At 43.9% G+C, this 252,351-nt stretch overlaps 1 protein-coding gene across 3 annotated transcripts; it reads right to left on the bottom strand.

The window, feature by feature from the left end:
• Nucleotides 1-9,570: 9,570 nt before the first annotated feature.
• RASL10B (RAS like family 10 member B) lies at nt 9,571-214,358 on the bottom strand. 3 transcript variants are annotated; one of them, XM_077482169.1, is made up of 5 exons: nt 214,225-214,358; nt 75,158-75,177; nt 66,934-67,280; nt 35,124-35,248; nt 9,571-10,345 (listed from the first exon to the last, which is right to left on the bottom strand). In XM_077482169.1, exons 3-5 carry the CDS (start codon nt 67,147-67,149, stop codon nt 10,075-10,077), a joined length of 612 nt encoding a protein of 203 aa, XP_077338295.1. In that variant the 5' UTR covers nt 67,150-67,280; nt 75,158-75,177; nt 214,225-214,358; the 3' UTR covers nt 9,571-10,074. The 3 variants fall into 3 exon arrangements, with proteins under 3 accessions (XP_077338295.1, XP_077338293.1, XP_077338294.1); XM_077482167.1 differs by having other exon boundaries at nt 74,979-75,177; nt 214,225-214,357; XM_077482168.1 differs by lacking the exon at nt 75,158-75,177 and having other exon boundaries at nt 214,225-214,337.
• Between the last annotated feature and the right edge of the window lie 37,993 nt (nt 214,359-252,351).

Genomic DNA, 252,351 nt, shown 5'->3' with positions numbered 1-252,351 from the left:
ACTTGGTGTCCCAGTTACTGGCAATTGCGTCTTGATGAAGCCAGCAGTTACTTGAGAACAGTCCACTTTCAACTCCCGTTTGGGTCAATGGCACTTCACTAGGGTACCTTTCGGCATAGCCTCTGCACAGAAAATATTTCAAAAGAAATCACACAAATTGATCATTGGGTGTTGAAGTAATAGTTGATGACTGGTCTATGGAAAGGATCAAATGGAACATGACAAAAATCTTACTGCTTTGCTCAATCTATGTCGTGAGAAGAATCTTACACTCAATCCAAGTAAAATGCAAATTGGGGTAGAATTTACATATTTTGAATACCTACTAACCAAAGAGGGCTTGAAGCCTGATCCAAAAAAGATTATCACTGTTATTAACATGAAGGCCTCAGCCTCCGGAAAGGAGCTGGAGACATCCCTAGGCATTTTCAACTATCTATATAAATTCTATCAGGGCCTTGCTCAACAGATAGCACTGCTACGTACATGGCTACAGAAGGATACCGATTGGTGTTGGGATACAAACATGGAAAAGACTTTCAACCAAGTGAAGAAACTGATTAAACATCCAGGGCCAATACTGAAATATTTTGACGTAAAGTGTGACACTATACGTCAAGTGGATGCATCCCAGTTTGGATTAGGTGATGTACTGACTCAACAAGGACATCCTGTGCCATATGCCTCACAAGCACTGACCACAACGCAAGCCAATTATGCCCAAATTGAGAAAGAGATGCTGGCTATTGTGAATGGATGTGAGAAATTTCACCAGTACATATATGGTTGCCCGGTAGTTGTGGAAACAGACCACAAGCCATTGGAGTACATCCTACAGAAATCGCTAGCTTCTACACCTCCACGTCTACAGTGGATGGTTATGAAATTAAATTACAGCAGTATGAACTCACAGTAAAGTATAAGCCTGGAAATTTAATTCCAATGGAGATACCCTGTCTAGGGTGTTTCTAGAAGGACATGAAGCATGGGATGAACCCGAGTTGGAAAAACAGGTACATACAGTATGAGTGAACATTCCAATATCGGATGTATGGCTGGAGAAGATAAGACAAGACACCAAACAGGATAAAGTCCTAGAAAAACTAAACTTGTGTCACGTGCAATCTCTGGCTAGAAAAATTAAAGAAGCTGTGTCCTGAACTATAGGGATTCTGGCCTGTGAAAGATGAGCTATACATTAATTCGGATATCATATTTATGGGTGACTATTTTCATTCCTTAGTCACAGAAGGCAGAAGTACTGAAACAAATCCACCAGGGACATCTGGGCATCATTCTGTGTAAGCGCAGAGCGCAGGAATAAGTCTACTGGCCTAATGTGGACATCGATATTGAGACATTTCAAAAACACAATGCAAAAGAACCTATTACACCGTTGAATGCTCCTTCACAGGCATGGCAGAGACTGGCTACAAATATTTTTCATTTTGAGGACTGGGGGAATCAGGCACAAACCCACAAGTGTGAACAGAAACTGAGCTGAAACAGGCGTCATCTTCGTCCAGACACTATCGTGGATGCATCATTTGAGGAACCAGATGACAATGGAGATAACGAACAAGCCCATGAAGGCACAGAGGTCCTAAACACGGATATTGAGTCTGAGGACAGCATAAACATATCAGCATGTGATAATGCTGGGAGTGACTCTCAACTGGACACCAGTCCTATGGATGATGAGCCAGCGGTTACTTTATCTCGCTATGGTTGAACTATTAAACCAAAAATATGGAGGTACTTTGTTTCATATTAAATGTTTCATACTTGAGAGGGAAGATGTAATGACGTGTAGGCTTTATGTTATACTTCAAGTTCAATTGCTATGCCTAGTTCATTTTGCATGTTAGAAAACAGTTAACAGTTTTAGTCATGTGATCTGGGGCGGGACCTGTGGTAGTTGTAAGATGGATGCTGCTGAATAAACACCAGGTTCATGCTCAAGCTTGTTACTGCCTACACTTGGTGATAGAACATCACATATTTGACATGGGGAAGTCACTGTCTTGTTTAACCTTTATTGAATGCATACAGAAAGGTGAAAAGAGGCCAGAAGAAAAGCAAGACTAACAAAATCAATAATTTCAATGAAATAGATATTGAGGTATCAACTTTGTCTATTGTCCTTTTTAAATAAGCCCCTAAAAGTTTATGGAATGCTATTACATAAGCAGATTTGTGATTTTGATTTAATGGCTCATTAATTCCTAGCCCTTAACTAACAATAACAAGTTTGCCGATTTGCCGGGAGCTGTATCATTAGCAAACCTGTTCCTCTTGCAAAAAGACCTAAAAAGGTGCAAACCTGTCATAGTCACTCTTATTAAAAAATAAAAGTAACAGGGGGAGTGTGCGCAGTTTCAAGATAAAAAGATACCATCATTATTTCAGTGGGAAAATGCAGTCTTGGTTAAACTACACTATATTACCAAAAGTATTGGTATGCCTGCTTTTACAAGCACATGAACTTTAATGGCATCCCATTTTTAGTCCATAGGGGTCAATGTTTAATTGGCCCACCCTTTGCAGTTTTAACAGCTTTAACTCTTCTGGGAAGGCTGTCCACAAGGTTTAGGAGTGTGTCTATGGGAATGTTTGAACATTCTTCCAGAAGCGCATTTGTGAGGTCAGGCACTGATGTTGGACGAGAAGGCCTGACTCGCAGACTCCGCTCTAATTCATCCCAAGGTGTTCTATCAGGTTGAGGTCAGGACTCTGTGCAGGTCAGTCAAGTTCTTCTACCCCAATCTCAGTCATCCATGTCTTTATGGACCTTGTGCAACATGCTTCCATATGACTTGCTAAAAGGTGCAGGTGCTTTTAGTGTGAATTTTTGGCCCCATATAATTCAAAGGGAATAGATAAAAAAAAAGCTTGAATAATTCACTAGAAAATGCAAGAAAAACACATATTAACCCCTTTCCATCGACCTTCTCCCGGCCCTTATGTGACCACTGTAATTGGCAGTCACATCATCAGAAAGCTCCTGATCGCTAGTATGCACCGGAAGCTTTCCAGTACCCACTGGCTACCGTGCTGGTAGCACGCTCTCAGGACAATAAGTGTTTTACACAGGGCCGTATATATGAAGCCCCTTGGCATAAAGGCCCACACTCCAAGAGGCCACACATGTGAGTGGCCAGTGTTAAGGGGTTACTGAAGATGCAGGTATGAATCTAACCTAAAAGTAATTCTGACTAGTTGAAAGGTATGTATGTTTGTTAAATTAAACTTAACATGAGTTTCAGTTTACAAATCCTGAACAGCATGCAAATCACACATCCATTGTCATAAAATCAAAGTACATATCTTAAATACAAATTCCTAACCTGGGGTTGCACAGGTTCGACTATTTAAAGGACAACATGGATCAAGAGTTTGCACTTAAAGTATGGGAGTTGAATTTAGCACTGGCTCTACTTTTTAAAAGGTAAAATCTGGGTCTAGAGCAGTATGCGATTTGATTTTGACCTTTGTGAATACAATAAATACAATTTATGTCTGATGAACATATATATCTTTTAAGAATCCTTGTGGTAGTAAAGGCCTTTTTCTTAATTTATACTTGCAAGTAAAGCTATAATAGGGCTTACTTGTAGGTACAGTAAATATCTCCTAAATGTGCAACATCTTGTCACCAGCAAATGCTCACTGCACTCTAAATAGATGGCGTGCAGTGACAGCACACCACTGGAGGGCTTAGGTTTCAGGTAAGTCTTTCATAATGTGCTTATATTGCAGGGAGTTTTTTTTGTTTCTTTTTTTTGCGGCTTACTACTGCTTTAATCTAGTTTGTTGAACATTGAAAAGCTTATTTTGTTTTGAGGTCCAATTGCAGCTTTATCCACCTCCCGTCCGCGCTATAGCCAGAAGATGAATAATGAAAATGATTAGCGCTGTTGATAAACTAAATAAAGAGGTATATCAATATGGCACTGGACAAATCTCTATGTTAATAAAAGAAAAATCCACTATGTATACTAGACGTACTGTGCAAAAAAATCAATGTGCAAATAATCTATGCAATACTGTAAACAAATATATGCAGCAGGCTCAAACATATATGACCATATATAACCACTATAGTGAGTGGTGCAAATTAAAGTGACTGTGAAAGTAATTTGCACCACTCACTATAGTGGTTTTGGTTTGCACTATTTTGCATTATTTGCACTGAAAATTGCACAGTGATATGTATACACATATGGTCATATATGTTTGAGCCTGCTGCATATGCTTACTGTTTACAGTAATGCATAGCTTATTTGCACATTTTTTTCACAGTAAGTCTAGTATACATAGTGGATTTTTCTTATATTAACAGAGATTTGGCCAGTGCCATATTGATATACCTCTCTAATTTAGTTTTTCAACAGAGCTGATCATTTTCATTATTCATTTGTTATTGGTGCATTGTATTCACTATAGATCAAGCGGCAGTTGAGTGATTCATTATATTTTACTAGATTCACTTTGATAGCGTGAGGGATCATCTATTACTCATAGCCAAAAGATGGATAAAGAACAGGCTCACATTGCCAGGAGGGCACCTATGGGTGTCCTCCCCTGACCGCGCTTCTTGCGTGCCCCCTGCGGCATGCATGGGCACAGATCTGCTGATCACAGATCGGGGTAAAGAGCCAATCATAGCGGCTCTTTACCATGTGACCAGCTGTGTCCAATCACAGTTTAAACAGTTTTTGCAGGTTATCAGCAGTCCTCTCCTCACGGAGAGGAGAGCCGGTAACCGGAAAAGACACATGGGACATCTAGACTGATAATCAGGGCACTGATCATCAGTGTCCTGATGATCAGTGCAGCCCCAACAGTGCCCACCATTGCTGCCAATCTGTGCCCACAAGTTCTGCCAAACAGTACCCATCAGTGTTGCCTGCCAGTGCCCATCAGTGTTGCCTGCCAGTGCCCATCAGTGATGCCTGTCAGTGCCCATCAGTGCTCATCAGTGTTGTCTATCAGTGCCCATCAAGGCCACATATCAGTGCAGCCTCATCAGTGCCCATCACTGCCGCCTATCAGTCCTCATCAGTGCAGTCTATCAGTGTACATCAGTGCAGCCTCATCAGCGCACATCAGTGAAAAAGAAAAATTACTTATTTAGAAAATTGAGCAACAGAAGCTAAGAAAAACTTTCAATCTTTTTTTAATTTTCATTTTGTAAATGAAGGAGAGAGGATGGGTGAATAAAAAGTACGGCTGCTGTGCATGAGAAGAAGGAAAAATGTTTGCATGGAGTTTTGCTTTAATAAATACACCTTTAAGGTTGTATAGAATGAAGATGTGTACAGTTGAAAAAAAAAAGGACTGTAAATAAAATGGAAATAAAACATTTTTGAAATATATACTAGCAAATACATAGTCTTATGACAGTTCTGAGTATAGAAGGAAATCAAAACAGATACAGATGACATAAAGTGATAAATCGTAAAGGAAATGGTACTGAAAAATATTTTGAAAATGTAAGAAATATAACAAACACTGAAAAAGTTATGGAGTTTACAAATACTTAAGCTAAAAAATGGTTGCCTAAAAATGGCAATATAAATGCCAGAATAGTTTTCCAAGTACGTAAAATCCAAAAAGTGGAAAACACGAAATACAAATTTTTCACTTGCCTTGATCCTTGATGGTGGAATGATGTAGAAAATACTCCTCGTTCAATAACTTGTCCAATACAAAAGATCTTATCATTAAAAAGTGTATCTCCAATTTTGCCAAGAAAAAAAATCCTATTCAGGTCAACTACTGTAAATACACTGCAAGGAATTTTGCAAACTTTATTATAGAGACTTACCTGCTGTGCTGTTGAAACTGTCACAGTAATTACAGTCATCTTCTTTCTGTTCTGTAATTCGAGAAAACTGGTTCATAACGTCCACTATGTCCCCAGTGTTTTTAAATTTAGCAGGAAACAATTTGAGTTTTTGAGCAGTATTAGAAAACCATAGCTCCATCACTGTACATTATAACATTAGGATAATGTTACATGGCACAAACACCTGGACCAGCTATCCATTTGTACTAGATTTATGCTTTGTATATTGTAGGTTACTGTAATTTATATTTTAGAAATTCTTATAACTGGGTCAGGTCTAAAGATGGTATTACAGCTAGTGCATTTAAAAAAAAATAATAACATACTTGATCATCTTTGAGCTCCTGACAGGTTTACTTTAAGCTGTGGAAAGCTACATGATAAAGATAGGTCATTACTTGCACATCATTTCAGATTCCCATATCCAAGGATAAACTAAATGTTTTAACATGGGATATTCAGTAAAGACATCCTATGTTGATTCATTTTTCATTATATGTTAGGTTCTAAAAGCGCATTAGTGAAAGGCTTATATTAAAGCCCCAATCTAAAACAGCTTTTTGTGTCATTAGGGGAGCACGAAGCCCCACATTTAAAATACTTGCATGCTCATAATCCTTTAGGCGTAGGTATTTTAAGTATTTGAGGTGAATCCCTAGTTCACGTCAAAGCAAGCATCAGTCAAACAAATAGAGATGCACGCAAGGTTGGTTATATAGAAAACACAGCGTTTCCACCATACTCTAATGATAAAAGCTCTTGACAGGCTGACCTGTTTATGGGAATGGCCACAAACTATATACAAGGACATTGCTTTAATTCAAAATTAGTAAAACAGTAGTAGGGTGTGCCATGCAGGGACAAAGCTGGACAACTTGACAATGACAGGAACCTCTCGTGAGCAGCGCTTTTTGACTTTTTATTTCTTTAAAGGAACAATTTTTGGCAGACATATCTTCTATTCTTTCCTGGATATTTTCTACAATTCATTTTTTACATCAAAAGAGTCATAAGTGAACTATAACTTTAAGAGCCCCAGAGTCAAAAGTGTACTATACTTAAAAGTGAACTTGTGGCCAAGCCATAAACATCCACATGTTCACATATTCTAAACATTAAAATGAGTTATGAAATAAGCCCTCACTGACATTTGTAGTTGAAGATACTGTGGAACAACACACAGAGAAGATTTCAAGATACTCATTATCAATGCTTCTCCTAGAACGCCTACCCTGTCTTTACATTAGTAATTAGGAGGATGGAAGACTGCTGGTAGGGGAGCTGAGCTGGCCTATATAACTACTTCAGTGCTTCTGCTAATAAATTCAAGCATGAATTGCTCCACAGTGGCTGCAGCTACAAAGGACATTTATGGATTGTGTCAATACAGATTTACCACCTGTGAAGAATATCGTATATGTTCATAGCCTGGTGATGGATTCACTTCAAGAAACATGTTTAAGCACCCATTATCCCAAAATTAAAAATTAAAGTTAGGCATACACTGTTTGGGTCTGTTTTCCCTGTATAAAACTTTCCTATTTTACACTCGTTAAAATTGACCTGCTGCTTGCCACTTTTACACTGTTGTGTCATTTGCAGTCTTTTTTTTTTTTTTTTTACTGTACTCTTTGTCTCCAGTTCGTTTCAGCCAATTCTCTTATTGAGAATCTCATAGCTGTTGGGTAGCGCCTGGACAGTTTTGCACCAGCAAGCAAATTGACAGTACATATTTATTAAAAAAAAAAGGAATCAAACAAATGGTGTGGGTTTCCTCGTATTTCAACCAGACCCTTACCCAGGCATGCAGCCTGGGTGGTGAGGAAAGTGTAGGCAAGGAGCATGACCCCATTTTCTGTACCAGACCAGACCCTGCCTTCCCCCAGTTGGAGAATACCACCCCCTAATTTTAAAAGATACATGGCCTCTTTTGGAACAGGCATGCTTGCTGCCGTTCCTTTCCTGGCCACCCTGGCTGAATGTCTGAATAAGGGTCTGGTTGGAACAGAACCTCATGCTGTTTTTTAAATTTTATTTGCTACATACAAATTGAAATTAATAATTTCAGGGTGTGACTGTTTATGTGGGCCAAAATAATTGTGAAGGAAAAAAATGAATTCTACAGCCAAATATGCATTGCCAGTGTATGCTGTTGCTTAACATGCATATTATTTAAAGACTTTGTGCATTTTCTGTGTTTCTCCTGAAGTTGCATGAAAAGAACTTCTCCCAGCTGTGTTTCTTTTCTTTTTTGCATTGGTACATGCACCTGGATGTGCCTGGCTTTCTATACCTTTTTGCCAATTAGTCCTAAAAAGGAGGCATAACTTACTAGTAAGATTTGCCTCCCACAATCTTCAATAGGATTCAAAGCCAATTCTGGGTTTCGCAGACATCACACTGGATTTGACAACCCTCTGCAAACCGAACTGGGGCAGATTTACTCATCCTTACTTCTTTATTTTATTGTTGTAGCTCTATAAAGATCATGGAAGCGAACTCTCTGCACTTGTAGTATAGCAAATTTGGCTTTTACTTTTCTGATATATAAACACCTGGTCCTCCACTAATGCGGGGGCTCTCAATATACATTATTCCCACTATGATAGTCATGTCCTTCGTTTAAAGCAGAATGCCACACTTTTTTTATCTTTCATTTTCAGAAGAATGTGGAAATGTGAAAGCATCAGTTTCAACTGCTGTCTGTATCCCCATTATGAAGGAGTACCCCACTTCCTGCCCAAGTGACAGTAGTCACAGAAACTGGAAATCTCGATATCACAAGGGATATGGGCTGTAATAAAACATGGTTAAACAGATTAGGGAAGGGTTAGAACCTCTTTAAAGCTTGTATTGCTAAGAGTGTTTCTCTCCATTTCTTCCTGGTCTTGAGGCAGAGGTAACTAGTACAGTAAGTGAAGGGTAATCTCCCTTATGAAGACTCGCAGAATGAAAACCTGATGAACGTTCAGACCCTTCCACTCTCAAAAAAATAAAAAAATAAAAGGTTTAGTTAACACTTTTTTCTCCCAAACATTGCAACCAACACATGAACAGATACAGGTAACCGACAATTCACTTTGCGTATTTATGACTGTATTTTGCCTGGAATTTTCCTTTAAACCCAAAATGACATGTTTGATAAAAACTGCAAAATGTTATTGTTATATAATGTTAAAGCTGAACTGTGGGCACATATAAAATAGCATTAATGTGGTTATGAATGCATAATGGTAGTTACAAAATTAGTGTTAGTACCTAATTTATGTTGTAATCAGTCTCTTTCTATTCACTGTACCACAGATCAAATTGTGAGAGAGTGGGGCACGAATATGGACCAATCAGGTGTGCTGTGTGCACATGTTCAGACAAGGAGTAAGCAGAGGGATCAACTCCTTCACTGTCTAGTTACAGGCTACATGCAGGAAAGTGATTGAGCGCTAATGCTCTTAATGCTGTAATGCTCTAACTGCAGTATAGAAATATCACGTCAATCCCCTGGCTGTGCTATCTGATAGGTCTGCGAAAATCTCAGTACTGGCTGGATAGAAAAATTAGCTCCCATATTTTTAACTATAAAAATTGTTCGCCTGAAGTTCAGCTTTCATTTTAAGGGATCTTTACTATTTACTATACAACTTTAAATATACAGTATGTACTACATATACCCTGTAAAAATAAATGTAAGATCAGGATTAAATAAACTACACAAAAATCAATCCAGAAATATAACAGTGACCCTTAAAGGAGGGTCTGCTGGCCTGAGGTTTAATAATTACAGTAGCTACATGTGGCTCCATCACCCATAATTCCATCTTAGAATGTTCACAGTAACTATCATCCATACCAAACAAGAATGGGTCCTCCATTTTTAAAATAACAGCACAATAAAGGATTTCAAGCACACGTCATGTCATCTAAAGTCAACGTATTCACTAAGGGGTTATTATGTCATTACAGACACAATTTTCAGATTTAAAATGGTTAAAAAAAAAAAAGAAAAAAGATTGATATCATAACAGAAGCTGTATATCCCTATATCCTCTTGAAAAGAAGCATGGAAACGCTATGCTATGATATCACAAAGAACATCTTGGAAAGCTTTAAATTGCCATTGGTGAAACTGAATTCTTGTGTAGGTCCACTTGCTGTGCCATTGCTCAAGAGAAGTCCAAGTACCCAGTGTCACTGAAACTAAAAACCTTTTATACTGTGACTTCATGTCACATTACTGAACAGCGGTTGCGGCGTAGTGCTCCTTGGAAGCGTATTGCAGCATGTACATGCTTGCATCTAGCACAGCCTACACTTTTAAGCAGTTCACTGAAAAGTAGTAATATGTGCCAGTTATACTTGGCTGAGCATTCAATGTAGCCACATTTCCATGTCTTCTTCACCAAATGAGACACGTTCCATCGTGGGATAACACGGCCTCGCTGCAGGTCACGTTTGTTGCCAACTATGATAATAGGTGTCTCAGATGTGCCAATCACTCTGTGGAAATGACAAAAGAATAAAAAATTGTAATGAGACACACCAGATTCTATTAAGGTGCAATTAAGAAAAAAAGTAGCCAGCTGAGAAGGGCTAAAAATACTGATAAAACATGTTCACAAATCAGCAGAAAAATTTGAATACTAGGCTTACAGCTGTGTGCAACAAGATATAGTGGTGATGCTTATTTGTTCAAGCTCCATCTATTATGTTGTGTCATTATTTTAATATAAATCAATGCTAGAATGTTGAACTATAAGCCCCCTGCTCCCATTGGAGCGATTTGACATGTCAAATCGCATGCCTATTCCCACTAGTGTGAACCAGTGTGAACATTGCACTAGTGTGAACCAGGCCTAAAGAGCATTATGACCTCTTTCAAAATCCTCTGTACTATCTTCTCTGAATTTACCAAACTGATCTAAGAAGCCAGAGAAAGAAAAAAAAAAAATCAGAAAATGGTCATCACAGTTTGAAAATGTTGAGTCTTGATGTTGCCCCCTGCTGCACTGGGTCACAAGTGCTTAATGGTAGGAACAGCCCAGGGTATGGCTATGAAGGGGGATGGTGGCCACCCTCATACACAGTCATTAAACACCCTGTATATATGAATGTCAGAAGTATGGGGACTCCATTGTAGCAAGGCATTGACAAACTACAGTGGTGTGAAAAAGTGTTTGCCCCCTTCCTCATTTCCTGTTCCTTTGCATGTTTGTCACACTTAAGTGTTTCGGAACATCAAACCAATTTAAACAATAGTCAAGGACAACACAAGTAAACACAAAATGCAATTTGTAAATGAAGGTGTTTATTATTAAAGGTGAAAAAAAATCCAAACCATCATGGCCCTGTGTGAAAAAGTGATTGCCCCCTAAACCTAATAACTGGTTGGGCCACCCTTAACAGCAACAACTGCAACCAAGCGTTTGCGATAACGTGCAATGAGGCTTTTACAGCGTCCTGGAGGAATTTTGGCCCACTCATCTTTGCAGAATTGTCCTAATTCAGTTACATTAGAGGGTTTTCGAGCATGAACGGCCTTTTTAAGGTCATACCACAACATCTCAATAGGATTCAGGTCAGGACTTTGGCTAGGCCACTCCAAAGTCTTCATTTTGTTTTTCTTCAGCCATTCGGTGGTGGACTTGCTGGTGTGTTTAGGATCATTGTCCTGCTGCAGAACCCAAGTTCGTTTCAGCTTGAGTACACGAACAGATGGTCGGACATTCTCCTTCAGGATCTCTTGGTAGACAGCAGAATTCATAGTTCCTTTTATCACGGCAAGTCTTCCAGGTCCTGAAGCAGCAAAACAGCCCCAGACCATCACACTACCACCACCATATTTTACTGTTGGTATAATGTTCTTTTTATGAAATGCAGTGTTCCTTCTACGCCAGATATACTTGGACACACACCTTCCAAAGAGTTCCACTTTTGTCTCATCGGTCCACAGAATGTTGTCCCAAAAGTCTTGGGGATCATCAAGATGTGTTGTGGAGAAATTGAGACGAGCTTTGATGTTCTTTTTGCTCAGCAGTGGTTTTCTCCTTGGAACTCTGCCATGCAGGCCATTTTTGCCCAGTCTTTTCCTGATGGTGGAGGCATGAACGCTGACCTTAACTGAGGCAAGTGAGGCCTGCAGTTCCTTGGACGTTGTTGTGGGGTCTTTTGTGACCTCTTGGATGAGTCGTCGCTGCGCTCTTGGGGTAATTTTGGGCGGCCGGCCACTCCTGGGAAGGTTCACCACTGTTCCATGTCTTCGCCATTTGTGGATAATGGCTCTCACTGTGGTTCGCTGGATTCCCAAAGCTTTGGAAATGGCTTTATAACCCTTTCCAGACTGATAGATCTCAATTTCTTTCTCAATTGTTCCTGAATTTCTTTGGGTCTCGGTATGATGTGTAGCTTTTAAGGATCTTCTGGTGGACCTTACTGTGTCAAGCAGCTCCTATTTAAGTGATGCCTTGATTGTGAACAGGTGTGGCAATAATCAGGCCTGGGTGTGGCTAGAGAAATTGAACTCAGGCGTGGACAACCACAGTTATAGTATGTTTTAACAAGGGGGGCAATCACTTTTTCACACAGGGCCATGATGGTTTGGATTTTTTTTCACCTTTAATAATAAACACCTTCATTTACAAATTGCATTTTGTGTTTGTGTTGTCCTTGACTATTGTTTAAATTGGTTTGATGTTCCGAAACACTTAAGTGTGACAAACATGCAAAGGAACAGGAAATGAGGAAGGGGGCAAACACTTTTTCACACCACAGTATATTTCCTTCTCGACAGTCTTCTCAGTAAATATACAGTCATTTCATATTTTTCTTCAGATTGCCTTCTTTATTTTAATACTTCAAATATTCTTCACAATACTATACCATACAAGTACATTAGAATTTATTTGCAGAGAAGCAGAAAGTAACATTTCAGAAACCAACCACAAAACATCTGCCTTCACTTGCCAAACTTTACCAAATGACACCAAAGCTATACATTTGGCTTTTCCATGACATTAAAACATTTTCAAAACCAAATGTAAAAAATGTAGGCAGCTTCAGTTAAGACCATGACCTCAGGAAAGAATGGGGGCAGATACTGCTGTTGGCTCCACTGCAGAAAGGCTTAACATTTCCTCCATATTTATATGGGTAGAGAGGCATCAACTGTAGTATAAGTTCTGAAACACTAAAGGTCACCTGACATCCCTTCACATCAGCCACATAGATAGGGAAGCTGCTATTGTGAGTACAGTGAAGTCTGAAATTGATATGATTGTACTAAGTAATAATACTGTGAAAAGAAATATAAATATATAGACATTTACGGAGACAGTGTAGTGTTTAACTTTTTACATTTTGGAATCATTCCAAATCAGGTAGAACAATGTGCTTAGTCATTGATGACTCTAAAAGAAAAGCTAGAAGTGTTCTGAGAAGGCTCATGGATGGATCCATGGAAGATGCCACTTTCCATTGATTTGGGCAACTCAGAGCTTCTGTCACAATGGCATTGGCAAACCTACTATAGTGTTCACAGGACATTTTAAACACAGTATGAATGCATATAACGATCTTTGTTTATAACAATACAATTTATATTGCTTTTTACAGAAATACAAACAGAGTAAATGACAAAACACTGGACCCTCTGCACATTACACAGCCCCCCCCCAGCTCTGGACCCTCTGCACATTACACAGCCCCCCCACAGCTCTGGACCCCCTGCACATTACACAGCCCCCCCCCCAGAGCTCTGGACCCCCTGCACATTGCACAGCCCCCCCACAGCTCTGGACCCCCTGCACATTACAGAGCCCCCCACAGCTCTGGACCCCCTGCACATTACACAAGCCCCTGACAGCTCTGTACCCCCTGCACATTACACAGCCCCCCACAGCTCAGGACCCCTTGCACATTACACAGCCCCCCTCAGCTCTGGACATCCTGCACATTACACAGCCACTCCACAGCTCTGGACCCCCTGCACTTTACACAGCCCCTCACAGCTCTGGGCTCCCTGCATGTTGCATAGCTCTGCCTGTTCCTACCTTACTCTGCACTTTCATATTCACAAGATAATGATTGGTTGCTAGAACCACCTAGCAAACAATCACCTGCTACTCCTCCAGAATTTCCTGTCCTCTATTTGGCGCTGCCCCACTTACTGTTTTTTTTCCTGCTCCAGCTGGTCCTGCACGTCACCCGGGTAGCGGTACAGTTCGCATCTGGCCCGGGCACCCCCACACCCTGTCACAGCTGGGCTCTCCCTGCGCTGTCAGCGTGTCACATCACCGCTGCACTGCCAAGCTCGCCCCGCTGTCACTGTTTCATACAGGGGAGGAAGGGGGCATCGCCTGACACCCCCCAGTGTGTGGCACCAGGGGCGGACCGCCCCCTGCCCCCCATTTAGTACACTGCTGCCTCCGTCCCAGTTCAATGTCTTTTGCAGACCCTAAGTTTTTCTAGATTTACTTTTAAGATTGATGTTCAGTGTTAGTTTTTTGCCACACATCGCATTTTGCTTTTAGGCCAAAAAGTTACATTTTGGTCTCATCTGACCAGAGAACCTGCTTCCACATGTTTTCTGTGTCTGCCACATGGCTTATCACAAACTGCAAACAGGACTTCCTATGGCTTTCTTTCAATGATAAAAAAAACATAAAAACTAAACAACCAAAGCGAAAAAAGATAAAAACTAATAACAATAATCTAAAATCTACTAATCAGCTGACGTGATAAACTTGCTGTGCAAATATACTAGTGAAAATCAATACACACTGCGCTATGTGATAAAACATTAATAGTCCTTTGTATCAGCCTTTAATATAGAGCAATGTGTTTGTTTTGTTTTTTAATGTTTTAAATAAATCTTTAAATGATATTGTCAATGAGGTCTTTTTCTTAATATCCACTTGCATGAGTTTCACCCACTTCAGGAACTGCCAGCACAAAGATATCTTCAAGGATCTCCCACACGCCTGTTTGACCATACTAGAGATAGTTATGGAATTGTGAGTTTATATCCATGTGGGGGCACCTTGTCTGAGCACCAAGCAGCATGGATCTGTTATTTTTGAGCACGAGCACTGTTCATCACATCAGACTGTTACAACAATATTATATAATGATATGAGTCTGTTTATTAATCTTTTATCACATAGCGCGGTGTATTGATTTTCACTTTTCTTTCAACAATGGCTTTCTTCTTGCCACTCTTCCATAAAGGCCAGATTTGTGGAGTGCACACCTAATACCTGTAGTTGTCCTGTGGACAGATTCTCCCACCTGAGCTGTGGATCTCTGCAGAGTTGCCATGGGCCTCTTGGCTGCTTCTCTGATTAATGCTCTCCTTGCCTGTCATTTTAGGACAGTCATGTCTTGGTAGGTTTGCAGTTGTGCCATGCTCTTTCCATTTTTGGATGATGGATTGAACAGTGTGAGATATTCAAAGCTTGAGATATTTTTTATAACCTAACCCTGCTTTAAACTTCTCCACAACTTTATCCCTGACCTGTCTGGTGTGTTGCTTGGCCTTCATGATGCTGTTTGTTCACTACGGTTCCCTAACAAACCTCTGAGGGCTTCATATAACAGCTGTATTTATACTGAGATTAAATTACACACACAGGTGGACTCTAATTAGGTGACTTCTGAAAGCGATTGGTTCCACTACATTTTAGTTAGGGGTATCGTAACACTTTTCAAATATTTTATTTATAAAAAGAAATTGAAAACCATTAATCATTTTCCTTCCACTTTTGGCTTTAACATAACAAAACAACTCATTGCATCAGGAATCCGGTTAAATCATAATATAATCAAATAACAGATTACACAAAAAGAGAGAAAGTTAAGGGTAACTCAAATTACCTTGCAATTATACCATATTATCAGTGATGAATCATACTGATATCAATGTCAAAGAAGTTACAGAGAACATATTTATATACTAAATACACAAGAGTAATGATTTCTAATAGTTAATTCTACACTGCCTTTTGTTTTTTTCACTTTAGTTGCATTTAGAGAAAAAAAAAAGAAATGTGGGTCTAGTTTAGATACTCTGAAAGTAGTCTATACACATGTAAACGTGTGTAAATGCACATAAAGGCAAATGCATTTAAATGTAGAACCTCATCTGGGAAGCTTAACATTTTTTATATAGTACTTTTCAGTAAATTTTTCCTGTGTTTATATACCGTATTTATCTGCATATAACACGCACCTTTTTCCCCTTAAAATCAGGGGAAAATCGTGGGCGTGTGTTATACGCCAATCCCCTGCTGTTTCTCAGCTTCTCTGCGGCTTTCGGCTATTTTCGGCCGCACTCGGCGGCTTTCAGAAAGCCGAAAGCCACTGGGAACGGGCAAAAATAGCCAAAAGCCGCAGAGAACGGCCGAGAGCTACTGAGCGCCGCCAAGATACCCAGGACATCCGCGCTGTATCTCAGCAGCACCATTCTTAAACGGCAAGCCGGAAAAGACACTGAGAGGGCAGCAAATGACTGACAAGGCTGCAATGCAAGGCTGGAAATGACTGACAAGGCTGCAATGCAAGGATGCAAATGACTGACAAGGCTGCAATGCAAGGATGCATATAAATAAAAGGTACTAATGCGCTCCACCTAACTATTAATAAATGTGTAAAAAATGTCTAAAAAAATATAATAGAATATATGTAAATGTGTGGAAGCCGCCAGCAAAAAAATAGTGATCTCTACACCAAAGAAATAATATATAAAATGAATAAATTGCGGCGCTACCTAAAAAAATTAATAAACTAAAATAGCAAAACACATATGGTGCAAAAGTGAATCCACCTCACTAAAGTGATAAATGTGCAATATTGAACAATAAATAATGTAACATCAAATGGGATAATGTATGTGCATAAATAATCAAAAAATCATGCGTGAAATAATATCAGAGTACAAAATACAAAAATTGCTGAATAAATACTAATGTGCAAACAATGCAAAAATAAATAGTGCTCCTCAGATGAAGTCCATGCAACTGATTAGTGAGCATATAACAAAGTCCATGCAAAAAATATATAGTGACTTCCAAATGCGTGACTGTCCACCGACCAACTTCAGTGCCAAACTTGTGCACCACCAGTTTCCCCCAGCCTCTCACCTCAAATACCTAGTATACAGGCACTGTATGTAACCAGATGCTAATCCATCCTTATCCGTCCAGCCTCAATAGCATACCACTGCACACATACGGTCAATCCTTCCCCAGTTTCTTCAAATAGATCCAATTACAGTTGGTGGTACATAAAGCATGGAAGAAAGACAAGGGGGGGCTCTCATGTGTAGTAACCAATAACAACGATTTAATAGATAAAAATCTCCACTTACATAAAAGCAGATGACAGCGAATTTCGTAACACAACCCGGACTTCCGGTCTCGGCCGCGACCGGAAGTCCGGGTTGTGTTACGAAATTCGCTGTCATCTGCTTTTATGTAAGTGGAGATTTTTATCTATTAAATCGTTGTTATTGGTTACTACACATGAGAGCCCCCCCTTGTCTTTCTTCCATGCTTTATGTACCACCAACTGTAATTGGATCTATTTGAAGAAACTGGGGAAAGATTGACCGTATGTGTGCAGTGGTATGCTATTGAGGCTGGACGGATAAGGATGGATTAGCATCTGGTTACATACAGTGCCTGTATACTGGGTATTTGAGGTGAGAGGCTGGAGGAAACTGGTGGTGCACAAGTTTGGCACTGAAGTTGGTCGGTGGACAGTCACGCATTTGGAAGTCACTATATATTTTTTGCATGGACTTTGTTATATGCTCACTAATCAGTTGCATGGACTTCATCTGAGGAGCACTATTTATTTTTGCATTGTTTGCACATTAGTATTTATTCAGCAATTTTTGTATTTTGTACTCTGATATTATTTCACGCATGATTTTTTGATTATTTATGCACATACATTATCCCATTTGATGTTACATTATTTATTGTTCAATATTGCACATTTATCACTTTAGTGAGGTGGATTCACTTTTGCACCATATGTGTTTTGCTATTTTAGTTTATTAATTTTTTTAGGTAGCGCCGCAATTTATTCATTTCATATACAATGCAAGGATGCAAATGACTGACAAGGCTGCAATGCAAGGCTGCAAATGACTGACAAGGCTGCAATGCAAGGATGCAAATGACTGACAAGGCTGCAATGCAAGGATGCAAATGACTGACAAGGCTGCAATGCAAGGATGCAAATGACTGAGAAGGCTGCAATGCAAGGCTGGGAATGACTGACAAGGCTGCAATGCAAGGCTGGGAATGACTGACAAGGCTGCAATGCAAGGCTGGGAATGATTGACAAGGCTGCAATGCAAGGCTGGAAATGACTGACAAGGATGCAATGCAAGGCTGCAAATTACACTGACAAGGCTGCATAAATGGACATTTAAGTGTAAGTTTTTTTCCTTAAACTTCTATTATACAGCGATAAATATGGTAACCTAAATGCAGGAGGCTAGTGTAAATGTAGCCTCAGGCCGCGTACACACGGGCGGACTGTCTGTCCAACTTAGTCCGCCGAAACGTGTTTCAGCGGACAGTCCGCTCGTGTGTGGGCTTCAGCGGACTTTTTCAGCGGACAGTCTGGCGGACTAAGTCTTTCGGAATTTCCGTAATATTGTCCGTCCAACTTTGGTTTCAGCGGACAGTCCGCTCGTGAGTAGGCAACTTGGACGGACTAAGTATGGCGCATGCTCAGAAAGGATTTATACGGCCGAAGGTTGCATTGCAGTGTATTGGACATCGTATTTCTAGTCCCGTCGTACGTGCTGTACACGTCATCGCGCAAGCTTTCAGCGGACTGTCTGTTCATCGTGTGTGGTCAAGTCCGTTCATTCAAAAGTAGGACGGACTGTCTGTCGGATTGTCTGACGGACTTAGTTGGCCAGACAGTCTGCCCGTGTGTACGCGGCTTTAGTGTGTGATCTTCCTTTAGCAAGCATGTAGAGTAGACTAGACTGGCGCTCACATTGCTACTTCTGTAACCAATCTTCTGTTGTGTAAGAGAAGTAAATATAATTTTATTTATAGTTTTATGTATATTATTCACCTGCAAAATGTTGAGAGGCTTAAACTAAATATGAGTAATGCCTGGTACACATGGCAAAAAATGTTTTCGTTCAACTCAGCAGGTTGAACGAAAAAACTGAAGAGCTCACAAGGAGCTTGCTGTACTAACTATGCAATGTTCATACAGTGATCTCCCCACTCTACTATTATGTTCTGACAGGGGGGACCGCTTCCGACAGGGATCATCGCTCACACCCACTGGCTTCTGTCAGACAAGGACCTGTACATATGGGGCGAATGTTAAACGGTTTCGGAGTGGCGGACAATATTAATAATAAATGTGTGAATGGTAAGCTTGTTCAAAAACCCTTATGTACGCATACACATTGCAGTAATATACCATAAAAATAAAGAAATAATTACACAACTTACATTTCTATAAACAATCCATACACATGAGCATTGTAAATCAGAACAATCCAAAATAGGCTGTGTTCAAAAAATGTATATATAAATTGTGTTCAGAGCAATAAATACATGTAAAACATGATAGTCCAAATAAATGTGAAGGTGTTTCATCCACAACTTGACCCCTGTTACCACAACGTGCCCAAACGATAATATAATGGTGAATTAGTGACCTCCACCAGCCACTTTGAAGTGAATTGGCCGCTCACCTTATGGAATGACCATATGGTCAAATAACGCTTTTTTGTCATAAATAGCCAGTCTTCAGATTCTGTACACTACCAACTTATAATTCATGTCACCAGCAGTCCTTTCGATGGGACTATCCTCGCCTCTGCTGGATATAGCTAGGTTCTTTCCTCACGCTTCCCGTTTACAGCTAACTCCCTTTAGGTCCCCAGCCAGCATTCTGCAGCATGGTCTCATTTTTTACCAGGTGGACTGATATATCAAAAATGCCTGTTCCTTTTGTTAGATAAGCTGTAGCAAGCGATAAGGGACACTCTAGAAACTTTTGAGTGTTTTGTTAGTCTTTGAAGCTTAAAGCCCACTTTAGTCCTGTTGTGTGCTGTGCTTCACTATGCATACAACACAGCCTCTTTTGGATTTTGTTTTTAATGTATTTTTATTTACAATACTCATGTGTATGGACTGTTTATATCAACAGAAGATGTGTAATTCTTTCTTTCTTTTTATGGTATATTACTGCAATGTGTATGAGTACATAAGAGTTTTTGAATGAGCGTACCATTCACACATCTATTAATGCCCTAATTCTGCTACCACAGTTGAATTTGAAGCTGCAAAAATACACAAAATTGTTTAAATCAATTAATGTCTTGAACATTATATTAGACTTTCCTCATTTACAGATTATACTTATACAGTAAAATATTTGGCTTGCATCTTGTTGCCAAGTTACAGTATTTGGGAAATGTTACAACAGGGTTTAGGTGCAATTTCATGCTGCTCTAATGTAAAATAAACCAGTTTCACAGTGTAGAAAAACAACTGAAAAATGACCTTATATTTCAGCTGGTTAAGCTTAGAAACATTTTATAACCACAAACCAAAATCCAACCCAACATCTGTAGACAACTCAACAACAAGTGTGGGAGATTTACTAAAACTGGTGCACTCAAAATCTGGTGCAGCTGTGCATAGTAACCAATCAACTTCTAATTTCAGCTTGTTAAATTAAGCTTTGACAATAAATCCTTGAAGCTGATTGGTTTCTATGCAGAGCTGCAACAGATTTTGCACTCTCCTGTAAATCAACCCCAATGTGTTTGGTTAACCAGTTCCCGACCAGCGCACGCCGATGTACGTCGGCAGAATGGCACGGGCAGGCATATTGGCATACAGGTACGTCCAATCTTTAATGCCGCCCTGCCATCACCGGCGGCGGCGCTCTCGCGTGCCGGTCGGGACCCCCCGTGAGTCTGGTCGTGGGTCCTGCCGACTCCATCGCCGCGGGCATACCCGCGATCGTCTCATGGGGCGGCTGAACGGAGAAATGCCGTTGTAAACAGCATTTCCCCATTCTGCCTAGCAACTAGTGACGCTGATCTCTGCTCCATGTGATTGGAGCAGAGATTAGTGTTCACTAAATAAAAGCCCAGCCCCCCACAGTTAGTAACACCCCTAGGAACACTTAACCCCTACACTGCCACCCACCGGTTAACCCCTTTACTGCCAGTGTCATTTACACAGGAATCACTGCATTTATATAGCAGTGATTGCTGTATAAATGACAATGGTCCCAAAAATGTGTCAAAAATGTCCAATGTGTCCCCCATAATGTCGCAGTCACAAAAAAAAAAAAAAAAAAAAAAAAAAAAAAAAAAATCGCCGCCATTACTAGTAAAAAAAAAAAAATTATTAATAAAAATGCCATAAAACTATCCCCTATTTTGTAAACGCTATAACTTTTGCGAAAACCAATCAATAATCGCTTATTGCGATTTTTTATTTACCAAAAATATGTAGAAGAATACGTATCTGCCTAAACTGAGGGAAAAAAATATGTTTTTTTTATATATTTTTGGGGGATATTTATTATAACAAAAATTTCAAAATTATGCGTTTTATTCAAAATTGTCGCTCTATTTTTGTTTATAGCGCAAAAAATAAAAACCGCAGGGGTGATCAAATACCACCACAAGAAAGCTCTATTTGTGGGAAAAAAAAGGACGCCCTGTTTGGGAGCCATGTCGCATGGCCGCGCAAATGTCAGTTAAAGCGACGCAGTGCCGAATCGCAAAAAGTGGTCTGGTCTTTGACCAGCAAAATGATCCGGGGCTGAAGTGGTTAACTTGTTTGGATAACCTTTGAATAATCTAAACCAGTGGTCATCAACCCTGTCCTCAGGGCCCACTAACAGGCCAGGTTTGCAAGATAACTTAAATTCATCACAGGTGATATCATTTGCTGCTCAGTGATTGCAGTATTCTAGTCTGTATCTACAAGGTACTACATAAAAACTAGCCTGTTAGTGGGCCCTGAGGACAGGGTTGATGACCACTGATCTAAACTACTTTTGTATATAGCTAAAATAGGTTGTTCCTGTCAAAACAAGAGTATGATATCTCAGGCTTAAAAAATTTGGTTAGCACGACTAAAACCCACCTACAAGAACCTATATTTAGTATTGAACAGAGTGGTTAAGGGTTAGAACCACTGACTTCTTCATTGCTTTTTTGTGTTCTGAACTCAATTCCTTCTTGTCCCAATTCAACACAAAAATTATTATTGGAATACAATATTGTTCTTATTGCTCTTTTACTGATAGAGATATTTCTCCTTACATCCTGTGCTGGTAGTCTGCCAGTGACTCTAAACTGCCTGCACAACAATTTGGCTAGAGTTCAGCCTTAAAGCCTAAGGATCCTGGCCTGGATCTGAACCCAAGACCTCTGCTGTGTCTGGCAGTGACTCTTCTTGCTGAGTCACCTGAGATGCTGGACAGCCTGTATGATCTAACCTGACTTGTGCCTTATTTCTGCTGAACTCCTTGCTCTTCCCATGAACTTCTTATTTAAACCATGCCTTTGCACTTGCTGTTTGCCAAATGTTTGTGTCTTTTCCAGCCAATATCTCCCTCTTGTCACTTCTGCTGCCATCCATATCTTCTCTGCCATTACCAACTTTGGTTTGTTCCATGACTACGCTTCCGCTGATCCCAAACTGAAGCCATTTGTTAATGACCTTGCCTGCCTGACTGACTAACTCTCAACCACTTGTTACTAACCTTTGAATTGTAACCGACCACACTTTGTTTGTTCCCTCCCTGCAACTGGACCACAGCCTGCTCATCTTATGGTGGGGTAATCCTGAGGACCGCAACCTGGCACTAACACACAGCAAAACCAATCGCTACCATCAGGGGCTAGTGCTCGACCCTGCACCTCAGGTGAACCTGCATCATCTGCCGGGGGTTATTTGTGCATGCATTTATCCTGGTGGTCTTTGGGAATCTCTCAACTGCTATAGCGAATGGCCTCTGACCCGACCCCAGACCGTGATACTAAGTTTAGATGTATTTGCTGAGGCAGTGGGAGCCATTGGCTCCTGCTGCTGTCAATTAAAGCCAGTGGCAAGGGAGCGGAGTTGAGTCCTGCCACCTGTATCAATAGATGCAGACTATGAGGCTGGGAGTGAGCCCGTACAACTGCCCCCATAGAAAGCAGCTTCTAGGAGGAGGGGAGGAGCCAGGAGCATCAGCAGGGGACCTGAGAAGAGGAGGTTCTGGGCCACAATGGAACTGCACAGAGCAGGTATGTATAAACTGGTTTGTAAATGCTCTTTATAAAAAATAATAATAACAATCACGTTAAAGACTTGAGCCAGCCATATGGGCAGGCTGATTGAACCCATGTTGGGCCATTGATCAACTTTGGTACATCCAGCCTGCCAGATTTGTTTTTACATTCTAATACTGCCGGCAGCTATGATCTTTGCAGTAATCACTGTGTTCTGCATGTGGGGAAGCCTCCCAGGGCCCCCCACTGGCAGCACACAAGAGTGCTGCAGGAGGCATTCCTCCATCCACATTGACTGTGTTGATGGGGGAATCAAGTACATTTTCTATCCTTCCACCCATGGAGTATACAAACATGTCATAAATTTAGAGGCATTTGTTCTAATTACTGTTTTTTGTTGGCCAACAATTACCCGATTAGGGATTATGTATCCAACGCTGCTGGGTGTGTATATAAAAAGGTGCAAACTTTGCATAATATTCTTGTACATAATGGTTTTAAATATTCTAGAACTCATGTGGGCTTCATGGTTTCTTGCACAGTCAGGTCAGGGGCCCTGACCGTTCTAGTTACTCCTCTAAATAACAGGGATTCTCAGGCGCAGGAAATGTACTAACTGGAGTGGTGTACGTACAGACAGTAGGTCTGTTAGAATATGGTTAGATGACCATATAGATGACATTCGCATTTATATTCTTAGGTCATCTGTAGCCAGACATTTTGTACTTGAACATAATTGGGGTGTGAATCTGTTGAAATACTCAGTAGTTGAACAAGGGGCAAAAAACCCATGTATTTAGCATTTCGATCAAAAATTTTTACAACAGGAGAATATGAGGCTACGAGAGCTTAAAGCAACATGCCCTCCGGAAATAAATGATGGAGTTTCAGTTAGTTTTTGTAGAACATTTACTTTTGCACAATATTTTCTTTTGCTAAAACTTCTTTAATCTTTTGATTCTGTAATTATTTCTAGGAAACTGCCTTAAAAGGTTGGCATTCCGTCTAGACAATATGTGATGTTAGATGAATATTTCATGCAAAATGTATTACACAACTATTCAATGTAATTTGCCTTTAAGCAAGTAATGGGGTCATTAAATAACAGCTCTTCTGCACTGAGGTCCCTGGTTTAATTTATTGTCAGGACACTATCCAGATGCGGTTTGTATGTTCTACCTGTGTTTGCGTGGGTTCCCAGGTTCTCTGGTTTCCTCCTGTATTCAAGGGACATGCTAGTAGGTTAATTGGCTCCTTTTGTGATTGGTCCTAGGGAGTATGTGTGTGTACACATGAGATAGGGACCTTAGATTGTAAGCTCCTTGAGGGCAGGGACTTATGTACATGTACAGTATATAAAGCCCTTCATAAATTGTCCATAAAAAACAGTAATAAGTATATATTTAATTGTCGTGCTACACTGTACCCAAACTAATTTTTTATCTTTTTCTCCACACAAATAGAGCTTTCTTTTTGTGGTATTTAATGACTGCTGTTTTTTTTTATTTTTTACAACAAAAAAAGACCAAAAATTCAAAGAAAAAAAAAGTGTTTTTTACTTTTTTCAGTCAGTAAATTTTGTAACTAAGTCATTTTTCACCTTCACTGATGTGTGCTGATGAGACGGCACTGATAGGCTGAACTGGTGGCCATTGATGAGGTGGCACTTATGGGCACTGATGGGGCGGAACTTATGGCCACTGATTAGGTGGCACCGATGAGGAGGCACTAATATGCCGCACTTATGGGCACTGATATGTGGCACTGATGAGCACTGATAGGCACTGTTAGGTGGCACTGATGGGCACTAATAGGCAGCATCGGTGGGCATTGATTGGGAAGCACTGATAGGCAGCACTGACTGGCATTGCTAAAGGTGCACTGATTGGTGGCACTTGTGGGCAGTGGTGGGCACCGATGGGCAATGGTGGGCACTGATTTGTGACACTATTTTGCAATACTGTAATCAGTGCACTGATGATCAGTGCCCTGATTACATTCCTAGATGTCTCCCTGTGTGGAGATGCCGCTGATCGGCTCTCCTTGCCACATAATCTGTCAATGTGAGGTGAGGAGCGCAGATTACCGGCACTTCCTTGTTTACTTGTGACTGGCTGTGATTGGACACAGCTGATTACATGGTTAAAGAGCCGCAGGCGCGGCTCTTTCCAGAGATTGGGGTGTCCTAGTAACACAGTGCGGCCGCGATCACCGCACGCGAGAGTGGCCGTTCTGGGACGCCATCATATGACGACATCCAAGAATGAGAGCCGCACCACCCCGCCGTCCTTTAAAGCAGTTAAAGAAAAGAGCTCCATCTAAAAGGGAAGTTCCACTTTCCTTTAAGCACTCCTCCCCTCCCCCCACCTATGCCACGTATGGCATGTAATTTCTGGATGGAGGGGGCAGGTACCTAGTCTCGACAGGTACCCACTCCTACTACCGCTTGTATTGCTTATCCTCTCCCCCCTCCCTGCAGTTTTCTATGACACGTCACAGGTCCCAGCAGGCACAGTATGACTTGCGCTTGTGAAGTGCACACCCAGCTGTGAAGCCGCAAGTTGTCACAGCTGGGTGCCCACAGTTAAAACGCCATCTCCAGGGAGAGGAGACAGAGAGAAGTGATGGTTTGGGTGACCTCATCACTGGATCATGGGACAGGTGAGTGTGTATTTTATTAAAAGTCAGCAGTTACACTTTTTGTAGCTGCTGACTTTGATTAAACACAAAAACAACTGGAGTTTCTCTTTAACCAGCAAATTACTTAAAGTGTAAGTTCACTTTTACAGAAAATGTGTAAGGTGAACTTACACTGGACCCCCTCCCTATCCCCCCAGGTCCCAAGGTACCAGAGTCCCATAATCACCCACTAGATGAAATTGTGTTGCTGCTTGATTTGAAATCGCTGCAGCTTTCTCTCTTCTTTTCCCTCCACTGACAGGATGGGACAGGCAGGTTCTGATTGGTCAGTGCCATCCATGTGACGGCACTGACCAATTAGAATGCCTCCTATACGTACCTTTACAAGGTACGTTTAAGATATTAAGCTGTGGGTATTTCAAATCCCTGGACTGGTGAAGCCGTGACCCCATGTGTCACAGCTGGTGATCGCCAGCCTCAGGTACAGCGGGACTGGAGCGGGGGTCCAGTTTAAGCTCATCTTACAGATTTTCTGTAAAGGTGAACTTACCCTTTAAAGCGGAGGTATGCCCACTGCTGCAAAAATTAAAAGCCAGCAGCTGCACATACGGCAGCTGCTGACTTTTACTAATAGGACACTTACCTGTCCTGGAGTCCAGCGATGTCAGCACCGCAGCTGATGTTTCCATCAGCTATCGGTGCTGCCGCCGCCACTGCCAGTAAGGGAACCTAGTAGTGAAGCATTGTGGCTTCACGCCAGGTCCCTACTGCGCATGCGTGAGGCACTCTCCTACTGACACGACATTGGAGGAAGCAGTGGAACGGTGACATCAACTGCCACGGCTGAGACTCCCGAAAGTGGGGACAGGATACCTGTCAAAGATGGAAGGAGAAGGAGACAAATGAGCGTAACTCCGCTCTGATTTGAAACAGGCAGTGAACGGGGATGTTTTCAGGCTGTGGTTGGGATGCTTAGTGTCTACAGCAAAATCTAAAACATCTACAAAATCTAAAATCAACAAGCCACTGAACATGACACAATCAGGCAAACAGGAAAGCGTCACAACCCCCCCCCCCCAACTGCGTGAACAGGGTTCAAGCACATCTGCCAGCAAAAACAGAGTTAAAACAGGCATCATAGTGCCTCCTCACTCCTTGCCAACCGCCTCTGAAGCACAATATGAACAGATCGTGCTTCAGAGGAAAGGCAGAGTTGGATGCACATCTAAATCTACCCTTAATGGATAATATGCTGATGTATACACATTTGACATTTTGAAATCTCAGTGGGAACTGCATAACGTTGCCATTAGAAACTCTGTTAGAACGGCTTGATGCTGATATTAGCAGGTGTGTAGGTCTGAACATATGAGAGTGCTTAACCCAGGGGTTTACAAATTTGCTTGGAATCTAGGAGCCAGCTAAAAAAGTTAGGAGCCAAGTCCATGACGGCGATCTGGACCTGTCCCTGGCCTGACATGGAGGCGAGTGAGGGGAAGATAGCCCCCAGCCCCCCACCTGTCTCCAAGTCATTGCCCATAGCTATTAGAGGGACATTTTATTTGTTTTATTTTTTTCAAATGACGATTTTTTTTTAAATTGCATTTTAGTGTAAATATGAGATGTGAGGTCTCTCTGACCCCAGATCTCATATATAAGAGGACCTGTCATGCTTTTTTCTATTACAAAGGATTTTTACATTCCTTGTAATAGGAATAAAAGTGACACACATTTTTTTTTTAAAAGAACAGTGAAAAAAAATAAAAATAAAAGTTAAAATAAGAAAAAAAAAAAAAAATTAAAATGCGCCCTGTCCCGCCAAGCTTGCGTGCAGAAGCGAACGCATATATGAAAGCAATGTTCAAACCACACATGTGAGCTATCGCTGCGATCGGTAGAGTAAGAGCAATAATTCTAGCCCTAGACCTTCTCTAACTCAAAACGTGCAACCTGTAGAATTTTTTAAACGTTGCCTATGGAGATTTTAAAGGGTAAAAGTTTGTTGCCATTCCATGAGCGGGCGCAATTTTGAAGCATGACATGTTGGGTATCAATTTACTCGGCGTAACATTATCTTTCACAATATAAAAAAAAATTGGGCTAACTTTACTGTTGTCTTATTTTTTTTTATTAAATAAATTATTTTTTCCCCCAAAAAAAGTGCGCTTGTAAGTACGCTGTGCAAATATGGTGTGACAGACATTATTGCAACAACCACCATTTTACTCTCTAGGGTGTTAGAATAAAAAAGAAAAAAAAAGTGTGTGTATATATATATATGTATATGTATGTATATATGTATGTAATGTTTAGGTGTTCTAAGTAAATGGAAGGAGATCTATTAGCATTAATGGTTGTAATTCCAACGGCCACCACAAGAGGGTGCCAGATTCCAGAAGGAATAGGATCACAGAAGGGAATAGCTAGCATCACAGAAGGCCTCAAAGCCGGGGGCTCAATTACCGGCCGCCGGCGGCGCGACGCAATCACGCTGGGGGGGTCCACGGAGACAGGATACCCCCAGCTGTGCTGCCCCAGGCGCCAGTCGCTAATTCTAGTCGCCAATGCGACCTGGCGCCCGGGTTTTGTCGAGCCCTGGCTTAACCACTTGCCGCCCTATAGGCAAATGACGGCTGCAAAGTGGTTTCAAAATCCTGACCGGACGTCATATGACGTGATCAGGATTTTGAGACGCTGCGCGCCCCCGGGGGCACGCATCGCGGCGATTGTTGTTGCAGGGTGTCAGTCTGACACCCTGCAACTACGATCTTGGTAAAGAGTCTCCGAGTCTCCGTCCAATCACGGCTGATCACAGTGTAAATAGGAAAAGCCGGTGATTGGCTTTTCCTCACTCGCGTCTGTCAGACGCGAGTAGAGGAGAGCCGATCGGCTGCTCCTCTGACAGGGGGGGGGGGGTCTGTGCTGATCGATTATCAGCGCAGCCCCCCCGAGGATGCCCACACTGGACCGCCAGGGACACCACCAGACCACCAGGGATGCCCAGCACAAGGTAATCCTCCCTAGACCACCAGGGATGCCAGTCAGTGCCCACAATGGATGCCAATCAGTGCCCATAATGGATGCCAATCAGTGCCCACAATGGGCATCAATGATTGGCATTCATTGTTTGGCACTGATTGGCATCCATTAGTACAGTATAACATAATACAATGCCACCTATCAGTGCCCACCTGTGCCGCCTATCAGTGCCCACCTGTGCCGCCTATTAGTGCCCATCCGTGCCACCTATCAGTGCCAATCCATGCCCATCTGTGCCGCCTATCCATGCCCATCTGTACCGCCCATCCATGCCAGTCTGTGCCAGCTATCAGTGCCAATTTGTGCCACCTATCAGTGCCCATCCGTTTCCCACATCAGTGCCACCCATCAGTGCCGCCTATCAGTGCCACATATCAGTGCCACTTCATTGGTGCCCATCAGTGCTGCCATATCAGTGCCCATCAGTGTAGCCCCATCAGTGCCCATCAGTGTAGCCCCATCAGTGCCCATCAGTGTAGCCCCATCTGGGCCCATCAGTGTAGCCCCATCTGTGCCCATCAGTGTAGCCCCATCTGTGCCCATCAGTGAAGGAGAAAACATACTTATTTACAAAGTTTTGAAACTGAAACAAAAAAAAAAATTTCAGTATTTTTTTTGTTTAGCAAAAAATAAAAACCATAGAGGTGATCAAATACAACCAAAAGAAAGCTCTATTTGTGGGGAAAAAAATGATAAAAATTTCATTTGGGTACAGTGTAGCATGACCACGCAATTGTCATTCAAAGTGCGACAGCGCTGAAAGCTCAAAATTGGTCTGGGCAGGAAGGTGTTTAAGTGCCCCGGTATTGAAGTGGTTAAACTAGTAGTGACATGTACTTCTTTCAGCCAGCAGACGTTTTTAGAGATATTTGTACAACCCTGATTTAAAAAAAGTTGGGAAGCTGCATACATAAAAACAGAATGCAATGATTTGCAAATTTCATAAACTCAAATTTTACTCACAACAGAAAATAGAAAACATGTCAAATGTTTAAACGTAGAAAATGTACCATTTTAAGAAAATAAATAAGGTAATTTTGAAATTGATGGCAGCAACACGTCTCAACAACGTTGGGGCCGGGCCATGTTTACCATGGTATAGCAATCTCTCTTCTTTTAACAACACTTTGTAAACGTCTGGGAACAGAGGAGACCAATTGCTGGAGTTTTGGGAGAGGAATGTGGACCCATTCTAGCCTGAGCATATGCTGCTCTGAAGTATGAATATACTTTTCAGCACTAATGTTGCCTTTCCAGATGTGCAAGCTGCCCATTCCATACCCGCTAATGCACATCCCAAACCAGAGATGCAGGCTTTTAACTGAGCACTGGTGACAAGCCAGACGGTCCCCCTCCTTTTTAGACTGAAGGACACAGCGCACATGATTGCCAAAAAAAATGCAGAATTTTGATTTCCCTGATCACAGAAGTTTTCCACTTTGCTACAGACCATGTTAAATGCGCTTTGGCTCAGAGAAGATGGTGGCATTTCTAGATCATGTTCAGATAAGGCTTCTGCCTTGTACACACGGTTGGACATTCCGACAACAAAATCCATAGGATTTTTTCCGACTGATTTTGTGCCAAACATGTCTTGCACACACACGGTCGGACAAAGTTGTCGGAAAATCTGATCGTTCTTAACGAGGTGACGTACAACACGTACGTCGAGACTATAAATGGGCAGTAGCCAATAGCTTTTGTCTCGTAATTTATTCTGAGCATGCGCGGCATTTTGTCCGTCGGAATTGTCTAGACACGATCAGAATTTAAATGATCGGATTTTGTTATCCTGCTCTCAAACTTTGTGTGTCGGAAATTCAGATGGAAAAAGTCAGATGGAGACCACACACCATTGGATTTTCTGACATGATCCGATCGCACATTTTCCGTCGGAAATCCCGACCATGTATACAGGGCATTCTTCTTTGATTGATAGAGCTTTAACTTGCATTTTTGGATGGCACAGTGAACTGTGTTTACAGAGAGTTATTTTTTGAAAGTATTCCTGAGCTTACGCAGTGATGTCTCTCACCGAACCATGCCTGTTTTTAATGCAGTGCCACCTGAGGGCCCGAAGATCACGGGCACCCAATACTGCATTTCGGCCTTGTCCCTTGTGCACAGAGATTTCTCAAAAATCTCTTAGTGATATTATGTACTGTAGATATATTTAAAGTCTTTGAAATTTTACATTATTCTGAAATCTATTTTGAGCTATTTATATTCTTCTGAAATTGTTTGACATCTTATAGATCTTCACAGATTGGTGAACCTCTGCCCATCTTTACTTCTCATGCCGCGTACACACGGTCGAACTGTTTGACGTACTTAGTCTGTTGAAACACATTTCAGCAGACAATCCGCTCGTGTGTGGGCTTCAGCGGACTTTTGTAGCGTGCAGTCCGGAGTACTAAGAATTTCGGTTTTTCCAAAAATCTTTCCGTCGTACTTTGGTTTCAGCGGACAATACGGTCATCAGTATGCTAGTTCGACGGACTAAGAATGGCGCATGCCCAGAAAGGATTTACACGGCGGAAGGGTGCTTTGCTGTGTCTTGGACTTCCTATTTCTAGTCCCATCGTACGTGCTGTACACGTCATCGCGCAAGCTTTCGACGGACTGTTTGTGTATCCGTGTGTGGTCAAGTCCGTTCAGTGGAAACTACGACGGATTGTCCGTCGGATTGTATGACGGACTAAGTACGCCATACAATCTGCTCGTGTGTACGCGGCATCAGACATTCTGACTCTCTTAAGATGTTCAATCATGTTACTGGCCTCTTGGCAATTAACCTAATTAGTTGCAAAATGTTCTTCCAGCTCTTTCTTGTTGGTACCATTTACTTTGTCAGCTTTTCCCTGCCCTATCACAACTTTTTTGAGATGTGTTGCTGCCAACAATTTAATTATTTTCTCAGTTTAAACATTTGATATGCATTCTAATTTCTATTGTGAATAATATATGGGTTTATGAGATTTGCAAATCATTCATTTTTTTTTAATTCTTTAATTCTTTTTTATTATCAATTTCAAGAACAGTACAAAAAAATACGCCACACACAGGGGCTAAATTGGCAAAGCAGAACAGCTGCCAATATAGTGCAGGATACAAATACTTATCTATCAGAAGGAAATATAAACTTCAAAAAATGAAAGCGCTACCTCTACCCATGTGTGTGTGTCCCATAGATCCATGTAAATAAGTATTTAAAATTTAAAAAAAATCCTCTCGGCCAAAGCCTCTCTGAACCCCCCCCCCCCCCCCACACACACTGTACCAATATGGTCCAACCTACATATGAGCTCTGAAGTCGTCCTGAAGCCACTTGGACCAGACTTTATCAAACTTTTTGAGGCAATGCCTATGGCAATAGGTATATTTTTATATAGGTAGGCCTGTATTAAATAGTTATTGCAGAACATGATTGTTGGAGAGGAAGGTTTTTTCCAAGTGAGGTTAATGGCTTTCCTGGTGTAGAATAATAGAAGCCCCAGTCCATTCTGCCACGGTTGGCGCTAAATCTTCAACCAAGCCCAGCAAACATATCCATAGAGAGGTTGAGAATTTTATGTATATTTTATACAGTGTCCAAACTTTTTTGGAATTGAGATTGTAGATGAAGAGGCATTTGAAATCTTGTATACTCACAGAAAACTGTATGATGTTGGCACCAGCAATGGGTTTGTGCATCCTAACTATACTTAGAGTTTGCATACCCCATGAGAAGCTCTGTTGAAGTATATGAAGTTGTTACAAGCAACAGATCTGTGCATTATAACTTTACCTGCAAACAAGCCTGCACTGAGAATAATGTAGCATAATCTTCTACGTACATACTTTTCAGTATACATAGATATGTAGCTTTGCAACTTCACTGGGAATGATATGTTTTTGTCATTAGCAAAAGGTCCATGCAATTCATTCTTACCTGGAAATTATTTTCTCACAATAAATAGAGAGGTTTTGTGTACATCTGGGCAAAACACCCGGAAAAATACATATGGCTTGTTAATTGCTTCCATCTTTATCATTATTTATGGTGCACATACTGGTAGGTATCAGTACAATATGGCTGCTGTGTTCTTACAAATATTTTTTGTGTATATCTGTTGTATAGTTTTACTTCCCAGTCAGAAGATACCATGGAACAGAAAATAATAAAAAGATCACGTGTCTCAGATATTTTGACATGCTGCTTCTTCAGAATTATTTTTTATTATTTATTTATTTTATTATTTTTAATTATTATTTATAATAGGGTTTGTTACCATGGTTGTTAAATATGCATAACTATTTGGCTATTTGTATTAAGAAATATGCTTAGCTGTGAAGGCAGTTTTCTGGCTTCAGTTTTTGCCATTTCTTTTTTTGATGTTTTTTATTATTATTTTTTTCATTACTGCAGTCTGAGTCTATTTAAACAGGTGTTGAGGATTTCTGGATTTTGCTATGTTTACTGTAGACTATGAACCACTATAAGTAATTAGAAAGGACCTGGAGTTATTATCAGTGTTGCTGTTGATATCAAGAGAGGACAGCATACATACCGTATATACTCGAGTATAGGCCGACCCGAATATAAGCCGAGGCCCCCAATTTACCCCCAAAAAACTGGAAAACTTATTGACTCGTGTATAAGCCGAGGGTGAGACATGGCTGTCCATCCCTGTGTGTGTGTCCGTCCATCCCTGTGTGTCCATCCATCCCTGTGTGTGTATCCATCCATCCATCCATCCATCCCTGTGTGTGTGTGTGTGTGTGTGTGTGTGTGTGTGTGTGTGTATTCATCCATCCATCCCTGTGTGTGTGTGTGTGTGTGTGTGTATCCATCCATCCATCCATCCCTGTGTGTGTGTGTGTGTATCCATCCATCCATCCGTGTGTGTGTGTGTGTGTGTGTGTGTGTGTGTGTCCGTGCAGCCTTGTGTGTGTGTGTGTGTGTGTGTGTGTGTGTGTGTGTGTGTGTGTGTGTGTCCGTGCAGCCTTGCGTGTGTGTCCAGCCTACCTGTGTCCCAAGCCTCCGTCCCGAGCCGCCGTCGTCCCGAGCCTCCTCCGACCCGTGCCGTGCCTACTCCGTCCCGTGCCTCCTCCGTCCCGTGCCGTGCCTCCTCCTTCCCGTGCCTCCTCCTTCCCGTGCCTCCTCCGTCCCGTGCCGTGCCTCCTCCGTCCCGTGCCGTGCCTCCTCCGTCCCGTGCCGTGCCGATGGATCGCCGCTCTTCTCGGCGGCCATTCTACAATTCAAAATTCCGCCTCCGCCTGTGATAGGCGGAACACTCAATTTCCCAGCAGCCTGTGTTCCGCCTATCACGGACATCCTCTCATACTCGTCCGTAGTATGAGAATGAGCGGATGTCCGTGATAGGTGGAACACTGACTGCTGGGAAATTCAGTGTTCCGCCTATCACAGGCGGAGGCGGAGAAGGAGGCGCGGCTTTTAAATTTTAATGTCCGCCGTCTGTCTGCTCGATACGCTGATCGAGCAGTCAGACAGCGGTGACTCGAGTATAAGCCGAGGGGGCACTTTCAGCCTCAAAAAAGAGGCTGAAAATCTCGGCTTATACTCGAGTATATACGGTAAATGCATTTGAGCTGTGAATTTGGGTCCATGCACACTGGCTTAAAAATTGCTGCTGCTACAGTTTTGTGTTTTGCTTGTAGAAGCAGCTCAATGTTATCCTGTGTGTCCATGCACATTAGAACAAGTACAGGCATATTTTAAGCTCAACATTTAGAGGCAGGAGAAAAAAAACCCTTCTGGTTTGAGTTTCCGATTGGAGTTTTCTTGCAGAAAAAACTCCAAAACTCCTAAACTTTGTACAAAAAACGCTCTATATGAGCATTTTTTTTCTGCAAAGGGAAATGGCATTTTTTTAAGCCCAGTGTACATGAAGCCTTACATTGCTTACAGTTGGGCTTTAAGAGATCACGTTAGTCTAAAGCCAGTCATAGATGGACGCTATGACTTTTGTACAACCAGTCTGTTGGAAAATTTTCACCTGATCAGTGCCACCAGTTATGGCCGGTGGTGCTGATGAGTGTATTCTAATGGTGGGGAAGCTATCAGAATTCAATAGCTCCATGGGAGGGCTTCCTCTATTCATCTTGAATGTGTGAATGAGGTAATCAATTGATTTTCTTTCATTCAACCCGCTGGTTGAATGAAAGAAAATGAATCCTGTATGGCCTGCCCCAGTAAGTTAAACTTTAAATGATCTGTATCTGAGCTGAATAAAAATGATCTTATACTGTCACATAAGTATCATGATCACATACATGCAAATGTCATTAACGATTTCATTTTATTTTTCTCACCTTGTTTCCAGTATTTGTTGCCTCAGGGTCTTGATATATTCAAAGCTATCAAAGCAACAGATGTCATAGACGAGGATGTAAGCATGTGCACTTCTGAGTCCCCGACAGCATGAATCTGCCCACTCCTGCAAAATACAACATATGAGCACATCCTACTGTACTTTTACCTAATAGGCTACAGTTAACATTTATTTTCACATAGTTCATCTGGCTCTACACACTGAAGACTACACCTTTCACATATACCGTTTCCCCGAAAATAAGACCTAGTGTGACTGTCGGCGATGGCTGCAATATAAGCCCTACCCCCCAAAAAAGCCTTACCCTGTTTCCCCGAAAATAAGACCTACAAGGACTTTAACTAGGGCTTATATTGCAGCCATCTCCGACAATCACACTAGGTCTTATTTTGGGGGAAACAGGGTAGGTGTTGACCCCGCTGACTATACTAATACAGTGTATATTTTATATATATATATATATATACATACACACATATACACACACATACATACATATATATATATATATATACATACATACATACATACATACATACATACACACACAAAGTTTAAGGCACTTTAGGCATATGCCTGCAAACTCCTTAGGTGTACTTGGGAGAATTGATGAGGTTTAAGGCTGGGTTCACATATGTGCACAGGCTACATTAAAAGCCATTCCGACATGTTATGCAATTCAGATGCAGTTCAAGAATCCATCTGATTCACATATACCCGTTTGTGAAATGAGCCTTTTAGATTTTTCTATTTCTGCAGGTGGGCTGTTCACAGATACATTGAAAATACATTTTTTGCATTATTTTTGAAAGCATCCTCCCTTTTTTTTCTAGTGCCTAAAACTTTTGCACTTTACTTTTCTTATATTAATACCAGGTCATAATCACACAATGGATTCTTTGTGGCAATACCCAGTTCAGGCCCTTTAATTAGGGACTTTTCTAAAATTGTAAAATGTTGCTGAATGGGCTATTATCGAGGTGTTGGTGATCCTTTCTTCCTCCCCCTCCCTTTTCACCTAATCCCCCCCCCCCCCCCCACACCTGACCAGGTAATTACCAAGACACGTTTAAATGAATGAGTAGCTGCATAAGTTAGTCTACACAAATAGATTAAGAGCCGGTTCACACAGGGGCGACTCGGATCCGACTTCAAGTCGCCCCAAGTCACCTCAGGTCGCACAACATGTAGAAATCAATGTAAGTGAATGAGAGCTGTCTTAATGCACACTACTGAAGTCGCTCTGACTTCAGAAAAGGTTCCTGTACTACTTCAATCCGACTTGTAGGCGACTGGTACCCATTGATTTCAATGGAGGTCGCCTCCAAGTCGGATCTCCGTTTATACGGAGGCGACTCTCAGAGAATTATCAGCTCTCAAAAGGAGTTCCCCCCTGAGAGCTCATTCTCTGATTGGCCACGGCAAGTCGCCTGGCCTGGGGCTTAAAGTAGTGTTGTAAGTCTGTCCAAGTCGCGTCCAAAGTCGTGTTGCCCCTGTGTGAACCGAGCCTTATTGTATGACGGAGATGAGATAGACCTGTATGTATCAGGCGGACCCACTGTTATGACAATTGAAACATAACCTACCAGTTTGTTTTTGTTTTTTTCTTGCCATGAAAAATTTAATAAAACTCTTGAATCTAAATAGGGACTTTTCTTGTTTTGTAATCAGATTAAATTACTGTGACAAAACTGTGATATTTTACATTATACTTTATAGCATTAATGAGAAATCTGTACTGAGGTAAAGAATAGGCTGCCATTGGTAAAATCTTTTTTTGCAAGAAACATATTTGCTTGTCCAATGGATTTAATACTTTTTTGGGTAACAACAAGTATGAATATCAGGAGTTCAGGTTCCACTGTGACTTTCTGATCTCTTTTTTCTGGGTCAGTGAATTAGATACTAAATACAGAGACGGTCAGTTAGCATTTTTAATAGCAGATAAGTAATCGCATCCACTATAATTCTCTTTAAAACATTGAAGGTGAGGTCCCCAAAAAGGAAACCTGTGTAATAGTGATATAGATTGTAAATAAAAAAAACATCTTGAAATAATGTTTTTTTACTGAATCTAGGAATATATTCGCACTACGTATTCAAAACACATTCCTGACTACTGAACAAGCGAATAGGTGACAACAATCTAAAGATAACATCGGAAGTTGCATATGGTAAAGAAACATTATTTGCATATTGCCAGACAAGATAAAACATGAATCCCCTGATAGGATGGTGTATCCACAAAGATGATGGATGTATTATCAATAATAATAATAGCAAAAATAACTACTGCTATAGAAACAAGTGTTCGCTGTGATAACTACTGCGGCCTGTCCACACACACAGCCACTCTCTGTAGTAGCCATGGCAAAGTTCCTCATGATAAATGCACTTGTCACAGAGGTTAGTGGCGTATTACACTGTAAAAACATCAGATGGTATAATTGAGTGTAACAAGACCTACAGAGAAGGCTGCAGAACATTTGAAGTTCGTATTTATCACTGTCCAGTTACAGCGATAAATGTACATTTTACACTGGTAGCCTGGTGGCTTCTCACTTGAACGACTTGAAGCTGCCAGCACAGTAATGGCAATGCCTGTGTCAGCTCTCTAGTGAAATAATGATTTTCTCCATTTTAAGCTGCTGTAGGAATAGGAGAAACTTGTTTGTTTCATTTTTTTCTTCACTTACTCCTCCTGTCACTATAACCTACGCACAGCTCCTTAACTGTGCTGCCGACGAGGGAAAGGGTCATCCCTTGTACCTGGGGGTTTGTAGCATACACATCTCAGCGTGGGAAGTTGCTGAGGGATAGAGGGAACGGGGGAGGTAACTTCAAAGAGTGTGAAGCGACATGCCTGTGGTGGGATTCCCCATGACTAAATTTGCAAACGTTATGTAACCAGTTAGATCACAGACAAGCCAGATGAAGGAAACATTGCAGTGGGTGGCAGAAAATGAGAATATAGTGTAGAAGGGAAACACAGCACAGGGAATTCTCATTATTACTTGAAGACAGATCTGTATCTGAACAGCTAGGGAAATCACAGCTATATGTTCATGCAAAACCTGACTCTCATTGTAAACTGTTTTATACATATCAGTTTAAAATGTAGCCAATACACTATTCCCAAAGCACACATTTCTGTGAAAGTGGCTGTATAAAAGTGGGCGCTGAAGCAATCAATGGCTGGAACCGTGAACAGAGCAAGAGATGTCACCAGCACAATATGGGTCTCCAAAATTTGGTCCACAGCTTTGTTCAGCAATCACATTGTTACAGCAAACAGTAAAGCCCCATACACACTATCAGTTTTTCTGCTAAGTTTTTCCTTCAGATTTACCAAAACCATGTAGTGCAAGGGTCTGCCCGATTGCATACAAATTGAAACTCCTAAGGTTTGACCTCATATTATATGGTTTTGGTAAATCTGAAGGAAAAGTTCAGCAGAAAAACTGATAGTGTGTATGGGGCTTAACATTTCGGAGCCATGCAGGACCCCTCCATCAGGCAGGTGACAGTTCTGGCAGTTTTAAAATGTAGGTCCATAGGTTTGTGAATCTCATCTGAGCTCAGTTCTTTAAGCCAGATTTTCTCAACCGTTTTAACATGGGGTACCTTTGAAATAACTTTTTGGTTTCAGGGAACCCTTGCTAATATTTACCATATCTACAGCTCACTTTACATTGAAGTAATGATCCTTGTGAACAATGTATCTTACATTTGTGGTCAATGGGAGAATCCACCCCAAGCAGATAGCTAAAAAGATCACTGGTGTCAGTGGTTACTTATATGAGATGCAAAAATTGTAACTCTGGGTATCCTCTGGAGCAGGCGTCTCAAACTGGCGCCCCTCGAGCTGATACAAAACTAGAAGTTCCATCATGCCTCTGCCTGTGGGAGTCATGCTTGTAACAGTCAGCCTTGCAATGCCTCATGGGACTTGTAGTTTGGCAACAGCTGGAGGGCCACCAGTTTGAGACCCCTGCTCTGGAGGAACTCTAGGGCTCCATGGAACCCTGGTTGAGAAAGGCTGTTCTATGCTATAGAGTGTGTAAACTGCCATCATGACCATTATTTAGGGTTTCCCCTTGAAGAACAAGATTAGGACTCAGGGATTAGAATAGGGACCTCCTCCAAAAGGTCAGCAGGCGGGTTCCCAGGGGTCAATGGTCAAGAGGCATGGCTGACCCACCCCCACCAAAGTGTTCCGCCTGCCCCAACTAAGTTGGGGAATGAAAAAGTCAGAGAGTGAACAAGTCAGGGAAAGAGAACATGGTTGGGAAATAAAACTATTATTATGGCAAGTTTGTGATGAAATGAAAATATCTCTATGTGCCAATGACTTCACTAAAATGTTGTAAGCTAGAGGACAAGTCATCTAATCCAATCTCAAGTTCATATTGGCATCATCCCATAAATTAATATGTTTTTTTTTTTTTTAAAACAAATGTAGTGGGACTTTAACCACTTCAGCCTCGGAAGATTTGGCTGCTTAACCAGTTGAGATCCGTGCTATAGCCAAATGACGGCTACAGCGTGGACCTCCTTTGCCGGGACTACGTCTATTGATGTCGTCCCGTGCACGAGCGGCCTGCGTGCACCCTGTCACAGAGGTTAGTGGCGTATTACACTGTCTATGAGACTAGCCTGATCACGGATCCGAGAAAGGGGTCGATCACGGATCCGAGAAAGGGGTCGATCCCGACCCCTTACCACATGATCAGCTGTCAGCCAATGACAGCTGATCATGTGATACAACGGAGCCGGTAATCGGCTATTATTCCTCCTCGCGCTGTCAGCGCGAGGAGAAAAAAAAAAAGAGCCGATCACCGGCGGCCGTGATCGGGACATCAGTCCCGATCACGGCCAGCCCTGCCAGTGCCCACCTGCCCCCTGCCAGTGCCACCCATCAATAAATAAGTGCCCCCCCATCAGTGCCACCCAGCAGTGCCCATAGTGCCACCCAGCAGTGCCCACAGTGCCACCCAGCAGTGCCCGCAATCTGCCTCAACAACGGTGCTGCACCCTAGTGCCACATATCCGTTCCCATCAGTGTCATCTACCAGTGCCCATCAGTGCCGCCCAGCAATGCCATCTATCAGTGCCCATCAGTCCCATCTATCATTGCCCCTTAGTGCCACCCATCTGTGCCACCCATTTGTGCCATCTTATCTGTGCCTATTGGTGCCACCTTAACTATGCCCACCAGTGCAGCCTATCAGTGCCGCCTCATAAGCGCACTTCAATGAAGGAGAAAAATGACCCGTTTGCAAAATTTTATAACAAACTATTAAACATGATTTTTTTATTTTGCATCTTTTTTTGTTTGTTTAGCAAAAAAATAAAACTCCCAGCTGTAATTAAATACCACCAAAAGAAAGCTCTATTTGTGGGAAAAAAAATTATAAAAATTTAATTTGGGTACAGTGTTGTATGACCGCGCAATTGTCATTCAAAGTGCATCAGCGCTTAATGCTGAAATTGCTCTGGGCAGGAGGGGGGTTTAAGTGCCCAGTAAGCAAGTGGTTAATGACCAGGCCTTTTTTTGTGATACGGCACTGCGTTGCTTTAACTGACAATTGCGCGGTCCTGCGACGTTGTACCCAAACACAATTTTTTCCCACAAATAGAGCTTTCTTTTGGTGGTATCATTTCTGCGTTTTTTATTTTTTGCGCTAAAAAACACATTTTGTACCTTTTGCTATAATAAATACGGGCAATTTTTTTTAAAAAAAGCACATTTTTTTCTTAGTGTAGGCCCGATATGTATTCTTCTAAATATTTTTGGTAATAAAAATCGCAATAAGAGTATATATTGATTGGTTTGCACAAAAGTTATAGCGTCTACAAAATAGGGGAAAGATTTGTGGAATTCCTTTTTTTTTTTTACTAGTAATGGCGGTGATCAGCGATTTTTAATCGGGGCTGCGACATTATGGCAGACAGATTGGACACGTCTGACACGTTTTTGGGACCACTGGAATTTATACAGCAATCATTGCTATAAAAATACACTGATTACTGTTAACCTCTTCCCTGCCAGTGAAATGTAAACAGTAGGGGGTGATCAAGGGGTTACCTAGGGGAGTGATTCTAAGACTCCATTTACACAGGGGCAACACGACTTGCAGCGCAACTTTAGGAGGCAACTTGGACATGAATAGAATATTGATCACAGCATGAACTGGGGCAACTTCAACGCGACTTGGGGCGACCCTCGAGCTGATGCAAAACTACAAGTCCCATCATGCCTCTGCCTGGGGGGGTCATGCTTGTAACAGTCAGCCTTGCAATGCCTCATGGGACTTGTAGTTCTGTCTTGTAGATTCAACTTCAAGTCACCCCCAGGCCAGGCAACTGACTGTGGCCAATCACAGAATAATAAGCTATCGAGGGGGAACTCCACGCCAAATTTTAAATAAAAAACAGGCATGGGTTCCCCTCCAGGGGAAAGGATTTCAAGGGGAACGCCCCTACGCCGAAAAAATGCCCCCCCCAAATCCATATCAGACACCTATGCAAACACGCAGCCCAGCCGGTCAGGAAAGGGGGTGGGGGCATGCTGGGACTGATGTCATAAGGGACGGGGTGACCACAACCCATGCCCATATAAGTAATTCCGCAACGCTCACACGGCAGTACAGTGGGAGAGAGCGTCGTGTCAACATCAGAGGAAGAGAAGAGGGAAGAAGACGAAGCAGAAGGCCGGGCCACCGCTAGCAAAAGAGCTGTAAGAAGATAGTGGAGGAGCCAGCAGAAAAACCAGAGAGCGGGAGAAGAGGCCGGACACTGGGAGATGAACTGGACACCGGGAGAAGAGGCCCGAAGAGAGCGGAGAAGTCGGAAGAGACCCCCGAAGTTGGAAGAAGACCCCCCGAGCTGCCTAATTACTTTAAAAACCTGTGTAGTGTGTTTTTTTATTGACACTTTTTTCACACAGGTGAATGGGTAGGAGTATGATGCACCCCATACTCATTCACATGGGGGGGCGGGATTGGGGGGGCCTCTTATTAAAGGGGGCTCCCGGATTCCAATAATTCCCCTGCCCTTAGACCCCGACAACCAACGGCCAGGGTTGTCAGGAAGAGGCCCTTGTCCTGATCAACATTGAAATATATGTATGGTCCTGAAGAAGTGGGGAATCCAACATAACGCGTATACCAGTTACATTTACATGTATCCATCAGATTTACATATTTTTGGATTTATCGCAAAGTTTCTCTATGCATATCTATGTTTTTAATATTGGGTTTATGACAATGTTTTGTGTAATAAAATTTATATAGATATTTATTTTGACTTTGTTCTCATTTGGCATATTTAACTGGTTCAGATCCACACTATAGCCGAATGACAGCTACAACGTGGACCTGCTTTGTCGGGAGGACGTCTATTGACACAGATCGGAGTAAGGGGCCGACCCCTTACCACGTGATCAGCTGTCAGCCAATGACAGCTTATCATGTGATGTAAACAGAGCCGGTAATCAGCTATTTTTTCTCCTCATGCTGATAGCGCGAGGAGAAAAAAAAAAGCCGATCACCGGCGGCTGTGAGAGGGACATCAGTCTCGATCACGGAGAGCTGCCGCCAGCTCCTCAGTGCCCACATGTGCCGCCTAGCAGTAGACAACAGTGTCGCCTACCAGTGCCCACCAGCGCCACCCATCAGTGCCCACAGTGTCACCCATCAGTGCCCACAGTGCCACTCATCAACAATGCTGCACATCAGTGCCACCTATTAGTGCCCATCAGTGTCATCTACCAGTGCCACCTATCAGTAGTATCCATCAGTGCCATCTTATCAGTGGCCATCAGTGCCACCTTATCTGTGCCCATCAGTACAGCCTTATCTGTCCCCATCAGTCCCGTCTTAACTGTGCCTATCAGTACCCATAAGTGCAGCCTATCAGTGCCCACCAGTGCCGCCTCATCAGCGCATATTAATGAAAGAGAAAAATTAGCGGTTTGCTAAATTTTATAACAAACTATAAAACTATTTTTTTTTCAAAATTTTCCATCTTTTTTGTTTGTTTAGCAAAAAATAAAAATTCCAACTGTGATTAAATACCACCAAAAGAAAGCCCTGTGTGAAAAAAAAAAAAAATGATAAAACATTGAATTTGGGTACAGTGTTGTATGACCGCACAATTGTCATTCAAAGTGTGTCAGAGTTTTATCACCCACAAATACAGGTCTTTTGGTCTTCCTCTATTCACTAACTCCAAATAAGGAGGCGAGGATGAGGAATAAACAAACTGACCAGTTATGCACACCTACATGTGATATTGGAATACTTATTATTAGGTAGCAATATGGGACCGCAACCATATTGTTGATGGTGCTGTTGAAAAGATGTATTAATCCATACTTACATCTAAAATGTATTACGCTGCTGGATTTGTGAATATGACACATGCAACTGAACTGTATTGGCAAAGAAAAACCTTCAAACAGATTGAAATATAAAGTACATAATACTTTAGGCCAATTCTCCCTAGGACACTTATTCAAATACTCCTCTACAAATAGAGGAAGAAATTATAGATAATGTATTATTTCACATGAAAGACCTGTAAGTGAATGCCTCACAAACTGGAGCTTAAAAGCAAAGTTACAGTCCTTGATGAACCCAAGCACAGTACCGTTTGGGCCTAATGGATGCAATCAGTACAAGGCTTGCAATTTTAGCCAGCAAGTGAAATGCCTAGTTACCTCACTAGGGAAAATGGTATCAATATGAAGACCTTTAGTATAGTTATCCACTAAAGGTCCCTTTCCAGCTCTACTTTATATGTTCCGGTCTTCTGAGATCTTTGTTAAGCATTCTGCTGGGAGCTACACAGCATTTTCGCTAAAATTCTTTTGGCCAGGCTCTGCTTCTTCCATGCAAGTACGGATGAATCTCCATTACTGGTTATATAAAGGCTTCTGAACAAAGATTACAATATTTAGAAATAAATATGTGGAAAAGGCAGAGTCCCCACCATCCTAGCTTTAGTGGCCTGCATAATGAAGATACTGAAGTAGTGGTGAAAGGTAAGTAAAACTTGGAAGAGTAAGGCATTTAAGAACAACTGTACTAAGAGTACAGGTATTCTTTAAGGCAATCCTACACCTTGGAAACATATACAAATAACTTTCTCCAAAAGCAGAAATGGCTAGCTAATGTCATATTTTACATGGCGGGCCTCTCATTTGGAGGGCATGGTTCAAATATGTTTTCAAAGCCTCCCCATTGTCCTTCCAGGGCCCTTGGCAAATTCTCCTCCGTGAAACCAGTCCCCGATGCAAAAAAGGTTGGGGACAGCTGATTTAAAGCAGTTGTAAACCCTCACATATACCAAGTGAAGTGAACAGTCTCAGATGAAACACAGAGATTAAACAATCCTCCTACATACAGTATCTCACATTTTTTGTAAATATTTTATTAAAGCTTTTCATGTGACAACAATGAAGAAATGACACCTTGCTACAATGTAAAGTAGTGAGTGTACAGCTTGTATAACAATGTAAATTAGCTGTCCCCTCAAAATAACACACAGCCATTAATGTCTAAACTGCTGGCAACAAAAGTGAGTACACCTCTAAGTGAAAATGTCCAAACTGGGCCCAAAGTGTCAATATTTTGTGTGTCCACCATTATTTTCAAGCAATGCCTTAACACTCTTGGGCATGGAGTTCACAAGAGCCTCACAGTTTGCCATTGGGGTCCTCTTCCACTCCTCCATGACAACATCATGGAGCTGGTGGATGTTAGAGACCTTGCGCTCCTCCACCTTCTGTTTGAGGATGTCCCACAGATGCTCGATAGGGTTTAGGTCTGGAGACATGCTTGGTCAGGCCATCACCTTTACCCTCAGCTTCTTTAGCAAGGCAGTGGTCATCTTGGAGGTGTGTATGGGGTTACAAAAATATGAGGGGTGTACTCGCTTTTGTGAGATCCTGTAGGTGTTACTTGTTAATCTGCAATGCTCTCCTCTCTACACCCCTTCAAAATCACGTGTGAGAACTGATTGGAGGAAAGGCACACTCCCCCCTCCACACAGCAGAAAAAATGGGTTTTCAATAGACAAGCTCATTGCTTGATTCCCTCCCGACACAAATTTATCTTATGTTATGTGTCCGGAAAACTTCCCAGAAGTGAGACATACTGATAACAGAGGGAAAAAAGCACCAGAGCAACAACACTTAGGCTTTGGAGAGAAATGAGTAAATACTACAGATACAGTTGTGCTCATAAGTTTACATACCCTGGCAGAATATATGATTTCTTGGCCATTTTTCAGAGAATATGAATGATAACAAAAACTTTTTCACTTGTGGTTAGTATTTGGCTGAAGCCATTTATTAACAATCAAATGTGCTTATGCTTCTTAAATCATAATCACAACAGAAACTACCCAGATGACCCTGATCAAATGTTTACATACCCCAGTTCTTAATACCATGTATTGCCCCCTTTAACATCAATGACATCTTGAAGTCTTTTGTGGCATTTGTGGATGAAGCTCTTTATCTTCGCAGATGGTAAAGCTGCCTATTCCTCTTGGCAAAAAGCCTCTAGTTCCTGTAAATTCTTGGGCTGTCTTGTATGAACTGCACGTATGAGATCTCCCCAGAGTGGCTCAATGATATTGAGGTCAGGAGACTTAGATGGCCACTCCAGAACCTTCCCGTTATTCTGCTGTAGCCAACAGGTTGACTTGGCCTTGTGTTTCCATCATTGTCATGTTGGAATGTCCAAGTACGTCCCATGCGCCGCTTCCTGGCTGATGAATGCAAAATGTTCCTCCAGTATTTTTGGACAGAATACTGCATTCATCTTGCCATCAATTTTGACCAAATTTCCTGTGCCTTTGTAGCTCACACATCCCCAAAACATCAGCTATCTACCTCAGTTTTTCACAGTAGGAATGGTGTACCCTTCATTATAGACCTTGTTGACTACTCTCCAAATGTAGTGTTTATGGTTGTGGTCAAAAAGATAAATTTTGGTCTCATGACTCCAAATAACTTTGTGCCAGAAAATTTGAGGCTGGTCTCTGTGCTGTATGTCGTATAGCAAGCTTTGTGGCATTTGCGTAGCAATGGCTTTCTTTTGGCGACTCAACCATGCAGTCCATCTTTCTTTAAGTGCCTCCTTATTGTGCACCTTGAAACAGCCACACCCCATGTTTTCAGAGTGTCCTGTATTTCACCTGAAGTTATTTGTATGTTTTTCTTTGCATCCCAAACAATTTTCCTGGCAGTTGTGGCTGAAATTTTAGTTGGTCTACCTGACCATGGTTGGTTTCAAAAGAACCCCTCATTTTCCACTTCTTCATTAGAGTTTTAACACTACTGATTGGCATTCTCAATTCCTTGGATATCTTTTTATATCCCTTTCCTGTTCTATACAGTTCAACTACCTTTTCCCACAGATCATTTGACAATTATTTTGCATTCCCCATGACTCAGAATCTAGAAACATCAGTGCAGCACTGGATGAAAGATGAAAGGGTCTGTTAGGAGTCCAGAAACTCATTGACCTTTTATACACACACTAATTACAAGCAAACAGATCACAGGGGAGGATGGTTACCTTTATAGCCATTCAATCCCTTTCGTGTCAACTTGTGTGCATGTTATCAGGCCAAAATCACCAGGGTATGATCAGGGTAATTTGGGTAGTTTCTGTTGTCATTATGATTTAAAAAAGAGTAAACACAGTTGATTGATAATAAATGGCGTCAGCCAAACACTAACCAGGAGTGAAAGAAATGTTTTTGTGTTATCATTCATATTCTCTGAAAAATGGCCAAGAAAGCATAAATTCTGCCAGGGTATGTAAACTTATGAGCACAACTGAGGTTTACAAGCACTTTAAAACTGAATCTGCCTACTGGGCATTTTTACACCCTTCCTGCCCAGGCTTCAGCTTTCAGAGCTGTCGCACTTTGAATGACTACTGCGTGGTCATGCAACACTGTACCCAAACAACATTTTTATCATTTTTTCCACACAGAAAAAGCTGTCCTTTGGTGATATTTAATCAACACAGTTTATTTTTTTTCTAAATAAACAAAGACCGAAAATTTAGAAAAAAACATTTTTTCTAAGTTTATTATAAACTTTTGCAAACAGGTAATTTTTCTCCTTCACTGCTGAACACTGATGACAAAATAGTAAAGGCCTTGCGAGCTACCAAATTAAAGTTTCCCTATCTTCTAATAGTATGATGACAGCTGCTAGCACCAATCACATCCCATACTAACATGTGAGATTCAAAAATAGATAAATCATGTGCTGCGCTATCCCCTTAATGATCCTCTGAACCTGCATCAAAAACCTAAAAAGCAAAATTGTTAACTTAAGTGATGTGCCTATAAAATCAAGGATAAAAAAATATATATATATTTAAGAGACTAATTTCGCCATACAGCTTACAACATCGTTTAGCGTGAATATACACATATCATAAAATATAAATATTGATACAAAAGTGATCCATAAAGTGCTCAAGTGCATATAAGTCCATGATACTCTGACCACTCAGGGTCAGTTTTCAGCGTCCTTAATACAGAGATAATAAACGTGACTTAATAGGTGACTGTGAATATAGCAATCTGCAGCAGTGATTACAGTCAGGTGCTCCCCACCCCAAGGTAATGGCTGCTCACTTCAAAGCATGTGACCTCGCAATTAAGTTTGGTCAGTACACACTTTTTAATCATCAAAACGGATTCCAGGTCAAGTTGCAAGGTCCAAAACACTGCTCAAAGATGTAGCATCCTCATATATAAATATCAAAAATAAACTTCCATAGTGATACCTTTTAAAAGATTTTATTTAATGCAAACAAAGCCCTATTATAGGGTACTCACATGGGTCTGGTGCGTTAGTGCACCGCTCTATAGCATGCCTCAATAGCACCAAGCCGTGCACAAGATTATTTGCCCCTACTCCACAAGACAGACCAGCTGCCTCCTGCACAGTCTCGTCCCGTCACGTGTCGATACAAGAAAAATATTTTATCTTCATCAGGGGGGCATCCCCCTGGGGGGTGAGGGGTGTACCCACTTTTGGGAGATACTATATGTGTGTGTGTGTATATACATATATATATATACATATATACACATATACACACACACACACACACACACATACATATATACATACACACACATATAATTTTTTATTTATTTTTTTAGGCTGGCATACACTTTAAAAAGAAGGCGGCTAGGCATTTTAATAGTACCTATGTCTAGGTATACTCCAGATGACACACTATAAATGTTGCTTAACTGAAGAAAATGCACTGCTGTTTCAGCTCACAGACATCTTCAACAAATGTCCTCAAACTAGAATCTTTTGGAATGTTTACACATCTGCAATGTTTTCTCCAGAATATCTTCATTAATATGTATGACAAAGATTAAATATGAAGCCTTGAAGTACTAGAATGCTGTCTGGGTAAAGGTACAAAGGAAGGGGTAATCAAACCATTGATGAAACAGGCGGTTTGGCAAATGACATAGAAGCAAGAACAAGTAATTGTATATAGTAACAGAGATGACAGACTGGGACGCCTCATTCAACTAGCTAGAAAATATATTAGAAATGAATAAATCTTTCTTGCTAGGAAATTATTTGAATTGGTTTATAGCAAAAACAAGGACTGTTTAGATGCAATCACCATACTATACTACTGAGAATAAAGCATGCTGTGACAACACTAAAACTGATAGCTAAACATAAAATATCAGGGTATATAAGTGTATCATTTTATATTTTAATTGAACATATTCCTGCATTTTCCACAAGATGATTTCTACCACCTGTGTGAAATGCCAGACATCATAAATAAACAACGTAATTTTCATGTATTTTATGATAAAATGTAATATCAATACTATAAGTAATACTTTTTAGTGTTTTTTTTATGTAAAGAGCTAAAGTTAGAATTCCACACATCCTATGTTTAATAACCAGACTGCACACTTTGAAGGCTTAATTTTAGAATACTTTCATTACAGAGAGGATTATCGGTATATCTAAGTTATCAAACACAGCCATTGTTGTAACAACTGCAAGTTTAAAATACCATACCACATTGTTGGGCACTAAGAGTTCAGTTTTTTGGTAGATTGTAGTTCAAGGAAATATCTAATGTTTTAGTTGCCCAAGTGGCAAGATATCTGAATAAGAGTTAGCAGGACTACCCGCCTGCTGAAGGTTTTTTGAGAACGTCTGACATAATGTGATAGGCTTTTAATGTATATGCTGGCTGAACAGACTACTCCAGCCACACAAACAAGATGGAGGACCCCCCCCCCCACCAGGACATTGTATTTTTACAGCAGCATCTAACAGTCAAAATGCACTGATCATTGCCTGCAGCTTATGGGCTGAAGCTACCGATCGATGGAAAATGTTCCAAAATGTCATTAGATCTTCAACAGATGTCAGAATACAATGTCCTGGCAGGGGGGATTCCTCTGTCTTGTTTGTGTGGCTGGAGAAGTCTGTCCCTGCTAGACTGGCCAAATTTCAATCAGTGTGTGGCTGGCCCAAGGAAAAAAAGAGAAGATGTCATGAACTACACCTTGGGAAATCACACAACCGGACATCGCACTGAGTAAGTGAAAGCCCTGCAAGTGTCATTGCATTAGTGTGTATCTGTAGTTAAAATCAGTTTTGGACAGTCCGGACATTTTTCAAATAACGTACATTCCATGTCTTTGTTAACTGCAGTATAAACCCTTTTTCAGAATGTGTACAGCTCTCCTGGTCACAATGATCAGATGTACACATTCTCACAGATTCATGCGGCATACACACGATCAGACTATCCGGTGGACTTGGTGACAATCCGGCCGTGTGTGCTAGTCCGCCGTACTTTTGAAATGAACGGACTTTCCCAAACACGGAGGAAAGTCCGTTCATTTTGAACACGGCTCCAGGTCGCCGGGACTAGCGAAGTCAATGTTGCCGCCTACGCCGGCGAGATTGACACGTCGCTGGCCCTGTCACCTGGTATGGACTTAAATGAATGAATGAATGAATGAAATACTTGTATAGCGCACAACGCAAACTGAATCGCCTCTAGGTGCTTGAAGGGGAAGCCCTACACGGAAAAAACGGTGTGGGGTCCCCCCAAAGTCCATATCAGACCCTTATCCAAGCACGCAGCCCAGCCGGTCAGGAAAGGGGGTGGGGACGAGCGAGCCCCCCCTCCTGAGCCGTACCAGCCCCCATGCCCTCTAAATGGGGGGTGCTTTGGGGAAGGGGGGGGCGCACGGCCCCCCCATCCCAAAGCACCTTGTCCCCATGTTGATGAGGACAAGGGCCTCTTCCCGACAACCCTGGCCGTTGGTTTTCGGGGTCTGTGGGCGGGGGGCCCCCAGATACCGGCCTCCCACCCTATGTGAATGAGTATGGGGTACAATGTACCCATTCACCCTGGTGAAAAAAAATGTAAAAAAAAAAAAAAAACACACACAAGGGTTTAAAATAATTTATTGCACAGCTCTGGGGGTCTTCTTACGTCTTGGGGGGTCTTCTCGCCGGACTTCTCCGCTATCTTCTGCTAGCTCTTTTATTAGCGGAGGAGCCCGGCTTTTTTCTTCATTGCCGCCAGGGGGTCTTCTTCTGACTTTGGAGGTCTTGTCCCCCTCTTCGGGGTCTTATGTCCCTCTTCGGTTCTTCTTGCCGGGCCTCCGCTTTCTTCTTCCAACTCTTTTACTAGCGGTGGCCCGGGCTTCTGTCACCGCCGCCTCTTCTTCCGGCTTCGGGGTCTTGTCCCCCTCTTCGGTTCTTCTTGCCAAGGGACAAGGAAGGAGGGAGGAGGGAAGAGGAAGGAGGACCAGGCCACTGCTAGTAAAAGAGCTGGAAGAAGGCGCGGAGGCCCGGCAAGAAGAACCGAAGTCGGAAGAAGAGGCGGCGGCGACAAAAGACCATTTTTTTTACCAGGTGAATGGGTAGGGGTACATTGTACCCCATACTCATTCACATAGGGTGGGGGGTTGGTATCTGGGGGCCCCCTTATTAAAGGGGGTTCCCGGATTCCAATAAGCCCCCCACCTGCAGATCCCAACAACCAACGGCCAAGGTTGTCGGGAAGAGGCCCTTGTCCTCATCAACATGGGGACAAAGCACCCCCCCATGTTGAGGGCATGCAGCCTGGTATGGCTAAGGGGGGGGGCACTCGCTCGTCCCCACCCCCTTTCCTGACCAGCAGGGCTGCGTGCTCGGATAAGGGTCTGATATGGACTTTGGGGGGGGGACCCCCAAGCCGTTTTTTCGGCATAGGGCTTCCCCTTTAAGTCCATACCAGGTGACGGGGCCAGCGACGTGTCAATCTCGCCGCCAAAGGCGGCGACATTGACCTCCTTCGCTAGTCCCGGCTACCCGGAGCTGCGTTCGAAATGAACAGACTTTGCTCTGTGTGTGGGCAAGTCCGTTCATTTTCAAAAGTATGGCAGACTCCCGGCAAAAGTCCTGTTGTGTGTGGGCAGGTCCGCTCGTCCGGAAAGTCCGGCGGACCTCCTCTTCAAAGTCCGGCGGTTTGTCCGTCGGGCTAAGTCCGCCGGAAAGTCTGATCGTGTGTACGCGGCATCACAGTTTATAATCGGCCAAACCACCTTTGTTTATGAGTTTTAATGTCAAAGCACATATGACGATGATGCTGTGGCATGTTAACTCAAGGACAGCCTCATCAAATATCTGTAGTGTCCCTGCCCTAGGCTGGCTAAATTTCGTTTTTTAGTTCTGCTACACCCAGCTGAGCTGCAATTTAAGTTTTTCCCTAAACCTGGGAGTTGATTGTTCCTGTCTGCCTCTGGAAAAACGTTCCAGAAATGGTATGGAAGGATCAATCCTTGGGCTATGAATATTTATTGGACCCTAGCCAATCCCTGGGAGGGAAGTTTAGAAGGTGTGGGTGGGGAGAAGATAAATGTTTGGGAAGGTCTAATCAGGTCTCTCAAGTGTTTCTTGGAAGCTGGTTGGGGAGCTCTCTTTACAACGTGAGTAGGACCTTTTGCCTGGAGCTCCAGGTGTGCTTGGAGAGTTGGATACCAGAGACTGCTACAAGGACTGTGACTGCTCTCAGACTAGAAAATAACCTTAAATTATTCTTAAAGTTGAACACCCCCCCCCCCCATCCTTTACAGCCAAGGAAGATGCCATCTTGGCTTCTGTTTGATCTGCAGTTGTCATGGTGCTGCACATGTGATCTATGACACCAGTCATATGATAGATAACATAAGGAACTATAACAATTATCTTTCAATGCTAGCCTTGAAAAATATCTATTGGGGGAACAGACAAAATCGGTGGATTTATTTCTGCTTTAACTGCAGGACATGAATACAAGTATTCCACAAAAAACACTTTACCATATCTAGAAAAAAAACCCACAGAGGCCACTTATAGACCACACTGCATACTGCCTACATATATTTCAGTTATTTTCTGAATGGCTGTTCGTCAACCAGACATGTTGCAGAATTGGAGGAGATAACGTGTTATTTATTATTGGCCTTGGAGTTATAGCTTTGACCCAAATCCAGTCCAGGAACAGGAGGAGGAGGATTTCTTGGACCAAAACTTTGTTGCTTTATTAACCAGTTCCCCGACCGGCGCACGACGATGTACGTCGGCAGAATGGCACGGCCAGACAAACTGGTGTAGAGGTACGTCCAGTTGAATTTGCCGCCCTGCCATCGCGCGCGGTCGGGACCCCCGTTAGTCTGGTCGCGGGTCCTGCGGACTCGATCGCCACGTGGATAACCGCGATCGTCTCACGGGGAAGGAGAACGGGGAGATGCCGTTGTAAACAGCATCTCCCTGTTCTGCCTAGCAACAAGTGAGACTGATCTCTGCTTTCTGTGATTGGAGCAGAGATCAGTGTTCACTAGCACACAGCCCAGCCCCCCCCCAGTTAGTAACACGCCCCCAGGACACACTTAACCCTTACACTTACACCCCCTGGTTAACCCCTTCAGTGCCAGTGTCATTTACACAGGAATCAGTGCATTTGTATAGCACTGATTGCTGTATAAATGACAATGGTCCTTAAAATGTGTCAAAAATGTCCGATGTGTCCGCCATAATGTCGCAGTCACAATAAAAATCGCTGATCCCCACCATTACTAGTAAAAAAAAAAATGATTAATAAAAATGCCTAAAACTATCCCCTATTTTGTAAAAGCTATAAATTTTGCGCAAACCAATCAATAATCGCTTATTGCGATTTCTTTTACCAAAAATATGTAGAAGAATACGTATTGGCCTAAACTGAGGGAAAAAAATGTTTTTTTTTTAAATATATTTTTGGGGGATATTTATTATAGCAAAAGGTAAAAAAGAATGCATTTTTTTCAAAATTGGCTCTCTTTTTTTGTTTATAGCGCAAAAAATAAAAACCGCAGGGGTGATCAAATAGCACCAAAAGAAAGCTCTATTTGTGGGGAAAAAGGGATGTTCATTTTGTTTGGGAGCCATGTCGCACGACTGCGCAATTGTCAGTTAAAGCGACGCAGTGCGAATCGCAAAAAGTGGTCTGGTCTGAAAGTGGTTAATCGTGACCAATTATGTCATATGCCTTTGCTGCGGGGGCTCCAGAAGAATAATCCGGATGATTTTCGGAATTGCCTCTGGATGACAGACCCCTGTTTTCACCAACTCTTGGCATTGTTGACCTCCTATATTAAGAAGCAGGACACATGCATGAGGCTTTTATTTTATTTGTTGGTTGAATAATAATGATTTGATTTGTTATATTTTCTATATTTTTATTAAAGTTTATAAGCCTGCTATCCAACATTTGTCCACTGAAAATCCGACAACAATTGTCCGATGGAGCGTACAAACGGTCGGGATTCCTGCAAACAGCCTGTCATCACACATTTCCAGGTGGAAAATCCGATCGTGTGCACGAAGCTTAAGCAGTATAGTTCATTGGGGTATTGTGCAGGGGGCGTGTCTGACCTCTGGAGAGCTGAACTGTTGTGTTTAGTGTGAGAATGAAGCGCATACAGTTTAGTAACAAGTAAAAAACACCTCAGGGCTTCAATCAGACTTTAAAGAAAGACATATACTATATTACATCTGGCCAGTCTCAAACAATGGAATTTACAAGATTAACCACTTAACAACCGGCCCATAGCCAAATGACGGCTACAGGATGGTTGCTTAACTCTGGGAGGATGTACTAGGACGTCCAACCAGAATTCCTCTTGTGCGCCCCCTGGGGTGCGTACTCGAGAACATCTGTGACCACTGGGTCCACAGGACCCAGCGCATCATGGATCACACTAACAGGCCACTCATCGCGGGCCTTTACCACGTGATTGCTCCGTCAAATGACGGAGCAATCAGTTGTAAACAAACCGGCGTCACGTCATGACGCCGGTTCCTCCCTCCCCTCTCTGTACCGATCGGTACAGTGCAAGGGGAAAGATCGATGACAGCAGCGCTGTGGGCTAGATCTGTGGTGCCCACAGCACTGCTCACTGACAATTAACCCAGCAATGCCCTGTCAATAATCTGCAATGCCCAGCAATGCCCTGCCAATACTCGGCGATACTCTGCAATACCCAGCCATACTCTGCAATACCCAGCCATACCCGGCCATACTCTGCGATACTCGGCCATACTCGGTGATACCCTGCAATACCCAGCCATACTCGGTGATACCCTGCAATACTCGGTGATGCCCAGCCATGCTCAGCCATGCTCAGATGTACTTAGCCTCTGTATGTTGCCAGGCTGTGGAAGTTTCACACATGTGGTATCGCCGTACTCAGGAGGAGTAGGAGAATCTATTTTGGGGTTTCATTTTTGGTATGTACATGCTATGTGTTAGAAATATGGTATAAATAGACAACTTTGTGCTAATTAATCCAGCATATTTATTGATATATTATCATTTATGTAAATTTTTCTTTTCACGATTGTTTTATCACTTAGCGCTGCACTTATTTTTTATTTATATCTGAATGATGCCTGCAGCTACAGGCATCATTCAGATATAAGCTTTTTCAACTGGCGATTCCCTACACCAGGGATAAGCAATTAGTGTACCTCCAGCTGTTGCAAAACTACAAGTCCCATGAGGCATAGCAAGGCTCTGACAGCCACAGGCATGACACCCAGAGGCAGAGGCATGATGGAACTTGTAGTTTTGCAACAGCTGGAGGTCCACTAATTGCTTATTCCTGTTCTAAACCATAAGAACGATCATAGTGGATGTTCCACTGCTTGATCGTTCTCACGGGAGGCGAGAGGGGACATTCCTCACCTCCCGCCGCCCTCCGGTGCTTCTACTGACTCACTGCTACGATCTAAGCCAGAATCGTTTTTTTTTTAATTTCAGGCTTCCCAGCATAGAGGTGAGATGTGGGGTCTTATTGACCCTATATATCACTGTAAAGTGGACATGTCGTGCCATATTCCTATTACAAGGGATGTTTACATTCCTTGTAATACGGTAGGAATAAAAGTGATAAAAAAATGTATTTTTGGGGAAAAGAGTGTCAAACTAAAATAAAGTAAAATGAAGTGTGCTCGCATGCAGAAGCGAACGCATATATAAGTCCCGCCCACATATGAAAACGGTATTCAAACCACACACATGAGGTATCGCTGCGAACGTTAGAGTGAGAGCAATAATTTTGGCCCTAGACCTCCTCTGGAACTCAAAACATGTAACCAGTAAAAAAAATTTAAAGCGTGGCCTATGGGGATTTTTAAGTAGCGAAGTTTGGCGCCATTCCACGAGTGTGTGCAATTTTGAAGGGTGACACGTTGGGTATCTATTTACTCGGCGTAACTTCATCTTTCACATTATGCAAAAACATTGGGCTAACTTTACTGTTTTTTTTTTTTTTAAAGCACAAAACTTTTTTTTTTTTTTTTTTAAACATGTTTTAAAAATTGCTGCGCAAATACCATGTGAGATAAAAAGTTGTAACGACCGCCATTGTATTCTCTAGGGTCTTTGCTAAAAAAACAAAACAAAAAAAAACATATAATGTTTTGGGGTTCTATGTAATTTTCTAGCAAATAAATGATGATTTTTACATGTAGGAGAGAAATGTCAGAATTGTCCTGGGTGCTCCATAACGCCTGATGGTGCTCTCTGCATGTTGGGCCTCTGTATGTGGCCACGCTGTGTAAAAGTCTCACACATGTGATATCGCCATACTCGGGAGTAATAGCAGGATGTGTTTTGGGGAGTAATTTGTGGTATGCATATGCTGTGTGTGAGAAGTAACCTGATAATATGCCAATTTTGTGAAAAAAAAAAAAAAAAAGGAAAAAAAATATTATTGATTTTGCAAATAATTGTGGGAGAAAATGACAATTTCAAAAAAACTCACCATGCCTCTTACTAAATACCTTGGAATGTCTTCTTTCCAAAAAGGGGTCATTTAGGGGGAATTTGTACTTTTCTGTCATGTTAGGGTCTCAAGAAACGAGATAGGCCGTCGGTACATCAGGTGTGTTCAATTTTCAGATATTGGCACCATAGCTTGTGGACTCTAACTTTGACACAGACCAAGTAAATATGCACCAATTTGTACTTCTTTTTACCAAAGATATGTAGTAGTATAAATTTTGGCCACATTTTATGAAAAGATATTACTAATTTGCTAAATTTTATAACAGAAACAAAGAAACATTTTTTCTTTTATAGCACAAAAAATAAACCCAGCGGTGATTAAATATCACCAAAAAAGGCTCTATTTGTGTGAAAAAAAGGACAAAAATGTCATATGGGTTCAGTGTTGCATGACTGAGTAATTGTCATTCAAAATGTGAGAGCACCGAAAGCTGAAACTTGGTCTGGTTGTTAAGGGGGTTTACGTGCCCAGTGGTCAAGTGGTTAAGAACGCAAAGAAGCTTAGGTAAAAATTGGGTACATAGGTTTAACGCCCAACATCAGTTAATTTAAAAGTTCTATTCCAGTCCCTTTCTCCTTGATAGCCTCTAATACTTTCTACCTGCTTGTATGGGCAGACAGAGTCCTATAAATGGCAAAGCTGTATACATAATCTGCAATAACTGAGCCAAGTAGGAGATAAAAACAGAGATAATAAACATTCCCTGTGACTGGCGGACATTTTTTTTTTGTCTACAAACAAGGTATTTAACATGCACAGCTTATTCACTGAAGAGTTAAAGTGTGTTACCCCAAAAATGAAGATGCAATATATGTATTATGCGTGAATATATATATATATATATATATATATATATATATATATATATATATATATATATATATATCTCCAGACTGGAAATAACTTGATATCACCCCCATAGCATTATTATACGAGCCCAACGGCATAACGTAATTTTTTTTTTCTTGTTCGTGAAAGCGAAAACCATGCATTTTAAAGCACATTTGAAGAGACTTTTATATATAGATAAGACAGATATGAAAGCATATAAGGCTGGGGATAAATCTATCTATATATCAGCAAATTTCAGTTAAAAGTAGTAAAATTGGAGCAATCATCAAGGGGGACAACTGGGAATGTGGGGGGGGGGGGGGGTTGTTGGACTCTGGTGACCATAGGCCACCTTTCGCAGAAAGAATACACTAAAGTTAATACTGATATAAGGGGGAAACCTTTATATCAGTGCCCCCTTACATTATTGTATTCACTCCCCCATTTCATCAATGACCCCCTCTCAGACTGGCCTGGCGGTGCTGTCACTGATCTCCTCTCAGGTGCACCTTGCAGGACTCAGTCGGCTCCAGTTTGGTGGCTCTGGTTTTCCTATAGTCTCCTCTCCACAGTCCACACATCTGACTTCTCCCATGACCCCCATCCCGGCGGCACTCCCACTCTGGACTCCTCTTCAGACTCCCCCTCAGAGACTGCAGACAGCATATAAGACAAGAGATGGTCAGAGGTTGCAGGCATGATACAAGAGATGGTTAGAGGCTACGGGCATAGTACAGGAGATAGTCAGAGCCTGTGGGAATGGTACAGGAGATGATTAGAGACTGAGATATTAAAGATGGTAAGAGAATGTAGACATAATACAGGACATCAATGCAGCCTCACTGTGCCCATGCATGCAGCCTAACTGCTTCCATCCATGCAGCCTCACTGTGCCCACCGATGCAGCTTCACTGTGCGCATCCATGCAGCCTCATTGTACCCAGCATTGCAGCCTCACAGCCCATCAATGCAACCTCACTGTGCTCATCATTGCAGCATCCCTGTGCCCAACATTGCAGCCTTACCGCATTCATCATTGCAGCCTCAACGCGCCCATCATTGCAGCTTCAACGCGCCCATCATTGCCGCCTCACCGTGCCCATCATTGCCCCCTTGCCATGCCCATCATTGCAGCCCTACTGCACCCATAACTGCCGCCTCACCGTGCCCATCATTGCAGCCTTACTGTGCCCATCATTGCCCCCTTACCATGCCCATCATTGCAGCCTTAGTGTGCCCATCATTGCAGCCTGCCTTACTGTACCCATCATTGCCGTCTCATCGTGCCCATCATTGCAAACCTCACTGTGCCCAGCATTGCCACCTTACCATGCCCATCACTGCCACCTTACCATGCCTATCATTGCTGCCTTACCATGCCCAGCATTGCCGCCTCAACGCGCCCATCATTGCAGCTATATTGTGCCCATCATTGCTGCCTCACCGTGCCCATCATTGCTGCCTCACCATGCCCATCATTGTAGCTATACTGTGACCATTGCAGTTATACTGTGCTCATCACTGCCACCTTACCGTGCCCATCATTGCCACCTCACCATGCCCATCATTGCCGCCTTTACTGTGCCCATCATTGCCGCCTTTACTGTGCCCATCATTGCCGCCTCACCGTGCCCATCATTGCAGCTATACTGTGCCCATCACTGCCGCTTTACCATGCCAAATTCACCAGTCAGTGCCTGTGCCAGTGGATTACTCAAAGCGCGCATCTACTGCTGTTTTAGGCCGCACTGTCCCCTCAATATAACTCCACACACAGCCATTAATATCTAAAACTGCTGGCAAAAATGTGTACACCCCTAAGTGAAAATGTCCTCCACCTTCTGTTGTAGGATGCCCCACAGATGCTCAATAGGGTTTAGGTCTGGAGACATGCTAGGCCAGTCCATCACTTTTACCCACATCTTCTTTAGCAAGACAGTGGTCATCTTGGAGGTGTGTTTGGGGGTCATTATGTTGGAATACTGCCCTGCAGCCCAGTCTCCAAAAGGAGGGGGATCACGCTCTGCTTCAGTATGTCACAGTACATATTGACATTCATGGTTCCCGCAATGAACTGTAGCTTCCCTCATGCAGCTCCAGCCCCTGACACTCCCAACACTATACTTTACTGTAGACAAGACATACTTGACACCATCTGAACCAAATAAGTTTATCTTGGCCTCATCAGACCACAGGACATGGTTCCAGTAATCCATGTCCTTAGTCTGCTTGTCTTCAGTAAACTGTTTTGCGGGCTTTGTTGTGCATCATCTTTAGAAGAGGCTTCCTTCTTGGAGGATAGCCATGCAGACCAATTTGATGCAGTGTGAGGAATATGGTCTGAGCACTGACAGGCTGACACCCCGCCGCCCCCCCCCCCCACACCCTCTGCAGCAATGCTGGCAGCACTATGTCTATTTCCCAAAGACAACCTCTGGATAAGACGCTGAACATGTGCACTCAACTTTATTGGCCGACCATGGCAAGGCCTGTTCTGAGTGGAACCTGTTCTGTTAAGATGCTGTATGGTTTTGGCCACCATGCTACAGCTTAGTTTCAGGCTTAGTTTCAGGCCATCTTTATGTAGATCAACGATTCTTTTTTTTCAACTCTTCAGAGAGTTTTTTTGCTATGGGGTGCCATGTTGAGCTTCCAGTGACCAGTATGAGAGAGTGAGAGCGATAACACAAAATGTAACACACCTGCTCCCCATTGACACGAGACCTTGAAACACTAATGAGTCACATGACACTGGGGAGGTAAAATTACTAATTGGGCCCAACTTATACATTTTCACTTAGGGGTGTACGGATTAGACATCGCTGTGTGTTACACTGCAACTATACAAGCTGTACACTTTACTTTGCATTGTAGCAAAGTATAATTTCTTCAGTGTTGTCACATGAAAAGATAAAAATAAAATATTTACAAAAATGTGAGGGGTGTACTCACTTTTGGGAGATACTGGGGGTTATTTACGAAAGGCAAATACACTTTGCACTGCAAGTGCAATTGAAAGTGCAGTCGCTCTAAATCTAAGGGGTAGATCTGAAATGAGTGGAAGCTCTGCTGATGTTATCATCCAATCATGTGCAAGCTAAAATACTGTTTTTTCTTTTTCTTGCATGTCCCCCTCGGATCTACAGCGACTTTACTTCCAAGTGCACTTGCACTGCAAAGTGGATTTTTCTTTATTTACTATTTACTGTGTATATATATATATATATATATATATATATATATATATATATATATATATATATATATATATATATATATATGTATATCTCTATATCTAACCTAGTTTTTATGTATATTTTCACTTTTAAAAAAACTGGTGATTCTGCCAATTCTTCTGGGTTCATATTTAAATCCATGCTGCCTTAAGTTAGTTTGTGTCCCTGTAATCACTGCTGGAAGTTACAGTGTGCCTGTATCTCCTGTGGTTCATTGTTTGGCTATGTCTCCACCCAGCCCATTTTAATAAGAGGGCAGTATGCTTCAGAAACACACTGTAAGGAAGCTCTCCACAGAATGTGCAGTTAGTCGGTAGGCAGTAGGCAGACAGTGGTCAGGATTACATCACAAAGTAGGCTGGCTGGTGAGCAGAGACATTAAACAGCTGGCGGGTGGGCAAGATTATGTGATATAGAAGGCAGCAGATGGGCTTACATCACACACACAGCAGGGAAGTAACTTCCCTGTCGCTATATTCTAGGGGTCTGCAAGTTTTTTAAACAAAGAGCCAGTTTACTGTCCTTTAAACTTTAGTGGAACCGTACTGCCAGTAAACAATGCTCCTGGTATCAGTGGGAGGAATAGTGCACCATTGTTGGTGTCAGTGGGAGAAGTAGTGACCCATTTTTGGTATCAATGGGAGGAATAGTGCCCCATCATTGGCGTCAATGAAAAGATTAGTGCTCCATTATTGGTGTCAATAGAAGGAATAGTTCGCCATCATTGGTGTTAGTGGGAGGAATAGTGCCTCATTCATGGTGTCAGTAGAAGGAACTGTGTGATCAACAATGGGGGGGAATAATGCCCCAAGACCTGAATAAAAGCAAGCAAAGTGCTGCATCTGGCTGCAGTTCGGAGACCACCGCTATATTCTATAACTGACTGAGATTTTGACAATGAAGCTCCAGCTGGGAGCGATTGTCAAAACTGCAACTGGCTCTGAAGCACACACAAATGGGAAAGTTACTTCTCCACTTGTGGGTAGGTGCAGCATGGACCAGCAGTAGAAAACACTCAGAGTCCAGGTGCAGATTAACAGGAATATATTGTAATTGAAGTTTGGCATACACAACAAGCCTGAAGGGTAGGCAACCCGACTGGGAGCACTCACAGCGATATATCAGTAGCAGAAGGTCTCAGATGTGCCAACAGGAGTGGAATGCAGCCTGGCCTGTCCTTACCCAAGTGGGGAGGCTTCTAGGTAGGATGGCGTGTCCCTGCACTTTCCTTACTCCTCTGGAACCTTTCCCTGATGCTAAGCACTGTCCCTGACAGATGGGATACCGGTCTCTACCCTAGCTACACACAAAATGCATGCCAAACCCAGGAGCCAGGGTCTTAAGTAGACTCTGCCTGACCCAAAATGGTCGCCAAAGTCACATGGGGTACCAGCATTCAATCGGATAGCTGTGCCCTGTGCCCCAGGAAGCTACAGAGGAACTAGGTTCCTTTTGACTTCCTCTCCCTCTGCAATGCTTCTGCGGTTGAGCACTACCTGCAGTGAAGAAAATAGACTGCAACCTGCCTACACTCTGTGTGTGTGTGATGCAGGCCCAAGTAAAAAAAAAAAAAATTATATATATATATATATATATATATATATATATAGTTTATGAAAATGTGTTTTGACCAATGTAATTATATTTGTTGTAATATCTTTAATGGCTTGTATTTTTCAGTACTTTAACCTCCTTGGCAGTATTCCAGAGTGTGGCTCGGGGTTACATCATTTCAGTACCATTAGCGGTAACCCTGAGCCACACTCGGGATTGCATCGCAGGATCCAGAGAGATGGTTACTTACCTTGTCCTCAGGATCCTGTGATGTACTCCCACTGTGTCCGGCGGCCAGATCCTTGGCCTGAAGTTCTGGGTTCCGTTCCTAATACATAATACATTGTAATTCTTATTGGATTGCATTACTGTATCAAATCATTTGACCTCAGTTTGTCCCCAGTGCTTTGTCCAGTGCCCTACCTGTAGTTTTACTGTTCTTACTGACATTCTTTCTGTGTGGAAACTTGAGAACGTCCATGGTATCCAAAAAGCATGCCTCTACATCAAAAGCGGTTTATGACCAGTTTGAAAACAGCAATCGCGAATTAGAATAATTTTCAGAATTAAGCGATAGTGATTTGTGGGGAAATTCGTCATCAGACAAGGAAAGAGACGACAGCGACGATTCTGAGAGTTCAGTAATGTGTGAACTTGGTGTTCTATTGACTGCGGTACGGATCGTGCAGTGCCCCCAAGATTCCCATTTACTGGAGCACCTGGTATGAAAGTGGACATTGAAGAGGACAACCCCTTGGCCTACCTACAACTATTTCTGATGATGAGGTTATTGAAAAAATAGTTAGAGACAAACCAGTACCAAGAGCAACAAGCTACTACACATCAGACGTTTTCAAGAAGTAGAAAGTGGGAACCAGTGACCAAAGATAACATTTGGAAATTTCTGGGCCTAATTATACTTCAGGGAGTGGTGGGGAAACACTTGCAGAAGTGGTATTGGACAACTAACAAATTACTTGCCACTCCATTCTTTGGCAAGGTCATGTCAGAGTACAGATTTTCCATAATGCAATATTTACACTTCGAAAACAAAAAAGAATTTGATGAAACTACTCAACCTGCACCAGAACTCAAGAAAATTTGTATCAAATGATTTGAAAAAATGTCCAACAAAGCTATGTGCCAGAAAGAGACATTAGCATAGATGAAAGTCTAATGGCCTACAATGGAAGGCTCAGCTGGATACAATACATGGCATCAAAGAGCAGAATTTGGTGTAAAAGCTTTCATACTATGAGAAGCGCTAACTGGCGTACATTTGGGATTTAGTCCTATACATTGGGAAAGGAACAAAACTCAACCCAAAACACAGCAACTATGGAATGGCAGTATCTTCTGTTCTTTCACTGATTGAGCCATTGCTAAATTAGGGCTATTGCATAACAACCGACATCTTTTACACATCTCCTGAACTTTATGAGTTTCTTCTGCAGAACAAAAACGGGCGCCCATGGAACCGTTAGGGCTAAATGGCGCAACATGCCACCAATGTTTGGCAATAAGAAGCTGAAGACTGGAGAAATGGTTGCCTGGCAGAAAGGCAAAATGATGGCACTGTGGCCCATTGTTGTGCCATTCATCCACGACCATCACCTCATGTTGCAGCATGATATTGCACGATCCCATGTTGCAAGGATCTGTACACAATTCCTGGAAGCTGAAAACATCCTAGTTCTTGCATGGCCAGCATACTCAATGGACATATCACTCACTGAGCATGTTTGGGATGCTCTGGATCTGCGTATATAACAGCGTGTTCCAGTTTCTGCCAATATCCTGCAATGTTGAACAGCCATTGAAGAAGAATGGACCAACATTCCACAGGCCACAATCAACAACCTGATTAACTCTATGCGAAGGACATGTGCTGCACTACGTGAGGCAAATGGCGTCAACAGATACTGGCTGTTTTAGGGACCCCCCCCCCCCCCCCAATACAGTAAAAATGCACATTTTAGGCTGGGTTTACACTGCTGCGGGGGGAGATCCGGATGTGATTCGCACCGCAAATCACATCCGATCTCCGTAGCGATGCGAGTTCAGCCATACAGATAGTATGGCTGAATTCGCATCGCTCCCGCAGCAAACTCGCACGGGACCCTTTTTTTGGTCCGCAACAGAATCGGATCGCATGGGTGTTCACACCATGCGATCCGATTCCTGTGCGAGTCGGCAGATCGCACTGCGATATGCAGACGGATCTGGGGGTGTCATTAACATATCATTGACACTCCCAGCCGTCCGCATAGGGCAGTGTGAACTGCCGGCGGGAGGTGTGCGATGCGGGAAAACGCCGCGGATTCGCAGCGTTCCCGCATCGCTGTGGTGTGAACCCGGCCTTAGAGTGGCCTTTTATTGTAAGCAGCCTAAGGCACACCTGTGCAATAATCACGGTGTCTAATCAGCATCTTGATATGCCACATCTGTGAGGTGGATGGATTATCTCAGCAAAGGAGAAGTGCTCACCAACACAGATTTAGACAGATTTGTGAACAATATTTAAGAGAAATAGGCCTTTTGTGTACATAGAAAAAGTCATAGATCTTTAAGTTCAGCTCATGATAAACAGGGGCAAACACAAAAGTGTTACGTTTATAATTTTGCTCACTGTATATATAGTTATTATATTATAATTTAGGATTTGGTGTTTCAAACGTTATCATACACGGGATGTCTACTAGAATCTTGTTTGGACAGATTTAAGCGAGTTATTCCTAAGAATGACAGGTCTACAATATAAAACGCCAAATTTCCATGCAAAACAATGTACCACTTTTGCATTAAAAAATCAGACATAATCATACCGCCGGGGAGGTTAAAGATCAAAAGAAATCATCTTGGTTTGCAGTTAAAATGGTGGACAGAACTCTAACTGCCTTTTGTTTTCAATAAAAGATTTGCCTTTCTATGCCACTCTTAAAAAGGTTTACTCAAAAACAAACCTCTAAGGAACATTCTAATCCATAGGTCACAAGCACCCTTTAGGAAGGATTGCAGAAGGCAGCATGGGTACTTTAGACAAATAGCAGGAACACAGACAAGTAATATTAGCAAAAAGGTACGTAGTACGATATAATCAGCATGAAACTTTAAAGTGCATTTCCAATTTTGCAACCAAATTGGGAAGACACCTACATTATATTTGTTACATTCTCTCATTTACATAGCATAACCTTAAAGAAAATTAAAACTTTCTGCTTATATTTTACTTGCCCTTTTCTGAAAATTACAAATTTGAAGTTTTCCTTTGCTATGCAGAGAGGGCTGGGGAGTTAATATTTACCACAACTATCTCTGTCTCTACTGTGCTAACAGATCTCATTAACACTTGTAAACTGAAGCTGAACTGAACACTAAGGGGGATTTACTAAAACTGCGCACAATCTGGTGCAGCTGTGCATAGTAACCAATCAGCTGCTATATTTTATTGTCAAAGCTAACTTGAACAAGCTGAAGTTAAAAGTAGATTGGTTAGTGTGCACAAGTGCACCAGATTCTGTGTGCACCAGTTTTAGTAAAACTCCCCCATCTGTCCTAATAAAGGGATAGAGTTAAGGGTTAAAGTGATATTAAAGTCTGTTATTTTTAAACCAAAACAGGTCATTCTTACTGACTCTGTACAGTGGTTTTGCACAGAGCAGCCCAGGTCCTCTTCTTGGGACCCTCTCTAGCGCTCCTGGCCTTTCCCTCCTGCCCCAAAAGAAAGCAGCTTGCTATGGGGGCATTCAGACACGGAGCCACTTCTTGGCCCCACCTCCTCTCTCTCCTCATTGGCTCACTGACATTGAGTGGCAGCAGCAGGAACCAATGGTGCATGATGCTGTCTGAGCCATTGAGGAGAGAGAGCCCCGGAGAGCCGAGGCTCTCATGCAACATATCTAGATCGAGATGGTGTTCAGGTAATATTAGGGGGGCTGCTGCACACAGAATGTTTTTATCTTAATGGATAGAATGCATTAAGATAAAAAGCCTTCTGCATTTGGAACCACTTAAAAGCCCCATACACATGGGCAAAATGTCGGGAGACATTTACTGGTAAAAAAAAAAGCTGACATTCTGCCCATTCGGCTGGCTTTTGTGAGACGTGTATGCTGGAAAACCAGTAGTCATCTGCTTTTGGATCAATGGCAGAGAGCGCTGATCAGAGTGTTCTGGCAGGGGGGCCTTCCTCCTGTCAGAACATAACAGCTCAGCGGGGGAGATCACTGAACTAACCTAGCATGGTTAGTACAGCGGCTTCGACTGGAGCTTACAGTTTTTTTTCCCTGCAATCGCGGGGTTGCACGAGAAAAAAAAACTGTAGTATGCACCTGGCTTAAGGCTACTGAATTGTATGCTAATGAGGGGAAATGCATTCCTGTCCTTTGTCAGTGGGAAAAGACTGAGTTTTCTCTCATTATAAAGTGTTCAGAAATGTTTGCAGTCGGCCTGAGATTAGTTTTGAACAAAAACCTTAGAAAGATAAGATTTTTTTTATTTTTTATTTTATTTTAGGTATGCTGTATGAATGGGAACACATGACAAACATATAGTGGGCTTTTCTCACATTTGGCTGCAAAAACAGAAATAAAATTGAAGTCGGACAGATTTCAGGATTAGATGCAAGCCAGATTTACAGCTTTGTTCTTTTGCGAAATGTAACTCGTTTCTCTGCAGTTCTTTGTGTTATGGAAAATATATATCTCCTTAACTTAAAAGAGTTTGAGTTATGCTCCAGCATTTTCAGCCAACATATTCCAGACTCACTTGTAGGGTGTTGACAGGGAAGGAAGATATGGGAGGAAAGTCCATGATCTGAAGTTCGTGGACATGGCCATTCATGACAACAGCTGGTAGGAAGACGCGTCGAGTATTGGTTGGAATAGAGGTCTCGCTGAACTCGTTGTACATGAACTGACGGACAATGGCACTTTTTCCCACTCCTTGGGCCCCAAGTACCGCAATCTTGAAGGTCGTCACCATGCCTCCCAGGGCCGGTGGTGGATGATTCCCTCACACGGTCCGTGGTGTTGGAAAGGTGGTCACACTGCGGCATATTCCGGAGGCTGCAGGCTCAGCCACTTTCAGGAAGCATCTCCCTGCAGAGCAGGAGGCTATATAAGTGATAAGAAAAGACATCACTGTAATCACACTGCATTAAATATTTCATGTTTCAGGCTACATTAATAACTAGTGAAATGGTAATTAACACAGCAGACATTTCCCACTCCTGACTTGAACAGGGGTAGCAATGAAAAATTGTTTAAATGCATGTACAGTCAAAACCTTTTTGTTTTTTTCCAGTTTTGGATGGCGTGGGGAAGGGTTAAATAGATAAGAGTATAGATAAGCCTTTCTCAACCAGGGTTTCTGTGGAACCTTAGGGTTCCTCCAGAGTTTGCCAGGGGTTCCTTAAACAATGAGCAGCTTCTGCTACTCAGATAGTTAAAAATTTCATTAGTGTCAGTGGTTACTTATCTACAAGGCAGAACTCTTCCCAGTGACCTAAAATGTAAGCAGGAGTATTCTTCCCAATAACCATCACACTTATGTACCATGAGATGTAGATTTAGAAATTATTAATGGGTTCTCTGAGATTGAAATGTAATTTCAAAGGTTCGTCCATGTTAAGAAGGTTAAAAAAGGGCACTACACAGCAGTGGCAGCTCCTCCAGTCATACCTCCCCATACATAAATGCTGCACTGTGCACTAGTTCACCTTCCACTACTATTAACCAGGACCTTCACTGCAGTGCATTCTATGGATCCCCTCAATTCTCTTCCACAGACAGCAGTTTAAGACTCGGGTCCTGAGGAAATGGACAGTGAGCCTGAGAACTCTCATCCCCCATCTCAGCATCACAGTGTCCACTTCACCACCCCTCTCCCCACAATGTCTCCCACCAACCTCGCTGCCCCCCCCCACACCTGTCCTGCCACAGAGCTTCCATTCCCTTCTCATCACCCCCTGTCGCAAAGCTGCTCTTCTTAGAGTGCAGAATTTGTGCAAAGGTGAGCCAGAGAGACGCAGCGCTAGGGTGGGCACTCATAGAAGACGGGTTTGTGATGCATCAGGAGCTGAAAAGTGAGGATGAATTTTCTGGGGAGCCAAGAACAATTAACAACCCAAACAATTCCCACAGCAAATCTTCAGCACATCTCTCTACCCCTTCAAAATCCCACAGTAGACATCTGTCACATAATAAATCCCCCCCCTCCCCCCATGCAGCATAGTACGTCCCTCCCCAGTCAGCACACCACCACTCACTGCTGATTTCTACACATATCTTAAATTAGAACTTCATGAAAAAGGAGGAGTTCCACTTTTCCACCTCCTCCCCTCCTCTACTGCATTTGGACAGTTTTTTTGTGTGTGGGAGGGAGGCGGGTACCTTGTTTTGACAGGCACCTGCTTCCACTTCCAGTCAGATTGCTGCGGCAAATCCACTGGAGGTTCTCCTCCCCCCTTCCCTACTTGCAGCCTTCAGGGACTCGTCACAGGTCCCAAAAGGCTACTGGACCATTCACAAAGCACCACATGCACAGTGGGCAGCTGGCTGTGAACCTGCAAAGAATCACAGCCGACTGCCCACAGTTAACATGCTGGCACTAGAGACCGAAGACCAGTGAGGAACTAGTTTGGGTGAATACCGCGCTGGATCCATGGCCAGGTAAGTGTCTTTTTTTTAAAAAGTCAGCAGTTGACTTTTTATTTTTTTGTTCCTAGGATGAAGAACCGTTTTAAGGTCCCCCCCGTCCTGTACTCTAATATGCTGCTCTCACCCCAACTTATTGCACACTCATTCCTGTTTAGCCGCCTTACAGTTCAGCTCCCTTCACCTAGGAGCACGGCACGTCCCTCCCTAGTCCGCACACTTCCACATAAGCTCACATTGCATCCTTTCAGCCACTGCTCCGTCAATCAGCACCACCACACACATGCACAAATTCTGCCTCAACCCCACCCTGGCTGCCTCATCGCCCAGATAACAGCACATCACTAAACAACCACCTTGCCTCCCCTCATAATCCTGTCTACACCTTACAACTTATGACCCACCCCCATGTTACTCCCTTATTCCCAGCCATTTCATACCATCTGCTATCAAATATTTCTCCCCAGCCCCATCACTGTTCCACTGTCAGACAGCCCTCCCTATCTAATTACCCCTACACTAACCCATATGCCTCTCTGGCATCACCATCTCCATACCCACAACAATCAATCACCCATCCTTTCTCATCACCTCACCCACTTCACGGTGTGCCTCAAACCTCCTGCATACAGTGACAGCTTTCAAGCTCCTCCCCTGCACATACTGCTCACCATCCTGTTCACTCCACTCCAGTACATATTTGCTGTCATGTTTGTTTGTCATACCAACTGCGCTCCTCTCCTGCACATACGGCCTTCTACGATATATTGCATACTCCTCTCCTGCATATACTGCTCACCTTCAAATGCTCTGCACTCCTCACCTATATGTTCTGCCTGCCATCATACATTTGGTACTCATTTCCTGCATTTATTATACCCTCTGCATACCTCTTCATCACACACTACCTGATGCCATAAATGCCACAATTATGTGGTACATATACTATCAGTTGTCATCCACATACTGCCCACCCCCGTACCCTCTGCAGCCCTCCCCTGCACATACTCCTCACCATCCTACCCTCTGCTTTCTTCTCCTGTACATACTGCTGGCCATCATATGCTTGTCACTTCTCTCCTGCACACATTACTTGCTGCCACACCCTTAGCACGTCTCTCCCTCACATTGCCTGCTGTCATACACATCCCACTCCTCTCTGGTACATGCTACCTGTCATCATACCCTACAAACTGCTTTTCTGCATATAGTGCCCTTGGTGATACTTCCTGTACTGCTCTTTATCACATAGTGTCTGCCAACATATGTTCTGCACTCCTTTTCTGCACAAACTACCAACCATCATACATTCCGCACTTCTCTGCTACTCATACTGCTCACTGTCATATGCTCACTCTTCTACAGTACATACTGCCCACCATTATACCCAATCTGCCCATTCTGGACAGGTAAACTTTGTATACAACGTTTACAGAGCTCTAGTGACACTTTGGATGTCTGTTGGGAAGAAATGTCACTGTATACTGTGTTGTGATCAAATCGTGCAAAGCATTCTCCATTTCCATCATATTATCTGAAAAGAAAAGTAAGTAAAAGTGTCAATTGATTGTATTTAGTTATGTCAGGAGCTCATGAAAAAAAAAAAAAGCTTGCTTTTCCATTCTACTTTTTGCTGCTCTGAAGAAATACAGTAGCTGTTTGTTTCACCATTCCCCTTTTCACATTGAATGGGAGGGACTGGTTTAGCTGGAGCACGCTCTATTAGATTATTCTAACAAGGAAAGTTGCAAGGTCTGCATTCCTCTAGAAGAATTTTATCCTTGGGAAGTATCTCACCAAAACTGACATTTCTAGTACAGATTTCAGGGAAAATGAATAAGCTAATCACACAAGCAGGAAATTGCATTCCTGCGGCTCCAACAGTGTACAGAAGATTGAAAAGGTAAAGTATTTTTTATTAATAGTAAATTACAACAAAAGCTTATTTAGCAATTACCGTATTTATCGGTGTATAACACGCACTTTTTCCCCTTTAAAATCAGGGGAACATCGTGGATGCATGTTATACGCAAATCCCAGCGGATTGGAAGCCTCTCGCCCATTCTCGGCGGCTTTCGGACACTTATGGACAATCTCGTAGTCCCGCGTGAGCCGGCGAAAGCCACCGAGAACGTCCGAGAGCCGCAGAGAATTGCCAAGAGCTACCGAGCACTGCTGAGATACACAGGACATCCGGCTCTGTATCTCGACGGCGCCATTTTTAAACAGCAAGGCTACACTGAGAAGTCTGCAAATGACACTGACAAAGCTGAAATGACAAGGCTGCAAATGCCAATGACAAGGCTGCAAATGACACTGACAAGGCTGCAAATGACACTGACAAGGCTGCAATGACAAGGCTGCAAATGACACTGACAAGGCTGCAAATGACACTGACAAGGCTGCAATGACAAGACTGCAAATGACACTGACAAGGCTGCATTGATGGACATTTAAATGTACATTTTTTCCTTAAAATTCCCTCCTAAACTTGGGGGGCGTGTTATACGCCCATAAATATGGTATATATGTTATATTATCTGGGGTTTTTTTCCTGTATTTTTTACACAGAAGTGATGCTACCCTTCAACATTTTTACTACTTTTTGAGAACTGTAACTAATACTAAATATTTATGCCTAGTTCTCCATTTTATGTAGTTTTGCTGCTCCCTAGCAAAACCTTGCTGTATGCTTATTCTGGGGACAGCCTGAGGAATGCAAAAAGATGTAGAGCTGAACAAGAAAAAAATCCCTCTACTTTCAATTTCATAACCATCATCTTGCCACTGCTGCAAGCAGGATGTGTTTCATCCCTGCTCATTGTATTGAAACAGAAATCTATCTCTTATCCTTATTTTCTGTGTGCTGCAACCCAGGCACTTATCTGCTCCAATTTTGTTTCAGATGCTTCTTTGCAGGTTATCTTACTTTTTAATAAACAGGGAAATTATTTTATCAAGGGCCTAAATTTTTCTAAAACGATCTGAATTCAACTGCCGTCCAACACTTCAGTATTGGGAATGAAGGTTTCCTCTAAATAGAAGGAAAATGGAAACATCTTGTTCAAAACTGAATGTGTACAATATAGTAGTTAGGTTATTCCCATTTAGGAGAATGCAGATTACTAGTGGTAGTGTTTCATACAGAAACCAATCATAATTCAGAGCATAAGCGGTTATTGTACCTAGGAGCACTGCCGTATTCATTGGTTCCTGAAGAATCACTCACAATGGAACAGGTGAATTTCCATAAAAGCACCCTGGGGTGACCATAGGAGGTTAGTGTCTGGGTTTAGTAAATTAAAGTGGTAATGCTGACTGCCAAAGGGCAGTTCTGCACATGGGCACAGGTCAAAAGCTTTTTACTCCTGCACAGGATATAAATTACCATATCAAACCACCCTCTAAAAGTCATTGAAAAAAAACAAATATTTGAAATGCTTATTTGTAGTTTTTCCTTTCCATACATTATTTTTTTATTCAATGAATTGCAATTTATTCAATATGCCTTTGAACTTGCTAGAATATTTTATTATTTCAGGGAAAGTCAATTCCCTAGTAGAGCCCCCTTCCTCATAGCCCTCTGATCTTCTAAATACTCTTTGTGCTGGCCCAGCATTTTAGCCCTTCCTCTTACCTCAACCATACATAACCTTTTATGTAGATGCTGGGGGAGCAGCGAAGGGGAATACTGTATAGAGTGTCACTTTAATGACAGTATGCTGGGGTGCTGACATCAGAAATGCAAAACGGTGGTGCCCTGCAGCAATTTCAGGACTTTGGGTGTCTACTCAAGGAACGATTTGACAAATGCACATATTTGGCAGGTAAATGCAAATATAATTTTATGGGAAATTTCTGTTGAAATTAATAGCCTGATGGCAGGGTCTCTTTAAGACAAAATGTACGCAAACTATGTGTATGCTGTGTATGTATTTTTTGCTGTAGGCATACAAATATAACAGAAAATGTCAGAGAAAATAGTAACAGTTGTAATAGATCCCAGATTTGAAAACATGTATGCTCCAACCTTAGATGTAATTTTCTTTCAAAACAAAATCATTATTACAGGTACTTATTTAGCGCTGTCAATTTACGCAGCACTTTACATATTTTATACATTCACATCAGTACCTACCCTCAAGGAGCTTACAATCGAAGGTCCCTAACTCACATTCATACATACTAGGGCCAATTTCAGCAAGAGTCAATTAACCTATCAGCATGTCTTTGCAGTGTGGAAGGAAACCCGTGTACCCAGAGGAAATCCACTCAAGCACACGGAGGACATGCAGACTCCAGGCAGGTGTGTCATTGTTGGGATTCAATCCGACGACCTCAGTGCTGCTAGGCGAAAGTACTAACCACTTAGCCACTGTGCTGCTCAAAAAAAAAATTAAAATAATGAAGGTCTGTAAGTGAAACTGCTTCTGTTTGGACAGATGCTAAGATACTTGTCTTCATTAAAAGACTGATATATAATAATGCAGATTTCAGCAGAAACAGGTGACAGTTGTTATCTACTGGCACCTTAAGACTTCAGTAAAGACCCTTATTCAGTAGGTCTGAGAGATAATAATGCTCTGTCTGTGTGATACTAGCCTGCATGCCTGTGTGTTAAGGGGTCAAATTTTACAGGATCATTTTCTAATGCCTCTGGCCAGCTTTTTTTCTGCTGTGAAAGATAAAACATAAAGATGTTCAACTGATACTAGTTATGTTTATTTTAGAGCTTCTAATTTTTAATAGGATTCTCAATTATTGTGAATGTATGTATATACACTGTATATACAATACTTATTTACCGAAGATAAATTGTTTTACAATGTTTTTTGTCTTTTTTTTATTCCATTATAAATGTATACATTCAAACATTGGAAATATGCTAAGGCATGTACATAGTATGAACATATTGGGAAAAGACACATGTAAACATATGAATATATTAAACAAAAAAACAAAACAAAGGAGCGATTTAGAGTTCCCCTATACAAGGTCAGAAAATATGATGGTGTGTAGATGTTTTGGCACTGCAAACCTTCAGATCTTGACTGCAGATGTCTGCTGGCAGACAATGGTGATCAAATGGGCAGTTCATATTAAAATTAGCCTGATCAAATCTATCTAGGTGTGCTACTGGTAGGGCACAGTGGCTTGGCAGGTCTCCACTGCTAGTTCAGTGTCTGTGTTCACTCTACCACTGGACAGAGGTTTCAATTTGTTAGTGGTTCTAAATCTGGTAATACATATAACACTAGCCCCTGCCCCCCAGACTGACAATGCTGCTGTCTGCTGTGACTCCTATGCTCATTCCTTCAGAGTTGAGTCTCCCTAACACAGGATGTGTGTTACTGGTCAGATCACCAGGTGAAAGTAGAGAGAGAAGCCAAAAGAAAAAAAACTGATGCAGCCATCACATCTAATGATTGGTAAACTGCAATATATTACATGTTTGGTTACAGGTTTAATGCTGCTTTAAGTGTTTTGAAGGTTATACTTGCATCTCCAGCAATTAAACTTAAAGTGTTACTAAACCCACAACCGTAAAATCAGTCTATATATGCAGTAAAGCATGTTTGTTATACTCACTGTGGAACATGAGGGGTTTATCCTTTGCATTGTGTATAAAGGTTGTTTGATCCTGTCTCTCAAATCCGCCACTTCTTCCACTGTCTCCAAAAAATAACCTGATATTTACAGAGCCAGGGGACAGGCTGCACATGCTCAGTTTGGTGTGTATTTCTGGAGTTTTTTTTTCTTGGGAGGGTGCATGTGATCAGCACAGGGCCAATCAGCACTGTCCAGGCATGTCCAGACAGAGGATACGGGGAGAATGAAAATTCCTCCTACAAGCTTTACTAGGAACGGATAGAAGTCACAAGGCTGCTATATAGTGTTCTGATGAGAAAAGGTATTTATCAGTTAGTATTTAATAAAATGATTGCATTCCCTTGCTGTGTACTGTGGAAGACCAGATATAGTGAATGCAGGTTCTGAGTTTAGTAACATTTTAAACAAGTGGGTTCCACAGGAAACAAGGGGTAATAGGGAGAGGGCTAGAGAGAAAGGGGGGGGAGAGGGGAGGGACATGGTAAGGGGGAATGAAGAGGGCTTTCAAAATGTTATTTTTTTAGTATTTACATTCCCTTTAAATACCTCTTAGATGAATCTTCACAAAACAAGCTTGTTTACAGACAGTAGAGGTTGTATGCTCAAGACTGCTCAAAAGTGTTCAGGGCCACCCCGAACTTTCAGCCAAGATGTAGACACAAGGCAGCAAATGGATATTTTATTTGCAACATCAGTGGTAATGCAGGTGAAGGAAAGGAACAAACCTCATGGAGCTTCAATATTTCTATATGAAAACAGAAATGTGAAATGACAATCAATATATATTGCAGATAGATTGAAGAAAAACAATTCAAATAGTGGAATAATGTTCTTCTTCTAATATAACCTACCAGACATAATTTGTGATTAAAGTGGCCAAAAATATTCTTCACTCTCTAACTGCAGTACTAATTATATCGCCCAAAGCCCATCGATTGTATCTTGCAGTCTGGCTGGTAGAGCATATTATTCATGCAATAAGAGGTCTTGGTTAGTAACCAAGCTGTATTGCTCAACATCAATGAAATGTAAAGTCACTGACCTAGTTTTAGGCCGGGTTCACACCGCTGCGATGCGGGAACGCCGCGAATCCGCGGCGTTTTCCCGCATCGCATTACTCCCGCCGGCAGTTCACACTGCCCTATGCGGACGGCTGGGAGTGTCAATGATATGTTAATGACACCCCCAGATCCGTCCGCATATCGCAGTGCGATCTGCCGACTCGCACAGGAATCGGATCGCATGGTGTGAACCCCCATGCGATCCGATTCTGTTGCGGACCAAAAAAAGGGTCCCGTGCGAGTTTGCTGCGGGAGCGATGCGAATTCAGCCATACTATCTGTATGGCTGTACTCGCATCGCTACAGAGATCGGATGTGATTTGCGGTGCGAATCACATCTGGATCTCCCCCCGCAGCAGTGTGAACCCAGCCTTAGAGGCGGGACTTAAGTTCACTACACCAGGTTCCAGGTTATGTCCCTTCTGGTATACCACATCCAGCATTTGGAGTGCACGCCAGCTCCAAGGAATGGTGGAGTGGCTGCACTCCAAGTTATACACAGGCTGGCAGTTTTTGTGTTGGGATGGGAAACCTTACAATGTGAGCTGGATATTATATGGTTTGTTCTTTGTTGGTTGACTGAAAAAAATCCTACATTATATAGTGCTTTTTCCCTTTGGGTCTTCATGGTGTGATGGCTGTGGAGAGAGTAAAGAGAGCTTAAGGTGGTGCAGATTGAGAGTTCCCAAAATGGCCAGGCCATTTTTGGTATAAGAGGAGTGTCTGGTGGAATGGCAATAAAATGCATAACGACCTGCTTTTTAATTAAAGGGTTCGCTCCTATCTGGTCAATGTGCATTGGGATATAGTCTCACTGGGTGTATATGCATGGTCTTGGTGAAGAAAATCATCAAAAAATGGTTTAGTCTGCAAGTTCACATAGAAGAGCTGCAGAGATCCACAGATCAGGTGGGAGAATCTGTCCACAGGACAACTATTATCAATATTATTATTATTCAGGATTTATATAGCACCAGCAATTTACGCAGCGCTTTACAATATAAAAAGGAGACAATCCAGTTACAATACAATAAAATACAAGAGGATTAAGAGGGCCCTGCTCAGAAGAGCTTACAATCTAATAGGGTGGGGCAGGTGGTACAAAAGGGTATAACTGTGGGGAATGAGCTGATGGAAGTGGTAAGAGATTAGTTGGAGACATGACAGGCTTCCCTGAAGAGATGAGTTTTCAGGGATCGCCTGAAGGTAGCAAGAGTAGGGGATAGCCGGACCAGTGGAGGTAGCGAGTTCCAGAGGATGGGAGAGGCTCTGGAGAAATCTTGGAGATGAGCATGGGAGGAGGAGACGAGAGAGCGTGAGAGTAGCAGGTCTTGAGAAGAGCTGAGGGGATGATTTGGGTGATATTTGGAGACAAGATTGGTGATGTAGCTCGGGGCAGAGTTGTGAATGGCTTTGTATGTTGTGGTTAGTATTTTGAATTTAATTCGCTGGGTGATTGGGAGCCAATGTAGGGATTGGAGGAGAGGGTTTGCAGACACTGAGCGGTTGGTAAGGTGGATAAGTCTGGCAGCAGCATTCATGATAGACTGAAGAGGGGATAGCCTATGGAGAGGCAGAACAATGAGAAGGGAGTTGCAATATTCAAGGCGAGAGATAACAAGGGAGGGAATGAGGAGCTTGGTGGTTACATTTGTTAAAAAGGGGCGAATTTTAGAGAGGTTACGGAGGTCAATTCTACAAACTCTTGACGATTGGACTTGGGGCTGAAATGACAAGTCAGAGTCTAGGATTATACCGAGTACCCTGGTGTGAGAGGAGGGCCTGATAGTTGCATTGTTGATTTTGATGGAAAAGTCATGGAGAGGGGCACGGGCAGGGGGGAAAATTAATAGCTCAGTTTTAGAGAGATTTAGTTTAAGGAAGTGGTGTGACATCCATGCTGATATATCAGTTAGCAAATTAGTAATGCGAGAGGAGACTGAAGGAGTGAGGTGAGGAGTAGATAGATACATTTGGGTGTCATCGGCGTATAAGTGGTATTGGAAGCTGTGGGCAATTATCAAGTGATCAAGGGAGGAGGTGTAGATAGAGAAGAGAAGGGGTCCAAGAACAGAGCTTTCGGGGACCCCACAGAAAGAGGCATTGGAGAGGAGGAGACAGAGTTATAGGTGACACTGAAGGAGCGTTGTGAAAGATAGGCAGAGAACCAGGATAGAGCAGAATCTTGGGAGGCCAAGGGAATGTAGTTTATTGAGGAGGAGCGGGTGGTCAACAGTATCAAAGGCAGCAGAGAGGTCAAGTAGTAGGAGTATGGTTTACTGGCTGTTGGTTTTAGCAATTAGTACAGTACAGCAAACATGTGGAAGAAAGTGCTGAGACATACTCAAAAAGACTTGCAGCGAAAGGTGGTTCTGCAAAGTATTGCACTAAAGCATTTTTCAGATATTTATTTGAATGTGGAAAATTTCAAAGGGTATGAATACTTTTTCAAGGCACTGTACATTATATTATATTATATATATATATATATATATATATATATATATATATATATATATATATATATATATATATATATATATATATATATGCAATAAATTGCACTATTGTTTTTCTAATGGTTTTCGGGTTTGATCAATTTTGATTTTGGACATAAGCACATATTTTGCACACCCAGTTCCCTGATACCAATGAAAGCAGAGCTGAGCCCCACAACGCCAGTGGCTGAGGAATTCGGTCAGCAGAAGGAGCCCGCTCACAAGCATAAATTGTTCCTTATTTAAAACCCCTGCGTTTCTGAAGGTACAGGGTTCAAGGCTGATCGGAGGTTTAAATGTGAAGGGTCTGCAGCTGATGTGATGTGTGAAAGTGCATGAAGTATTTAAAAAGTAAAAAGTGGCAAGCATCAGAGACTTCTAAACCTTTATTTTTGCACTCCTTAATTATTATAAAATAGTATTAATACATTTAGCTTGCCATTAGCAATACAACTATGAGTGCATAAATTGAAGAACAAATTCTAAGACTAGGGGGCACTAATCTGACTTCTCCTAATGGCCTTCAGTGGGCTTAAAACATCATAAACTCTAGTTGTAACAGTCATTTAAATCCTTCTTCAAGTTAAAACAAGGGTTAGGAGCCCTTCTAACTTGGGCATGTGGCTGAAGCCTGATTGGGACTACGTGGTGTGCTTTTCTGACCCCTTTTATTGCAAAGTATTTTACTGCAACCCAGTCAATACTACTTTATCAATAGACTGTATGGTAAAACTCTCCAGGCTCATCAGTCTTTGGGAACAATAAATAGAGATATTCTTAACATATCTGAACATGCCTTGCATGAATTTTCTGTCTCAACTTTAGCACTGATATATCTGCAAGAGACGAGCTTACTCAACTACTTCCCTATTTAAAATAATAATACCCTTTCAAAACTATCAAAACGTAGATGAAGATGTTTTATTGGTATGGGTTTGTGATAAAACTGATAAAACTAGACCCAGCACAGATAACCACTTTTATTTCCAAGAATTTTGCCATCCCCAGTGTTTTAATTCCAGAAGGGTAAGTTTTAGATAATTTTTTGGCGACCTGGGTCTCAGTGAGTTTTCTTCACTTTTATGGTGGAAAAACAGTAGTGCTAGATTGGACACTTATGCCGCATACACACGACCGTTTTTTCCATCAGAATAAACTCTGATGCTCTTTCCGACGGAGCTCCGCTGAAACAGACTTGCCTACCCATGATCACACCAAAGTCCATTCATTTAGAACACGGTGACATACAACACGTACGACTGGACTAGAAAAAGGAAGTTTAATAGCCAGTAGCCCTTGCATAGTTTTTTGTCCATCGGTAGAGCATACAGACGAACAGTTTTCCCGATAGGAATTGATTCCGTCTGAAAGATTTAAAACATGTTATATTTCTAGGTCCATCAGAATTTTTGAAAAAAAAAAAAAAAAAAAGTCAGATGAAGCCCACACACGATTGGCATATCCAATGAAATGATTCTGTCAGACCTTTTCTACCGGAAAGTCCGGTTGTGTGTACACGGCATTATACATTAACTTCTAATTACTAAATAAATTTCTACCCCTTTAAAGTACAACTAATGAGGTCTTTGGGTGCACTATTAGGTTTGACAAAATGTAGGGAGAATGGGTTAGTTGTATTAAAGTGGACGTAAACCCAATTCATGAAATCTGACCAAGGCACATATATCTGTAGTGTTTTCTTATCTCTCTCCAAAGCACAAAGTCCGGTGTCTTCATGCAGTTTAGTTTCTCTGTTATCAGCATAACTGCTGACAAATTCTTTGAGGTGGGAGATAAAAGCAGCCTGAAGTTTGTGTCGGGGAGGCTGCTATAAATAGATTAGCAGAGAGCTTGTATTGTCACAGCACTGCTCTGCAAGTCTCTGCCTATGTGGAGGCAGTGCTGTATTTAGGCCTAGGCTGACAAGCCACAGGCCTAGGATGGGACTTTGCGGGGGGCGGTGAAAATGTCGCCTCCCCCCCCCGCCTTCCTGAGTCCCGGATCCCACGGCCTTCTCCCACACAAATGCAGGCTCCGGCGGCCAGCTTGCTGTAGTGGTATTGTGGTGTGACGGCATGCTTGGTGGGGGGCGAGCGACTCACGCCCCCATAAGTAGCCGGTGGACAGACAGGGCCTAAAGCTCCACCTTCTACCCTTCTCCGTTTGATGAAGGGGGAACACCCTAGCCAGGACAGCAGGTAAAATTGAGTAAATTACTATTACTCTTGTAATGGGCACATGCATGGGATCACTTTATTGCAATATCATGATCTGTATATTAATTTCAATACTGAGCACAGATTGGCTGCTTGGGTGCATGTGCCAAGCAGCCAATCTGTGCTCAATATGGAAATGAATATACAGATCATGATATTGCAATAAAGTGATCCATGCTACAAACTCATTAAACAGTCGACCTTCAGTGAGAGTTCATGTACTGCAAACTTTGCAGAACATGAACTTTCACTAAAGGTGGACTGTTCAATAAGTTTTTACCATGGATCACTTTATTGCAATATCTTCACCTGTATATTAATGACTTTCACTGAATGTGGACTGTTTAATGAGTAATTGTATTGATTTCAGTATGTGCAAAGTGCTCCATGCATGCTGAAATCAATGTAAACTCATTAAAAAGGTTAAGGCTGCATTGATTCCCACTGATTAGGCAGCACTCTTAAGCTGCACTGATATGCTACAGTGAGGGCCACTAATGAGGCCGCACTAATGGCCACTGATAACCTGCACTGATGATGCTGCCTTGATGGGCACTGGTGAGGCTGCGCTAATGAGCACCGGTGAGGCTGCATTGGGGCACCGGTGAGACTACACTGATGGTTACTAATGAGGCTGCATTGAAGGGCAGTGATGAGGCTACACTCGGTACCCACTTTTAATGTAGAGAGACGAAGAGGTGGAGCTCTAAGATGAAAAGGTGGAGCCTAAAAGCAAAGAAGTGTGGTTTATAGATGACAGAGTGGGTCTTAAACTGAAAGGGGTGTGACCTTGACGAGAAGGGTTGGGTCATAATCAAATTAGGGGTGCATGGGTTTAGTCAGGCATAGGGCAGCACAAAACCTAAATACACCACTGTGTGGAGAGGGTGCCTTTCCTAAAATAAGCTGTCTCCCGGTGCAAACCAAGACTACACTCACAGTGCAGAATGAGAAAGTAAAAATTCTAATACAATTTAAGAATTCTAAAGAACATAGCAAGGGAAAGACAGCAGATATGAATGTAAAACATATGTAGGGGGGATTTGTTTCATTTCTGTGTATCATCTGAGGCTGTTCACTTCACTGGGTATATGTGAGGGTTTACATGCACTTTAACTTATGTGAACATCAGATTTCGGTGTGATCTTTTTAGGTTTCATTGAGGTCTATGTACAATGTGTAGCATTTGTGTAGCATTTCTGTATCAGGAAAAACACACATTAATTTTGACATTAATGCATTTTTATTATCCGTTTTATCTCGATATTTAGCCAGCCTCTATAGGACATTGATTGATGAACCAGACCTTGCTCAATAAAATTTACTGTTAAAGGAAAAAATGGACTACAGTGCTATAATTGCTGTACTATTGTTCACTGGTACAGCAATTGTCTAATATGCTTGTAAAAATGACACTGTGTTAATGTGTACAAGTTTGCTGACCCCTGTATTAGAATATAATGCAAGCCTACGGAACACATTTACATCTTTTTAATCTGATGCATGTGTTTTTTTTTTTGTATAAGACTTTGCAACTCTAGTATAACTTTGCTTTGAGCAAAATCAAATGTTGAACCCTTCCCTTTTCCCTTCTAATGATATGGGTACTTGGAACTTTGCCATGTGCAGTCAGGTTTCAGTCAAAGATCCTGCCGATCAAACATTCCTCTGCAGGTTGGCTCTAATGAAAATCATTGTGGCATCGCCAATACTAGTTTTTTTTGTTATTTACTATTATTAGCAGTATGTATGCAAACTACATGGCATCAAGGCAAATGCACACATACAAACCTTTTGGAACTTAAGGTTTCATGATGAAGGGGGGAGGAACTGGCAGGTTTGAGTTTGGATGAAAGTAAGTACAAGGTCCCTGGTAGAACAATAGCCCTATCACTGCACCCCTAGAAAAGATTAGAGATTTGATTAACCACTGATGTGCCACTGATGACACGTGGCACTGATGTGCCACTGATGACACGTGGCAGTGGGGGCAGATGGCAGTGGGGACAGATGGGCACTTTATTTTCATATTTTTTTTTCACTAACCGCTGCATCTCTGCAGCAGTTCATCTCTCCCTCCTCACGCGCTGTCTGTTTGAGATGGCAGAGCCAGCGATGAGAGATGATCTCATGTGTTTACATATGAGATAATCTCCCATTGGACACGCCAATCGCGCTGTAAATGGCCACTGTGATTGGCCGTTTACAGCGATCTGTGACTGGCTGTGTCCAAGGGACACAGCCAGCACAGAACTTCCCTGATGCGTACCCGTGCCGGCGGGCAGAGGGGAAGTAAATAGGAGGACGTCCAGGGACGCCCTCCCTGCAGATAGCGCCCGCGCTGTAGCTGTCTTTTGGCTATAGCACAGGCGCGAAGTGGTTAAAGCTGGCACTCTAAATAAATCAAAATAAAAAACGTATTTTGCCCTCTACCTGAAATGTAAAAGTAAACAGTGGCGCTGATATTGAACTATGACAATCAATACTGTAACATAAATGAACATAAATTAAATAACACCCTGTGATAAGTGAAAATCACTGTGAACATTAGTGACAGAAGTGACACAAATTAAAGTCCATAAAATCATCCAAATTTTGACTCCGTGACTTCAAAAAAATATCGTTATAGCAGTTGTAATATTCCAGATCTTCCACCACACAAAATGTGAAAGTGCCTCTGCTCCCGTTAAGAAACACGCTCACTGGCTCACTGCTCGACATATACACTTTTACCCTCAAAGGGTTAAATCATCCCACCGATATCCAACCATGCACACAGAAAAAGATATCTCCACGTGAAAATAAAATAAGTGCTCCAATAGTGTGATAATGTTTAAAACAATTTAATGAATAAAAACAAATCCATTATTGCACTCACATAGATCCAAATAAGGTAAACATAAAAACAATCCTCCTGTTATCAGCAAGTGGTGGTATATTGTGGTCACAGCGGACCCGCAGTGTACAATCTGTATCTCACCCTCATCGACTCAGACTCGCATCGTAACTTCCGGTTTGACACCAGATATCACAGCTGGTTGCCGTACTGCCACGTCCTAACGTGTTTCGCCATCACAACTTATTCATGGGATTGATATTTTATATTACATTTATTATACCAAGTCAAAATAGTCTAATTATTCTAATGAATACAAAGAAGGTTCTATCAAATATTCTAATGACATATCTGTATGTGCGCTGTGAAATTGCAGGAATCCGTTTAATTACAAAATGCAATGTGTGGCGTGGGCTATTAATACATTTGATATTACATTTACAGCTTTGTCATACATAAACACCACATTGTGGGCTCTGCCTTGTTGGCAAGTAATGCAGTCGGGTCATTAGTTGTTGCTGCCAGGTCAACTGAAGCGAGACGTGACAGCTTCTCACAGTCACAGCTCTAAGCCCACGTAAACTTCAGAACATGATGATTTCATTACAAACCAAGGAACAGCCAAAACCGAAGGCAAGCAGGAAGTACACAACAGTTGGCCTGACATTTTTAATTGGATTTAGGTGACTAAGCTGGACTGACAGTTTATAGTTTTACCTTTGACTACTAACTGGACACCTGCTGGAAAATAACTACATACGTTATATACAGTTTAGTAAAGATTGTATTATAACAAGTTAGGATTTTATAGAAATGTTCTTTATAAACATCCTATTCATCAACCAAGTTACATTTTCTTGTATAATTTGTTTGGAGACAATAATTTTCCAAGCTGCTTCTTTCTATACAGTTGGTCTGTGTTATATTATATTAGTATATAAGCAAGGTTTAAAAAAAACAAGACCTTAGAATTCTCTCTTTCTGCACTGACCTAACTAGTAAAAACAGGAATATATTATATATACAGTGCCTTGCGAAAGTATTCGGCCCCCTTGAACTTTTCAACCTTTTGCCACATTTCAGGCTTCGAACATAAAGATATAAAATTTTAATTTTTTGTGAAGAATCACCAACAAGTGGGACACAATTGTGAAGTGGAACGAAATCTATTGGATATTTTAAACTTTTTTAGCAAATAAAAAACTGAAAAGTGGTGCGTGCAAAATTATTCGGCCCCTTTACTTTCAGTGCAGCAAACTCACTCCAGAAGTTCAGCGAGGGTCTCTGAATGATCCAATGTTGTCCTAAATGACTGATGGTGATAAATAGAATCCACTTGTGTGTAATCAAGTCTCTGTATAAATGCACCTGCTCTGTGATAGTCTCAGGGTTCTGTTGAAAGTGCAGAGAGCATCATGAAGACCAAGGAACACACCAGGCAGGTCCGTAATACTGTTGGAGAAGTTTAAAGCCGGATTTGGATACAAAAAGATTTCCCGAGCTTTAAACATCCCAAGGAGCACTGTGCAAGCGATCATTTTGAAATGGAAGGAGTATCAGACCACTGCAAATCTACCAAGACCTGGCCGTCCCTCTAAACTTTCAGCTCAGACAAGGAGAAGACTGATCAGAGATGCAGCCAAGAGGCCCATGATCACTCTGGATGAACTGCAGAGAACTACAGCTGAGGCGGGAGAGTCTGTCCATAGGACAACAATCAGTCGTACACTGCACAAAATCTGGCCTTTATGGAAGAGTGGCAAGAAGAAAGCCATTTCTCAAAGATATCCATAAAAAGTCTTGTCTAAAGTTTGCCACAAGCCACCTGGGAGACACACCAAACATGTGGAAGAAGGTGCTCTGGTCAGATGAAACCAAAATCGAACTTTTTGCCCACAATGCAAAACGATATGTTTGGCGTAAATGCAACACAGCTCATCACCCTCAACACACCATCCCCACTGTCAAACATGGTGGTGGCAGCATCATGGTTTGGGCCTGCTTTTTTTCAGCAGGGACAGGGAAGATGGTTAAAATTGAGGGGAAGATGGATGCAGCCAAATACAGGACCATTCTGGATGAAAACCTGTTGGAGTCTGCAAAAGACCTGAAACTGGGACGGAGATTTATCTTCCAACAAGACAATGATCCCAAACATACAGCAAAATCTACATAGGAATGGTTCACAAATAAACGTATCCAGGTGTTAGAATGGCCAAGTCAAAGTCCAGACCTGAATCCAATCGAGAATCTGTGGAACGAGATGAAAACTGCTGTTCAGAAATGCTCTCCATCCAACCTCATTGAGCTCGAGCTGTTTTGCAAGGAAGAATGGGCAAGAATTTCAGTCTCTCCATGTGCAAAACTGATAGAGACATACCCCAAGCGACTTGCAGCTGTAATCGCAGCAAAAGGTGGCTCTACAAAGTATTAACGCAATTAACAATTGTGTCCCACTTGTTGGTGATTCTTCACAAAAATAATTTTTTTTATATCTTTATTTTTGAAGCCTGAAATGTGGCAAAAGGTTGAAAAGTTCAAGGGGGCCGAATACTTTCGCAAGGCACTGTGTGTGTGTGTGTGTGCGCATATATATATATATATATACACACATACACACACACACACACACACATTATTTCACAAAAGTGAATATAACCCTCACGTTTTTGTAAATATTTTATATCTTTTCATGTGACAACACTGAAGAAATTGCACTACAATGTAAAGTAGTGACTGTACAGCTTGTATAACAGTGTAAATTTGCAGTCTCCTAAAAATAACTCAACACACAGCCATTAATGTCTAAACCTTTGGCAACAAAAGTGAGTACACCCTTAAGTGAAAATGTCCAAATTGGGCCCAAAGTGTTAATATTTTGTCTAACCACCATTATTTTCCAGCACTGCCTTAACCCTCTTGGGTATGGAGTTCCTCAGAGCTTCACAGGTTGCCACTGGAGTCCTCTTCCACTCCTCCATGACATCACAGAGCTGGTGGATGTTAGAGACCTTGCGTTCCTCCACCTTCCATTTGTGGATGCCCCATAGATGCTCAGTAGGATTTAGGTCTGGAGATATGCTTGGGTAGTCCATCAGCTTTACCCTCAGCTTCTTTTGCAAAGCAGTGGTCGTCTTTGAGGTGTGTTTGGGTGGTTATATTGGAATACTGCCCTGCGGAAGTCTGCAAAGGGAGTGGATCACGCTCTGCTTCAGCATGTCACAGTACATGTTGGCATTCATGGTTCCCTCAATGAACTGTAGCTCCCCAGCGCCAAGAGACTCATGCTTTCCCAGACCATGACACTCCCACCACCATGCTTGACTGTAGGCAAGACACTTGTTTTTGTACTCCTCACCTGGTTGCCACCACGCACGCTTGACACCATCTGAACCAAATAAGTTTATCTTGGCATCAGACCATAGGACATGGTTAAAGCAATCCATGTCCTTTAGTAGAGGTCGACCGATATGGGTTTTTCTCTGGCCGATGCCGATATTTAGAAATCATGGCGGCCGATGACCGATATATGATGCAGTTTTTTTTGGGCCGGTTTTATGAGATGAAGGGGTAGTAAAAAAATAAATAAATAAATAAATAAAATCGGCCTAACCTAACAGACACCTTTCCCACTGGGGTGTTTTTTTAGGCGCTTTTGGTTCTAAAAATAGCACCTGTAAAGTGCCTGCAAAACGGCTCCCCTGCAGTCTGCGTGAAAGACAGAGTGCTTTCACACTGAGGCTGGCAGGATGTTAAAAAAAAAAAGTCCTGCAAGCAGCACTCCTCCACCACTCCTGCCCATTGATATTAATGGGCACCACTGCCGAAGCGCATGCAATGCAATTTGGCAGTGGTGCTTCATGGGCTCATTTAACCTCTTCTTCGGCCGCTAGCTGGATTATATGCACCCCACTAGCAGCCGAATAGCACCGCTAAAATGATGGTAAAGCGCTGCTAAAACTAGCAGAATTTTACCATAAACACCTGCCCGCTCCAGTGTGAAAGCGGCCTATAAAATAAAAACAGGTAGTCAAAACTTTTGGACGGAAAAAAAAAATTGGCTAACTTTACTGTTTTAGTTTTTTTTTTTAAATCATTTAGTGTATTTTTTTTTCCCCAAAAAATTGCATTTGAATGACCTCTGCGCAAATGCTGTGTGACATAAAATATTGCAACAACCACTATTTTATTCCCTAGGATCTCTGCTAAAAAATATTTATATAATTTTTTGGGGGTCTAAGTGATTTTTTGGCAGAAAATACAGGACTTTTACTTGTAAGCAACAAGTGTCAGAAAATATTTAGTCTTTAGGCTAGGTTCACACTATAGCGATGCGGGAACGCCGCGAATCCGCGGCGTTTTCCCGCATCGCATGACTCCCGCCGGCAGTTCACACTGCCCTATGCGGACTGCTGGGAGTGTCAATGAAATCTTAATGACACCCCCAGATCCGTCCGCATAGCGCAGTGCGATCTGCACACTCGCACAGGAATCGGATCGCATGGTGTGAACCCATGCGATCCGATTCTGCTGCGGACCAAAAAAAGGGTCCCGTGCGAGTTTGCTGCGGGAGCGATGCGAATTCAGCCATAATATCTGTATGGCTGAACTTGCATCGCTACAGAGATCCGATGTGATTTGCACTGCAGTGCGGTGCGAATCACATCCGGATCTCCCCCCCCCCCCCCCCCCCCCCGCAGCAGTGTGAACCCAGCCTTAAATGGTTAAACTGAGAACTCTACACACAGAGTTGAGTTCATTCATTCAAGTGTAAACATTGTATCTTTTTGCTCTTTTATTGGCAGACTGCCCAGAGAGGAGGAAAGTGCTTCTATGAAGCCTTCAGGCAACTTACACTGACTTCTATTACAGAAGTTATTTCCAAGTCGTGCTGTGGTTCTAAATCGGCCTTTTTATCAGCTCAACGGCCGATGCCGATTAATTAAAAAATGGCAAATATCAGCCGATATATCAGTCGACCTCTATCCTTTAGTCTGCTTGCCTTCAGCAAACTGTTTGCGGGCTCTCTTGTGCATCATCTTTAGAAGAGGCTTCCTTCTGGGACGACAGCTATGTAGACCAATTTGATGCAGTGTATGGTCTAAGAACTGACAAGCTGACCCCCCCCCCCCACTTTAACTTCTGCAGTAATGCTGGCAGCACTCATACGTCTATTTCCCAAAGACAACCTCTGAGTATGACACTGAGCATGTGCACTCAATTTCTTTGGTCGACCATGGTGAAGCCTGTTCTGAGTGGAACCTGTCCTGTTAAACCACTGTATCATCTTGGCCACCGTGCGGCAGCTCAGTTTCAGGGTCTTGACAATCTTCTTATAGCCTAGGCCAGTGATGGCGAACCTTGGCACCCCAGATGTTTTGGAACTACATTTCCCATGATGCTCCACTACACTGTAGAGTGCATGAGCATCATGGGAAATGTAGTTCCAAAACATCTGGGGTGCCAAGGTTCGCCATCACTGGCCTAGGCCATCTTTTTTCAGATCATCAGAGTTCTTTGTCATGAGGTGCCATGATGAACTTTCAATGACCAGTATGAGAGAGTGAGAGCGATAACACCAAATTTAACACATCTGCTCCCCAGTCACACCTGAGACCTTGTAACACTAAAGAGTCACATGACACCAGGGAGTGAAAATGGCTAATTGGGCCCAATTTGGACATTTTCACTTAGGGGTGTGCTCACTTTTGTTGCCAGTGGTTTAGACATCAATGGCTGTGTGCTGAGCTATTTACTCACTACTTTGCATTGTAGCAAAGTATAATTTCTTCAGTGTTGTCACATGAAAAGAGATAATAAAATTATTTACAAAAATGTGAGGGATAGAGAGATATATATATATATAGATATATATATATATATATATAGATATATATATATATATATATATATATATATATATATGAGAGAGAGATGAGAAGCTCGCTCCCCTCACTACGCAGAATCAGGCCTCGACCCCCTACAACCCTGGCAAACGGATGACACAAATTCTCAAAAACATTGCACTCTTGAGCATCTGTGGCACAAGACTAAGTCTCTCAAAGACTTCAACCAAAAAAAAATCTGCCCTACAATAATACTATTCTTTCGTCCACACTGCCAAGCAGATCTATTTTACAACTCTTATTAAGACCTTCTCATTCAGTCCCCATAAACGTTTCCCTACCTTCAACTCTCTACTTCATCCTCCACCACCTCCACCCACTCACTTCCCAGGAGATGGATTGTATCAATCTTGTTTTTGAAGTGATTAAATCTCCCCTCTACAGGTATCTCCCCCAGTTAAGACCTCATATCAACAGGTACAATTGACACTCTCCTTATTCAAATCTGCTACTACAGACAAAGTTGCTAAACTTCTAACACCCACCTAACCACCTGCCCCCTGGACCCTATTCCCTCTGAAACACTATTGTCGCCCTCTGACTCTATCCTACACTCTCTAACCCACATCTTCAATCTCTCCCTCACATCTGCCATTTTCCCCAATGCTCTAAAACATGCCCCCATACGCAAAAAGCCATCCTTGGACCCTACCATTCTTAACAACTTGCCTATCTCCTTGCTCCCCTTTTCCCCTAAACTCCTTGAATGCCTGGTTTACAACTAACCGAGTGACCACCTCATTAAGAAAAACCTTCTTGATCCCCTTCAATCTGGATTTTGCCCTCCACACTCCACAGAATCTGCTCTTTTAAAACTCACAAATGACCTACTAACTGCAAACAACAACAGGCACTATTCTGTACTCCTACTTCTGGACCTTTCAGCTGCCTTTGACATGGTTGACCACCCCATCCTCCTCAAAAAACATTACTTCCTTGGTCTCCATGACTGTACTCTTCAGTGGCTCTCATCCTACCTATCCCAATGCACCTTCAGTGTGACTTACAATTCTACTTCCTCCACTCCTCTTCCCTTATCCTTCAGGGTTCCCCCAAGGTTCTGTTCTTGGACCTCTTATTTTCAATCTACATCTCTTACCTGGGTCAGCTCACGGCTTTCAATACCATTTCTACACTGATGACACACAAATCTATCTCTCCACCCCTCAACTCACTCCATCAGTCTCCTCTCTCACATCACTAACTTACTAACAGACATATCTGTATGGATGTCACACCACTTCCTCAAACTCAACTTGTCCAAAACCGAACTTATATTTCCTCCCCAACGTGCCTCTTCCCCTGACTTATCTGTCAAGCGCAATGGCACAACCATCCACACGTCAGCGTGCTAGGTGTTATACTGGACACTGAACTCTCCTTTTGGCCCCACATCCAATCACTTTCCACAGCTTGCCACCTCAACCTCTGCAACATCTCTAAACTACGTCCCTTTCTAACCAATGAAACCACAAAGCTCCTGATCCTGAGAGAGCAATCTGCAAGCTTGATAGCTACAGCAGGAATGGTGCTGTCAAGCCAAGTTTCTTTAAAATCAATCACCCAGCTGTCCAAGGTAATCATGAGATTGTTGATCTTGTTGGTGAGTGATCTTTTGTTTTTGAAAAACATGCTGCAAAGCTGGTTTGTGCAGATAAGCTTTTAGTCTAGCTCTTAAGCCTAGCACACATGGGCCGAATGTCAGGCGGCATTGGTCAGTTCAATAGAAACTGGCCAACATTCGGCTCATGTGCATGGTAGCTAGTCCGACAGAAGCTGGCCCGAAAAAGGTCTGAGGACTGGCTCCTTGTCAGCTCCCTGAGGAGGGGGGGGGGGCCTCCCCCTGTCAGAACACAAAAGCACAGCAGGGGAGATCACTATATCAACAGCGGCTCCTGCCTGAGCTGACTTTTTTTCGCTCAACCAAAAAATAAAGTGGTGTGTAGGAGGCGTTAGGACGGCCATACACAGAGCGAATTTCTTTCCTGCAACCACAGCGTTGATGCTGGACTCCCTCATACTGAACCGGCTGAGATTTAAACCATATATGGTCAGCCTTAAACCAGCTCTCTTGCCCTGGTTTTGCTTCCCATATCTACTCCACCCCGTAGTTTCTCTGATGAGATGGTAATAACTCTTGTTCAATCATTTTCAAATTTTTATGAATCTTTTTCTCTGACAAATTGTGTTTACAACTTCTTTCAACAAATTCTTAACTAATATTATCCAATTATTTATTGCTTTATGTAACTTGGTGATAACAGCCACCTTCCTGGAAATAAAGATTGTGGCATTAAGGCTCGGTTCACACAGGGGTGACTTGTCCAGGCGACTTCGCCGCCTGACAAGTCGTGCTCCGTTCTGTACTATGGAACCGTTCTAATAGGAGCGACTCAAGTCGCTCCGACTTAGAAAAAAGGTTCCTGTACTACTTTGGGGCGACTTCAGGCGACTTACATTGACTTCTATACAGAAGTCGTTTTGCAAGTCGCCGCTGATCTTGTGCAGGTCGCGGCGCTGCAAGTCGTGCCGCCCCTGTGTGAACCGAGCCTTACTCTTACTAAATTGTATCTATAAACAATGACTGGTGCCTAGCTACTGATACTGTTGCGACAAATTGCTCACTGGACTTGGTGTGTCAGAGTGAAATACAGACCATTTTTTTATACCAAAACTAAGGTCATAATCACAACTATGTATATACCCCCAAAAGCAAATGCTAATCTAGTTCTGGAGTAATTACACAATGTTTTTAACATCCAGCTGAATGCATATCCAGAGGGGGTTGTGATTGCGGCTGAGGACTTTAAATCACACAGAGCTGAAGATATTATCTAAATGCTATAAAAATGGGAATTTCCCAATGAGACAAAATAACATCTTGGGCCAAGTATAAACAAATATCCTTGAAGCATACAAAACTACCTTGTTACCATATCATGATCAATCAGCTCAAGTCTCACTGATGATGACCCCATCATCCAAATCTCTAATCTGCAGAACAAGACTGTCTAAAGTCTGGAGTGAGGAAGCCACCACACTTGCAGAATTGTCTTACAATCACAGACTGGGACATGTTTCGCAAGGTGCAGATTTACAGGAATATACCTCATTGGTTTTGGCCTATATGCATTTCTGTACTGAGACTGTACTAATCACTAAAACCATCAAGGTGCATCTACATCAAAAGTCATGGCTGGATAGAGAAGTAGGGCTCTGCTCAAAAAATGAGAAGCGGTCTTTAAATCAGGTGACTCGTCAGCCTAGAGAACTATAGAGGCTTTAGGGCATAAATACAAGCAGCACATTGAAAGCTATCTTAAGGTGGGAGTAAATTGGACTTAAATATTCTTTTAAAATGGTCTCCCTGCAGGTTTTCTTACCGGTCTTTTCAGGTCTGTGCTCTCTGGCCACTTAAATGGCCAGGCAACAATGGCGTCACTTCATCATGACACCCAGAGCGGACCATAAATGTGATCTGAGCTGTGCATGCACCTATCCACTAGGGTCTCTTCTGTTAAACACTGCCTGTTAGTGGGTATTTTATATGAGAGTTTACTACTGCTTTAAGAACAATAACCCTTGTAGCATGCATAAAGGAACAATGTACTCCCTGATACCTTAAATCACCTGTTTTGATGTTCAAAATCTCAGAGATGAAAACCTCATTAACCATTTCCTGCCCTGCCTATTGTAATAATATGATTGAGGAGGAGCTTTCTTATCCTGGGTGGACATCATATAATGTCCTTTGCTCATGCGCACTGCGGATGCCCCCTGGTGGTCCCCCCCCCCCCCCCCGGCGGTCACAGATGGCGGTGTCGGAGGTCCTTGCCATTATTAAGGTAAACCATGCAGACCTTATGGGGAAGGTGGATGGGCCAAATATTGACTTGACAATTATGCCGCAGGACATGCAGAAATTACGCGGCTGGATTACTGAAACCGAGGAGGGTATTCGTGAGCTAGAGGACACAATTAACCCCATCCTGCCCAAACTTAATACACATGGGGGGGGGGGGGGGACTGCCACCCTGGAGGATAAGGTGGCCTCAAGAATAGTCTCCGCAGAAATAACTTGCACCTGGTTGGTCTCCCGGAACGGGTGGACCGTCCTGACCCCGTAGCCTTTCTTGAAAGCTGGCTCAAGACAGAATTTGGCCACACTCAACTATCCCCTTGTTTTGTGATTGAGAGGGCCCACTGGGTCCCTGGGCACCCCCTCCCTGAAGGACACCCCCCACATACTGTGGTGATTTGTCTCCTCAATTATAGGGATGGGGACTTTATCCTGGGGCTGCCTGGAAGAAAGGAAATCTTCGCATCAATAATGCTGTGGTGTCCCTTTTCCCTGACTACTCTGTGACAGTCCACAACTGTAGAGCCAGCTATCAGCGTGTCAGGCAGAAACTCCGGGAACAGGATATCCAATACTCCATGCTGTTTCCTGACACTCTCCGGGTCGCCTACCAGGGGAAAGTCCAGTTCTTCCAATCCCCAAAGGATGCTCTAACGTGGTGGGAATCTCTACCCCGTCCTCCTAAACCACCTGCCTGATGAAGGTCCACATGTTTTGCTGGTTTTGCTTCTCCCTCCCCTGGCCCCTTCCCATTACCCCTTGTTCGTTACCATTGATGCTTTATTCAGTGAAAACTATGCTTGATCATACACATCTCCTGTGAGAAGAGTACCTGGCCTAATTTTCTGAGCAGGCCTAAGCTGCCTTGGGGTTCACCCCCCCTTTTTGATAATTGTTGAACACTGACTATTTTCTTGTTTTCCAAACATCTTTTTTGTTTCCTGTTGCTGGCCATGCGCCCCACGAAGGTATACGTTTTGGTATAGGCCCTCTCCCTTTTTAGAGCTGGGTAGGGGTAATGCTACCCTTATTGGGTAATGATTATGTTTCTATATATAGTTTTATTGATGTGTGTATGATGTGTGGTATTATTTTTTTGCAGCATTGCGACCTTCACAATCTTCTGTAGCTGTGACTGGGGACAGGGAGCCCTCTCGAGGCCCCCCTCACTCCCCCCGCCCTAGTGATTTCTGCCCTGGTCCCATGTCTCAAGTAAATGTTTGTTCATGGAATGTCTGTGGACTGAACTCCAAATTTAAAAGAGCTTCTATTTTTGAGGCCCTGAGGCACATTAAAATACATGTTCTGTGCCTCCAGGAAACTCATTGGATCAAACATTTTGGCTCTTAAAAAACACTGGGTGGCCCATAATTACAATTCTACTTATTCCAAATGCCCGTGGGGTTGCACTTTCCTGTGTCACCAAGTCATCCTGGATCCTAAGGGCAATATGTTATCTTACATGTGACAATACATGGAACCCCCTTATTGGTCATCCTGGATCCTAAGGGGCAATATGTTATCTTACATGTGACAATACATGGAACCCCCTTATATGGTCTTAGTCCATCTCCCCCCTCCGGTCATGGCTGCAGTATTTGCTGAGCTCAGTGTGCATTTTGCCTCCTTGCCTAGCTGTCCCATGCTCATGCTTGGGGATTTGAACTCTGTGTTGCAGCTGGCCTTGGATAGGTTGAAACCTCTACAGTCCGAGTCTAAATTATCCCTCGTGTGGTGTGGTGCCTATGGATATGTAGACATATGGCGCTGGAAATATCCTAAAGACAAAGTGTTCTCCTGCCAGTCCAGGTCTTATGCAACCCTCTCCAGAATAGACAATGCCCTGGCCACAGTGGATTTTTTACTCCATGTCCAGTACAGGTGGGTCCGACTGTGGGCCACAGACCAATGTTCCGGACCTGGAGACTCAGTCCCCACTGTATCTCCACGCCAGAAATCTTCCCAACTGACTTGTCCAATTAATGGTCCTGTAACACAGACTCTGCAGCCAGGGGCCCTGTTTGGGATGCCTTTAAGGCGGTAGTCAGGGGCTCATATATTTCACGTATCAAAGGATACAGATCTGCTGGGCGGGCCATGCAGGAAGCTCTCCAAAAGTCATTAGAGGAGGCACACACTATCATTCGGGTAGCCCCTACTCTGAGACTAGAGGTATGCTTATGGACACTCATCGGGTGCTCCAGCTTCACATGGGGGATTTGACCAGGAAGCAACAACTATACCTCTCTGCTCACATTTGTGAGCATGAGGGGGGGGGGGGGGGGGGAATGGTAGGCTCCTTGCTTATCTTGCCCATACGGATCTTCAGGATAGTTTTTTTATTGCTGAAATTCAACTTCCAAACGGGTCAACTACTGCTTACGCTCTTGACTATTAACCAGACCTTCACAGAAATTATACCACAATACATCTACCCCTTCAGAACAAGCCTTCCTGGGTTTCTCTGAAACACTAGGACTTCCCAACACTTAGTACCCCCCCAGCAGCTTTCCTTAGATAAACCTATTATTACACTGGAGGAGGTAACTATGGCCATACATTTATTACCAGCCAATAAAACTCCAGGCCTTGACGGACTCCCCTCAAAGTGGTACCAGACATACATAGAAGAACTAGCTCCTAAGCTCCTTATGACATTTTGAGACTCTTACACTGGGGAAACTTCCAGATTCTATGAACGAAGCACTTATAGTGGCTATACCCAAATCTGGCAAACTGTCAGGAACCATGAAACAGAGACAGAAGTACAATCAAATCACACTTCTTTATTAATAAAAATAAAAAGGTAAATAGAAAAAAAGCGTCGTCAAGCATAGCCAGAGTCCTGTAGCCAGATCGGGTAGTCAGCCAGTCCAAAGTTCATTAACCAGATCGGGTAATCAGCCAGGCCGGAAGTCAGGGATCCAAGGAGAGCAACCGCAAGCAGGATAAGAAGCCAGGTGGGATGTCAGCAAGCCAGTCTTGAAACAAACAGCAGGAGATGGTTCCCTGTGATGTGACCAACGCGAAGGCAAATAGAAAAGTGAGCAGGAAGGCTTTAAATAGGCAGGTCAGACGAGCATCATCGGGAACAGCTGGTAACTGTGGAAAGAGGAGAGAGCTGGCAATTAGCCGACAGCTGAGTGGCCAGCCCAGAGGAGGAAGGGGTAAGCCCGCCCTGACAGTACCCCCCCCCCCCCAATGACCCCTCTCCCTCAGAGGGCCACCGGGCTTGAGGAGAAACAGTCTATGGAACTCAGAGGAGAACAGGGACATGTACGTCAGAGGATGAAACCCAGGAGCGTTCCTCCGGACCGCACCCCTTCCAATGCACCAGGTACTGTATGCGCCCACGGAACCTACGGGAGTCAACAATGGATTGTACCTCATACTCCTCATGGTTCTCAACCTGAATAGGGTGAGGACGTGGCACCGAGGTGGTAAATCGGTTACAGACCAACGGTTTCAATAAGGAGACATGAAACACATTAGAGATGCGCATATTAGGAGGAAGGTCCAATGCGTAAGCTACTGGGTTAATCCTGTGAAGGATACAGAAAGGCCCAATAAACCGAGGTGCAAACTTCAGTGAGGGAACACGAAGCCGGAGGTTGCGAGATGACAGCCAGACCCTGTCCCCAACCTGGTAGGAAGGCACAGGCAGGCGTCTGCGGTCAGCATGGAGTCTGTACCTATCATTAGCATGACACAAAGCCTCCTGGACTTGTACCCAAGTGGAACGAAGACCACGGAGATGCTCCTTTAATGCAGGAATACTCTGCGGAACAAACGAGTCAGGCAACATGGAAGGTTGGAAACCATAATTCGCCATAAATGGAGACAATCGGGAGGCAGAATTCAAGGCACTGTTGTGAGCAAACTCTGCCCAAGGTAATAGGTCGGACCAGTTGTTATGATGATCAGAAATCTAGCAATGTAGGAATTGCTCCAAGGACTGATTGGCTCGTTCTGCGGCCCCATTAGACTGCGGGTGATACGCAGAAGAGAACGCAAACTGGATTCCCAACTGTGCACAAAAGGCTCGCCAGAACCCGGGAGACAAACTGACTGCCCCTATCCGAGACAAACACCTTGGGTAGCCCATGTAAGCGAAAGATCTCCGAAGCAAAAATGGAAGCCAGTTCCTTAGAGGTGGGCAAATTCTTAAGTGGAATACAATGACACATCTTTGAGAACTGGTCAACCACCATAAGGATAACAGTGTTGCCTTGGGAGTTGGGCAACTCCACAATGAAATCCATAGACATGTGAGTCCAGGGCCTCTCTCCATTGGGTATTGGTTGTAGGAGGCCCACTGGAAGGTGTTGTGGAGTCTTACTCTGAGCACACACGGGACAGGCAGCTACGAAGGCAGTAACATCAGCCCGTAGACTAGGCCACCAGAATTGTTGGGAGATGGCCCAAATGAGTTGATTCTTCCGAGGATGGCCAGCTGCCTTGGGAGAATGGCAAGTCTGGAGCACTGCAGTACGGAGATTCTCTGGGACAAAGCAGCGGTCACAAGGTTTATCAGAAGGAGCATGGGCCTGAGCAGCAAGAATTTTGTCCACTAAAGGAGAAGTAAGACTGGTGCGAACCGTAGCCAAGATATGATCAGGAGGAATCATAGGAACCGGAACAGACTCCGACTTGGAAGTGGAGGAAAATTGTCATGACAAGGCATCAGCCCTTACATTCTTAGTACCGGGTAAGAATGAGACAATGTAATTAAAGCTCGACAAGAAAAGAGCCCATCACGCCCTTCTGGGAGAGAGTTGCTTAGCCTTAGACAAGAAAGCAAGATTCTTATGGTCAGTAAGAATAAGAATGGGCACAGTGGTACCTTCAAGGAGATGTCTCCATTCTTTCAGGGCTAGAATGATCGCCAACAGCTCTGTCACCAATCTCATAATTGCACTCAGCAGGTGACAATTTCTTGGAAAAGTAGCCACACGGATGCATAGCGCTCTCAGAGTTAGGACGTTGAGACAGAAGGGCGCCAACTCCCGTCTCAGAAGCATCAACTTCTAGGATAAAAGGCAACGTAGGATCAGGATGTGCCAACACAGGAGCAGAAAAAAAGGCAGCCTTGAGAGTCTCAAAGGCCTTAATGGACTCCGAAGACCAACTCTGTGGGTTACCATCCTTTCTGGTCATATCAGTCAGAGGCTTGACCAGAGACGAGAATAAACTTCCGATAGTAGTTGGCAAAGCCCAGGAAACGCTGTAGAGGACGTAAACCCACGGGTCGAGGCCACTGTAGGACTGCTGACAGTTTCTCTGGGTCCATCGAAAAACCAGCAGTGGAAATGACATAACCCAGGAATGTAACCTGTTTAACGATGAAACTCGCACTTATCTAGTTTGCAATAGAGATTGTTCTCCCTTAGTTTCTGAAGTACATGACAGACATCTGTGTGGTGGCTCTCCAGGGACTTGGAAAATATGAGGATATCATTGAGATAAACCACCACACACAATTGCAACAAATCTCGGAGGACATTGTTAATAAATTCCTGGAAAACTGCCGGGGCGTTACAAAGGCCAAAAAGGCATTACCAGGTATTCATAATGGCCTGTTCTGGTATTAAAACGCAGTTTTCCACTCGTCGCCCTCCTTAATGTGCATGAGATTGTATGCCCCTCTCAGGTCAAGCTTTGTGAAAACCGTTGCTCCCTTGAGGCGGTCAAATAACTCCGTAATCAATGGAATCAATGGAATCGGGTAGGCATTCTTAATCGTGACACGATTGAGACCCCTATAATCTATACAAGGTCTCAGTTCACCGCTCTTCTTTTTCACAAAGAAGAAACCAGCACCAGCAGGAGACGAGGACTTGCGGATGAAACCTCGAGAAAGTGCGTCAGCAACATACTCCTCCATGGCCTTATCCTCCAAGACCGACAAAGGGTAAACCCGGCCACGAGAAGGTATGGCAGCAGGTTGAAGGTCAATTGCGCAATCAAAAGGCCCGTGTGGAGGCAAACTACCAGCTTGACCTTTATCAAAGACATCGCCAAAATAACGGTACTCCTCCGGCAAGGAGGTGAGTGAAGCGGTGCACAGGACCTTGGATACCTTCAGAAAGCATGTCTCACTGCATTGTGGTGACCAGGAGAGAACCTCAGCACGGAGCCAATAAAAAGAGGGGTTGTGCCTCTGTAACCAAGTATAACCAATAACCAGCGGAAATCTGGGTGAGGAAATAACTTGGAATTGGATTATCTCATGGTGAAGAGCCCCTACGGCCATGGACAACGGAACCCTCTCATGAGTCACATGGGCAGGCTGTAAAGGTCTCCCGTCAAGAGCCTCAATGGCAAGTGGAGTGTCACGCAACTGCAGCAGAATTGAGTGCTGCGAAACAAATGCAGCATCAATGAACAGGCCTACAGCCCCAGAGTCGATTAGAGCCTATGTCTTGAAGGACGACTCAGCCCAAGAAAGGGTGACCAAAACCAGGGGCTTATCCTTCTGGATAACTGGGGACGAAACGATGCCACCTAAGGTCTGTCCATGACAGGACCTCAAGGTTCGGGCGTTCCCTGGACGGGTAGGACAAGACTTCAAAAAGTGACCTGCCTGGCCACAATAAAGGCACAATCTCTCTCATCCGCAGAGATGCGATTTTACAGACGTCGGCACAGCTGGACGCACTATATCATCTGATGGCATGGGGGAACGTTCGTATTTGTGTGCCTTCCTATGACTGTGGGTGCCCCCTGCACTCACATGTCAGCCATCCACACATGGTGTTGGGGCGGAGCCTCCTGGGGTCTTCCGGGGTTAAATTGGAGGTCAGGCATGGCTTGGATTTCATTTCACTCTTCACTGACGACACACACAGCTGTGGAGATTGCTTTCTGTGTCTCATTACTTTTATACTTAGGATATTCACCTTACTCAGGTACTTACTATATTCACCTTTTTGATACTTACTTTATTTAGGCACACTTGCATATCTTACACATTGTTTATTTTATGAGCACTTATTCTCATTTATTTTTATTTTTTGGATACTGTGGATTCTTCCACACAAGTTCATCTTTCTCCTCTTTCTCTTTTCTTATCTTGTCACCTGCTAGTATCCCCTTGCTATCCTATGTTTTCCACCATCTCCATGTCCCTACCATCCTTGACCCAGGCCTTACTTAGCTATACATATCTTTATGCCTATACTCATTGATTTTACTTTACTACTTTAGATGCCTGATAAACATATTGGTTTATAGCTTATACGCTTTATGGACTAATGAGGTTTCTAGGGATACATCACTACCCACACAATTGCAGTTCACCTCTTTCCCCTCTTTCCTTGCCTATTTTGTCACCTGGTAGTATCCCTCTGCTGTCCTATGTTTCTAACCATCTTCATGGCCCTACAACCTTTGGCCCAGGTCTTACATTCATTCATGCATGCATACATATCTTTATGCCAATATTTATTGATTTTTACTCTACTACTTTAGATGCCTGACAAACGTACTTATGTTCACAGCCTATACTTTTTATCGACCAACGAGGACTCTAGGGATACATCACTACACCTATGCCATGCCTGCTCTCCGTTTGGCCCTGGGTGGGGTCCCATTTGATTTTGCCCCCTCAGCTCCCTGGGGAGGCATCTGCTGCTGCCGCCGTCTTGAGGCCGCACACCTGGAGCCATGGCCAAGCTCAGTGGTAAGTATGGGGGGCCCACAACCCCTCCTACCCTGTGCCTTTATAACTAATACTGTGCTATATTGCCAAACACACACACACACATATATATATATATATATATATATATATATATATATATATATATTTGTTCATCCTAGGTACATTGTTACACACATCCACCCCTGAAGAGCGAGCTGGATCTCATGAAACTAGTCGGGTAGTATGATGCCCGTGTACTATGTACTACTACTACTACATTTATGTACCCATACTCCTTGTTTATGTATTTTTTTAATTGGCAACAGTTGGTGTTATTTATCCGTGTAAACAATTGTATTTGAATAAACCATATACTATATTTACTACTGTTATGTTTACTGGCGGAAACAGTACCCACTTCATTTAAAGCGGAGGTCCACCCTAAAGTGGACCTTCCGCTCATTGGAATCCTCTCCCCCCTCCGGCGCCACAATTGGCACCTTTCAGGGGGGAGGGGGTGCAGGTACCTGCACCCACTTCCGGTGTAGATTCTGCAGAAGGTACGCCCCTTTCCGCAGAATCTACGCCCCTTTCCGAAAGTCCCCCGCTGCCTGCTGGGAAACACACGGATCCCAGAGACAGCGGGGACCATCCTTATTGCACAGCGTGACTCGCGCATGCGCAGTAGGGAACCGGGAAATGAAGCCGAAAGGCTCCACTTCCTGATTCCCATACCCAAGATGGCGGCGGCAGCACCCGAGAGACGATCGAGAGATCGGCTTCGGGTGCCGACATCGCGGGCACGCTGGGCGGGTAAGTGTCACTATTTTAAAAGTCAGCAGCTGCAGTATTTGTAGCTGCTGGCTTTAAAAAAAAATAAAAAAAATAAAAACGGCGGAACTCCCGGCGGACTCCCGCTTTAAAGTCCCAGGGCGAATCCTTTGTTTCTCATCTGCAGAGAGACGTGTGAAGCCCAGGTGCATGGGTTCATCTTCACTGACCAACTCGGTACCAGGAGGCATGGGAGGTGAGGGAGGCATGGGTGGGACTACAAAGCTTGGAGGCAAACGTACAGGAGGCTTCCGCAAGCGCTCCTTAAGAGAAAGTCTTTCTCGGAGTCTGAAGTCAATGATGATGGCAAACGAGATCAAGCTCTCCAGCTCAGTGGGTATATCTCAGGCTGCTATCTCATCCTTGATGGAATCCGAGAGACCATGAGAAAAAGCAGCCACGAGGGCCTCATTGTTCCAAGCAACCTCTGCTGCCAGAGTACGGAATTCAATGGCGTAGTCAGCAACAGTTCTCGTACTCTGATGGACATGAGGCACTTGGCAGCAGAAGCAGAGCATGCAGGAACGTCAAAAACCCTTTTCAAGGAGGCAACAAACTGAGGGCAACTCAAGACAACAGGTTTTTGCGTCTTCCATAGAGGGTTAGACCAGGCCAAGGCTCTCTCAGAAAGCAAAGATATCACGAAACCTACTTTGCTTCTGTCCGTGGGAAATGCCTGGGGAAGCATTTCGAAGTATATCTCAACTTGATTTAGAAACCCTCTGCATTGAACTGGATCGCCCTCAAAACGCTGGGGGAAGCAGAGCAGAACCAGACATACCTCTAATACTCGAGGCGGGTGCCTGCACAGAGACTGGCGCAGCAGCAGGGACAGCCTGCGACTCAGGTTGTACCGGAGCAGCCACCATGGGGGATTCCAGGTGAGCCGTGCGATTCAGGAGCGTATGTATCCACTCTTTACTCCTTTGTCTGGAATGGTCGCCAACTCGTATAGCCAGGTCCTCCTTACAGGCGGCAAAGACCGTGGGCAGCCTGGCTTGCCCAAAGTTAAGAAACTATTTCCTTGCTTCCTAACTTACCTATGTCCATGCCTGGTTACATTCTGACACAACGACTCCTGCCACAGCACATTTATTGACCCTATTTGAACCTCCTATCTCAGTACGGGATGAACTCCATAGATCGAAGAAATCAGTTGGTACTAGATTCTCCCCTGTTGAGGTTATTTTTATGGCCTGGAGGCAGGGGGGAAACGGACACAATCTTCTATGGGTATCTCATCACAGGCTCCTCTGTAACGGAACCCCAACCTTCCAGAGCTCTTTGGCCACCCGGACTCAACACGGTGGAGTCAAATTGGTATTACACATCTAACCCACATAATCAAAGAGAATACCTTACTATCCTTTGATGTACTCAGACCTAAAAATGATCTGGGCAATACATTCTTTCAAATCTCTCTTACTCAGAGACACGCCATTTGGGCACAGTTTTGGTCTTTGACCATTGAGCTCATGGAATTGTCTATTTAAGATCTCCAGACGTTCCTGGAAATTGTCAAACTGGTGACAACCTTTTATGGTCACCTCCAGCAGATGGGAGCTGAACCTTTTCAGAACTCTCATCGCAAATGGCTATTGTCTATGCCTGAGCTTTCTGAAGAGGACTGGAAAGAAGCAACTGAGACATGTTTTCAGGGCATAATTAGCACTGCTGACCTACTGGTACAATTAAATTTTATACACCACCTGCATTATACCCCAGCTAGGTTGGTCTGCATAGGTCTGGGGCAGGATATTGCATGTGCTAGATGTGATATGATTGCTTCTGACTTTTTTTACTTGTTCTGGACCTGTACTGGACTTTCAACTTTCTGGAAGGAATGGTTTGCTTTCTTCGACCACAAACTTAATCTACCAATACTTCACGGAGGTGGGACTTTTCGGAGTACTCAACGACCATGGTCACCATACCCACGCCAGGACATTGCTACGTATACTATTTTATGCACGTAAAAGCATCCTATTGCACTGGAAGGATGTGGGCCCTCTTTCACCCCACGCCTTCTTCTGCATTGTTCATGGGGTCCTTCCCAAATTCAAGTTGATATACAAGAGTAGGGCATGTCCTAAGAAATTCTCTAAAATCTGGCAACCATGGCTTGATTATCGGAGGATTTCCGGGGGATGTCCTCTCTTCACAGCTTTCCCAGTAGGCTCACTACTTATGTACTCTAATATTTTTGGGCAAGTTGCCAGAATCGATACTCCTAGATTACCTTATATAAAGCATCTAATGCAGGGGGAGATCCTGGACCTCTGCCGTGTTGCAGGTTTGAATTAGTGTAGGTATAAAGGTATGAATGTGTGTTGTTGGGGTAGTTCTGTTTTTTTATGGACTGTTAAAACTTGTTCCACTCTCCTTACTATGTAAAGGTTCTGCTAGGTGCACTTTACTCATTTATAATTACAGTGCTTGTTTTTGTTGTTTTTATATATCTATGTTTAAAAATCCAAAAATAAACTAGAGGTCGGCCGATATATCGGCCATTATTTGGCGTTATTTAATTAATCGGCATCGGCCGATTGTGCTGTTAAAAAAGGCTGATATATTCAGCACAACTTGCAAATGACTTCAGTAATAGAAGTCAATGCAAGTTGCCTGGAGACATGAGTGAAGCGACTTGTCTCCTCTCTGGGCAGTCTGCCAAGAAAATATCAAAGAGATACAATGTTTACACTTCTGAATGAATTCAACTCAGTGTGTAGAAGTTCTCAGTTTAACCATTTAAAGACTAAATCTTTTTTGAGACTTGATGCTTACAAATAAAAATCCTGTATTTTCTGCTAGAAATTCACTTAGAACCCCCAAAACTTTTATATATATTTTTTAGCAGAGATCCTAGGGAATAAAATAGCGGTTGTTGCAATTTCTTTTTGATTGCCTGTTTTTGTGTAAAATTTATATATATATATATATATATATATATATAATTTTTATTTTTTTTATCTAAATACATACACTGTTTGGATTTTTGTTTTGTTTGATAAATGTTTAAATGTAAGAAATTTTCTGTATCACTTAAGGCTTTCACACTGGAGCGGACAGGCGTTGATGGTAAAACGCTGCCAGTTTTAGCGGCGCTTTACCGTCATTTTAGCAGCGCTATTCGGCTGCTAGCGGGGCACTTATAATCCAGCTAGCGGCCGAGGAAGGGGTTAAATGTGCCAACGAGGCGCCGCTGCCAAATCGCATTGCAGGTGCTTCGGCAGCGGTGCCCATTAATTTCAATGGGCAGGAGTGGTGGAGGAGCGGTATACACCACTCCAAAGATGCTGCTTGCAGGACTTTTTTTTAATGTCCTGCCAGCACAGCTCCTCAGTGTGAAAGCACTCCGGGCTTCCACACAGACTGCAGGGGAGCCGTTTTGCAGGCACTTTACAGGTGCTATTTTTAGCCCAAAAGTGCCTGAAAAACTCCCCAGTGTGAAAGGTGTCTAACTGTTCGATTTTATGAGATGAAGGGGGGAAAAAATAAAATAATCGGCTTAACATATCGAGCCAAAAAAAAATATCGCCATCATATATCGGCCATCGGCCGCGGCGATTTCTAAATATTGGTATCGGTATCGGCCAGAGAAAAACCCATATCGGTCGACCTCTAAAATAAACACCTTTAAAAAAAAAAAAAAAAAAACAATGAATCAGGAATGAAAGCATTAATGACAGTTAAAATGATTGCTTATTACAGTGAGGATCACAGTAAAAGCGATAAAAGTGTAAAAAAAAAAAACAACCCCAACCCCACAGTAGTAGTGTCACAAAAAAAATATATAGATATAAAAATTGTACCTGATCACCTTCACACCAGTCATATTGTCCCTAATCACTGCCATACCAGTTACAATGTCCCTGATCATAGACAGACCAGTAACAGTGTTCTTAGTCATCACCTCACCAGTAAGGCCGCGTACACACGGGCGGATTGTCTGCCCAACTTAGTCCGCTGAACCGTGTTTCAGCGGACAATACGCTCGTGTGTGGGCTTCAGCGGACTTTTTCAGCGGACAGTCTCACGGACTTTGTCTTTCGGAATTTCCATAATTTTGTCCGCTGAAACTTGGTTTTGTCCGTCCAAACTTGGTTTCAGCGGACAGTCCGCTCGTGTGTAGGCAAGTTGGACGGACTAAGTATGGCGCATGCTCAGAAAGGATTTACACGGCCGAAGGTTGCATTGCAGTGTATTGGACGTCGTTTTTCTAGTCCCGTCGTACGTGCTGTACACGTCATCGCGCAAGTTTTCAGCGGACTGTCTGTTCATCGTGTGTGGTCAAGTCCGTTCATTCAAAATTTGAACGGACTGTCTGTCGGATTGTCTGACGAACTTAGTTGGGCAGACAATCCGCCCGTGTGTACGCGGCCTAACAGTGTCCCCGATGACTGCCACCCCAGTTCCAGTGTCACTGATCACCACCACACCAATTATTTTGTTCCTAAGCACAGCCACACTAGTTCCAGTGTCCCTGATCACTGCCACACCAGTCATAATGTCCCTAATCACAGCCACACCAGTTACAGTGTCTCTGTTCAGCACCACACTACTTACAGTGTCCCTGATCACCGTCAAGACGGTTACAGTATCCTTGATCACTGCCACACCATGCACAGTGTCCCTGATTATCACCACACCAGTCATAATGTCACCATAAGGAATTGTTCACATGTGCAATGCTCTCTGAAGAGCCATCTATGTTTCAGATGCTCTCTGAATAGCAATTCAAAGGCAGCGAGGAGGCATTGTTTCACGTCATCTGCATTAACCCCTTGGACCTCATACAAGCAACACCATTCACTTGAATTGGTCTTGATCAGCAGCAATATAATTCCTGCCACAGCTGTGAAGCAAAGCATTGCAGTCACAGCAGGTATACACCCCCCCCCCCCCCCGCTTCTGCAGGGGGTAGCACTTTAGGAGTGGTAAAACTGCAGCTCAACTGCAAGGTTTTACTGCACCCCCAACCTCATGTGTGCATGAGCCTAATAGAACAGCCAGTCATAATTCTCTGATCACCACCATGGCAGCCACGGTGTCACCAAACCAGTGTATCTAGAATCAGTGTTCCCGATTTGCCAATTTATTGACCACATTTATACCTGTTGCCTGGACTGATCCTTTGCGGACCACGTCCTTGCCTGAGCTTACCCATCCGTATGTCTGACTTACTATGTTCCTGCAAGACACCATTCCCATCCATCCCCTGCGGACAACTGCACTCCTGAAACCAGATAAACTTTCTCTTCTTCCTTTTTTACCCTCCCTTACTTCCTGGTGAGGCTTGCTTGGCTTATAGGAACTGGAACAGTTATAATTAATGCTACACTAAGCTATATTCCCAGCTACTCGTATACAGGGCAACCATTATAGTACATTGGTTTTGATACAATTGGTTGATTTGTATGATCCACAAGATACAATGTCTGGTACATTATCAGTCCAGGCACTGAAAGTCTCACACATGCTCAGAAGGAGTAGTAGAATGTGTTTTGGGTTGTAATTATAAGCCTGCCCATGCTGTGTGTGAGAAATACCTTGTTAAATTTACAACTTTGTGTAAAGTCTTCAAAAGACTCTCCATACCTATCCCCCAAAAAACAGTGTACAGGCTTAACAACCTGGACCTAGCCCCCCTTTTCTGTTCATGTATTATGGATTTCTTAACCACTTAAGGACCGCCGCATGCCAATGTACGTCATTGCAATGGCATGTACAGGCACAAGCACGTACATGTACGTGTTTGGCTTCCAGCGGGTGGGGGGTCCGATCGGACCCCCTCCCGCTAGATGCGGCGGTCCGGTTCGCTTCAGGAGCGATCCGGGATGAGGGGATGGCCGTTTGTTTCTGGCCATCCCCTCTCGATCGCTCCTGGCGAATGAGAAGCTTCCTCCCACTGTGTATTGTATACACAGGCAGGGTGGAAGTGATGTCATTCTCCTCTGGGCGGTCTTATTGAGCGGACTACGAGGAGAGGACACAGTAAGTCTGCACCAAACACTACACTGACACTAACTAACACATAGGCACACCAACCCCCCCCCCCATCACCCCCCCCCCCCCCCGATCGCCCCCTGCCCCCTCCCCCCCCCAGTCAGTGTCACTGATTGCAGTGATCATTTATTTACTGATCACTGCATTCAGTGTCAGTTGTAAAAGTAAAAACTGTCAGGGCAGTTAGTGTTAGGTCCAGGGTAGCCCCCTACCCCCCCAATAAAGATTTAACCCCCTGATTGCCCTTAGAGTTAACCCTTTCACCCCCTTTTGCCAGTGTCACTAAGCAATCATTTTTCTGATCGCTGCATTAGTGTCGCTAGGTAGCTAGTTATTTTTTTAGGTTCACCGCCAGGTTTTTATAGCGCTAGGTACCCCGATATACTACCCAATAATGGTTTTAATCCCCTGATTGCCCCTAGTTAACCCTTTCACCCCCTTTTGCCAGTGTCACTAAGCGATAATTTTTCTGATCGCTGCATTAGTGTCACTAGTGCTGCTAGGTAGCTAGTTATTTTTTTAGGTTCACCGCCAGGTTTTTATAGCGCTAGGTACCCCCATATACTACCCAATAATGGTTTTAACCCCCTGATTGCCCCTAGTTAACCCTTTCACCAGCGATCACCGTATAAGTGTCACTGGTGATGCTGGTTAGCCAGCTAGTTATTTAGGTTCCCCATCAGGTTTTTATATAGCGCCAGGGACCCCCATATACTACCTAATAAAAATTTGAACCCCGATTGCCCCTAGTTAACCCTTTCACTAGCGATCACCGTATAAGTGTCACTGGTGATGCTGGTTAGCCAGCTAGTTATTTAGGTTCCACATCAGGTTTTTATATAGCGCCAGGGACCCCCATATACTACCTAATAAAAATTTGAACCCCGATTGCCCCTAGTTAACTCTTTCACTAGTGATCACCGTATAAGTGTTACGGATGACTCTGGTTAGTTTGCTTTTTATAGCATCAGGGCACCCACCATTTATTACCCAATAAAGGTTTAACCCCCTGATCACCCGGCGGGTGATATCAATTAGGTTTTAGGGTCAGGGTCTGCGTCGCCCCAGGCAGCGCTAGGTTAGTGGCAGTACCGCTAACATCCATGTGCAAAGCATACACCTCCCGTAGTGGTATAGAATCTGAACAGATCAATATCTGATCAGATCTATACTAGCATCCCCAGCAGTTTAGGGTTCCAAAAAAACGCATTGTTAGCGGGATCAGCCCAGATACCTGCTAGCACCTGCGTTTTGCCCCTCCGCCCAGCCCACCCAAGTGCAGTATCGATCGATCACTGTCACTTACAAAACACTAAACACATAACTACAGCGGAGTCAGGCCTGATCCCTGCGATCGCTAACAGTTTTTTTGGTAGCGTTTTATATTTAAATCCGGAAGGCAGTGCTTGGTTTTCGGGGGCCAGTACGTGGCTAGGCTCCCAAAAAGTCCCCCACATGTGGTATTCCCGTACTTGGGAGAAGCAGCAGAATTTATTTTGGGGTGTAATTTGACTTATGCCCATAGCATGTGTGAGCAATATATCATTTAGTGACAACTTTGTGCAAAAAAAAAAAATTGTAATATTCCTGCAACTTGTGGCAAAATATAAAATATTTCATGGACTCAACATGCCTCTCAGTAAATAGCTTGGGGTGTCTACTTTCCAAAATGGGGTCATTTGGGGGGGGTTGTGTGTTATTTTGGCATTTTATGGCCTTCGAAACTGTGATAGGTAGTGAGGAGTGAAATCAAAAATTTGCACCCTTTTGCCGCGTACACACGAGCGGACTTTTCAACATCCAAAGTCCGACGGACTGATTCCGTCAGACTATTCGATCGTGTGTGGGCTGCAACGGACTTTTGATTCGCCAAAGTCTGACGGACTTTAGAATATGGAACATGCTTCAAATTTTTCCGACGGAACTCCGCCGGACCCGGTCCCTTCGAAAAATTTGCTCGTGTGTATGCTATTCCGACGGACTAAAACCGACGCTAGGGCAGCTATTGGCTACTGGCTATGAACTTCCTTATTCGAGTTGAGTCGTACGTCATCACGTTCGAATCTGTCGGAGTTTAGTGCGATTGTGTGTGGCCAAGTCCGCTCAGTCGAAAAGTCCGTCAGAACTCTGTCGGAACTCCGGCAGAACTCCTTCGGAAGTCTGTCGGACATAAGTCCTCTCGTGTGTACGGGGCTTTAGAAATCCTGAAGGCAGTGATTGGTTTTCGGGGTGCCGTACGTGGCTAGACTCCCAAAAAGTCCCACATATGTGGTATCCCCGTACTCAGGAGAAGCAGCAGAATATATTTTGGGGTGCAATTCCACATATAACTATGGCATGTGTGAGCAATATATCATTTAGTGACAACTTTTTGTAAACTTTTTTTTTTTGTGTCATTATGCAATCACTTGGGACAAAAAAAAAAAAAAAATATTCAATGGGCTCAACATGCCTCTCAGAAATTTTCTTGGGGTGTCTACTTTCCAAAATGGGGTCACTTGGGGGGGTTTGTACTGCCCTGCCATTTTAGCACCTTAAGAAATGAGATAGGCAGTCATAAATTAAAAGCTGTGTAAATTCCAGAAAATGTACTCTAGTTTGTAGACGCTATAACTTTTGCGCAAACCAAAAAATATACGCTTATTGACATTTTTTTTACTAAAAACATGTGGCTGAATACATTTTGCCCTATATGTATGACTAAAATTGCGTTTATTCGATTTTTCTTATAACAAAAAGTAAAAAATATATTTTTTTCTCAAAATTTTCGGTCTTTTTCCATTTATATCGCAAAAAATAAAAATCGCAGAGGCAATCAAATACCACCAAAAGAAAGCTCTATTTGTGGGAAGAAAAGGACACAAATTTCGTTTGGGTACAACATTGCATGACCGCGCAATTACCAGTTAAACCAGTGCAGTGCGAAATTGTAAAAAGACCTCTGGTCCTTAGGCTGTTAATTGGTCCGGGGCTGAAGTGGTTAACTAACAGACCATAAACTGTGAGAATGGGGAATCTCTTCCACCCCCAAAAACTAGAGATAGTAGTGAACTAGAGGAGAATCAAAGAGGAAGACCACTCAATTCTCTTCTGCATGTAAATGAAATAAAACAGGAAAGTTAATAACTTTTCTGGGAGTGTAAATAATAAAAGCATTGTCATCCCTCCTCAACACTTCCTTTTTGATGAAGAAGGCACAACAGAGACTGCTCTGTTTTAGCAGACTTAAAGAGGAAGTAAACCCTGATGAGTTTACTTCCTCTTTCATTCCCCTGTAAAGGCAAAGCATAATGGACTACTATGCATCGCATAGTAGTCCATTATGTGTCACTTACCTGACACAGGAGCCAGCAAAGTCACCGCTGTCCCCTGTAGTTCCGAGCGTCCATCTTCTTGGTGGGTCTCGCTGCTCCGGCGCTGTGATTCGCCGGAGCAGCGATGACGTCACTCCCGCGCATGCGCACGGGAGCCGAGACTCACGGCATTACCGTCATGGACGATGCCCCGCTCAGTGCGCCTGCGTGCCGCTGTCTACGGCGCATGCGCTGTAGATAGCGGTGCCCGTCTTCGGGCAAATATCTCCTAAACCGTATAGGTTTGGGAGATATTTCTTGGACCTACAGGTAAGCCTTAATCTAGGCTTACCTGTAGGTCAAAGTGGTTTGTAAGGGTTTACAACCACTTTAAAGGGGTTGTAAACATTTGAGGTTTTTCACCTCAATGCATCCTATGCAGCTAGTGCTGCAGTCCCACCAAGCCCCCATTTTACTTACCTGTACCCCCTCTATCTGGTCCCAGGGATGTGCACACAAGCAAAAGCCAGTGTCTTGGGTCCCGATTGGATGGATTGACAGCAGCACAGCCATTGGCTCCCACTGCTGTCAATCAAATCCAATGACCCGGGTGCCGGGGGGTGGGGCCGAGTCTCATACATTTGGCTTCTATGGACGCAATGAATGACTCGGAAGTGTGCCCGCAAGGTAGCCACCCAGGAGAGCGCTTCTCCCAGGGGGTTATCTAATGCGGGCAGGAGCCGTGAGAGCTGCCAATGGACCCCAGAAGAGGATGTTTGGGGCCACTCTGTGCAAAATGAGCTGCACAGTGGAAGTATGACGTTTGTTATTTTAAGAAGAAAAAAAGGAAGCTTTAGTGTTGCTTTAGTGTCACTTTAAAGAGGAGTTCCGCCCACTTTTAGAACTTATCAAAAGCATTCTAGCAGCATATAGATCGTGCAATGGAATTTTTTTTTTTTTTTTTTTTTTCTGACAGCTTACCTGGATAGTACAGTTTACAATCAAGTTTCCTGTCTCTACCACCCGCGGATATGTCTGTCATATCCAGCGGAGTACTGTCTCCTGGGAGCTATGTGTCATAATTCCCAGGAGTCAGTGTGGATAGCCTCCGCTCGTTATCGCGATATTCCAAAACCGGAAGTGACGCAATGACGCCAGTCACATGTTGATGGTTGCCATCACAACAGGATGGGCACTTCTGGACCAATGTTTAGCTTTCAGGGCTCTCACACTATTTTTTGCGACATAAGTGAAAAAAGAGCGAAATCTTGAAGAAAAAAAAACAACACTTTTTTAGTTTCTATGATAAAATTTAGCAAATAAGTAATTTTTGTTCATAAATTTGGGCCAAAATTTATATGGCTACATCTCATTGGTAAAAATAACCCAAATTAGTGGATATTATTTAGTCTCTGTGAAAGTTATAGAGTCTACAAGCTATGGTGCACATCATTGAAAATTGATCACACCTGATGCATTTCTTGAGGTCTTGAAATGTCAGGAAAGTACAAATACTCCCCCCAAATTACCCCTTTTTTGAAAAGTAGACAGTCCAAGGTATTTAGCAAGAGGCATGGTGAGTTTTTTGAAGTTTTTTTAATTGGCTCTTTACTGCGATTGGGGGTTGGGCTGTGTCAGGGTGACAAGCCGCTTCCCCGATCGCTGATCTGTGCGCACCGTGCACGTGGGCAATGCATGTGAATGGACACAGCCGGTCACATAGTAAAGAGCCATTTGTTATTGGCTCTTTACCCAGATCAGGGATGGGCTGTGTCCGAGGCACACCTCATCCACGATCGCCACTCTGAGGGCCCCCGGGGGCCTGCAGGAGCGGCGGGATACCGAGGACGTCATATGATGCCTGCCCAGAATGGGAGATCCCATCTGCGGACGTCATATTACTATAGCCCGGTATTGAAGTGGTTAAAAAAAAAAAAAAACTTGTTGTGGAACTCCACTTTAAGCTGGCCATAAATGGATCAATATTTGGCCGATTCAAAAGATGGCAAGGTCAGAATAAAGGTCTCATCCGGGGAGATACCTTCAACAACGTGTGGATGGAGTAATCTCTTCACTGATTAAATCATCTATGGCCAGCTTTAAACAGGTTAAACTGCCTTTAAAGCTCCTGGTGAAATTCTATCATTGCCATTGAAAGCACCGTGTAAAGCCCCATACACACTATCAGATTTTCTTCTGATTTTTTTCCTTCAGATTTATCAAAACCATATAATATGAAGTCAAACCTTAGGCGTTTCAATTTGTATGCAATCAGGCAGGCCCTTGCACTACATGGTTTTGGTAAATCTGAAGGAAAACATCAGCAGAAAATCTGATAGTGTGTATGGGGCTTTACAGTGCAGTTTGCCAAAGTAGAGCACAGAAATAAAATCTGTCCCCTGTAGTAAAAACAGCACAATGGATAATTGCTAACAAAATACCAAACCAGGGCACTTGTGTATGCTGGCCCATTAAAGAAAGGGACTAGCAGCATCAGCAAAGAACCAGCTCACCCAGGATACAGTGTTTTTGTTCCCATTTCATTAGGGGGGAAAAATGCAGGGCAATCATCACACAAAAAGATTGGAGTAAAGTTTCTTTCCCGGAGCTGTACAAACTCCCAAGAATGTTAAAGCGGAGGTCCACCCTAAAGTGGACCTTCCGCTCATTGGAATCCTCCCCCCCCTCCGGCGCCACAATTGGCACCTTTCAGGGGGGAGGGGGGTGCAGGTACCTGCACAGTACAGGTATCTGCACACACTTCCTGGATAGCTCTCTGCGGAAAGGGGCGTAGATTACACCCCTTTCCGAAAGTCCCCCGCTGCCTGCTGGGAAACACACAGATCCCAGAGGCAGCGGGTCCATCCTCATTGCGCAGCGAGACTCGCGCGTGCGCAGTAGGGAACCGGGAAATGAAGCCGAAAGGCTCCACTTCCTGATTCCCATACCCAAGATGGTGGCGGCAGCACTCGAGAGATGATCAAGAGATCGGCTTCGGGTGCCGACATCGCGGGCACGCTGGACAGGTAAGTGTCACTATTTTAAAAGTCAGCAGCTGCAGTATTTGTAGCTGCTGGCTTTAAAAAAAAAAAAAAAAAAAAAAAAGCGGACTCCCGCTTTAAGGCACCACAGTAATATATCTTTCATTTGCAAATATTGTTTACATATCTTTTCTTTAATGCTGGCCATACATTTTACATATGTAATTTGGTCCCTGGGGAACCAACTGAAATATGATAAGTGGGAGGCCCTGCCAGCCGGCTGTTAGGCCCCATGCACACGAGATGCCGATGCAAACTCTGCTGAATGCATGTTTTAAAAAGCAGAAACCTGTGTTTAAAAATGCGCGTTTTGCCGCGTTTGGCCACAGTTTACCATGTTTGCGTCTAAGCGTTTGTAAAGATAACATCATATAAACACTCCCCAAGCTCAGAAAGCATGCATTATTAACTATTTCTGCAATTTTGATCAGAGTGAAAAGCAGCAGCAGAGAGAGAGCAGTTGTTTGCCTCTCTTTCTGTATTTTTTTTTTTTTTGGGAAATGGATCCCATATTGAATATATGTCAGGAAATGCTCCTGATGTTGCTCTTGATGAGGCAGCAACGTTGTCGCAAATTGCGTGAGAGGTTCAGAGTCAGAGCTCGTCGATATTGGACCCATCCGTTGATGGCACAGCAAATGTCCGTTGGATATTTCACAAACATGGTGGGGGGTTGGGGCTGACTAGACATTGGTATGCAGGTTTTTCTTTGTGAAAAAAAAGACATTGCTATGCTTTGGTCAGACTAGGTGGAGTCAATGATTAGATTAGAAATTGGATGAAGGGTAGGGGCAAAGAAGTGGAGGCATTCCTCATTGTCTAAGCTATCTAAAATGACCAGTTACACTTACCGGTAACGTCTTTTCTAGGAAATCTTCCAGGACGGCACACCTGAGAGATGACTGGTCCACCTGACAGGAAACACAATCAACAACAAATTTAAAAGTCCCCACCCCTCCCTCAGACCCTCAGTTATGGTAAAGAAAATCCCACCCCAGTGTCAGAGGGAACATTCTGTGAGGAATTAATATACCACACCAATAAAACAAGGGTAGGGAGTAGGCCTGCCGTCCTGGAAGATTTCCTAGAAAAGACGTTACCGGTAAGTGTAACTGGTCATTTTCTCCAGTCATCTTCCAGGACGGCACACCTGAGAGGATAAGCAAGAAGTTCAGGCCTACCTTTAGGGCGGGACAACCGCTTGTAGGACCTTCCTGCCAAATGCCAAATCCTGAGGGGACAACAGCTCCACTCTGTAGTGCCTCAGAAAGGTTCTATGGCTCGTCCATGTTGCTGCTTTGCAGATCTGGTCGATTGAGGCGCCTGCCCTTTCTGCCCAGGAGGTTGCTAGGGATCTGGCTGAATGCGCCTTAAGGCGGGTTGGTACTGGTTTACCTGCCTGTCTATAAGCGATGGATATGGTTTGTCTAACCCATCTAGCTATCGTAGACTTAGATGCTTGTAGACCCTTTTTCTTCCCTGAGAAAGTGACCAATAAATGACTGGATCTCCTAAAGTCTCTCACCCTTTCTAAATAGACTAGGAGACAACGCCTGACATCTAAGAAATGAAATCTTTCCTCTTCCTTATTCTTAGGATTCTGGCAAAAGGACGGGAGAATAATCTCCTGTGTTCTGTGAAATAATGAAGCTACCTTTGGCAAATAAAGAGGATCCTGAGTGAGGATTACCCTATCCTCTAGGATGCGCAAAAACGGCTCTTAAATCGACAGAGCCTGTATATCACTCACCCTCCTGGCCGTAGTGATAGCCAGGAGGAAGGCCAACTTAAATGATAAGAGTTTAACCGAAATTTGAGCCACTGGCTCAAAAGGCCCCCTTGTTAGGGCATCTAATACCAGGGACAGATCCCATGGAGGGCAACTGACCGACCTAACTGGAACTACCCTTTCCCTGGCCGACAAAAATCTTTTTATTAGCGGCTCCTGTCCTAGCTTCCTATCAAAAAACACGGACAGGGCTGCCACCTGGACCTTTAGGGTGCTAACTGCCAAACCCTGGTCCACCCCCTCCTGAAGAAAGTCTAGGATGGTGGGTATCATCTGGAGAGCCCCCTCCTTAGACTGTAGCCAGTGGGAGAAGACTTTCCAGACCTTTGCATACATTTTTCTGGTGACGCCTTTCCTACTGAGGAGAAGAGTATCTATCACTTTTTCCGAACAGCCCCTGTCTCTGAGTATTTCCCTTTCAATAGCCATGCTGTCAGAGAGAGACGACCCGGGTCGGGGTGAAAGATTGGACCCTGACTGAGTAGGTCTCGTTGCACCGGCAGACGCAGCGGGGGAGCTATCGCGAGACTCTGAATGGTGGGAAACCAAACTCTCTTGGGCCACCAGGGTGCTATCAGTATCAGGTCTGACCTTGAGTAGGTTAATTTTTGTAGGACTCTGGGAAGGAGCACCAATGGGGGAAAGGCATAAGCCAGCCTGAAATCCCACACTTGTACAAGAGCGTCTATCCCTTCTGCTTCTTGATCCTTGTAAAGGGAGAAAAACCTGAGAACCTTCGCATTCTCCCGGGAAGCGAACAAATCTATTTCTGGCTTGCCAAAATGTCTGCACACCAGGAAGAAGATTTCTTTGCTCAATCCCCATTCCCCTTGAAGGATGGGCTGTCTGCTTAGAAAATCTGCTTGCAGATTGAGTGAGCCCTTTATATGAATCGCTGACAGTGAAAGGACCCTCTTTTCTGCTTTCACAAGGATCTGTTGTGCTAACCGTCTTAGTTTGTCCGACCTTGTCCCTCCTTGGTGGTTTAGGTATGCCACCGTGACCAGGTTGTCCGAGAGGACCTGAACCTCCCTGTCCTGCAGTTCCTCTCGGAAATAGTCTAGGGCTTTGCCTACTGCCAGAAGCTCCCTGAAATTGGAAGACTCCCTGGCTTGGCTGTGGTTCCAGGACCCCTGGGTATATCGGTCTCCCAGATGAGCCCCCCAACCCCAAGCGCTGGCGTCCGTGGTTAAGACCAAAGGGTTTACCTGAGACCAGGGGCGACCATTCAACAAATTCTGTGGGTCGAGCCACCACCGCAGAGAACGAGATACCTCCTCTGTGATGGGTACTCTGTTCTCTAATGTTTCTCTTTTTCCTCCCCATGAGGCAAGTAGAAAAGACTGAAGCTCCCGAGAATGGAGTTGTGCCCAGGTTACTGCCGGAATGCAGGCCGTCATGAGACCCAGCAATCTCATTATATATCTCAGAGAGGCTTCTCCTCTTTCGAGAAGGGTGACAACCGCATTCTGGACCATCGTTACCTTTTCTGTTGGTAAGAATACCTTCTGTGCCTGCGAGTCTAACAGGTAGCCTAGGTATAGTTTGGACTGAGATGGAGTCAGTGAGGACTTCTCCCGACTGACCATCCAGCCCAAGGTCTCCAGAGTTTCTAACACGATGTCTCTGTCTATTACTGCTTGCCTCTGATCCACACTGTAGATCAGCAAGTCGTCCAGATAGGGTATTAACCCTATCCCCTACAGGTGTAGGTATGCTACTACTTCGGCTAACACCTTTGTGAATATCCTTGGACTTGCCGCCAGCCCAAAGGGAAGAGCCCTGAACTGCCAGTGTTGTACCTTCTGCTGTATACAAACTGCGAAGCGTAGGTACTTCTGGTGTTCGGGAGCAATGGGTACGTGTAGATAAGCGTCTTTTAGGTCCAGGGTGACCATAAAGACTCCCCTCTGCAGATGTTTTCTTACTGAGTAAATACTCTCCATCCTGAACTTTTTGTGAAGTAGGTAACGGTTGAGTCTTCTCAAATTTATTATCAACCGAAATTTTCCTGAGGGTTTTGGAACCACAAATACGTGTGAGTAAAAACCCTGGGTAAGCTGATTGGTTGGTACTGGAGCAATAACCCCTTGCTCTGCTAGCTCCTTTAGATTTTTCAGTAACCCTTCTGCCTTGGTTGGGTCCCTGGGAGGAAAAGTAACCAGAAATTCCTGTGGGGGATGAGTCTGAAATTCCAGTCTGTACCCCACTTCTAAAAGGTTTAAAATGTATGGACTCTGCGTAATCCTTTCCCACTGGGGAAGGAAATCGCTGAGTCTTGCGCCTACCTTTACGGTGGCGTCATTTGCCTTCTTTCTGAGAGGCTCCAGAGCTGGAGAAAAGAATTGCACCTTTTCCTTTTCCCAAGTTCGATTTCCTCCTTTGTTCAGCTTTCCCCTTATGATGGGTCTTTGAATAGGGGCCTCGAAAAAATTTCTTACCCCTCTCCTTCTTGGGCCTTACCGGGAATTTCTTACCCTTCTCCGTAGATCGGGACAAAACCTGATCTAGGCCTGAACCAAACAGCAAGGAACCTTCAAAGGGGATGCCGCATAGGCGAGACTTGGAAGTAAAATCTCCATCCCAGGTCTTGACCCATAGTGCCCTCCTGGCAGAGTTCAAAAGTGCTGCTGCTTTAGCTGTGGTCCTAACAGTCTCCACTGCTGCATCTGCCACATATGCTACTGCTCGACTGATTACCTCCAGCGAGTCTACGATCTCTTTAGTCTCCCTACTGCGGGAAACGTGATCCATTAATTTGCCAAGCCAGGTGTCAGCATTCCTGGCTACACAGGCGGAAGCTAGGGCAGGCGCCATTGCTGCCGCATTCGCCTCCCAGGCTCTCTTGAGTAAGGTTTCCGACTTTCTATCCATCTGATCCTGGATATTTCCAGAATCTTCAAAGGATAAATCGGACCTCTTAGATACCTGCGCTAAGGCTGCATCCAAGCGAGGCGCTTTAAAAAAATGTTCCTCCTCCTCATCTTTAAAGGGACACCTCCTTTTCCAAGCTTTCAGTTTGAGAAGCTTGCGTTCAGGTTCCTTCCATTCTCTGAGGATTATCTCCTTCAGAGACTGGTGGATGGGAAAGGTTCTGGTCTGTAACCTTCCTAAACCTCTATATACTCTATCCTGTGCTGAGACTTGAGCAGAGGGAACCTGAATATCTTCAGAGGTGTAAATGGCTTTTAATAAACCTTCCATGTCCTCACTCGAGAACAAAAATCCCCCAAGTTTAGCCTCCCCCTGGCTATCTTGGTCTGAATCTTCCTCTCCAGAACTACAGTCTGGGACCTGACCTTCCTCCACCTCAGATAATAGGGAGACTTGGCCCTGGGAACTTTCCGCATAAGATGTGGAAAAGTTTTCTTGTAACTGAGGAGTCTCTCTCTCTCTGATGGTACTTCCTCCAAACCCTTCACTAGGGTGGACTGAAAAGATTGAAGGGTAGCCAACATTTCTGCTTGTAAGGCCCTACATTCTTTCACGACCTGAGCGGTCTCCTTGCCTGAGAGTTTGATGATACATCGATCGCAGAAAGGTTTGGTGTGGTCTTGTGCTAACTTAGAGTTACAGTAACCACAACGCCTGGACTTTGAAGTAGCCTTTCCCTTAGACCTAGCAGCTGACCCCTGGGCAGAGCTTTCGGTCCCTGGGAATAGTAAAAAAAACAAAAATAGACAATTTAGCTACACATGTCCTAAAAGGGGCACAGGAGCTCTTCCCTAGAGTACCCTGCCCCTAAATAAAGTTGGATCACTCACCCCCAGTGGCGACCTCAGCGGCTGTCTGCTCAGACGGACCTTCCTCTTCCATGGCGATTTGCTGCCCTGCAGGATCGCTGGATCAGGTATAGTCTCGAGCGTCCCCTTGTTGTCTTTTCTACAAGTGATGCCTCCAGAAACGTTTTGTCGGGCGAGGAGACTGGGTGCACATCACACCCGTTCTGTTTAAAAAACGCGCCGATCGGCGCCATTTTTAAAGGAGGTCCGTCGTCCGGAAATGACGTACGGCCTCTTCCGGTCCTGCGCTCTGAGGCTGGAACGCACGCCGGTGCGTCCAGCCGTCCCAGAAACACCCACTTCCGGAACTCGATACCCGGAAGTGACGCCCTTGGACTTCCGGACATGCGCTGTGGTGTTGGAACGCACGCCACTCGCGTTCCGCACTACGGAAAACAGCAGCTCACCCACTCCACCAACGAATGTGAAGGTAAGAAAAAAGACAAGACAAAAGGGGAATAGCACTACTGGGACAACTCCCCTGTCCCACGAGGCTCTTACAAGGCTCCCTAAGGAGGCCTTGAGTGAGGATTACCCCCCAAGTTTTCCCTGGGGGTTTACAAGGGAGCACCACAGACCCTGTCTGTTTAAGTCCCAGGAAGAAAAACCTCACAAGAAAAAACACAGGGTCCCAGACCCCATAATGAAAAAGTTTTAAAAAGAAACTTGGTTTCGCTGCCATCCTGTGGGAAACACAATCAAGAACTGAGGGTCTGAGGGAGGGGTGGGGACTTTTAAATTTGTTGTTGATTGTGTTTCCTGTCAGGTGGACCAGTCATCTCTCAGGTGTGCCGTCCTGGAAGATGACTGGAGAAAAAACGATTTTTTATGGAATTGCATCAGTGAGTATATATGCTCTATGATCTAAAGTAATTACGACATTTTAAACCAATTTTTTTTGTATTTTTTATGGTTTACCATCATATTTCTGAGTTTTCTGGTCCAAAAAACTGGGTTCCTTTAAAAACGCTTATAAAACGCAAACGCGGCTAAACGCGGGTGCATTGCATCTGAAACGTGGAAAAGCAAAAGTGTCTGAGCCCATTTTTTTGCTTCTGGAAACGCAACTGCATAAAAATGGGAAAAAACAAGACTGTGTACATGGCCACAAGATAACATTGCATGCGTTCAGGGGCAGTTGAAAAAAGTGTCCAACTGCCTATGAACATGCGTTTAACAGCGTCTCGTGTGCATGGGGCCTAAGAAAAAAGTTGATCCTTCAATCGACTTGTCGATGGAGCATGCTGGAAAATTTTCCAATCAGCGGGACCTGCCGTGAAAATACAACAGCAGCAGCTGGAGATTTGTTCATCTGCACGGTTTATGGCTAGGTTTACTTTATTCCTGCATTATTTTAAATACATTTGTGTTATTTGCACAGGATATTGCTTACATTTTGTAGGCATGCAATGTGTGTATGTATATTGGTATGTTATGTATGTATTTGTGGGCATGCATGTACAATATTTACTGTTGTTGTCAGAGAGCCATCATGTAAAATTTTGCTGTGTCGAATACAAAGACAATATAGTATCTAATTAGTCAAATTCATCTTCTGCTTTCCAACCAACATATTTTAAATGACAACTCATGTGGCAACATAATTTTGTGTTCAATACAGCTTAGAAGCTGGGTATACAATACATGTTTTTGCAGATCCATGATAATAGTATTCTTCTACAACAGAAAGATCAACTGTGTTAGGGAATTAAAACAACTTAAAGAGGAACTGCAGTCTGCTCACATGTTGTAATAAAAACAGGTTGTTAAAACAAGGGCAGAAGATTTAATAGATGGAAAGTTGAAAAAAATGGACTGAAGGTCAGCTTTAATTGTCAGTCAAGAGTCAAGCCTATAGTATTCACTATGACAGCATTTCTATACACCACTGTTCTATGTCATCTAAGTTTTTCTTTGTTCCTTGAACAAAACCTCCTGCTCCTTGATATAAAATTAAGCTACTACACTAAGCCTTTCCATTTCTTCCCTGCCTGACATTAGGTAAAGGGCAAGTACAGTATTTGTTTAATGTATATTTACCATTTTTGTGTGCAGTATAACTCCCCATATATAGTTGTGCATACCCTGGCAGAATTTATGATTTCTTGGACATTTTTCAGAGAATATGAATAACACCACAAACATTTCTTTCACTCATGGTTAGTGTTTGGCTGAAGCAATTTATTATCAACCAACTGTGTTTACTCTTTTTAAATCATAATGGAAACAGAAACTACCCAAATTACCCCGATCAAAAGTTTACATACCCTGGTGATTTTGGCCTGATTACATGCACACAAGTTGACACAAAGTGGTTTAAATGGATATTAAAAAGTAACCATCCTCACCTGTGAACCGTTTGCTTGTAATTACTGTGTGTGTGTATAAAAGGTCAATGCGTTTCTGGAATCCTGAAAGACCCTTGCATCTTTTATCCAGTGCTGCACTGACATTTCTGGATTCTGAGTCATGGGGAAAGCAAAAGAATTGTCAAAGGATCTACAGGAAAAGGTAGTTTAACTGTATAAAACAGGAAAGGGATATAAAAAGATATCCAAGGGATTGAGAATGGCAATAAGTTGTGTTCAAACTCTAATTAATTCTGTTGAAACCAAACCACGGTCAGGTAGACCAACTAAAGTTTTAGATACAACTGCCACGAAAACTGTTCAGGGTACAAAGAAAACCCACAAAAAACTTCAGGTGAAATATAGGACTCTGAAAACGTGTGGTGTGGCTGTTTCAAGATGCACAATAAGAAGGCACTTGAAGAAAGATGGGTCGAGTTGACAGAAGAAAGCCATTACTGTGAAAATGCCACAAAGTATCCTGCTTACAATATGCCAAACAGCATAGAGACAAGCCTCAAACCTTCTGGCACAAAATCATTTGGAGTGAGGAGACCAAAATTGAGCTTTTTGGTCACAATCATAAATGCTACATTTGGAGGGGAGTCAACAACGCCTATGATGAAAGAAAAAAAAAAAAAAAAAAACATTCTTAGGCCGCGTACACACGGGCGGACTGTTCGCCCAACTTTGTCCGCTGAACAGTGTGGGCTTCAGCGGACAGTTTCAGCGGACAGTCTGACGAACAAAGTTTTTCGGAATTTCCGTAAGACTGTCCGCTGAAACTTGGTTTGAGCGGACAGTCCGCTCGTGTGTAGGCTTGTTCGACAAACTAAGTCTCGCGCATGCTCAGAAAGAATTTACACGGCGAAGGTTGCATTGCAGGGTATTGGACTTCGAATTTCTCGTCCCGTCGTACGTGCCGTTCACGTCATCGCGCAAGTTTTCAGCGGACTGTTCGTTTGTCGTGTGTGGTCAAGTCCGTTCATGCTAATTTTGAACGGACTGTTTGTCAAACTGTTTGACGAACCTAGTTGGGCGGACAGTCCGCCCGTGTGTACGCGGCCTTACTGTGAAACACGGAGTTGGATTACTGATGTTTTGGGGATGTGTGAGCTACAAGGGCACGGTGGAAATTGTTGGCAAGATAAATGCAGAATGTTATCAAGAAATACCGGAGGAACATTTGCATTCATCAGCCAGGAAGCTCCGCATGGGACGTACTTGTACATTCCAACATGACAATAATCCAAAACACAAGGCCAAGTCGACCTGTCATTGACTAAAGCAGAATAAAGTGAAGGTTCTGGAGTGGCCATCTCAGTCTCCTGATCTCCATATCATTGAGCCACTCTGGGGAGATCTCAAACGTGCAGTACATGCAATACAGCCCAAGATTTTACAGGAACCGGATGTTTTTTGCCAAGAGGAATGGGTAGCTTTACCATCTGAGAAGATAAAGAGCCTCATCCACAAATGCCCAAATACCACAAAAGACTTCAAGCTGTCATTGATGGTAAAGGGGGCAATACATGATATTAACCACTTGCCGCCCGCCCTATAACAAATAGATGGTGGCAAAGTGGTTGCATAATCCTGACCGGACGTCATATGACGTGATCAGGATTATGAGCCGCTGCGCGCCCCCGGGGGCGCGCATCGCGGCGATCCTTGTTGCGGGGTGTCAGTCTGACACCCGGCAACTACGATCTCGGTAAAGAGTCTCCGACGGAGACTCTTTACCACGTGATCAGCCGTGTCCAATCACGGCTGATCACAGTGTAAATAGGAAAAGCCGGTGATCGGCTTTTCCTCACATGCGTCTGTCAGACGCGAGTAGAGGAGAGCCGATCGGCTGCTCCTCTGACAGGGGGGGGATCTGTGCTGATCTATTATCAGCACAGCCCCCCTGAGGATGCCCACACTGGACCACCAGGGACGCCACCAGACCACCAGGGATGCCCAGGACAAGGTATGCCACCCTAGACCACCAGGGATTCCAGTCAGTGCCACAATGGATGCCAATCAGTGCCCATAATGGATGCCAATCAGTGCCCACAATGGGCATCACTGATTGGTATCCATTAGTACAATATATTATAATAAAATGCCGCCTATCAGTGCCCATCCGTGCCCACCTGTGCCGCCTACCCATGCCCACCTGTGCCGCCTACCCATGCCCACCTGTACCGCCTAACCCATGCCCACCTGTACCGCCTAACCCATGCCCATCCGTGCCAGCTATCAGTGCCAATTTGTGCCACCTATCAGTGCCCATCCGTGTCGCCCATCAGTGCCACCCATCAGTGCCGCCTATCAGTGCCACATGTCGGTGTCCATCAATGCCACCTCATCAGTGCCACCTCATCGGTGCCCATCAGTGCCGCCTTATCATTGCCCATCAGTGTAACCCCATCAATGCCCATCAGTGAAGGAGAAAACTTACTTATTTGCAAAGTTTTGAAACTGAAACAAAAAAAAAATTATTTTTTCAACATTTTCGGTATTTTTTTATTTGTTTAGCAAAAAATAAAAACCGCAGAGGTGATCAAATACCACCAAAAGAAAGCTCTATTTGTGGGAAAAAAAATGATAAAAATTTCATTTGGGTACAGTGTAGCATGATCGCGCAATTGTCATTCAAAGTGCGACAGCGCTGAAAGCTCAAAATTGGTCTGGGCAGGAAGGTGTTTAAGTGCCTGGTATTGAAGTGGTTAAAAGCTGGGGTATGTAAACTTTTGATCAGGGCCATTTGGGTAGTTTCTGTTGCCTTGCCATTATGATTTAAAAAGAGTAAACACAGTTGATTGATAATTCGTTTCTGTTGCCATTATGATTTAAAAAGAGTAAACACCGTTGATTGATAATAAAATTGCTTACATTTAAGCCACATAGATAATTCTCCTTCCTAACCCTAACTGGGCAGTTAGAGAACAGCAGCAGAATAATGAGGTCATCTCTCTGCCGTCCTCCTGTGAGCCTGTCCCTTGTCAGAAAATTTAAATGTAGGATACCGGATTTGTCCCAATTACTGCCCCTACCTCTCACAGTCCAAGTGCTGCTGTACAGTGGAGGATATCAAAAAGCTGAAGTTAAATCAAATACAGGTATTTATAGAAGCATTTTTTTAAATTGTAATTTTTCAAAATAAAATTAGTAAATTGCATGCATTGCTGTTATTTTGTCTGGAGGTCATACTGAATTATACAAACTATTACGGTCTATTCTCCTCTGTATAAAAAAAACCCACCTATAGACTGGGATAATGTGGAAACCTTTCTACGTAACAGAGGAACACTGACTAGCTATGAACCCTCTTGTAGCCTCTGAGAACCTGTTAGGCAGCTGTACATATTTTACAAATCTTTACTGAAAATAAAAGACCCACTTAAAGGCAGTTCAGTGATCTACCAGTTTCCTTTTTTTCTTGTTAGTAGTCAGCTGTACCTGCCTGCCCCAACCCTCTTGGAAACTCAGTAAATTTGAAGCGGCAGGGAGAGTTTCATTCCTCCAGCCACCTTCCAGAGGCAAATGTTCAAATAAGGAGTTGCCCTGTAGTTAAAAAAAAAAAAAAAAAAAAGAAAAAAAAGCTGAATGCTCCAAACACCAGCGATTAAATAAATCCAAATGTGAGGCGTGTATTCCTTAGCGATATCCACACCATCCGTCACCATATAGTATGTGATACTTCAGATGACACCTCCACCATAGATAAAGTGCTTGCTTACCAGCTTGCACAGACCTTCTATTACAGAAGTTCAGTGATGCTTGTGGCTTCAAACCCAGCCAGGGCCTTTACATCCTCTGGAGGACTCCCTTGCAGGCTTACAGACCACCCATCCGGGAACGATAAGGTTCCCAAAATATTAAAGGTTCACCATAGCATAAAATCCTTAAAACTTTTAATAAAGTATACAAATTATTGCACTTACATCAAAAGTATTGTATTTGCGCCTTGGAACAAGATAAGCCGGCCATAATCGCAGCACCCCCTATCCTTCTGGGACTTGAAAGTTGTAGTGAGTCAGCACATCACTCTGCCCTACGCGTTTTGTCATAGGCTGACATTGTCCGGGGCACCTTCCAGAGGCATCTCCAAAAAAACTGACTAAAACCTTGAATGGCCCTCCTAAAATTATATACAAGTCCACTGTTTTGCAAAAAACACAAAAATATATGCATCAACACTTCACAAAATAAGTGTAATATAGTATTCCTCTAATACAACAATACATGTGGTAAAAATGACTAGAAACATGGCACTGTATCTCTGTAAAGCAGGCCATACATTATGCAATTTTCTTTCCTTCAAAAACTTGTTCAAGTTCCCAATCAATACAGTCAGTGTTGTTGGCAGAATCCCTCCCACTGCACTATTATATTCGAAAAATGAGAAGTTTCTCAGCCGTCCAAATACAAAAGATCACTGTTTGCTGCTATAGCTGATGGCAGTGATCAAATAAAAAAAAATAAAAAATAAAAAAACACAGGCTGATTATACTGAAGTTGACTGATAGATTAAATACAGTGCAACCGGCCTGCCCATAAATGACTGAAAATTCGGATGGTTTCTGCTAAACTAGTTCGATTTTTATCTGTGTATGGCTAACTTTAGTTATTGCTTCCACTGTATATCTCTGCTTAGAGGCAGAATACAAGGGATCTGGTACTATTGTGATGCTTAACCACTTCCGGACCGGCTCACGCAGATTCACATCGCCACTTTGAAGAGGGATATCATTGTTATGGCAGTAGCTAGCTACCATAAACCCGGAATCCTCTTCTTCAGTGAACGGCCTGGTTTCAGATAAAAGTGGTCTCTGCGGTGGATTTGTTGTGAGATCACTTTTACCGCTGCTCTCCCCGCTTATCGAAGCAGATGGTAGCGGTGGAGGCGATCGGGTCCTCTCACTGTCTTGGTACGGTGACAAGTGAGGGGAAGATGGCGCCGACACATCTCCATACAATTGCAGGTCGGAAGCAATGTCAAAACTTCACTTCCGCCCACAGCTCTTAAAGCAAAAAAAATAAAAAAAATTGAATGACATATAATTACATTTTTTTTATTGTAAATATGAGATCTGAGGTATTTTTGACCCAGATCTCATATTTAGGAGGTCCTGTCATGCTTTTTTTTCTATTACAAGGGATATTTACATTCCTTATAATAGAAATACAAGTGACAATTTTTTTTTTAAAGAACAGTGTAAAAATAAAAAATAAAATAAATAAGAAAAACATTTTTTAAACCGTCCCCTCCCGCTGAGCTTGTGTGCAGAAGCGAATGCATACGTGAGCAGCGCCCGCATATGAAAATGGTGTTCAAACCACACAGTAGATCGAGAGCAATAATTCTAGCCCTAGACCTCCTCTATAACTCAAAACATGCAACCTGTAATTTTTCCCAAAAAAGTGCACTTGTAAGACCGCTGCGCAAATACGGTGTGACAGTATTTCAACGGCAATTTATTCTGTAGGGTGTTAGAATTTTTATATTTGTACTCACGGTAAAATTCTTTTCTCTGTAATTCACCGACTGACACAGCTTCTTCTCTTTAGACCATTGGGTTTTTATGCCACCTTCAGGAGAAGACTAGGCAATACATGTTAACGTGATAATAAAACAAGAACTTTCTAGTTCCGCCCAAGGGGCGGTCCTTTAGGTAACAACCTCTCAGCATGCTTCTGCAGCCTCAGTAAGTCAACAAGCAGTATAACGTAAAGAAAAATATGAGGGGCGGGTGCTGTGAGTGTCAGTGAATTACAGAGAAAAGGATTTTACGGTGAGTACAAAAAATCCTATTTTCTCTTATATTCACCGACTGACACAGCTTCTTCTCTTTAGACCATTGTCCCCAAGCAGTGCCAAAACGAGGGGTGGAAAAACAGCATAAAACTTCATCCACCATGGCATGTGGGAGCTAGTACAAACTTTACCCACAAAAAAACTACAGTGTGTGGAAAAACCACCACAAAAAAACAGGGTGCTCCTCCACAGAGAAGCACTACCCTCAAACCACAGCAAAAACTGCGGTAAAGAATGCAACAGTGCATTAACTTAAGTAGGTACTGTGTTTTTACCCAAAAAAAAATTGCATATGCAATTACAACTATACAGCTGCCTGCAAAACTTTGCGGCCAAAACAGGCATCACCCGATGCACTGACATCAGAAGGTCCAAGACGTTCCGTTTGCACTCGTGTAGTGGGCCGTGACCGGAAAGGGGGGCACCTGCCCGTTCAAGGCATAGGCTTGTACTACAATCTGTCCGATCCACCTGGAAATGGTGGCCAACGAGACCACCATGCCTTTCTGTGGACCAGCCACCAAAACTAACAGTGAGTCTGACTTCCGGAAGGGAACCGTGGCAGACAGACGAATACACCTTCAGAACCCGAACCACGTCCAGAGCATGAAGGGCCACCTCCTTAGGATGTGTCGGCTTAGGACACAGAGATGGTAACACAATGTTCTCATTGATGTGAAAATGCAGAGACTACCTTCGGCAGCAAAGACGGTTGCGGACACAAAACCACCTTATCCTTGTGGATGACCAGATAGGGAGCGACTTGCAGGACAAGGCCGCCAGTTCCGAAACCCTCCTGGCCAATGTAATGGCCACTAGAAAGACCACTTTCTGGGAAAAAGTCAACAGGGGAATCTCTCTGATATTTTCAAATGGCGATTTCTGAAGCGCCGATAATACCAGGGGGCAACAGTGGACGCACCCGGAGGGACTACATGTCGCACCCCTTGAGCAAAAGTACTCACTATAGAGTGAGATGCCAGGGGTCGCTGAAAAAGGACAGCCAAAGCTGATATTTGTCCTTTAATGGTGCTTAACGCCAACTTCTGGTCCACCCCTTGCTGAAGAAACAGCAGGATCCTGGATATAGAAAAGGAGCGCGGATGCCATCCTTTCTCCTCACACATGGAGATGCAGGCCTTCCAGGTACAAAGATACATCTTCCAAGAAGATTTCCCTGCTCTCAACATAGTTGGGATCACAGAGTTCGACAGACCCCAGTTCCTCAACAACTGGCTCTCAATAGCCATGCCGTTAAAGCCAGAGATGGTAAAGCAGAATGGAGAATCGGACCTTGAGACAGAAGGTCCTCTTGCAACGGCAGTCACTAGGGAGCGTCTGCCACCAGGTGCACTAGGTCTGCGTACCAAGGACGCTGAGGCCAATCTGGGGCAACCAGTATTACTGGGATCCCCTCGGCTTTCACTCTGCAAAGCAGACGTGGTAACAGTTTCAGTGGAGCAAAGGCGTAGATAAGCTGGTACTGATCCCACGGAGCCACCAGCACGTTTGAGGCGTCTGCCCATGGATCTCTTGTCCTGGACACGAATCTCGGCACCTTCCGATTGAGACGGGAGGCCAGAAGATCCACGTCTGGTGTGCCTCACCACAGGCACAGTAGCCTGAACACCTCTGGATGCAACACCCATTCTCCTGGGTCCAGCATCTGATGACTTAAATAGTCCGCCTGCCAGTTCTCAACACCTTGGATGTAAATGGGCGTCAGGGCCGGTACATGTCGCTCTGCCTACCATAGTATGTGAGAGTGACCTCCCATGCGGCGGCCGAGCTTCTTGTTCCTCCTTGGTGATTGACGTATGCCACAGCTGTGGCGTTGTCTGACTGGAGCCTCATCGGACACCCTTGCAGTCTCATTGACCATGTGGAGAGGCATAGCCTGATCGCTCTCAGTTCGAGCAGATTGATCGACAACTTGGATTCCTCCGCTGACCAGACTCCCAGCACTCCACCCCAGCCGAATAGGCTGGCGTCCATTGCGATCACCATCAATTTCTCGGACTGAAGCACCGGGGACCTCAGCCACCAGATTAAGGAACCCCTGACTAACTGGCTCACCTGGATCTGTCGATCCAGGGACAACGGAGATCTCTCCCACTTTGTCAACATCTCCTTCTGCAGGACTCTGGTGTGGAACTGGGCATATTTCCCAGCTTTTCCCAGGACTTGCATGCAGAAGCGCAGCGACGACCACTTGCGGTTCATCAGCAGCTTTACCGAGGCTCTGAGAGTCTGCAATTTGTCTGAAGGGAGAAACACTCTCGCTTCCCTGGAGTCCAGCAGCAAGCCTAGGTACTCCAAACACTGAGTCAGTACGATCACTGACTTTTTTAGGTTCAACAGCCACCCAAATTCTTGCAGGGTCTGCATGGTGATCACCACATCCTCTTCTAACTGAGGCGGAAGAAGGTCTCAGGAGGAGATCGTCTAGGTAACCCACGATCGCGATCCAGTGTTGCCGTAGCAACACCAACACAGGAGCTCCCTTGGTAAAGACTCGGGAAGCTGACACCAAACCAAAAAGGAGAGCCACAAACTGGTAGTGGGCTTGCCCGACTGCAATCGCAGAAACTTTTGATGTCTGAGACATATGGGTATGTGCAGGCACATATCCTGGATGTCTAAGGACGCCAGGGAGTCCCCTTGATGGAGTGCAGGGACTACTGAGCGAACTGATTCCATTCTGAACCTTCACAAAGTGATTGAGGGCTTTTAGAGCCAAGATTGGGTGTACCCCTTTCCTTCTTGGGAACTACAAACAGGTTTGAGTAGAACCCCTGGAAACATTTCAATTCCGGAACAGGTGCCTACCCCCCCGCGATGTTTCTGCCCTTCCGTGGTCATTCTGTTGGGATGGGGACGTTTAGCCGAAGCTCTGGGCAGACAAAAAAGCCACTTGCGAGTGGAAAAAGAGGGCCCTTGCCTACGGCCTGGCTTCTTAGCCTTCCTGGCCTGTAGGAGTAGAGTACTCTTACCACTTGTGGCATTCTTAATAATGTCATCCAAAGAGGCTCCCAAGAGCCGGTTGCCAAGGAAGGGAAGACCCATCAGGGCTTTTTTGGATGCCTGGTCAGCAGACCAGCTTTTCAACCAAATCAGGCGCCTCAGCACCACTTCTGACACTGAAGCCCTGGATAACAGGAGGAAGGTATCCAGGGCCGCATCACAAACATACTTAAGGCCATGCACCAGTTGGTCTGCTAGTTCCACGCAGACAGGAGAAGCCTGCTGTTCTCCCAATTCGCAGTGCAACAGTTTTGTCCACTCAGTGTCTGCGACACAAGTGCGGATGCCAGTACTGGTCGCATGGTTGACCCCACAACCATAAACAAGGAATGAGCCACTGCCTCTACCTCTACCGGGATCGTGGTTACTTTGTTTAACCTGGATACTGGGGGGTCCACGACCGGAGGAGCCAACCACGTTTTGAGAAGGCTCTCCTCAAAGGGGCAACGCACCGCCATGTATTTGGGGACTGAAAAGGTCCGTTGCGGTTGACCCCATTCCTTGTAAATGAACAAAATAAGTCAGATACAGGAACACCTTAGGTGAATGGCTGGCTTACAGGACCAAAAGGGGACCGGTACATCAGCAGAGGGATCTGCTGGCTCCTGAATCTTTAGGGTATCATGCACAGCTGTGATAAGTGCTCCAACAAGCGCTTTGTCGCCCACGGACCCGGACGGGGACTCATCCCCACTGTCCGAACAGTCCTGGTCAGCGTCATCTGAACGACAGAGCAGGGGTCACCAGCCTCAGCAGGGCCCGAGTCTGCGTCAGAGCTCTCCCAAGAGGACGAGGGGGGATGGGGCTGGGGCCGCTTTTTAGCACCTTGTGCCCACGCACTGCCTCCATCTTGGCAACAAACTAATTGAAGACCGCCGCAGTAGCACTTTTGTTGCAAGGCGTCCAAGGGCACAGGTTGCAATTGCCTGGACTTCGGGGGAAGAAACACCAGTTTCTGAAGCCATGCTGACCCTACCCTGTCTGCCACCCGAAGGGGACTTAGGACAGTGGCAGTCCCACCCTCCTTACTGCTACTGGCTTAGGGGCTCTTTCCCGCAGAACTCACCACCCTGAAGGGTTCTGCGCTATCCATCAAGTAGTGCCTGTGGTCTCTGTTGGCTCCCAGGTGCAGAGGGATCCGCTCTGTGTCAGTGGAAGCTGCTGCTAATAGCGCTGAATCCGCTCTGCAATGTGCTCAGGCTCAAAGGAAATGGCCGCCCAGCATCCAGTATAAGGTCATAAAACACTGGGAAAATGGCTACCAGAGCACAGGGACAGATGCTGCCGCTAGAGAAGGCTGAAAAACGTGTTCAGGCTTCTAGAAATGGCTGCCGGCGTCCAGTATAAGGAGAAATCACAGGGAAAATGGCCTCCGAAGCACAGGAGAGCATGCTTTCCCTTGCCCACACCTAAGATGGCCGCAGATTCTGAAACCATGAGGGACAGAGCTGAACAAATGGCAGTGATCAGTGCTGTAAGGGACACAGGCAAAGCCTCCCAGGCACCTCCAGGGACATCAGAAACAGGACTCAGGACACAGCCAGCCAGTGCAGCCCCCCCACAGGTGAGAGGCCCCCACCCGGAGAGCCACTGTACAGAGACACACACACACACTGCACATCAGCCACATGCAGCATCCCCCACAGGGAGGGGGGGAGGGAAGATAGGGACAGGGGGAGAGAGGGAGGTGAGGGACCCCAAAATCAACCTCCCAGGGAATGCCCAGCTGCTCAGCCCCACGAGGCAGGGAGAGCTGTACTTACCAGTCCTGAAGAGCTGGGAGACATTCCATTACAGACCCACTCTCTGATCAGTACAGGGTGGCTGCTGGCCTCGGCACAATGACGTAGACATCAGTAGCTCAGTCATATGTGTGCCCCGGAGCAGAAAAGCTCACGACCACCTCTGGAGCTGAGGTTTCGTCGTGGCCGACCCAGCGTGGAGCACTGGTCTGCACACGCTCGATGGCCAGGCTGTGAAAACTACAAGGATAAGGGTATCCAACCTGTCACCCAGACGGCTGTTGATAGCACATCACAGGATCTATCATCTTGCGCAAAAAGCCAAGCTTCTGCAGATGGATGGACCGATGGACCCGTCAGGGTTCTTAGGTCCTTTTCCTTCACTAGGCAAAATAAAACTGAGGCTACAGTAGCATGCCGAGGGGTTGTCACCTAAGGGACCGCCCCTTGGGCGGAACTATAAAGGACTAGTTTTATTATCACGTTAACATATATTGCCTAGTCTTCTCCTGAAGGTGGCATAACAACCCAATGGTCTAAAGAGAAGAAGCTGTATCAGTCAGTGAATAGAAGAGAAAATATATATAATGTTTAGGGGTTCCAAGTAATTTTCTAGCAAAAAAAAAAAAAAAAAAAAACTGTTTTCAAACTTGTAAACACCAAATCTCATAAAGAGGCTCGGTCCTTAAGTGGTTAACAATATCATCTGGGATAGAAACAACCATTAAACTGAACTACTCTTGACTAGAAATAGAAAGTGACGCCTAATGCAGATTCTGAAGGACAGAATAATTCATGGCTTGCTCACTACATGACGTTAGTAAACCTGTCTGATGAATTACAAAAGATTATTTACCCTCATCCTATCATTTTCCTGTACTTTACTTTATTACTCCCGGCTGTCCCGATTCACAGCTTAAATCTCAGTATTCTCTAGTAACTCATTCACTGCTCTGCTCCTACACAATGATAGCAATAGAAAGCAAACTATTATCAGCCACTATGCTAAAAACCAAATCCATATTAAAGAGGAAGTAAACCCTGATGAGTTTACTTCCTCTTTCATTCCCTGCAAAGGCAAAGCATAATGGACTACTATGCATCGCATAGTAGTCCATTATGTGTCACTTACCTGACACAGGAGCCAGCGAAGTCACCGCTGTCCCCTGTAGTCCGCCGCATCCATCTTGTTGGTGGCGTCTCGCAGCTCCGCCGCTCTCATTCGGCGAAGCCACGATGACGTCCCTCCCGCGCATGCGCACGGGAGTCGACACGCGCGGCAGCTCCATTCTTGGAAATGCCGCGCTCAGTGCGCCTGCTCGCTGCTGTCTACGGCGCATGCGCCGTAGACAGCGGTGCCCGTTTTCGGGCAAATATCTCCTAAACCATATAGGTTTAGGAGATATTTCTTGGACCTACAGGTAAGCCTTAATCTAGGTCAAAGTGGTTTGTAAGGGTTTACAACCACTTTAACTCACCCCTTTAGCATTTATTTTACTGTATATTTATTTATATATTTATAGATAAATTTGTTTTACAGAATTGCTTTAATGTGTACCCTAAATCCCAACCAACAGAATACATATTACAGTATTTTGGTATAAATAAAGTGCACTTATTAGAATGCATAATAGGCATTTTGTAAATATACATGTGACGGATTGTACTCTCTCTGATCAGCAATCTAATAAGAAGCACTAGCACTTGATGCACAACAAGTGTACTCAACCAAATGTATCAAAAAGCACAAATGCTTAGTAAAGCATTGCATTATTTTTGAGATTAATCAACGTAAAAACAAATGCAATCTGCAGCTACTATTCTATTAATTTGTATTAATTACAGTATGAATAGCCACACCAAATCCATAGTCCAAAACACATTTTATTTCATATAGATCAATAAATGAAAAGCCAACGTGTTTGAGTGTTTCAAGGGGTCCCTTGTATCAGGGCTTTAAACACTTGTTTACAGGGGACTTGGCTTATTAGGGGATTAATGTATACAATGAAAACGGTACTTGGTATCTTTATTGCATGACTCTCACAGCTGGTTCAGACAGCTTCATCCTATGGCTATCTGAATCAGTTGCGACAACCATGCAGTAAACATACCAAAAGCCACTATCATTCAGAAAGATTCACTCTATTTGTTCTGGGGAGAATTGAGAAAAAAAAAAAAAAAAAAAAAAAAAAAAAGCTGTGGTGTCAACTTTCAATTGGGCAACTGTCTAAGAGGGAATTTCCCCTCATTTTGGAAAGATATCCTTTCACTTGTTATGTCTACATGAAGTCTATTGGAAATATCCTAAATTAGCTTATATGGGGGCCTTTCCAGATACTGTAGCTACATCCCAAGGAGGACTCCACAGTAGTCTACTTGGCTTCAGTGTATTTGCATAACTGAAGCCTAATACCGCATACACACGACCGAACTTTCAGGCAGACTAGGTCCAACGGTTTTCCCGATGGACTTTCGGGAGAGTCCCGACGGACTTTCCGAACTAACGTTCATTTTGAACGTGATGGCGTAAGACGGGACTAAAAAAGGAAGTTCAATAGCCAGTAGCCAATAGCTTCCCTTGTGTCGTATTTGGTCCGTCGGACCAGCATACAGAGGAACGGTTTTCTCTATAGCAGGGATGTCCAAACTTTTTTCAAAGAGGGCCAGATTTGATGAAGTGAACATGCGCGAGGGCCAACCATTTTGCCTGACATTCTTTGAACCATTAAAATTCTGTCTAAGTGTGTTCGTCCGAGCACTAATACACTGCCCAACAAGAATTCTCTTGCCTTTGTGGCTGTGTGTGGTGAATAGATGAACTCAAGTGTATTATTTGGATACACCGTATTTATTGGTGTATAACACGCACCTTCACTTAAAGAGGGAAGCTTCAGGAAAAATGCAGCCGCCATTGCCGGGAATGCAGCCGCCATTGCCAGGGATTCACCCGCCATTGCCCAGGAATGCAGCCACCATTGCCGGGAATTTCAACCACCATTGCCGGGAATTTCGCCCACCATTGCCGGGAATTTCGCCCACCATTGCCGGGAATTTCAGCCACCATTGCCAGGAATTTCAGCCACCATTGCCAGGAATTTCAGCCACCATTGCCAGGAATGCAGCCACCATTGCCGGAAACTTCACCCACCATTGCCGGGAATTTCACCCACCATTGCCGGGAATTTCACCCACCATTGCCGGGAATTTCACCCACCATTGCCGGGAATTTCATCCACCATTGCCGGGAATTGCAGCCACCATTGCCGGGAATTGCAGCCACCATTGCCGGGAATTGCACCTACCATTGCCAGGAATGCAGCCACCATTGCCGGGAATTTCAACCACCATTTCCGGGAATTTCACCCACCATTGCCGGGAATTTCACCCACCATTGCCGGGAATTTCACCCACCATTGCCAGGAATGCAGCCACCATTGCCAGGAATGCAGCCACCATTGCCAGGAATTCACTCACCATTGCCAGGAATGCAGCTCCACAATGGCAATTGCCAGGAATGCAGCCATCATTACCATCAGTGCAGCCATGGAGGGCAGGACGAGTGCCAAAGACATCTTACAGGAGTATCTCCTGTTTACACAACGGCCTCTTTAAGAGAAACTCCCGCCTCCTTTGATGGACAGCACAGTTGTCCAATGGCAGAGACGGGACTTCCTATTACAGAGGCTGCCGTGTAAACAGGAAATTCCCCTCCTGTGTGCACGGCACTCGTCCCGCCTCCTCCCTCCGACGCAGCTGGACTATATATCTTTTGTGGCCCCAGAGCTGGGAGATCGCCGGGGGGCCACAAAAGATATATATATATGTTTAAACAACCAGGTGGGCCGTCCAAAACCGGACCGCAGGCCGGACTTTAGACATGCCTGCTCTATAGGAATTGAGTCCGCCTGACCTAGTCTGCCGAAAAGTCCAGTCGTGTGTACGCGGCATAAGAGTACTAATATCAGGAAGTCAACAGTAATGTGGGACGCAACACTACTACAGAAGTAAGATGTTGGGACTACTTCAATCAGAAAAGCATACTGGAAAACCAGCAGCTGACTGGCTCTCAGTATAATAGTTCAGGTTCAGGTGTGACTGGGAGGAACTAGAGTAGTTTGGCTGAAAAGTACAAAAGTGTCTTTAAATATATTTAATAAACCAATGTTTCCTATCACCCCATTACCAATATATAATACGGAATATGTTTTATTCTTAGTAATATTTTATAGTTATACATCTTTCAGCTATGACAACAATATTGTTTATTAAAACACCAAATTATGAAAGAAATTATGAAATAAAGTATTGTTCCTTTAATATGACACACCATTGATTAATTGTTCCATGACATCATTCTGGTAAATAACACTACATGCTATTGGATCCCCTACAGTTCTATCATCCTATTGCAAATGACACCAAAATAATTGAGAAAGAGTAAAAAGAAATTAATTATACATGTGATTCATGGTCTTATAATAAAGACAACAAGGGCTGCAGTACAGATCCAAATTACTGTTTGCTGATGCTTTTAATTCAGCATCAATGACTCACATTTCCACTGTGCTGACACCCTGACACAGCTCCACACCCCTGAGTTCTGCTTCCATCACATAGTGAGACTGCAACCTGTCCTCTTACTAATGATTTAGAGAAATAATAGTCACGTGCTTAGATTTCAGACATCTCGCCTCTGCATCACGCACATTCATTTCTATTCTCCTTTTCAATTATTTTAAAGGAAATAAATTGTAAACACAAATATTTTGTTCCCATATGCAACCAATTGCATTTGGACATCTGCTAAAAATTACTTAAAAAGGGGTTGTAAACCCTCTTGTTTTTTCACCTTAATGCTTCCTATGCATTAAGGTGAAAAAACTTCTTCTAGTGACCGCCCCCCTAGCCCCCCCCCCCCCACCATTTTATTTACCTGAGCCCTGGAATTTCCCCACAGCAGAGATGCACGCTTCCTCTGCCCAAGGTTCTTGGCTCTTGATAGGATAGATTGATAGCAGTGTAGCCATTGGCTCCCCCTGCTGTAAATCAAATCCAATGACGTGGCGCCAGGGGGCGGGCCAAGTCCGGCATTGGGCGTCTATGGATGCAAATGATGGACTCGGAAGCATGCCCGCAAAGTAACCCCCCGGGAGAGCGCTTCTCCTAGAGCAGGCATGTCCAAAGTCCGGCCCGCATGCCAATTGCGGCCCGCGGTCCGGTTTTGAACGGCCCGTCTGGTCGTTCTCAATTTATTGTGCTGCGGGATCAGTGCTGTCAGATCAGCCGATCCCCGACACTGGGAGAAGCTCCGTGAGCTTCAAAAGTGAAAGTAAAGTGCAGAGGATTGTGCTGTGCTCTCTGCTTCCCCCTACAGTGCAGTACCCGGCTGAATGAGGAAGCTGCAAAGGTACTGTACTACAAGCTAGATTAGTGTTAAAAAGGCCTTTATTCATGTGTGTGTATGTATGTATGTATGTATGTATATGCATGTGTCTGTATTTGTGTGCATGTATGTCTGTATATGTGTGTGTATGTGCACATGTGTCTGTATGTGTGTGTGCACATGTGTGTGTCTGTGTGTGTGCACATGTGTGTGTCTGTGTGTGTGCACATGTGTGTGTCTGTGTGTGTGCACATGTGTTTGTATGTATGTGTGTGTGCACATGTGTCTGTATGTGTGCACATGTGTCTGTATGTGTCTGTGTGTGTGCACACATGTGTCTGTATGTGTCTGTGTGTGTGCACACATGTGTCTGTATGTGTCTGTGTGTGCACATGTGTCTGTATGTGTGTGTGCACATGTGTCTGTATGTATGTATGTGTGCACATGTGTCTGTATGTATGTGTGCATATGTGTCTGTATGTGTGCGCACATATGTATGTATGTATGTATGTATGTATGTATGTATGTGTGCACATGTGTATGTATGTGTGTGTGTGCACATGTGTCTATGTGTGTGTGTGCACATGTGTCTGTATGTGTGTGTGTGCGCATGTGTCTGTATGTGTGTGTGTACATGTGTCTGTGTGTGTGTGTGCACATGTGTCTGTATGTGTGTGTGCACATGTGTCTGTGTGTGTGTGTGTGTGTGTGTGTGTGTGTGTGTGTGTGTGTGTGTGTGTGTGTGTGTGTATGTATGTATGTATGTATGTGTGTGTGCACATGTGTATGTATGTTTGTGTGTGCACATGTGTCTGTATGTGTGTGTGTGCGCATGTGTCTGTGTGTGTGTGTGTGTGCACATGTGTCTGTATGTGTGTGTGTGTGCACATGTGTCTGTATGTATGTGTGCACATGTGTCTGTATGTATGTGTGCACATGTGTCTGTATGTATGTGTGCACATGTGTCTGTATGTATGTGTGCACATGTGTCTGTATGTATGTGTGCACATGTGTCTGTATGTATGTGTGCACATGTGTCTGTATGTGTGTGTGCACATGTGTCTGTATGTGTGTGTGCACATGTGTCTGTATGTGTGTGTGCACATGTGTCTGTATGTGTGCACATGTGTCTGTATGTGTGTGTGTGTGCACATGTGTCTGTATGTATGTGTGTGTGCACATGTGTCTGTATGTATGTGTGTGTGCACATGTGTCTGTATGTATGTGTGTGTGCGCACGTGTCTGTATGTATGTGTGTGTGTGTGCACGTGTCTGTATGTATGTGTGTGTGCGCACGTGTCTGTATGTATGTGTGTGTGTGCACGTGTCTGTATGTATGTGTGTGTGTGCACATGTGTCTGTATGTGTGTGTGTGTGTGTGTGTGTGTGCGCACATGTGTCTGTATGTGTGTGCATATGTGTCTGTGTGTGTGCACATGTGTCAGTATGTCTGTATGTGTGTGTGCACATGTGTCTGTATGTATGTCTGTCTGTATGTGTGTGTGCACATGTGTCTGTATGCATGTCTGTCTGTGTGTGTGTGTGCACATGTGTCAGTATGTATGTCTGTCTGTGTGTGTGTGTGTGCACATGTGTCAGTATGTCTGTGTGTGTGTGTGTGTGTATATATATGTCTGTATGTACGTGTGTGTGCACATGTGTCTGTATGTCTGTGCATGTGTGTCTGTATGTATTTCTGTATGTGTCTGTAAGTATGTGTATGTGTATGCATGTGTCTGTATGTATGTCTGTATGTGTGTGTATGTATGTGTGTGTGCACATGTGTCTGTATGTATGTGTGTGCATATATGTCTGTATGTATGTATGTGTATGCATGTGTCTGTATGTGTGTGCGGCGTGCATTTGTCTGTCTGTGTGCCTGCATTTGTGTGCTTGTGTCTGTGTGTTACTTTTAATCCGGACCCCCCTCCCCCCATTCTTATACCATCTAAACTGCTTTTGTAGGGCTTGTGTGTGATATTAGCCAGGACTCCTGCTCCTCTGAAAAGCAATCCATGCACAGATCTCTTTGCAGAGGCATTTGAATGGCGGTAAAGAGGCATTATGTTGCCTCCTCACCACCTGTTTTAAGCCCGTAAATGCAACATCTGTGTGGCTGCGTACTGTGTGTAGGGCAGCCCATTAATTTCAATGGACTTCCCTACTCACAAAAATGCAGGGAAAGAAGTTCTCAAGCTTTTTTTTTATTGCACTGCACCAAAAGCACCCTACATTTTCCAATGTGTGGGGTACCATTAAGAATTAACGGTGCCCCCTAAAGTGCAGAGCATTCGTCTGTGTGTTGGGAACGAGAGCGACAAAGGCAAGAGAATTCTTGTTGGGCCGTGTATTAGTGCTCGGATGGACACTTAGACCGAATTTTCAATGGTTCAAAGAATGTCAGGCAAAATGGTCGGCCCTCAGGCATTTTCACTTCATCAAATCTGGCCCTCTTTGAAAAAAAGTTTGGACACCTCTGTCCTAGAGGGTTATACAATGTGGGTAGGAGCCGCAAGAGCCACCGGGGACCCCAGAAAATGATGATCGGGGCCACACTGTGCAAAATGGAAGGAAGGGCAAGCAGTAAAAGTGAAACCTTCCAAGCAGCTTATAAACCTTGTGATCTTTCTGCACATAGCTTGAAGTGCTTTATTCCTCCCTTGAGGAGCCAAATGGCAGCAGGCCGTAAAAGAGACCCAGTTTGGGAACATTTTAATGAAGTTCCTCTACTTATGGGTAAAGCAGATATGCATGCAAAATGCAAGCAATGCAACAAAGAGATGCAAGGCCTGGTCGCCTGAATGAAACATCATGAGAAGAGGTGCTGTCATGAAAGGACTGTGTTGGAAGTTTTTTTTTTTCTGTGGACCCAGCTGATATATTCAGTTTTAAGTTCTTTTGTTTGTTTTTTCAAAGATATTTTTTTTTATGCCCTTCGTTTACTAAACATTGATGTTTAAGCAAATATAAGAATATGCAATATAAGGTTCTACAACTATGTGAAGTTTTACTAACCTGGCAGCTTATTATTCTAAATAGGAAACCTTAAAATTTTCTTTGCAAATATTAAAGATTCAAGATTCTAACTACCATGAGTCCTTACATTTAAAGAACACCTGTCATTTCAGATCCATCATGGTAGCGGCTGTTAGCGGGCAGACACCCACCTGCTGCCGCCACGTCTCTCACCTTGTTGTGTCACTGCTGCATCACCAGCTGTCTCATTAAATTGAATGGGACGGTCAGTGAGTCAACAGCAGGTCAGAGGAGGAGCAGCTGCAGGACAGAGATGACAGTTGCTCTTTAAAAACTATGATTTAAATTGAGTTGATTTAAATCAAGCTTTTTTGCTAGTGATTTATATCAACTTTCAAGACAGCACAGCATGGTGTCTTCTTCCCCAGAGATTTGGGATTGAAAAGAGCCTAACCTGATCAGCTTAAAAAGGCCTCCTGATGTCTAACCAGGGCCCTTGTGACTTAAACCCAAAAAGTTATTAAATAGAATGGATGGTGGCACAAGATGAATACTGAATAAAGGGCAGCAACGTACAGCTTAGGTCCCCAGAGTTGCACTACTCAAACTGTACTATGTGGAGATCTAGGACATGCCTATAGAGGTAGCAAAATATTTAACTTACTGCCATATCTAGCCAACAGACTTTGTAGTGCTAACATTAGCAAAATGAAGAGAGATGCATCCACTGATTGTTCTACTGATATCTCAGATGCCTTATTAATGGGGACTCCTCTTTTTCCCTAATTTATCAACTGCTAATGATTAGGCTACTATTAAAATCCTACAGGAAGATTGGTAAACTCTAAAGACAGCAGAGCTCTCAGCATAACTGGCCAAACCCATTTACTGCCATAATCCTGGACAGAAAAGAGGCCAAGCACCTCGATCTTCAAGCACTAAAAACTCACTATTGAGAATACCTAGGTGAGTTTTAAGAAGATTATTTGGACCCCCTATTATGCTAATAAGAATTCCTTTCACATACTGACAAACGCACCCCTACTATTTTTACCATGAGCTAAATAAGCAGCAGTTTGAACAAAAAATATAATATGCAAGCTATTAAGTCATCATGCCATTGGATCCTAGGTTCGCTGTCTCACACTTTAGCCCCTCAAGACTGTTCCAAAGTGCTTTAATCTCCTGGTTCATAGCTGATTTTAGCCCTTGACGATTCTCAAAGAGCATTTTCCGCTAGCCCTAGAGTTATATTAAACCCTTAGGTTTTTAAGTCGTTTTAGGAGCTGGTTTAATCACTTACTGAGTATGCAGCTTATTTGCCATTGCCCCGGGATTCTTGTTTTACAGTGGCTTCTTTCTCTTGCAGTGTCCCATGGAGCCATCCTGGTATGCAAGGTAAGAATGCTGGGGCAAGATTTTTTCTTAAATAATTCACTTGGGAAAGTTTATTTTATTGTGCTTAACCACTTAAGCCCCGGACCAGAGGTCTTTTTACAATTTCGCACTGCACCGATTTAACTGGTAATTGCACGATCATGCAATGTTGTACCCAAACTAAATTTGTGTCCTTTTCTTCCCACAAATAGAGCTTTCTTTTGATGGTATTTGATTGCCACTGCGATTTTTATTTTTTACGATATATAAAAAGAAAAAAAAAAAAAAAAATTATATATATATATATATATATATATATATATATATATATATATATATATATATATATATATATATATATATATAATTTTCTACTTTTTGTTATAAGAAAAATCGAATAAATTAAATTTTAGTCATACATTTAGGCCAAAATGTATTCAGCCACATGTCTTTAGTAAAAAAAAAAATGTCAATAAGCGTATATTTATTGGTTTGCGCAAAAGTTAGAGCGTCTACAAACTAGAGTACATTTTCTGGAATTTACACAGCTTTTAATTTATGACTGCCTATCTCATTTATTGATGTGCTAAAAATGGCAGGGCAGTACAACCCCCCCCCCAAATGACCCCATTTTGGAAAGTAGACACCCCAAGAAAATTGCTGAGTGACATGTTGAGCCCATTGAAATTTTTGTCGCAAGTGATTGAATAAGGACAAAAATTAAAAAAAAAAATAAAAAAGTTTACAAAAAGTGGTCACTAAATGATATATTGCTCACACATGCCATAGTTATATCTGGAATTGCACCCCAAAATATATTCTGCGGCTTCTCCTGAGTACGGGGATACCACATATGTGGGACTTTTTGGGAGTCTAGCCGCGTACGGCACCCCGAAAACCAATCACTGCCTTCAGGATGTCTAAGGGTGCAAATTTTTGATTTCCCTCCTCACCACCTATCACAGTTTCGAAGGCCATAAAATGCCAAAATAGCACAACCCCCCCCCCCCTCCATGACCCCATTTTGGAAAGTAGACACCCCAAGCTATTTACCGAGAGGCATGATGAGTTACCAAAAAAACTGTTAGCGATCGCAGGGATCAGGCCCGACTCTGCGAACGCTGCAGTTATGTGTTTAGTAAGTGACAGTGATCGATCGATACGGCACTTGGGTGGGCTGGGAGGAGGGGCAAAACGCAGGTGCTAGGAGGTATCTGGGCTGATCCCGCTAACAATGCGTTTTTTGGAACCCTAAACTGCTGGGGACGCTAGTATAGATCTGATCAGATCAGATATTGATCTGTTCAGATTCTATACCACTACGGGAGGTGTATGCTTTGCGCATGGGTGTTAGCGGTACTGGCACTAACCTAGCGCTGCCTGGGGCGACGCAGACCCTGACCCTAAAACCTAATTGATATCACCCGCCAGGTGATCAGGGGATTAAACCTTTATTGGGTAATAAATCGTGGGTGCCCTGATGCTATAAAAAGCAAACTAATTAACCAGAGTCACCCGTAACACTTATACGGTGATCACTGGTGGTTAAAATCTTTATTAGGTAGTATATGGGGGTCCCTGACGCTATATAAAAACCTGACAGGGAACCTAAATAACTAACTGGCTAACCAGCATAACCAGTGACACTTATACGGTGATCGCTGGTGAAAGGGTTAACTCTAGGGGCAATCAGGGGGTTAAAATCTTTATTAGGTAGTATATGGGGTACCTAACACTATAAAAACCTGGCGGTGAACATAAAAAATAACTAGCTACCTAGCGGCACCAGTGACACTAATGCAGCGATCAGAAAAACGATCGCTTAGTGACACTGGCAAAAGGGGGTGAAAGGGTTACCTGGGTGCAATCAGGGGGTTAAACCTTTATTAGGGGGGGGGGGGATAGGGGGCTACCCTGGACCTAACACTAAACTTCCCTGACAATTTACCGTCACAACTGACACTAAATAAATGATCACTGCAATCAGTGACACTGACGGGGGGGCGATTTGTCTGCCTATGTGTACCTACGTGTCAGTAAGTGCACCAATCACTACACTATGTGTTCGCCTCGCAGTCTGGTCAAAAAGGCCGCCCCGAAGAGAGTGACATCACTTCCTCCCTGCCTGTGTTTACACTACACAGGCAGGGGAAGCTTCTCATTCGCCAGGAGCGATCAAGAGGGGATGGCCACAAACCAACGGCCATCCCCTCATCCCGAATCGCTCCTGAAGCGAAACGGACCGCCGCAGCCAGCGGGAGGGGGTCCGAACGCACCCCCCACCCGCTGGAAGGCAAGCACATACCGGTACATGCTTGTACCTGTCCGTGCCATTGTGCCGACGTAGATGTACATGCGGCGGTCCTTAACCACTTAAGGACCGCCGTATTGCCAATGTACGTCATTACAATGGCACAGGCAGGCACAAGCACGTACATGTACGTGCCTGCCTTCCAGCGGGTGGGGGGGTCCGATCGGACCCCCTCCCGCTGGATACGGCGGTCCATTTCCCTCCAGGAGCGATCCGTGATGAGGGGATGGCCGTTGGTTTCTGGCCACCCCCTCTGGATCGCTCCTGGCCAATGACGAACTTCCTCCCACTGTGTATTGTTTACACAGGAAGGAGGGAGGAAGTGATGTCATTCTCCTCGGGTGGTCTTTTTGACCGGACTACGAGGAGAAGACTAAAAGTAAGTGCACCAAAACACTACACTGACACATAGGTACACAAACCCCCCCCCCCTCCCCCCCCAGTCACAGTGTCACTGATTGCATTGATCATTTCTTTACTGATCAATGCATTCAGTGTCAGTTGTAAAAGTAAAAACTGTCAGGGCAGTTAGTGTTAGGTCCAGGGTAGCCCCTATCACCCCCAATAAAGATTTAACCCCCTGATTGCCCCTAGAGTTAACTCTTTCACCCCCTTTTGCCAGTGTCACTAAGCGATAATTTTTCTGATCGCTGCATCAGTGTCGCTACGTAGCTAGTTATTTTTTTAGGTTCACCGCCAGGTTTTCATATCGCTAGGTACCCCGATATACTACCCAATAATGGTTTTAAACATCCTGATTGCCCCTAGTTAACCCTTTCACCCCCTTTTGCCACCGTCACTAAGCGATCATTTTTCTGATCGCTGCATTAGTGTCGCTAGGTAGCTAGTTATTTTTTTAGGTTCACCGCCAGGTTTTTATAGCGCTAGGTACCCTGATATACTACCCAATAATGGTTTTAACCCCCTGATTGCCCCTAGTTAACCCTTTCACCAGCGATCACAGTATAAGTGTCACTGGTGACGCTGGTTAGCCAGTTAGTTATTTAGGTTCCCCGTCAGGTTTTTATATAGCGCCAGGGACCCCATATACTACCTAAAAAAAAAAAATTGAACCCCCTGATTGCCCCTAGTTAACCCTTTCACCACTGATCACCGCATAAGTGTTACGGGTGACTCTGGTTAGTTTGCTTTTTATAGCATCAGGGCACCCACCATTTATTACCCAATAAAGGTTTAACCCCCTGATCACCCGGCGGGTGATATCAATTAGGTTTTAGGGTCAGGGTCTGCGTCACCCCAGGCAGCGCTAGGTTAGTGCCAGTACCGCTAACACCCACGCGCAAAGCATACACCTCCCGTAGTGGTATAGAATCTGAACAGATCAATATCTGATCTGATCAGATCTATACTAGCGTCCCCAGCAGCTCAGGGTTCCAAAAAAACGCATTGTTAGCGGGATCAGCCCAGATACCTGCTAGCACCTGCGTTTTGCCCCTCTGCCCAGCCCACCCAAGTGCAGTATCGATCGATCACTGTCACTTACAAAACACTAAACACATAACTGCAGCGATCGCAGAGTCAGGCCTGATCCCTGCGATCGCTAACAGTTTTTTTGGTAGCATTTTATATTTAAATACGGAAGGCAGTGCTTGGTTTTCGGGGTCCCGTATGTGGCTAGGCTCCCAAAAAGTCCCCCACATGTGGTATCCCCGTACTCGGGAGAAGCAGCAGAATTTATTTTGGGGTGTAATTTGACTTCTGCCCATAGCATGTGTGAGCAATATATCATTTAGTGACAACTTTGTGCAAAAAAAAAGTTTGTAATATTCCCGCAACTTTTGGCAAAATATAAAATATTCCATGGACTCAACATGCCTCTCAGTAAATAGCTTGGCGTGTCTACTTTCCAAAATGGGGTAATTTTGGGGGGTTTTGTGCTATTTTGGCATTTTATGGCCTTCGAAACTGTGATAGGTAGTGAGGAGTTAAATCAAAAATTTGCACCCTTAGAAATCCTGAAGGTGGTGATTGGTTTTCGGGGTGCCGTGCGCGACTAGACTCCCAAAAAGTCCCACACATGTAGTATCCCCATACTCGGGAGAAGTAGTGGAATATATTTTGGGGTGCAATTCCACATATAACCATGGCATGTGTGAGCAATATATCATTTAGTGCCAACTTTTTGTAAAAAAAAGATTTTTTATTTTTTTTTGTCATTATTCAATCCCTTGGGACAAAAAAAAAAAAAAAAAAAATATTCAATGGTCTCAACATGGCCCTCAGCAAATAGCTTGGGGTGTCTACTTTCCAAAATGGGGTCATTTGGGGGGGTTTTGTGCCATCTTGGCATTTTATGGCCTTCAAAACTGTGATAGGTAGTGATAGGTAGTGAGGAGTAAAATAAAAAATGTATGCCCTTAGAAATCCTGAAGGCGGTGCTTGGATTTCGGGATCCCGTACGCGGCTAGGCTCCCAAAAAGTCCCACACATGTGGTATCCCCGTACTCAGGAGAAGCAGCAGAATGTATTTTGGGGTGTCATTTCACATATGCCCATAGCATGTGTGAGCAATATATCATTTAGTGACAACTTTTTGTAAAAAAAAATTTTTTTTTGCCATTATTCAATCCCTTAGGACAAAAAAAAATAAAAAATATTCAATGGGCTCAACATACCCATCAGCAATTTCCTTGGGGTGTCTACTTTCCAAAATGGGGTCATTTGGGGGGGGGGGGGGGGTTGTACTGCCCTGCCATTTTAGCACCTCAATAAATGAGATAGGCAGTCATAAATTAAAAGCTGTGTAAATTCCAGAAAATGTACTCTAGTTTGTAGACGCTATAAAACTTTTGCGCAAACCAAAAAATATACGCTTATTGACATTTTTTTTACTAAAGACATGTGGCTGAATAAATTTTGCCCTCAATGTATGACTAAAATTTAGTTTATTAGATTTTTCTTATAACAAAAACAAGAAAATATATCTTTTTTTAATTTTCGCTCTTTTTCCATTTATATCGCAAAAAAAAATAATCGCAGAGGCAATCAAATACCATCAAAAGAAAGCTCTATTTGTGGGAAGAAAAGGACGCAAATTTCGTTTGGGTGCAATATTGCATGACCGCGCAATTACTAGTTAAAGCAGCGCAGTGCGAAATTGGAAAAAGACCTCTGGTCCTTAAGGTGTTTATTGGTCCGGGGCTGTAGTGGTTAAGTGGTTAATGTGTGTAAACTGAAAAAAAAAAAAAAAAAAAAAAACACACACACACCTTATTGCGCAAAATTTATCCAGGTCATGCAAATATTTCATGAATAGGCAGCTATATGGATTTAACCAAATTCACAAACTTAACAAAATACTCCATATTCTCCATGACAACCACTACTACATAAAATAGCTTCATATGTAATCAATGGCACGGTTTTATAACTTTCAAATGATTGTGTATTGTGTTATATTTTGATTATGTACAATTAAAACTGATGTATTACAGCTACAGTGCCTTAAGTATTCATACCCCTTGACATTTTCCACTTTGTCATTTTACAACCAAAAAGGTAAATGTATTTTATTGAGACTGTATGTGATAGTCCAACACAAAGTGGCATATAATTGTCAAGTGGAAGGAAGATAAATGGTTTTCTAAATTCTTTACAAATAAATATGTGAAAAGTGTGGCGTGCATTTGTATTCAGCCCCCGAGTCAATACTTTGTAGAACCACCTTTTGCTGCAATTACAGCTACAAGTATTTTTGGGTATGTTTCTACCAGCTTTGCACATCTAGAGAATGACATTTTTGCAGATTCTTCTTTGCAAAATAGCTCAAGCTCTGTCAGATTGGATGGAGAGCGTCTGAACAGCAACAGATGTATATGCTTTGATCTAAACCATTCCATTGAAGCTTTGGCTGTATGTTTAGGGTCGTTGTCCTTCTGGAAGGTGAACCCCCGTCTCAAGTCTTTTGCAAACTCTAATGCCATGTACACACAATCAGACACTGGTCCGCCGGGCAATCCGTCCGTGTGTGGGCTCCGGTGGACTTTTTTCCCAAAAGTCCGGCGGACTTAGAAAGTAGTTTTGACTCAAAAATTATCCGGCCGTCTGTGTGCTAGTCCGCCTGAAATGAACGGACTTTCACGCACACGGAAGAAAGTCCGTTAATTTTGAACGCGGCTCCAGGTAACCGGGACTAGCGAAGGAAGTCAATGTCGCCGCCTACGGCGGCGAGATTGACGCGCCGCTGGCACCGTCACCTGGTATGGACTTAAAGTGGAAGCCCTACGGCGAAAAAACGGCGTGGGGTTCCCCCCCCAAGGTCCATATAAGACCCTTATCCGAGCACGCAGCCTGGCCGGTCAGGAAAGGGGGTAGTGAAGAGCGAGCGCCCTCCCTTCTGAGCCGTAGCAGGCCACGTGCCCTCAACATGGGGGGTGCCTTGGGGAAGGGGGGCCCTGCGGCCCCCCACCCCAAAGTACCTTGTCCCCATGTTGATGAGGACAAGGGCCTCTTCCCGACAACCCTGGCCATTGGTTGTCTGGGTCTGCGGGCGGGGGGCTTATCGGAATTCGGGAGCCCCCTTTAATAAAGGAGGCCCCCAGATACCGGCCCCCCACTCTATGTGAATGAGTATGGGGTACAATGTACCCCTACCCATTCACCTGGTGAAAAAAAAAAAAACACAACAAGGGTTTAAAATAATTTATTGCACAGCTCCGGGGGTCTTCTTCCATCTTGGGGGGGTCTTCTCGCCGGACTCCTCCGCTATTTTCTGCTAGCTCTTTTACTAGCGGAGGAGCCCGGCTTTCTTAGTCGCCGCCCGGGGGTCTTCTTCCGACTTCGGGGGTCTTGTCCCCCTCTTCGTTGCCTCCACTTTCAGTCCTCTGGGACTGTGACATCATAAGGGGTGGGGACATCACCCGGTGATGTCCCTATATAAGTCGCCACACACCGCGTCCCTGTCATTGCGGCCAGAGAGAGCACCGAGTCAACATGAAGATGAAGAAGAAGAAGAAGAAGAAGAAGATGAAGATGAAGAAGAAGAAGAAGAAGAAGAAGAAGATGAAGATGAAGATGAAGATGAAGATGAAGATGAAGATGAAGATGAAGATGAAGATGAAGATGAAGATGAAGATGAAGAAGAAGAAGAAGAAGAAGGCGGTGGCGATAGAAGACCGGGCCACTGCTAGTAAAAGAGCTGGAAGAAGGCACGGAGGCTCGGCAAGAAGAACCGAAGAGGGAGACAGGACCCCCGAAGTCGGAAGAAAAGGCGGCGGCAACAGAAGACCAGGCCACCGCTAGTAAAAGAGCTAAAGGAAGAAAGCAGAGGCCCGGAAAGAAGAACCGACGAGGGGGACAAGACCCCTGAAGTCGGAAGAAGACCCCCGGGCGGCGACGAAGAAGAAAGCCGGGCTCCTCCGCTAGTAAAAGAGCTAGCAGAAGATAGCGGAGGAGTCCGGCGAGAAGACTCCAAGACAGAAGAAGACCCCCAGAGCTGTGCAATAAATGTTAAACCCTTGTGTTGTGTTTTTTTTTTTTTACATTTTTTTCCACCAGGTGAATGGGTAGGGGTACATTGTACCCCATACTCATTCACATAGGGTGGGGTGCCGGTATCTGGGGCCCCCTTATTAAAGGGGGCTCCCGTATTCTGATAAGCCCCCCGCCCACAGACCTGACAACCAACGGCCAGGGTTGTCAGGAAGAGGCCCTTGTCCTCATCAACATGGGGACAAGGTGCTTTGGGGTGGGGGGGGGGGCCACAGGGCCCCCCTTCCCCAAGGCACCCCCCCCATTTTGAGGGCACGCGGCCTGGTATGGCTCAGGAGGGGGGGGGGGCGCTCGCTCGTCCCCACTACCTTTCCTGACCGGCCGGGCTGCGTGCTTAGATAAGGGTCTTATATGGACCTTGGGGGGGACCCCCACGGCATTTTTTCGGCGTAGGGCTTCCCCTTTAAGTCCATACCAGGTGACGGGGCCAGCGATTTTAAATTCCTTCGATATTCCCGGCTACCCGGAGCCGCGTTCAAAATGAACGGACTTCCCTCCGTGTGTGGGCAAGTCCGTTCATTTCAAAAGTACGGCGGACTCCTGCCATAAGAAAAGTCCAGTGGTGTGTGGGCAGGTCCGCTCGTTCGGAAAGTCCGGCAGACCTCCACTTCAAAGTCTGGCGGTTTGTGCGCCGGGCTAAGTCCGCCGGACAGTCTGATTGCATGTACGCGGCATAACAGGTTTTCTTCTAAGATTGTCCTGCATTTGTCTCATCCATCTTCCCAGCAACTCAGTCAAGCTTTCCTGTCCCTGCTGAAGAAAAGCATCCCCACAACACGTTTCACGGTGGGGATGGTGTGTTCAGCTTAATGTGCAGTGTTTGTTTTCCGCCACACATAGCATTTTTCTTTTAGGCCAAAAAGTTCATTTTTGGTCTCATCTGACAAGAGCACCTTCTTCCACATGTTTGCTGTGTCCCCCACATGGCTTCTCGCAAACTGCAAGTGGGACTTATGGTTTTCTTTCAACAATGGCTTTCTTCTTGCCACTCTTCCACAAAGGCCAGATTTGTGGAGTGCATGACTAATATCCTGCGGACAGATTCTCCCACCTGAGCTGTGGGTCTCTGCAGCTCCTCCAGTGTTACCATGGGCCTCTTCTTGGCTGCTTCTCTGATTAATGCTCTCCTTGTCAGTTTAGCTGGAACGGACATGTCTTGGTAGGTTTGCAGTTGTGCCATACACGTTTTATTTTTGGATGATGGATTGAACAGTATTCCATGAGATTTTCAAAGCTTGGGATATTTTTTCATAAGCTAATCATGTTTTAAAACTTCTCCACAACTTTATCCCTGACCTGTCTGGTGTGTTCCTTGGTCCTCATGATGCTGTTTGTTAACTAATGTTCTCTAACAAACCTCTGAGGGCTTCACAAAACATCTGTACTTATGCTGAGGTTAAATGACACACAGGTGAACTCTAATTCGGTGACTAATTAGATGACTTCTGAAGGCAATTGGGTCCACTAGATTTTATTTAGAGGTATCAGAGTAAAGGGGGCTCAATACAAATGCACACCACACTTTTCAGATATTTATTTGTAAAACAGTTTGAAAACCATTTATCATTTTACTTCCACTTCACAATTATGTACCACTTTGTGTAGGTCTATCACATAAAATCCCAATTAAATATATTTACCGTATATACTCTAGTATAGGCCAACCCGAATATAAGCCGAGGCACCTAATTTCACTACAAAAAAACTGGGAAAAAATATTGACTTGAGTATAAGGCTAGGGTGGGAAAATGCAACAGCAACTGGGTAAACAATGCCCATATGCACCTCACTGTCCCCTTTTGCAGTCTCACTGTGACCATTTGCAGCCGTACCTTTGATTACTAAACAGTGTGTGTCTCCCGCTGTGTTATGCAGTCTGTTTGGCCGTCCATTGTAACAAAGCCCCGCCTCCTCCTCATCTGTGATAGAAGGAACGCTGATAGAGGAACACTGATACAATGCTGGGAAACTGTCAGCGTTCTGTCTATCACAGACGAGGAGGAGGCAGGGCTTTGTTACAATGGATGGCCGAATAGACTGTATAACAGTGGGAGATACATGCTGTTTTAGTAATGAAAAGGTACGGCCGCTGTACGGCTCATTCGAGTATAAGCCAGGGGGGGTTCAGCCTAAAAGCTGGGCTGAAAAACTCAGCTTATACAGTACATTTTTGGTTGTACTATAACAAAATGTGGAAAATTTCAAAGGGTATGAATACTTTTTCACGGCACTGTAGGTTTATGTGTAGTTGAGCCATTTATTTTTTTATATGTATATTTTATGTAATTGCAGATAAAAGCTTCCAATTTCTAGAACCCTACACCAGAAAGTAATTTTATTTCCAGTTTAGAGTATTTAGGAACACTACTCCTTTTCCTACCAATGTGTAGAGTACCTTCACTCATTCATAGAATAGAGAATATGTTAGAAGCAAACAAGAGTCCCACTTGTGTAACTCATGTCATTCCAAGTAATTTTATATAAAGTAGAGAAGATTCTTTATGGCCAAAAATTGAGAACAAATAGAGGGGGGAAAACTGAAACTTTAATGATTGTGAAGTTTGGGGATACTAGCTCCGCGGGACTAAGTGCATAAACCGTTGTCAGGTGAAACCAAAATATATTTATTTATGAATAAATCAAAAATAAAGCTTTTTTCCAGCATAAAAAACGTAAATTAAAGTCCGCTTGTCTTCAGCACAAAATAATACAAAAAGAAAAGCACCTACAGTTCTGTAGAAAGGTCTTCACCAAAAAGAGTCCTTGCAGAGATCTTTTTGCAGCCTCCAAAAACAGCAAACAGCAAATATAGCAACACAGCCAGACAGCTCCTCAGACAGGTGTTCATCTCCTTCTCCTCATCACCACCTCTCTGTCCACTTCCTGTCTTATGGGCTGTCTGTCTTCCTGGAGGCCATTAACCCCCTGTGGGCCAAATCCCTGTGGTCAGGGAGGGAGGCTCTTTCTCACCCAAATGTCACTTTAGAGCCTCCCAAATTCCGGGTCCCAACTATCTCTCTTAGAAATATAGAGAGGACCGCGAATCAGTCTTCTCCCAAAAACTATACCCGGAATCCATCACCCATTTTTGGGTGACCCCCTGAGGCCTACCATGATACCCTTAAAGGGACCACATCCCGAATATAGGAGCCACATTGTACCCGTCCAGGACCCAACCTTGGCGTCCTGTACATATCCCCCCCCCCCCTCTGCCTCAACGCAGAGGTGTTAGAGGCACCATTTGACAACATACAGTGGACCCGGGAGAGGGCATCAGCATTCTGATGTAGTCTCCCAGGTCTATGCTCCACCACAAAATTGAACTCCTGGAGAGACAGGAACCACCTTGTTACTCTAGCATTCGTGTGTTTATTTTGCCTCATCCAGGTCAGCGGGGCGTGGTCGGATACCAGGCGAAACCTTCTACCTAGGAGGAAATACCGCAAGGAGTCCAAGGCCCACTTAATGGCAAGACACTCCCGCTCTACCACCGCATAGTTTTTCTCCACTGCCGTCAGCTTTCTACTCAGGAAAACGACGGGGTGCTCTTCCCCGTTGATTACCTGCGACAGGACTGCTCCTAACCCCTCATTTGAAGCGTCTGTCTGTACTACAAAATCCTTATTAAAGTCTGGAGCAACAAGCACCGGATCCTGGCACAATGCCGTCTTAAGCTTCTGAAAAGCTTTTTCGGCATCGTTATTCCATTTTATCATCACTGACTTTCTGCCTTTGGTCAGGTCAGTCAAGGGAGCAGCAATGGTGGCAAAGTTGGGTATAAACCTCCGGTAGTAGCCAACTATGCCCAAAAACGCTCTGACCTGCTTCTTGGTTAGGGGACGGGGCCAGTCCTGTATGGCTTTCACCTTGCTCATTTGGGGCTTTACCAACCCTCTACCCACAATGTACCCTAGGTACTTGGCTTCCTCCACCCCAACTGCACATTTTTCTGGGTTTATGGTGAATCCTGCTCTTCTCAGGGAGTCTATGACTGCCTGGACTCGGGGAAGATGTGACCCCCAATCAGGGCTGAAGATGACTATATCATCCAAATAAAGCGAAGCATACCGCTGATGTGGACGCAAAGTTTTGTCCATGGCTCTTTGGAATGTAGCGGGGGCAGAGTGTAAACCAAACGGCATTCGTTTGTACTGGAAGTGGCCTTCCGGGGTAGAGAAGGCCGTTTTCTCCCTAGCTTCCTTAGTCAGGGGAATCTGCCAGTACCCTTTCGTGAGGTCCAGCGTGGTAATATACCTGGCAGGCCCCAACCTCTCGATGAGCTCATCTACCCGTGGCATGGGATAAGCATCAAACTTGAAGATTTCATTCAGTTTTCTAAAATCATTACAGAAGCGAAGAGTGCCGTTGGGTTTGGGTACCAACACGATTGGACTCAACCACTCGCTCTGCGATTCCTCAATGACATCAAGCTCGAGCATTCTTTTCACCTCTTCAGACACCGCCACTCTATGAGCTTCTGGGATACGGTAAGGCTTTAACTGCACTTTTACCTTGGGGTCAGTTACAATGTCGTGCTCGATGACATTGGTGAGTCCTGGCAACCCTGAAAACAGGTCCCTATTTCTTTGAAGAAATTCCTTTGCTTGCTGGGTTTGGGGTCTAGTTAAGGTAGCAGCCACCTGCACCAGGTCGATCCCTGCATGGTCTCCTGACTGTACCGCTACCACCGCGGATACCTGGTCTCTGTCTCTCCAGGGTTTCAACAAATTCACGTGGTAGATCTGGTATGGTTTCCTTTTCCCTTGCTGGTGTACCTTGTAGTTTACCTCCCCCACTTTTTCCACTATCTCAAATGGACCTTGCCACTTGGCCAAGAATTTGCTCTCCACTGTAGGTATTAGGACAGCCACCCGGTCTCCTACTTGAAACTGTCTGACTTTCGCAGACCGGTTATACACCCTTCTTTGGGCTTCCTGAGCCCTCTGCATGTGCTCCCTCACCAGCGGCATCACCTTAGCCACCCTCTCTCGCATTTGAGAGATATGCTCTACTATGGTTTTGTGTGGGGAGGACTCACTTTCCCATGTTTCTTTTACCAGATCCAGCAACCCCCCGAGGCCATCGCCCATACACTAGCTCAAATGGGGAGAAGCCCGTGGATGCTTGTGGAACCTCCCGGATGGCAAACAAAAGGGCAGGGAGTAACATATCCCAATCCTTCCCGTCCTTCTGGATGACTCTTTTGAGCATGGTCTTCAAAGTTTTATTAAACCTCTCCACTAGGCCATCAGTCTGCGGGTGATAGACGGACGTCTGCAACTGTTTAATTTGGAACAGTTTGCACAGGTCCGCCATCACCTTTGACATAAAAGGGGTGCCCTGGTCTGTTAATATCTCTTTAGGAAAATCAGTTCGTGAAAACATCTGAAATAGTTCTCGGGCAATGGCTTTAGAGGAAGTTTTCCTCAAAGGAACTGCTTCTGGGTACCTAGTTGCATAGTCTAGGATGACTAATATATACTGGTGCCCTCTTGCCGATTTTACCAGGGGTCCCACGAGATCCATAGCGATCCCTTCGAATGGAACCTCAATAATTGGCAAGGGTACCAGAGGGCTTCTATAGTGGGGCACTGGGGCAGTTAACTGGCAAACGGGACAAGATGCACAATATCTTTTAACCTCAACTTTCACCCCTGGCCAGTAAAACCGGTCAGTTATCCTGGCCTCGGTTTTCTCCGCCCCCAAGTGTCCTCCCAGTGCGTCGTTGTGGGCTAGATCGAGTAGCATCCGCCTATACGGTTGGGGAACCAGCAACTGCTCTATAGTTTCCCCACGGCTTTCAGCCACTCGATAAAGCAAGTCCCACTTTAAGGCAAAATGAGGAAACCTCTGGTCTGCTCCTGGCATTTGTGAGACCCCATCCACAACAGAAACCTGCTCTCGGGCATTGACCAGGGTAGGATCCCGCAGCTGGGCGGTGCCAAACGCACCCCTGGGTACATCTAGATCTGGGGTGTACTGGCCTTGAGGATGTTTCCCCTTCACTTTCCTCAACCGGGGACTGCAATGGGGAGAGGTCCTCGTCATCCTCCCCCAGCATAACCTGTAACGGGAAGTCTCCCCCCCCCCCCTCAGAGTTTCACTCGGTTTTGCAACCTGAAACAGACACATCCTTCAACTTAATATTCTCTACAGTATCTTTATCAACAATGGGTATCTCTGTATCAGTGGGGGTTTCAGGCCCATGTTCCTCAGACTCTCCTGGCTGTCCTGGCAGCCCCATCTGTACTTGGCTCCACAGTTCGAAAAATAGTGGACAGTCCCGCCCCACTATAATGTCATGTATTAGACCTCTCACTACCCCGACCTCTTGGGTCACTGAGATATGGCCATAGGACACAGTCACTGAAACCATGGGGTATTCCTTGGTGTCCCCATGGATGCACACTACCCGTAGGGTTTTCCTTACAGGGCCAAGTCTCCCAATCACCCTGGCATGTACCAATGTTACCATGCTACCAGAGTCCAGTAGCGCCCTGGCAGGAAGGTGGTTCACCCACACTTCACACTCGAACTGTCCTGCGATTGGATCCAGGCGAGTGGTGCAGACTCTTTGCATGTAGAAGGAGCTTCTCCGACCAATTCCGCAGTCCATAGGCTCCTCCTGAAGTGGGCATTGCGCCCGGGTATGTCCCCAGGACCGACATCGCCAACACTGTAGGTCTCCTGTTCTTGGGACAGGAACCATCCTTCGAGGTTCTGTAGCAGATGATGCGGTTCTGCGGATCCCAGCATCTGGCAGGGCTCCTCTCCTAGGCGCTATGGCTGATCTGGTTGCCCTTGGTGTGGGTTCCCTACGCCTGGCAGGCCCAAGCAGGTCCTCCACCACGGTGTACCTTTCCACCAACTCCACCAGCTGGTCAGCGGTTGCGGGGTCTCCATGGCTTACCCAGCGCTGTAGGTCATCTGGCAGGGACCACAGGTACCAGTCCATTAATATTCGTTCCACCATCTGTGGGCCTGACAGTTTTTCTGGCTGCAGCCATTTTTTAACCAGTTGAACCAGTTCATGCATTTGCGACCTGGGTGGACGGTCAGGCTTGTACCGCCAGCGATGCACCCTCTGAGCCCGGACAGCTGTGGTCACTCCTAGGCGGGCCAGGATCTCTGCCTTCAGACGTTCATAGTCGCTGATATGTTCTGCTGGGAGGTCAAAATAGGCCTTTTGCGGGTCACCGGTGAGGAAAGGGGAGATAATACCGGCCCATTGGTCACGGGGCCACCCCTCTCTCTCCGCTATCCTCTCAAAGGTGGTGAGAAAGGCCTCTACATCATCGCTGGGCGTTAATTTTTGTAAAAAATGGCTGGCCCTCACAGACACCTGGTTGCCAGCGGCAACAGCCACTTGTTCACATCCCTGAGCCAGCCGCTTTACTGCCTCCTGCAAGGCAGCCACCTGTGCTTGAGTGGACTCCTGCTGAGCAGTAAACTGGGCGGCTAGTAGCCGTGTGCATTCCTGCTGCTGAGCCATCGCTTCCTCATGGCGACGGTTTGCGTCTGCTAAAGCTTGCTGCTGTGTCACGGTAGCTTGCTGCTGGGCCACGGTGGCTTGTGCCAAAGCCCTGATGACCTCCTCCATGTCTTTGCCTGCTGCTTGCAGCGTCTGGGCTGGCTTCACCCAAGACATGCAATTTGTACACAGTCCCTTTTAAATGTCAGTTTTTAAACGGTTTTTGCGGCTGCAAATGCACTTTTGCCAGCATCCAAAACACCAGTTGTGAAGTTTGGGGATACTAGCTCCGCGGGATTAAGTGCATAAACCGTTGTCAGGTGAAACCAAAATATATTTATTTATGAATAAATCAAAAATAAAGCTTTTCTCCAGCATAAAAAACGTAAATTAAAGTCTTCTTCAGCACAAAATAATACAAAAAGAAAAGCACCTACAGTTCTGTAGAAAGGTCTTCACCAAAAAGAGTCCTTGCAGAGATCTTTTTGCAGCCTCCAAAACAGCAAACAGCAAATATAGCAACACAGCCAGACAGCTCCTCAGACAGGTGTTCATCTCCTTCTCCTCATCACCACCTCTCTGTCCACTTCCTGTCTTATGGGCTGTCTGTCTTCCTGGAGGCCGTTAACCCCCTGTGGGCCAAATCCCTGTGGTCAGGGAGGGAGGCTCTTTCCCACCCAAATGTCACTTTAGAGCCTCCCAAATTCCGGGTCCCAACTATCTCTCTTAGAAATATAGAGAGGACCGCGAATCAGTCTTCTCCCGAAAACTATACCCGGAATCCATCACCCATTTTTGGGTGACCCCCTGAGGCCTACCATGATACCCTTAAAGGGACCACATCCCGAATATAGGTGCCACATAGTACCCGTCCAGGACCCAACCTTGGCGTCCTGTACATGATGCTTACAAACAAGCATACATTCCCAGTTCAAGCACTGCACATTGAATCAGCTTAAAAGTTTTATAATTTAGAATGCTCACATTCTGCTTGCTGGAAACATGGCAAATTGAAAATTTGACCAAGTGAAGAGTTAAAAGCAGGAGCTGTCCTTTTGACATGTTTGTGATTGCTTGTGGTTGCAAGTACACCCTTTATCTTCTTCTTTGGGATCTTTGATAGCAACTTTTAAAACAGTATGTAAAATAGATTAATACTGTTACGCACAACCTTGCCAGAAGAATTAAATAAATATTCTAGAAAGCTGCTCACATAACGAAGAGTTCTCTACACTCAAGCATATAAAAGGGGGGGGGGGGGGGGTGTTTTATGTGGCGCTAACTATAATGAAGAAAAAAAACTAAACTAAAACCATAATGTAAATAATTACAATGCAAAAATAATAATAACACAGTGCATAATAATACAGTACATACAAATGTGCAAATAGTGCCTACTACTGGCACTTTTTGCACATTTGTATGTACTGTATTATTATGCACTGTGTTATTATTTTTGCATTGTAATTATTTACATTGTGGTTTTAGGGTATACACATGTAGCTTCATTATAGTTAGCACCACATAAAACACCCCCCCCCCAACTTTTAAAACACTTTTCTTTCACTGTTTAACCACTTAACAACCGCCCATTGCCGATTAACGGCTTCAGGGCGGTTGTTTAACTCTGAGAGGCCGTTAATTAACGACCTCCCAGAATTCTGCTCTCGCGCGCCCCCTGGGGCGCGCACACGAGAGCATCCGTGACCGCTGGGTCCAGTGGACCCGGCGCATCACGAATCACGTGATGCTCATCGCGGCTGTTTACCACGTGATCGCTCCGTCAAATGACGGAGTGATCACTTGTAAACAAGCCGGCGTCATATTATGACGCCGGTTCCTCCCTCCCCTCTCTGTACCGATCGGTACAGCGGAGGGGGAAGAGATCGGTGTCAGCAGCGATGTGGGCTGCATCTGCAGTGCCCACATCGCTGCTCACCGAAAATTAACCCCTCAATTCCCTGCAAATACTCTGCATTACTCTGCAATTCCCTGCAAATACTCTGCATTACTCTGCAATTCCCTGCAAATACTCTGCATTACTCTGCAATTCCCTGCAAACACTCTGCAATGCCCTGCAAACACTCTGCAATGCCCTGCAAACACTCTGCAATGCCCTGCAAACACTCTGCAATGCCCTGCAAACACTCTGCAATGCCCTGCAAACACTCTGCAATGCCCTGCAAACACTCTGCAATGCCCTGCAAACACTCTGCAATGCCCTGCAACACTCTGCAATGCCCTGCAACACTCCGCAATGCCCTGCAACACTCCGCAATGCCCTGCAACACTCCGCAATGCCCTGCAACCCCCGCCGATACCCTGCAACACTCTGCAATGCTCTGCAACCCCCGCCGATACCCTGCAACACTCTGCAATGCTCTGCAACCCCCGCCGATACCCTGCAACACTCTGCAATGCTCTGCAACCCCCGCCGATACCCTGCAACACTCTGCAATGCTCTGCAACACCCGCCAATACCCTGCAACACTCTGCAATGCTCTGCAACACCCGCCAATACCCTGCAATGCTCTGCAACGCAGTACTCTGCAACACCATGCTCTGAGATACCCAGCCATAGTCGGTGATACCCTGCAATACCCAGCCATAGACATCTCCCGCCGCCCTCCGGTGCTTCTACCGAATCGCTAATACGATCAAAGCCAGAATCTTTTTTTTTTTTCAGGCTTCCCAGCTTAGAGGTGAGATGTGGGTCTTATTGACCCCACATCTCACTGTAAAGAGGACCTGTCATGCCATATTCCTATTACAAGGGATGTTTACATTCCTTGTAATAGGAATAAAAGTGATCAAAAAAATTATTTTTGGGGAAAAAAATGTCAAACTAAAATAAATAAAGTAAAATGAACAATAAAAAAAAAATGTTTTTTTGAAAGCGCCCCTGTCCCCATGTGCTCGCATGCAGAAGCGAACGCATGCGTAAGTCCCGCCCACATATGAAAACGGTGTTCAAACCACACATGTGAGGTATCGCTGCGAACGTTAGAGCGAGAGAAATAATTCTAGCCCTAGACCTCCTCTGTAACTCAAAACATATAACCAGTAAAAAAAATGTAAATCGTCGCCTATGGGGATTTTTAAGTAGCGACGTTTGCCGCCATTCCACGAGCGTGTGCAATTTTGAAGAGTGACATATTAGGTATCTATTTACTCAGCGTAACTTCATCTTTCACATTATGCAAAAATTGGGCTAACTTTACTGTGTTTTTTTTTTTTAAGCACAAAACAGTTTTTTTTCCCCAAAAAAAGCATTCGAAAAATTACTGCGCAAATACCGTGCGAGATAAAAAGTTGCAAAGACCACCATTGTATTCTCCAGGGTGTTTGCTAAAAAAAAATATATATATATAATGTTTTGGAGTTCTATGTAATTTTCTAGCAAATAAATGATGATTTTTACATGTAGGAGAGAAATGTCAGAATTGTCCTGGGTGCTCCAGAACACCTGATGGCGCTCCATGCATGTTGGGCCTCTGTATGTGGCCACGCTGTGTAAAAGTCTCACACATGTGGTATCACCATACTCGGGAGTAATAGCAGAATGTGTTTTGGGGTGTAATTTGTGGTATGCATATGCTGTGTGTGAGAAATAACCTGATAATATGACAATTTTGTGAAAAAAAAAAAAAAAGTAAAAAGAATCTTGATTTTGCAAAGAATTGTGGGAAAAAATGACAACTTCAAAAAACTCATCATGCCTCTTACTAAATACCTTGGAATGTCTTCTTTCCAAAAAGGGGTCATTTGGGGGGTATTTGTACTTTTCTGGCATGTTAGGGTCTCAAGAATTGAAATAGGCCGTCAGTACTTCAGGGGTGATCAATTTTCAGATATTGGCACCATAGCTTGTGGACTCTATAACTTTCACAAAGACCAAATAATATCCACCAATTTGTACTTATTTTTACCAAAGATATGTAGTAGTATAAATTTTGGCCAAAATTTATGAAGAAAAAATTACTAATCTGCTAAATTTTCTAACAGAAACAAAGAAAAATTCGTTTTTTTACAGAATTTTCGGTATTTTTTCTTTTATAGCACAAAAAATAAAAAACCCAGCGGTGATTAAATACCACCAAAAGAAAGCTCTATTTGTGTGAAAAAAAGGACAAAAATGTCATATAGGTCCAGTGTTGCATGACTGAGTAATTGTCATTCAAAATGCGAGAGCACCGAAAGCTGAAAATTGGTCTGGTTATTAAGGGTGTTTAGGTGCCCAGTGGTCAAGTGGTTAAACAGCATGTTTTATTTTCTTCCTTCAGTCTGCTAAGTAAGGGGAGTGGTTAATTGTTCACAAATGCTACAGGTGCTTTATAACTTACTGTAGAACTCACACTGAGCTTGGTCACATTCTGCTTGCTGGGAATTTGACCAAGTGGAGAAAAAGCAGGAGGTGAAAACAGGAGATGAAAAAATAAGTCTTCCAACTTGTAAGTAACATCCTAAATTTCCTGCAACTAATAATAGTATTGTCACTGGGATAATGAGTGCTAGCAAGGTTGTGGGTTTTGCACAGTGTGCCGCATTATACAATAATGGAGCAATAGCTCCAGGATGGATACTGCTGAGACAGGTGTGAACAGGTTGCCCTTCTGTAAGCTCTCATTAGAGATTTGGAGAAAGCAAATTGCAACACCGGTTGGAACAAACAACCTTGAAAAGAAGCCTTCTGCTGACTAAGCAGGCAGTTAATGGGCTTGATGTGGAGGGTGGAGTGGTAAGCTAGGATTATAGGGTAGGAAGATGGGTTACTGTAGTCAGAGGGGGTAGTAGAGGCTCTAGAGCTACTACGAAAATCCGTTTACGTGCGTGAAAGGCGGCGACACGTCACGCTCGTCTCATATCGCCGGTAATGGCGGTAAAAAGAGCAAGCCTAACTTCAGAGCATGTCGATATGCTAACCTTCCTCCATTGCAATGCTATAATATAGCATTGCAATGGAGTAAGTAACACAGGGCCCCAACCTTTTGCACTGTTCATGTTGGGCTGTATTTATATTAAGATGGCTGCCTTCAGTTTGCACTGTATTGGCCATTATTTTTTTGGGCTTGGCTCCTTGAAAACTATGTTACCTTACAGGTATGTTTTACATTACAATTACAAGTAGCACACCACAAAAATACTGGTCAACAATCTACAATAACATTATGTAATGATTACATAGCGTTATTGTATGTTGACCAGCATTTTTGTGGTGTTACTTTATAAACAACACTTTAGGGCAACAGGCATAATGCCATATAAATTCTGCCTAACACTTTGCAAAAGATGCATTCTGAAGGCATTATGTGGTTTAAAGTAGTAAGATTACCACATAATGCCTTCAGAATGCATCTTTTGCAAAATGTTAGGCAGAATTTATATGGCATTTTCATGCCGCATGCCCTAAAGCTTTACATTTTATTTTTTGCCACTTTATTTTTGTATATGTCTGTGTTTTTGCACACACAGTGCTGAGCAGCAGCGTAGAGCAGCAGTGCTTTTGTTGCATTTATACGGCATTATTTAATGCTTCTGGCTCTGAATTAATGGCAATGCCATTATTCATGCCCGATGCTAAAGTGTTGTTTACATTTTATTTTTGGCACTTTTTTATACTGTAAAAACTTCAACCACATTGAAGTATTTTTTGGAAAAAATGTAATAAAAGTTGAAATATTATATTAGAAGTTGTACTTATTTTTTGTAAAGTTATCCAAAGGATTAATTATCTAATCACAAAAAGAACACACAGATTAAGTAAAAAATAAAATAAAAAAATAATCGTTATAGTCGATGACTAATCAAAAAAGAGTCGATAGATTCGTTGACAGACAAACTAATCGTTAATTGCAGCTCTAAAAGGGCTCACACAAAAGGAAGGCCAGTCCTGCATTTGAGCACCCAAACAGATTTCCCAGGTTGGGAGAAGATGTGGGTGTGGCAGCCCTAGATGTCACTGCTACCCCATAAATGCTGGGAAAGTAGCTTATCTAGTAGGAGTGGTGAGGATAATACAAGTAGGCCTAAAAAGTTGGTAGTAATAGGGGATTCTATCATCATAAAGGACGCACAGAATAATTTGGGAGAAGTTTGTGAGAAGGCTGGAGGAGTATATAAACTATGACTGAGGGGGGAGGGTGAATTAGAATATAACGGGGCAGACAGGGGTCAAACCTCAATGATGGGTAGTATGAGGAAAGATGAGGGGGAGGGCTCTGGCAGGTAATGAGAAGCTTTCTATGTTACAAAAACCATTGAAACTATAGTACTATTTGCACTACAAAAAAGTGGAAAATGCAATAATAATTTGTTCACCAATGCCAGAATTAACATGTATAAATATATAAGTGGTCCATATAGTGAACTTGGTGTAGAGTTATTCACTTTTATTACAGAGAACAAGAGGGCACTCTTTATATCTGGAGGAAAAAAGAGGTTTACCCTTCACATATGGAAAGGCTTCTTCATTGTAAGGCCGCGTACACACGGGCGGACTGTTCGCCCAACCTTGTCCGCTGAACAGTGTTTGGGCGGACAGTCCGCCCGTGTGTGGGCTTTCAGCGGACAGTTTCAGCGGACAGTTGGACGGACAAAGTCTTTCGGAAATTCCGAAAAACTGTCCGCTGAAACTGTGTTTGAGCGAACAGTCCGCCCGTGTGTGGGCCTGTCCGCTGTACTTTCGAAATGAGCGGACTGTTCCCGCTCGGAAAGTCCGCCCATTTCGAGCGCGTGTACAGGTAGGCGGGGCCCGCGAAGGAGATGTCGCGGGCTCCGCCGCCTGGAATGGGCTTAAAGGTGAACCCCAACGCCGAAAAAAATCGGCGTGGGGGTTCCCCCAAAGTCCACACCAGACCCTTGTCCGAGCACGCTACCCGGCCGGCCAGGAAAGGGGGGCGAGCGAGCGCGCCCCCCCTCCTGAGCCGTACCAGGCCGCGTGCCCTCAACATGGGGGGGTGCCTTGGGGAAGGGGGGGCCGCGCGGCCCCCCCACCCCAAAGCACCTTGTCCCCATGTTGATGAGGACAAGGGCCTCTTCCCGACAACCCTGGCCGTTGGTTGTCGGGGTCTGCGGGCGGGGGGCTTATCGGAATCCGGGAGCCCCCTTTAAGAAGGGGGCCCCCGGATACCGGTCCCCCACCCTATGTGAATGAGTATGGGGTACAATGTACCCCTACCCATTCACCTGTGAAATAAAGTACAAAAAAAAACACAACACAGGGGAAAAAATATTTTATTGCACAGCTCCGGGGGTCTTCCGTCTTCGGGGGTCTTCTCGCCGGACTCCTCCGCTATCTGTGTGTAGCTCTTTTACTAGCGGAGGAGTCCGGCTTTCTTCCTCCCCGCCGCCGGCCTCTTCTCCCGACTTCGGGGGTCTTGTCCCCCTCCTCGGTTCTTCTGCCGGGCCACCGCGCCTTCTTGTAGCTCTTTTACAGGCGGTGGCCCGGTCTTCTGTCGCCGCTGCCTTCCGTTCTTCTGTCGCCGCCTTCGGTTCTTCTGCCGGGCCACCGCGCCTTCTTGTAGCTCTTTTACAGGCGGTGGCCCGGTCTTCTGTCGCCGCTGTCGTCGCCGCCGCAGCCTTCCGTTCTTGTTCTTCTTCTTCTTCTCCTGGAGATGTTGACTCGACGAGCTCTCCGGCCGGAATGCCAGAGCCGCGCTGTGCGGTCACTTATATAGTGACAATGGGGCGGTGTCACATGGTATATGTCACATGGGTTGGTCACATGGGTTGATGTCACATGGGGACTATGACATCGTAAGGGGGCGGGGTCACCATGTGACCAACCCATGTGACATATACCATGTGACACCGCCCCATTGTCACTATATAAGTGGCAGCGGAGCGTGTCCCTGGCATTCCGGCCGGAGAGCTCGTCGAGTCAACATCTCCAGGAGAAGAAGAAGAACAAGAAGAAGAACAAGAACGGAAGGCGGCGGCGGCGGCGACGACGACGACAGCGGCGACAGAAGACCGGGCCACCGCCTGTAAAAGAGCTACAAGAAGGCGCGGTGGCCCGGCAGAAGAACCGAAGAGGGGGACAAGACCCCCGAAGTCGGGAGAAGAGGCCGGCGGCGGGGAGGAAGAAAGCCGGACTCCTCCGCTAGTAAAAGAGCTACACACAGATAGCGGAGGAGTCCGGCGAGAAGACCCCCGAAGACGGAAGACCCCCGGAGCTGTGCAATAAAATATTTTTTCCCTGTGTTGTGTTTTTTTTTGTACTTTATTTCACAGGTGAATGGGTAGGGGTACATTGTACCCCATACTCATTCACATAGGGTGGGGGGCCGGTATCCGGGGGCCCCCTTCTTAAAGGGGGCTCCCGGATTCCGATAAGCCCCCCGCCCGCAGACCCCGACAACCAACGGCCAGGGTTGTCGGGAAGAGGCCCTTGTCCTCATCAACATGGGGACAAGGTGCTTTGGGGTGGGGGGGCCGCGCGGCCCCCCCCTTCCCCAAGGCACCCCCCCATGTTGAGGGCACGCGGCCTGGTACGGCTCAGGAGGGGGGGCGCGCTCGCTCGCCCCCCTTTCCTGGCCGGCCGGGTAGCGTGCTCGGACAAGGGTCTGGTGTGGACTTTGGGGGAACCCCCACGCCGATTTTTTTCGGCGTTGGGGTTCCCCTTTAAGCCCATTCCAGGCGGCGGAGCCCGCGACGTCTCCTTCGCGGGCCCCGCCTACCTGTACACGCGCTCGAAATGGGCGGATTTGCCTCCTCCTTACGTGGGCGAGTCCGTTCATTTCAAAAGTTGAGCGAACTGTTTGGCAAACAGTTTGCTGAAACAGTCCGCTCGTGTGTGGGCAAGTCCGCTCATGCAAATTTTGAGCGGACTGTTTGCCGAAACTGTTTGACGAACAAGGTTGGGCAAACAGTCCGCGCGTGTGTACGCGGCCTAAGAGCTGTGAAAATGTGGAATAGACTACCTCAAGAACTACTGTAGTTCTGGACAGCTCAGTTGGCTGTTTTAAAAAGAGCTGGATTCATTCCTAAATGCAGGAAATATATCTGGATACTAATTTTTAGAGGTAATAATGCCAGGGCTAGTTGATCCAGGGAATATCCAACTGCAGTACAACGGAGCCAAAATCATGTGATGTTTGAACATCTTTGCTTATTAAATAACAGAAATGGTGGTGTACAATTTGCAGTATTCCATTGCAACACATGGGTGACAAAGTCGGTAAGTCATCATTGATTTGACTACACTAAATAGACACACAATTGAAAAATATTACCTCAGGTTAGCACCACATAAAATGCAATTTACAATAAATGTAACTTTTTCCTAACATCAAAATCATTTTTCAAAACCACCCTGTATATATACACATACAAATATCTTATTACCAGAAATACTTTGTAACCCTAAAGCCCCATACACACTATCAGATTGTCTGCTGATTTTTTCCATCAGATTTACCAAAACCATATAATATGAGGTCAAACCTTAGGGGTTTCAATGTGTATGCAATCAGGCAGGCCCTTGTACTACATGGTTTTGGTAAACCTGAAGGAAAAAAATCAGCAGACAATCTGATAGTGTGTATGGGGCTTTATTGCCAAGCACAGAGGTAAGCCTTTTCTTGTAGATGGTGACCAGGTTTGCACACAATTTAGGAAGGGTTTTTGGTCCATTTTTCTATCTCCAAACACGGCGAGTCGAGTTAATGCCAAACAGCTCAATTTTGGTCTCATCTGACCACAGCACCTTCTCCAAATCCCCCTTCTCTGAATCATTTAGATGTTCTAGATGTTCGTTGGCATGACTATACATGTGACTTCTTGAGGAGGGGGACTCGCCATTTTTAGAGGAAGAAAAAAAGCTGACTATGTCCCTAAAAACACCATCCCTACAGTCAAGCACAGAGGATGTAACGTTATGCTCGTCTCTCGGCTAAAGGTACAGACCGACTTTGCCGTATTGAGGGGCCAATGGATGTGGCTATGTATTATAAAATCTTGAATGAGAACCTTCTTCTCTCCAGAACACTGAAGATGGGTCATGGATGAATCTTTCAGCATGAAAAATTACCCAAAACATACCACCAAGACAACAAAGGAGTGGCTCAAGAAAAGGCACATTAAGGTAATGGAGTGGCCTAGCCAGTCTCCAGACCTTCATGCTATAGAAAATTTAGGGAGGGAGCTGAAACTTGAGGATTTAGAGAATATCTGTAAAAAAAAGAGTGGACCAACATCCCTCCTGAGGTGTGTGTAAACCCTGGTCACTAACTACAAGAAAAGTTTTACCTCTGTGCTTGCCAACATGGGTTTCTCCACCAAGTACTAAGTCATGTTTTGCTTGGGGATCAACTACTTATTTTACTCACTGAACTGCAACTCAGTTTATAACATTTGCACTGTGTGTTTTTGTTGGGTTTTTGGTAAATATTCTGTCCTTATTTAAAATATACCTATGATAAAAATGACAGATCCTTTTTTTCTTTGTAAGTGGGCAAACTTACAAAATCTGCAGGGGATCACAAAATATTTTCCGCACTGTACATACTTCATGTGGAAATATAGTAGACAGTAGAAGCATAACCTCAAATGAGAAGGTTAAACAGAGAGGTAAAGAAAATTGGGAAAGTGAGATGAAATAAGAGAGCAATCAAGACAAAGTACAATATTGTGCTGGTATTGTTAGGCTCTACTAATCAGGGACAATGTGAAGCTCCTAAAATAGAAATATTAGAATACTCTCAGGTTAATATTGTGCTCACCGAAATATTAATTTGAGAAATGATCAACTGTAAATGAGCTCATTAGGAAGAGATTATAAATACATTTATGTTGCAAACACAAACACTAAATTAATCATAAACATGCAGTTTCAAGCATTTAGCATCATGCTCATTTACAATATGGAACATGAGGAATAGCTATTTTAGGAAACCGAAATTTAAGATTTTCTAGCTTCACTGGCACAATACTAAAAACAAGAATGACAGATACCAAATGGTCTGGGTCTGAGAGGCAAAAAAAAAAAAAAAAAAAAAAAAGAAAAAACAGGAAAAGGAAAAAACGCAATCTATATCGGCTATCCTGTGTGCGTTAATAATATAGCTAGAAGCATTTATAACTAAAGATATTGTCTTTTTTTTTTTCAATGTGTTCTAGAGTTCTATCTGGGATGGGCATTTTGACAGATCTCGGGTCAGCCTTAAAGCGGAGGGCCGTTAAAAAAAAAAAAAAAAAAAGTCAGCAGCTGCAAACACTGCAGCTGCTGACTTAATCAGCCCACTTACCTGTCCAGGGCGCCCGCGATGTCGGCCGCCCGAGGCCGACCCGCCCCTCGGCTCTCGGGTCCCGGCGCCACCATTCCTTGTAAGGGAAACAGGCAGTGGAGCCTTACGGCTTCACTGCCCGTTTCCTACTGCGCATGCGCGAGTCACGCATCACTTTGTGAATGGGACGCGCTGTGTTCTGGAACACACAGTTCCCAGAACACAGCACGACCCATTACCCAGAAGACGCCGCACGGAGGAGAGAAGAAAGAAGATCCCCGCGGAGGAGGAAGAGGAAGATTAGGATTATGTGCCTAACAACAGGCACTTCTGGTAAGTAAAAAAAAAAAATTCTCATTTTTTTTTTTTTCGATTTTTTTGTAATTTTTAATATATATTTTTTTTTCAGGGTGGCCCTCCACTTTAACCACTTAAGCCCCGGACCAATTGTCAGCCTAAGGACGAGAGGTCTTTTTACAATTTCGCACTGCACTGCTTTAACTGGTAACTGCGCGGTCATGCAATGTTGTAACCAACCTAAATTTGCGTCCTTTTCTTCCCACACAGAGCTTTCTTTTGATTGTATTTGATTGCCTCTGCGATTTTTATTTTTTTACGATATAAATGGAAAAAGACTGAAAATTTTTGAAAAAAATATATATTTTCTATTTTTTGTTGTAAGAAAAATCGAATAAACTCAATTTTAGTCATACATTTAAGCCAAAATGTATTCAGCCACATGTCTTTAGTAAAAAAAAAGTCAATAAGCGTATATTTATTGGTTTGCGCAAAAGTTAAAGCGTCTACAAACTAGAGTACATTTTCTGGAATTTACACAGCTTTTAATTTATGACTGCCTATCTCATTTCTTGAGGTGCTAAAATGGCAGGGCAGTACAAAACCCCCCAAAATGACCCCATTTTGGAAAGTAGACACCCCAAGGAAATTGCTGAGGGACATGTTGAACCCATTGAATTTTTTTTTTGTCCCAAGTGATTGAATAATGACAAAAAAAACTTTTTGGGAGTCTAGCCACGTAAGGCACCCCGAAAACCAATCACTGCCTTCAGGATTTCTAAGGGTGCAAATTTTTGATTTCACTCCTCACTAGCTATCACAGTTTCGAAGGCCATAAAATGTCAAAATAACACAAAACCCCACCAAATTACCCCATTTTGGAAAGTAGACACTCCAAGCTATTTATTGAGAGGCATGTTGAGTCCATGGAATATTTTATATTTTGCCACAAGTTGCGGGAATATTACAAACTTTAATTTTTTTGCACAAACTTGTCACTAAATGATATATTGCTCACACATGCTATGGGCATATGTGAAATTATACTCCAAAATACAAGCACCGCCTTCAGGATTTAAATATAAAACGCAAGTGCTAGCAGGTATCTGGGCTGATCCCGCTAACAATACGTTTTTTGGAACCCTAAACTGCTGGGGACGCTAGTATAGATCTGATCAGATATTGATCTGTTCAGATACTATACCACTACGGGAGGTGTATGCTTTGCACGTGGGTGTTAGCGGTACTGGCACTAACCTAGCGCTGCCTGGGGCGACACAGACCCTAAAACCTAATTTATATCACCCGCCGGGTGATCAGGGGGTTAAACCTTTATTGGGTAATAAATGGTGGGTGCCCTGATGCTATAAAAAGCAAACTAACTAACCAGTGTCACCCGTAACACTTATACGGTGATCACTGGTGAAAGGGTTAACTAGGGGCAATCAGGGGGTTAAAACCTTTATTAGGTAGTATATGGGGGTCCCTGACGCTATATAAAAACCTGACGGGGAACCTAAATAACTAACTGGCTAACCAGCGTCAGTGACACTTATACAGTGATTGCTGGTAAAAGGGTTAACTCTAGGGGCAATCAGGGGGATAAAACCTTTATTAGATAGTATTAGGGGGTACCTAACACTATAAAAACCTTGCGGTGAACCTAAAAAATAACTAGCTATCAAGCGGCACCAGTGACACTAATGCAGCGATCAGAAAAACGATTGCTTAGTGACACTGGCAAAAGGGTGTGAAAGGGTTACCTGGGGGGTAATCAAGGGGTTAAACCTTTATTGGGGGGGTAGGGGGCTACCCTGGACCTAACACTAACTGCCCTGACACTTTTTACAGTCACAACTGACACTAAATGCAGTGATCAGTAAATAAATGATCACTGCAATCAGTGACACTGTGACTGGGAGGGGGGCAGGGGGTGACTGGGGGTTAAAGTGTGCCTATGTGTACCTACATGTCAGTGTAGTGTTGGTGCACTTACTATGATGTCCGGTCAAAAAGACCGCCTCGAGGAGAGTGACATCACTTCCTTCTGCCTGTGTTTACACTACACAGGCAGGGGAAGCTTCTCATTCGCCAGGAGCGATCAAGAGGGGATGGCCAGAAATCAACGGCCATCCCCTCATCCCGGATCGCTCCTGAAGCGAAACGGACCGCCGCAGCCAGCGTACGGGTACGTGTTTGTGCCTGTCCGTGCCATTGTGCCGATGTATAATTACATGCGGCGGTCCTAAAGTGGTTAAGCCTGGTACACACAGGCCTGTGTGTATGCCAGTCTGTCCGACAGGAGCCAACCGTTTGGCTAGCTTCTGTTTTCAAGCATGCTGGAAAAACCAGAATCCAACTGGCTCATTGATCGGAGTGTTCTGGCGGGGGTGCAGTCTCCCTGTCAGAACACAACAGCTCACATGGGGAGATCACTGAACCAACCTCACATGTTTAGTACAGCAGCTTAGATAAATGCATTTATATATGCAGGGCTTCAAAAAAAATTCAGCAGTCACAATTAATATTGGCCTTCTGGGTTGTATTTTTTTTTTTTTTTTAATGGTTTTCAACAATGGCACCTGCAGAAAACTGACAAAAAGTCAAACATTTTTGCTCCACTACCCAAATTTTCATGCTAGTCAAGAGTTGTACACTTTCCTAAATGAAGAGGAACACAAAGTAGGTTGCTGGGGTTAGTGAAATTGAAAAAGAGCAACACTTTATTCTCACAAAGCTAACTTATAGTGTAAAACTCTGAATCTATCATGGAGGCAGCCGTAAGATATGTCATGCAAAATTGGTCCCAAATGTATTCTGCAGCAAGACAACGACCCTAATCATGCAGCCAATGTCATGAAGAATTATCTTCAGTGTAAAGAACAAGGATTCCTAAAAGTGATGCTTTAGCCCCCACAAAGCCCTGATCTCAACCTTGTTAAGTCTGTCTGGGATTACATGAAGAAACAGAAGGATTTGAGGTAGCCTACATTTATAGAAGATCCATAGTTAGTTCTCCAAGATGTTTGGATCTACCTGCCGAGTTCCTTCAAAAACTGTGTGCAAGTGTACCTAGAGGAGTTGATGCTATTTCAAAAGGAAAAGGTGGTAACAAACACCAAATATTGATTTGATTTGAATTCCTTCTCTGTTCATTTACTTTCCATTTTGTTAATTGATAAAAATAAACTATTACCACAGCTTCTATTTCTGAAAGAATTCTTATTTTTTTTGCACAGTACTAGGTTTGTATAAATACATATATATTAGAGCAGTATGATTAATCGCCATCGCAATTTTTTTCCGCTTGCGATTTTGACAAAGTATTCCCCAATTCTTTCTATGCAGAGAATTCTCTGCACTGCTGAAGCGGACAGCCATCAAAAGAAAGGAAAAAAAATAAAACACAGGGCAGTCTGCCAAGAATCACAACATTCTTTAGCAGTGGAACTTAAGTATAAACATTGTAACGATTTGTCCCTTGGATCAAAGGAATACACACTTTGGTGTGTAAATGAGGGACGTTTAACCACTTAAACACTAAACCTTGTTCTGACATTTGTTGGTTTCAAGTTAAAATCTTTTTTGTTTTTGCTATTACATAAATATATATCTATCTATTTATCTCTATATCTATACAAGTAGAGACCCTAGAGAATAAAATGGTGGTTGTTGCAATATTTAATGTCACACTGTATTTGTACAGCAGTTATTCAAATGCAATTTTTTGGGAAAAAATTACACTTTAACCGCTTGTCGACCGGCTTGCGACGATATATGTTAGCAGAAGGGCACGTACAGGCAGACTGACGTACCTATACATTGCCCTTTAAGATGTAGTTTGCAGGTGTGCACGCGCATACCGCGACCTCTGAGCATGATTGTGGGTCCCGCGGACTCGACGTCTGCAGGGATACCTGCGATTCGATCTGTCCGCCATAATGTCACAGTCACGATAAAAATTGCTGATTGCCGTCATTACTAGTACTAAAAAAAAAAAAAAAAAAAAAAAAAGAGAATGCCATAAAACTATCCCTATTTTGGAGATGCTATAACTTTTGCGCAAACCAATCAAACACTTATTGCGATAAGAATAGGAATATTTATTATAGCAAAAAGTAAAAAAAAATTTGCAAAATTGTCGTTATTTTTTGTTTATAGTGCAAAAAAAAAAACGCAGAAGTGATCAAATACCACCAAAAGAAAGCTCTATTGTGGTGGGAAAAGGACATCAATTTTGTTTGGGAGCCACATCGCATGACCGCACAATTGTCAGTTAAAGCGATGCAGTGCCAAATCGCAAAAAGTGCTCTGGTCTATGGGCAGCCATATGGTCTGGGGCTTAAGTGCTTATGAATTAAAAAATAAAAATAACCAGTAAAGTTAGCCCAGTTTTTTTGGTATAGTATTTTACAGACCCGGTTAATATATTTATATATATTATTTTTTTTTAAAACAGAAATCCATCTTGATCAGGATACTGAGGATTGCAATAGTCAGTGAGTTTACAGATGGCCAGGTACATATTCAAACTGAGGGCATGCTGGAGACCCAGAAATAAATACATTGGGTTCAGGTACTGCCATCTCTTCAGATACAGACTCAGTTGTTTTTTTGTTTTGTTGCCTGGGGGTATAATATTGAGTACATACCCATGCTGATACCACTGGAGGGGTCGTGGAAGGAAATACAGAGGTAAATGGGGAGGTACACGTTCTTTTTTTAAAGAACTGACATTTTAAATGAAAATATATCTGGATAAGTTGGTTTTAGATGGAAGGATGGCAGTGTGTTGTATGTGCTTATTTATTCAAAAGAGTTAACCAGAAGACATTCTACTCCTTTCCTTGTAACTGTCTAAGACTGTGGTCTCTACTGTAAGAGAACAACATTTATGATATATGGCAGGGCTTGACAAATTTGCTTGGAATCTAGGAGCCAGCTTAAGTTAGGAGCCAGGTCGGTAACGGCGATCTGGACCTGTCCCTGGCCTGACATGGAGACGAGGGAGGGGAAGATAGCGCCGCAGCCCCCCCCCCCCCTTTTTTTTCCTTAATTAAAATATTTTTTTTTTTTTACTTTTTACAAAATATATATATATATATATATATATATATATATATATTAATAAATAAATTAATAATATATATATATAATATAATGAGAAGCCATTTACCAGCCACCACACTCACCGTTGGGCAAAAGGCGCCAGATGACGCCAGCAATCACTTCCTTCTCTTCACTTTGGGAAGGAAATGGGCGGGCAGTGAAAAACAGGCAGGGGAGCTTCACTCCATTAGGAATTAGCATTATTGGAATAGGGTGTAATTTCTACATCCACCACAAGATGGCGCCAGACTACCGAAAGATTTTAGAAGGCCGCAAAGCCGCGGCCTCAATTACTGGCCGGCGCGGCCCGATGCAATTGCGCGGCGGAGTTCGGGGTCCAAATGGAGACGGGATACCCCAGCAGCGTTGCCCCAGTCGCCAGGACACGAATTCTAGGCGCAAATGCGACCAGGCGCCCGGGGTTTGTCGAGCCCTGATATATGGCATGAACCAAACCCCACAACTTGTAACTTTATTCACTTTCATAATATGCATAACACTTTTGGTCGTATTGACCATTCCTTTTACCTACTGTCAGTTTCTACCAGCTTTTTTTCAAGGCCCAAAACCTTTGCTCCCCTAATCTAACCATTCTCCAATCATCCTTGAATGCACCTATTATACACCTCCCACTGTCAATTTCACTGGCAGCTCAATAAATCTCTACTAAATACTGTGTGTGTGTGTGTGTGTGTATATATATATACAGTGGTGTGAAAAAGTGTTTGCCCCCTTCCTCATTTCCTGTTCCTTTGCATGTTTGTCACACTTAAGTGTTTCGGAACATCAAACCAATTTAAACAATAGTCAAGGACAACACAAGTAAACACAAAATGCAATTTGTAAATGAAGGTGTTTATTATTAAAGGTGAAAAAAAATCCAAACCATCATGGCCCTGTGTGAAAAAGTGATTGCCCCCTAAACCTAATAACTGGTTGGGCCACCCTTAGCAGCAACAACTGCAACCAAGCGTTTGCGATAACGTGCAATGAGGCTTTTACAGTGTCCTGGAGGAATTTTGGCCCACTCATCTTTGCAGAATTGTCCTAATTCAGTTACATTAGAGGGTTTTCGAGCATGAACGGCCTTTTTAAGGTCATACCACAACATCTCAATAGGATTCAGGTCAGGACTTTGGCTAGGCCACTCCAAAGTCTTCATTTTGTTTTTCTTCAGCCATTCGGTGGTGGACTTGCTGGTGTGTTTAGGATCATTGTCCTGCTGCAGAACCCAAGTTCGTTTCAGCTTGAGTACACGAACAGATGGTCGGACATTCTCCTTCAGGATCTCTTGGTAGACAGCAGAATTCATAGTTCCTTTTATCACGGCAAGTCTTCCAGGTCCTGAAGCAGCAAAACAGCCCCAGACCATCACACTACCACCACCATATTTCACTGTTGGTATAATGTTCTTTTTATGAAATGCAGTGTTCCTTCTACGCCAGATATACTTGGACACACACCTTCCAAAGAGTTCCACTTTTGTCTCATCGGTCCACAGAATGTTGTCCCAAAGGTCTTGGGGATCATCAAGATGTGTTGTGGAGAAATTGAGACGAGCTTTGATGTTCTTTTTGCTCAGCAGTGGTTTTCTCCTTGGAACTCTGCCATGCAGGCCATTTTTGCCCAGTCTTTTCCTGATGGTGGAGGCATGAACGCTGACCTTAACTGAGGCAAGTGAGGCCTGCAGTTCCTTGGACGTTGTTGTGGGGTCTTTTGTGACCTCTTGGATGAGTCGTCGCTGCGCTCTTGGGGTAATTTTGGGCGGCCGGCCACTCCTGGGAAGGTACACCACTGTTCCATGTCTTCGCCATTTGTGGATAATGGCTCTCACTGTGGTTCGCTGGATTCCCAAAACTTTGGAATGGCTTTAAAACCCTTTCCAGACTGATAGATCTCAATTACTTTCTTTCTCAATTGTTCCTGAATTTCTTTGGGTCTCGGCATGATGTGTAGCTTTTAAGGATCTTCTGGTGGACCTTACTGTGTCAAGCAGCTCCTATTTAAGTGATGCCTTGATTGTGAACAGGTGTGGCAATAATCAGGCCTGGGTGTGGCTAGAGAAATTGAACTCAGGTGTGGACAACCACAGTTATAGTATGTTTTAATAAGGGGGGCAATCACTTTTTCACACAGGGCCATGATGGTTTGGATTTTTTTTCACCTTTAATAATAAACACCTTCATTTACAAATTGCATTTTGTGTTTACTTGTGTTGTCCTTGACTATTGTTTAAATTGGTTTGATGTTCCGAAACACTTAAGTGTGACAAACATGCAAAGGAACAGGAAATGAGGAAGGGGGCAAACACTTTTTCACACCACTGTATATATATATATATATATATATATATATATATATATATATATATATATATATATATTACCCACCTAAAAATCCTTGAGCCTAACCTGACCTATTTTTGGACTAATACACATTCAGTTCCCCCATTTCCTTTTTGTAGGCTCTGCAGTGCCCCCCCCCCCCCCCTATATTATCCTATACACATAACATGTTCATCATTGTCTCCTATTTGAGCCCTGACTCAGCTTGGGAGGCCATCTTGTCTAGCCAGAATGATACTCTTTCATGTAGTATTTTTTTTTGTCTACTTTGTATGTATTATTGTTTTTTTTCTGTTCTCCCAAAATTTGGACATTTGCCCATTATAGTTTTTAGCTGAAACTTTGCCATTTGCACTTGATGTCATCACATGTGGATGCTAAAGATGGGAGGAGTTTTAGGGTACAGTATTTATGTTGTGTTGCTTCTCTTGTTTGTTGTTCTGAGGAGGATGAGCTTGTTGAAACGTTGAAATAAAATCTTCACTATGCATTCACCTCTCAAGACCCATGAGTTTCGCGCTTTCATTTGGACTATATATCCTTTTAAATTCCCTACATTGAGCGGGAATCTTAATATGACAACTTATAAGAAACAACAAAATGCTAAAATAGAGACACTGTCAGTTCAACTTTTTGACCTAGAAAGAGACGGCAAACAGTTCCCATCATGCACTCTACAAAAACGAGTGGACACTATCAGAATGGAACACAATCTACTGCTTATTCCTAAAAGCCAAAAATGGCTGCACTGAAACAAACATTTTTTCTATGCCCACATCAATAAATCTGGCCCAGATTGCCAGGTATTTCCTTATGCTTCGCAAACCCTATAACCCTATTTCTGTGTCAACTGGATGGTGCATTAACGACAATGCAAAAGGCTACTAAAAGCGCATTTTTACAGCTGCTTTTTTCCTGGCGTTGGTAGTAGCTTTGCAGCTAATTTTTTCTAACGCCATGTGTGCAGACTTAAAGCTGAACTTTACCCACACCAACTTGCTAAAAAAATAATGATCTTTAGCAAGGAACATACATTTAACATTAATAATTTTGCTACCAACATTAGTGTGTACTGTAAATTGCCTCCAGTATTGCTCCTGTTTCTTCTCGCTGGAGGCTGCCATTGCCGAATCCCAGAGCCCCAATAGTAAATCAAAGTGGAACTAAACACATAGATTTAACGTTTTCAAAAAACAGTTACATTGGTATTACTAACCAACCAAACTGTCAAACCATCAAATGGCTGGTGTCATAACCGATCACACGTGCAGCACCATGGCAGTTACAGATCAAACAGATTCAACTTTCTTGGCTGTAAAGGATAGGAGGGTTTAATTGCACTTTAAGTCTGTCAGGAGATTTACAAACTGCCTAAAAATGCCTAAAATGAAGAACTACTGATCTTGTGCAGAACAGGGTGAGACTTTTTTTTATTATTACATTTTAAACAGTATAGGCACTTATATTTAATTACGTACATAGCAACACCTGCAAAAGGGGCCAGACTGAAGTGATCTAGCAGGACTAACTTTAAAGTGGAACTTAAAGTTCCACTTTAAGTTAAAGCTGAACTCCGAGGAGAGAAAAAAAAGCTCCCTTGCAGTGAGGCTTCCCCCACACTGCAAGGACGACATGCTTGTTTAGGTCTAGAAGGCCGCAAAATGTATTTTATCTAATCCTCCTCTCGAGAAGATTCCCTCTAAATTGTAAGGCCGTCCCCAAAACCTCTCCTCACCTATCCTCCAGCAGTCAAAGGTCCTCCGAGGGAAAGGAGAGCACTGGCTGCTGAGAAAGCAGAGGGTTAGGTAAGCAAAACTGCTCTTTGCAACCTCCTAAACAAGCATGTAACCCTTGCATTGCCTGAGAATCCCACTGTGAGGGAGCAATTTATTTTTTCAAAGATGGACTTTACATTGATAATTGTGTGTGGAAAGGCCATTGCCCTTATAAGTATGTATTGAAAAAATATTTTAAATTCTATTCATTCTTTTAAATTTTAGGCATGTAGAAATAGATAAACAATGCTTAAATATACCAAATTTATCGGCGTATAACACACACCCCAAGTTTAGGAGGGAATTTTAAGGGAAAAAACGTTTAGGGGGGAAATTTAAGGAAAAAAAAAACTTTTAACATTTAAATGCCCATCAATGCAGCCTTATCAGTGTCCATCTGAAGCCTTATCAGTGTCCATCTGAAGCCTTATCATTGCAGCCTGTCCGTCATTGCAGCCTTGTGCATCATTGTCCCCTCAGTGATAATGTCAGCTTTTATTTTAAAAAATGGCACCGCCGTGAAGTCCTGTGTATCTCGGCGGCGCCTGGTAGTTCTCGGCGGCTTTTGGCCACCTTCACCGCACTCTGCGGCTTTCGGCCGCTCTCTGCCCTCCTCAGCGGTTTTCCGAAAGCCGCAGAGAGGGCCGAAATTGATGCCTTGTTACACATCTGAATTATTTTAGTTTTAGCAAACAGAGGGTGGAAAAAGAAGTACAAAAACAGGCAATAATCCATTAACCCAGTGCTCGACAAAACCCGGTCGCCAGGTCGCATTGGCGACTAGAATCAGCGACCTTGCGCCTGGGGCAGCATAGCTGGGGGTATCCCGTCTCCGTGGACGCCCCCCCCGCGCGATCGCGTCGGGCCGCGCCGCAGGCGGCCGGTAATTTAGCCCCCGGCTTTGAGGCCTTCTGTGATCCTATGGTTCCTTCTGGAATCTGGCGCCCTCTTGTGGTGGCCGTTGGAATTACAACCAACAATGCTAATGGGCCAGTCTTTCTCCATCCCTTTACTTAGAACCCCTAAACAAAACAAAAAAAAAAATTATATATATATATATATATATATATATATATATATATATATATATAATTTTTTTTTTTTTTTTATTTATTCTAACACCCTAGAGAGTAAAATGGTGGTCGTTGCAATACTGTCTGTCACACCATATTTGCACAGCGGACAAATAGGGGAAAATTTTTTTATTTAATAAAAAAAAAAAGACAACAGTAAAGTTAGCCCAATTTTTTTTTTTATATTGTGAAAGATAATGTTACGCCGAGTAAATCGATACCCAACATGTCACGCTACAAAATTGCGCCCGCTCATGGAATGGCGACAAACTTTTACCCTTTAAAATCTCCATAGGCGACGTTTAAAAAATTCTTCAGGTTGCACGTTTTGAGTTACAGAGGAGGTCTGGGGCTAGAATTATTGCTCTTACTCTACCGATCGCAGCGATACCTCACATGTGTGGTTTGAACACCGCTTTCATATATGCGTTCGCTTCTGCACGCAAGCTTGGCAAGACAGGGTGCATTTAAAACTATTTTTTTTTTCTTATTTTAACTTTTATTTTTATTTTTTTCACTGTTCTTTTAAAAAAAAAAAAAATGTGTCACTTTTATTCCTATTACAAGGAATGTAAAAATCCCTTGTAATAGAACAAAGCATGACAGGTCCTCTTTTATATATGAGATCTGGGGTCAGAGAGACCTCACATCTCATATTTACACTAAAATGCAATTTAAAAATGTCCCTCTAATAGCTATGGGCAATGACTTGGAGACAGGTGGGGGGCTGGGGGCTATCTTCCCCTCACTCGTCTCCATGTCAGGCCAGGGACAGGTCCAGATCGCCGTCACGGACCCGGCTCCTAACTTTTTTAGCTGGCTCCTAGATTCCAAGCAAATTTGTCAACCCCTGCATTAACCCATGACATGCTCTGAAACCAAAATCTTGCGTTGAACAAGATAAAATGTTTGTTTAAGGACAATGTTAATTTAAAGATGGGAGATGAACATTTTTTATTTTACAAATTAGGCCACTAATGCTATGTCTGTTTATCCTTCAATCAACTTTTGTGTGCTGTCCAGTCCATACAATACAGAGGAAAAACATAAGCACATAAGAGGATTATTTGTCTCGCTGCATTTTAGTCAGTTTGTCCTAGATTTTTCAACTGTCATCTGGCAAACTCAATGCTGAAATGCAGATCAAAAAAAAAATAAATGTACAAAAGCAGTTTATGTGATGAGAAATAGACACACACACACACACACACACACACACTGTGGCCAGGGAAAACCCCTCATCTACTACTGGCCCTAATAACAGCTTCCATCTATCATGATGGTGACTCTAGTGTTCAGAGCAAATCAAGCAGAGATAAGTACATTACATAACTGCTCAAAACTGATGGGTAGATGCTTTTCTCCAGTTCATCAAATATTTGTTTTGACATTAGTTGAGTCAAGGTGGTGTATTTGGAACAAGAATTGATTGAGGCAGCTAACATTTTCGAGTTCTTGTACTGGTCATTATACCCCTCAATTAACTACCAGTTTCCTGTTATGCCCAAAGCCACAAAGTGAGGTTTATTTACTAGGGAAATGGCTGGTATTTGGTAGTGTACCTAAATCTATTAATACATTTAACACTACTCTCTCCCTGACTGGCAATTCTGCTGTCTGTTGTGTCTCCTGTGCGCATTCATCCAAAGTGGTGTTCCACTAATACAGGAGATATGTTACTGGTCAGATCACCAGGTGAAAACAGAGGGGGGAAAAAGACAAAGAAAAGAAAACGGATGCAGCCTCCACATCAAATGATTGGTAAGCTGCAATGTAATATATATTTTTTTTTGGGGGGGGCGGGTTTAATACTGTCCAAATCCATGCAAACCACAAATGTGTGTCTATTTCAGTTAAAATAACTCCATATCCATACTCAAAAGTCGTGGATACCCCGCTCAGTTTCACTCCACCCACACTGCTTACTCAAGAGGCGTCAGTACACTAAATTCACAGGTGGCCAATTTTCATTTACTGCACTCCTTGATAGACGATCAGGAGCGACATATATTCCTACTCTGTAAAATAATGGGTCTGACATGTATAATTGCTAATATCTACGTCCCTCCTCCCTTCTCCTTTGACAGTTTGAAGCAATTAGCTCAATTTACAGCTACATACCCAAAAAGCTGGACAAATTCTCATCTAGGCATGGAGCTGACCCCCAGCCAGGAGGCCCCACCCCTTTTGCAAGATTCCTATTGGAGATTGGCTTGAGAGATGTGTGGATGGATCGGAATCCTACTGCGCAGTGTTATTCCTGTTACTCGGCATCATACAGATGCCTATCCTGCATAGATCTATGCCTAATTAATGACTTGGCAAGGGCACTAACTGAATCTGTGAAATATGCTCCACGGAATATTTTCGATCACTCCCCTGTAAGTGTTAACATAACAATATCACCGTGCCTGCAGCGTAAATGATGGAATGTGAGCCCTTTCTGGTTTACAATATTCCCGAGCACCGACCCAATACCCAGGGCTCTGGTAGAGTTTGTATGTCTTAACCAGGACACGGCGGTGGTCTGGGATACCCTAAAAGCTCACCTCAGGGGGGCCTAATTAAACAAATTAATGCAATTAAGACTAAAACTAAAGAGTGGGAGAATCTGGTAATGGACGAGGCTGCCAGGGCGGAAGAAAGATACATTGCAACCCCTTCATCAGAGTCAGAGCGTAAATGGCAGGAAGTACAGACATTATATCAGCAAGTTTCCACCACTGCCGCAGAGAACAAGAGTTTTTTTCTGCAGCAAAAATATTTTAATGAGGGGGAAAACACAGGCCATTTACTAGCCATGCTGGCTAAGACCCAGCAAGGCATGTCCTAAATAGAGGCCATCCAAAATACAGATGGAGTAATGCCACGTACACACAATCAAACAATCCGGTGGAAAAGTCCGGCAAACTCAAGTCCGCCGGACAATCTGCCCGTGTGTAGCCTCCGGCGGACTTTTTTTACCCAAAAGTCTGGTGGACTAAGAAAGTATTTTTGCACTCCAATCTGTCCACCGGACTCGCTTTTCAGCAGACAGTACGGCCGTGTGTGTGCTAGTCCGCCGTACTTTTGAAATGAGCGGACTTTTCCCGCGCTGAGAAAAGTCCGCTCATTTTGAGTGCGTCTCCAGGTAGCCGGGGCCAGCGAAGGAGGCATCACCGGATGATGTCCCCGCCTATTATGATGTCACAGTCCCAGCATCCTCTGGAACTGTGACATCATAATGGGCGGGGACATCATCCGGCGATGTCCCTATATAAGTCGCTGCGCGCCGCGTCCCCGTCATTGTGAGCAGAGACATCGACGAGGCAACATCTGAAGAGAAGAAAAGAAGAGAACAGAAGACGGCGACAGAAGACCAGGGCCACCGCCTGTAAAAGAGCTAGAAGAAGGCGCGGTGGCCCGGCAAGAAGAACAGAAGAGGGGGACAGGACCCCCAAAGTCGAAGAAGAAATCCGGGCTCCTCCGCTAGTAAAAGAGCTAGCAGAAGATAGCGGAGGAGTCCGGCGAGAAGACCCCCGGAGCTGTGCAATAAACTATTTTTATTTTTTTTACAGATGAATGGGTAGGGGTACATTGTACCCCATACTCATTCACATAGGGTGGGTGGCCGGTATCCGGGGGCCCCCTTATTAAAGGGGGCTCACGGATTCCGATTCCGCAGACCCCGACAACCAACGGCCATGGTTGTCGGGAAGAGGCCCTAGTCCTCATCAACATGGGGACAAGGTGCTTTGGGGTGGGGAGGCCGCGCGACCCCCCCTTCCCCAAGGCACCCCCCCATGTTGAGGGCACGCAGCCTGGCACAGCTCAGGAGGGGGGGGGACGCTCGCTCGTCCCCATCCCCTTTCCTGGCCGGCCCGGTAGCATGCTCGGACAAGGGTCTGATGTGGACCCAGGGGGGACCCCCAAACCGATTTTTCGGCGTAGGGGTTCCCCTTTAAGTCCATACCAGGTGACGGGGCCAGCGACGCCTCCTTCACTGGCCGCGGCTACCTGGAGATGCGCTCAAAATGAGCAGACTTTTCTCCGCGCGTGTGGGCGAGTCCGTTCATTTCAAAAGTACGGCGGATAGTCCGGCGGACTTAGTACGCCGTATTAGTCCGCTGAAAAAGTGCCGTGTGTGGGCAAGTAGCTCATTCAGAAAGTTCGGCGGGAAGTCCGCCAGACTAAGTCCGCCGGATAGTTGGCTACGTGTGTACGTGGCATTAGTGTTACTGACCAGACCCTTATATCTGATATGTTTTCGCAATTCTTCAAAAAATGTTATACGTCTAAAAAGGTGCATCCCACACAGGAGGACCTGGCCCATTTTCTGGACCAGTGCTCTCTCACTCAGGTGTCACAGCAGGGTCGAGCAGCCCTTAATGCACCATTGGCGCTTGAGGAACTGTCACTGGCGGTGGGACAGATGGCAAATAAGGCCCCGGGTGCTGACGGCCTACCCACAGAGACATATGGGAAATATGGGGACACTCTTTTACCTAACCTTCTAAAAACCCTCACCAGTGCCCTTCAAGTAGGTAGCTTGCCCACCTCTATGAACGAGGCCATTATTATAGTGATACTGAAACCAGGCAAGGACCCATTACAACCAGACTCCTATAGGCCTATATCTCTGCTTAATGCAGATGTTAAACTATTGGCATGTGTATTGGCCACTAGACTCTCGGGAGTGGTAGCAGAGCTGGTCCACTTTGACCAGTCTGGCTTCATTCCGGTTAGATCTACGGCACTAAATATCCAAAGACTGTTCCTTAACGCACAAATTCCTGTAGATATCCTGGGCAATAGAGTGGTCTTCTCTCTCGACACTGCCAAAGCTTTTGGCAGTGTCAGGGACGTTACCTGGATGGTCGCGGTGCTGCCCGCGCTGGCGTGTGGCGGTGCGTGCGGGTGTGCGCGTTCCTGTGCACGCGGTGGTGCGCACTCCTGCGGGCGCTGGTGCGCGCCGGTGTGCGTCCATGCGTGCTCCTGCTGGCACCAGTGTGCACGCTGTTGTGTGCGCTTCGGGTGACGCTGGCATCCGCGCTGGCGCTCGGGTGCGCGTGCACCTATGCGCCTGCACCTGACCACGGCCTGTTTGACTTCGCTCCTGCCCGCTCCTACTGTACCTCTGCTGACCGCCTGTTGCCGAACCCTGCCTGTACCCGGACCCGCCTGCTCAGTTCCTGCTCTGCACCCAGTTTTGCCTGTGTCCTGCCTAATACCTTCTGCTTAGAGTTTCCTGCGGATTCCTGCTCCTGGATCCACACCACAGGCTCTCTTACCACTCCGCACTCTCAGCCACCTGTCTGCTCTATCAGGGGTTGTAAGTCGGACACGTACGGGAGACCACCCTCTGCCCAAGCGGACTCACCGGTCTGGTAAGTGCTAGTCTGACAGGCAGTGTTGAGTGGGAGTATCTGTGGGAGGTGCTGCAGCGCTTTGGTCTGGGTGATGACTTTATCTCCTGGGTGCAGTTGTTGTATGCTGCCCCTGTGGCTAGGATAAAGGATAAATGACTCCCTCTCTGAACCTTTCCCTCTGTTTTGTGGCACTCGGCAGGGGTGCCCATTGTTCCCCGTTATTTGCCCTTGCACTGGAGCTGCTGGCTACTAAGGTTCAGGCCTCCCCTGACATTACGGGCTTCCATAGAGGTTGGGAGTAGAAGATAATTTCCTTATATGCAGACGACACCCGGTTGTATTTGCAAGATACTGATGGCTCCTTGAGAGCGGTAATGCACTTAATTGATCAGTTTGGACAATTGTCAGGCTTTGCCATTAACTGGCATAAGTCAGCACTGTTGCCGCTGGATCTGTTACCGACACCTTTGCCAGAAGACATATCTCCCATACAAGTGGTCTCATCCTTTAAATATTTGGAAATAGTGGTGACTGGGGACACACAAGACTACATAGCCCTAAATCTAAAACCCATCATAGAAAAAAATTTCAGCAAGCTAGTTGGAGTAGATTGCCGCTGTCAGTGACGGGCCACGTTAATCTCATAAAAATGATCTGGGCCCCGCAGCTATTGTATATTTTATACAATGCCCCGATATGGATACCACAATACTGGTTTAGGCGCATAGATTCACAATTTAGAGTGATTTGGAAAGGGGGATTGGCGAGAATTAAACTGGCCACGTTGCAACTACCTAAAAATCAGGGGGGGGGGGGGGGGCTGGTGGTCCCGCATCCACAAATGTATTACCTGGCAGCGCAAATGCAACACTTTACGGGTTGGGCTCTTGAGATGCAAACTGACTCCTCCAGAGGTCTTCTTCTGGGGTCTGATGCGTACTACTCTGCATCTCATATGGAGATGGGCTTACCTAGTGTTTCCTCCACCTATCCTACGATTCGGTCACTGATGAAAATGTGGAAAAGTTTTAAATCCACATTGGGATTGTCGGGGTATCTTCGACAGACCCCTATTTGGTGGAACCGTTTTTACATTGAACTAAATAGAGTGCCCAGCCGGTTGATTTGGAAGAGGGCCGGGGTTAGATACCTTGCCCAAATACTCAACACCCATGTTTTATAACCATTTGATCAACTGATGTGCGAGTTCCCTGCACTTAGAGGCCACCACTTCAATACACACAACTACAACACGCCATTAGATATCAGAGGAGACAGTCTAACAAGCAGCTAGAAGACTCCATGTTTATTGAATCTATCTACTCTGACCCAGAAAAGAAGGAAATTATCTCCAGAATATATGTCCATTTATTATCACATATGCAGGCTCCAGACTTACTACCATGTAGAGAGGGGTAGAAGAGATGTTGGCCCCACTGACGGTGAACAGTGGAACCAGATTCTGGGAGTGGGCCCGGTGGTTTTGGTGTCGGCATCGCAGAGATTATCCCACCTGTTCATTCTGCACAGGGTTTATCGTACCCCGGTACAACGACACAAATGGGGCAGACGGGACTCCACCATATGTCTCGAGTGTCAGGCTCATCCTGGTGACCTCATTCACATGCTCTGGCGCTGTCCCAAACTGGTGAGATATTGGAGTCGTGTTGTCACTAGAATAAACAATGTCTTTCAGGTTCAGCTTTAATTGGAACCACTGGTGTGCTTACTAGGTAGTCTGGTTGAAGACTTGTACCTCCCCTTGGTATACATTGCCCTCACAAGACTCTTATATTTAGCCAGGAAGTTGATTCCCCATTTGTGGCTATCGGCATGCCTCCCAGGAGAGGCACAATGGATCCAAATGGTTAATGCTACTCTCATCCGGGAAAAAAAAAAAACACTTAACACAGGAAATCACCACGGGATAGGTTGCTCCTGGGTTAGCTGGTCACATAAAGTGGCGGGTGTGGTGTTATGAGGCGCAAACAAACGGTGTAATATAGGGTGATTTATTTTATACAATTGGATATGCATACTGGGTGCTTTATTATTGGTGTGTGTAATAATTTAACTTTTATTACCGATTTTTATTTTAGTTTAATTTTGTGGTTCTTGTTGAGTGAACACTAGGCCATGGTAATGCTTCATCTACATAGTGTATGATACCAATATTATCTAGCAAAACGATGTTACATTTCTATTGGTATGAAAATTAAGACTCCTGGTACTATCTATATATGTACATAAATGTCATACATGTGCTGTATATATCAGGTAATGCCTGGTGACCTTTCAATAAAAAGTTGTTATTGCTGATAAAAAAAAAAAAAGAAAAAGAAATCTGCTTATAATTACATTCCTACTGACAAGCCCCTTATAACCTGCCCTGAAATCCTTAACTGGCTATATGTTATGTTCATTCCCACAACCCTCATGTGCAGTGTCTATAGCCAGGCTTTCGCCCAAGGGTACCTTTGATTGGTTGGGGTGATCATGTGGCCATTATGAGTTAATTGGGGCAATTATATTATATAATATATTATAATATGCTAATATTGAATAAACATACAAAAAAATAAATGTGATCTAATAGCAAAAACTTTTCTTGTTCATAGAATTTGCCACAGCTCCTGAAGAAGCGTTCCTCTTACGCGCAACATGTAGAGCAGAGCTGAGTTTTTTTATATGACACACTAACTCATCAAATTCTATAATTCTCAAGAGTGGTCAGTTTGGTCCTCCGAATTTTCTGATTATATTGTGTATACAGGTGGTGTGTTATTCATGCTCAGACATTTTTTGTGAATGATTTATGAGAATTTTATATAATTGTCTTGATTTTAATTTTGTGAATAAATAAAACATTTTTTAATACGATTGTGTTATGCCTAAGAAGTCCATCATCCAAAAAAACTATAATTTTCTTAATAATCTATCGGGACATGGCAAATTATATCCAAGTAATATACATAGTACCGCTCTGTGGAGATAGAAATTTTAAATTACACCATTATTTTCCAGCACTGCCTAATCCCTCTTGGGCATGGAGTTCACCAGAGTTTCACAGGTTGCACAGGAGTCCTCTTCCACTCCTCCATGACGTCATCACGGAGCTGCTGGATGTTAGAGACCTTGCGCTCCTCCACCTTCCATTTGAGGATGCCCCACAGATGCTCAATAGGTTTTAGGCCTGGAGACATGCTTGGCCAGTCCATCACCTTTACACTCAGCTTCTTTGGTCATCTTGGAAGTGTGTTTGGGGTCGTTATGTTGGAATACTGTCCTGCAGCCCAGTCTCCGAAGGGAGGGGATCATGTTCTGCTTCAGTATGTCACAGTACATGTTGGCATTCATAGTTCCCTCAATGAACTGTAGCTCCCCAGTGCTGGCAGCACTCATGCAGCCCCAGACCATGACACTCCCACCACCATGACTGTAGGAAAGACACACTTGTCTTTGTACTCCTCACCTGTTTGCTGCCACACGCTTGACATCATCTGAACCAAATAAGTTTATCTTGGTCTCATCAGACCACAGCACATGGTTCCAGTAATCCAAGAGGCTTCCTTCTGGGACGAAAGCCATGCAGACCAATTTGATGTAGTGAGCGGCGTATGGTCTGAGCACTGACAGGCTTACCCCCCACCCCTTCAACCTCTGCAGTAATGCTGGCAGCACTCATAAGTCTATTTACCAAAGACAACCTCTGGAAATGATGCTGAGCATGTGCACTCAACTTCTTTGGTTGACCATGGCGAGGCTTGTTCTGAGTGGAACCCGTCCTGTTAAAACGCTGTATGGTTTTGGCCACCATGCTGCAGCTCAGTTTTAGGGTCTTGGCAATCTTCGTATAGCCTGGGCCATCTTTATGTAGAACAACAATTCTTTCAGATCCTCAGAGTTCTTTGTCACAAGGTGCCATGTTGAACTTCCAGTGATCAGTATGTGAGTGAGAGTAATGAGACCAAATTTAACACACCTTCTCCCCATTCACACCTGAGACCTTGTAACACTGATGAGTTACATGACACGGGGGGGGGGCTAATTGAGACTCACTTTTGTTGCCAGTGTTTTAGACATTACTGGCCATATTAAGTTATTTTGAGGGGAGAGAACACTTACACTGTCATACAAGCTGTATATAAGCTTGTATATTTTACATTGTAGCAAAGTGTCATAACTAATTTCTTCAGTGTTGTCACATGAAAAGATATAATAAATCATTTACAAAAATGTGAGGGGTGTACTCACTTTTGAGATATATATCTATATATATATATCTCTATATCGAGATATATATATCTATCTATCTCTCTATCTACACACACACACACACACACACACAATACAATAAAAACGGCCCTTTGTGTTTTAGCTCAAAGATCTTTCAGCTGATGTTTTCAAGCCCTTCCTCCTAAATAACTATTACATAAAGTTTTACTAAGGCATCAAGGCTCTGCAGCGAAGTATTTTTATTTTTTTTTAACAAAGTAAAGTATCAAAATTTTTTTAGTCTTTCCAGAACTTCAAAGTTTGTCATTGAGCTGAAACTCACATGCAGCTGCTGAAGCCTGAAAAGCTATCATCCTGCATACATTTTAGAAGCCAATGATTTATTAGATTGTAATACCAAGTTCAGGATGAGAGATCCAGCACAATGGCAGCTTCCATATTTCTGTCTGTTCACTTTAACCACTTAAGGACCGCCGCATGGCAATGTACGTCGGCAGAATGGCACCGACAGGCAAAAGCACGTACATGTATGTGCTTGCCTTCCAGCGGGTGGGGGGGTCCGATCGGACCCCCTCCCTCTGGATGTGGCAGTCCGTTTCGCTTCAGGAGGGGATGGCCGTTGGTTTCTGGCCATCCCCTCTCGATTGCTCCTGGAGAATGAGACGCTTCCCCCGCCTGTGTAGTGTAAACATAGGCAGGGAGGAAGTGATGTCATCCTCCTCGGGGCGGTCTTTTTGACCGGACTGAGAGGAGAACAGAGAAAGTAAGTGCACCAACACTACACTGACATGTAGGTACACAAATCCCCCCCTCCCCCCCGATCACCCCCCTCCCCCCCCCCGTCACAGTGTCACTGATTGCAGTGATCAGTAAATAAATGATCACTGCATTTAGTGTCAATTGTGACAGTAAAAAGTGTCAGGGCAGTTAGTGTTAGGTCCAGGGTAGCCCCCTACCCCCCCATAAAGGTTTGACCCCCTGATTGCACCTAGAGTTAACCCTTTCACCCCCTTTTGCCAGTGTCACTAAGCGATCGTTTTTCTGATCGCTGCATTAGTGTCACTGGTGCCGCTAGGTAGCTAGTTCTTTTTTTAGGTTCACCGCCAGGTTTTTATAGTGCTAGGTACCCCCATATACTACCCAATAATGGTTTTAACCCCGATTGCCCCTAGTTAACCCTTTCACCAGCGATCACCGTGTAAGTGCCACTGGTGACGCTGGTTAGCCAGTTAGTTATTTAGGTTCCCCGTCAGGTTTTTATATAGCGTCAGGGACCCCCATATACTACCTAATAAAGATTTTAACCCCGATTGCCCCTAGTTAACCCTTTCACCAGTGATCACCGTATAAGTGTTACGGGTGGCTCTGGTTAGTTAGTTTGTTTGCTTTTGATAGCATCAGGGCACCCACCTTTTATTACCCAATAAAGGTTTAACCCCCTGATCACCCGGCGGGTGATATCAATTAGGTTTTAGGGTCAGGGTCTGCGTCGCCCCAGGCAGAGCTAGGATAGTGTCAGTACCGCTAACACCCACGCGCAAAGCTATACTAGCGTCCCCAGCAGTTTAGGGTTCCAAAAAAAACGCATTGTTAGCGGGATCAGCCCAGATACCTGCTGACACCTGCGTTTTGCCCCTCCGCCCAGCCCACCCAAGTGCAGTATCGATCAATCACTGTCACTTACAAAACACTAAACACATAACTGCAGTGTTTGCAGAGTCAGGCCTGATCCCTGCGATCGCTAACAGTTTTTTTTGGTAGCGTTTTATATTTAAATCCTGAAGGCAGTGCTTGGTTTTCGGCATCCCGTACGGGGCTAGGCTCCCAAAAAGTCCCCCACATGTGGTATCTCCGTACTCGGGAGAAGCAGCAGATTTTATTTTGGGGTGTAATTTCACTTATGCTCATAGCATGTGTGAGCAATATATCATTTAGTGACAACTTTGTGCAAAAAAAAAAAAATTGTAATATTCCTGCAACTTGTGGCAAAATATAAAATATTTCATGGACTCAACATGCCTCTCAGTAAATAGCTTGGGGTGTCTACTTTCCAAAATGGGGTCATTTGGGGGGGAGGGGGGTTGTGCTATTTTGGCATTTTATGGCCTTCGAAACTGTGATAGGTAGTGAGGAGTGAAATCAAAAATTTGCACCCTTAGAAATCCTGAAGGCAGTGATTGGTTTTCGGGGTCCCGTACGCGGGTAGACTCCCAAAAAGTCCCACATATGTAGTATCCCCGTACTCAGGAGAAGCAGCAGAATAGATTTTGGGGTGCAATTTAGTGACAACTTTTTGTAAACTTTTTTTTTTGTGTCATTATTGAATCACTTGGGACGAAAAAAAATTTTGAGTCTTTTTCCTTTCATATCGTAAAAAATAAAAAATAAAAATCGCAGAGGCAATCAAATACCATCAAAAGAAAGCTCTATTTGTGGGAAGAAAAGGACACAAATTTCGTTTGGGTACAACATTGCATGACCACGCAATTACCAGTTAAAGCAGTGTAGTGCGAAATTGTAAAAAGACCGCTGGTCCTTAGGCTGACAATTGGTCCGGGGCTGAAGTGGTTAAATAAAAAAAAAAATAGAACTTTTCTTTTGGACCCTTTTTATGACACAGAAGCAGCTACACCGTCTGTACCTTTTGTGATTACCTTTTACCACAATCGCTCTTTGACGCAAGTGAAAACAAAGCACGCTGGGAAGGGAAAGGAAAGCAAGTTCAAATAATATTGCATAGTGGGTGGGGTAAGCAATCATCACACACTCTAATTAAGATAAAGTCTTTTTAAATTTACCCCAGGGAAGGGTGACTTTTCATATTTGCAAAAGTTCAATTCAGTTCAGTAAAGTTTTAGTTCAGCCTTAAAATATGATAAAAATATAAGTTTCTGACAAGCCCATGAGACCAGAGAGGTCACCAATAATTCATTTCCACTAAAGCAGCATTGCATATCTAATTATAAAGCCATCATGCACACTTAGTTTGATATCATAACACATTTTTTTTTAAGGCCTATAATTTTAGTCACTTAGTTAATGGGCTTCAGAAAGGATGAGAATCTGTAAAACATTTTCAACCATTTAAATTTAGCTTTCTGCTATGCAACAGAAAATATAACCAATGAAAGAAATCTGTTAATACCTAGAAGAAAGCTAAGAAATAGTCTAGCAAAACTAAAAGCTTGCAGGGTCTTTAAGGTTGCATATTTGAATACACTTATAATATATAAAATATTAAGTATGGACTTTACTTAGCACCTATTTGATCAATTTAACTATCATTATTGTCCTCTATGATGGAGTACTTACAATACAGGATGCAAGTTTTAGTGTTAACCTCAAAAAACTACAGCTCACTGGAAAAATTTAAAATGCAGTAATCATTCCTAAAAGAAACAGTTGCAAAACATTACCATGAATACTTTCTTGCCTGTTACTTGCACAGCAAATTTTGCAACTTTAAAGTGGTTGTAAACCCTTACAAACCACTTTGACCTACAGGTAAGCCTAGATTAAGGCTTACCTGTAGGTCCAAGCAATATCTCCTAAACCTATATGGTTTAGGAGATATTTGCCCGAAAACGGGCACCGCTGTCTACGGCGCATGCGCCGTAGACAGCGGCGCGCAGGCGCTCTGAACGCGGCAGTTCCAAAAATGGAGCTGCCGCATTTGTCGACCCCCGTGCGCATGCGCGGGAGTGACATTATCGCGGCTTTGCCGAATGACAGCGGCGGAGCTGCGAGACGCCACAAGCAAGATGGATGCGGCGGACTACAGGGGACAGCGCGACTTCGCTGGCTCCTGTGTCAGGTAAGTGACACATAATGGACCTACTATGCATAGTAGTCCATTATGCTTTACCTTTGCAGGGAAAAAAAGAGGAAGTAAACTCATCAGGGTTTACTTCCTCTTTAAGTTTGTACAAAGCCATATCCTAGTTATTCAGTATATATAAATGTTAGAAAAAAAAAGTCACATGTTCTTTATATAGAATTTTTCAAATAATTTTGCAGTTTTGGTCAGGAAGATGAACCAAATCTCGTCAGGAATCTTGTCACACTATCCCTTACTAGCTATAACTATAAAACCCCTTGTTTTAAGAAAATTAAATCCCTTTTCTACATTCAACTGGTAATTTTACTATTATCACCTAATACAGCAGGCCATTATAAATCTTTACCACTCCTGTCAAAAAGATTCTGGTGTAAACTTGTTTCCTCAATACGCAACTCTTCTTTTGTCCTTTGCAAAAACTTTATACTAACAGTGTGTATTAATAAAATCATCTAGCAGTAACCATTTTTTTTTTTAAAACATTTCACTGACGTGAGGTCTTCTATCCCTTTAATTATTTAATTGCCTGCCTCTTTCCTCTCTCTAAGTGCCGGTTCACACAGGGGCAACCTGTCAGGCGACTTGTCAGCCTGATAAGTCACGCTCCATTCAGTACAATGGAACCCTTCTAATAGGAGCGACTCAAGTCGCTCCAACTTAGAAGAAGGTTCCTGTACTACTGGGGAGTGGCTTGCATTGACTTCTATACAGAAGTGGTTTTGCAAGCCATGTGGAAGTCAAGCTGTATGGGGTGGCTTTAGACTCGGGTGACTTTGAAGCTGCCCCAGTGTGAACTGCAACTAAATGTTCCTTTTTGAGGGCAATGTCCAAAATTCAACTCTACATTCAAACAGTTTTAAAAATTGTTTGTTTATGTAGCCAATTTCTGTTGGTTGGAGGCTGGCTGGAGAGTTGAGCTGGGAATTTTCTTTGGTTTTGTTTGATATGTGTCACCCTTCCATGTGCTCCTTGCTGCAAAGACCAGCTATAGGTATGGGCAGTAGCCAGTTGTTTATTACTGGTGTCAAATTGGTGAGGGGAAACCCTGGACACCTTTTCTGACATTGTGCTATGTGCTGGGTGTCCAGTGTGCGCTGTGCCTTTAAGGAGGGGTGGGCTCACTCCAGGCTCACCTGTCCTCTATCCATTAGAATGCACGTGCTTCTACTATGGAGGCTCTCATAAATTTACAGAGTTAGGATTGCAGATAGTGCTGGGGTGCCATGAAGTGGCTCTGCATCTCACGCATATATTTGCAAATGTGTGCTAACTAAACCCCTGTTTTTTTTAATGCAAACTGTTATATAGGAGAATTTGATTGGTTGCAGGATAGCTGGTGAATTGAGGTGGGAATTTTCTTTGGTTTTGTTTGACATGTGTCGCCCTTCCATGTCATGTGCTCCTTGCACCAGTTATAGGTAGGGGCAGTGGCCAGTGGTTTGTTGTGGCTGTAACATTACACTTGCATCATATTCTTTTTCAGCTTTGTAAATAAACATTTGTAGTTCATTGAGGAACACGGGATTCAGAGATACTTTGGCTATAGTGCTACCTACAGGAGGATTCGGGTACTGGCATGCAAACAAAATAAAATGACCAGCCTGGCATTACCCCTTCCACTTCCAGGATTCCACAGTATTAAATCCTTTATATAGTTGCCCAATACAGAAAAGAAACATCTATATATCTAGGAGAGTATGCCCTGCCAGGAAAAGGTGAAACCTGATCCTTAAGACCAGGGGCTTGACAAAGTTGCCAGCTTTTTAAAAGTTAGGAACCAGTTTTTTTTATCTAACAAAGCTATATTTCGATGACAAAACCCCTTCTCTTATGTAGCCCTGATATGTATCTTTATGTATGCATGACACAAGTTTACGCACAGAAAAAAAAAAACCGAGGGGAAAAAGAAAAGAAAAAAACTGGAGTTAGTACTTACCGGTAACTCCTTTTCCGGTGGTCTTCCAGGACAGCCCTTGAGAGATGGAGCTCCTCCCATCGACACAGGAAACACATTGCCACAGTTCAAAAGGCGGTCCCTCAGGTCCCTGGTCAGTCATTCACCAAGAACCGAAGGATGGAACTGAAAAACATATAAACCATAACAGGTAATAACATTAGTACATCACTACAATCAAATAAAGGGTGGGATCGTGCTGTCCTGGAAGACCACCGGAAAAGGAGTTACCGGTAAGTACTAACTCCAGTTTTCCCAAGTGTTCTTCCAGGACAGCCCTTGAGAGGATCCCCAAGTACTTACCAGATTAGGGGGGGACCACGGCCTGGAGGACTTTCCTCCCAAAGGCCTGATCCTGACTAGACATTAAGTCCAGTCGGTAATGCCTTGTAAAGGTGGAAAAGCTTGACCATGTGGCTGCTTTACATACCTGCTCCGGGGTGGCACCAGCTCTTTCTGCCCAGGATGCAGACAACGCTCTTGTGGAGTGAGCTTTAACACCCTCAGGAGGATCTCTATTCAAGGCCTTATACCCCTCTGCTATAGCTAGCCTAATCCATCTAGCTATGGTTACTTTTGAAGCTTTCTGTCCCCTACGCTGTCCGGAAAAAAAGGACAAAAAGGGAGTCTGAGATTCTGAATGGATTTGTTATTTTAAGATATTCTAGAATACACCTCCTCACATCCAATAAATGAAAACGTTCCTCTTTCTCATTTGCTGCATTTTGACAAAATGAAGGGAGGACAATATCTTGGGACCTATGGAAGCTAGATGCTACCTTTGGTAAGAACCCAGGGTCTGTCTTTAGTATGACTCTGTCTTCTAGGATCTGTAGGAATGGTTCCCTGATGGAAAGTGCTTGGATTTCACTGACCCTACGGGCTGAAGTGATTGCCACCAGGAGAACTGTCTTAAAGGTAATAAGCCTTAGGGAGGCCTCTGAGATAGGCTCAAAGGGTGACCCCAAGAAAGCTTTTAGCACAACTGCTAAATCCCAGGATGGGACTTTTGTGATTCTAACTGGCTTACGTCTAGCGACTGCCTTACAGAATCTAGCGACAAAAGGATTTTCCTGTAAGCGTTCATCTAGGTATACACTTAAGGCAGCTATCTGTACCTTAATAGTACTTAGGGTTAAACCCTTGTTTACACCTTCCTGTAAAAACTGTAGAATATTAGCCGTATTTATGTCACGGCTATTCAGCCAGCTATTGAATTTTTTCCAGACTTTTTTGTAAATAGCTCTCGTGACTGGTTTGCGACTCTGTAGTAAGGTCGCAATTACCTCATCTGACAGGCCCTTACTCCTTAAGATTTCCTCCTCAGTAACCACGCTGACAGCTTCAGTGTGGCGACCTGCGGATGGTAAAGAGGTCCCTGCGACAGGAGGTCCTGTCTGTAGGGAAGTCTTAGAGGCGGACAATCTGTCAATTGTAGCAATGTTGTGAACCACGGTCTCCTGGGCCAAAAAGGTGCTACTAGAATCAAACAGGTTTTCTCCTTGAGGAATCTTGCTAGGACCCTCGGAATGAGATGAAGAGGGGGAAATGCATACGCCAGACTGAAAGTCCATGGAGTTTGCAAGGCATCTACCGCCAGGGGTTGATCTCCTGGGTTTAGCGAGAAAAAATTGGGAACCTTTGCATTTTTCTTGCTCGCAAAAAGGTCTACCTCTGGTTCTCCCCAGTGAGCTGTTATGAGATTGAATGCCTCTGGGTGTAAGGACCATTCTTGGTTCGAAATCCTCTGTCGACTCAAGAAGTCCGCCTTGTTGTTCAGCTCCCCTTTCAGGTGAACTGCAGAAATGGATTCCAGATTGGCTTCTGCCCACTGGAGAATGCGTCTGGCTACCAACATCAAACGAGGACTTCTGGTTCCTCCTTGTTTGTTTATGTATGCTACAGCCGTCGTATTGTCTGAACGGACTTGTAGATGGTGACCCTGTATTGCGGGGTGGAAAGCTAGAACAGCTCTCAGGATTGCTGTTAGTTCTTTCCAATTGGAAGAGAAACATTTCTCCTCCGGGGTCCACTTGTCCTGGACCCAGCTTGAGCCTAGGTGGGCTCCCCAGCCCCAACTGCTCGCATCCGTTGTTAGTGTTGAAGTGATAGGAAGGACCCAATGAACCCCTTTGTTTAGGTTCTCCCTGTCCTTCCACCACCAGAGGGAGCGTTTTACCCTTGAGGGGATCGATACCTCCTCCTCCAGATCTCTGCCTTTTAATTGTTCTAACAGAAAACCCTGAAGTTCTCTTTGATGGAACCTGGCCCATTGTACGGCTGGAATGGCTGCCGTCATAAGACCTAAGACCGACATTACTTCCCTCACCGTACACTTGGGGCTGCATTGAAGAAAAGATATTCTCTGCCACAGATTCAAAATCTTTTCTTCCGGCAGTATAATTTTCTGATCTACAGACTTGATCCAGTACCCCAGATACAGGATCTCCTGTGTTGGGGTTGTCTTGGATTTCTCCTGACTGACAATCCACCCTAATCGACTCAGACTGAGTTGAGTCAATTCCAGGTCCTGAGAAAGACGACTCTCTGAGTGGGCTGTTAGGAGCAGATCGTCTAGGTAGGGGATAATTGAGACTGATTGAAGCCTCAGAGGAACTAAAGCCTCTCCGAGAACCTTGGTAAAGATTCTCGGAGAGGATGATAGACCGAAGGGAAGTGCTCTGCACTGAAAGTGGTAAACCTTTGTGTCTATCTGCACTGCCATCCGAAGGAATTTCTGGCATTCCTCCCTTATTGGAATGTGCAGATAAGCATCCCTTAGGTCCAGGGTTGCCATAAATGTCTCTTTCTGCAGGAGATTCTTTATGGAATAAATGGACTCCATCCGAAATCTCTTGTAACGGATGGAGCGATTCAGTGGACGGAGGTTCATAATTAGTCTGAATCTCCCTGACGGTTTTCTTACCACAAAAATGTGCGAGTAAAAACCGTCCCCTTGTTCCTGAATAGGGACTGGTGTCAATACTTCTTCATCTACCATTTCCCCTATTAGTAAAGGTAAGGCTCTGGCCTTTTCTGAGTGACTTGGAAGCTTTGTCACCAGAAACTTGGAAGGAGGGTTGCTGTGAAATTCCAGCGCATGACCCCTTTTTATTATATTTAAGACAAACTCGTTCGAGGTTGTCTCTTCCCATTGTGGAAGAAATTTGCTTAATCTTCCTCCCACAGGAACCCTGACGTCACTGGGGTTTGGGATCCTGATTGGGGCGGCTAAACAGTATGCCCCCTTTTCCTTTCCCTTTATGTCCCGACCAATGTTTTTTGGGGGTTGAACTCTTCTCTGGTTTAGAGGGTTCCTTAAAGGGACGAAAAATTTTTCTTTGAAAATTTTTCTTTTTTGCGGGAAAGGTTTTCTTTTTGTCCGCCGTCCTTTCTAAGGCGGAGTCTAATTCAGGCCCGAAGACTAAGTCTCCTGTAAAAGGGACGCTGCACAGGCGGGTTTTAGACGCCGTGTCTCCCCCCCAGGTTTTCATCCATACTGACCTCCTTGCTGCCACTGAAAGTGCTGCAGATTTAGCCGTAAATTTTACGGAGTCCGTGGAGGCGTCAGAGATGAAACTGGTGGCCTTAAAAAGCATAGGGAAGGATTTCAAAAGCTCCCCCCTAGGAGTGCCTGCCTTTAAGTGTTCTTGTAGTTGCGATAACCAGAACTCCAGGTTTCTAGCTACACAGGAAGTGGCTAGAGCTGGTTTTAAGCCTGCCATAGAGGCATCCCAGGCCCTCTTCAAGACAATGTCTGTTCTCCTGTCCATGGGATCTTTCAGGTGGCCCATATCCTCAAAGGCCAGATCAGCCTGCTTTGAGATTTTGGACAGAGGGGCGTCTAGTTTAGGATTTTTATTCCAGACCGCCTCTGGGCTCTCATCAAAAGGGAACCTTCTCTTAAGGGATTTAGGAAAGAAAACCTTCTTGTCTGGTTCAGACCACTCCTTAAGGACAAGGTCAGAAAGCACCTGATGTATAGGAAAAACCCTTGCTTTCTTTTTCCCCAGAGCCTCATACATTTGATCATGTCTGGATAACTGAGTTTCTTCCTCCTCAATTTCCAGCGTATCATAGATAGCCCCCATTAGCTCATCTACTTCCTCGAGAGATAATCTATATTTTGAGGTTTTAGATGCTGCTTGATCCTCTTCCTGACCCGAGTCAGTGTCAGAGGATTCGGGGCTAATCAACGTGGGGCTAGGCTCCCTGACCATACGGGGCTCCCCTGAGCTGGGTGTTGTAAGGCATGGTGAGGATGAGATTATAGTTGTTTTACTCGTGGAGGCAGCTGCAGCTGATCCCACGTCAGTGATTAACTCCCGGAGGGACTTAAAGGTCGACGCCATTTCCTCTTTAAAGGAGCCCAAAAACTTTGCTAAAGGGGAATCTGCCTCAGATTTAAGCAAGCTTGCAATGCATTGCTTGCATAGGGCTTTGTTAGAGCCAGAGGACAACCTATTCCCACAATTAGGGCACTTTTTGCGGCCTGTCTTGTCTTCCCTTGGCATCTCTTTAGCCTGAAAATAAGAAGACAAAGGATTTCTTAGCATCAGCACCATGTCCCTCTTAGAATCACCACTAACAAACAACCTCACTGTGAGTAAACCGCCACCGTGGGGCACTACAGGGCCCAGCCTACAAACACCACCACTCCACCAGAGTAATAGCATGCCCAGCAGCCTACCTGGGTTTGGCTGGTGCCTGTCTCCGCCGGAGTATCCTGGGGAATAGCCTCCATGGTCCCCCTCTGACGCTCCGAATCCCGCCGCTAATCCGGTATAGCTGGACGCTGGTCGGGCTTCACAGGCACAGCGCTGGCTCTCCCTCTCCTCCTTGTACCCTTAGAGACCCGGAACCGGAAGTCTCGGCACGCAGTGATGACGCGGTTCCGCCGGAAGTGAACGCTCGGCGTCTCCGACCCCCTGCAACGAGGAGGGAAGATGGAAGGTTCCACTCACCACTCCTGGGGGAAACCGGCGTCATTCTGCCCCTGGCCACCTCGGCACTGGAAGGAGGAGGGTAACGGGTCTGCTCCGGTTCAGCTGGACGGTACCCGAGCCAAAGAAAAAAGGTATGGACCCAAACTGCAGCCATAAACCAGGACCCGGTCCCTTAGGCTTGCAGGTTCTCAGGCAGCCCCTGAGAGGGGCCTCCAGGTTCCTGGCAACATGTTCCTCCGACGGAGGAAACACAAATGACTGACCAGGGACCTGAGGGACCGCCTTTTGAACTGTGGCAATGTGTTTCCTGTGTCGATGGGAGGAGCTCCATCTCTCAAGGGCTGTCCTGGAAGAACACTTGGGAAAAAACCCTTAGAGAAAAGTTGGCCATCTTTCTAGGACAAAAAAAAAAAAACTGATGCATGAAGGGTGTGGGAGGAGTTACCCCAAGCTGGTCAATGTTTTTTTTGCTTGCCAGCATTCAAATTCTCTTGTAGGCAGCAGTATAACCTAATTGTCTCTGAAACCTATGTCCCTCAATGAACAAGAATGAAATTAAGGATTTTAACTCCTTGGTGGGCACTCCTTGGTGCAGAGCAGCCACATATTTGCATGCATTAGTGCAAATTGTGCTGTGCCGAGGGCACGCGCCCACGGCAGTTACCAGAGACAGCGATCTATAGCTTTCTGATCATGTGACCACAGTGACAGCCAATCGCAGCAGTCACATGACCTTAAGCCCCACCTCCCGGAATTCTAATCCCCTTAAGGGGACGGTAGGCCCCGGCTTCAAGTGGTTAAGGCTTTTGTCACAATCCTACTTTAACATGTCACTATTCAGCTGAATTGTAATACTTGGGTCATTGGCCCATTGTAAAAAGTCATCAGTCTTTCAACGAGTTGCTTGGTTAATACGTTCCAAACATCTAGACAAAATTAATATGTGGAATATAACGTAAAATGCTTTTAAATTGACTATACAGTATTAAAGCAAAATTTTATTTCAGCTTATCCCTTTTTAAAAATGATCATGTTAGTTAGACCAATTTTTAACCACTCAAGCCCCAGACCAATTTGCAGCCAAAGGACCAGGCCCCTTTTTGCGATTCAGCACTGCGTCGCTTTAACTGACAATCGTGCGGTCGCGCAACGTGGCTCCCAAACAAAATTGGCGTCCTTTTTTTCCCACAAATAGAGCTTTCTTTTGGTGGTATTTAATCACCTCTGCGGTTTTTATTTTTTGCGCTATAAACAAAAATAGAGTGAGACAATTTTGAAAAAAATTCTATATTTTTAACTTTTTGCTATAATAAATATCCAAAAAAACAAAAAAAAATTTTTCCCTCAGTTTAGGCCGATACATATTCTTCTACATTTTTTTTTGTTTTAACAAAATCGCAATTAGCGATTGATTAGTTTGCGCAAAAATTATAGCATTTACAAAATAGGGGATAGTTTTATAGCATTTTTATTAATTTTTTTTTTTTTACTAGTAATGACGGCAATCAGCGATTTTTATTGTGACTGCGACATTATGGCGGACACATCGGACATTTTTGACACATTTTTGGGACCATTGTCATTTATACAGCAATCAGTGCTATTTAAATGCACCAATTCCTGTGTAAATGACACTAGCAGTAAAGGAGTTAACCACTAGGGGGCGATGAGGGGTTGTGTGTTACGTTGTGTTTTTTTTTTACTGTGGGGGCGTGGCTTGGCATGTGACATCACTGATCGTCTTTCCCTATAACGGTGACAGCCACAGTAGGAAGCACGAGGAGAGGTTTGTTTACACAGACCTCTCCTTGTTCCTCAGCTCTGTGACCCGATCGCAGGACATCAGCAGCGATTGGGTCCGCGGGTCCCGAGGCCACTGAGCTCAGGACTGGGTTGCGAGCTTGCCGGCGGCAGCGCATGCGCAACCCACGGCTGGGCACTTGAAAAGCAACGTACCTGTACATGCTTGTGCCCAGTCGTGCCGTTCTGCCGACGTAAATGTGCAGGAGGCGGTCCTTAAGCAGCTAATGATCCCGTGCTTTACCATATATTGTGCATATTATCCCCTAGGATAGACCGGGAATTATTTTACAAAATCTAGAAGAAAGCTTTAAGACGTTAGAAGCTAGCAACTAAGTAGCTTTGATCTGACAATAAAATTAATAACAATATACTGTATGTAGACAGTTAGATTTTTTTAACCACTTACCGACCGGGCCATAGCCGAAAGACAACTACAGTGCGGTCGGCTTATTCTGGGTGGACGTCCAAGGGACGTCCTCACAGAATCACGCTCCCGTGCGCTGATAGCGGCCATTTACCATGTGATCGCTGTCAAATGACGAAGCAATCACTTTTAAACATGACATGAAGGGAGAGAGCGGATGGCAGCAGCGCTGGGGGCTGGATCTGTAGTTACAATTGCGGTCACATCCAGCCATCCATGCTCTGCCATACCCTGCAATACTCGGTGATACCCAGCCATACCCATCCAAACTCTGCCATACCCAGCCCTGCTCAGCCTCTGTATGTGGCCAGGCTGTGGAAGTCTCACACATGTGGTATCGCCATACTCAGGAGAATCTATTTTAGGGTGTAATTTTTGGTATGTACATGCTATGTGTTAGAAATATTGTATAAATTGACAACTTTGTGTTAAAAAAAAAAAAAATGCGCTTTAACCATTTCCCACCCCCGGCGATTTCCTACACCATAAGAACGTTCTTACGGGAGGTGAGAGGGGACATCCTCCCCTCCCGCCACCCTCCGGTGCTTCTACCGACTCACCGCTACGATCGAAGCCAGGATAGTTTTTTTTTTTTTTTCCCCTTTTTATTCCAGGCTTCCCAGCCTAGAGGTGAGATGTGGGGTCTTATTGACCCCATATCTCACTGTAAAGAGGACCTGTCATGCCATATTCCTATTACAAGGGATGTTTACATTCCTTGTAATAGGAATAAAAGTGATCAAAAAAAAATTTATTTTTGGGGAAAAAAAGTGTCCAAATAAAATAAAGTAAAATGAACAATACATTTTCTTTTTTTTTTTTTTTAAGCGCTCCTGTCCCCATGTGCTCGCATGCAGAAGCGAATGCATATGCAAGTCCCGTCCACATATGAAAACAGTGTTCAAACCACACATGTGAGATATCGCTGCGGACATTAGAGCAAGAGCAATAATATTGGCCCTAGACCTCCTCTGTAACTCAAAACATGTAACCAGTAAAAAATGTTCAAGCGCCGCATACAGGGATTTTTAAGTAGCAAAGTTTGGCGCCATTCCATGAGTGCATGCAATTTTCAAGAGTGACATGCTAGGTATCTATTTACTCTGCCTAACTTCATCTTTACATTATGCAAAAACATTGGGCTAACTTTACCTTTTTTTAAATGCGTTAAAAAAATTGCTGCACAAATACCGTGCGAGATTAAAAAAAAAGGTACAACGACCGTCATTGTATTCTCTAGGGTCTTTGCTAAAAAAAAAATATATATATTATATATATATATATATATATATATATATATATATAAATGTTTTTGGGCTCTATGTAATTTTGTAGCAAATAAATTATGATTTTTACATGTAGGAGAGAAATATCAGAATTGGCCTGGGTGCTCCAGAACACTTGAAGGTGATCCCTGCATGTTGGGCCTCTGTATGTGGCCACGCTGTGTAAAAGTCTCACACATGTGGTATCGCCATATTCAGGAGTAATAGCAGAATGTGTTTTGGGGTGTAATTTGTGGTATGCATATGCTGTGTATGAGAAATAACCTGCCAATATGACAATTTTGTTAAAAAAAAAAAAAAATCTTGATTTTGCAGAGTTGTGGGAAAAAAATGACAACTTTGAAAAACTCACCATGCCTCTTTCTAAATATCTTGGAATGTCTTCTTTCCAAAAAGGGGTAATTTGGGGGATATTTGTACTTTTCTGGCATGTAAGGGTCTTAAGAAATTAGATAGGCCTTCAGTACTTTAGGTGTGATAAATTTTCAGATATTGGCACTAGAGGTCGACCGATATGGGTTTTTCCCTAGCCGATGCCGATATTTAGAAATCATGGCGGCCAATGGCCGATATATAATGCCAATTTTTTTTGGGCCGATATGTTAGGCGATTTTTAATTTCCCCCCCCTTTTTTTTGTTTTCCCTTTCATCTCATAAAATCTAACAGACACCTTTCACACTGGGGAATTTTTCAGGCGCTTTTGGGCTAAAAAATAGCACCTGTAAAGTTCCTGCAAAACGGCTCCCCTGCAGTCTGTGTGAAAGCCCGAGTGCTTTCACACTGAGGCGATGCGCTGGCAGGACGTTAAAAAAAGTCCTGCAAGCAGCACGTTTGGAGTGGTGTATACTGCTCCTCCACCACTCCTGCCCATTGAAATTAATGGGCAGCACTGCCGAAGCGCATGCAATGCATTTTGGCAGCAGCGCTTTGCAGGCTTATTTAACTTCTTCCTCGGCCGCTAGCTGGGTTATAAGTGCCCCGCTAGCAGCCGAATAGCGCCGATAAAATGATAGTAACTAGCAGCATTTTACCGTCAACCCCGGCCCGCTCCAGTGTGAAAGCAGCCTTAAGTAATACAGCTAATTTCTTACATTTAAACATTAAACAAAATAAACCTCCAATCAGTTCACTGGTATGTAAAATTTAGATAAAAAAAATAAAAAAAAAATAAAAGGGCTAACTTTACTGTTTTATTTTATTTTTTAAATCATCAGTGTCTTTTTTCCCAAAAAATTGCATTTGAAAGACCTCTGCGCAAATGCCATGTGACAAAATATTGCAACAGCCGCTATTTTATTCCCTAGGGTTAAACTGAGAACTCTACACACTGAGTTTAGTTCATTCATAAGTGTAAACATTGTATCTCTTTGCTCTTTTCTTGGCAGACTGTCCAGAGAGGAAACAAGTGCTTCACCGAAGACTCAGGCAACTTGTATTGACTTCTATTACAGAAGTCATTTGCAAGTTGCGCTGAAGATATATTGGCCTTTTTATCAGCACAATCGGCCGATGCCGATTAATTAAAAAACACCAAATATCGGCCGATATATCGGTCGCCCTCTAACTGGCACCATAGTTTGTGGACTCTATAACTTTCACAAAGACCAAATAATAAACACCAATTTGTACTTATTTTTACCAAAGATATATAGTAGCATAAATTTTGGCCAAAATTTATGAAGAAAAATTACTAATTTGCTAAATTTTATAAACAGAACCTAAGAAAAATTCCTTTTTTTTTTTTTATTTTATTTTTACAGAATTTTCAGTCTTTCTTTTATAGCGCAAAAAATAAAAAACCCAATGGTGATTAAATACCACCAAAAGAAAGCTCTATTTGTGCTAAAAAAGACAAATAATTCATATGGGTACAGTGTTGTATGACTGAGTAATTGTCATTCAAAATGTGAGAGCACCGAAAAAGCTGAAAATTGGTCTGGTTAGGAAGGGGGTTTAAGTGCCCAGTGGTCAAGTGTTTAAATTAAGTAAATAGGATAAGGGGAATCACTGTAAAATTAACTGTTTAACAAGAGGATTCATGGTGCTAAACCACCAACAAGATAACATTTAGGTTTAAACAAAATCATTACTGTATTTATCGGCGTATAACACGCACTTTTTTCCCCTTAAAAGCAGGGGAAAATCATGGGTGCGTGTTATACGCCGATCCCCTGAAATTCTGAGCCTCTGGGCGGCTTTCAGCCACCTTCGGCCATTATCGGCGGCTTTCGGCCGCCTTCGGCCATTATCGGAAGCTTTCGGCCGCCTTCGGCCATTATCGGAAAGCTTTCGGCCGCCTTCGGCCATTATCGGAAAGCTTTCGGCCGCCTTCGGCCATTATCGGAAAGCTTTCGGCCGCCTTCGGCCATTATCGGAAAGCTTTCGGCCGCCTTCGGCCATTATCGGAAAGCTTTCGGCCGCCTTCGGCCATTATCGGAAAGCTTTCGGCCGCCTTCGGCTCTTCTCGGCAGCCGAAAGCTGGAGAGAAGAGCCGAAGGCCCGCCGAGAACTACCGCACGCCGCCGAGATACACATCCGGCTCTGTATCTCGGCGGCGGCATTTAAAAAAAATAAAAATACAAATAGCAAAATAAATAGACAAGGCTGCAATGGGGGACAAGACTGCATAAGGCTGCAATGGGGGACAAGACTGCAATGGTGGACAAGGCTGCATAAGGCTGCAATGGTGGATAAGACTGCAATGGTGGACAAGGCTGCATAAGACTGCAATGGTGGACAAGGCTGCAGATGACACTGATGGGCATATAAATGTAAGTTTTTTTTTCCCCTTAAACTTCCCTCCTAAAAGTTTTTTTCCTTAAAGTTCCCTCCTAAACTTGGGGTGCGTGTTATACACCGGCGCATGTTATACGCCGATAAATACGGTATATAAAACAGAATCATCTGTGCAGGATGAATGAAACTAGGGGCAAAAAAAACATGCAGACCTGGCAGAATCCAGTGGGATCCTGGTACACCAGTCTACACACTGGAGAAGTGTGTTCAAAAGAAGTCTTCATGGTATACTTGCCGCTAAAAAAGCTATACCTCTGACATGGAAACTTAAGCCAGGGCTCGACAAAACCCGGGTGCCAGGTCGCATTTGCGACTAGAATTAGTGACCTGGCGCCTGGGGCAGCACAGCTGGGGTTATCCTGTCTCCGTGGACCCCCCCCGGCGTGATTGCGAGCCCGTGGCTTTGAGGCCTTCTGCAATCCTATAATTCCTTCTGGAATCTGGCGCCCTCTTGTGGTGGCCGTTGGAATGACAACCAGCACTTTAACGCCCTAGAGAATAAAATGGTGGTCGTTGCAATACTGTCTGTCACACCGTATTTTGGGAAAAAATTATTTAATAAAAAAAAAATAAAAATAAAAAAGACAACAGTAAAGTTAGCCCAATTTTTTTAAATTGTGAAAGATAATGTTACGCAGAGTAAATCGATACCCAACATGTTACGCTTCCAAATTGTGCCCGCTCATGGAATGGCAACAAACTTTTACCCTTTAAAATCTCCATAGGCAACGTTTAAAAAATTCTACAGGTTGCACGTTTTAAGTTACAGAGGAGGTCTAGGGCTACAATTATTGCTCTCACTCTACCGATCGCAGCGATACTTCACGTGTGGTTTGAACACCACTTTCATATATGCGTTCGCTTCTGCACGCAAGCTTGGCGGGACAGGGCGCGTTTAAAATTTTTTTTTTTTTTCTTATTTTAACTTCTATTTTTATTTTTTTCACTGTTCTTTATAAAAAAAAAAAAAAAGTGTGTCACTTTTATTCCTATTACAAGGAATGTAAAAATCCCTTGTAATAGAAAAAAGCATGACAGGTCCTCTTATATATGAGATCTGGGGTCAGAGAGACCTCACATCTCATATTTACACTAAAATGCAATTCATAAAAAAATTGTCATTTGAAAAAAATAAAATAAATAAAATGTCCCTCTAAGAGCTATGGGCAATGACTTGGAGACAGGTGGGGGGCTGGGGGCTATCTTCCCCTCACTCGTCTCCATGTCAGGCCAGGGACAGGTCCAGATCGCCGTCACGGACCTGGCTCCTAACTTTTTTAGCTGGCTCCTAGAATCCAAGCAAATTTGTCAACCCCTGGCTTAAGCTTTGTACAAACGATCAGATTTTCGTACGATTGTTGATCCATTTTTTGTTGCATGCTAGTCTCATGTCGAAAGTGAAGAGGTTACTCACCATACGAAAATTCTCATATGACAGAATTCAACTTTAGAGGTGACGTCATGTGTTGAATAGTTTTGTATGTATTCTTTCGTTTCTGAGCATGCGTAGTCTTGCTCTTACGATTTTTTTTTGGACGAAAACCATACTAATTAAACAAAAATTTGACATTTTGTTCACATCCGACAAAAATGTTATAGTCTGATAGCTTTTGTCGTATGAGAAATTGAAATCGGCTGTCGAAAGCACCATAGTAACGATCTGAAAATCAGCAGATCGTTCGTCAGATGGATTTTTACTTCCGATTTTCATATAGTATGTACAGGCCTTAAGTCACTCTTTGCCTATGCATGAAAACGCTATAAACAGGAACATGGTGGGAAGTGCTCTGGACTTTTGAGTTCAAATCTGAAATATTTGGGTGTAACAGGAGGCAGTTAGCTCGCAGAAAGTCTTGAAAGCAGTACAAGGATAGGTGCATGGTTAAGTTTCTTTGCAGGTTTTGTATTGCATTTATGCACATGGAGTTGGGAATTTTTTATCAAAATGTGTGGTCTCTTCAATGTTGTAAAGTACACAAAGATAGTCATTTATCATGTAGTCCCATCAGTGAGGCATCTGATCGGTTCCAAGTTCATTCTGCAGCATTGCAATGGCCCAAAAGATATAGCCAAACCCATGAAGAACTATCTTTAGTGAAATTAATAAAAAACAAGTCTATGAATAAATTATATGGCCACCACAAAACCCTGATCTCAACATCATTGATTCTGTCTGGGATTACATGGAGACAGAAGCAACCGAGACAGCCTAAGGTCACAGAAATACGATTAGTTATCCTAGATGTTTGGAACAACCTACCTGCCGAGTTCCTGTGTGAAGGAAGAATTGTTGTGGAATAAGAGAATTGTTTTTTTTTTTAAAGGCAAAGGGTAGGGTTTTTCCTGCTAATGCACTTTTAAGTAAAGAAAGCAACCTTACTTTTAAAGCAATTTTTACAAGTGCCCTAAAGTGGTTCTAATGTTTTTTTTTTTACATCCCAACCATTAAGATAAAAAGCCTTCTGTTGCAAAAGATCCTGCCCAGCCACCCCCCTTATACTTACCTGAGCCCTATCTCAATCCAGTGATGTACACAAGAGCTGCAACTGTCCTGGCTCTGGCCTTCATCACTGGGCAGATTGGTAGCAACAGGAGCCATTGGCTCCTGCTCCTGTCAATCAAACTATGATGAGGGAGCAGTGCCAAACCCTGCTGACACAGGCAGGATAGCTCGGAAACGAGCCCACACAAGTGCCTCCATAGAAATTGGCTTTCTATGGTGGCACTTGGTGGAGGGGGGGGGTGAGCCGGAGCACCAGCGGGGATCGAGAAGAGAACAATCAGGGCACAGAGCAGGTAAGTATAACATGTTTGTTATTTTATGAAGCTTCAATATCACTTTAAACTGTTAGGCCGCGTACACACGGGCGGACTGTCCGCCCAACTAGGTTCGTCAAACAGTTTGACAAACAGTCCGTTCAAAATTTGCATGAGCGGACTTGACCACACACGACGAACGAACAGTCCGCTAAAAACTTGCGCGATGACGTGAACGGCACGTACGACGGGGCGAGAAATTCGGCGTCCGATACACTGTAATGCAACCTTCGCCGTGTAAATTCTTTCTGAGCATGCGCGAGACTTAGTTTGCCGAACAAGCCTACACACGAGCGGACTGTCCGCTCAAACCAAGTTTCAGCGGACAGTCTTACGGAAATTCCGAAAAACTTTGTTCGTCAGACTGTCCGCTGAAGCCCACACACGAGCGGACTGTCCGCTGAAACACTGTTCAGCGGACAAAGTTGGACGAACAGTCCGCCCGTGTGTACGCGGCCTTAGTGTTTTTTCTTGGTAGCAGGGGTGAAATCAAGATGAGAAGTCCACAGTTGAGCTTTAACAAAGCTCATATAGAGTATATTTTGAATAGATATGAGGACACAATGGTATGACCAGAAATTATTCCCAGAAGGTAATAATATTTTTTTTTTATATATATGCTGGACATCTAGTTCCTGGGGATTTTCCAATTTGATTTTTTGCTTATGTCATACCACAAATATCCATTTCTTATGACACAGTTATATTTCTGATAAAGTCAGCTACAGGTTATTTACGCAAGCAAGTAGCAAACTATCAATACAGAGATAAATCAACATGGCAGATTGGATGGCACACAGTACAACACGGTGTTAGTAAGCATACAGCACCTACACATAATGCTGAAACTGAAGGCCAGATAACTTCTACATAGGGTTCCAATATGAATAAATCCAGAATCATAAAATACTCTGCAGTTTTCTTTCTTTAATTATATTATAGGACTCCTGTATAGTACTGTATTTTAAACAAAGGTGAAAGAGCCAAGGTCAAATCTGAGATTATCAATTATTAATCAAAGCAAAATGTATCCACATTCTGTCTGTTAAAAGTCAACCTCTTAGTGACCTTCGGAGTTGCAATAAATTAAATAATTTCTTGCAAGATCAATACACATGCCTTTAATAGATGCTATCCATTTAACATAGACTGATGCAGCAGTTAAACAATAGACCCCCAAGAGGCCTTGAACAGGTCTGTGCTTTAAATACAGGGTTAAAATAAATTATTCATTGATCTCAGTTCAACATGGTTTCAGCTACAGTACTACTTACCGGGGGAGATTTAACTCTTGTTCAAGTAAATTTCAAATTACAAAAAGGTTGTTAGTCATACTGTATAGGGGGCAATTCACTTTGATAGATGATAAGGTATAGAGTTCACCAAGGTTCGGCTTGCCCCGTTAAAGCCTATGCCAGTTCACTTGCATCTTTTAATCTCTGCAGTCTGCAGATTCTTACAGCTTCTGCCAGCCTGCATCCACATGTCGATGTTTAGTCTGTATCCAACCTCTGAAGGACAACCTGCTTTTCTCTACATGAGGCTTAATTGGCTTAGCAATAGATAGCACCTGAGCTATTACTCAGATGCATTATACCTGAAGAAGCTGGTGAGTCAGCATCTCTAGAAGAGCGAACGTGTAAAACATTGACTTTTGCCAGCGTGTACAAAGAACTTTCATCCAATAAAAGCATAGGGTAGAGTAAAAAAAAAAAAAAAAAATAATCCACATGACCCATACTGAACATAAATTAGCTACACTGAGTGTTCGAATAACAAAAAATAAAATCATATTACACTACAGTTTGATAAAAACAGCTACTAATCAAATACAGTTGCCAAGCCACCTAATTACATTCATTTAACGGAAACGTAATTTAACGGCTGCACAAGAACATTTTATTGCCCTTTTTCACATCATCCAGTTTATAGGATGGCGCAAATTGCAATGTTTTCATAATTATTTTACCACTAATAAATGTGCCATATCTAGTGTATTCAGACAATGGACTGGCAATAGCTAACAAATCACTGCTGTTGCAAATCCCAAATCTAATATTGCATGTGAACACTGCATCCGCAAGTAATTGCACTGCAGCTTTTGCATTTTATATTGCTCTGGTCTAACACTGCACTGAACAATACGGAAAGTGAAGTTTGACTGCAGAAACAAAGGTCTTTCTACTCCCACATTGACATTTTGAGTCCAGTAAAAACACAAGGAAAAGTGCATACAAGTGTGACAGATCTGACAGCTGCTGGAGATGGGTGTATGTAAAATCAGAACTAAGTTCAGAAACACATGCACCTGCAAAATGAGAAACATTTCTGCACTGCCGACTTCTCTCACATCCGAGATGTTCTGCAGCAAGTAGCCGTTGTATAACAATGCTACATTAAAGATCATTAACGATCATTAAGCAAGTTTTCTTGCAGAATGCCTATGTGAGGAAAAGATATGCAGTATATAACATTTAAATGACCTTATGAAAAGGAAAACAAAGAAGACTGGCGCAGAACCAGGGCTGTCCCCCATAGCAACCAGTTTATTTTCACTCTTACACATAATGAAAATAAAGCCTGGTTCCTTACGCATCTCATTAACTATTTGTTGTCTTTGTGAAAAAACATCACTTTTTATCATTGCTCAAAGCTTACTTCTTAAAATAATCATGCAGCCAGACAAGCCTCATTTATTTAAAGTGCTTGTAAACCTCAAACATGAAATATGAACAAAGCATATTTCTCTATAGTGTACTTGTCTCAATCCAGAGCACTAAGTGTAATTTCTGTCTGCTGCCTCATTCTTTTTCTATCAACATAAACAACTTCTGACAAGTTTTCCTGACACCAAGAGAGAAAAGGTGACAGGGGAGGGACTTCTAGCTGATTGACATCCTCAGCTATGTTCCTGAATGAAGAGGTGTGTCCCTTCCCTCCAATCAACTCATAGATCTCTTCACTTGGCTCAAGCAGAGTGTAATATCAGCTCCCTGCTTTGTGCTGCTGTGAAAAATCATTTTTTTCTCTGTATTTCACAGGGATGTACAGGACAAATGGCAGCAGATAAACAGGTACAACTAACATAAGAGGCTTTGTTTTATTTCTGTGTGTCACCGGAGGCCAATCAATTAATTGGGTATATGTAAGAGTTTACAACCACTTTAAAAAGGTATGTGGTGTCTCAAACAAGTTAGGCTATCAGTAGGGTTGCCACTTCCTCCCTTTAAACCTGAACACATATTAATTACACAGGTTCTGTGGCCGATTAAGGTGATAATTAAACTCACGTGGTGCCTTATCTGCATTTAATTAGCCACAGAACCTGTGTAATTCAAAGTTGTTCAGGTTTAAAGGAATAAGGTAGCCATCAGGTACCATAAGTTAAAATATATATATCACATCCCTTTAGAAGTGTTCCTACTGGGAGTGTCTCACCAAAAATGACATTTTTTTTGCAGGGGATGCCTGAAATCTGACTTGTATCTTAAAGCGGAGTTCCAGGCTTTTTATGTTTATTAAAAGGCAGCAGCTATAAAAAGTGTAGTTGCTGACATTTAATAAACAGACACTTACCCGTTTCACGGTCCATCGATGCGGCCGAACGGAGCGCCGCTCCTCTCCGCCAGCGCCTCCATTGTCACTATGGGCACCCAGCCGTGACAGCTTTCGGCTTCATGGCCAGACATGCACGAGTCACGCTGCGCTCCCGGAGTGGACAGGGGATCTCATGGGACCTCTTACGTGTCCCAGGAGATAGCCTAGAGGGAGGGGCCACCTAAGGCGAAAGGATGAGTTGCCTTGGCGGTCCCTGGGCGGAAGGGGGAAGTGGGAGAGGAAGTCACCCTCCTAACGAAGCCCCCCAAAAAATGACATGCCAAATGTGGCATGTAAGGGGGCGAGGAGTTCTTAAATCGGAAGTTCCATTTTTGGGTGGAACTCTGCTTTAAGCAGGCTTTTGGGAAAATTGCTGAGCCAATCACACAAGCAGGAAATGATGTTTCTGGGGAGTGTTCAGTGCACATTCTGTGTACAGAACTCCAGGTAGCCATATTGGAACGTGTTCTCAGAAAATTACAGTGGCTGCAGATTGAAAAGGAAAGGTCATTTTTAATAACATTCAATTACAACATGACTTGGTGTTGTAATTGTACACGCTATATTATTTTTTTCTTAATTTGCTATTTTTTTTCCCCCACAAAAGAGGAGTTACCCTTTAAGTCTGTAAGTGTGGCATACTCTTAAAAAAGCAGACCTCCACCCTTTGCCATCTCATTCCTTACTCTCTCAAAATCATACACATAAAATCAATCTCTCGCTCTCTCTACACACATTAAAAAAAAAAAAAAAAAAAAAAAAAAATATATATATATATATATATATATATATATATATATATATATATATATATATATATATATATATATATATATATATATATACACATATACACACACACATATACACACACACACTTTATTTATTGACGTATACCATGCAATTTTTCACCCTGAAAATCGGGTGCAACTAACATGTGCTTGTTATACGCCGATATTGCAATTTGGGCTGCCTAGGAGGGAGGAGGAGGGGGTGGGATTAGCGCCGGCCGTCAGATGAAATACAGTGAGAATCTCCTGTTTACTCAGCGGCCTCTGTAACAGGAGGTCCCGTCTCCTGGGTCAGCATTGGACGACTGTTCTGTCTATCATAGATGGGCATTGATCAGGCTGTCTATGGGCATTGATCAAGCTGCATTGATGGGCAATTGTGAGGCTGCAGGTGGACAATGGTGAGGCTGCATTAATGGGCACTGACCCTTATTTTGCTTCAAAGTTTTTTTTGTTTTTTTTTTTGTTTTTTTTCCTAAAATGAAGGTGCGTTTAATACTCCTGTGCATGTTATATGCCGATAAATACAGAATATATCTCTATCTATATAGAGATAGATCTATAGATTGATCTATATATCTCCTTTTTTGGAGAATTTTCTGCACTCTTTCCTAGGCAAGAATATTGTTTCCCTTGGCATATCCATATATTGCATCGCGGGTGGCCACAGGATATGCTACTGCTCATATGGCACATCATCAGGGGGCTTTTTCTTGCAACTGGCCCCCCTGATGATGCCCTGCAGCACCTGCCAATCACCAGAAAGCTGGCTGCAACAGCCAAAAAAAAAACAAAAAAAAAAAAACAAACAGCCCCCAATGATGTCTCGAAGGCAAATACTGGCGCGGGACCCTGCGTGTAACAGCGGCATGAAGGACCCCTAAGAACATTGCTGGATCGACGGGTATGCAAGTATGTTTTTTTTTTGTGAATCACTCAGCGTAAAATGTAAGGGGGGGGGGGGGGTGTAAGTCTTCTTTGACAGGTAACAATAACATGCACAAGTGCCCATGGTAAACAGAGAGCTGTTATTCATATCCTAGAGCAGTCTGAGACTGTATTATTATTAATATATCAATAATATTGAGCTTTAGAAGGTACAAAGGGCATTTTCTCCATCAGGCTCACCATATATGACAAGCGTGGGTAAGGGAATCAGCACCACATGAGCCATGGACAGCTCCACACATCTCCGGTAGCGGATGGGTTAATGGAACAATGCCATCTGCAGAGGGCTCCATCCGAGCTCAGCACAATCACACAGCACTGCACATGTCTAATACAAACACTGGAGCTCCAGCAATGTACGACTCCTATGCATTGCAGCACTCCATGCTTATCAGTACACTACACAAACCCGTATAAAGGGGGAAGGAGCGCTCTCTCACTGACTAGTAAATATCCCCATTGAGTGCTTACCTGGAGCGCCGCTATGGCACACACGGTGGCATCACTTGCTTGCCTCGCACTGACCGCTCGCTCCGCTGCTCAGCGTCCTCGCGCCATCTACCCTCACAGTCCCCCTCCCCTGAGCACGAGGCGAGCAGAGGGGCGTGGCCAGAGGCTGCAGCTCCGCGGGATCCTATAGAGATCAGTGTTTCCTGCCTGGATAGGGAGAGGAGCGCGCAGTCCGATGCGGCTATTCAGCCAGCCTTGGGTGGCACGGTCACCCACCTTCTTCTTCTTCTTCTTTTTTTTTTTGTAACTCAGCAGCAAAAAAAATCATGTACAGCTTCAACTTCAACATTGCCATGACAACAATTGCTTGGCTGTAATGTCGGTATAGTTCATGTTTATCTCGTTTTATTAACACTTGTACATTGGTAGGGTTTTAGTCATGTTTATCTGTGATATTATGGTTTTATTCAGACGTTTTATTCATTTTTGATGGTAAGTAGCAAGATGGAAGTATGTAGACCCCGCTAAAACTGAGCTCAGTGCACGCTAGCGTTTTATTATAAGCCCAAAAAATGCTAGGGGAAAAAAAACGCTGTGCACGCTTGTAGCGCTTTAGGAGTGTTAGTACTTTATTAGCGTTTAGAGCTAGTTCACACCACAAAAACACTCCAGTTCCGTTCCAGATGCGTTTCTGCATGCACATGTTAGACGCATTTTGGTGCATTTTTGAAGCGTTTCTTTCCTTTTTTTTTCACTGACTGGAGTCCAGTGCGTATTTTTTGGTGCTCTTTTTATGCTTTCCAGTGCATTCTGGGGTGTTTTTCATGAGTTTTAGGGCCAGTTCACACCTCATGCAGTTCAGTGTGTGTTTTTTTGTGCATCAAAAACACATGGAAAGTAGGTTAGACGGTTTTCAATGGCATAGTTCACACCAGTGTGGTCAGTTACATGCGTTCCACAAAAAACAAGGTAAAGCATTTTTCCTGTGATGGACTGTCCTGGAACGCTGGCTGGTTCACACCACAAAAACACACTCCATATCCGGTCTGGATGCGTTTCTGCATGCGTGTTTTTGGCACGTTGCGGTGCCTTTTTGATGCATTTAAAGATGTATTCCAGATGCTTTTTTTCTTCTTTTTTCCTGTTTTTTTTTTCCCCCCACTTTTTTTATGCACTTGAAGCGTTGAGTAGCATTGAGTTTTTTATGCATTTGAACTTGAAGCGTTCCAGTGCAGGAAAAATGCAGCGTGTTCTATTTTTTTTTTCCTGGAACTGACCGCACTGGTGTGAACTATGCCATTAGAAACCATATACAGGCATACCCCACTTTTAAGTACACAATGGGGTTTATTTACTAAGGCTGGATTCACACCTATGCATTTTAGTGCTTTTTGCATTTTGCAGATTTGCACTACAGTCCATTTACCATGGATTCCTATGGAATACATTCTGTAGTACAAATCTGCAAAATGCAAAAAGCACTAAAAATGCATAGGTGTAAATCCAGCCTAAAGCTGGAAAGTGCAAAATCAGGCTCACTTCTGCATAGAAAGCAATGAGCTTCCAGGTTTTATTACCAAAGCTTAATAGAACAAGCTGGTGTTAGAAGCTCATTGGTTTCTATGCAGAAGTGAGCCTGATTTTGCACTTTCCAGCTTTAGTAAATAAACCCCATTGTGTACTTAACCCTGATGGGTTTACTTCCTCTTTGATTCCCTGCAAAGGTAAAGCATAATGGACTACCATGCATCGCATAGTAGTCCATTATGTGTCACTTACCTGACACAGGAGCCAGCAAAGTCACCGCTGTCCTCTTGTGTATAGAGCCTCCATCTTCTTGGTGGGTCTCGCTGCTCCGGCGCTGTCATTCGACGAAGCCGCAATGTCGTCACTCCCGCGCATGCGCATGGGAGCCGCCACTCGTGGCATATCGCCGTTGACAGCGGCGCGCTCAGTGCACCTGCGCGCCGCTATCTGCGGCGTATGCGCCGTAGATAGTGGTGCCTGTGTTTTGGCAAATATCTCCTAAACCTTGCAGGTTTAGGAGATATTTCTTGGACCTACAGGTAAGCCTTAATCTAGGCTTACCTGTAGGTCAAAGTGGTTTGTAAGGGTTTACAACCACTTTAAAAGTAGGGTATGCCTGTAATCTACAGAAGTGATTACACCCCTCATATTTGTGTAAATATTTTATTACAGCTTTAAATATTTTTATTCTATCTTTTCTTGTGACAACACAGGAGAAATGACACTTTTCTACACTGTAAAGTAGTGTGTGTACAGCAAGGGTAGGCAACCTTGGCCCAGCTGTGGTGAAACTACAAGTCCCATGAAACATTGCAAGACCCTGACAATCTCACAGGCATGACTCCTAGAGGCATGATGGGATTTGTAGTTTCACCACAGCTGGAGTGCCGAGGTTGCCTACCCCCTGATGTACAGTGTATAAAAAAAAGGAACTTTTTATCTTTCAAAAAGTGTTTCGGCATGCTAAACCTTTAATCCATTTTCTAAATTGCTACATTTGTACATTTAAAAAGCTGGTATAAAGGAATAGTAGTGGTTAAAAAAAAGCACCTGCGGGTTGAACTTATCATTTTCTTTGTATATGTCTCCTTTAAGGGGGCGTGGCAGAGGGTGTGTCCTATGCCTACATACTTTTGCTACTAAGTGTCCCTCCTATCTCAAAACATTGGGAGGTATGTAACTTTGGATATTATTACAGGTCATCGGAGGCCCTCTGATGACGCTGCCAGGGTGGAGTGAAATGCACTAGGTACAGAGACTTCCGGTGACATATTTTTTTGGATTTTGGAACGCAAACCGTGGATTGCACAGTGTTTTATATGCTTGTCATGAAAGACCAACATGTGAGTGCAGATTATTCTATAATAAAACCTTTTTAAATCCATATCCTATGAGTACGGCTAACTATTGGGGACAGGTGGAAGAGGATAAAGACACATCTATGAAAACGGAAAATTTATATCAAATACTTACCGTAATTTTCCTTTCCCGATGGACTCCATGGCAGCCTACGTATGGGTTAATCCCGCCTCTCATACCTCATAGGACCCCACTCCTATAAATCTTTGCTTCTGAACAGAGACTGTGTTCCGTAACTTAGCCTACTCCAGCAAATGGGAGGGAACTCCTGCTGCCATGGAGTCCACCAGGAAAGGAAAATTACGGTAAGTATTTGATATAAATTTTCCGTTTTCCTGACAGACTCCATGGCAGCCTACGTATGGGAAATAACTAGCCATACACACCCGGGTGGGAAAATTGCTGGTTAACAGAAAAAAAGGTTTAATTGGCACCGTCAACAGATAAGACATGTAAACCAAAATTAACCGAAGATAAAGAAGCCGGCTCAACACAATAATGTGTCATAAAGGTATTAATTGATGACCATGAGGCCGCTTTACAGATCACTTCTGGAGAAACATGACGAGCAGCCGCTCATGATGTTGAAACGCTCCTGGTAGAATGAGCTGTCACCGCCTCTGGAGGAGCCAAACCCTTAGCTTTATAAGCCCCTTGAATAGCCTGAACAATCCAAGCTGCAATGGTTCTTGAAGAAGCACGCAATCCCTTATTCTTTCCATGGAAGTAAACAAAGAGATGGTCAGAAGTCCGAAAGGGAGCTTGCATTTTAGTGCTTTTTGCATTTTGCAGATTTGCACTACAGTCCATTTACCATGGATTCCTATGGAATACATTCTGTAGTACAAATCTGCAAAATGCAAAAAGCACTAAAAATGCATAGGTGTAAATCCAGCCTAAAGCTGGAAAGTGCAAAATCAGGCTCACTTCTGCATAGAAAGCAATGAGCTTCCAGGTTTTATTACCAAAGCTTAATAGAACAAGCTGGTGTTAGAAGCTCATTGGTTTCTATGCAGAAGTGAGCCTGATTTTGCACTTTCCAGCTTTAGTAAATAAACCCCATTGTGTACTTAACCCTGATGGGTTTACTTCCTCTTTGATTCCCTGCAAAGGTAAAGCATAATGGACTACCATGCATCGCATAGTAGTCCATTATGTGTCACTTACCTGACACAGGAGCCAGCGAAGTCACCGCTGTCCTCTTGTGTATAGAGCCTCCATCTTCTTGGTGGGTCTCGCTGCTCCGGCGCTGTCATTCGACGAAGCCGCAATGTCGTCACTCCCGCGCATGCGCATGGGAGCCGCCACTCGTGGCATATCGCCGTTGACAGCGGCGCGCTCAGTGCACCTGCGCGCCGCTATCTGCGGCGTATGCGCCGTAGATAGTGGTGCCTGTGTTTTGGCAAATATCTCCTAAACCTTGCAGGTTTAGGAGATATTTCTTGGACCTACAGGTAAGCCTTAATCTAGGCTTACCTGTAGGTCAAAGTGGTTTGTAAGGGTTTACAACCACTTTAAAAGTAGGGTATGCCTGTAATCTACAGAAGTGATTACACCCCTCATATTTGTGTAAATATTTTATTACAGCTTTAAATATTTTTATTCTATCTTTTCTTGTGACAACACAGGAGAAATGACACTTTTCTACACTGTAAAGTAGTGTGTGTACAGCAAGGGTAGGCAACCTTGGCCCAGCTGTGGTGAAACTACAAGTCCCATGAAACATTGCAAGACCCTGACAATCTCACAGGCATGACTCCTAGAGGCATGATGGGATTTGTAGTTTCACCACAGCTGGAGTGCCGAGGTTGCCTACCCCCTGATGTACAGTGTATAAAAAAAAGGAACTTTTTATCTTTTATCTGGAGGAGCCAAACCCTTAGCTTTATAAGCCCCTTGAATAGCCTGAACAATCCAAGCTGCAATGGTTCTTGAAGAAGCACGCAATCCCTTATTCTTTCCATGGAAGTAAACAAAGAGATGGTCAGAAGTCCGAAAGGGAGCTTGCATTTTAGTGCTTTTTGCATTTTGCAGATTTGCACTACAGTCCATTTACCATGGATTCCTATGGAATACATTCTGTAGTACAAATCTGCAAAATGCAAAAAGCACTAAAAATGCATAGGTGTAAATCCAGCCTAAAGCTGGAAAGTGCAAAATCAGGCTCACTTCTGCATAGAAAGCTGTGGTTTCTAAGTACTGTTTTAGAACTTCTCCAACATCTAAAGGATGAATGTTAGAATCTCCAGAAGTCCGAAAAGTAGGAAGAACAATCTCCTGGTTCTCATTAAATACAGATGTGACCTTAGGATTTGACCCTAACATGGGAACCAAGACCACACGATCCGGAAAGAACGTCAGAAAGGGTTCTTTGCAACCCAGAGAGCTGATCTCGGAGACCCTCTTGGCCGATGTTATGGCCACCAGGAAGGCAGCTTTGAGAGAAAGAGCCTTGATAGATGATTGAACCATATGCTCAGGCCTTTCCTCTGAAAAGAAATCCAGGACAAAAGGAAGATTCCATTTGGAGAATCTTGGTTTTTTGTGGGGTCTGAGTCTTATTGCTCCACTGAAAAACTGTCTGATAAGACGGTGTTTGGCCCAGGAAACGCCAGTAAACGCAGAAATTGCCGAAATTTGAACTCGTAAGGAACTCACTGATAGTGACAGGTCTAATCTGGTCTGTAGGAAACCCAAAATGTCTTGAATCTTCGGATCACTACAGGAACTGCCAACGGAAGAAATATAGTCAGCAAACTTTGCCCAGATTCTTTGATAGACTTTATTAGTACCTGGCCTTCTAGCATTCAGTAGAGTGGCAATAGCAGTACTTGGACATCCTAATGCTTCCAACCTTCCCCTTTCAAGAACCAGACCATCAGATGAAGATGGGCCGGGCATGGGTGAAGAGATGTTCCCTGTAGCAGGAGATCTGCCCTGGAAGGGAGAGGAACTGGATCCTGAAAACTCAGCTGCATTAGGAGCGGGAACCACGGCCTGTTGGGCCAAAATGGAGCAACTGTCACCATCTTGACTTTCTCCCACCTGAGTCTTGAAAGGAATCGCAGGATGACCGGAACTGGGGGAAAGGCATAAGCCGTGCGAAACTTCCACTGATCCGTCAGTGCATCCATACCGAAGGCCTGGGGACAACGACACCTCATATAATATTTCTCCAGCTTGAAGTTGCACGGGGAGGCAAACAGGTCCACTTCTGGCAGGATCCCCAGCGACAGAATCCATGTGAATATCTCGGGATGGAGAGACCACTCGTTGTCCAGGGGGAACCTTGATAGGAAGTCCGCCTGGACATTCTGAATTCCGGGGAGATAAATCGCCGTCAGATTTGACAAGTTCATCTGAGCCCAAGACATGATCGGGTTTACTTCCTTCAGCAGAGAGAGACTGCGGGTGCCTCCTTGTCTCTTGATATAAGATACTGCTGTCGTGTTGTCCATCCTTAGGAGAACCGAGATCCCCGAAATCAGGTGAGAAAAGGCTTGAAGAGCACGGAGAGCAGCACGAAGCTCTAGAACATTGGATACTACATCTTGGGCTGGAAATTCCCATACGCCCTGGGCTATCTCTGACAGACACAGGGCGCCCCAGCCCCTGTTGCTGGCGTCCGTCGTTACTGTGATCCAAGAGACGGGAGCTATGGAATGGCAATTGAGGAGGTTCTTTTGTTGGAGCCACCAGAAGAGACTCTCCCGCATGGAGGGGGTTATCCTGACCAGATGGTCTCGAGACCCCTGGTCCCATTGTAGAAGAAAACCCTTCTGAAAAGGATGCAATCCTCCATTGTGCCCACTTTATCATGGGGGCTGTGGATACCATAGTGCCAATTATCTTGAGGCACTGCGAGGCTCTGAGAAGAGGAGAATGCAATGCAGGCTGAATCCTGTCTCGGATCACTGGAATTTTCTCCATCGGCAGGGAAATAGTACTTTCGACTGTGTTGAACTGGGCTCCGAGAAAAATCAAAGACTGAGTTGGGTCCAGATGACTTTTTTCCCGGTTCAACAGCCAACCGAATTCCGTGAGTGTCGAGATGACTTGAATTCGATGTAACAGTAGCTGTTCTCTGTCTTGGGAAAGCAACAGTAGATCGTCTAGGTAATGGTGTAATCGTATACCTTTGATCCTGATTAGTGCTACCACAGCCAGTAAGAGATTCGAAAACACTCGAGGCGATGTTGTAAGCCCGAACGGGAGACATACAAATTGAAGATGTAATTGGCCCACTGCGAACCGAAGGTACCTCTGAAATTCTTTTGCGATCGGAACATGGAAATAAGCATCCTTCAAGTCTATGGAAATCAATCAGTCGCCTGGTTGTATTGACTGACGTATTGTTAGTAATGTCTCCATCTTGAACTTTTCCTTCTTGATGAAGGAGTTCAGATGTGTTAGGTCGATGACTGGTCTCCAGGAGCCATTTTTTTTTGAGGACCATAAAAAGGGGGGAGTAGACCCCTTGAAATCTCTCCTTGGTTGGGACCGGAATGGCAGCGCCTTGGGCCAACAGGGAATCTGTGTAAGACAGGAGTACCTATCTTTTTTCTTCCACAAGTGGTAGGATTGTAGGAACAAACTGATAAATGGGCGGACTGTTGAACACCCAGGAATGACCTGAGGAGACCGTCTTGACAGTCCAATAGTCTTGAATCGAGGCTGCCCAGACGTGCCGGAAATGGAGTAGCCGAGCCCCTACTTGCTCCGTCTGGACAGGCCCCACATCAAAAGGACTTAGAAGCCTCTCTACCCCCTGATGTAGTTGACTTAGAGGATTTTTGGCCTGAAGACTGAGTTCTTCTCCAGTTCTTCCTAAATTCCCGACCAGGCCTGTAACGGCGAGCATCTCTAGCACGCTCTTGTTCTTGTCTGGGCTGAACTTTCCTCTGACTCAAGAGGCGACGATCCTGGGGTAAAAACCCTGATTTACCCCCAGTAGCACGGGAAATGACAGAATCAAGCTTATTCCCGAAGAGGGAGGGCCCCTCAAAGGGAATCTTACACCATGCCTGTTTAGAGGCAGGATCTGCAACCCACGGACGAAGCCACAAAGCGCGCTTCGCAGTAACTGAGGAGAGCATGACACGTGCCACTAGGCGGATAATATCAAGGGATGCTTCTCCCAAAAAGACATGCTAACTTCAGTTCATGTACTGGTGAACTTCGGATAAGTTCTTCCGAAACGCTTCCCAAAGCCGCACCAACATCATCCGTTCAAGACTCCATGGCTTTAGATAATGCTGCAAGAGCCAGAGCTGGCTTACAGGCCATGCCTGCAGTGATATAAATGCGCTTTAGGTCGGTGTCAATCTTCCTCTCTAAACCATCCTTGAACGAAACGGTATCTTCAAGAGGGAGTGTAACATGCCTGACCAGACGCATCAGTGCCGCATCAATAAGAGGGGCTGGATCCAGATATTTAGCGTCTTCACTTTTAAACGGGTACATTTTGGCAATCTTGAAAATCAAGGAGTTCTTCCTCTCCACTTTTCCCCATTCGTCTGAAATAATCTCACCGAGCTCACCCAAGAAGGGGAAATTCGGGCAATCCTTCTTAAGGTGTTTAAAGTACTTCCTCTGTTTAGAGGGTGCTTCAACTGGCTCTTCCCATTTTAGAGCATCCTTGACCGCTCTGACCAGCTGCGGAACAAGAGAAAAATCAAAACCTGCAGTTGATTCATCAATCTCACTGTCCGAAGACTCACTTGGAGAGACACTGTGTCTGGAGGGACCCGGAATTACAGGGTCTGCATCTACATCGACTGGAGCTGTAACAGAAGGAGGATTAAACATCCGATCAGACTCTGCTTTGTTCAGAGATTCTTGAACCACCTTCCTGAGCAATGCTTCCACTTGCTGGTCTCCGGCTCCTCTTTCCTTCATAGCTCTGGAATAACAAGACTCATAGAGAGATTTACCCTCTGGAACGTGAGATTTACAACCCCAGCAGGCTTTCTCTGAGCGGCTGGAACGGTGGGTTGAATGACGACCAGATCCAGATCTTGACCGATCTCTATGGTATCTGGAGGGTGATCTAGAGCGTCTAGAACTTGACGTAGAATGATGATGTTGTAACCTAGACTGGTCAGTATCTTTGCGTGCCGACAAATGACGTTCAGACCTAGAAGGGCTAAATAGAAAAGAAAAAGACTACAGCAAGAAAAAACAAAAATAATTACCCAAAATAAAACCAGCAGAAGGAAATAATATTCCTACCTGCAGCGTAAGGGTTGGCCACTGGGGGGCGATGATACGTCCATAATGAAAAAGTCTGTATGCTGGAGAGATTGTAAACACCATAAGCATCCAACAGGAATCAAATAGTAAAGCTTACTGGCGAACAGAACATACCTCCAAGTAAGACACACAGCACTCCGGGAATCCGCCTTTCTCCCGCAGAGCAATCCCAACCATAGCTGTATCTGACAGCTATTTAAATGTTGGCGCCGATGGTGACGTCACCACGCCCCCCGGCGTCGGTCAGCGGAGTTCGCGCGCATGCGCAATCACCGCTGTCTTCCGAAAACTGCGCACGTTTGGACCAAGCCTCGATCCGAACGAGGCATGCGCCTGCGCAGAACGAACGGAAGAGGTGGCGGACTGGAACGCAGATGCGCTCCAGCCGCCATACGTACCAGGAAATGAAAAAAAGATGACAAACAACACACAAAAACAGGCTGCCATAATGATAAATGATTAAATCAAGACGATACCGCCACGGCACGATCCCGATCCATCCTGACTGGGGGTACTCCACCCACTGCACGAACGGGACATCAAAACAGAGGCCTCCTGCTAATAGCAAAGGATGTATGGCCAAATTGCCGCTTGCCTGCCAATGGCAGGTTAGTAAGCTCTTCATGACATCGCATATATCGCCCGTCTCCACCCGCTAATAGCTGGGACTGCTGGAATCCATAATCACCCTCAGGGTCTTCATGCAAACAGGACTGGACCGGAACTCTTCATAAGGTAAGCAAACACCTTGGTCCTAGGAGGAGGACAAAAAAGGAACACAGTCTCTGTTCAGAAGCAAAGATTTATGGGAGTGGGGTCCTATGAGGTATGAGAGGCAGGATTAACCCATACGTAGGCTGCCATGGAGTCTGTCAGGAAAGATATATTTCACCAGTACAGGTGATCTTTACATGGATAGCTGGTAAGTGAGGGGACAGGAGGAAGGGGAGCCCAGCACTTTCATCACCTCTGCCATATATTTCTGCACTTTTTGAGGAACTTTTTCTGCACGGATGGTACTTTAAAGGAATCATCACGATATTGAAGAATCACAGCACTAAATAAACTTTTATTGTTATGCTTTTTCATTTGTTATAGCAGATATTGTTGATTATATGGTAGATATTGTAGACAATTTTTTATGATTTTATATCGTTTAGTGATTTTTAAAAAAACATGTTTTTATTGATCTTATTGCTAGTAAAAAGTGTTCTTTACTTTCATCAAATCTTCATATCCCTTTCCAGCTTTTGCTGAGTTCTCCCAAAGTTCCATTTGGGAAGCACGCACACAGTTACTTCCTGATGCCCTGTCGCTTAACTACGTCCCCCATGAGTACTTATAATTGCTTCTCCTAATGCACATACACCTGATGTTTTCATTGATTATCTGCTGATCTCACAGATGGGAAAAACTGTTAGTCAACAGACATGTGGGCAGGAAAGCGAGCAGATTCTAAGTGCCCTGCATCTCTTGACACTAGAACCCACAGAGGAGCTGCTGTTCATGAAGTAGGCCCAGTGGGGGGAGCGTGTAACTTGTGGTGGCTTCATAGAGAGTCAGTTAATAAAAGGAGCCACCATAGAAACGGATGTGAGTATTAGGAAAAACAAAGTTTACTTTACTTAAAAGGAAAAGGGTGGGATAAAAAAATAAAAAAAAGACAACCTAATGATCTGTGATATGCAACCCTTGCAATGGGTTTAACCACTTCAGCCCCAGAAGGATTTACCCCCTTAATGACCAGGTCATTTTTTGCGATACGGCACTGCATTGCTTTAACTGACAATTGCATGGTTCTGCAGCGCTGTACCCAAACAAAATGGATGTCCGGTTTTTCCCAAAAGTAGAGCTTTCTTTTTGTAGTATTGGATCACCTCTGCGGTTTTTATTTTTTGCGCTATAAACAAAAAAAAGACTGACAATTTGGAGAAAAAAAACAATATATTTTACTTTCTGTTAGGAAAAATATTAAAAAAACAAATGTATTCATCAGTTTAGGCCAAAATTTATTCGTCTACATATTTTTGGTTAAAAAAAATGCGATAAGCGTATATATTGATTGGTTTGCGCAAACGTTTTAGTGTCTACAACTATGGGATCGTTTCATGGACTTTTATATTTTTTGTATTGTTTTTACTGGTAATGGCAGCGATCTGCAATTTTTAGCAGGACTTTGTGGCAGACAAATCTGACCCCGAGTGACACTTTTTGGGGACCCGTGATATTATTAGTGATCATTGCTAAAAAATGCACTGATCAATGTATAAATGACACTGGCAGGGAAGGAGTTAACACTGGGGGCGATCAATGGGTTATCTGTGTTCCTTGGGTGTGTTCTGTGTGGGGGATGGACTTACTGGGACAACACAGAGATCGCTGTTCCTGATCACAAGGAACAGCAGATCTCAGTATTGTCCCCCTGTCAAATCCCAATTCTACCTCTCTGTACTGTGATCGCGGGTGGCCGGTAGACATCGAGTCCGCCGGACCCACGGGTGGAGGCGTGCGGCGGGCGCGCGCACCCACTGTATCTCATGCATGGACCGATGAACAGGTACGATGGTTCACGCAGTAAACAACGCAGAGCTCCAAATAGTGACAAGTCATCTTGCTGGTTTTTTATTCCCTGCAAAGAAGGGAAAGAATAGCAAGATTGCTTAGTAAAAGAAGCACATAACACACACACACATTACACATAGTTAGGCGCATATTTAACCCCTTGATGTTAGCCTTTTCCCAGCAAGTGTCAGTACAGTGACAGTGTATAGTATTAGCATTGATCACTATATTAGTGTCACTATTAATGTCAGTGTTAGTGTACCCCCCAGCCAGCAAGATTCTGGAAAAAATGAGAATCAAGATTTTTTTGCTTAGAATAAAGATCACGATTGTCACGACGTAACATCATCTTTTACATTATACAAAAAAATTTGGCTAACTTTACTGTTTATTTTTTTTAATTCATTAAAGTGTATTTTTTCCCAAAAAATCGTGTTTGAAAGACTGCTGCGCAAATATTAGTGTGACATAAAATCTCGCAACAACCGCCATTTTATTCTCTAGGGTCTGCAAATTATATATATAAATGTTTGAGAGCTCTAAGTAATTTTCTAGCAGAAAATAATGATTTTAAAGCATTTGTTAACCCCGCAAAAAATGGATCCTGTTCCCTTAAAGCATGTTATACAGCACAGTGCTTGTGCTGAGTAATTTGGCCCCCTGTATCACCTGAAATAACTGGCTGATCCTGCCTGGCTATACCCTCCCCTCTGTATGCTGACTTTGATATATCGGGGCTGCTGAGCCCTGACACCGTAGTCAGTGTATGCACCTCCGTCATACACAGCCTTCTCTCCTGTGTCTCCTTTGTCCTAATCTCCCCTCCCCTCCCTGTTTACTTGTATCAGTGCCCAGCCCCCCCCCCCCCCAACCCAACCGCATGCTGCTGCTGCTCTTATATCTGCAGCTAAATGCTGTAATCCCCTCTGTACTATAATAACAAGTGTGCCTGTGTAATGTAAAAAATCTACTGATCTGTACCTATATGAGTGCAGCTCCTGGTGCTCAGCTGACTGTTGGCTCTCTCTCTCCCCCTCCTCCCCGGCTGACGTCAGTGGGAGGGCTCGGCTTCGCCCACTGGAACTGTGAACCAAGAGATAAGATAGCTGAGTCAGCTGAGCGCCGGGAACCGAGCTTATATAGGTATAGATCTGCAGATTTTCGACATTACAAAGGCACAGGGACACTATTTATTATAGTACAGAGAGGACGGGAGGATTTTGAAAAAGTGGGTTAACAACCACTTTAACTTGTAAGCAACAAGTGTCAGAAAAAGGCTTACCTTTAAGTGGTCAAACCAACCTCATTTACAGACTGAAGTTCATCCCTTTGATCTAAAAGAACTACATTTTACAATGTTTCCTTTTGTCTCTCAGCGCTGAGCAATGTTGAAAAACATTTGCCAAATGGTTGGGTTTTTTTTTTTTTTTTTGTCAGCTGTGTGTGAGCAGAGAACGGCTCTGCACTTGTTACATGAACGAATCATGGAAATGCTGGATTAAGATCATTAGGGGGGGTGGAATCGAGATTTTTTAACGATTAATCGTGCAGCTCTAGCAGAATATTTAAAAAAACATTTTTTGTTTTAAAAATGTTCTATTTTTTTGTTTATATCACAAAAAAATAAAAAACACAGTGGTGATCAAATACTACCAAAATAAAGATCTATTTTTGTGAAAAGAATTATATAAATTTAATTTGCATACAGTGTTGGATGACTGTGCAATTACCAGTTAAAATAGCACTTTGCCGAATCGCAAAAAATGCTCTGGTCATGAAGGGGGTAAAAAATCTTCCGGAGGTCAAGCGGTTAAAAGTTTGGTGAAATCACAAAGTGCTCTAACTTTTTGCCCCTGAATAAAAAATTAAAAAAACATGAAAAAAGTGAAAGCTACAGCAAAGTATAACATGGGAAGGAAAATGTGAAAAAGACTTTCCTTAGACTCTGCATTCCTTCTGCTTGTTGACAGGGCTGGGTCAAGAGGTACGGCGTTTCAGCATTGTAGGGGGGTTTGGGGGGCTGCACAAACAAAAGCAGGACCTGCAACCTATGCTGTTATAGTAATTTAGGATTTATGGGGCTGGAGGAAGAACTTTTTGCCTTGGAGGATAAAGGGCATTGTGCCAGCACTGCTTGATGATGACATTACTGAGCCTCACCAAGGGATCATGGGAATGATTAGGATCCAAATTCTCACAAGAAGATGCTGCAGCACTGAGCAGTAAAAACAATTCTACCAGACTTGAGATCCTCAGACGTTCTATGATTCTGCAAGAATTCTCTTGCCTAGAGGCCAGGTTGTAAGGTCAGCATTTTGTAAATTTTTTTTTTTCAAATGAAGTCTTTATTCAAATCTTCATTCATCATTTTGTTTATGGGGTGGGGGTGGTAAACATGAGCAAGCATTGAATTGTCAATGAATGTTTGATTTTATGTAAAACTGTCTTATAAAAAAGAAAGAAATATGTAGTTTGTTTTGAAGTAGACCACTAAATGCAGCAAGCCCATGGAAATCAACATCTAACTTCCACCCATAGCTTAAAGCTGAACTCCAGACAAACCGCCACATATAAGCTTTTTATTTCTGTCATAGCAGGTTTCAGTTTTGAGTGGATTGTACTTACAGGGAAAGAGAGGTCTGCATTATTTTTGACAACAGACATCAGACTACAGCTATCATTTTGTTGCATGTTAAGAAATAATAAAAGTCTGATTCTTTCCATAGGCAACACAGATGTTTCCCCTTTATTAATCTTGCCTTTTAATATGTTTTTGAGCAATATTATAATAAAAAATATTGATGCCTTTTTTTAAGATGGTGTGATTTCTTCAAATAAAAACCATGCTCTCTCGTCATCAGAGAAAAAGCTGCGACATGCTGACAAATGCAGTCCATAATACAGACTGAGGACACTGGCTTGGTGCATCACAATGACATTTTAAAGTCAATGGCTCTAAAATAGCTCCTGTAAGTAATGCAGGAAAACCAATCTGCATTTAAGGGATTAATATAGTGAAAAGGCATCTTTTTAGCAGTGACTAGTGTATCAATATAAGTAAGATATATATATATATATATATATATATTTATATAGCTATGCAAAGCTTAGACTTCAAGATGCTGAAAGTGTCACACTTTATGCATATGATCTATCATTTTAATCAAGCACTTCAGAGCTATGAAGTGCTACAATGTGGATGTTATGGCAACATGGCAAGCTCAGGCTGTCACAAGGACCGCATTTCTTATTACAACTGTGCTATTTCAAAACAGTATTTGTAGTGTCATGTTTTTCATGGTGGGCAGTGATGTAATTTCATTAATCAGTACATAAGACGCCAAATGATTTGGACTGCAACACTTCCTAGATGTCACAACAAGAATTCTATTCATGGAATTTATTCATGGAATTCATTGAAAAGATTAAATGAGAAGAATTTAGAAAAACTGGAAATGTCGGAATTTCAAGCAGCTGTGCACGTAACAAATCAGCTTTTATCTTTCATTTTTAAAGCTTAGCTGAACAAGCTAAAGATAGAGGCTGATTGGCTACTGTGCACAGCTTCTCCACACTCTGTCTGCTCCAGCATTAATAAAGTCCCTTCTCTGAATCTTGTATATACACTTTGGGCTTCCATATACCAAAGTATCAGTACTAGGAATTATTATTATTTTTTCTATTACCGTTTTGGATCTGATAGTTTGAATCTCATTGGCAGGTAATGACAGTTATTGAACTATTTTTTTTATATCAGCCTCCTGTACAGCAAATACGAAGATCAGCACTCAGAGCCAAACTGCTGCAATACACATGTGCTGATAAGGTTAATGCTGACACAAGAAGACAGCAAAGAGAGCTGAGGGATGCTGTTGTTCCTTCCTTCATTAAGAATATATAAAAACAACCATGCTTAGGCAAAAAAGGGGCAATAGGTATGCAGCCTACCCTGCTAGGTCCCCCCAAGGGGACTAGAATGTAAAAAAATATATAAAAAAAGAAGAGTAATCTGGAGCTCCCTATATAGTGAGAAACAACAGTCCTCTCAATTAAATATAGTAAATGGGGGCGTGGCTAAGTGCATGGAGGAGAAGGTCGTCTGAGAGCTCAGCTCCTGCTCCAACGACCCGAACGGCACACAGCGCCGCCGATCCACGCCACACATAACCTCCATATGAGCAGGAGGGGAGGCACCAACACCCCCCGCACCTCGGGGAACCAGAAATCGGGGGACATCGGCTGTTACTTCCCCGCGAAAGGGCCGAACAGCAAGGCCGCGCCGGAATCCAAGATGGCGGCGACCCGCTCGGCGGCAGTACAGGCAGCGCACACTGCCTAAAAGGGACAGGCCTCTCAGCCCCCCTCACCTCCATCCTCTACCAGGTCCCCTGAATTGCCCAGCAGGAGCCTAGAGAGCCCAGCACGCTCTATAAGCCCCTCTCCAGCCTCGGATAAGCAGGGCAGTGGCTCGGACATGGAGAGCTATATTAAAGCTCTCCCCACTAAGGGGGACATTGAGTCATACATTAGCAGGCTGGAGAGGTCATACAAGAGAGAGATTAAAGAATTGCAGCAAGACATAGGCCAGCGCATAGAGGACATTGAGATCAATGTTGAGGAATCGGCGAATAGACTCATGGAACATGACCATATCTTGCAACAGCACACTAATCAAATTCAACATTTATTCTATGGTCTCAATGACCAGGAGAATAGAAGTCGCCGCAACAATATATGTATACGCGGTGTTCCGGAAGCGATTGAAAACAAAGACCTGCTGTTGGCAGCCACCGCCATGTTTAACCAGCTGCTGAACAAACCCAAAGAAGATAGATAGGATACACAGATCCCTTGGTCCTTGCAATCCTAACCCAGCGGACCCCAGAGATGTCATCTGCCACGTCCATTTCTTTAACGTTAAAGCTGAGATAATGCAAGCTGCACGTGCACACAAGTCCATTCTGTTCAACGGCATGCCTATTATGCTCCTGACGGATCTCTCAAAACAGACACTGCTAATGAGGAAAGCCTTTAAGCCGGTCACGGATGCTTTACACGCTAAACAGATTAAATATAGATGGGGGTTCCCGTTTCATCTTTTTGCTTCCTATGCCGGTAAATCGGCCACCTTCCGCACACTAGGGGACCTACCCAACTTCCTTGGCACTTTTGAATTGCCTCAAATCAGGATCCCGGACTGGCCACTGACTGCCGTCACCCCTGGTCTCCCCAGCACCTTGGCCTGGGAAAAACAAACCAAGAAGAAGAGGTCCTGCTCCCGCACTGCCAAATCCCCTCCAGGATGAACGCATTTTATCCCACCGGCCGGTGGGTGTTTGGCTTCCCCATTTTTTTCTTCAGCTCTTCGGTGACCTGAGGTTCAGGTCGATCCCCTTTACCCCGTGACTTAAGTGTCATTCACCTGAACATTTTTCCTCCTTTTCTTTCATTTAGCATTTTGTTCTTTTACCATTTTTGCACTTTTTCTTTTTGTTTCATCTGTGGACCACCCTCCCCCGCTCCCCCTCAGCTACAGGGGCCGCGGGCTGCCCCCCTTCCACATTGAGTTCCCGGCGATGTTGGTTCACATCTTGTGGATGGGGGGGTGGGGGAGGGGGGAGACCGAGATGGTCTGAGAAACGACTGCTCTGGCTTTTCTTTTGTATACTGTTTATATTGCTCTTCAGGTTACAGTTAAAGTTAAGCATGTATATGATAGACCCTTTGGTCTCACCTACCGTCTTGGTGGTTTCTGCTCTTAGTGCTTTCACAGACAGTTTGCTACCTTTTAAGTTAACTGGGCATTAGCACTCACATGCACCTTCAGATGACTTGAGAAATGTTAGGCGCTGTGTGCTATATGTCAGCATATTCAGTTTTTTAGTTTATGATAGTTGGGGCGGAGCCCCTGAGTTCAGTTTGACCACGATAGGGTGTACATAGTCTTTAGTGCCTCTGTTACTGGTATATCCCCTAGCATCAAACTGTAGTGTCCATCACTTCTGCCCCCATATGGACACTAAAGGGAGCATTCTCCCTTCAAGTCTTCACCTTCAGCTTCATAGCAAGCAAGTTACCACACTGACGCAAGAACCCTGTTGTCATTCCTACTGGCAACACCCCTCACATGCCCCTTTTTGGGTGCGCACATGCACATTCTTGACTCAGTGCTTCGGCTCTCTTCCTTCCCTTCTTCTCTTATCTTCCCCCTCTTCCCTCCTCTACCTTACTACTGTAGCACAGCTTTCTCATACACATCCCCACTCAGTTACACTCCGTAGCTCAGCATGGCATACCCTCCACTTCCCCTCGCCATGGCCACCGCCTTAGCCATTAAGTTCTCCTCTCTTAACTGTAGAGGATTTAACACTCCGGAAAAACGTAGACAGATCCTACATCACTTTCACAAGGCCGGAACACACGTCCTGTTACTACAGGAGACTCACTTCCGAGTAGATAAGGTGCCCCCCCTGCCAGATAAACACTACACGACCTGGTTTCACAGCACGAATCCCCTAGCGAGAACAAAAGGGGTCTCGTGGCTTTCCACAAATCCTTTACTCCACAAGTGCTTGAAAGCGACATAGACCCCAAAGGAATGTTTTTATTCTTGAAATTGCAATATTTACAAACTGTATTAACTGTTGCCAATGTTTATCTCCCGAACCAGAACCAACTTCAATTCCTTCTCTGCGTGACCGCTCGCCTAAAATCCTTCGGGACTCCTAACCTGATTCTAGGAGGTGACTTGAATGTCCCCCTCGTGCCGAGACTGGACTCCTCTACTGGTAAGTCTCACATGTCACCTACCTCACTGACCAAACTACGGGCCGCCTTAACGGACATGTCCCTGGTTGACACCTGGAGACTGCTACACCCTTCTGATAGGGACTATACCTATTACTCCCCTGCACATAAATCCTACAGTAGGATAGAATACATCCTCCTCAGCCAAAACCTCCTAGACCTACACCCTCAGAGTGAGATTGGGGTGAAGCTGTGGTTAGACCACGCCCCAATACACTTAACCCTTGGGAATCTCCCTCGATACCCTCGCCGTGGTACGTGGAGGCTGAACGACAACTTACTGAATGACACGGTATGCACTGCAGAGGTGTCAAAAGCAATTACAGACTTCATCAGCGACCCCACCCACGACGGGACTAGTAACATGACCAAGTGGGAGGCCCTGAAATGCGTTATTCAAGGTATTTTTATACAACAGGGCTCTAGATTGAAAAAAGCACGTACTGAGGATATACGCCGACTTTTCCTACAGGTAGCTTCCCTAGAGGCCTCACATAAACGCACATTAGACATACAGACCTTGACGGAACTTTCTAACGCGAGACGGGACTTGCTTCAGATTTTTACGGCAAGATCGCTGAATGCATGCAACAAAGGCCGACATACCCACTACTCACAAGCTAACAAGTGCAGAAAACACCTCGCACGAGTTATACATCCTAGACAACAAAGGCAAAACATTCCTCAAATTATATCTTCTTCCCAACAGAAAAGGTTTAGGGATTCTGAGATTGTTTCGGAATTCCGGGACTTTTATTCCTCCCTTTACAACCTCCCCTCACCAGGCACATCGAGCCCTGCTTCATTATCCGATCTTCATTGCTACATTCAAGACACGGCCTTACCTATCATTTCCTCGAACGACAGGGATGACTTGGAACAACCTCTAACCGCATCTGACTTCCTAGTGACGATTAAGAGTCTGAAGAATGGTAAAAGCCCAGGCCCTGACGGCTACTCCCCTCAATTCTACAAAAAATTTGCACATCAGCTCGCCCCGATTATGGCCAAGGCATTTGAGGAGATAGACGAAACACACCCCCTATCTCCACAAATTCTCCAAGCCCAGATAGTTGTGATACCTAAACTGGGGAAACACCATGCACATTGTGGGAACTATAGGCCCATATCCCTACTGAACGTCGATCTAAAACTTTACTCCAAAATTTTAGCAACACGACTCGCTCCCCTGCTCCCCTCCATTATTCACAGCGACCAAGTGGGCTTTATCCCAGGCCGGGAGGCCAGAGATAATACCACTAAAACCCTCCACCTTATTTCGTATGCCAAACAACACAACATCCCTGCCTGCCTTCTAGCTTGTGATGCCGAAAAGGCATTTGATAGAGTGAACTGGACGTTTCTCCAGGCCTCTCTGCAACAAATAGGCCTGGGCCCACACATGCTCTCTAAAATCATGGCTCTGTATACCAGCCCGTCTGCGAGGGTCTTAGATAATGAGGAATCGTCTGCAGCTTTTGGAATCAAGAACGGCACCAGGCAGGGTTGCCCACTAGCGCCACTTTTGTTCGCAATTACTGTTGAACATTTGGCCCAAGCCATTCGTAACAATAACTCTATTCACGGGATCGTCACTCCCTCGGCTCCCCGTAAGCTATCACTCTACGCAGACAATCTACTCCTTTATGTCACCCAACCCCGTATCAGTCTCCCAGCCATCCTGGAGGAGCTTGACCATTTTGGAGCACATAGCTATTTCAAATTGAACCTAAACAAAACAGAAGCTCTAAATGTATCATTACAGCCAAAAGACCTGAACTTCATTCAAGAACAATTCTCCTTTAAATGGCAACCACGCTCGGTTAAATACCTAGTGACAGAGATCCCCGCCGAGATACAAGACGTGTACTCACTAAATTTTAGCCCACTACTAACCAATATCAGACGTTCCCTTGAAAATTGGCATAACCTCAAGCTCACCTGGTGGGGGAGAATGAATGTTATTAAAATGGATATACTTCCAAAGACATTATACCTGTTTCAAACACTTCCCATCCTCCTCCCTAAGACATTTTTCCTCGCATTGCGCTCTATGGTGGGCAAATTCCTGTGGCAACACCACCCCCCGAGACTTAAACATAAAGTTTTATGTGCCCCCAAACATAAAGGAGGTACTGGCCTCCCGGACTTCCAACTATACCACTCCTCAACGCTGTTCTCCCGGCTCCTTGAATGGTTCCCGAGGCCATTCACTAAACCTTCCACCTTAATCGAACAGGATATAGCAAAAGTATATCTACGAGCCCTCTTATGGGGATATAACACCAAATTTCGCACTATGCAAAGGGTTTCTTCTCTAACGAAGGTGGCCCTCTCGTTGTGGTACAATAAAGCTACTCTTTACGCCCTGTCCACCGATCCTGGCCCTCTCTCTCCGTTATTTGACAACCTGGCCCTGCCTGCTCTCTCTGCCAAGGAAAGCTGTGGGACATACATGCGTGAAAACTGACGGACTGGCTGACCACAATCTCGCTAAACCAATTTTGCAGAAATCTCCACTTATCAGGGAGGGCCCACAGATCACTCACACCATTTGAGGACCTCTGCAGTTTTTCCCAAACACCTAGACACACTTTATCGCTCATATACAAAGATATTCAAGCCCACTTACATGACTCTCTTCCCGCGTACACAAGTAAGTGGTCTAGAGATCTGAATATGGAGATCTCCCCGGCACAGTGGACTACCTCGTTTACACTCATACACATAAATCATCCAGGTCCGGGTTCATGCAAGAGAAGAACTACAAATTGTTGTCGAGATGGTACAGGGTTCCGGTCTCGGTGCACAAGATGTTCCCATCGACCACAAATATGTGTTGGCGATGTCACGGAGAACAAGGATCCTACATCCATTTATGATGGGATTGTGTTAAGGTTCGTCCATTTTGGGATAAGATTTTTGGGATATATAATGATGTGTATCAAACTTCGTTGTCTCCTTCGCCTTTGTCTGCTCTCCTATCCATCCTCCCAGGAACGATCCAATCTCAGAGACGTGGTCTCTTAAGATTCTTCCTCTCTGCAGCTTGACATGTAATTTCCTTATACTGGAAGAAGGACTCAATCCCCCCTATTTCGGGTTGGGTGGACATCCTTGATGACATGATGCTCATGGAGGAATTGCAGGTGAAGGCGGATGACACTTATGATAAGTTTACCCTGTTGTGGTCCCTCTGGCGTCACCACTCCAACTCAGAACTATTCCTTAATAATCTCAGGATTTAACAGGCAGGCCTACCGCCACTTATGAACGGAGGGGGGTGTCGCTGGGGTGACCACAAGAGATGTTTGGAGGTGGGATTTACTTGAATCTGCCCCCAGGCCCGACCTTTACAGTGGATTTTATACCACCAATTGAGAATTTCTTACACATAACCTCTCTGGTAAATGCATTTGCTGTGCTTCCCCCCCCCCCCCTTTTTTTTTTGTTTTTCTTGTTGTGTTGTTTCTGTTTTCTCATTTCTCCATTTTCTATTCTCCCTTACCCCCCTGTATTGATACTTCGGCTATCCCCCTATATATGACAGAATAATGGATGGCAATTATACCTGGGCGGTGTCCGAAAGATGATGACACTGTGCAGGGAAATGAATGTTTATCGCTATGTGACGAGATGTTCCTAGTCATTAGAGCTGTCCGTAATTGCACTTTTATGCACTTAGCTCCCTCATCCCCTTACCTTCCCTGCCCCACCCTTATCACGTTCACTCCCATGTACCCCCCCTTTTTATTTTATTTTATTTTCCGCCTCCTCCCCCCTTTTTTTTTCTTTTCCTTACCAATGTGCCTACTTTGATGTTAATGGTGGCACACGTATTGTTGTTACCTGTTTACATGTTTGTCATTTTATATTACCTGGCATTTAATAAAAATATATTCAACCCTAAATATAGTAAATGGTGATGTGGCTAAACCAAATAAATGTGATAGATAAAAAGTCTGAAAAGCGACAAAGAAAATACTAAGTTGCCTTACAGAGTGCTAAACTCCTTAGTTACTACAATGTTAATATTTGGTATGTCACATGGTACACTTATGACACATGTATGTTGTAGCAGCTAAGGAGTTTAGCACTGTGTAAGGGGACTTAGTATTTTCTTTGTTGCTTTTCAGACTTTTTGTCTATCACATTTATTTGGTTCCTTCCTTCATTGTCCAATCAGAAGAATGGGGGCATCTTCTTGACCAAGCTGTGTTGTTTGACAGGGGTTTCTGAAGCATAAAAGTTTTGTAAAGAATTACAAAATGTTTGGTACTAAAATTAGTTACTGTATGTGATTTTTTGTGTATTTAGGTGTATGTATAGTTTTAATTATTTTCCCCTTGTATATAATGCCCTTAAAAAAAGGTGCATGGAACTTAACTAAGTCATTATTGTACTTTAAAAATACATCCATGTAATACTGTTTGATCCACTGAACCTCACATATTTATAAACTGTGATAGAAAGTTATTAGAAATAAATCTGACTGTTTTATTTCACAAGTATTAAAAAAAAAAGACAGGTTTTTACTTACCTGCTCTGTGTAATATTATTGCACAGAGCAGCCTCAAATCTCCTGTTCTCGGGTCCCCCGCCAGTGCTTCTGGTTCCTCCTCCTCCTCTCTGTGCGCCACCATAGGAAGCCTCTTCTTAGCATGGCACACTTGAGGGCTTGATACTGACCCACGCTGCCCAATGCCCATGCTTATAGACACAGACAGCACAGCTCGGCCTTGCACCCCGCTCCTTCTTCACTGGCTTTTATTGATAGCAATGGCTCTTGCTGCCTCAGAAAAGTAAATGAGACCAGGAAGTGAGCCACTGCATATGGGCACAGCACTGAATCAAATGAGAACAAACGTAAGTATTAACAGGGTTGAGGGGGCAAAACTTTTATGTATATATTTTTTACCTTAAAGTGATTGTAAATCTTCACTTACAAAAAAAAAATAACAAACATATACTTATCTCCACTGTTCAGTTCGTTTTGCACAGTGTGGCCTTGAACCTTGTCTTCTGGGGCCCCCCAGCAACGCTCGCAGCTCCTCCTCGCATCGGTAAACCCCGTGGGAGAAGCGCTCTCCCTGGGGGTTACCTTGCAGGTGCAGTCCCAAGTCCAGCATTTGCATGCGAAGACATAGAATGCCAGCTAGCTGCCATAACCCTGGTATCCTCTTCTTCAGAGGGCGGTCTGCTTTCAGATAAAAGTGGTCTCTGCAGTGGATTCGCCTCGAGATCACTTTTATCGACGGCAGGAGGGGGCCCCCCTCCTGCCACGTTCCGGTGCCCTCCGCCACTTACCGGAGCTGTTGGTAGCGGGGAAGGTGATCGCGTCCTCTTGCTGGCTTGGTATGGAGACGAGTGAGGGGAAGATGGCCCTCAACGTCTCCATATCATTGCAGGGAGGAAGAGATGTCAAAACGTTACTTCTGCCAATTGCTCTTAAAGGGACTTTTTTTTAAATGACAACGTTTTAATTTTTTTTGCATTTTAATATAAATATGAGATCTGAGGTCTTTTTGACTCCGATCTCATATTTAAGAGGTCCTGTCATGCTTTTTTTCTATTAAAAGGAATGTTTACATTCTTTGTAATAGGAATAAAAGAACAGTGTAAAAATAAAAAGTAAAATAAGTACATGCTGAGCTTGCGTGCAGAAGGGAACGCATATGTGAGTAGCGCCCACATGTGAAAACAGTGTTCAAACTACACATGTGAGGTATCACCACAATCTATAGAGCGAGAGCAATAATTCTAGCCCTAAACTTCCTCTGTAACTCAAAACATACAACCTGTAGAATTTTTTTAAACGTCACCTATGGAGATTTTTAAGGGTAAAAGTTTGTCGCCATTCCACAAGCGGGCATCATTTTAAAAAGTGACATGTTGGGTATCAATTTATTCGGCGTAACATTATCTTAAAAAAATATTTTAAAAAATTGGGCTAACTTTACTGTGGTCTTATTTTTTTAATTCAAAATTTGATTTATTTTTTAAAAAGTGCACTTGTAAGAACACTGTGCAAATATGGTGTGGCAGAAAGTATTGCAACAACTACCATTTTATTCTATAGTGTGTTATATAAAAATATATATACTGTTTGGGGGTTCTACATAATTTTCTAGCAAAGAAAAAACTGTTTTTAACTTGTAAACATCAATCGCCAGAAAGAGGGACTGCTGACATCACAGAAATCAGTCCAGGCACCGCATCATCCCAACAATGGAAGTCTGGATCCGCCTGGTGCCTGGACTGACAGAGCCTCTGTGAGCCTGAGATGGCCCACTCCCCCGCCTCCACAACTCAGCGCTCCAGTGAGTGAGGAGGAGCAGAGCGGACAGCTGCTGACAGTCAGCAACTCTCTGCATGGGGAGCTGTGAGAACCAAGAGATCGGCCGTGTTCGTTTGCTCAGTTCTCAGTGTAGAGGCGCCAGAGGACAAATGCAGCATCGAACCGATGCTGCAGTCACCTAGGTAAGTATGATACTGAAAAAAAATCCCTCTTTTAAGGAAAAGTACAATTATCCATAACAACCAATCACATTTCAAATGTAATTAATTTAAAGTAGTTAGTAACATTTATGAATTGTAATCACTATGCAATGCAAAGGGTATAAATTTAAATTTATAAAAATGTTTTGGACCTCATCTAGTATACATCATAGAATATACTGTACTTTTAAGCAATAGTTTTTATTGAAATTTTTGCATACAACAATCAAACTAACAAACATAAAATAAGAATAAAGAAATAAAAGAAAAGAAAAACCATATCAAGAAAATAACGGTGTAAAATACACTTACTAACTTGTCACTAGGGATGAGCTTCGTGTTCGAGTCAAACATACGTTCGACTCGAACATCGGCTGTTCGCACGTTCGGCAAATACCGAACGTTATGGCCCGTCCGCGCCAAATTCCTGTGGCGCTCACGGCCTACAATGCACTGCGCCATCGCAGTGCATTGCTGGCTCATGATTGGCCAAGCATGCTCTGTGACCCCGCATGCTTAGCCAATCACAGCACCGGCAGCGAGGAGAGCCATGATTGGCCACAGGCAGGATGCCTGTGGCCAATCATAGCTCAGGCTGTGTAGTACACGCCCCACACTATATAAGGCCGCCAGCGTGGCGGCCTTGTGTAGTGTGTTGGCGTCTGTAGGAGTTAGTGGGTGTTCTCTGTGTACCTTCAACACAGTATACACCTGTTTAACAGGGGCATTTAATTGCAATTTTTGATGCAATGCTTTGCAGCAGGGCTCATTCCTACACAACAACTAGAGTATATGGGAGAGGTTGCATTGTCGTGGCACCAGCACCAGTACCACCAGCCCAATTTTTCAGCCCCTGTTTAACAGGGGCATTTAATTACAATTTTTGATGCAATGCTTTGCAGCAGCGCTCATTCCTGCACTACAACTAGAGTATATGGGAGAGGTTGCAGTGTCGTGGCACCAGCTTAAAGTGGAGGGCCACCCTGAAAAAGAAAAATACATAAAAAATTAGAAAAAAATCTGAAAAAAAAAATGAATTTTTTTATTTAACTTACCAGAAATGCCTGTTGCTAGGCACATCATCCTAATCTGCCTCTTCCTCCTCCGCGGAGATCTTCTGGTCTTCTCTCCTCCGTGTGGCATCTTCTGGGTAATGGGTCGCGCTGTGGTCTGGGAACTGTGTGTCCCAGAACACAGTGCGCCCCATTCTCAAAGCGCTGCGCGACTCGCGCATGCGCAGTAGGAAATGGGCAGTGAAGCCGCAAGGCTCCACTGCCTGTTTCCCTTAGCCAAAATGGCAGAGCCGGGACCCAAGACCGAGGGACGGGTCAGCCTCGGGCGGCCGACATCGCGGACGCCCTGGACAGGTAAGTGTGCTTATTAAAAGTCAGCAGCTACAGTGTTTGCAGCTGCTGACTTTTTAATGTTATTTTTTTAAACCAGCCCTCCTGTTTAAGGCCCAATTTTTCAGCCCCTGTTTAACAGGGGCATGTAATTACAATTCTTGATATAATATTTCACAGCAAGGCCCGTTCCTGTGCCCACCGAGAGTAACTGTGAGGACTTATAGTGTTTTGGCACCAGCACCACAACCACCAAAGGCCCAATTTTTCTACCGCTGTTCAACAATGGCATGTAATTACAATTCTTGATATAATCGTTCACAGCAGGGCACTCCAGCGCCCACCAAGAGTCACTTTGAGGGCTTACAATGTTGTGGCAACACCAACACCTTGTTCCGCCATTTCTGCAGAGCATATAGGGCAGGCCCCTACTTTCAAACATCCAACTTACAAACGTCTCCTACTTGCAAACGGAAGGAGACAACAGGAAGTGAGATGAAAAAAGACGGACGGCAAAACAAATTATACAGGGGTGATAACCGTTCCCTATGTTTTCCAAAAATCTTAAAAATAGTTTTTTGACTGGAGCTACACTTTAAAAATGTACCAGTTCAAAATTACAAACAGATTCTACTTAACACAACAAACCTACACAGTCCCTGTCTTGTTTGCACCGCCTGTATACTGCTGTTCTGAGTACAGTGTATAGGGCCTGGGGGCCCCACGTCTTTCCTTTTTTTAATATGGGTACGGGGTTCCCCTTAATATCAGTACAAGACCCAAAGGGGCTGGTAATGGGCAGGGGGGCTACCCATGCCATTTTTCTCAATGATTTTCATCCATATTGCCGGAACCAGATATTACATTAAAAATGCAAGCAGTTTTAAATGACTTTTATTCCGTTAAATGTCATTTTGTGCAGGGACTGTTCTAAACACGGGAAACACGTGGCACTTCACAAGCATACTATAGATACCCCCAAGCACGATATTTAAAGGAATATTTCACTTTTTTTTCACTTTAATTGTCATTAAAATCAGTGCTCCCGCCAAAACTGGCATTTTTAAAAACATTTTAGGCATTGACCCATGTCCCCTGGGGCAGGAGCCAGGTCCCCAAACCCTTTTTAGGACAGTATCTTGCATATTAGCCATTAAAATAAGCACTTTTTATTTCAAACGTTTGAGTCCCATAGACTTCAATGGGGTTCTAACTTTCGTACGAATTTGCGGTCCGTTCGAAAGTTCTGATGCGAACCGAACCGGGGGGGTGTTCGGCTCGTCCCTATTTGTCACATGCTATTACATTATGTAGAGCTGTAAACATCCAACCCTACATTGGCATAATCTTATTCTCACATTCAAAAACATACTACTCGGAAAGCACATATTTAGGGTTGCAGAATAGCACTTGTTATTTAACATCACATCCATCTCACCATGGCCTGCCGTCCTCCAGATTCTCTACCTCCACCAACTATATGACTCAGAACGACCCACCTCAATCCTCACGTTTGAGCAACCATCTTATGACTGTATTAAGCAACGTGTTTCCCCTTAGCTGTTTGACTTTTGAGAGAATAGCTAGTACCCATCAATACAAACCCAATTAATTTACCATAAGACCACTGAATTATCCACTTTGCAGTAATCTAATGCCGCGTACACACGACCAGACTTTTCAACATCAAAAGTCAGACGGAATGATTCCGGCAGACCATTCGATCGTGTGTGGACTGCAGCGGACTTTTGATTTGCAAAAGTCTAACAGACTTTAGAAATAGAGCATGTTTCAAATTTTTCCGCCAGAACTCCGCCGGACCCAGTTCCTACCGAGAAGTCCGCTCGTGTGTGTGCTAGTCCGATGGACAAAAACCGATGCGAGGGCAGCTATTGGCTACTGGCTATGAACCTCCTTATTCTAGGCCGGTCGTACGTCATCACATTCGAATCCGTCGGACTTTGGTGTGATTGTGTGTGGCCAAGTCCGTTCATTCGGAAAGTCCGTCAGAACTCCGTCAGAACTCTGTCGAAAGTCTGTCGGACCTAAGTCCGGTCGTGTGTACGCGGCATTAGAGAAACCAGTGCAAATGGAGCCAGTCCAGGCGCCGCTAGCCATGGCTTCCAAAGATTGTAAAATGTATTTGGCATGCCCCTATTTCTATAAATCTGTTGTTCATTCAATAGAGTATAATTTACCTGAGTATGCCATTCCTCAAATGATAGAGGACTAGGTGACAACCATTTTATGGAAATAAGCTTACGCGCCTTGAACATCAATCTATTATTAGGTACTGGTGTCCCAGGCAAAAATAAGTCCTCATCCAAACAACCCAACAAGAATAACTTAGGGTCTAGATTGATGTGAGTATGAAAAGCACTGTTAATCGTGCGCATCACCTCATGCCAATACCTGACCAGTTTGGGACATTTCCACAGCATATGAAGGAAACCTGCGGGATATTGCTGACATTGCGGGCATTCCGAGGTGTCTCTCCTAGCCCATTGAAACAGCTTTATCGGGGTCCTATATATTCTGTGAATGATAAACAGTTGGGTCAGGAATTGTGCAGAAGAGAGTTACACGGAGGGTACATTCTCCAAAATAGTTTGCCAGTCATCATCAGTTATTATTCCTATATCCTTCTCCCACCCTCTCCTACCTGGGCAGTTGAGTGTATCCTGAAGGTTGGACATCAATTGGCCATAGAGAAATGAAATAAGACTTTTTCTTGACGCCTTCATGGCAGCACACACTGGGTTGTGACTCCGCCCCCACAACCTGACAGGATTGGATTAGCTATAATCCCGCTGCATTCTCTTTTTTATCCTCACCTGACAGTTTGGACGGACGGGGTTTTTCCTGTTACCAGCAGGTTCAAGCCTCTCCTGTTTGAAAGTCCCTCCTGTACAGTCTCTAAAGGAGCTTCTATGCAGGGAACCCCCATTCTGGTGGTCTCAGGGGGCTACTGGATTCTGGCATTTAGTAAGCTTTAAAGAAGCTTTTACTTTTGCAGTGGACTCCCTTCTTTATTTTCTTTTAAATCCTCTTATATAAATGTCTATATTTATCTTTTAATATCCATGCTAAGAGTGGATGTGATTTCCTTTTCCCCTTTACCTTGGATTGCTGTGTCTTGTAGTCCCACGGCTGCCCGTTCGTTTTTTCCTTCACTTGTTGCTGTTCTCTGTGCTGTAATTCCAGCCTAGATGGCGCAGTTCGGCCGCTCTGAGCAGGGTCAGAGCCAGTTTTCTTTTCCCTGTTTTACAGTGTATTACCTCTTCTAAGATGGCGCCGGAGCATTTAAGACGCTTCTGCGCATGCGCGGAGCGTCAATTAGCCGCCACAATGGCGCTATTTTTAAATACACAGTGATTTCTCCGTATGCTGCTGTGCACTCTGCAAACTCAAAGAAGATTACTGCCCCTGCATAGTATTCACTCTTCAAGCTTAAGGTAAGTCCCTGTGGGATCCCCTTATTAATGTAATGATATTATTTTTAAGTTTTTGATAAATAAATAATATTTAATAGCAAATAAATAAATATATATATATATATATATATATGTTAAATAAATAATGTATATATATATATATATATTCCTAGACAACACTTTTTTTCCCCTCTATTCTTAGACTGTCCTTTCCCCTTTTCTCTATGTTTCTAGTCCACTGCCCACGCAGACCACCATCAGCAAGTTAGGTAAGAGGCTTTTTACCGAACAAGGTAAGTATTGAAGGGGAGGAAAAAAAAGAGCGCCAGACATTAAATGCGCTTTTTTCGGCAGCCTGTCTAGATCAAGAGCCGCAAGCTCCTGGCATGGAAGAAGATCTAGCCATACGTCAAGCAGGAGGTCCTGCAGGAGTCGATCAAGATCTCCCTCACGGCACAGAAGGCACAGTCACTCACGACATGGCTACTCGCGCCACAGTCGATCAAGTCACAGGAGATCTCCTTCTTCGCACCGTCAAAGCCGTCACCGACGCGCAGCAAACGCTTGCTGGGTATGCGGCGCTCCAGCACTGCCAGATAAACTTGCCTGTCACCAGAAGAGCTGGAGGATCTCATTAAAGACGAATGGGAGAGGTCTGACAAAAGATCTAGTCTTGCAAACAGATTAGCCAAGATGTACCCTTTAAAGGAGTCAAAAGTGAAGCCTCTGATTAATGCTCCCATCGTCGATTCCTCACTAATGCGCCTCGCCCGACACGTCACACTTCCAATTGAGGATGCAGTTTCCTTTCGAGATGTGCTCGACCGGCAAATGGACCTAGAACTGAAGAAAGCATATTCCATGGCTGGGGGAGCCTGTAGACCAGCGGTTATCACAGCAGCAGTAGCCAGAGCCATCTCCGGATGGGCATCTAAAGTAGAGAAAGATCTACAGGATGGCATTGAAATGGGAAAGATTATTTCCTCTCTGCAAGAGATCAAGCTAGCAGGGGACTTTGTAGCAGAGGCATCAGTAGACATTATAAGATCTGCGGCCAGGGCTATGCTAGCTTCCATAATAGTGAGAAGAGCGCTATGGCTCAAACCATGGATGGCCGATACAGCATCTAAAGTAAATTGGTGCAGAATTCCATATGATGGCGCAAACCTGTTCCGAGCCAAGTTAGACTCTGCCATCTCCAAGGTAACGGGAGGGAAGTCAGGCCTGATCCCCTCCGATAGGAGACCCAAAACACAAAAAGGTCCGGCTTACAGATGTAATCTTCCTGACAAATATAGAGAGTCCAGGTCCTACCGTCCTGGACTGGTAGGGAATTTATAAGGGACTAGAAGAATACAAAGCCTTCTTTTTTGAGGTTACAGAAATCTAAGGCCACCCCGGCAGGGGAACAGCAGAAGTCATTTTGAAGTTTTGCGCACCCACCAAGCTCAGGTGGGTGCAAGGCTAAGAAACTTTACCAAAATCTGGTCAGACCATGTAAAAGATTTATGCACATTGTCCACAATACAATTTGGACACAGGTGGAAATTCGAAAACTGACTTCCACCAAATCATTTCCAGACAACCAGAGTTCCATCCTCAGTACCCCAGAAGAAGTATCCCAGCATGCCAGAAGGGAAGAGGGTTCTACTCGCCCTTGTTTCTGGTAAAGAAGAAGACAGGGGATTTGCAACCTGTATTAGACCTCAAAAAACTCAACAGAAATATCAAAGTGGAGGCTTTCAAAATGGAAAGCCTTCAATCCATACTTCTGGCAATAAATCTGGGCGATTGGATGCTTTCAATAGATTTATTGGACGCCTATCTACATATACCAATTCATCTATCCTTTCAAAAGTTTCTCCAGTTCGCCATAAACCAACATCATTTCTAATTTTGGTGCCTCCTGTTCGGCATCTCTTTGGCACCCAGGACATTCACGAAAGTATTATTACCGTTGGTGGCATTGCTCTGAGAAAAGGGTTTACGCATCCATCATTATCTGGACGACATCCTACTTTTAGCAAAGGATCAAGAGACGTGGATTCACCATCGGGAAATTCTCCTTACAACCCTCCAGAAGTTTGGATGGATAATCAATTGGAAAAAGAGCTGTCTGCAACCCACACAAAATATGATATTTTTAGGGGCAGATCTGAACACCAAAACGAACAAGATACTGTTCCCACAAGAAAAGATCCAGCCCCTGATTCTGAAAATGCAGAAGCTGCTATCGACAAACCACTTGCCAGCCAGAGCCTGTCTGAGTGTACTAGGGTCCATATCCTACAGAACTTATTCCTCAGGCAGTGGGATGGAGTCTCAATGCGTCAGACCATCTTCATCTCCGGATCGGTGAAACAATCGATATGGTGGTGGACACGCCCGAGCAATCTCGGGAAATACAAACCGATAATTCCTCCAGTTACGGAAGTAGTCACTTCAGATGCCTGCCAGAGCGGTTGGGGGGCCCACTATCAAGACCAGGCAGCCCAGGGCCGGAGGGATTTTCAGGGTCAGGGTTTGGTCTCGAACATTTTAGAGCTCAGGGCAGCCTTTCATGCTTTAAAGGCATTCGCACCGTTTCTGACAGACAGGAATGTGCTCATTCAAATGGACAATCAAGTAGCAGTGTCTTATGTTCAGAAGCAAGGGGGTACCAGAAGTGCCACCTTGATGGAGGAAGTTCGGCCCATCTTGGAGTGGGCTCAGATACATCTAGCAAGTCTAAAAGCAGTGTATGTCCCAGCAGCACAGAACATATTAGCCGACTACCTGAGTCGAGAAACGCTATCCAACAATGAGTGGTCATTGAACCCTCTGACTTTCTCCCTCCTTACGGAGATCTGGGGAACACCGGAGGTAGATTTAGCAGCCACTCCGATGAATACCAAGTGCCACAGATTCCTGTCGAGGGGTTCATTCCCATCGGCGGAGAGAGTGGACTGTCTCGTTCACCCATGGAACTTCAAGTTGGGGTATATATTCCCTGAAACTCCGTTAATTGCGAGGTAATTATCCAGGCTTCGGAGATCCTCGGTGACAGTAATTGCGATTATTTCACTGTGGCCGAGGAGGCCGTGGTTCATGACATTCTTACAGCTCAGCCTTCAACCTCCGGTTCCTCTCCCTGTAACTCTGGATCTTGTGTCTCAAGGTCAATTCTTTCACCCTGCACCAGAGAAATTGCACCTGATGGCCTGGAAATTGAGAGGGCTAGACTGAGATCGCAAGGATGTTCTCACGAAGTCATATCAACCCTATTGCAAGCCAGGAAAGTCACTACCAATAACATCTATTCAAAGGTTTGGGAAAGATTCTGCTTCATGGCACAACAGAAAGGATGGAATGCCCTTTCTCCGGAGCCCTTTCAAGTCCTGGAATTTCTCCAGTCATGGGTCAACAAGTGTCTAAGCTTAAGTACCCTAAAGGTTCAAGTGTCAGCTCTGTCAGCAAAAACAGATACTAAATGGGCATTCCACCCACTGGTAATCCAATTTTTAAGAGACTATCTAAAGATTAAGCCCCCCAGGAGACCAGTCTTTCCATCATGGGACTTTTCAGTAGTCCTCCATGCTCTCTCTTCTTCTCCGTTTATTCCATTTGAAACTATCTCTCTATGGGACTTGACTTTAACTGTGTTTTCTCATTGCAATTACATCAGCTAGGAGAGTGTCGGAGATCCAAGCATTAATGGTTTCGGAGCCCCACTTAGTTCTCTTTCCCGACAAAGTAATCCTAAGGCCTTCAGAACACTTCATACCCAAAGTGGCAACTTCCTTCCATTACAACCAGGATATCATACTTCCATCCTTCACGGACGATCAGGGTAATCCTCATCCACTAGATGTCAAAACAACCATCATAAACTACTTATCTGCTACCACTTCCTTTAGGAAGACGGACTCTCTTTTGATCATTCCTCATGGAACCAGGCGTGGACAAGCAGCCTCCTCACGCACTATTGCATCCTGGTTAGTCAGAACCATTAGGAAAGCTTACTCCTCCCAGCATATGGCAATTCCCGAAGACATCAGGGCTCATTCAACTAGGACAGCGGCATCCTCCTGGGCAGCATATTGCAGAGTCTCACCAGAGACAATATGCAGGGCAGCAACGTGGTCCTCCAGGAACACCTTTATTTCACACTACAAAGTGGATTCTGCTCATTTATCCATGGCAGACTTCGGCAGATCAGTCATTAGAGCCAATTCTTCAGCATTATAAGGAATAAATATTATTTTACTTGCACCCACCCGACTGGCGAGTTATTTCCCAGTGTGTGCTGCCATGAAGATGCCAGGAAAACTGAAAATTGTATACTCACCTTTCCGTAATTTTCCTTTCCTAACGCATCTTCATGGCAGCACACAGTCGCCCTCCCTGTTTCTTTTGTGATATTTACAGAGAATGTAGCGGGGGTCTCCCCTTCAAATTTATAGTTAATCCAATCCTGTCAGGTTGTGGGGGCGGAGTGACAACCCAGTGTGTGCTGCCATGAAGATGCGTCAGGAAAGGAAAATTACGGAAAGGTGAGTATACAATTTTCCGTTTTTTCTCAGTAGCACCTGCTAGAGAGGTTATAAGCGGCATAGGGCTGAGATCTAATTTGACACATTTAATCTAAACCTGTAAGCCCCCGTACACACGCTCGGACATTCCGACAACAAAATACGTCGGATTTTTTCAGACGTATTTTGTCCGAAACTGGTGTTGCATTCAAACGGTCGGACAAAGTTGTTGGAAAATCCGATCATTCATAATGTGATGACGTTATTTCGTTACGACGGGACTACGTTCATTATAGTAGCCAATAGCTTTGGTCTAGGAATTTGATCTGAGCATGCGTGGCACTTTGTCCGATCAGAATTCTCTACAAACGATCGGACAAAGTCCGATCGGATCATGTTGTCTGAAAATTTTATATCCAGCTCTCAAACTTTGTTGGTCGGACAGTCCGACGGAAAAAAATCAGATGAAGCCCACATATGGTCGGATTATCCAACAGCACAGTCCGATCGGACATTTTTTCGTCGGAATGTCCAACCGTGTGTACAAGGGCTAATGCATGGCGTAATTGTAGATGTTTAAAGTCATGGCAGGAATTATTCTACTCTAATTATAATTAGATTGGTATGTATTACTCCTTTGCCATCCTTTTTTATATTTATTTATGAAAAAATATTTTAGACGTTCTTAAAACCAAGTTACTATGCAATCCAATTCTCTAAATCTGTCAGTAATATCTAAAATGCTGTGAACCACTGTGTTGTCACAAGTGTCATTAAACATACAGAATGTATTTATTTTTATTAATGTTCTTGCTCTTCCTGCTTAATATATATGACTTTGCCATCCATCTTACTGATGTAAATAGAGCCTGATCAATGCAAGACATATATAATTAATCTATGCAGCATAATCTAGAAACTAGTGTCTTATATTTTGTAAAAGCAGCACTGTTCATCTTAAAGGGTGCATACATAAAACCCGAAGACTAGAACAGAAATCACATTAATTGGCAAATATAGCACAGAAAAAATATCTGAACCTCTCTATAGATTCATTAATCGTATGTTTGATATAAATGAGAATTTAACATGTTGTATTGCAGGATCTGTCAAACATTCTAAAGCCGATAGTAATGAAAATATTACATGTGGTGCATTTTAGTCAATACTCCCATTCTTACAAAAATTTGAAATTTGGGATTTTATGGGATTGATGTCTGCAAGTCTTAATCTACCAATTTCATGTTAGGGCCCTTTCACATGGGCTGTCTATTCAGGTCCACCTGTCAGCTTTTTAGGCGGACCCGATCAGACCTTGCAGTCTCCCCTATGGTGCGGCAGATGTCTGTGCTGACATCCACCGCTATCTGATCTGATCCTGCCTGCAAAATCCAGATGGATGGTGGTCCTATTTTCCATCCGTCTGGCAGATCGGATAGGATGAAAACGAACAGGCGGTCCATTTCCATCTGATTTCCCCATAGAGCAGAGTGGCAGGGCAGTCATCAGAAATTGTGGGGCCCCTTACACAGCTTTAAGCCTGGCCCCCCCAGCCTGACCAACATTCCTCAGGGTCCTGCTCACTGGCCGCCCCACGGAATCTGCCCACTAGCCATCCCACCAAGTCCTTCAATTCCCCTCACACCTGTATGCTCTCTGCCCCCTCTCACCTGTACGCTCTCAGCCCCCCTCACACCTGTACATGCTCAGCCCCCTCACCCCTGTACGCTCTCAGTCCCCTTTACACCTGTACGTTTTCAGCCCCCTCATACCTGTATGCTCTCTGCCCTCTCACACCTGTATGCTCTCTGCCCTCTCACACCTGTACATGCTCAGCCCCCCTCACACCTGTATGCTCTCAGCCCCCTCACACCTGTACATGCTCAGCCCCCCTCACACCTGTATGCTCTCAGTCCCCTTCACACCTGTACGTTCTCAGCCCCCTCACACCCATACTCTCTCAGCCCCCCTTACACCTGTACGCTCTCAGCCCCCTCACATCTGTACACTCTCAGCCACCTCACACCTGTACGCTCTCAGCCTCCCTCACACCTGTACGCTCTCAGCCCCCTCACACCTGTATGCTCTCAGCCCCCTCACACCTGTATGCTCTCAGCCCCCCTCACACCTGTATGCTCTCAGCCCCCCTAACACCTGTATGCTCTCAGCCCCCCTCACACCTGTATGCTCTCAGCCCCCTCACACCTGTACACTCTCAGCCCCCTCACACCTGTACACTCTCAGCCCCCTCACACCTGTACACTCTCAGCCCCCTCACACCTGCAGACTCTCAGCCCCTCTTACACCTGTAAGCTCTCAGCCCACTCACATCTGTATGCTCTCAGCCCCCCCTCACACCCGTATGCTCTCAGCCCCCCCCCCCCCCACACCTGCAGGCTCTCATCCCCCCTTACACCTGTAAGCTCTCAGCTCCCTCACATCTGTATGCTCTCAGCCCCCCTCACACCCATATTCTCTCAGCCCCCCTCACACCTGTATGCTCTCAGCCCTCCTCACACCTGTATGCTCTCAGCCCCCCTCACACCTGTATATATGACATGCACATACACACACACAGGCATGTATACACACACAAGACATGTACACACACAGAGGCATGTACACACACACAGGCATGTACACACACAAGACATGTACACACAGAGAAATGTGTACACAGGCACACCCCCCCCCCCCCCCCCGCACAACAGCCCTTACTTGTAAGGTGGTCCTAGTCCCAGCTCTTGTTTCTACATGCATAGGGGTGCACATGCAGGAAATGGCCAGAGGTGGCAGCAAAGAGCCTGATGTAAACTCAATGACAGAGCAGGAGCCTGCCAACTCACACAAATACAGGAGCATGCACGGAGTTCCTCTGCACCTGCCCCTGCCTTTTCACATCCCTGCCAGTTGGCCGGGCCCATCCAGACGCTGAGGCCCCTTACAAGTGTATGGGCTGTACCCCCCTGATTCGCGGCCCTGCAGAGCAGGACTGTGTCCATGTCATCCTGTCATCTGCCTGCTCAGTGGGGATCAGTGGAGCAATCCCCTGCTGAGCAAGCAGAGTCTGTTGCACGGAGGCACCCATGTGAAAGGGGCCTGTCCCTCTAACATTTTTCAAAAAAATTTACCTATTCTTTAAATCGGAATGTTTCATGGTTTCTTTCTGATGTTTTTAGATCATGAGCTGATACAGTGAAATAGAAAATGACTTTTTTAGCAGCTATTTAATAATCCTAGTATGCACTGCTTTTTAACAATTTATTAAATAAACATTTTCAATATTTGCTAAGAATTTACTTTATTAATTTTATTCATTCAGATTATGAGCCTTCCTTTTGAATCACTAACTAATTTGTGATTTAATTTTAAAGCATGTCTAAACCTAAAAATGAAAAAGTATTATATTGCAGACTACCAGTCCTTAGAAGGGGTGATTAGTAGTTTACAGAGGGAAGAAATTAATGTTTTTTTCTCTCAGGTCAAGCTCAAAGAAAGCGACAAAAACAGTGCTTTTTGGCAAGATCAGCAGGTATTTTCTGCACATGTTGAAAATATTCTTTGTCTAAAAAAAAGCAGCCAGCACCTCTAAAGATTGTTAAGCTGCAATATATTATATTATTTTTTTCGTTTAGGCTTTTGTTATCCTTTAAGAAGAAATGTAGAGGTTTCCATTGCACACTTGCCATTCTTCAAATGATAGCTAACGTGCTCTCATGGTGCCCTTTGGCTTAAACACTTTAAATCAATAATCCAAAGCAAGTATGCAGATAAGAAGTTTGACATTCTTGTGGAGCATACCTGTCAATGACTCAAAGTATTAAAGCCAGAGGGTCCAAATAAGAGCCAGCAGAC

Source organism: Lithobates pipiens, unplaced genomic scaffold, assembly GCF_037356315.1.
Source record: "Lithobates pipiens isolate NorthernLeopardFrog02 unplaced genomic scaffold, aLitPip1_a1.2 Scaffold_16, whole genome shotgun sequence".
In the NCBI taxonomy this organism is placed as follows: Eukaryota; Metazoa; Chordata; class Amphibia; order Anura; family Ranidae; genus Lithobates; species Lithobates pipiens.
The sequence above is the reverse complement of the archived record's forward strand: the minus strand, read 5'-3'. Positions and strand labels throughout refer to the sequence as shown.

Bases quoted from the DNA above. Each gene is read 5' to 3' on its own strand.
- RASL10B (XM_077482169.1), bottom strand. From the start codon at position 67,149: ATGGTGACGACCTTCAAGATTGCGGTACTTGGGGCCCAAGGAGTGGGA. The intron at 35,249-66,933 runs GTGAGTCTGGAA...TGTATTTTGCAG, and splicing joins TCCCTGTCAACACCCTACAA to GAGTGGGCAGATTCATGCTG. The intron at 10,346-35,123 runs GTGAGAAAAATA...TCATTTCCACAG, and splicing joins CAACAAATACTGGAAACAAG to AGTGATTGGCACATCTGAGA.